Source organism: Acomys russatus, chromosome 15 (assembly GCF_903995435.1).
Source record: "Acomys russatus chromosome 15, mAcoRus1.1, whole genome shotgun sequence".
Classification (NCBI taxonomy): domain Eukaryota; kingdom Metazoa; phylum Chordata; class Mammalia; order Rodentia; family Muridae; genus Acomys; species Acomys russatus.
In genome coordinates this window covers 17813693-18100147 of record NC_067151.1, presented here as the reverse complement: position 1 = coordinate 18100147, position 286455 = coordinate 17813693, and the positions used below count along the sequence as shown (strand labels likewise).

Below are 286455 nucleotides of genomic sequence, written 5' to 3'. Positions count from 1 at the left end.
CCTTTCAGGAGGAGCTTTTTCTCTCAGGAAGATGAGAGCCTTGATGCCAATCCCAACACATGGCAGTCTCTGAAGAACCTTCAGTGCAAATGTCATGACTTCATGCAGGCTTTTCTTCCCTTTGCACTAACTCTGTTGTCTTCATAAAAACTTATGATGAAAATCAGAAGATGGAAGGAATGAAGGAAGGAAGGAGGAAGGGGAGAAAACTGGGAAGGAGGGAGGAGAGGGAAGAGAGAACAATAAATTATATTGAACAATAAAGTAACTTCCACTCTGCACACTGCCTCAGTGTAGGCAGGAGAACTTGCAACACTTATGCTTCATGCAGGTCATTTGTATCTGTTTCTTAAATGACAGATCACTTTTGTCCTGTAACTTTTTTTTAATGCTCTATGTTTTCTGCCTCCTGTAACACAGCGCTCCAATCCCTTACAGGGCATTTTAAACGACCATTCCTCCTTACTGCAACTCAATGTACAGCTTTAAGAGCATCTTTAAAACAAACGATCACAAACAGAGTACATGTTCATGGTGGCATGGGGACATTACATTTACAAAAGGAGAACCCAGGAGCAAAATCACAGAAATTACTTAATTGTAAGAAGTTAACTTTTGGAAGAAAGAAAAAAGCGTTCTAATCTTAGAAGCAGTGTGCTGACACCATTTAACCACTAGTACTTTGTCTTAGCTTCCTTCTAACGTATTGCTGTTATTGCTTTCCATCTGTTCTAATTAATAAGAGTTCATCATCAACTGGTTCTGGCCATCAGCCAAATTTCATGTTTCCAATCTGCTTTGGTTAAGAGCTGGTGCTGCTCCATCTGCATTGTTGCCTCCCACAACCCGGACACACGGTGACTGGATGGGAACACCCCGGCCGTGTTCTAGCGCATTTCTTGAATTCTCGTCTCTCCAACTGGTGTGAAAGACACTGAAAGTTTCCAGTGATTCTTCCAGAACAAAATTTTCTACACTAAGCAAATACACGGATGTCAAACCAATAGCAGGTTCCTTTGATGGTGGTGATAGTTCTGAATCCTACTGCTACTGTTATCTTGCTCTTTCTTCTTCTTGGCTTCCATGTTCTTGTGTTTCCTGAACTAAGGTTCCGTTCTGACATCATCTCTGACCATGATCATGATCTTCTAATTCCATCTCCAGGCATGTTCACTCTTTGACAGCCAGTGGATCTGGATTAATAGACTTTGTCTTTCCCATTACCTACTGTGATTTCCCATAGTCGCCTTTGTGGCTTTCTTACCTGCTGTGGATTTGTGTCCAAACGTACAGCAGAGCTCTGACTTTAACAATACCAAGAGTTGTACTCAGTCATGATGACTTTTTTGTTTTCTGTTTGTTGTTGTTGGATTTCTTCTTAGTTTTTTGTTTGTTTGTTTGTTTATTTGTTTGTTTGAGACAGTTTCTCTGTGTATCCTTGGACGTCCTGGACTTGCTTTGTAGACCATGCTGGCCTCGAACACATAGAAATCTGCCTGCTTCTGCCTCCCGAGTGCTAGGATTAAAGGTGTGCACCACCATGCCCAGGTATAAATATTTTTAAAGATGGCTTAGACCACACACACATGCACGCGCGCGCACGCGCACACACATGTGCAGAGAGAGAGAGAGAGAGAGAGAGAGAGAGAGAGAGAGAGAGAGAGAGAGAGAGAGAGAATGGCACATATGACCAGTAAATACTCCCTGACCCTGGACACAAGCCTAATGACTAGAAGAAGACTTTTACTTGGCTCATGTTTTACCCTAATCTTTTAGAACAGAGCCTGGCACACAGAAGAACAAATGACACTCTCTAGGTGACATGCAGAGTCACTTGCATTCTGCATGGGATACTTTTCCAAGCCTTGCCTTTGTTCTTTCCTGATTCATTTTCACTGATTTCTTTCTTTTCTTAAGGATTATTTCTAGCCCAGTGCTCTTCCCCCTCTGCTAATTTTGGAATGCCAGGACAATCAGCAGTGGTAGTCATAGACCACCGGCCCTTCCTTATCACCCATGGACATGGTTGTATTATGGGTTGAATGATTAGGAGAAAATGGGATGCTGTGCGATGGTCTGATCATGGAACACTATGATTTGCCTATATCTATTAACTTATCTATCTAAGTCCTGAAAGAGAGACTCTCTCCATAGCCCAAACATAGAGCTTTGCTGGGATAGTTGAGCTCCTCCTTGCTCATCCCAAAACATGAGTAAGTGCCATCACCCTCATGCAGCAGAAGTGAGTAGGAAGAAAAGAATATTGAAATATCATTCATTTTTCCAACGAAATCTTTAAAAGTTTTTTCATGTAGTCTAGAAGGTCATTGGAGACTCCAAGCTGATGACCTTGCCTGAGGTGCCTGGGTCAGCACTGACTCTCAAAGGGATGGGAATTAAGAAAAATAGGAAACGTGTTTTTACTCCAAGCTATTATTTTTATCATGGAATTGAACTTTATAAACTCTAACCCATAATCCCTTTCCTTGCTTATTTTATGAAGCTTATTCATCTAACACCATAAGAATTAATGACCTGAAGAACAACCTCAGAGGATGATGGGGGAAATAAAACCAGTATGAAAGGCCAGCTTTCAATCCTCAATGACCCAGAGCAAACTAATCTTTTTTAGCATCTCTATCGTGGCAATAAATTGTATATATGGCATTAACTCCTAGTGGAATTTTTCTCTAAGCAAAATAGAGCAGAATTTCTTCAAGTTTTTATAATTTTTTTGAACTTTTTTCCCCCTGTAACTTCTTTAAAGTCCACCTGTGTTTAGGATGTAGTATCTTAAAATCTCACATACTTTCACACTTTTCCTGTTTCAGGTCAAGAGAAGCTTCGAGTTGACTTAATGTTTCCTCCTTCCTGCCCAAACGTAGGCTTTACTCAGGCCGCACAGCCATCTTGGCATTAAACCCTCTCATCTTTCTAGCATGTTGATGCCAAGTTTTCCAACTTTCCCTCCACTCCCTGCATCCATGCTGTCCACCATCATTAACTGTATTGTTCCTCAGTCATCATTCCTTGTCTCTTTGTGTTTTCATCCACCTCAGTGTCAAAAGAGACATGTACATTGTGAAATGGTCTCTTTTGACCATACAAACATGGCTTAGGTCTCACACTGGCATTTCTTTTCCATGTTCATTTGTCCACCCTAATGTGCCAGTCCTCAAAGATTTCGGGCCAAAATCACCTCACAAACTCATCAAAAATACAGGTCTAGACTCATCAAGGAACGTGGTTATAATAACTCATTAGTTGCCAAGTTATTAAAATGTGTCCATTCCTTATGAACAGACTGCATAGGAGGTTGTTCCAGATAGCTCACATTATGTAGCTCTAATGCCTTAGGCTCAAAATAGACTACCTTGTCATTTCAGGTGAGGAACCATAGGTGGGTTTAGGCTCTACAGTGTTTTATATGTTCAGTGGCCTCCACATGTGTGAACACAGACCTTTGCATGCTTCTGTGTACACTCTATTTAATTAAATGTACACAAAATCGAAATACAACCAACTTAGAAAAGTGTTAAAATGATAATTAGATTAAGTATCTTAATCTAAGCCTCTAGTTAAAATACTTAGGCCTCTGTTCATCCAGGAATTCAGAAGATGGCTTGCCTCAGTGTCACCTGAAACCAGCTTGAATATAGCCAAAGAAGGGTTTTTCCATTACACAATCAGATAGCCTTGTCAATGGGACATAAATATTTGGCAAATCTTCTCATTGCAAACATACATTTGCTATGCTGCCTTGTGTAAATGACTTCTATAACAAGGATGATGCTGAAGTCAAAAACGCTTCATTTCATTCATTATATGTAAATATTTTGCTTCTGAGACATGACATTAGTTTTGAAAACATAACAACATGAAGGACCGCTCTCTATAAGGCAATGTTTTGTTAAGCAGTGTAACTCTAATGTCAACAGAATGAGCAACCGTTGAAAGCCTCATTAATAATCATAAATGATGCAGAAGCACACATTAGGTAGTGTCAAGGTTCACAAGGGCTGCTCCTAAGAATGCTGGGCTTGCATTTCTAAAGTCATGAAGTCCCAAGGGGTATGTCCCATGAAAGTCTTCACTTACCAGGAAAGTGGGTCAGAGGGGAGGATATCCTATTGGGACTTTAGGTGAGAGAAGCATGGGAGAATGGGGAAATAGAAAGGTCCAGAGGGTCCTAGAAACCTACAAGAAGAACATTATGACACAAGGGTCTGGGTCCAGGGGTCCTGCTCAAACTATGGCACCAGTCAAGGACAATATAGGCAGTAAACTTCTAACCCCTACCCAGATCTAGCCGAAGGACAGGACATTCTCCACCGTTGAGTGGAGAGTGGGGACTGACTCTCATGTGAACTCTGGTGCCCCATTTATGACCATGTCCCCTGGATGGGGAGGCCTGGTGGCACTCAAAGGAAGGATAGCAGGTTACCAAGAAGAAACTTGATACCCTATGAACATATACAGGGGGAGGAGGTCCCCCTCAGTCACAGACATAGGGGAGGGGAGTAGGAGGAAAGCGGGAGGGAGGGAGGAATGGGAGGATACAAGGGATGGGCTAACAATTGAGATGTAATATGAATAAATTAATAAAATATTAAAAAAAATAAAGTCATGAAGTCAGGTACTGAGAAAGCAGTAAGCTCAGCAGTCAGCTTTAAGTGTGGGATGGGAAAATATAAAGTAGTAGACTTTCTCTATTACATATTAAATGCTTATTTGAAGTAATTACAAATGACAGCATTTATTTTGTTATTGGTGTCATATATATGCATTAACATTGAATATTCATAGGATGTAACTATTCAAATATCTTAATGATAAGCACTGAGTAACATTTAATGAAGTGCGGTTGTCTGCATTTTTTTTACTGTTCTTAGCAAAAGTAAACCCAGTAAAATTTAATTCCCAGTTTAAGTGAGTTAAAAAGACTATTTGCCCAATATGCTTCAAACACCATTCAATATGCATATGAACCTACAGCAATTAAGAGGCAACTCCCTATTCAGTTACAAGGTCATACTCTGGCCTTCTGGTCATTAGGAACTCCATTGCCTCAGCCATCACCAATGGGGCTGTTTCTCTTGGTACTGTGCACAGCCCAGGGTTCTGTCCGTCATGTGCATAGGCACTTCCTACCACTTTCTGTCCAGAATGTGAAGCAGGTGGCAGATCACTGTGATTGGGGGGAAAAAACTTGTTAATCACAGTGGAATGTCTAATAATAGAGCTCACAGCAGCAGCTAGTATACCTGCAGCCCATCACAAGTTTCACACATGTTGATATATCTCGTCTTCAACTCCATGCAGTGATGTTGGTAAGGCCATTTAGAAATTATAGGATAGAAACTATCAGATGTGAAGCTGTGTATAATATATAGAAATAAAAGACTTTGGTCAGAGAAACCAAAGGATTGAGAAAGTGACAACAGCATTCTAATGACTAAAAAACTTATCCGAAAGTAATGGAGGCCTTCTGACAGTTACATATTCACAGAAAAAAATTAAAACAGTTTAAAATTGCCATTTAGGATGCTCACCGAGGTATAGAAGACAGAATCTTTAAATTAGAAGGAGAAAAAAATTACCCTTTCTTATTGTGGATATTTAGATCTGTATGCTAGAAAATCTACAAATTTGCTCTCAGGGAGTTTTGGACTCTAAGGCACAGTGTGTGATCATCAACCTTCAAACTGATTCTAGTAGATTTAAGTTTAAAAATGGTAAATTCAGAAAAGAAAATTTTTGTTCTTTTCTGTGTCAGTGCTGAGGATGTGTGTGGGTATGTGCTGTGGTGCAGCTATATTGCCAGGTCAGAGGAGGGTGTGTGACCCCTGTGCCTGGGGTTCCAGACAAGGGAGACATCACACATGGATGCTGGGAAGACCCTCTGCAGGAACACCGCGGAGGATCTTTTAGTGAGATAGAGCAGGGAAGACAAGGATTTAGATGTGAGGAAGCCAGGGAAACATCTGCAATTGGATCGTGGAGCCCTGACTACTTAGACACCCCAGAGGCTACAGTTTTGCTCTTTCTGTAATATCAAAACTAAGGTGTCAGTTTGGGCACTTTTCCCAAGTATTCAGGAAGGGTCTGCACCATCAGTTACACATACGCATGCACGCACACATGCACATGCATGCACATGCGCACATGCACGCATTTTACACTAAACAAACAAATAAATAAATACATAAATAAATGTAAAAATATAATTAAAACCCCAAGCCCAGCTGAAGAGATGAGTACGTCATCCTTAAGAATTCTCTTTTATTGACTGAGCCGGTGAGCGTTCTTTGTGTATCAGTTGCAACTCTTAACATAAATCACCTCCTTAAATGGAATAGAAAACCACTAAACTGGGATTCCTGCTTCCTTCAGCCTGAAAATATCAAACAATATTTTTTTGTTTTGTTTTGGTTTTTTGCTATAAAGTGAGCTTATCATTTTATAAGGGGGACATAATAGCCTAGAATAATATTCTTGTTCTGAGTGGCATGTACCCTCTCAAAGGATGTTTTGTGGTAATCTGTCCTAGGCATACACGGGCTCACTGCTCCTGCCTGTATGTGAAGAAGGCACTTGAAAACACAGCAGTGAGGTAGAGTGGGGGATGAGGTAAGGCCATTTCTTTCAAAGCCAGTGATGCTGATTAATTTCTTTTTTCAAGTAGAATCCAGGATTCTCCCACATGCATTAACTTGATTTTTAGAGATGCTTTCTGTGTACCAGGTCCCAGGCTTCCTCTCAGGGGCTTTTGTTTGTCTGTATGCTTGTTTTGTTTTGCCGTGTTTTAATCTGTCCGAAGATATGGATAAAGTAAGGTTGAAAATAGCACACACAACACTCTATTCTGTTTGATGTCTCTCTTTTGAAGAATGTAGGTGTACTGAATGTAGGTCCCCTCACTAGGATGCTAAAGATTCTTCGCCTTATGAAAACCCACACAAACACCTCACATCATACCTTCAATATAACTTGAAATATGCGGATGAAGGGTTACTGTTTCTGGCTCTTTAAATCTCTTGTTCTGCATCATCAGGACTGTGCACTTTTGAGCCTCTAATTTAGCCTTGCCTTTATCAGGCTATTTGAAAAGGCGGTGACATTACTGAAAAGTGTTTCTGTGTACTGGCCCCCAACCCACCCACATTGCCAGACTTCCTGTGGGGAGACCCTAGGAACCTGGTCCCTTAGTGGTTGGATTCTGCATCTCCCTGAGACAGTGGGAGGTCCAGTAGATTAGGAAACTGGACTGTGGGGGTTTCCTCAGCATTGCTGGTAATAAGCTGTAGTGTTTATAATGGCTCCGTCGTTGAGGTATTTTGCCTTCTTGTCTCATTCTTTCTATTTGCCTTTTTAATGAGAGAGGCTTTGATCATTAAGCACTCTGTAAATCACATCCGAAGCCAAGCATTTTACCTAAGCATTTCACATAAGGCACTCAATGACACTGTCAAGTAGGCCTTACTGTGCCTAGAAAAGTGGACCAACACAAGCTTGTATTAATGAGGAACTTTCTGATGTACATTGTCTAGTGTGATGAGGCTATTTCTGTCTTATTGCCCGTATCATGTTCTACCTTTTGTTTTGACTGGGGTGGGGTGCTGTTTCTGTTGTATTTCACAGATAATTTTATCAATTTACTCAGCATGCTTTTAGAAGAGTAGCCATACTCCAGAAGTGGTACCCTACAGCATCATAACGCCTGCATCTATTTTGACAGCTAGAGACAATGCCGAGATCATGATGTGTGCAATGAATCCTTAAAATCTTGGCATTTTCAGGGGCCATGCCAGACAAAAAAACATGAAACCTAAGAAAAAATTGTGGGGGATGGGAGATGGACACCTGTGCAGAGGCTCTGCTCTTCTAGAAAGATAGCTTCACAGAGAGGCATTTACTTAGTGCATTAGTTCCTGATAATAGCATAGTAACCAGCTAAGTCTGAATTGATAAAGTTCTACACATCAACTTACAAGCACTGGTTTCTTAGGAGGACTGAGGCTGGGCAGTCCACGGTCATGTTGCTGATGGATAATTTCTGGTAGGGAACCTACCTCTAGGCTTTGGGCTTCTGCTCAGTTGTCTTTGCATGGCTGACAAGGAGCTCTGGGGTATTTTCTGCTCTCCTGAGGGAGAGAGTCCTATCACAGTGCCCTGAGGGCATCACTTAAACCTAATAACTTTGCAACATCCCTGCTTCTTAGAACCATCTCATTGGGAATCAGAGCTTTAAAGTATGAATTGAGGAGGCAAGGTTTTTCTCTTCACTACTTCCTATTTCATTATTCTGTCATTGTGAATAACAATGACCTTCCTTTTGCAGAGTGACAAACTCCCAAAGTCTCACATTTGTCACCCGAAAGTGTTTCACTCAAACATCTGGTACCCAGGCAGAGAGGACCTGGCGGCAATACGAACTTGAATTGAATGCTGTGTGGCCCCTGATTTTACAGGCTTGCTTTGGTTTGGTTTGGTTTAGATTTTAAAGTTTTTGTTTTTATTTAAAAACAGATTTTATTTTTGTTTGTATGAATGTGTTCCCTTGGAGGCCAGAAGTTAATGCTGGATATCCCAGAGCTGGTGTCAACAGACGTTGTGTGTTGCTAAGTGTGGATGCTGAAAACAAAATGTCTGTCCTCTGGAAGAGCAGCATGAGATCTGAACTGCTGAGCCATCCTCTGGGACCCTCAGTCACTGCTAAGTGGTGCATTTTATCAGTATTTTGTCAATTATAATGAATCTTATATTTGTTCAAGAACTGTTTCCTAAATCAAAGTTAGTTTTAAAAAACTCCTCCTTCAAAAGAATGTATTATGTGGGCCGGAGAGCTGGCTCAGAGGTTAAGAGCGCTGACTGCTCCTCCAGAGGTCATGAGTTCAATTCCCAGCAACCACATGGTGGCCGACAACCATCTATAATGTGATCTGATGCCCTCTTCTGGCCTGCAGGTGTACATGCAGACAGATCACCATATACAGAATAATAAATAAATAAATATTACAAAACAAAACAAACAAAAAGAGAATGGACTATGTATGTAATTCTGCCATCCACAACTCAATCGCAAGGGCCCTCCTGACACTTGTAGCAAGAACAGCAGGCGCGGCGATGCTGTTGTTGACTGTCTTGATATTACTCCTCATCTTATCCTTAGTGTCAGAAGAAAGCTTAATAACAAATTTTCCATAGAGAAGGGAATGTCTGGGCTGGGCCAGACTCCAGTGAGTAAACAAACAGCTCTTCCCTTCCCTGCCCGATGCCCAAGATAATGATGACCAGAAGGGTTTCTTGGAAAGAAAGAAGTTTGACATGCCAGGAACTAAGGCAGGAATCAGACGTCCAGTGTGAGAATCAATAGGTAGGAAAAGAAGAGCTAAAATGAGATTGGAAGAGAATGATGCTATAGCCACAGTTAGTTCCTTGTTCCCAGCCCTGGTTTCATGCGTGAAAGTGTGCATCTGCTATTTGGAGGCACCGTAACTTTCATATGTCCTTCCAACAACCTGCAAATGTGTGGAACAGTGCCCACAACGGCAATCACAGACAGTCAAATAACAACAAAAGTCCTTAGTTTTATTATGTAATTTTACATACTGGCATTATAATTATATGTAAATTACAAAGATACTTTTCTCTGAAAATGTCTAAGTTGCATTAAATAGAGTAATTTCATGGGCTGAAGTGGGCAATCTGTTTCAAGAAGAAATGGTCAAGGTTTCATATTTTCTTCATAAGTAGGAAGGGCTGTACCTCATTGGATGCTTTTGTTGAAAATTTGTCAGCTTTTATGAAGCTTCAAAATGCATGTGTTTTTAATTAGGTTCAGAGAGATCATAGCGTTGGAAACAGTTAGTCTTACAGTTCACTGTGAATCGGCAGGCCTTGATTGCTTACCCAGTAGGACGCCTTTGAATTGGTTAAATCAAATAACTGTCATGTTGGACAATCCAGAGGGGACTAATGAAGTAGATGGAAGCTGGAGAAAAGCCAAAGCGGTTGTGAAATGGGAAGACGACGACCGTGGAAATGACACAGTGCTCCCCTCCCATGCGAACGTGCATCCGTCCCATCATGATGCAAGCATCCATCACCCCAGTGCACACTGCAAAGGAAGGATATCAGATGGATATGCAGTTAGTTTAGTTTCTAATAAACACCAGTGATAAAGGATAAACAGTCTAATCTTCTACAAACCATCTGCACTTGACTACACTGGAAAATTCAAGATACAAGCACAAGCTCCATTATACTTTGTCATTTTTAAAACCTACTAATACCGCAGATGTTTATTGTATGTGAAATACTAGATGCCAGTAATAAATCTTAATTAAAACCAAAACTATAAAGTATTTCTAACATGACAGAAACTATACACATACAATGCGAAGCGATATGAATTAATAGGAATGTAATGTTTTAAAGTGATATCACCTCTGTGACAGAATGAGATATCTGGAATTAAATTACTAAACTTAATAATATCATCTCTCAAAACTCAAATTCCCGCTTCCCCATCTGTTAATAGCATGGTGGTATTTTTGCCTTTTGGATTCTCGTTGAACTTCAGTGGCTGGTTTTGGGCATCTGTGGATTGTCTGTGGCTGTTAGGTTTAGGATCCTGTGCCCTTAAGTGAATACACACCCATCTCCTCACTCCCTTGCAGTTGAAGAGGCCACAAGATTTCTGGGACGCCGGGGGGGGGGGTGGGGGAGAGAGAGAGAGAGAGAGAGAGAGAGAGAGAGAGAGAGAGAGAGAGAGAGAGAGAGAGAGAGAGCTCTCTGCTTTCTTCACTTACCTAAGTTGACTGGCTCTTGATCATCATTTCTTTCCCTGTAACATTTCAGGGGATGTTCACATCATAAATATTCTCATCCACTAACTGCCAATACTACTGAACACGTGGGCAGCCCTCTTCGTTGCTGATGGCATTCCCCCCAGTGCCAAAAGAAAGTGCACCTCTCAGAAAGATCTACTGTTTTGTCTAGAAGACAGATCAAGACAACACCTTTTACCCTTATATCACAAATCCTCCCCAAACCTGTCCTCCCGTGTTACTAGATTTCTTTTAATTTTTCTTTTCGAACAAAGCCTGTGTTCTTAGGTCTTGCATGACATGCCACAGTATCCTACACAACTTCTTGATTCTTGTGGGCAACGTTTTCTCTAAAACACTGAGAAAACATGCCGATAAATGTGGAGGTATTTCCAAACTCTGTTGTCAAAACTCCAAATTTTATACAGTTTCAGCCATATTACGTAGTAGTGTATTCAAATTACGGTTTTCCTCAGAATGTTTTAACCTCCATCTGCAGAAGACCCAATGCTCTCTGCACTCCCATACACATAACCACACACAAATACATACAAGCCTAAAAAAAAAAATCAGTATTTAAAAAATAAAGAACAAATGTAAGCCAATATAATTAAAATACAGTTTGTGATTTCACAACACCATCTCAAGCAGTTTACAGATGTGAATGCATTCATTAAGCTCAGCAACTCCAATCACACAAATGAGAAAAATGAGATGGAAGAAAGCAAAAAATGTGCTGAAATTCACAGAAGCAGAGCGTGACATTGGTACCCTCTGAGCCAGTAACACAGCAATGACACTGTTGGAAGAAAATAAAACTGGGTCATTCCAGCAACTTCAATCCTTGATTACTAGTGTGCATCAAATATTCTTAAAATATTTGATTAAAAGATTATTTCTGAAACTCTGTGTATAGTACAATCATTACTCTATCACCTCCAAAAAAAAAAAAAAAACTCATGTCACTTAATTTTCTCAATAGTCAGCAACTGAGTGATTTGTGTGTAGAGTGTGTGTGTGTGGAGTGTGTGTATGTGTGTGTGTGTGTGTGTGCATTTTCTTTTGTTTTTAAATCCTTATTTCTTTTTTCCAAGCTAAAAGCAGTACATTTGTTTAATAATAAAATATATTTTGTACATTCTCTGATTTATTGTAAGAAGTTAGATAGAGCCATTATGGTTAAATATATTAATTAGGTTAGCAAGCAAATACACAGAATCTATATTGTGTCAAGTGCAACTACAGTGGTGGAAAGACTACAAATAGTCAGGTGAAATGTATTTTGTCTGGTGGAGTCTAAACTGAAGGCAAAGAGGAGACAAAAAGAAAGAAACAAAGCAAATCCAGAGTACTGGGCAGAGAGGGAGAAGCAGAGGTGCCTGGAAATTCCCATCTCAGTTAGGTACAGCTCCCCTCAGCGGGCCTGGGAAGTGCCTAAGAAGGTGGCACAGAATCTGGGTGAATGGTTTGGTAGGTGTGAGAGAGCTGGCATGTGGGTTTCTTAGAACAGATGATTTCAAACAGAAGAAAACTATCAGCAGCTGAGGTGAGCATGTGCCTAGAATAGTTGCAGGCGGCTATAGAAGGACAGAGAGAGGACTTAAATGATATAAGCAAAAAATCACAGAACACCCGACTCTGGGGGCTCCGCAGAAACACGGAGCGGAAACACGGACTGGTACAGTCCGCTGATGCTGAGGAGCCGGGGCTAAAGAGAGGGAGCTTCTGATGACAGCGGACCTCAACAATCAAAGAATGGGATTAGCGTTTTCTGAGAGGAGACTGAAGTTACCGCAGCAATATGGGAACTCAGTTGAGGCCACTGAAGTGTGACACTGAAATTCTAAGCGCATCCAACACCACATCCTACACTTTCCTCCAGGAACTCTACTTTAGGCCAACATCACCTCTCCTGGGTTACTGCAACAATTCCTGGCTAACCTTCCTTCCCTCTTCCCGCCTACATGCAACTCTCCACTCCCTGTGAAAACTATATGGAGTGAGTCAGATTGCCTCACTCCTACAGTTTAAACCCTCCTAATTTGTAAGTAAGCCAGAGGTTATCATGGCCTCTTACTTGGCAGGCAACACCTCTGTAATCTCCTCTAACGCCAGTACGTTAGACTCTCTCAGCAGTGTCAACGTGTGGTTTTATCATCAGTTGGGAGACTTGGCTCCTTTTGTTTTGCTTTTTTTTAAATTGGAAGATCTGCCAAGTTTTGGGTGGGACTAGCTTGGGTCTGCAGTTAGGCACAGCTCCCCTCAGCAGGGCTGGGATTGCATCTCAGTGGCGGAGAACCCATTCTGCATGTGCTAAGCTGGTCTGGGCTCAATTTAGCTCCCCAGAAAGCAAAAACTAAAACAACAGAATAGCAGCAGGAACAATGGAAAATGAAAGGTTTCGAAAATGTAGAATGAAATAAGACACAGAAAATAAAATAAAAGATTTAAACCAAGCTAGGATGAAAAGAGTAACAGCACAAACAACATCAGAATAGTAAGAGTGGGGAGACAGAATAAAATCTAAAAAGAAGAGATGAGGGAAACAAGAAACATGAAATTATGATAAAAGAAGAAAAGATAGAAAAAATAACAATTAGAGAAGAAACAGGAGAGGGAAAATCATAAAAGAAAATTTTATATCCATGAAGACAAATCTTGACTGCAATCAGTTTAAGGTAAATTTCAGGCCTTAGTGTGGCTTTTAAAATGATGAAGTTTCTACAATGTTTCGTGCAAGAATATTTTCATACACTTGGAACGTAGCGAAAAATAACTTAGGGTACAATTTGACTTCCCTTTAAGAACAGTGTGACACGTTGTACTCAAGATGCTATGTGCTGGGTCGCTAAAGAAATAAAGAGTGTATAAAATGGGCTACAGAGAGGAGCAAGGCTTCTGCCACACATAAACAATTGCTCGTGAAAATAGTTCACAAAGGCACTTGTAAACGAAAAAAGAGCATCCTGTACGAAGGAGCAGAACTTTTGGAAGGAGACTGCGTTTGTAGGGCAAAGGTTGACTCTGTACTTTCCCAAGCAGGATGTCACGGTCCTCCAGGCACTCATTGTGAGATAGGCACTCTGAGTGAAAATAGCTCTGTATTTTGTTTCTGCATCATTGACTTATGTCGTATAACTATTGACAATGTCTTAAAATCAGAATTTTCTATATCCTAGTAAGAAGGATAGTATCAGAGAGACTCCTTTACCATGCAGTGGGGAAGCAGCCATGGAGAGCGGATGCTTGTGATTTCAAGAGAAGAAATGAGGTCACACAATGATGCAGACTCAGGAGGAGACATTTGAAAAAGGAGCATGTTATAAGTGGGGCCAGCTGGATAAGTGGGGAAGGCAGGAGGTAAAGTCAAGAAAAGATGACCTTTGGGTCTTAAAGTCTTGGATTCATGGCTACAGAATATTTCCTAGAAATATTAAAATATTCCTATGTGTTGGTAGAACACACAGAAATATGTATGCCAATCCTATACATTACAAATTTTGTAACTCTACATTTTGTTTGCAAATGGTTGAAAGCAGACTGAAAGCTAAAATGTGAGAGCACAATTCCCAAGCCCAAAATGCCATAGTCCCTGGGCCCAGGCGAGGTAAAAGAAACATTACCAATCCAGCTTGCAGTGTGGGTCTTATCGATAATCAAGTTTCTTTACAGTACAAATAAAAAGAGACCATAAAAAGAGGAAAGCCAATTCTTCTGGGAAGCAATCGGGTTTAATTAGCTCTTTATAAGTGGTGTGATAATTGGCAGCATTCAAACTGCTGACAGCTACGCTTTCTCCATTCTTTTTTATTCCCTTTCCCCGTTCTTTTTTATTCCCTTTCCCCCCATGCTTCTTTTAAAGGAAGATCAAAGCTTTTATAGGGAGTGAATGCTAATGGCGCATACATTTATGGGCGACACTTTAAAGTCCTTGAAAGGCTGTACATGAGACGGTTCTTTATCCCCGAATGTCTGCCTGTTAGTGTGTTTGACACTATTAGCAGGAATTATCTCTATTCCCCTTCTCCTTTTAAAAAGAAAACAAGTCTATTTTAACATTTTGAAATGTTGGTTAAAATGAGAGTTGAGTAACCTTTTTTGCATCTCGCTTGGGATCCTTACTTTGAGCCGCACATCACCACAAAGTTAATGAGTCTCGCCTCCCCGCATATGCGTCTTTGTCTATATTGTATGTTGCTAGGAGGGCCGGGGCCTGCCACACAAGCTTGGGAAAGTGATTAGCCCCTCTTGCGGAATATCTGTAGCTCTGACAGGTGGGAGGTGTTGATCTTGCAGTTTGTAAAGGGAGAGTAGAATATTTTCTATTGACCACAAACATTTCCCAGATTCTTACATGAACAGTTTTTTGTTTTGTTCTTGAAATAAAGATTTACTTACGGCAGCTTTTGTAGGAGTGGGGTAGGCTTTTGTGGAAAGCAAAGATGGATAAAGATGAGAACTGATGAGTGGGCTTAGGAGGAATTAGCTTCCTGAAGCATTGGCTGAAGCTTCTACTGTGTGGTCCTCAGGCTCCGCTCTCTGAGTGTACATTAATAGCATGCTTCTAAGTGTTTATTTGAGTCATATCTCAAGGGGTACTGTGTATACTTGAACACTATGCATGAGATGTAGAAATTGCCCTGTTATTAACGGTTGTTCTTATTACTTTTGTCAAAGAAATATACGAATAAAGAAAATATAAGATGCAAAAGACCTGTGTGTTCAGCATGTTAGAGTTTTATTAACTTTTTCCAATAGCATCTCGTATTCTTCTCTCAGAGAAAAAGAAAGAAAAAATACTGTATTCCATCAAGTAATACTTGACTAACTAGAAGAATGCAAATAAAAGTTAGTATGACAAGGCAGAGAATTACAGTGGGGAAAACCTGACTTAGAAATAGTTGGCCCTGTCCTATGTAAGAAGAGATGTCCTTAATCAGGCCAGGCACGGGGCAGGATTGAAGAGAAAAACACCTCGACTAGGGCTCAGAAACCAGAACCTCAACTACTTACCAACTCTGGTAGACTCAAGAACATGGGAGCAGAAAGCACAGCAGCGGAGGGCCACCTGCTCTGTCACCTTTGAGAGTCCTGCAGGAGAGAAAACTGAGAGAGTCAAAATGTTAGTGATTTGGACAAGAATAGAAGGAGCTTTCATTTGACTAGGTCCCCACCTACCAACACACACACACACACACACACACACACACACACACACACACATACACACACACACACACACACACACACACACACACACACGCTAATAGAAAGTGGGAGCTTTGCCTCAAAAGGACCTTAAGCTGTTACATTACAATGCTGGATATATTAACATGATTAAAATATGCTATGGATTGAGACTGGGGATTAAGATTACAGAAATCTATTTTGGCCAGAGTATCCAGAAAATTCTGTTGATTGTATTCACCAAGCAAAGTAAGGAATATATCCCCAGAAAATGGTCTACAAGGCCAATCAAAGGAGACAAGAAGGCACTTGTAATAATGGCCCACACATCCACTGATGCAGTGCTCTGGCTATTCTGTATTTCAAGACTAAATTTCTGCTTGACAGAGGCATTTATAAAAGCCATCCGCGTTCAACCCCCTGCCCACTATCTGGTAAAATTAGATCTATTTCTGAAATGTAAACAGAGGGCATTGTCCTCAATTCTATTCTGTTTGAGCAGCAACTGTTATTCAGTATATGAATATCTCCATGGGTCTCTATGGTAACAGAGACACATTTTGGCAGTGATTGCAGTGGGTCTCATGATTGAAAGTGTGATAAGAATTATTATTTATTATTTTTTTTAAATCCCAGGCCTTCTGCCAACATTTTAGAAATCTATCTCTCTTTAAGCCTGTGATTTGATTGAAGTGAAAAAAATGTTAAAGGAAGAACGCCCCTAGCGAGGAAGGTTACTTTCTACTATGGATTATTCTGCAACATTTTGCAGTATGTTGGCAAAGAACCAGTGTTAAGAGGTTCCTTTTCAACGTTCGATTGGGAACTGATTAGTAGACTATGTAACAACCAACATGTGGTATTAGGCAATGTGTAAAGCTTTGAGCTCAACTGTGGACTAGCTCATCCAATACAACCACACTGCACCCCATAATGGAAATGAGGGCCCTAGATTATGAGTTGTCCTGGAGACCTCACAAGATCACTTAAAATCAGTTTAATTTAACCAGACTGGTAAACCTATGTTCTTAATCACTTTCCTGTATTAGTCAATATCCAGTTATTCCCACGTAGCTTGGTTAAACATCAAGAAATTCTCACATCAATGTTCTTGTTTTGAGATTACAGTATGGTATGTGTGTGTGTGTGTGTGTGTGTGTGTGTGTGTGTGTGTGTGTGTGTGTGTGTAGAAGTTTTCACAGGATTTACAGCATTCTGCATGTCTGACATCACTCTGTCCATCAAGGGAGGGATCTTATACCATTCTGTATATCTAATGTCTATCGATAGATAGATCTTATAAGCATCATGTGCGTCAGACATCATTCTTTCCATCAGGGGCCTTGGGATTACTTTCCTTCTGCCCACATGAGCTCACCCAAAGAAAAAGAGCTTTCTCAAACATCTGTCACTTAAACATGACATTGCTTACTGTAGACGGGAGGTTAGGACACAGGGACCCCACATTGTATGATTGCACAACAGACTGTAGAGTGTTCTTTATTTGACACTTTGCTGATCTATGATGCATAGTCTATACTCATTTTGTTTCCGGCTTGGGAGGGATGTCAGCCAAGCTACTGAGGGGTGTGGCCTCCATATGGATGTGCCAAGCCCAAGATGACTATATGAAATCTGGATATATTAACATGATTAAAATATGCTATGGATTGAGACTGGGGATTAAGATCACAGAAATCTATTTTGGCCAGAGTATCCAGAAAATTCTGTTGATTGTATTCACCAAGCAAAGTAAGGAATATATCCCCAGAAAATGGTCTATAAGGTGCCTCCCTTATTTCTGAGAAGACAGTAGAGAGTAGATCCAAGCTACTTTCTGTTGGCTACACAACCACATAGTCAATGAGGTCCTTCCAGGTCCGTTACTGTTTTTCAGAGCATCTGTGAATGAAAGAGAGCACAATTACCATCCTTGGGGGAAGGGATGATCTCTGTGTGAGGGTGGAAGCTTGGAGGGGTACGGATCTGTCATCAGGTGTGCCTTTGTACCCTGATGGCTTTGCACAGACACATGCAGCATTCCACCCCTCATGCCCACCCACAGCGCCCTTTAAAGCCCTATACATAAAGCAGCTATGAAAACTACAGGCTTATGTTCTGGGCATGTAGCAGTTATAGCCGAAAATATTTGCAGCTGTAAGACACAGAAAATTCTCCAAGTAGAAATGAGGCCATGCTGGTTGGAAGCAATAGGAGAAAAAAGAAAACAAACTCGTGGAGTTGGCACCTTTCCTCTCCCTGTTTGAGTCCAGCAGGGGCTCCTGAAGGGTCTTTGCTTTCCTCCAGCTGGATGTTGGAACTACCTGGAGTGAACAGTCTTAATCTTCAGGCAGTGGACAGAACCCCATAGGCAGCCAGGCTCTGTAGATGTTGCTTACACTAAGCCGTGTAGACAGTTGTGGCACACTTTGATCAGAGTTGGATTTGGCACTTGGAATAAGGGTAAAGCTGTACATTCTCCTATCCATCTCATTGCCTGGGTCTGTAGGACTCAAATTATTTGTACTATAAGGGAGCGATTTTATTACCTTTAAATTCTTCATACAGAATAAAACTCAAATCAGCCAGCTCCAAGTTTACCAAATGGCTAAATTCACATGTTGCTAAACATCTCCCTACTTTAGGTAGGAGAGCCACAGTAAGAGGGATTTACTGTGGTGGAGGTGTCCATCATAACAGGGGTGAGGACCAAATGTCAGTGAGAGTGACTAGTAACTATGCGTGAGGATCACAGTTACTTATTCTCATGTAGGCAGGGCAGGATGCAGAGATGGTCCAGACAGAATCAGGAAAGGGCTATCACCATGAAGGCCCGCATCCTAGGGACCACCTCTTATAAATAAATTCCACTTTTAAAACTTTCACAGTTTTCAAAGACAGAGCCACCAGCTGAGATTCAGGCCTGCGAAGCATGAGTAGCAAGGGCCATTTTACATCCATACCATGAGGCTAAGCAATTAAAGAATGCATTATAGGCATTACCATGTCTTTTATAGAAATTTATTATTGAATAACAACAAAGATTACTTAGATGCACAAAAGTAGCTACACACACACACACACACACACACACACACACACACACACACACACACCAATAAAACCAAAGAATTCCTGAAGAAATAATCTATCTTGGGATAGCCTCCCTCTTAAAAACTTTTAGCTACAATAATTGCCAAAAGAAAGCTTTAGCACCAAATCAGGATTTCATCTTGAGAAAGAGCTGTTTAATAATTCACCTTTGCTCCATCTGCAGAAATTATCGTGACGCCAATAGCAACGCTGTTACTGGGGCGCAATGCTATCTGATGTATCGGCAAACCACACTTAGCAGAACAAATATTTCTGGCTGTAGAGAGGGAGGCTCTCCAAACACAAATTAATCTCCTTAATGCATTTTCCTTACCTTCATGAGAAATCCATTATGGGCTCTTAAGTCACACTCCGCACATTGTTAGGGCTTTATATGATGTGGGGTTGGCACGGAGCTGGTTTTTCTTTCACACTGTGGGTATAAAAACAATGAGCTGGGTGGTTTGGAGCCAGACGCCTTAACCAACTAGGTGAGAACTGGCTGCACAGAGAAGCTGCACATTCCTCACACACAAGACCTCAACCTCTGTTGAGAGATGCAAAAGTCAGTGGCAATAAGAGCCAAGTATCCAGAAGACTGCAGTTTTAAGCACCCAGGTCTGATAAACTGACTAAAGAAAAGGGTCCTGACAGAAAGCTAACTGTTTCCATCCACACTCACCTCCTTGTTGTCTGAGTACACAATGCCATAAAGAGGCCTTGAGGCAGTAGACATGGCAGACTATGCCCTTAAGGGTTCCCTATTCTTTCGGTATCACAGTGTGTCTGACCTTCACTGTTTGTGCATTTATTACAGTTTGCATAAGGTGATGGTCATTTGCTAATGCCCGGATGGACTTATCAGTCAGGTTAAAGCACAGAGTAGCTAAGGGTACAATAAACACTAGGGGATGCAAAAGTGGAGGGTGTTCTGGTGCTGTTTGACAGGACATGAAGCCAGTTACAAGAGTGTGAGGAACTTCCACACGACAGATGTGTGGTCCTTCTGAAACCGCTTACAGTTTGATGATAGAACCCTCTTCTCCTTTCTTCAGTGTCTCCAAACTTCAATGTCAAATGCAGAGGGTTTTATTTCCCTCAAATCAGAGGTCAACGATCATCTATCAGCCCAGGTGGCGATAGAACCTCCGTCTTAGCTGTGAACACAGCACCTGTGACATGTCACCTGGAGGCAGATTGCAGGAAGCCTTGCCATCACTTAAGAGACACTCCTCTTTGAAGAGCAGGAGACACAGGAACCTTCAGCATAGTTTTCCCTCAAGTATTCCTACAGCTCTTCAGAACTGCTCCTCCTCTGCAGCAGACATCAGGCCTGTGGAAGCCACTGACACCCACACGTGGGATCCATCACATCCTTTAGCTTTAGACTGAGTGTTTCCAGACATGCTGTATAAATACATCTCAGGGCCTAAACATTTGGGGGTTGCCAATCTGTAGCCTCAAACATGACTATTTCACCATGAAAGCAAGTGCTGGAGCATCAGGTGGCTATTTCCATATTCTGTGACCATTCAACTAAGGAAGGTAATCAGAACCATCTAATTAAAATTCAAAGCAGTCAAGAAGGGCTGTGCCTATGGCCTCAGAGCATTGGTTATGTAAGGTCACATAATGCTGGAATTATTTTTTTCTATTAACTATCTCCAGCAGTCTATGAATTTTCTGTTTGTCATGAACTCTAAACCCATGAAAAATCTAATGTGTGCTGTGACTTTAGTTTCCCAAACTTTGCAGTTAATGAGTTTTCTAGTGGCTAAAAGTCAATGTTCTTTTTACAGTAAAACTAGTTTTAAAAAATAAAAGAAAGTATTTTATCTCTGAAACATCAGCTTAATCGTTACTTATTTCATTTAGGGAGCACTTTCTATTCCAACTGAGCAGATAAAAATATAGAAAACAAGTAAGCTTTTCTTTCTACTCTTTGGCCACTACAGCTGACACAAATTAGGTCATGTAAATGTCTTTCTTAAATTTAAACCAACCAAACAAAAAATTCTTGAGCATTCCTACTTGCATTAATAAGACTCTAGCCATTTACCTACGTCATCAACAACCTAAGCCACGGGTGTCTGCCTTCATCCTCATCTCTGTTTGTACTACTATTCGTTCTCTTGTAGAGTCGTTTCTCTCTCCACTATTACTGGGTACAAGAGCTCAGGCCTGCTGCTTGTGTGGCACCTGCTTCACCCAGTGGACCATTTCATCAGTCCACCTGTATGTTACATGACAAGTGAGAGAAGCAGTGTAAGTGTGATTACAGGTCTTGAGATGGGACACAAGCCTGGATTATTCAGGTGAGCTCAATTTGACCACATTCGTGCCTACACTGGAGGCAGAAGTTTCAGAGTCAGAGGAAGAAGTTGCAATGATGGAGAGAGATGCCCCTGGCTTGTAAAGATGGAGTACACAGGGTACCACAAAGACGGCTCAACAGTGGAGAGCACTGGCTACTCTGTAGGCAGCCCAGGCCCAGGTCCCAGCACCCACATGAAGGCTTAGGATCCTCCGAAGCTCAAGTTTCAAGGGATCAAACCCCTTCTAACCTCCACAGGAAACAGGTACACACAAAGTAAACCGACACATAGCCATTCAGGCAAAGCATAAGCTAATGAAATAAATAAACCTGTGTGTGTGTGTGTGTGTGTGTGTGTGTGTGTGTGTGTGTGTGTGTGTGTCAAAGCTCATGATTTATTGTCTCTATAACATCGCCTTAGAAGTGGATCACCTGGCCCTTTCTCTTCTTATCGCCTCCCAGTTCAAAACGCTTGCGTCTCTTAATAGCCAGCATTCTCTTAGATCTGCAATTGGGCTCAACACACTGCATCTCAGCACACTCTTCTTTGTAGTTTTAGCCTTTTTGAAGAAAATAGGTTTAGTCTGCCCACCATAGCCACTCTGTTTCCTGTCATAACACTGCTCTCCATGAGCATATGAAGAATGCTTGCCCTTCCTGTACTGTGTCACTCTGTGGCGTTGGTGCTTGCCACATTTCCTGCAGAATGTCTGGCTGGTCATAGGACCGTTCCCCATGTTGGCGGGAGCGTTATTGCCCCAGAAAGCAAATAAACCTTTTTATTTTTTTAAGACAAAGTAAGAAGCCAGGATCATGTGAGGTTCCTGGAAGCTGAGAAAGGCAACAAAATGGACTCTTCTTGAGGATGAGGATCAGTTGCCAACACTTTGACCTTTGCTCATGCAACCCAATTTTAAACTTCTGGCCTCCAGTTTTATAGACTAATTTGTGTTGGTTTTAAGTTCCTTCATTGATGCTGTGTTGCTATAACAGAATGTATCAAGCCAATAGCTCATTTCATTTTTCAGCATATACCAGCTTCTGGTCCAATGAAGGATCTTTTCTTTAGATGCCAGGCATAGGAAACAGGGCTTCTTCTAAGCCTCTGGTCTCCTGGACTAGCCAGGCACCTAATAAACAGTTGACGAACAGATGAATTAGATTAGAAACTAAGAAGGTAAACATATTCATTTTTTTAAAAAAGGATTTAATAAGGTGACTCTCTTATTCCATAAAAAGTTAATTATTTTAAGGAATATGTCGGCTAAGCATTCTAAGTGTGCAATTGGTGTGAGCTTTTTAATCCATAGCCACCCTGTCCTATGATATATAACGCTCCTTAGAAAGACTTGAAGAGAGAGAGGAGATATGTATGAAGCCCTGACCATCTTCTTCAAACATGTTAATTTAGTAACTGGTCACCACAAACACAAACAACTTATCCATCTGAACTTCCAGAGCCTCCCCACGTGTCCAAATTTCAGGATCTACAAGGTCCCTGCATCTGAAATGGGTGAAAGTGTTATAGAGGGAGTGAACACCGGAGAGTTTCAGAAAGGTAGACGTTGCTAAGTTGGGCTCAGGACTGTGAGAATCAGTGACCTTCACTTCATACTAAAAGACGTTGATACTCAGAGCAGTAAAAGTGAAAGAAGCTTTAACCTTATAAAGTCTTTCCTTGGCCTAGACAAGGGCAAAATGGCTAGTGATGACTTGTCCAAAGGAGTGGTTATTACAGTTGCCCACGTCATTGACCCACCCTCTCTGTTTCTCATTACCTGAGCTCTTCAGGAAGGTGCAGTCCCACCGGTGGGAATCCATCATTGTCACCTCTCTAGATTCTCCATCCTGTAAGTTCAGTATGCAAAGCCTTATCTAGTGTACATCTCAGTCTCCAGGTCCCCTCCTTCTCTGAGAATAGGCTCAGTAACAAAGCTGTATGTGTTCAACCCAGGACTAACTGAGTGTGCCCAGAGGAACAAGCACCGAGAACTAGGGAAAACGGGGGTCTAGTGCCTCCTGCTAACTTGTGATTCTCTGGTGAGCTCTAAAGGTACCTCTGATCACAATGACTTGTTTCTTGTAGGATCAACCAGCTAACTCCTGCCAACAGACTTCTTTTATACCTAGTTCCTAATATCCATCAGATTAAATGCTGTGACCCTATAATAGCCCATAGTCTAGTGAGCTCCTTCAGAAAACAATGAATGAGACTATTTCATTTATGGATGATTCAAAATCCTTCATAGGACTGTGGCTGACATACACCATACCTCATCAGGAGGAATTTGAGCTTGTTTTATAGACTCTGCTAAAATATATAGCAAATTGTCAATACGTTCTTTTTTCATGTAATCAGTTGGGAAGAACCACGCTTTGGGGGTAATTTCCATTCTTGATCAAATGTCAAATATCAGGGTGGGTCAGCAGCATGCGTGTGTGATAGCCACACATGTGTATGCACATGAGTGTGAACGCCAGTACAGGATATTAGATTTTCTTTATATGTCTCTAATCCGTTGCCTTGAGACACGGTTTCTACATGAAGTGGGATCCAGGCAGGCTGATCAGTCCTTGGCACTGCTAACCCCCCACCCCCTACAATGCTGGTATGTACTGCATATACAGCAATGCCTTGCTTTGTGTATGGGTACAGAGGATTCAGACCCAGGCCTCATAGTACAGATCAAGCGCTCTTGCTCACCGCTCCAGCTCCCCAGGCCTTCTTATCAAATATAATTTTCATTGGCTGTGATTTTTAAAGGCCGTCATTATAAATGTTCTCCTGGCTAATTTGAAAGCACAATCCGCATTTACTCAAAGAAATAATTTTAGTTTCTGGTTTTGGTGATGTGTAAATATAGTGGAAACACAGTATCTTATTCAATGGCACTATCTTATTTGATACATAGCATTTATGCTCTCTTAGGAAATCTAAATTTTTCTTTCTTTCTTTCTTTTTTTGGTTTTTTGAGATAGGGTTTCTCTATGTAGCCTTGGCTGTCCTAGACTCACTTTGTAGACCAGGCTGGCCTCGAACTCACAGCGATGAACCAACTTCTGACTCCCAAATGCTGGGATAAGCATGTGCCACCACAGAAGTCTAAATTTTTATTTGGGTGTTTCTATGTTAACTTGAATTTTTACAAGGTACCATTTGTTTATGCATGTCTTGAAAATATGTTGTATCTATTAATTTGATACTGTTCCTCACTTTAAATATGAAAGGAATCATTTCCAACATTAACAAGATTGGTGTTAAATTAGTATTGGGTTCCCAACCCTCTTGCTCACTGGCTTGGTCTTACAATGACAGTGTCTTATTAAAAAAAAAAATCCCTACATAAGAACAAGATGTGCTAAGGTCTTTGAATGCATTTCACTCTGAATGCATTTCACTCTGAATGCATTTTCCTGATAGGAAGGAAAGTGAGCACCATTATAAGTCTCATTTTCCATAGTGGTGATGCAACATCCTAAGTGTCTGCTCTACCTCCACATTCCCAATACTGGGCTTGGACATTTCCTCCTTTATACTATGGATTAAATGTACAGGCTCTGTCATAGGCTTCCATCTTATCACAGGGATGCTCCTGCCCACAGTTTCTCTTCTCTGTGCTCCCTCATTTCTCTCCGTGTTCCTTCTCCTACCCTGTTCCCTCTCGTCAACGGCTTCTGCTGTCTATTCTTTTTCCCCTTCTGAGTGAGATTTAAACATCCCGCATTGGGTCCTCCTTGGAACTTACCTTCCTTGGGTCTGTGAATTGTAGTGTGGTTATCCTGTACTCCATGGCTAAAATCTGCATATAAGCAAGTACATATCATGTGTGTGTTTCTTGATATGAGTTGCCTCACTCAGGATGATTTTTTTTACTTCCATCCATTAACCAACGAATTTCATGATTTTCTTGTTTTTAATAGCTAAATAGTATTCCATTGTATAAATGTACCACAGTTTCTTTGTCCATTCTTCAGTTGAGGGACATCTAGGATGTTTCCAGATTCTGGCTATTACCAATAAAGCTTCTATGAACATAGTTGAGCAAGTATCCCTATTGTATGGCAGAGCATCTTTCTGGGAGGGTATGGGGGTGGCTCTAGCTAAGACTCCTAGTATCATGGTTCATGAAGACTGAAAAGGACACTCTCTAACTAGACAGGAGTCTTAGTGGAAAGAGGGAAACACCAACATACCCACAAGAACATCACCACATAATTTACCATGCCTACAAGATGTACAGGGATAAAGGTAGAGCAGAGATTGAGGGACTGCCCAACCAATGCCTGGTCCATCCTGAGACCCACCCAATGGGAAAGAGCAAACCCCTGACACTATTAACAATACTCTGCTATGTCTGCACACTAAGCCTAGCATAGCTGTCCTCTGAGAGGCTCCACTCAGCAGCAGATTGAAACAGATGCTAAGACTCGTAGCTAAACATTGGGCAAAGCATAGAGAGTCTTGTGGAAAAAGTGGAAGGGAGGAGAGAAGGATCTGGAGGGAACAGAATCTCTACAAGAAGACTAACAGAGCCAACGTACCAGGCCCCAGAGGGGCTTGCAGAGACTGAAGCACCAATCAGGGACGGCGCATGGACTGGACCTAGGTCCTCTACATAGATGTAGCTGATGGGCAGCTCATGCTTCATGTGGGTCCTCTAGTAAGGGGAATGGAGGCTGTCTCTGACATGGACTCTGTTGTGTCCTTTTTCATCACTACCCCCCTAGTGCGGCTGACTTGCCAGGCCACAAGGGAAGAGAATACTGACTGGATGTGCTGAGGTGGGTTGGTAGGCAGGACTCCCCTTTTCTGAGGAGTATGGGAGGTAGGATAAGGGAAAGAGAAAAGGTAGGCCTTTGGGAGAAGGGCGAGAGGGCTACAATCTAGATGCAAAATGGCTAAACAAACAAACAAATAAATAAGCAAACAACATTCACAAGCTTGAACCTGCTCGCCAGGCTCCAGGACCCTATCAGATCTGTATCCCCAGCCCACTGTATGTACGTCTCCATAAGAGAAAACAATACTACAACACAAGGAAAACCCTTAAACCCTAACTTTCCCACTTCAAAGAGGAGACTGATGATAAAATATGTCAAATGGTGTTTCCTTTGAATGTTTTAATGAAAGTCCCAGGAACACAGATCTATTTTACTGCCAGAAAGAAAATACTCATCCCAGAGAACTCAAAATGGAAAAACTTTCCCTAGCATCCAAGACTCATAGAGGCAGTCCCCTGGGATACAGGGAGCTTGACGGAACTCCAGTGCTATTCAAAAACATTTTCTGTGCTCTGTCAGTATTGTCCAAAATGTCAGGCTTTCTTCAGCTTTCTATGCCTGGAAAGGGCAAACTTTTGTCAATTATTTAGCATCAGAAAAGGTACATCTTCTTCCAATGGGAGTGATTTAACTGCAACTGTTAGAATCCAAAGATTGTAGCAAAGATGTCAAATACACAGGGCACATTTTCAAACACCTGATCTGCTTCCAGGCTGCCTTACTTAGCCGACTGAAATCGGCCCCAGACAAAATCAAATGGCATAGCTTAAACTGTGACCTTGGGGTGGGGGGGGGAGGAAATTGTTGTCGATATGTGAAAATAAAATAGTCTTTAAGCCAAAAGCACACACAGGGAGCTGGCTCAGCACTTAAAAGCACTGACAGCTCTTGCTGAAGACCCAGCTTCAGTTCCAGCACCCAGAGGACAACTCCCAATCAGTCATCTGTACCTCCAGCTACAGGGAATCCAAGGCCTTCTTATTGCTACCATGGGCATGACTCACATGTGAGCAAGCATACATGCAAGCAAAATAACATACAAAGAGTAAAAGTAAGTAATAAAAATTGTAAATACTGTGCATGGAATTGTTGAACGCAATGTTTTGAAAGTTTGTTTGAGAGGCTGAGTTCAGAGTCTCTAGTCTAACTTCTCAATGCCCCGGAGTTTTGAAACAATAAGCAGATTAGTTTACTTCGATTCTGTGGAGTGTTGCTCATTGTTCCAGGTTTTTGTGACAGTCACTGCAGGGATCTGTACCTCAGAAAAATAGATTCCTAACCCTTTGATTCTTTCCCAATTTAAAAAAAAAAAACGCAAGTGTTATGGCAGTTAGGAAAACCCTCTGGAGTCTACATGGTCCCACGCACTACTCAGTTCCTGTTGAGTTATTTGCTACGTTCAGAAAACCGGTTTGTTCTGCGCCAACCTGCACATACTTAATCAATTGAAGAGGTTTCCAGTGTTATTGTTGCACATAAAACACGGATAGCTAATTAGCCTCTGTTGAATATTTAATGTGCTCCTCTGTAATACAGCTTTTAATGATAGACAGTAAATCAAACTGATATTACAGGAAGTGGAGCCTGCAAACCAGTGCTTCTCTCTTGCTGCCAGAGGGAAGTAACAACCGCCGTGGGTTTCATGAGGCATCAATAATTCACTCAACAGATAGCACTGTGTGCCACCAAAAATAGTACTCCTTTGCACTCACTTGCCTGGAGATAAAGGTGAAATTACAGCTTTCTATGTTAGTCTATTTCTATTACTTAGACACCAACACATTTCAGTACAGCAAGCTTGAGTCGTAAGAGAATACAAAAGGTTATTCTGTGAATTCAAAAATCGCACCATGTTCCTATTTCAATTTACGTCAAGACCACCTTGGGTTACTAAAGCCAGAAGCTAGTCTTACTCAGATCTTTGTTTCATTCACTTGAGTTTCCACTTGAGTATGCTTTTTGAGAGTGACCTGTGACCAGATGGCCTTACTGGCTCATCCCAAAGCATTTTCTCTCTTTCTCACACCCATTGGTCCTTCCATTCCATGCCATTGACAGATTGATTTTGAGTCTTTACAACAAAAGAGATTGACAAATGCCAAGGGACTGTGCTCTTCAATGTCCTGTTCTAAAGTGCCACACATATCCAGTCATGTTTACCTGGGTGAAGTTTTCACATGGCCAGCCCTGCCGCCAGTAAGCTAAGAAGGTACACTGTGCAGCTGATTATAGTCCCTGCAGGAAGTACAACCACCTTGGAAATATATAGCCAATGCTGCAGGTACATTTTGTGTGTGTGTGCATGTGTAAGTATGTATATATGTATATATACGTATGTGTGTGTATGTATACACTTATATACATACATACATAGATGTATGTGTGTCAATATGTGCACATGTGTGTGTGTATATATATACACACACATACATATGTGTGTATTTGTGCCTAAGAGCATGTATAGTGTGTATGTGTCTGTCTGTATATATGTGTGTATTCATGTAAGTGTGTATGAGTGTGTGCATATCTATATGTGCCAGTCCTCAGGTGTCTTCCACCTTGATTTTGAGGCAGGATACCTCACGGGCCTGGAACTGACTGTCCAGAGAGCCCAGAGCCGCCTGTCTCCACATCTCAACAGCAAAAACAATCTGAGGCCTCATCATTGTGAGGCAAGCACTTTACCAGCTGAGCTGTCCCCAGCCCACCGTAAATAAGTTTCTAAAGTGAACTTATCCAACTTGTTCCTGATTCCAAAACTAAGGTCCCAAGTGCTTACAGGGACATTGAGTGGATGTGGCATAAAATAGGGAATATTGCCAACAATTACAAGAATAACACTGACACATATTCTCATGTCACTACAATAGACTAAAATCCTCAACAAATTTATACATCAAATGCCATATAGAAGTAATGGAAGGGTAGAGATTTTGTTAGATTATTATTCTAAGCTACAAGCTTATCGACATTATGATACGGTAGAAAATCGCTGATTTCCTGTCCTTAAACTTGGGTACACAGAAAATCTGATGTTAAATATTATTGCAATATCATAAGATAATGTATAAATGGTATAAATTTTTTGAAAGATATAGAATGGTAACATTATTCAATATTGCACATAAGGAAACAGGAATATGAAAACCCTTTGTACAAGGCATTTTTAATTCTAAGCATACACTCCTTGAGAGTCATTGCACTATTTTAAAAACCTCGTACTGCTTACCAAATTCCACGGCAGTGTCAGAGCAGGACACTGTTCCAAGTATGAGGTCACCTGTCAGCCTGCAGACCTATCATGCGAAGCCTCAAAAATAGGGAAAGCACAGCCCAAGAAGAGGAACTGGCACCTAGCTGACATCAGAACCAGCAGGAGGCACCCAGAGCTCCTCCCATAGACCAAGCAAAACCACTCCTGGAACTATGAGATCACGTGACCCTGCACAGACTGTGTGTTAACTACTGTGAGATCCTATAGCATAAAGTCAATGTTCTGGGAGAGCAGACACTTCTCTGCACCACACAGCAGTTCTCCGAGGGAACTGCACACTCACCACCTATATTGCTCGGTAAAGCCAGCAAGCAGAAAAAGAAAAGCCAGTCAAGTCATTTAACTTTGAAACAGTCCTCTGGGCTGACGCATGGCTCAGAAGATAATAATTGTGTTGTGTGCAACTCTGAGGCCCTGAGTTCTTTCTATCCCAGATACCCGTATGAAGGAGAGGTAGACCATGGTTCGGAGGACTGTCTTCTGACCTCCACACACATGTTGTGGCATGGCACATACCTGCACCCTCTAAGTATACATGTAATAATAATGTTAAATTGGAAATGCTTTTTTCTTCTTGTACTCTGTTTCTTGAAAAATGGGGCTTAAGCATCTCATCATCTATCCTTACATATACAATAGAGAATTCCTATAGAAAAAGTATTAAACAATTACTTTCAAGGGAATTCCAACTCAGTTTTTAAAATTACACTCTCTTCATCTGGGAAATGATGTATCCAGGCTTCAAAAACTTTTAGCAGCAAATACACACACGTTAGAGCTCTGCAGAAGCTGAAGCACCTGGGAGGCAGCTCAACCGTCATGATTTCCCTTTCTTTCCGCATGTGTGTCCACACAGACTTTCAAATCCAGTGTCTTCATTTCTTAAGGATTGAAGACCCAGCCACTCAGAGAATGAAAACCCAACTGACCTTTGGTAGGGAAGAGCTGTGAATGAGACAGAAGCTGAGGCTGGGCAATTGCTCTATAAAATTAATACCAAGGGTTTGCAGAGAGTGTGAGAAGCAGCAGAGGCATCAACTGAGCAGAGCAACCCACCCCTAGGAAATCAGGAAGACACACACTGACTTTCTTTGTGAAGGTGAAGTCTTTTTTTTTTTTTTTTTTTAAGATTAATTAATTTATTTTATGTACCTGAGTGTTATGTTTGCATGTACACCTGCAGACCAGAAGAGGGCATCAGATCTCATTATAGATGGTTGTGAGCCACCATGTGGTTGCTGGGAGTTGAACTCAGGACCTCTGGAAGGGCAGACAGTGCTCTTACACATTGAGCCATCTCTCCTGGCCAGAATGTGAATTCTTTTATGTGCTGTGTTCTGAGAACTTTCTGAGGCCAGGCCTTGCCTTGCCCTTTTCATTCCCTGTTGGTGAGTTTTTTCAGGTTTGCTTCTAACAACTCTGGGATGTCAGTTTCCTAAACTCTGCTGAGATGAGAGGAACAACAAAGCGGGTAAGCTCCGCCACTCCACAGATAAACACACAGGAGGAGAGAGGAGGGCAAAGGCCAGCAGACACCCCGTGTCCCCAGGTGGCTTTACAGTGGGCAGAGTTGGTTTGTGTTTGGAAACCCCAGTGTCACTGATGGCAATGTAAATTGTTTTTCAAATTAGCTGACACCGGGCCCTAGGAGACCTGAGATTTGAAAGCAATATAGTTCTCAAAAAGCAAACAAATAAAAAGAAAAACGGCTCCAGAAGCCTCCCACTATTCACAGTAAAGCTGACGGGCAATAATTACTAATATGCTTTCACAGCTTCCCTCATTGGAGCAATGATTCTTTCCATGACTGAGATTATTTAGCATCCTGGCACTTAGGAAAGACAGGGAACTAAGTGCCCTAGAATCCTTATGCCGTCCGCATCACCTTCCATGTCTGCCTGGAGTGCAACCATTCTGGTTACAAACTACAAAGGAAAGCCACCTCGTGTCAATATCAGAGTAACCTTACCTACATAATGGACCACCAAGGATTCTTGCAAAGAGTACTTTCGATAAGAACTGTTTGAAGCTGTGAATGCACAATCTGGATTCTGATAAAGATATGTATATATTCTGAACATAGGTAGAAAAGTGATTCTAAACCAGAAAGAAGATGTCTAGAGCATGGGGGAGGTGAGAACAAGAGAGGGTAATATGAATAGCTTGAAAACAGAAGAAGAACTCGCGATGAGGGAAGAGAGACGCCAATAAGAAGGGGAGATAGGAATAAGAGAGAACACTTGGGAAGAGAATGAGAAAGATTAAAATACAGTGGTATATATGCATCAGTATGCCACAGCAGAATTCATTTTTTCATACACTAACCAAAATAATAATAATAATAATAATAATAATAATAATAATAATAATAATAATAATAATGTGAGATCCTTTTTTACTCTCATAGAACAGAAAAGAAAAAGGGCAAACGCTATCAATATCCCTGCCATTCCTGTTCATCTTTGCTCTTACCAGGTTGTGTTCCACCCATCAACGTGTTGGACCTAGATAGAATTTCACGATTTTTACATTGGCCTCCCCAATCAGCCCAAACCAATACATAGGAAAAACAGAACCAGCAAAATATAATCTGGGTGAAATAGCAGCTAGTACTCCTCACATTTTAGCCAGCACCCACCACTGATTTTAATACTCTCTGCCTTGAACAGAGAGATTCTTTGCAACAGAATACAAATATTGGGTATGTTCCTCATGTGTCCAAGATGATTTAATCTTTTCACACACCTGCCAGGAATGACAGTGTGCTCCACGGGATATAATTTCCTTTCACCAGATACTGTAGAGAATATGGACAATGTGTGCTGCACAGCTGTTAGGAGTCAGGAAGCATGGCTCTAAGCAGCCATGCCTAGCATCAAATACTGGCCTAGCCACAGCCTATAGCACATAGGAAGAGCAGATGAGGCAGCCTAGATTCAAACAGAAAGCCATCAGTCCCTCACTTTCAACTACAGAGTATATGGCAGCCTGAAGGCCAATGGTTTCCACTTGCAAGTCAAGCAGGCAACGTATGGTGAGGATGTCATCTACCTATTTTGTAGCTACCACATGGTAACATCTGTTGCCATTGCTGGACACGGGACTTCTCTCATCTGTTGATAGGCAACTAAGTTACAGAAACAAAATGGGCAATTAAACTAATTTTACGGATATATTTAAATGCCATGCCTCTTAGAACATTTTTGATGGGAGTTATGCATTGGGTGAAGATTTTTTTACATGCATGGACAGTTTGATGACGTTGTAGTTTACCCAAATTAAGGGCTTTATGAATATTTGGTGAGTGAGTGAAGGAGGTACCCTCTTGAGAGCAGGTAACTTCATGGCAGGCACCTTGTGTTTGGAGGCAAAATTCCAGGAGACTTTGCGATTAGTGCTTATGTATATCTGCTCTAATTTTTAAATGGTTTTGAGCAATTAAAATATGGTTGAAATTTGATGACCTGCTATATAAAGAAACTCCAGATGGCTTGTAAAGCCAGTAGTCACACTTTAACGCAGCCTGTGGGTCTGCCTGCTGTGAGGCCCATGTCCTCATTTCCAGTGGCTGTTCTGTTTGCACACCTTCTCAGGCTGTAGGGCCTACAATTTGTCCCAGTGTGGTTCTTCATTCCCCTCCCCATGCGGAGGGAGACTTCTCTCTCTGCTATGCTCCTGGCAGTTCCTTCTTTTTCAAATCTTTGTTTTACTCTTCAGTCTGCAGAGGCCTTCCCTGAGCCTCCTTGGTAGCAGCCCCTTCCAGTTTCCTCCCTCCTACCAAGTCTCAGAAACATCATTTTAGAACCAAGTGAACATCAACGTTGCTGTCCCCGAATCCACCCTCTTTAAATCTTTGGCTTCAAATAGTCAGAATTCTTTCTTGTCTCACTATCACCACAACTGTCAAAAATACTCAAGCTTCAATTATAAAAATTATGTCATGAGTCTCTTTAGATGTTAATCTACTTAAAACATCCTTATTGCCTTTGTAGGGCCTATGTCTAAACAGTTTGTTGCTATTTCCCTTCCTGTATTACCAAACCCTATTTGTATATTGACATATTTTTTAAAAAACACTTTATTATATTCATTCATTTGTGGATATGGGTGTGAGTGAGTGCACCTGTACCACAGGGCTCATTTGGAGGTCAAAGAATGAAGCTTACAGGACTCAGCTCTCTTCTTCCACCATGTGGGTTCCAGAAATCTATCTCAAGTCATCAGGTTTCGCAGGAAGTACCTTAGCCTGCAAAGCCATCTCAGCAGCCATATGTATTGATATTCACAAAGCAATCTTTATTGGGGGGGATTATTGAAATCATCTTACCTTACTAGAGCACAAAACGTTATTTTTTTTAACATGCCCATGCAATTGCTTTCCAAATGTTTTATTAGTCCTAACTTTGAAACATGTTGTCAAGTCACACTTCTAAGCATGTAAAAAACACTCCCATGTCTGATAAGACAGTCAGCTGGCTTTCTCCTTCTAATCCCATCCACTATTCAATGATCTCTCTGTTGGAATGATTTACTTATCAAACAAAACAAAACTGAGGTTAGTATACCCCCCTCAAGTAAAACCAAGTTTTCCAATACCATTAAAAATCCAATCAATATTTACTTCTAAAAATTTCATTCTTAGAATTCAGTCTCTAGGAAACCCATCTTAGATTCTTTTTCTGTGATGAAATACCCTGAGAAAAGCAATGTTAGGTGCAGAAAGGCTTATTTCAGTTACCAGTTCAAAGTTACAGTTCATTATGATGGGGAAGTCAGGGTAGCAGGGCCTTAGATGTTGATCACATCGCACCTGAGAGCAGAGAACAAAGAAGGCCTGCAAGCTACTGCCCAGCTCAGTATCTCCATTTACACAGCCCAGAATGAAAGAAGATTTATAACACTTCTCAAACTGTTAAAAAAAAAAAAAAACAGAAACTGAAGGAGCAGTCTCATATTCCTTCCATGATGCCAACATGACTGTAATATCAAAATCAAGTAAAGATAAAACAAGAAAAGCAAACTACAGGCCAACGCTTCAGGGGAATGTAGAGTAAACATGCTTAATAAAATGCTTGCAAGCAGAAGACAGACATACATTAAAAATGTATTCACCATGACCAAGTTGACTTTATCCCTGAAATTCAGTGATGGTTCACCATATGCAAGTCAATAAACATAATAAACCACATAAATAGACTTAAAGACAAAATAACACGATCATCTAAATAGATACAGAAATTCAACAGGGCTTCATGGAAAAAAAATCCTAGAAAACGGAGGGCTAGAGGGAACATACTTCAACATAATGAAACTATATGTGAGAAACCCACAGCCTACATCATTCTAAATGGGGATTGAAGCAACATCACCGAAGTCAATATTCAGATAATGATGTCCATTATCCCCTCCTTTCTTTCAATATTTTACTTAAAGTACTAGCTACAACAATAAGGAAAGAGAAGAAAATTAAAGGGAGGCAACGAGGGAAAGAAGACATCAAACTATTCCTATTTACAGATGACATGATACTGCACGTCAGAGATCCTCAAATTCTGCCAGAAAACTTCTAGAAATGCTAAACAGTTTTGGCAATGTGGCAGCGTAGAGAATCAATTTGCAAAAACCAATGGTTTTTCTATACAGCAACAATAAATATAAAGGGAAAAAGATCACATTCCCATTCTCAGTAACTTCAAAGGGTTATAAGCAAAGCTAACCAAGGAGCTGAAGGACATGAGCTGATGTGACAAGAAAGCCCCTTTCAAAGGACATGCTTTCATGGTACCAGAAAAGGTGACATGGAAGACTAAAAGGGATAGAATCAACAGTCTGCATCTTCCTATCTGTGGCATCTGTGAACCCAGCAATGGGCCAGCCAGCATGGCACAATAACCCCAAAGGCCCAAATACCTTGATGGTAACCAACAGCTCTCTAAATGGTCTTAAGACCTGCTCAACAAGAGGAAAAACATGCCTTGTACTAACCAACTGCTCAGGGTTTATGAAGTCATGAACGTTGAAGGAGAATCTGCCACTACCACTTTACTGAAGCCACATAGTGCCTGACCACATTCTAAAGATTTATTCGTACACCCACAGACAAGTATGGTTCTCACTTACTCAAAGACACTTCTTTCTGCAACAGACAGAGACCACTACAGAAAACCACAAGCAGTCAAAAGTCAGCATTGTGGATCCCAGTCTCTGGGATATATCTACAAGCCAACTCCTGCACCTCAGGCTCATGGAACATTATGGAAGAAGAGGTGGAAAAATTGTGAGAGTCGGAGGAACAGGGTGCTTGCTGTGAGATTGTCTCTTAGGAATATTAGAAGCTACCATAGTGTCTCACCAGCATGACTGCCTAAATGTGAACTGAACCAAAGGACATGCTAACATGGACAGGAAAAACCCGGGAGGCCTCAACCCTACACACAGAACATTAGCAACTAAGGAATGCTGAGGGAGGCAAATAGTCTTCCCCAGGGGCTAGCACAGCAATTGGTTACCAGATACCAAATGGTCAGCCCTGAGCCACACACACAGGACCGTCATATGAATGGAGTGGGTTGTACTCATGGATTTAGGAATATGCAAACACACACATAGGCACATATAGAGCAACAATGAAAGAAAAAGAGGTTGTGAATTTGAAAGAGAATAAGGGGCACGTGGGAGGGGTTAGAGGAAGGAAAGAGAAGGGTGAAATGATACAGTTGTATTACAATCTAAAATAAAAATAGGAACATTATAAAAAAGAAAAATAAAACCAAACATTGATAATATAAAATTTTTGGAATAACTAGTAAAAGGATAAAACCTTTCTTAAAAAAATGAAATTATGTCAAATTTGACAGAGGAAATTTACCCCAGAGCAAAGCTATGAAGAGCTATTTTATTTAGCTATGGCAGATTGATCAAACTAGACAACACATGTCAGAAAATACTTGAGTCATTTGGTCACTCATCTTGCCTCTTCATTCTGAATGTCTCCTTCCCACAGACCATAGCCACGAGGGGTCCTGTGTCAGCTCAAGAAGCCCAGGGAAATTAAAATGGAAAATCAACAGCATTGCGACTGCAAAGCTAAGGGAGCTCTGAGACAGGGAGACAGATGTCAGAAGTAATTACTCAGTATTTTGGGACTTTTAACCAATTTAGACATCAGCCTTGTTTACCACAAACTCAGCAAAACATGATCAGTCTGGGAAAATGAACATATTTTTTTTCCAGGAGATGACACCCAATCTGTGAAAGCATTCATCTAAAAACCAAAAAACCCACTTCAGAATGGCAGTGCAATGACAGCCAGAGCGTGGATGATTAACTCAGGGTGATAGCGTTCAAGTACCAGGATTTTAATGCAGTCTTAGCTAATTAAGACAACAGAAGACTCACTGACAACACCATAAACTGAGCTGTTCTTTAAAGCTCACAACACATTTTAATTATTTTTAAAACAGAACGTGAGAACCACAACTTTAGAAACAATTGAAATAGTTGATGGCCCTATGTGGGAAGTGAATTCCTTGTTATCAAATTTGGGGGTCATGAGCTGTACCCCAAGTTGTGTCAGGACACCCATCCTCAATAAGGCAAGAGAAAGAGTCAAAGTAGGAAAAGGAGATTTATTCTGTGTGGCCACATTGGGAAGAGGGACGGTGAGATACAGGGAAGCCCCAGTGTCTACCCCTGGGTCCTAGAGTGAGATCAAAGTTTAGTGAGCCCTGGATGAGCACATTGAAGCAGTCTTGGCCAAGGTGTGGTTCTGCCCACCATGGACACATAGTTATCTGGGCCTCAGGCTCATCTTGGAAGGCGGTTGGACAAGTTGTTAGAATTGTGTGAAATCTCTTTCCAGGAGACAAGATCCCCCCTCTGGCTGGTGACTTTTCCTTCTCCCAAAATGAACTTCTGTAGAGCGCGTTTCCTTTCTCTGAGGTCCGTGGCTTCAACAGTCGGGCAGTCAGATTGAGAGACACCAAGTGTCTCCTTAGAATATCCTCACTCCTACCAGGTCTTGGTGTAACTACAGTTCTCTTTGGGAATATTCAGTAATTCTAGAGACATAAGGGTTTTGAAGGTTTTAAATTTGATAGGGTTTGACAAAGCACCATCCAGTCACCTAACATTGAAGGCCTCTCTCATCAGAGTCATCACTTCTCTGCAGCGCACTGTTTGGCAGCTGAGCACTCCTACCAAGTGAGTCAAAGAAAGGTTACCCAGACTGATAGGCTGATGCATAAGGCAGAGCTATTCTCTCCTTAATAAAACACAAAGACTAGCTCCAAAGTAGCCCTTGAATGAGAGATGGCTTTGCTAGTTTCATTTTGGTTGGGGAGATAAAATAATCTTGATTAAAATGTAGCTTAGGGGAGGAAAGAGGGTTTATTTCAACACAGTGCCAGGTTACACTCCTTTGTTCTGGGAAGTCAAAGCAGGACCTTTAAACAGCAGGTCACAGGACATCTACAGTCCAGAGCAAATGGCATTGATTTAATAGAGGCTCACTTGCTGACTTCCTTGTTTGCTCAATTTCTCAAACAGTTCAGGGCCCACTGCCTAGAAATTGGTGTAGCCTGCAGTAGGTTGGGTCTTTGCCTGTCAGTTAATAAAGATGATCGCCTAAGGGTATACCCGCAGGTCAACACAATGTAGACAATCGCCCATTAAGAAGCTCTTCTTAGTGATTCTAGATTGTGCCTAGATGACAATTAAAGCTGGCCATCAAATCTGGGGATATTCTTTCATCATCACAGGAGGTCGCCTGCTCCTTTCAACTATCTCTGATGCTCTAAAAATCTGCGGAGGATTCTATTAACTCATTCTTTTCAAGTTTCATCATGACAGCCCAAGCCCCCCTCTTTCTTAGAGTACCACTTAATTCTCTCTGGGCTTAAAGAAGCAAGCTGTGTGTCTTCAGTTCTCTGCCACATCCACGCAGCTTTCCACAGTAGATGCTATTTTGAGTTTAGTGCCTGGATTACAGGATGTATATATTTCAAGCTCCAAGTGGCCTTGTCAAATAATGGCCCTGATGATCACTTCACATCTCATTTTCTTCCAGTAGTTCTTTAAGAAGTCCATTCACTGTACTTTTATCATATTCACTCATCCCCCAACAAGCTCCACCCCTCTCTTTTCCATCCAGCTTTGTGCCTTCTCTCTGTTCTTAAAAGCCATTTGCTGTCCATCAAGTCAGGACTCTCCATGATGGTTCTGCCAGAGTAACAGAGAATAAATGTTCTGCTTTCTTTTAATCTGAAGCTATTTCCACAACTCACCACTGTCTTCTGAAAACCAAGTCACAGGATCTGAATTTGAGTAGCATCACCTAAGACTCCTCAGCAAGCTATATGTCTCTTCCCTCAGTTAGCCTCTGTAAAGTAATTTACACATTTTTTTTTGCAGTATACTTGGAGCTTGCATTATACTATTCTGGAAAGTAACATGTGCCTGGAATGTTTTATTTTTCAAAGTCGGTCAAATATCAACTGCCACGGCACATTTCAGGCCAACTCTGGCAGACTGAGGCTGAGAAGGACCACTTGAGCACGCAGACTGCTGAGGCAAAACAGAATCTTATTTTGATCAACATCGGCATCACACGAAATGTGGTTTCAATTTGAAATTAGGAATCGATGGCATTGCCAGGGAACTTTGGCCATAGTTGGTTATTTTATCTGGGCTAGACTAAAATGTAAATTACCATGCCAGCTTCTCATCAGAATACAGCGCTGATGTGCTTCACAACCTGACTTGGAAGCTCAGTAAACAGACTCATAACCTAATAAAATTACATGTGCAGGGGTCACCTGAAAGCCCTGCTTATAGGGAGTGTAGCTTTTAAATTCTGCACCCATTCCTTTAGACAAGGGGACTGCCTCACACATGGATGTTGAGAAATCTAGTTTGAACATATCACATGTTTTATAAAGAGTTGAAAGGTCTGGCATCAATTCAACATATTCTTTTACCAAATGCAAGCATTCTTTATCTGTGTTGATAACAACTAGATATTTTCAGGACAGCTCAGGTTAATTATAACTCAATCGTGGGTCCAGTATCTACATCCTGTACAATGCATGAGGAGACTTCCCTGAGAGACTGGCCATGGTTAATGATCAAATGTATCCTTCTATTTTAGTCTCCATCCCCCACACTCTACTTGGGTCCTACTGATGGTGCAACATGCTTTGAAAGAAAAAGCTGTTAGTGATGCAGATATGGAGTTACCTATGTTCGTTTCAGATGAATGAAGATGAGACGCTATTTGAGAAGTGCATGTGGTGGTCCTCACCTCTGGAGGCTGAGGCAAGGCGATTACAAGTGCAAGGGCAGCCTGAGTGGCAGAGGAAGATGTAGTCCCAAAGGCAGAAAAATAACAAGGTAACCTAACAGGCTTTTGGGGAATATTTGTCATTGCCTTGAGCTTGGGCAGATATTAATAACCATAACTTTGAATTTGCTTCTTTCATGTCACTTTCTCCTGAGAATACATCTATTTCATTCACTTTGAAAAAATATTTTCCATCACAACCGATTAACTCTTAAAATATAATCTCTAAAATGTAGTTTTCTCCAAGCTGCTCATCACCGGGTATTGTGCATACTCACAAGCCTTGATGACAATGAATTGGGCACCTTTGCCATCGGCTACATGAAGAATGATCCGGTCTGGTTTTCCCTCTGCTTGGGACAGTACAGATGAGTCACGGTGACTAGAGGAATCCCTCACCACTGCACCTGTCTTGTCATATCTTCTGAACCTCGGTTGGACAGAAGAGCAGAAGGACCATGCATCCATGCTGTGAAGTCTTCCCCACGGCTGTGGTCTTCCCCACGGCTTTGTGGTCACAGCCTGCTCTGGATTTCCATCTGCACAGATACTGTTGATGTGCTAGCAAGGAATGGGGTGCCGATGCTGCTTTGTTTGCTCCACGTTTACTAGACTAGAGTGCCTCTCTCCCCATTGAAAGCAAAGGAAATGACTGAGTTTATCCAAAACACCTTGCTACTTTTTTTTTTTTTTTTTTTTTTGGACAAATCGATCCTGCCAACACCCAGCTGTCCACCCATGTGATTCCCTCTCACCAGGTAAACACAGACCACAGTGACTACAGCACACTAGAGGCCTGGCCAGGTGCTAAGACACCTATCACTCCTGAATTCACTTCCTCCCAAGGAAAAGCCACTTCAGCTGCTTCGAAATATGACTCCTTTTAAAACTAGATCCATAAAGAAAAACCCTGCTTTAAAAAAAAGAAAGAAAACCCTGTTCTGCTGAATTCACAAATGTTAAAACAACAACAACAACAACAAAATCCTAACTTCTCACTGATTTAATTTACCAGAATGTCAAATTACAATAAAATACTCGTCTGTGTGTGATGTCACTGATTTGTTCGTAGATGGAATGCCTGGAGGGAATAAAGTTACTTTGTGATGTATTTCATTTTTTTCTTATAAATAAAATATTTACATAGTACATGACTTTCCACAGTGTGAGGCTCCTGCTTCCCATTAGCCTCGTTGTTCATAAGCATTTCCTTAACAACGTGTAGCTGGGGAATGGCGCTCCAGGCTCTTCCCATTCTCCGTTTTAAAAAATGGTTTTAATTTATCTTAATGAGCTATCGATGAATCAGCTAACTTAGAAAATTCTAGAAACAACCTTGACTGCCACAGGGATCTTCTCTGAAGGACAGAGTCTTGGGAGCTCTGTGCTCTGCCTGGGGCATAAGGACCTCAGAACCAGCCCTGTTCCTGGCTGCTAGCACAAACCCCTCTACCGCCCCTTGATTTACTTGAAAATAAATAAAGATACTTTGCTGAAAGACACAGGAGAGTTAAAGGAGCCATATTCAAGGAAGCCCAGCAAGCCTCCAATGTTGTGATTTTGAGTGTGAACACTTCAGTGAAGATTAGGCACTTATTTTGTTGAGATTGTTACCCTGTCAAATTGCCCATTATATCCCACAGAGAGTAGATTCCTGTCACACGGTGACTCTGGGGAATAAGAGTATTGATTTAGATTCTAAGTGAGACCTTCACTGCACAGATCTCTGATTTTCTCTGCCATAAGCACTGCCCTTGCACCAGGGGGGAAGAAATAAGAGGAGAAAATACTCACAGTTTTCTTGTAAGAGTACCACTCGCCCTGATCTAGGTCAGTGGAGAGGGCTGTAAGAATTTGAACTCAGAATTCTCGGCTCCCAGCTGTCTGCCTTTAACCCTTAGCTGTGATTGTGTTTACTGGTTTGCATTCAGCTCTGGTCTGAATTAGAGAGATTATGTCCTTGAGGACACTAAGATGCTTCAGAGTTTCCTCAGAGGGAAACACTTCTCTGTTTCGAGTTACACAAAGGCATAAACATATCCCCATATTTGGGGAACAAACTTGAAACACTAAGTCTCATATGGAAATGCTAAGACAGTTTGGCCCATCGCAGGTGACCCAAAAGGACAAAATTAGATTACCATCTGATGCTGTGATTTAATACCACATTAAATGACTATCATGATTAAGATTATAATCCATGTTGGACTTCTTATTTTTGAACCAAAAATAATAACCCCAACATTTTTAAGTGCCAGGAAGAAATCTGAGATAGAAGGCAATTTGGTGGGTTTAGATCCAGAAGTCTTTGTGTATGCGGTGAATACTTCAGCTAAAGGACGATGGTTCATGGTTGGTATTGAGGAACCACTCAGCAAATACAGGGTTTGAGGCAGATATTTAATTCTAGAATGTTTTAAAGAGCAGAGCAAGGTCACTTAAGAATGCACTGTGATTATTTATAAATAAATAGGTTTAGCATACTCCTGTAATCCAAATACTTATGGGGCCAGAGGCAGCTAGATCTCTGTGAGTTTGAGGCCAGCCTGGTCTACAAAGCGAGTGCAGGATAGTCAAGACTACACAAAGAAACCCTGTCTTGAAACAAAACAAACAAAACAATCAACAAACAAACAAAAAACCAAATAGGTCTGGTTGGGTACTATTCTCTTTGGAGTCACTTTGTCTTAACTCTAGAAAACATAGGTCAGCGTTGGTTACAGCAGAGGTCGGCCTTGGCTACAGTAGAGGTTAGCCTTGGCTACAGTAGAGGTCAGCCTTGGCTACAGTAGAGGTCAGCCTTGGCTACAGTAGAGGTCAGCCTTGGCTACAGTAGAGGTCAGCCTTCACTATAGCAGCATGTTCACTGTGTAGAGTGTGTGAGAGTGGGCAGTAAGTTAAAGACTGCTACATGTAAGAGACCTTCCCTGACGTTCCTCCTCTCTACCTTGGATTTAAACAATATGGAGCTCGACCCTTGAAGAAACCAGGGCTAGAGATCTTTCACAATTAGCTTTAATTTGTGGCTGCTTCTACAACTATAAACTCACTCCGAGGCTATCTCTCATAGGACAGATTCAGATGGGAAAATTTAAATACTAAATGATGTGCTTACAACAATGTTGGTCCCCAGAACCCACCTAGTTTAGACTCAGCGTACTGCCAGGAAGGCCCAGAACTCTGATAAGCAAGAATGCACTGGGTAGCTTTCAGATGTCTTTGCCAGCTCTCACCCACCGTTGTGATTTTCAACAATAAGTGGTATGCCCATGTAAATTTATCTAGCTATATGGCTCTCTAGCAAAAGGAGCTCTTAATTGACCACAGGAGAACAGAGAAAAATAGAAACTGACATTCACCCTAGGACACAGTATTTTAAATAAATATTTTAATTCTATTGTTGGCATTTACAGGTAGAAAGCGTACAGTATGTTACAGATATCAAACTGTGAAAATATGAATGTTACATAAGTAACAAATGTAAAAAAACACATTTTCTTACCTTCCCTGAAAGCAAGAAAAGTTTCCGGCATAGGAAAATATCAGTATCAAAAACACAGCTCAGGTGTAAAAAAAAAAAAAGTTTTACACAGTATTAAAAAATGATCTACAAAATGACAGAAAGTAAGAAACATTGCAATCTGACCTTATATAAATTATATAAACTGGGTACTTGGGTAAATGTTGAATGGCTAGAAAATAAAACCAATTAGGGCCCGCTTAGGTCAATTTGTCACATGTTAAAAGCGTAGAACTTTTTTCAATAAATAACTTTCAAAAAATGTCTCTTAGAAATGCACTGAGAACATTATTCCGGAAAAGGAAGGTGGCAGTGTTCTGGGGACAGTGTGTGGTCATCTTGTTTTTCCTGGAGGCCTGAGGTAAGTTAGGAGGCCGTGACTGTTCACACAGAGACACACAAGTGTCAACACACAGTTTCTAAGAAAGCTTTAAAGTGCCGAACAAAATGACTTAATCTTAGTACCCACCGTCATGTAAAACAAGCCCTTGGCATGTCTGAGCAATGTCACATGTGAATCTATACGCCCGAAGAGTGTTAATGTGCAGTCCTCCTCCCTCCCTCTGAGTCGGGAAGTGCTCTTTCTGGCACTTTACAGGGCTTGGTTAAACTTAAGTGATCTTCTTGCAAGGTAAAACACAATCATAACACTACCATGAAACAAGCACACCCCACTGTGAAAGCACAAGCTCATGTCTGCAACTGTAACGGTATTAACGGCAAAAAACCACAAACCAAACACAAAGCAAAACTTCCCAATGCTGCATGCCCCGAAACTTATCACAAAACACGATGCATGCAGGAGGACCGGTCCGTCAAGCAAATTTAAATTAAGAGTCGTTTGGAGTCTCTGTGAGCAGCTTTGTGGTTAGTTTTAAGTGTGTCCCTGGCCACCGGTCTATACTGGCCTGTATTACAAAGGTGGCCCACGCCAGTGGGAAGCCACACATTGCTCTGAGTGTTTGTTGCCCACACATACACCTCACACGTACTGTTCGGCCTCCCCATCTTTGGGGGCTGATTTAGCTGCCCCGCTTTTACCATCTTCATTGCCGGCTGCTTTTTCTGGGAGAGAGGCCAAATCTTTAAAGACATCCACATAGTGGCCGAAGCCTGGGCCCCAGTTCAAAAGATTGTCCCAGTTGAAGTTGCCTGCCTGCTGGCCCAGCTTCAGGGTGCTGTCTGCAGCCCCAGATGCTGCTGCAGGGGTACCCACAGGTCCCCCCTCAGCCCTGCGTCCATGGTACCTTCTGGGTTTCAGTCTGGCTCCATAATTATCTTCGTCGTCTGCGTCGGATTCGTTGACTTGAGACAACTTGGGCATCCTGGAGGTGTAGACCACCGGCTTCTCCCTGTCGTATTCCATTTCTGAGCACGTGAAGGAATCATGGGAGTCACTGTCAGAAGAAGATTCCGGGGCTGGGATGCCATCTGCTGGGTTCCTGGTTCTGGACAGCGGCCTTCTGCAGTCTTCCTCGGAAGAGGACCTCCCATGGTCTGCACTGCAGATGCTGGGGTTTCTGGGGCGAGGGGTGTTGAGCCTCTCTACCTCCTCGATGGAGAGTCCCACAGGAGGCGATGATTCTAGAGGAATCTGTGCTATGGGCTGCTTGAGGCGACTCCCGGGTCTCGAGCCATGTGACGCCATGGCCTGGGGGCTCTTACTTCTCCTCCCGAGCCTGGTGGCATAATTGAACATGCCAGGCTGACAGGGGTCCCCGTGCATTTCCAGCGTACCCCCATCCCGCAGAGGAAGGTGTAGTTCTCGAGCTGGGCTGTTCCTGTAGAAAGCAGACGGTTTGGAGAAAGGAGCAGGGCTGTGCCTGGATAGCGGGTTGGGAGTGGGGCAGGCTGAGTGGCTGAGGGAGCCGGTTCTTAGTGCCTGGCCATAAGAAGAAGGCTGGTAGGTTAGACTGCTGGCTCCTAGGGGCATGGGGGACTGCCTGGCGAAGCCCAAGGGGCTGTGTCTCTGGATGGAAAACTTAGGGGTGTGGCTTCGGAACTGTTTGTAGTGCTGAATGACGTCTGCATCTGATGGCGCGATGCTGCTGGCGTTGTCGATGTCATAGTGCTCAATCTCCTGCTCAGGGGAAGCCAGCGGGGCACTGGGGATGGTCTCTGAGTTGTGGGGGATGTCGCTCTCATCAAAGATTAGGTAGGGGTTCTCCCGTTCTATGATGTCCGGCTTGGGATTCCCTTCCGGTTGCTTCCTGACAGCCAGGTCATCCCCGTAGGGCGGGATGTTGTCTGGGTCATCAAAAGCCACGTTCTCACTGCCCTTTTTCTTCTTCTCCTTTGGCTTCTTCTCCTCTTTGGGGTTTTTGGGCATCTTTCCCCTGCACTGATTGCATAGAATCAAGCTGAGGACGAGCAGCGCCAGGGCTGTGGCACAGCTGCCCACTATAGCAGGCACAGCCCACAGAGGTAAGGAGATCTCATCTGGACCCTGAGTCTGGACACACACATGTCCCCCGGGACTTCCAGCCTTGCACACCTTGCCCTGAGGACAGATAACACCGAGACAGGCCACCACCATCTCACAGGTCCTCCCCGTGTGTGAGTCTGGACAGCTGCATGTGTAGCCGGAGAGCAGACCTGGCTCACAACTGCCTCCATTCTGGCAAGGATGGGACGCGCAGTCACCAGGGGGGACACATTTGTAGGCATACCACTGGTTGATACACAGAAGGTCACCCCAGCAGGGGTTGCTGGCACAGATGTTGGGACCCCGACAGCCAATCTTCACTGAAGGGTCAGTTTTGGAGATGGAGGCCAAGCTGTGCTTCCCACTGAAAGGAAGGCTCTCTCCGCCATATAGCACTGAGGCGATGCAGCCGTTGAAGCCTGCCAAGGAGATACAGTAAGAGACAATTTAGAGGAAAGCAAGCATTTCACTTCTGGGTGCTGAAATCTAAAGAAGACTCCCTATGCCCCCCTTCCTCCCCTCCCCCCCAGCCACTTAGGGACATTCCCAGCCATGCTCCAGCTCAAATACCGGCAATGCATGTCTTGTGACACTATCTCCAGGGTCATGCAGTTCTGTTACACATGGGGAGGATTGGAAGGTTTAGGAAGGTCTCCGCAGCCGAGATTGTCTTGATCCTCCCCTCTCTTTTCATCTATTTAATGATTCATCAGCTTGATTCTCACAGGCCACAGACCAAGAATTACTAAGAGAACAAACTTATTTTATGAACATCAAAAAGAGCAAAATATAAAGGCCAGTTGCTCCAACTTCAATGCCATGGAGCGTGCAAGCTCGGACAGTAAGCCCTCCAAAGAGGCTGGTGTGGACCCGTGTAGATCAAAAGAAAAATCTTGGTCACTGTGTGTGGGGGTTTCCCAGGAATGGAGAGGTAACTGTGGCACCCACATTGCAAATGGTCAAGATGTAGGAGGCAGAAAACAAAAGTATCCCAGGGGGGTTGTTAGTAGTGAATGGTAGATATAGGACAACTAAAAAGATCCTGCATCAGGCTTGAGCACACTGAGGCCTCCTGGCTGAAGGCAAAAGAATTTACTTTCACTAACAGACCAGCCTTGAATTCTTACAAAAATCCAAATAGACTGTGCATATTCTAAAATCCACAAAATATAAAGGCTTATGATCTGGAATTTAATTTTTATGTCCAATTCTATTCTCTGTGACACATTTTGTGTTTTCCTCTATTATGACACAATTTCCCAGACAAGTGACATTTGCCAGGCTGATTTACTGTTTCTGGAATGTCCTAGGACACTGATTGTTGACTATGAGTCCCCAGATTTGGCTTCCTTTCCTCTTTGTGACTCCTCTTCTTTTTGGTGACATTTCTACTCTTTGAAAACTCCGCACATTTATACTGACTCACTCTTCTTTAAGTGACTTGTCCCTTTTGGAATTCCTCAAGGTTAGGCGGCCAGGCTTCCTGCACCCTCATCTCAGGAATCAGTGTCCACCAACACTCCACCTAACCCACTTGGTGCTGACATCTCTTGCCCAAGTCTATCCTGGATCCTTATCATCCACTCAATGTCCTTTTGAAGGTGCTCCAAACCCATTTGCTCCATAGCAAACTCCAACTTCTTTCTTCTCTTCAACGATTCCCTTTCTTGGTGACACTAACCTTGTTTGAGATGAAATCTCAGACTGAAAATGGCCTCCAGATTACTCTGGGTCCACCTGCTTTGACTTTCCTCCTTGGCCGTCCCATTAGAATGGAAACAGTGTCTTTTCCCACTTCAGTGCCTTCCAGGGACTGGCCTCTAACCCCTGGGTCCTGGAACTCCTCCCCAGTTCACTCTCAGAAACAGTCTATAAGACCGTCACTACTACCGCGAGCTTCACTGCAATACTCATTACAATTTTGATTACTCTTCAATGCTCTGGAAGCAACATGCTCCTGCACTCTCAGACTAGCATACCCTTTTTTATTCTCCAGTTTCATTATCTCCCTCCTTCTAGCTGCCCGTGACCTGCCCCCTGCCCTTGGCCCCCTTTGTTAACATTTCCCATCCATTAAACCCTCTGACACTCTCACCCTCCTTCTCATGTAAGAACGCATGGGTCTCTCCATTTTCCTTTGTATTGCTGATCTAAAGTACCATCTGCATCCTGTGAGGACCTGATGGACATTGGTTACCCTGGTCTCCCTTGATGAACACAAGAGTGAACAGACAAAGGCCTTGGGGACAAGGCAAGCATCAGTTTGGCCCATGCTTAACCCAGACCGCGGAAGTACGGAGGAAAGCCTGTAACGGAAGTGACGGTGCCCTGGCCGCAATTTCTCTAAAGACTGTCATGTCCGTTAGAAGATTCGGAGTTGTCAGGGTCAGAAATCCAACTACTCTGGTAAAAACTACATTGTGATGAAATTACTCTGTGGGAGAGAATCATATAAAATAAGCTGGACTTTAAGCCCCACCCCCCCCCCCATTTGCCACAAAAACCACCTACATTTTTCAGAAGCAGATTTTCCTTCGCATTATCATCCTCTTGGATACAGGATGCATTTACCTGCCTGAGTGTCTCGGTGAGCTTGGTTGGGGGGGATTCCTCCCAGAGACATGGAAAGCACCTCAATGCCACCGAAGTCCTGTGTCGGGTGGATGACGTTTCTGTTGTACATCCTGTCTACAGACAGCACCGTGGTGCTTCCGTTCTTGGAGATCCGGAAGGTGTGCCAGTGGCCGTCAGCAATGTACGCTTCTGGAATACTTCGCTCCACTTTCCCAGCAACACCTGCGTCTGACGTAAAGTGGACTTTTCCGTTCTTAATCTAGAAGATTCATTAAAAACAATGCACAGGTGAAACATGATCTCCTTAAATAAGAAACGATGTATTTATAATATTGACGAACCTAAAGGAATAGAAACGGAAAGGAATGAGGTGTGTGTGCCGTCACAACAAGCTTACACGTATCATCACTGCCATTTTAGGCAACATAATTGCTTATTTACTAATTCTAACAGTTTTAAATTTTATAAGTAGTTTCCTGAGGGGCATGTAACTTTCTAGACCAAAGCTGAAATATTAAAATGATTAGGTACCTTAAGTAATTGACACTGGTTGCGATTGTTTGTATTTCAAGGACTGAGGGAAACATGTTAAATCACTAAGTTTAGTAACAAGGTTAGTATAGTTAATAAAAAAATAAAAACTTGCAAAACCAAAAAGTGAGTGGAAAACTACAAAGGCACAGTGGTTGGAAAAACAATGACACAAGTAGCTTTTCCTCTGTGTGTCACAACACTACACTGCAATTGTGGACAAAAACTAGGCTCATTGTTATATTTCCAAGGTGGAAAACCATTATAAGAAAAAACAAGGGGATTTGGCCAAGACTTCACTACAGCTGTCTCTTCAATTTATCTAAAGGAATTTGATTTTTCTCAGTGCACCCAGTAGAACACTGAGTAACAGAACACCCCAGTTTCCAACTTGAAAGTTTCCAGTATTATGAGCTGATCCTTCAGAAAATGAATAATTCGTAAGGCAAGAGGAGCTCATGGGTCAGAGAGCACATTCCAGTCTCTGGTGCCAGAGAGGGCTGCTGTCCAGGCCAGGAGATGCAGTGACCCGGGAGTGACCCAAAGGAAAGCATGGATCAGTTCTGTGCGTCACTCAGCTCAGACAGTACATCTACATGCAAGAACTGCTTCCGGGAAAACCAGAAATCAGTTCATTTTTGCAGTTACATATGGCAGTCATATTGTAATATTTTAATGTGATGTTTCCCAATTTAAAATATTTTTTTCATAGGTTGGGAGTTCTCTCAGTAGGTAAAAGTGCGTCTTTGTAAGCATAAGGACCGGACTTCAAATCCCTGACATCCACATCAAAAGCTGGGCACGATGATGACAAAGATGACCATGTGTTCCTGTAACCCCAGCAACGAAGGGCAGAGATCTTGGGAGCTTTCTTGTCAGACAGCTTAGCAGTATGTGAGGCTTCTGGTTCAGTAAAACACCTACCCACAGCATAAGGCATGGAACAGCAGAAGAAGACAGGAAATGTCTTGCTGTAGTCTCCAGTGCATGCAGCTCTCCCATGTGCAGACACCACACACTCACACACTGCATACATGTATAATTAACATGTATATGTAAATGAAATTATCTGAGCAGCACTGTTCTAGGATTCTCTCCTCATTTATTCTAACTATCTATCTGATCATGCACTAAACCACCTGGGACAGCTTTGCTCATTTTCCCCGTGTGTGTGTGTGTGTGTGTGTGTGTGTGTGTGTGTGTGTGTGTGTGTGTGTGTGTGTGTGTGTGTGTACGCGCGTGCGCCTGAGCACATGAAAGAGAGAGGGGGCGGGGGAGGGAGAACTTTCAATAAATGAAGAATCTAAGAAAGAAATGGTAAGAAAATGAACCAAAATAAAGCCCTGGTCCTTGGCTGGCCGCAGGTGACCCTGGAGAAGCACACTCTGTCTCAGCCTTCCTCATCCATTCTCCAGCAGACCCTGTCATCTCCTGCCCGTCACTACTACTTTCTGAGTCTGCTTTGCTCTTTTTAACTGGATGCTTCTTTCTTTTCTACTTATGTTATCTGCCAATATCCTTAGTTTTGAAAACCTGTGCTCACAAATTTCTCACCAAATGTCACGGCTGCTAATTACTGGTTATTTTGTCTAATCCTTTTTTTTTTTTTTAGCTCCAGGGCACCATGTTGAGGCGGTGCAAGCTGCATTCCCACTGCACATCACAGGGACAAAGACAGACCCTATAGAAGCACTCTCTCCTTCAACGGTGCTGTACATTGACTGCACTTCTTGGCTGAAGGAGACTGCATACAGCAACGTGACATGTGGCGCTTCAGTGGCATGGAGACTTGGAGGCAGCAAAGATTGCAGTGTGGGGTACTTTGACCAGAGTCCTCCCAGGGTCCCCTCTCAGCCAGGAATGGTGTTCCAAGAAGCAGAATCCACTCTCTTTAGGTCCTGATTCTTTAAGCCATGGCTCTTATGTCCAGGCTCTCTCTGCCTTGACATCTTTTGCCTTCACTGCTTCTAATTTGCTTTTGAATAGACATTATAAAGAGCAAATTCAAACACACTTAAAGAAGTTCTTTGTTTTATGAGCTGCAGTAATTGATGAACCAGGATATATATATATATATATATATATATATATATATATATATATATATATATATATATATAATGAAAGTAAAGTGAAGATGTCCTTTTAGGAAATCAGGGCCCTGTCTCAGGACTGTCATTTCTGAGCACACACTTCTAGGATTGCTCAACTCTGATCTCTAGCAACTACGTGGTGGTAACACTATCACCCCTCCAATAAAAAGCATCTCTAAACACTGCTGAATGGCCAGATGGGGTAAACATCATCTCCATCTTCAAACAAATGGGCTAAGGAAGATACAAGCATTTTGTGTGGCTCACTGAGAACAGAAAACTGAGATAAAACAGGGAGAGGTGGCTACACAGAGAAACCAGGAAATCTAAAACCTAAAATTTAGGTATAAACATCTCTTTTATTTTTAATATTATTTGTGAATTAATTGCTGATACCATTCTGTGTGTTTTTAACATATTGATAGGAAAAATAAGTCAGTAAGCATGGGTTTGTTTACTTAAGAATTTACTAAAATCAATACAAAAATACCAATAAAATTATAAATCACAGAATGATCTTTTTAAACAGTTGATTGAGCTAAATAAAAGATCTCATGGATGAATTGGTGCTAATGTCTCTCTAAGAAAGAACATGGTTGTCATTTCAGAGTCTTATAAGGTCACAGGGAGGGGGCAAAGAATGGCCCAAGGGCCTTTTACTTCTAGTCACAGAGGGGAAAAGTGAAGTAAAAGCCTGGAGAGAAATCCACTTTTCTCATTGAATATACATTTTCAAAATTAATATTTTGCAATTTTGAATGTATTTAAAGTGGGCAGAGAGATGGCCCAATGAGTAAAGTGCTTGCTGTACAAGTGGCAGAGTGTGAGTCCAGTACCCAGAACCCATGCCAATAGCTGCAAAGGAGTCAAGCAGATCCCAGAAGCACACTGCTCAGCCAAGAAAGCAGACATGCTAGCTCCAGAATCAAAGAAAGACACTGGGCTACCAGGATGAGCCTTGATAGGCTGTGACCATATTGTGGGGGAGGAGGTCCCCTCCTGTCACAGACCTAGGAGAGGAGAATAGGGTGAAAGAGGGAGGGAGGGAGGAACAGGAGGATACAAGTGAGAGGATAACAATTGAGATGTAATCTAAATCAATAATAATAATAATAACAACAACAACAAAGAGAGGCACTGTTTCAAGGGACTAAGGTGGAAAGTGAGGAGGCCATCGCATGTCCTCCTATATCCTCCACAGGATAGAGAACCCACCCCTCACACAGCTTTTCCTCTCCCTCTTCCTCTTCCCTTCCTTTTCGCTCTCCTTTTTATTAAAACTTGATTGTTAACTATTGAGCCTAGGATAGCCCAGTATTGTTGGGTTAGCATCGCTGAGTATCTGTCCAGCTATAGGGCCTAAAGCTTATAATAATGATAATGATAATAAAGATTCTCTATAGGTTTAATAATAACAACACATTTTAAAAATGTAGTTATGTTTGCAACAGTACTTGGTCTGCAAGTAACAAGTTAATATATATTCACTAGCAGTGGAATTAATGAGTTGTGTGTTCAATATTCTCTTATGCATGCATGTGTGCTCTGATTTTAAGTTTTATTCCATGTGAAACTAAAGTGAGTTTTACAGGATCTTAAAGTATTTTTTTCTGCTTTGAATCTTTGTTCCTTACAAGACAACAAGTGGGAAATGTAATTAATGAATCCACTAATGATAATTTGTAACATTTTTACTGACATTTAAGTTTAGTACATAATCAATTATGCACATAAAAAAGAACAGATGTTCCAAAAAATATTTTTGTTTACAGTCTCACACTTGCAATTTCTTTTCTTTCTTCTTCTTCTTCTTCTTTTTTTTTTTTTTTACATAGTTCTTTCTTTCTATTTTACCTAGTTCATTAAAAAAAAATCTTTGTCACTACCAACTATGGTGACACTACAACATACAAAAACCTTCAGATTTTTAAAAAATATTTATTTGTTTATTTTATGTGTATGTATGCATATATATGCACCTCGTGGGTGCAGGTTCACTTGAAGGTCAGAAGAGGGCATCAGATTGCCAGGAACAGGAGTTACAGGCATTTGTGAGCCACTTGATGAGGATGCTGGGCATTGAACTTGGAATCTTTTCAAACACAAGTGTTGTTAACCCCTTAGCCACACTTCCAGCCCCACAAACTAAATTTAAAAACACTTCCTTAAAAGTATTATATTTTCTCAATGAATAGCAATCCATTTAAGATATCTTTGGCATATGGATACATGTAAAAGACAGGAATTTGCAGTGGCAATATATTGTAACATGATAACTATAAATGTATAAAATGTAATAAAAGCTTCCCTTGTTAATATTCAAAAAAACACTTGCTTGGAGAGACAAAAAGTTTTACTTACAATAAATATTAAATACATTTAACTTCATGGATTTTACCAAGGTGATGAATGGAATGAAACATTTCAGAATAAAGTCATAATACCTAAATATTTATTCTAATCTTACATTGAATCCATATCATCAGTCCTTAAAATAACTCTTGATGGAAAGTAATTCTCCATCACGACAGCACACTCTTTAAGCTTTATTTTGCCCAATGCAGATTTCTGTCAGGCAAAACAGACTTGACAACTTTTTGTGCTGGCCCACCCAGCAGTGGCCTTTTCTCTAAAACAAGGCTGGCCCTCTCAGGTCTTTGTTACTATGGCTCAGGCTCTGAGAAAGTTGAGGGTGGATGGTACTGGATCATTGCTAAGCTTTGATCGGAACTCTAAGGCCGTAAAGAAGGGTACAGGATTGTGGGAGAAGCAACCAAGGTGCCAGAGCAGGTAGGGGTCACCAGATGAGTCATCACAGGCTCCCCTCTCACCTTCACTGTGGTATAATTGCTGCTTTCCTGGATATGGATCAAAATTCCATTCTCACTCCGAGTCCTGAATTTTACTTCTAGACTATTGACTCCAAAAGGCTCCAGTGTGGCATCCCGTATGCTCTGTGTCAGCAAGTATTCCCGCTTCTCACTCTGGCTCATGTGGTAGTCCAGGCGTCCTTTGCCTTCTAGTGACAAGGCAGTGTCTGGAGTGACAGCTGAAAGCCAAGAAGAAAGGGAGAAAACTGAAGACATTCCCAAGACTTTTTTAGACCATTCATCAGAGTGGCAAAAAAGTATTTAAAATGACAAAAGTTCAAGTTTCTAAAATCACTGTCCCTGGTCCTACTCTGAAAAAAATAATTTCCATTTGTGAATAATTATATAAGTGCATTTCCAATGGTTGAGTCCTTTTTGAATCTGTGAAACACAAAACTCTTGATGACAATCATTAATCACTTGGGGACTCGTCGTCCAACCTCTTTACTACGGCACAGAAAGCCTGGGCGTGGAAGACACAGCCAACTGCTAAAATGCACAACTCAAAACTTGAACCAAATTCAACGCATTCCTAAAATTATTACTCAAGTATGTTTTTTTACAGTTGGAGATCTTTGAATCGTTAGTCTTTGCTCCCTCCATTCTCCGATGCTTAGAAATGTGGACCTTAAAAAGTGTCCAGTCCAAGATTTCTACTTGTAACTAGCTCTACCTATAGCCATAGTCAAGGGTGGTTCATCATCAAATGCCATGACCTGGTAACGGAGTCCCAGTCCAGAAGTAAGAAGTTCAAATCACCATAGCCAATAACACCTTGGGAAGGGTCAATGAGGAGAGAGAATGGGGGGACCCTGCCTTGAGTGTTACACTCTAAGCACATAAACAGAATAGCATGGGCAGAACTGAGTCTAGATTTACAAAGATGAGTCTCAGAGCAACTCATTGAAGAAATACCATGTATTAACTCACTTTTTCTCTTTTTATTATATCCAAGATACTAAGATACATCTATGCTGTCTGCCTCTAAGCTCTCTTGGATTATAAAAATTTTCAATGTTATCACTCATTTCCTTCGTTCCCCTATTACAGTAGCAACAAATGTTTCCTTAAAAAGTCATTAGGTGCCTGTGGCTGAATTAAGTAATAATCATTTCTTTCAAAATAAAGCAGTTCTCATAAAGACAGCCCCAAGGGCTCAGGGTAGAATAGAACACACAGCTTTCAATTAGAAACCAGTTCTTTGCTGATGGCTTAAATATTACTGATGCCTGGAACACTCTAAGCTTGGGGTTTAAATGGGAAGTCATTAATGAGAAGATTGAGATAGAACCACTCAAAACCAGCTTTAAAGAACTGTTTCTTTTATTTTTAACACATTAACCATTTTACGATGTTTGGAGCTGTATGTACATTTGGCAAAATAGCATGTACATTTTTTTTCTTCCAAATATAAAAATCAGAGAAATCCCACTTAACAATGGACAGTATTGATCTACAACCTGAGTGTATTTGCTGACTTTTTAAATTTCCTAACTACCCAATACGTGACACAAACTCAACCATGGCACATTTATAAGATAAAACTAAGCATTTAGTTAAGCCTGATTCTTGGATTCTTCAGATAAAAAAACCAATTGGCAACCGTCATTGCTTTTTTATCCCCATTTTGCACACTTAATATTTTCTGTGTTAGAGAAATGTGGTAACGTGCTTAGGTGCACATATTTGTACTTTCTAGGGTAGTGATGGCATCCAATGAAGGTGGAAATGATGACTTACATTTTTCACAGTACTTCCCAGTAAGGCCCTCCATGCACTGACACTGCTGCCATGACCAGAAGTCCACACAGGTGCCACCATGTTGGCAGGGGTTGCGAGCACACGTGCCTTCTAGTCTAGGACACCTGCAAGAGAGTCACAAAAGGGGGGGGGGATGAGGCACCTAAGATGAAGATAAAGAGAACTTGACTTGAAGCTGACATTGATAGATCAATATGCTTAATTGCAGGCTTGCACTATAGGAAGAGACTTGTCCCAGCTACCCTACAGCAATTAAAGGCACCAAAGCCTCATAACACAGTCTACCTCACACCAAAAGAGAAGGCTAAATAAAAATATCCTATACAATGACAACCAAAGGTGACACCTTCTATAAGGGTGTAATGGTCCAGAATCCTTGGTTAGCATGGCCAGACTCATATATTTATTTAGGTCCATGTGTACCGCACACAGACACTTGTAATTAAGTCTTAATCAGTGCCCATTTACAGGCCAGGTATGACACCAGGCACAGACATAATGAGATGAAGTAAATCCACATTATCAATGGAGAAGAGCTTTTTCCCTGTGTGACTAACGCATAATAAATGGAAAGTATGATTTTGTACTTTGTTAGAAAGAGATGCTTTATACAAATCTAATAGCTTATGGACATAGGGGCCTCCTGTATCTCCAGGCTCAGATAAGGGAAGAACTATTGTATTGAGATCTCAAAGTGAGAGATGAGGTTTGTAAGATCATTAGAGGCTGAGAAAAGAGCAGTGTGAAGTCCTACTGTGAACTAGGAACACCAGATGTGGGGACCAGCAGGAGCAGAGTGACCAGGAAGAGGCTATGGACAAAGTACAGGCCAGGCCACATCACAGAAGCCCTGTCAATCAGGTAAGAATTCAACTGGAGACTTTTGATGCTCACCGTCTACATTTGTAGTTCTTTTCACAATAAGAAACAAAATCTTACTGGTCAAGGATGCCTTGTGCTGCCAGAGCCTGGCTGGGCTCCAGGGGCCGTCCATTGACGGCGAACTCCATTATACAGCCGACAAAGTCATGGCTTTCCACATGCCCCCTCCTCTGAAGGATTGGCTCTAGGGATCTGATTCCTCCAACAGTGACTCGGTTTGGCTGGACATCAAGAGTCCTACGTGGACACGAAAGGGTAAAGATCACAAAACCAAAACAACACGTTTCAGTCAACTACTAGCTTTTCTGGACAGAGCACCACAGATGGCCTCCATCCTCAGAGCACGTGCTCCTAGGACTGGCTTCCATGTTTACAAAGAAAGAGAAGCTTATGAAATTATACTTTCAACCATTCAAACTGTATGTTTATGCCCATGTTGTCGGCAAAAAATGAGCATTCCAGGAAATGGCCAAATGCACAGAAGCACAGACAGGATTCTACAGGTTCCTCGGTTCTCTAGAGCGATGGCAAGACCTGCAACATGTTGATAAAACCAGTGGGGTGTCAGGGAGAGCTCACTGTGCCTCTCCGTGTCTCTCTCCTGACAACATCTTTTATGCTTCTGATTGGCCAGTGCTGCAATTCACCTTGATGTGCTCCTGGCAAGCATGCATACAAACCTGAACTGGCTGGATGGTGATGATGCACTACACTCTTGCAGAATTCAAGAAACATGAGATATTTTCATGAAGCAAATACCTAAACATTTCTGGCTACAGCTGACACTGCATCTCTTACCATGTTGTGACTTTGAAACTCAACATTAAAATAATATTTGACTGGCTTTAATCACTTTGTAGTATGACTATCTCTTTGAGGGAATATAAACCTGGTCATTCTGGGGAATGATTATTTTAAAGCTCTTCTACATCTTAATTTCAGCAATGATAAGAATGTAGCTATGGCTTTACTTACCAGTCATCCGAAGCTGCCACATTACTGACTGTGCAATAGCCTGGCTCTTGATTCTCAGTGCAGGAGTCCACAGTTAAAGAGGCTGCCTATAAGCAAGAGATGGGACAGTCACCACAGGCCTTCTGATGACATCAGTCCGTCCACCCCCACACAGTAGTCACTATCACCATTGCTATCATGTTGCGATCATTGAAATTCTTATTACTGTGGTTTTCTTGATTTAGCATATATATAACACATCACATAACTTGCTTTATATATTAAGTTATGGGTGTGGATCTTGTTATTATATATATTGAGGCGGCTTTAAAATAGTCCTTTTTTTCTGCCTCATTTATACAAGAAAGAATTAAGAAGCCTCAGTCTTCTGGGAAAACCTTTACTCTGTGAGATTATAATTTAATTTTTAAACATCTATTTATTCTACTATCTAGTATCCTAATAAATCAAACTTCTCAAGATGTATTCTATCCTCCACATTTACAATAATATTATGAAAATATGTCATACATACTATAACATGTGACAATTTGTGTTTTAAACATTTTTCTTTTTAATTGAAAATAATTGATTTCCATGCCATCTATGATCCTGGTTTCCCTTTCCTCATCTCCCTGTAAAAATGTACAAACATCAATTAAATGCCCCCACTGATGTTAAGAATCATTATTTCAAATAACAGTAGCAAACTGCCTGTGTCAGCAGAATGCATGTCTCTACGGTTGACACTTCTCAGACGGAGCTTCCTGTGAAGTTGGTGTACGGCCACGCCATGTGATCAGTAAAAGTGCACCTACAGTCTTCAGAAGACCCAAGAAGCTGATGGAAGCCAAGATCTACCCTATGGGCAACGGGCCAGGAGACTGCTGTTGGGGATGACTGCGCTGCACTTCCTCATCACTCTGTTCTTCAAACTGAGACTGAGGACCACTCCCTGATCATCAGTACAAGTCACCAAATGCCAAGCCTTTCGCATTTTATCAATAGCTCTGTGACTGTGAGGTTTAGCGTGTGGCATTTATAATACTGACCAGACAGCCCCAGTTAGAGGGATTCTAACACCTTTAGCAAGGATGGGTGTAGTGCCTACCCTGGTACAATGAAAGGACTCTTCCCAAGTGCATTCTAATGCCATGGCACGTCCATCTGAGGCAAGTACAAACACAGCACATCCATGAGGGACTGGGTCATGGGGTTGAATTTAGTTAACAATGGAAACACCTCAGGGGCATGAGCAAGTTCCGCAACACACCTCACTTGTGTGTAAACAGGGCACACACCAGGTTTCCTGTCTTAAATATAAGGCCACATACATGATGGATGCTAATGATGTCACTTTGTTGACACTGTTAATGAATTTTATGGGCTGTCCATCAAACGTGGTTTATTTTTGCAACCCTCTCACATCTCAGAAACTATTCAGAGTCCATTTTTCACTATTGCCCACTGAATATTAAAATATTAATATTAAAATATACTATTTATTTTATTTTAATATATCTAACAGCTATTAAAATCTCCACAAATTCTTGTGAGCTGCAGGAATATTTTTCTCACTTTGCTCTTAAGTAAACTATAATAAATTTCAACATTTTCTGGAAAAAAAATCTACCCTATGTCAAGACATTCATGACCCACTTTGCTTACTCTTTGGGCTGTTACTCAAAAACTAGAGACACCGATCTCTCTCTCTCTCTCTCTCTCTCTCTCTCTCTCTCTCTCTCTCTCTCTCTCTCTCTCTTTTTTTTAATGACACACCAATCCCAAAAGCAGTATTGTGTTTCAGGGAAGCATTCTGTGTGCTGCTGTGAACACATCTCAGCATAGCAAGTACACAACACACACACACACACACACACACACACACACACACACACACACACACATATATATACATAGTGTTGATTAAAAAAATCAAAGACGATCTAAAGGTCCTAGTAACCCACGCAATCACACAATTTAATCTTCGGAATTCTTCAAATACTTACCACCTCAGAATATTACATTTCCTAACCAATATATTCCTTCTTTTCCTGTCAGTAAGAATGTACAGCGAAACATAGCAAGTCTTGCTATGTGACGATTAAAACCTAGAGGCTAATGATTTTGCCAATTTCCCACAATTTTATGTAGCATAACAGACTCAAAATCAAATAGGAGCTTTTTTGCATATTTTCTGAAGGACTCATTTTCCCCTTGTGGCCAAGTTAATAATGACAGAAGAAATGGTCTTAGTCTTCTCACATTTCTTATTACTCAGAACTTGCTGACTATGATGTAGCTCTGGCTGCAGCACCGGTAGAAAGCCTCAGCAGGTGACTGTGGCTCTGTCTTAGCATGAGGTAGAAGGCTGAGAAAGAATTTTTCAATATATTGTGACCCAAGTAGTGACTATTATCTTTTCTAATGTTATTGTAAGTTTCAACTCCCTTTGTCCTTATTAGGGTAATGATACTTTGGACAGAAAAATGGTTATTTTAAATACAGTTCTAGGTTGCCTTTAAACCTCTGGCCAGCAAGGGCTGCTAATGCACAGGCAGTGTCTCTCATATCCTTCATTTCTCCTGAGACACCAGTGTAGTTAACATGAGCCAAAGAAATAGATCACTCTGAGGCCACACAATAAACATGCATGTTATCCTTTGATGTGGACCTGCATGCATGCTGCCCAGGAGGGCTGACTGTGGAGCACTGAAGGGAGGCTGAAGGAACAGCGATGCCTCACCATGCCTGCTCGCCGCGCAATCACTGTGTGGAATTGTCCGTCTGACACCTTCTTCATAGTGGTCAGTTTGTAGGTTCCACTGCCCAGATTATACGAGAATCTCAGCCTTTCTTCAGCAATCTCCAGTGCCAGGAACTCTGCCCGCTCTCCTGTCTGGTTGTCATAGTTATAAAGCAATAAGGCATGACTTTTGATAGTCGCAAACTTGACATAAATATAGTTGTTGTTGGGGTCCAGGCTAGGAAACTCCATGTATGACAGTTCCTCAAATCCGTAACTGTTCAGCTCACAGTGCTTCCCAAAGACACCTGCAGGGGAGGGGAAAGGACCTTGAAGATCAGCAATGTTTTAAGATACTCTTAACAAAATGTTTTCAGTTATAATAATGGATCATGCATTAAAAACGTCATCATCACTGCCCCTTTCTTGAGTGCTATCCAAAATTGTTACCCTTGTAACTGGAGGAGGAAGCTCCAAGGTCATGCTTGGCAGGGAGCATCCTTGCTCACAGAATTGAAAAAAAAAATGAGAGAGACGCGATGCTGATGTTGGTTGTTGAGTTAGGAATTTACCTAAGTTACCTAAGTCAATTTTTAAAAGTGGAGACAAAGGAAGGACGATGTTTAGAGAGAGTTCTTTCTCAAAACATGCTTAAAATTAGTTTGTTGATATTCGTAATATTTACTGTGTTATAATGTTCAACCATGATACTTTTACTATGCAATTTTATTTGTTCTATTTTATTTTATTTTTATGGACACAGGGTTTCAGTGTGTAGCCCAGGCCTCTACTAGAGCTCATAGAGATCCTCCTGTCTCTGAGTGCTGGAGTGAAAACCATGCATCACTACGAAGGCCATGATGCATAGTCATAATTCTTAAAAGCCATGTTAATTCAACTGAGGACAGTAGAGCCACTTGTTTTGTCTTTAAAAAAAATCCAGACCTCAACATGATGCTATTTTCCGGGGTCACAAAATGAGGAAATGATAGGCTACCACTTAGCCTATCACTGTCTTCGGTTTTGTTTGTTTATTAGTCATGTTATTTTATTTTATACTGATGGCTCTTTTGCCTGACTTTATGCCTGTGCACGACTTCTATGCCTGGTATAGTCCAAGGCCAGAAGAGGGCATTGGATGCTCTAGAACTAGAATTATGGAAGGCCATGAGCCATACTGTGGGTGCTGGGAATTAAACAGCAGTCCTCTGGAAGAGCAGACAGTGCTCTTAAGCACTGAGCTATATCTCCACCCTGCACTGAGTTTTTGTCTGTCTAATTTCAAACTTGTCTCTGGATGAGTCACAGGAGACTCATTCAAAGTGACTTTGCCTGGGTGTTTCCATTTGTCTGTACTGTCTTTTTTCCAACTTGAAAGTGAGTTTTATTAATGCAACTACACTAGACAAAATGCTTTTTCTACAGACACTAGTAGGTGTGGCTGATGATTGGAAAGTGACCCATGACAGCAGTCAGGGTTTATTTTTACCTTTTAAAAAGTTTCATTCTTTGGTTTGCATTCAATACCTATTGTAAGTGTCTTGAAGTTAGAGGGCAGGAACTGCCCAGTTCCAGGGAACAAATGCCTCTAGTTCACGGAGCACTTACAGTGTAACCAAGATCACAGAATCATGGGAAATTAAGGAAACATGCGCAGCCAGATACTCTGATCTTTCTTAATTGTATTGACTGTGTCATGTTTTATATTCATTCTTTGAGATAAAATAGCCTAGAAGATTTTGTAATGTGTACATAGGTTACCTTGTCATATTCTGTCTAGGCAGAAATGTAAGTTGGTAAATTGCTGGTAAGTATGTATTACTTTAAATCTTAAACCAAATCTAAAAAAGAAAAATTAAAGGATATATATATGTACATATATATATATATATATATATATATACACACACACACACATAAACAATGGATAGCCTTTAATATGCCATTAATTTACATCTACATTATATATATTTTATGCATTTGTGCCACATATTTACATAAATAAATAATAATGCTCATATGGTAATTAGAAATTGTTTTATACATTATATCTAGAAGCAAATAGTAACTGAAGCTAAATAAAAAGCATAGATAAATCATTTATACTGTGTTTCTGTGAGTGTTTTCTTGTAACATTTTAACTACAGTACAAGAAAATAGCTAAATTTGAAAGTAAGTGAAGTGCACAGGTATCAGATGACAAGCTTCATACTTGTACTCAAAGTTACACTGCCATTTCAAATATGAAAATATATATATATATACACAGATTTTCTTAAGGGTTTTTTTTTTTATTATTTCTGCGAAGGGGAAATTTCCTGCCTTCCAAATATAAAAAAAAAATTTAATGAGTCATTAAATTTTGTCTTTCAAATGCCTGTGTGAAATCAGCCAGAAATATCAAGAGAAATTATAAAACTACCTTAAAGGTATGTAGCCCCAGTATCCCTTCTTCGAAGATTGTTCTATAATTATAAAACATTTAGTAATTATAGATATTATTTACACACATATATGTATATTATATGATATAGACACAAACATACAGGATTTTTTACAGGTTGCTCTGTGACTACACATACATGGAGCCCTTGCATACATGTTGCATGTATGGAATAACAAAATAACAAAATTTTAAGAACTAAAATCTCACAGGTTAAGTCATCTTATAAAGCCTGAGGCAAGCTATTTTTCCTCAAACTGAGTCTATCTATCTGTCTGCCTGTCTGTCACATATGTATTCATCATTTTCTCATGTACCTTCTGCCACCTAACATTTATCATTTATCCATCTATCTCTCATCTACTTATCTACCTATCATGTATATGTTAATGAATCTAATAACATACCAAAATCTAAAGATCACATTTTGGCTACTGAGACTGTAAGTGGAATAATTTTTTCCAGTTTCAAAGCCCTAGAGAAGCTGGTGATTGAGATGCAGGTGTCATTGCCTTGCGTGTCACCCGCCTGGGTCTCAGTTGAAGGCGTTCCCATGTGCCACTTCTTTCTGTGTGTGTCACAGACATCCAATTTAAGAAGGCAAATTACGTTTCCTTCTAATTCAGCCTGTGCAGCTTGGAATGGTGTACTGGAATTCCAAGGCCTTTTATTTTGTTTTTCTTTCAAAATGCTTCTATGGTCAGCTGACAGGGTCTACATTTTAACAATGCTTTTGGGTTTTGTCTTTGGAAGGAATTAGGTGGGATCTTGACTGCCAGCACCATGTCTACTGTAATTTATAGCGTGCTATTTCTCTTCCTCCAGGGATGTCTGCAGGGTGAGGGAAGGTCCATTTGAATCCCAAGGTATGCCCCCCTGTCCCCCCAAACACAGTGGATTTTATATCAGCACCATATGGGAAACTATCTTACTGTTTGGCATTAATTGTTCTAAGTTTGCATATTTGCTATTGAAATGGCGAGGAATGCTAACACCATAAACACTCTGTCAGTCACTTGAAAATTATTTTCCACTTCCCATTCCAATTTGCTTTTCTTTCATTTCAAAACACGAGTTAAACCATGAAGGCTGACTGTGGAATCCCAAAGAAGTGGCCTTGCAGGACTTCTGAGGAAATAGCTGTTTCCCTACTGACAGAATTTTTGCTTCATGAGCATTTTGCTGAGACCCTTTAAAAAATATGGTATTGGCCTGATACTAGCCATGTCTGCGGGCTGCAAGCAGCACCTCTTTTCTAGTCACACAACCATGGGCAGTTCTATGACATTTTTTTCTGATTTTGAATGAATCTTTTAATCTATGAGCCTCCGAAACATTGGTAAAACTGATTTGTAATAATTACCTTTTATTATAATTATTATTGTTGTGTGTGTGACTGGGGACATGTGTGTCACACATGCATGTAGAGGTCTGTAGGGCAACATTGAGGATCCATCATTTTCTTTCTCCACCACAGTTCCAGAGACTGACCTCAGGTCACAGGTTAGCACAGAAAGCAACTGCACCCACCATCTAATAACCCCATAGTTACATTTTTACATCCCATTCCCAACATTATTTCAAGGTTGTGCTTAATGAGAAAAAGAAAACTAAATGCAAGTGTTGAGTTTTCTTCAGTGACTGGCATCACAGGCATATCACTGGCTACTAGAAACTCAGTTCCTTTTGGCGGCCAGGAGAGCTGCCGATCTCAGCCCCATGGGAACACAGAAGGAGAGGCAAGGAAAACAGCCTCACTCTCCCCAGATACAAACACATTCCTGCAGATGGAATCCAGCTGCTGATGAGGGGTAAAGAAATCTTAAACAACTGGATTAATCACAGTTGCTTGCTGGTCTATTTCTGGGTGACTTTGTGTGGCAAGTGGAAGAAACTAGCAGATCCATGTGACGTTCTGAGGTTGTTCATTGTCAAGAGAACACACTGGTAAGAGTTTCATTAGCTACTGAGAATTATCTCAATAGCTAACATAAATGCCTAATGTACATTCAGGTCCTAAACTCCTCTAGTAGAAATGGTTGGGTTCATAAAAAAGAGAAACAAAGAAAAATACTTTGACAGTTCTTAGAGATTTTCAGTAGAGTTGAAAGTAATTAGAGGATATTTTAATTATTAAGTTCTGACCTAAAATAAGGTGTCCATAAGGGTAAGGCTATTATGTTGTGGGTTTTTTTTCCTAACAATAACTAAAGTGATGTACTCAGTAGCATTTTAATTATTAACCTTTAAAACAGTTAGAATTAAATATGTCATTTTACTTATTCTCCTTGTGTAAAGCAATTACTTTCTCTTTATCATGCATTACCATAATAAGATTGCTCACATATGCTTATATATGTATATGTATATATATATGCATATATGTAATTTATAGGGACAGGGTCTCTTGTAGTCCAGGCTAGCTTTGAACTCCTTATGCATGTAAGGATGACCTTGAATATCTGAGCCTTTTGCCTCCTTTGTGGAGTGCTGGGATTGTAAGAGAGTACCAACAGGAGGCGCTGACGATTCGACCCAAGGCTCCATGCACACTAGGCAAGCACTCTACCAACTGAGCCGCATCCCAGAGCCTGTCTCTAGATCAATAGAGCAATGGACACTTGGTACTCACCAAAGGGACAATGGCAGTAATATGATTCCACGCCACTCTGACAGGAGCCTCCATTGAAGCAGGGATTGCATTCACAGTAATTGACAGACGATTCACACATTTTTCCTAAAATGTATCAAGCTTGTTAAGAAATCTTAAGAATAAATATACTAACCACACACATCCACTGTAACTACATAAAGACTACATCCTTCAGAGGAGACACACAGAAGCCTACCAACTCAGCGACAGACACTGGGCTCATATCTCAGAGTTCTGTGTCTCATCCAGACGTGTTATGGTAAAGACATCTGGTATGGCTTACATAACCATTTTGGAGACAGACCTATTTTCAAGGGATTTTGTTTGAGTTATTTACCTTTGACTTATTTCCCTGACTTTGTTCCTCACCTTCACATCGACATGCTGGAATTTACAATAGTCATTCCATTGTAAGAATTTCACTGACTCGGACTATTGGAGGAGAGGATTGGTGTGATTGAGCCTGTCAATCTCCATCTTTACTTCTCAAAAAAAAAGTCCCTGAACTTATTCCATGCCTTGTGTAAAGCAGAATAGAAAATAAGAAAATCTATCAATCCTGTTTTCAAATTCTTTCTTCTATTCCCTACCACAGGCTATACACACTTTGTCTTTTTCTGAAAGAATAATACTACGCCGCATATTTTGAGCATATAAATGTTGTTCTTATGGATCTTGCTAACATGAATATTGGACCAGGAGACAGGTGAATGGAGAATAGCAGCTACGGAAGCCGAGAACTGCCTGAAGGTGGAGTTTCCTTTTTCATAGTTGAGATGAACCCCACATGAAAAAAAAAAAGCACACATGTCACAAGAGGCCTCTTTAGAAGCTTGAGGTTAACACTGTCAATTTTGGGCATGTTGGGAATACCCACCCTAAAGTGGAATGCCAAGGGCTGGAGCCCAGGACCAAATCAAAAGGAAAACTTCCCTGAGCACCAGAAACCACCTGTCTCCTTCCTAGTTGTGATGCGATGTGACCTGCAGCCCCTGCTCCTGCGACTTTGACTCCACCAAATGGTGAGTCAAAATAAGCCCTCCCTTCTTTAAGTTGCTATTTTGACATAGGGTTAAGAAAAATTATTAATATAGACATGAGTTTCTTGCCTGAGAGTATCAAAGTCCTGCCTTGTTTGGGTGTTTAATAATTATGTAAATTTAACAAACTGTTCTATATAGTTAAAGTACTATTTTAATAGGCCTATTAGAAAATTTCTAGTTTTCCAAGTCTACCAAATAGTGAGACAGTGTAGTTTTTTTTATTGATTTCCATTTATCAAAAGTAAAAGTAGGATCATAATTATTATAATTGTCTTTAGCAAATCTATTTCTCTCTCTCTCTCTCTCTCTCTCTCTCTCTCTCTCTCTCTCTCTCTCTCTCTCTCTCTCTGTGTGTGTGTGTGTGTGTGTGTGTGTGTGTGTGTGTGTGTGTGTACATGTATATGTGGATACATATGCTTATACAAGCCACAGGTCAACACCAGGCCATCTCCCTCAATGGCTATCTTCCTTAATTTTTTGACAGGCTATGTCACTGAACATGGAGCTCATTCACTGGGCAAAGCGGGCTGCCTGCCTTGCCATCTCCAACTCTGGGGTTACAGAGATATCATCACATGACATTTTTTAGAAATGTATTTTATTAATTTATTCATATTAAATCTCAATTGTTATCCCATCCCTTCTATCTTCCTATTCCTCCCTCCCTCCCATTTTCCCCTTACTCCCCTCCCCTATGACTGTGACTGAGGGGGACCTTCTCCCCCTGTATATGCTCATAAGGTATCAAGTCTCTTTTTTGTATCCTGCTATCCTTCCTCTGTATGCCTGACACAAAACATCCAAGAAATCAAGGACACCATGAAAAGAAGAAATCTGAGCATAATAGGCATTGAGGAAAGAGAAGATGCCAGACTCCAAGGCCCAGAAAATATTCTCAACAAAATCATAGAAGAAAATTTCCCCAATCTAAAGAAAGAGATGCCTATAAACATACAAGTGGCCTACAGAACACCAAATACAATAGACCAGAAAAGAAAAACTTCCTGTCACATAATAATCAAAACACAAAATATACAGAACAAAGAAAAAATATTAAAAGCTACAAGAGAAAAGGGCCAAATAACATTTAATGGCAAACCTATCAGAATTACACCCGACTTCTCAGCAAAGACCATAAAATCCAGAAGGGCCTGGACAGAGATCCTGCAAACCCTAAGAGACCACAGATGCCAGGCCAGACTACACACCACTATTTTTAAGCACATCTTATGGACATAAACTTGGTCCCCTCGTGACTGACAACCAGCCCTTTGCCATCTGAGCCATCCCCCCCAGCCCTCAGTTTTGTTGTGTTATTTTTGCTTTTTGTTTTTGTTTTGTTTTGTTTTTTTGAGAACTAGGGACTGAATTTAAAGGCCACTGCCTGTTAGGCAAGCACTCTGCAGAGCTGAGGAGCACATTGTGTGTCTTGAAATGCATGTATGTTTTTCCCCATAGTTAGACAAAGCTGACCACAGACGATGCTGTACATCAGAGCAACTTTGCTTGAAACACATCTTAAGTTTCTGTTTAACTAGTTTTTTGTTCTTGTGGCTTGATTCTGAAGCCACAATGGCTTGAGTCTGACATTATAAGTCTGAGTCAGGCCTCGTGGCACTGCAGAGCCATTTCTGAGCATCACAAAATCACACACACAGTATTTTTCCTTTATAAACAGTGTCACTTGCCTCCTGACAAGGCAGAACACAGAGCACATTTTCAGAACACTCCTGAATTCTAAGGGGAGGGCAGGAAAATAAACAAGTTATAGATTTAGAGACACCAAAAATAAGTTCACAGTGTGATAGGAGTGAGACACAGGCTAGATCGTGTTATTGTAGGTTTGTCCTGAGCTTCACACCGTTGGTGCTGGCTATAAACACATTTCCTCCCTCCACTAACTCACACTCCTACTGGATAAGGGATATGTACTCTTTGAAGCATGGTTTTATTTTCCTTATTAAAACACCATCATTGTCCAATACAGATTTAAACAAGTAAGTCATTAAAAAAGTCAATGCTAACATGAATTGACTCCTACTGAAAATATCATCTTTTAATGTTCCCATTTAAATAATAAAATAAATTCAGGTGTGTTTTTTGTATACTGTTAAGACAAATTTCATGTCATTCATATGATGGTACTTTCATATAAATAAACATATAAAACTTTAAATATTTAAAAATATTTAAACAACTAAGTTTAAATAGTCACTGAAAGCTTCTTCAGTTAATTCAAAGAGGAGTGTAAAAACACCCTAAAATAAATATAAGCCTTGCTCATGCATTTTAAAATATACAGCAACTACAGTTATAGCTAAAGTTGCTGGAAAATAAGAAATATTCTGGGAATGATTCTCTCCACAACAGATATTTTCAGAAAAGTCAATCTTTTTGTTAATCATTTTAACTTAAAGAAAATTTAACATGATTTTCAGTTACTTTCTTAGAATAGTTTAAAGTATTTACTCAAAAATATATATAATAACTTAATGAAGAGATTACACAAAAATTATGATTGTTTGGAAAAAATTCTTATTTTTTGTCAGAGTACATCAGTTATTCACCATTTATTTTTGAGTTCTCCTTTAACGAATAAAAATTATTTAAAATTTCATATAAAAAAAGCTGGTCAAGTTAGATATTTATATTCAATGACACAATTTGAAAACCTAAGGATTTAATTAACTTTAAGAATCTAAAAGAGGCACCAAACACATACTTCTCAGGTGTGAAATGTTCAGACTGTAAGACCCAGATAGAAACCAACAGTCAACCTGAATTGGTCTGTGTAGGTGTCCCTGTAAAATGCTTCTGTGAATGGCATAAGGTCAGGCAGAGAAAGCAGCAGCTTCAGTCACTATGGTATCCCCTGGTATGCTGTGTGTGCTGTATGGAACAAACTCTTGGACCATTAACTTAGTTAATGCTCCAAGTCAATCAATCAGTAATACTTATCAGAACCTCGAGGCTTGCAAGCTCTCTGATCGGATATACAGAGCAGATCTGTGTCTGTGGTGTAAAGCACCTTCTCTGTGCAGATCTGTTTACTACCTTAGTAGGTGTTTTAAAGAACGGATTGCTCTCACTGCTTTGACAATCAGCCATTAACTGCGCTGGTGATCACTATTCATCATAGGCAGATGGAGAGTTGCTTTGGGGTGTATAGATTCTGGGCACATGGAAAATGGAAGCTAATGAAGGTGGGCATGGATGAGTAATCGTGAGGTGGGGTGTCCACACAACTTCCAAGAGAGTATAGTTTAAGTTTACAGGAAGTGCTCCCCCCTAGAAGAGTGGTCTGCAGCAGAAGAGGGGAGGTGGCTTGAACAGAGACGGAATACAGGAGGGTTTGCAGAACACAACCTGAAGAAGGACAGGCATGTGGGACACAGGCTGAAGATGAACTGTTTGTTAAATGCAGGCTGACCATGTTAGGAGTACCTGCAGTGCATTTATTAAGGAAAAATATTCAAGGCTTATTAGTTCAACACCACATTGTTCTTGATAACTAGAGGGAAGTTAAGCTAGGTATTAGCCGTTAAATGGAACCATGCTGTGTAGATAAGGATTTTTAAAATATCCTTAGTTGATAAGCTATTCAGCTTTCTCAAGCACACTTATGATCTGCTACCACAAATGCTATCACATCTCTTCTGTTCATGCACAGAGGAAAGGGGGCATATAGGAACTATTGCGACTCATTTTATATGCAAATAACTTCATTAACACATTTTATTGTTAGTATTTACGTATGTCTTACACATTCTGAGGATGTAAGCTTAGAATATTTTTTGAGTATTTTATTATTTTACAAGTGATATCTGTCCTCTAAGTGCATGCAGTGCTTCTGGAAACCAGAAGAGGGCATCAGATCTCCCGGACCGAGTTACAGAGTGTTGAGCTGCGAGAGTGCTGGGAACCAGGCCCTGCCCTCTGCAAGAGTAGTGTCTGCTCTTGGCTACTGAGTCATCTCACCAACCTCTTGGAATAATTTAAAGCTAACTTAGCACCAAGCACTTATTTTTTGCACACTACATAAATGTCTCCAATACCTTTTCCCAGGGAAAGGTACCACCAAGAAGTTTAATTCATCAAAATGTTTTTCTCAAAATATTTTTTCTTTAATAATTTATGCCATAACTATTCACAGACTTTCTTCTGTGTCACATGTGTCTCTTACCTCGCACTTATCACAGCACTCACATACAACTCCCTTTTTAAAAAAATCAATGCCTCTTACTCTTTCCATTCTTTGAAAGCATGTGTCTGGCAAGCTCCTTAGGAAAAATTACTATGTACAGCCTATATATAACTTTTCAGTCTGGAAAAATTATATGTTAAATTGACACAAAAGTGGTGAATGGATGAATTTTACCTTCCCCTAAAATAACAAGACAGACTCCAAAGCAGAGGGAAAGGTCACGTGGTAATGAACCCAAGGCGCCCTTCCCAGGGCCACATCTGACGTGTATCCAGATGTGTGAAGGTGCCTGCAAGGGTTAAAGAAGCTGTACACCGATTGTGTTGTGATACAGTCTTAGAAGGATGCCCTATCTGCTGGTTGAGCTTAAAGACGCCCTTCACTCCTAGAAGGGATTCAAAGACACGCTGCAGACGGCAAACGTGCAGGTGAGAAGACAAGTGCTGAGGTGGCTGCACACTGCCTCTGTGCTTTCTAATCTGTGGCGCACTACACACAAGAATGGAAAGGAGAAGAAAGACTTTGTTATTAAAGAAATATCATTGTTAGGCTGATGTTTTCCAGCAGGACTTCCCAAAAGTCTGAGGCATGAAAAACACAGACATTAGTTTTGACTTATTGTTGAATATGGACAACGGGTGTGATCATGGTATTTATTAAGTTCTACGAACCTAGAAAATCTTTTCAGGTGATCCACAGTGTAATGAACTCCTTACTCTTTTCTACTATTCTACAGCTAGTCAGACATCCACTTTTTAATATAAAATTTAAAGTATAGGGAAACATGTTTAAGCAATAAAACAATTAGCTCAAATCCTGAATGTCAGCTTGCTGGGGATGGAAGGCTCCAGGAGGCACCGCTCTGGTGAACCTGTGAGCAGGTCTCAAGAGAAGTTTAACTGAGATAATAAATCTAAGAGGCTCAGCCATGGCCTGGCCTGGGCTGAATAAAAAGGTAAAAGTAATGGGATAACAGCATTCATTCCTCTCCGCTTCCTAGGGGGGCTGCAATGTGCCCAGTCACCTTCCACTGCTTCCCCCATGCATCCCATGCCATGATAGCCTGCCCCCCCCAAACTGGGCTGAAGTGAACTTCATCTCCTAAGGTGACTCTGACCCCTGTCTGGCATTTTATCATAACAATGTAAGAAGTAGCTAATACAGAAATGTGAGGAAAGTGGCAGTAGATCACAGCCTCACTGGTTTGTTTGTTTTTTGTTTTGTTAGTTTGTTTTAATTTTCTTTGGATTTATTAATGGCAACTAAAAGCGAGACTTTGGAACCTAAGCTATACCAAAAAAAAAAATCAATATCTTTAAATCATGCATTTATTTAAAAATTGCCACACATGTGTAGAGTTCTAGGCCTGCACTGGAAAATAAGGTCTAATAAATATAAAGTTGAGTAGAAAATGTAATATATTAAAACCATCATGTGCCCTCTTCTTGTTTCCAATGCATAATTATCATTTTCAAACTTACAGCTTTGCTGGGTGCTTCCTGACACCTGATCCCTCCACACAAAGCTGCTAGGGTTGCAGTCAACACAACTTCTTACTTCTTCTAAACATTAGCACAGTTTCCCATGCCATATAAGAAATGCCTCTCTCTCTCTCTCTCTCTCTCTCTCTCTCTCTCTCTCTCTCTCTCTCTCCCTCCCTCCCTCCCTACCTCCCTCCCTCTCTCCCTCTCTCTGTATGTATATTGTTGTATAAGACATAAAAGTCATCTAACAGTAATCACTTCTAATTCCATAAGGTTTAAAAATGTACATTAAATGCATGAGGAGGTCTACAACACTAAATGGAGTCTGAGAAATATGCATGGCATGAAACCTTTCTCATGTCAGAATGTCAGGACGCATATGAACATGCACAGTTGTTAATAGGGCACGGGCACAGCAGGACACTGTCCATTGACATCTACAAAAGAAGGTGGCATGCATGGTGCAGCCTCTTCCAACCCCGCCCCTCCCCCCCCCCCACTTCCTTAGCCTCTATTATCAGCTACAGGAATTTTCTCAAGAATCTTGGGAAACATTTATTTTCACAAAATGATAGCACAAACTAAAAATTAATTTAAAAACCATTATAGTTCCACAAGGCTGTTCTTGATAGTCATGTGATAAGTAAACCACAGGCATTGAAAACACATGTCAAGGAATAGCAAAGGCAGAGACCTACCAACGATGACTCCAGCATCCTAAGAAACCAAACCAAGAATCCACAAGTAAGGCTGCGCGATATTAGAGAGCTTATGCACAACAAAGGAAAGAAGTTAGTGGGAGAAAAACCAGAACTAGAGAACCACTTTGCTAAGTATTCATCTGATCAAAACCTAATATTTGACTTGATCTACAAAACAAGTCCAGGACAGCCAGGGCTACACAGGGAAACCTGTCTCAGAAAAACAAAACCAAAACCAAAACCAAAGCAAACAACAACAACAACAAAACAGAAACACCCTAATATTTGAACCACACAAGGAAATTAAAACATTGAATACTAAGAAACTAATAAGTAACGAAACCAATGGAGAGGTTAATAAAACAAATAAGTCTCAAGCTGAAGTACAAGTGGCCAGTAAACATGTGAGATTTTTTTTTTTCATCCTGAGCTACCAGGAAAAAACTAAAAGAGCATTGAGACTTCTTCCCATTCCTGTCAGAATGGTTGCTATTAAGCAAACAAATGATGAAAAAAATTCAATGAGAGTGAAGAGAAGTGCAGTTTCTGTGCACTGCTTGGAGGAGTGAGAACTCGTCCGGCCCACTGACAAATGATCCAGCTCTACCAGGCTGAGGCTTATGTCAAAGGATTCATATCCAGCCACAGAGATATGAGTACAGTCAAGGGGAACTAGTCACAAGAAATAGGGAATGAAACCATCCTAGCTGTCTGCCAATAGAAGAGTACATAATAAAAACTGGATTACAAGTGGACGTGAGCCACCATGTGAGTGCTGGGAACTGAACCTAGGTCCTCTGTAAGAGCAGCTAGTGCTCTTAGCCACTGAGCTATCTCCCCTCCCCTGAATCCTAGATCTTATATAGATACATAAAATCAAATATATGAAAAACACTATATATTCATATATGAATGTATATATGACAGAAAAGTAGACATGCAAGTGTCCGTGGGGATGAGTGGGATTGTAACAGCAGGGATGGGGTGAAGAGAAGAAATGAACAACTGATGTGCACAATCTGTGTATGATAGTATTTTTAAGGAGCATCACTGAGCAATGAACATGAGCCGATAAAAGAAACCCATGATATCCAAAGGAACTAGTGCACGTTCAGTGTCCAAAAATTGTTTTAAGATATGTATGATCAGTTCACATGTGACGAAAATAAAAGGTTCACTGTTTGTTTTGATTTGCTTCCATATGTTCTTCTGTGCCTGGCTTCTTTCAGGTAACAATGTCTTCTAGTACTCTGTGAATCCCACAGTTATTAGGTGTTACTTATCTTTACGTAAGATACATAAAGATAAAGGACATAAAAGAATACAAATGTAAAATAAAAAGAAGTCATATGTAGCTAGTGAACACATCCATATAGATTCTTCCTTAGAGGTTTGTGTGTACATATATAAGCCTGGGGTTTATTTTGTGGCCCATTGGGTCTGACTTAACACTTTTTTTTTTAATTGAAAAATGAAATATTTTATATTACATCTCATTTGCTATCCCATCCCATGCATCCTCTCATTCCTCCCTCCCTCCCGCTTTCACTCTATTCCTCCTTCCGTATGACTGTGACTGAGGGGGACCTCCTCCCCCTGAATATGATGCTAGGGTATCAAGTCTCTTCTTGGTAGTCTGCTATCCTTCCTTCGAGTGCCATTGGGCCTCCCCACCAAGGGGACATGGCCAAATATGGGGCACCAGAGTTCGTGTGAAAGTCAGTCCCCACTTTCCACTTAACTGTGGAGAATGTTCTGTCCGTTGGCTAGATCTAGGTAGGGGTTTGATGATGACTGCACACATTGTCCTTGGTTTGTGCCATAGATCGAGCAGAACCCCTGGGCCCAGATCCGCCCATCATAGTGTTTTTCTTGTAGGTTTCTAGGACCCTCTGGATCCATCCATTTCCCTATCTCCTATATTTCTCTCACCTAGAGCCCCAGTAGGATATCCTCATCTCTATCTCACTTTCCTGGTAAGTGAAGACTTTCATGAGCCATAAGTGAGTATATACCATTTGAGTCTCTCTGCTTCTGGGTTAGCTCACTCATTATGATCATGGAAACAGCCTAAGTGTCCCTCAGTTGAAGAATGGATAAAGAAACTGTGGTACATTTATACTATGGAATACTACTCAGCTATTAAAAACAAGAAATTTCCAAAATTTGAGGACAAATGGATTGAACTAGAAATGACTTAACACTTTAAAACTAGATGCCTCCCCTTCTCTGAGAAGAAAGTGGGAGACAATGGGGGGGGGGGTGAGACTGGAAGGAACAGACAGAGGGGCTGGAATCAGGCTATAAATTGGTTAAATAAACAAAGGGGAAAAGATTTGTTAAAAACTAAACATGAAGGCAGAGAGGTTGCTTAGTGGTCAGGAGTACTTGTTGTTTTTGCAGAGGACCTTGGTTTTGTTTCCAGCACTCACATGGTGGCCCACAACCATCTATAATTCCAGGACCAGGGCATCTGACACCCTGTTCTGACTCTTCTGTGGGTACCAGGCACACCAATGGTACACATGAATCCATGCAGGCACAGCAGTCACACACAAAATAACATTAGTAAGCCCAAAAATTAAAAATGGAAATAATTATGAACCCTCACTCCTAAGGTTTGGGGAATGACATGGAAGAGGGAGTGGAGAGACTAAGAATCCAAGGATGCCTAATGTGAGAGAGTGTCTTCTAAACATGACAGGATGCAGTACCTATGAAGTCTCAACAACAGTGTTGCCTAAATGTAAAATAACCTCACCAGCTGCCATGCCAATATGAATGCTGGACATCACAGGGCCCCCACTCCTACGTGTGTGTGTGTGTGTTATGTGTGTGTATATATGCAACACTAAATGGACTCAATGAGCTATATTTGTGTGTACATGCACAGATATATAACTGATTATAGAAGAGGTAATGGACTTGGAAAGAAATGGAAAGGAATATGGGGAAGAGTTGGAGGAGGGAAAGAAATTGAGTTAGCAGTAATGTAAATATAGTTAGCATTCATGTATGGAGTTCTAAAAATAAAAATATATGTATATTAATAAAGAATATATATTTAAATGAGAACATGCATATCAAAGCTAAAGTCTTTTAAAGAAAACCGGTCACAAGCACAGGAAGTAACACACTGCCATACCTGTGTATCCAGTTTTGCACACACAGTTGAATCCCCCTGGGAAATTCTGACAGACGGCCCCATGTTTGCAAGGACTGGCCAGGCATTCATTGATGTCTCTCTCGCAGGCTCTCCCAGTGAAGCCATCTGGACAGCTGCATGAAAACCCCCCAACTAAGTTGTGGCAGGTCCCCCCATTGTGGCAAGGGGCTGGAAGGCATTCGTCAATATCCACTTCACACCAGCTTCCAGCGTAGCCGGGCACACACTTGCACTGGAACGGCTGTAGAGGCTCATTAGCCACAATGATGACGGGCAGGCTCTCCTGGATCCTCAGTGCGGAGCTCACAGCAAGCCTTCGAAGGCAGCTGCCTCCGTTCTGACACGGGCTGTGAACGCATGGGTCGTGATCCACAGATTCCACTTTCACTCCACTCTGACGGAGAAGAATCTCTTTGATGCTTTCGAAGAACGTGGCTACCCCGCTGGGGTTCACATACTGGTTATTGCTTCGTTTCACAGCTGCTAAAAGGAACGTTCTGTTTTTCTCCTCGTAGGCAGCGTACAGCTGCACGGCAGTGCCTAGGCCTGTAAGCTGCGAACTGGCAATGCGCAGGAAGTGCAGGTAGTGGTTAGTCAGGAAGTCCTTGACTGTGGGAACACCAACACGAAGCAAGATGCTGTTATCGATCGTGGCGTTGGAGAATCCTGCAAAGAACACTCGGATATTGTTGGTGACTGCGCTGTGAACTCCATCGCTGCTAACAACGGTCAGATCGAAAGTCCCGTCCGTGGATCTGGGTTGGGAACTCAGGTCACAGCTGCCTGCTGGGATACTGAAGAGGCTAGTGACTCCTGACGTGAGGGAACAGTGGAAACTGTCGAATACATCCGGATCCTGGGCCTTCACAGAGCCCAGAGTTCCTCCAGGAAATAAGTTGCCATAATAATTAACAAAGATCTCCACTGTGCGGGACTGCGAGGGGTTGTCATTTTGGTCTAGAACAGTGATGTGTACGGTTCCTGTGGATGACATCTGAGGAGCCCCAGAGTCTCTGGTGACTACAGACAGATAGAAGTCTGCAATCTGCTCTCTATCGATCTCCCGGGTTGTACTCAGAACTCCAGCTGTGTTGAGACTGAAATAATTAGTGGCGGGGCCAGTGCTCAGCAGGTAATAATTGAAGGGGCCTTGATTTGGGGGGAGGTCGGGGTCTGTGGACTGTAGGGTCATCACTAGAGTTCCTGGGCGTTTGTTTTCTAGAACCTCCCCTTCACTGACAGTCAACACTGGACCATTATCGTTAATGTCTTCCAGCGTCACTAACAAGGAAGCGCTTCCCGTGGCAGAGGGGGTCCCTGAGTCTACAGCCAAGACAGTGAGATTATAAACAGGCAGGCTTTCCCTGTCCAACCCTGAGGTAACTGTGATCTGCCCTGTCTGTGGGTTAATGGAAAAGGCACCATTCTCATTCCCGGATCCAATGAAGTAGGAGAACCTGCTCCAGCTAGGGATGGAGTCTGAGTCAAAGGCACTCACAAAGGTCACGTGGGTCCCAACGGGGACCCCTTCACTGATCTGGACTCGATAGGTGTCTAGACTAAACACTGGCGGGTCATTGGCATCAAGCACCGTGATGTTCACGGTGACTTCATCGATGTCTGCACCCCGAATGCTGCCGAAGTTCTTGGCCAACACTTTCAAAGACACCCTTTCTTCTTTCTCTCTATCAAGAAGCCCAGACACATAGATCTGTCCCGTCATCTTGTGGATCTGGAAGCCCTTCTTCCGGCTGTTTCCAAAGATCAAATAGTGTACTTCTCCATCAACACCCATGTCCCTGTCACTGGCAAACACTTCCCCAACAGCGGTCCCTCTAGGAGCTGCTTCTGAGACTTCAAAATAGTAGAGCTTGGAAACAAAGCGAGGCACGTACTCATTGGTCCCCTTCAACTGGATGTCCACAGTGGCAAAGCTGCACTTGTCCTCATCCGGGACGTTGAAGGCTTTCACTGTGAGGTGGTAGCTCTGCTTGGTTTCAAAATCCAAGAAGCCTTGAGTAGTGATGACCCCTGTGTTGGGGTCAATGACAAACAGGTCACTGTCTGATGACTGCACAGTGTACGCAATCACAGCGTTGGCTCCCGAGTCAGCATCTGTTGCATTCAAGTGAATAACAGTGGTCCCACTCGGGGCGTTTTCCATAACAGTTGGGGAAAATTCGTCGGGGACGAACACCGGAGAGTTGTCATTCACGTCAATCACGCTCACAGTCAGGCTGCAGAAGCCTGTCCTCGCCACCCATCCTCCATCTGTGGCACTGATGGTCATCTCATGCTGTGAGTGCAGCTCGTAATCGAGGGCTTTGGCTAGGGTTAACACACCTGTGGAAGAGTTGATTGCAAAGATGCCATCTTCATTCCCTGAAGAGATTTCGTACCTGATCAAACCATTCATGGCTGCATCCCCATCTCTGGCCGAGACAGTTCTGACCACAGACCCGACGCTGTGGCTCTCGGGGATGGTGGCGCTTATGTGGCTCTGGGAAAATTCAGGCGTGTGGTAGTTCTCTTCAGTGACTGTGATGCGAACAGTTGCCTGGGAAGAAAGGGGAGGGTTCCCCTTGTCCTTTGCTGTGACTGTGATCAGGAAGTTTTGATTTAGGTCAGAAACCAAAGAAGAGGCTATTGAAATCCATCCAGTATCATTGTCCAGCTTAAATTTCCCTAAGCGATTCCCACCAGATACGAAATACTCCACTTCAGAGTTTAACCCGAAGTCTTTGTCATCTACCGCCGTCACTTTGATCAACTTAGTGCCGATCTTAGCATTCTTGGTCACTGGCGTGAAGTATTTATTTCTGAGGAACTGAGGGGGGTTGTCGTTGCTGTCCACTGTGTTGATAGTAACCGTGGTCTCACTGAGTAAGGAAGGACTGCCTCGATCGGAAGCTGTCACAATGAAACTGTGCCTGTTCATATTCACATGACTGAAGCCGCTGACATTTTGGTATTTTAGCACCTGCTTATTGAAAATCTCTCCCGTGGTGGCATTGATTCTGAAATACTCTGACTGAGACTTTATGAAATAAAACACTTGTCCATTTGACCCCTCATCAGGGTCTGTAGCGGATACTTGAGTGACTTTGGAGCCCACCTCGGTGAGTTCAGGGCAATCCAGATAATAAGAGGGTCTGCTAAATCTTGGAGTGTTGTCATTGATGTCAGTCACAAAGATGGTGACATCAGTACTTACGGTCCACCCAGAATCATGTGCGGACACTCGGATCCTGTATCGGTCTGTATCTTCTCTGTTTAAAGGTCGACTGATGACAATGTCTCCAGTGTTGGGATTGATTGTAAATGGAAGACTTGTGTCTGCTATGGAATACCTACTAATTGCATTTATGCCAATGTCTTCATCGGAAGTTGTGACACGGGTAACTGTATATCCCAGGGGGGAATTTTCAGAAACATAGGCACTGAATATCTGGGAAAACCTGGGTGCGTTATCATTTTCATCTAAAATACTGATGATCACTTTCACCGAGGTGCTCTGAGATGGCGAACCTTTGTCTGAAGACTTCACAGTGAGTTCATAATGAGATATTTTTTCTCTGTCGAGGGGCCGGATGCTTCGGATTTCGCCTGTAGCACGATTGATTGTGAAACTAGCGTCCCTGTTGCCACCCACAATCTCATAGTCTAGCTGTCCGTTGGGACCGCTGTCCTGGTCCGTTGCTGAAACTGTAAGTATTTTCCGAGGGGACAGGTTCTCCAGGATCTCAGACACAAATGGATCTTCTCCAAAGGCTGGAGCATTGTCATTGATATCCAGCACCGTGACGTCAAGCTTCCCGTAAGAAGAGAATGGCGGGAAACCCCCATCTCTGGCTTCAATCCAAACAACATATTTTTGTGTCTTCTCAAAGTCCAAAGGCTGACTGATGGACACCTGTCCCGTCAACGGGTCGATTTGGAACGTATCGCCCAGGTTCCCACTTGCAATGTAGTAGGACAAAGTTTCTCCTCTCAAAGAAGACCCTGTGATGGTGGTGACCAGAGTCCCCACTGGCTGGTTTTCTGGAAACATAAACGTTTGCTCTTTGGCTCTCACTTTGGGGAAATCTGCCTTGTTGGCAAACCTAACAGTCACTGTAGTAGAATCTGTCTTCGGAAAGGAGCCGCCATCTTTCACGTGGACAGAGAATGTCACCTCAGAGGCTCCACTGAGTGGCCCAGCTGCCATGATCGCCCCCCTCAGGGGGTCGATGTGAAATTTGTCAGAGTTTCTCCCTGAGAGTGAGTAATGGAGTTCAGAATTGGATCCGATGTCAGCGTCGGTGACTGTGACAGCAAAGACAAAAGAACCTGCAATAGAGGAGGTTCTCAGTTAAAATGGCCAGGACCACACCGCTACCGGCTTTCACCTTTCCACTGCTACCAGGGGGATCAGCACCAACTCTATTGTCTCTGAAGTCTGAATCTGAATAAGGACTAAGCATCTCGTATTCTCACTGAGTCCCACACACATTCCAGATTTATTTACCTATTTTCTAAAAGCCCCTGAGAGAACACCATGGTGTGGACCATCTGATTATTTGGAACCTCAGGCCTTGGGCATCCTGTACACAATCTTCCTGTAGACACTAGAGTTCATGAGCTCTGCAGAACCCCCTTCTGCTAGGTGAAAGCTTTTGCCTCTCCTATACATCTGAAAACACCTTTGAAAGGCACCTTGTAAAAGCCTGTTGCAAGCATGCTACATCCCATAAACTGCTTTTGGGTCACTACTCCTTTTGTTTCCTGGCAAAATGGTTTGATTTCGGAGCTGCTACTACACAAAGATGAAGTAAATGTGTATTTACACATGTGTAATAGATTTAAATAAGGGTAAGGCAGCAAAAATAAGAATAAATGAAGACAAGGACTCTATTTGAATTTTAAGAATCAGTGCCTGGCAGGACGCTCTTGACACCGACTATAGTGGAAATATATAGAGAAGCTTCCAGCAGGATGGTTTTTGAAGATCAATATCTCATGCAAAACCTTTCCCCACATCCCCACAGAAGTGACAAGAGTGAAAAGCTGGATTTCCTTTCAGAGCCAATAAGTCTTTTAATTATATTAGACAGTGAGGTAAACATGGTCATGGCCAGCAGCTCACTTTGCCTAGACGACTCTCCTCTGCACATCACGCCTACGCAGATCAGAATCGTGCAGGCAGCATCAGGCCAGCTGGGTTTTTCAAGAAAGGCTTATGACTTCCTATTTGCATATATTTTTATGTAAATCTGGCACATCCATTTATAGATTTTATTTATTCAACTGGTATTAGATTTGCTCTAGTTAATGGGAGATCAAATATCGTGATGAGAAATACTGAATCCACTAATTTATTCTTCTAATACGATATTTTAAAGGAAAAAGATTGTATTACTTACATTTGTACATTTTACTGCTTATAAACTCATCAGCCATTACAAATGGTAAAATATCTCCATATTTCCCAAGAGAGCGTTCTGCTATTTACAATATAAAAGGTAAAATAATTTTTTTAAATGTGGGAAGACAAATTCATGTTGCTCCCAATATGGTAATTTGCAAGGGACTCATAGGCTTAAGAACAGAAGCAAGGTTAGAATTGAAAATATGCAATATTTAGACTTAGTTATGCACTGAACTTTTCACAAATATATCTATGAAATATTGAAGTTGGGTATTTATTTTCCTCCAACAATTAAGGAATTGATTCTCTTAGGACATTGTTCTCTTAGGAACCTATGTACAAATGATCTGTCAGAGTAGAGCCATCAGTGACAATGAAGAGAGATCGATCTTACTCATTGATAGTGTTGAAGAAATACTATGAGAATTGAACCTAGGGAGGCAGGTGCAGCAGGTGTGAAGTCCTGTATACAGTTAACTGGGATAGAGGAAGATAAATCACAGGACAAGAATTTGAGTTCTCTTCGGTTTCATTGGATCTAAAATTGACACCCTGAGTTTCATAAGGTATTCCAGTTTAAGCTGTACTAGAAATATATATGTCTTGTACCTCTGTTCATAGAAGGCGTCTGATAAGCTACCCACACCTGAGTGACCGCGGCATTGAATTACCTGGAAGAGTGGGAGATGGGACGTGTGTGACATATGGATGATGTTGGAAGCGGGGTGGGTTGTCATTGACATCAGTCACTGTCACAAGCACACTTGTAGAACTGGAGAGAGACTCAGGAGACCCAGCATCACTGGCAACCACGACCAAAGTGTAATTATCTTTGGTTTCTCTGTCCAACAATGCACTTGTGATGATTTGTCCCGTGGATGGGTTGATGGTGAACTGCGAGTTTCCACCGATGATACTGTAACTGAGGCAGAAAGTAAAGAGAGGCTGGTCACTTTCAGCTATGATTTCATGACACTTTGATTTCTATAAATAAATTTAAAGTGGAAATATAAATCATTTAACATAAAAATGTAAACACACAGCAATGAAGAAATCCAGATAGAAAATTGTTACTTGAAATGTTCTGTGAGCCAGGTGGGTTGATGCACACCTGTAAACCCAGCACTCAGGGAGGCAGAGGCAGACAGATTTCTGAGAATTCAAGGCCAGCAGGGCCAGTGCAGGGCAACCAAGGCTACACAGAGAAACCATGTCTTGGAAAGCCAAAAGAAGAAAAAGAGAAGAAAGAAATGTTGTGTGGCTGTCATATAAACAATCGTTATTCTAAGCTGCTCAGTGACCACAAGAGCTCTACAAGACCCTTGGGAGTCTCCAAACTCTCAGATCAATGGAAGACTACAAAATAAGCCTAGAGCACAGTTGTCACGCAATGAAATGAGGTAGCCATTGTAACCCCCATGTCTTGTTCTAACACTGGGCTTGATGGCCAGTCACCAAGTGGGTACTTTTAAAACATCTTACAAGGCATTGTTTTCCTCTGCTCTATCTATAGTAAAAAGCATCACTTGGGGATATTATTCTTCAAAAACAAACTCCTGTTTTTGTAGCATGTTGGCTATCCAGTACAGCAACAGGACTGTTTGAGTATAGAGACATTTCTGCTTTCATGTTTACTCATTCCTCGTTCCTCAGATGGCCTCACTGTTTCCCTGCCAAGGAAGGATGACATTTCCCTGGACAGTTTGATGCTAAACAGATCAGTGAACTTGCAAGAGTTTGCACTGAGCGCAGCTTCCCCGTTTTCTCTAAAGAGGAGGCTCTCTGTGCCTATTCCTGACTTTGTGTCTGAAGTGGAGTCCAGGATGACAGTCAGAGAATCAGCTTGACCTGAAGGGTCACAGAAAAATCTGTGGTCCATAAGTTACAGAGCAGAGAAAGCTTTCTTCTTTACACGAAGTGTCCTCCTTGGGGTCAGATGTGCGCCTTGGTTTGGCCATGTAAACAAAGCAATAGAATATGTCTAATAGAAACTTCGGGGCAAGAAACACACACCTCACATGCAATGTGCATATTCCCCAGTGTGCCCACAGCTGAAGGCAAATGTCAGCCTTTCTATACTACATTAGAGATATGACATATTTCAGAGTTCATATTTACAAGGAATAGCAGTCCTATAAAACCAAATCAGGAATATAGTAGAGAAAGACTGTGGCTGAGAAATGACTTAAGGAGGTATAAAGTAGTCAACATTATTCAAGCTTTTACCCTTTTGACATACATATATACCAGAACAAAGCTTAAATCAGAATAAAATTTATTGTATTTCTTGGAGTTAATGAGCTTTGTGGCAAGGTTCAACTACCATCCCTTCAACAGTTAAAATCTTTTCTCTTCATTTAAGTAAAAATGTCAGAGGTTTGCAGACAAAATTCTAACAGAAATGAAGCTGAGGCTTGTGAAATATTCAAGTGAACTTGCCCTTCTGAGAGTTTCTGGAGAACAGAGACATCAGGAGCTTGTGATGTCTACTCTGAAAACTTGCTTGGTTTCAGTGATCATAGACATTTTCCAATAACTTAATAGGGGGAAAAAGTGATTTGTTCTGCTATGAACATTCTTCAACAGTTTAACAGCAACAAAGATCAAGGTTCAACTAACTACTTCTTCCTGTAAAGAGCCATTAAAAAACATGAGCACCAAAACGAAAAGAAACTGGATATAGATATTTTCTGCTGCAGGCTTAACTAAATGATAAAGGGGGCTCCTGTCATGAAACACAGCTTATTTATTTCCAGGTCATTGAACATAGTGCTTCCTGGATTGTTTAAAAATATTTACAAATTTTTAAATTAAAAATTAACTGCCGTATTAATATGATCCCTGTTAGGGGCTTTATTAAATTCCATGGTGCATGGAAAGTTTATTTTAAACACGGAGGATGGTGTGACACCAATTGCTTGCTAATTTATGCTTCTAAGTTGAGAACGTGAGAAGAAACAGCAGCCTGTCTATGAATAGACTGCTACATACAGCCTGTGCCAGGATCTTGGTGCCTCTCTTATTTGAGGCTCAGTTGGGTTCTCATCACTGTGGAGAGGCTTGGGCTTCTGGGGTCCTCGGGGCTTGTTGCTCAGTCACAACATCATTGAGCCATGTAGTGTAGAGGCGCCCTCTTCATTGTTGAATGTCTATGTTGTTCTTCAAGCATTTCCAACACACGATCAACATCTTACTGTGCTACACTCTAGGTAATTTCTTTCCCTGAAACTCCAAACAATTCTAACCATTTAGTTTCACCCTTAGACTTTTTAATAGATGAAGCATCTGAATCTATGGGACAATCCGTGTACAAGGAAGCTCACGAGCTGCAAATGGCCTATCTGGGGGGGGGGGGGGAGCTTCAACATGCTCTTTGCCCAGGATATGATAATATTAAGATAGGAAAACTCAAGGGAAGTTACATAGTGAAGATGAGAAATGCCATAGCTGGGGGCCAGGCATGGGGGCACGTGCCAGGCATGGGGGCGTGTGCCAGGCATGGGGGCACGTGCCTTTGATCCCAGTACTTGGAGGCAGAGGCAGGGAGAGATCTGTGAGTTTGAGGCCAGCCTAGAGTACATAGCAAGTTCCAAGCTTGCAAGTTACATAGTGTGAACATGTCAGAAAGAGAGAAAGGAAGAAGACAGAAGGGAAGGAAGGAAGGACAGAAGGAAGGAAGGAAGGAAGGAGAGAAAGAAAGAAAATAGCTAAACTAAGTTTTATGCAGCTGATAATAGAATATTGTCAAAGAAAGAAAAGGAGAGTCCCAAGTCACCTTTTTAATAAAGGTTCTGACAGTGACTACAAGATGTTTATTGAAACTTGTGTAAAACACCATAAAGATGGTGTTTCCAGATGGGCGTGGCTGGGTTCAGAGGTCAGGCTGCAAAGGCATCAGTGAGGCAGATTTGAACTTTGGGTGTCAGTGTGCTCAGCTTTGGTGTAGACCACTGTGGGATGTGAGCATGGCTCTATGGCTTGCAAAAGTCCTGCTCCTTTCCCTGGGCCAGGAAATGATCCGATGAGGCCTAAAGTTTGGCTTTGTGTTTAGGGGTCAGCACAGTAAGCCTGAAAAGATGTTGAGTCCATTTACTGGGTGCTTAGAATCTGGAGACTAGGCAATAGACAATAGCAAGTAGGAAGTTGAGATACTGTTGAGAAAGGCTGAGCCAGAAGATGCCCAACCTTCCTTTCTGGCCACAGCCCATTCTATCACTGACAAAGGTCTGCCTTCTTGGGATTACTTTATCCAGTACAGAGTGGAATTATCCCAAAATGTCAGTGAAGAGTGTTTTGGCTCTAAAACTTCTCACATTTTTCTCACGAGAATCAGGAACAAAAGTTTAATCTCTTTGTAAAGTCCACTCACTCACACAGCCTAATCTTCCATCTCCTGGTGCCCAGTGTTCTCCAACCTCACAGACTTGGTACTTAGCGCTATCTCTTCCTGGCATGCCTTCCTTCATTCTTTGCCTTGGTCCTTCATATGACTCCTTCCTGCTTCCTGGCTACCATGAAGTGAGCAGCACTCTTTATTACCTGTTGACACAGCCAGCCGTGCTGATCTCCTTCATCTCAGGCCCAGAGTCACAGGTCCCCGCCTAAAGCCTCTGCAACTGTGGCCAGAATCAATCCTTCCTTCTTTTCAACATTTTCTAGCAGGTATTTGTCACAGTAAAAATAGGGATTAACAATGTCATTGCCACCATCCATACCCCACTAATTAGGCCATTCTCTTTTGTACTCAAGATGACATCCACATGTGCAGCAATTTTATTTCATTGCATCTCACTAACTGCCTGACAAAAGTGAGAGGTCAATGGGAGCAGACTGTGTGTCTTATCTGACACGTGCTCTGATCAGTAACTCAGTGTTTATTAAATTGGACTTGACTCTGGGCCCTCATAGGCCCTTATCCCTGCCAGCTGATAGAGACCTCCAAAGAGGCCTTCATTCATGAGAAATAACATATGACAAAAATAAGTCATTAATGAAGCAAACACCCTATCAATACATATGTTCCAATCGCCATATGAATGCAAATGTTATCGTTTCATGACAACTGCTCAGACCACTTCAGACTTTGTCTTCTGGCCCACTGTGTTCCTACCTATCTAACTTAGGAAGCCCACATGGAATTGCAAAAATGTATCTTTAAGGATTAGCTTTAGCATATACAGGGAGAAGAGGTCCCTCTAAGTCACAGTCATAGAGGAGGGGAGTAAGGGGAAAATGGGAAAATACAAGGGATGGGATAACAATTGAGAAGTAATATGAATAAATTAATTAAAATATATATGTATTTTAAAAGGATTAGCTTTAGAAAATAAGGAAATAAGGAAATTTGTTCTTATCCCTTTAGAAATGAGCTGGGAATAAGAAAATTGGGCTATATTAGTGAAACATTACACATTAGCAACTCCCTGGCCCTTTCAACAAGCATCCACACAGCTGCTGTCTATGTTACCAGAATTTATGTAAAGAAACATTTAGATGAACAAAACATGAGCATCCATGTTGGGGCTACTGCTAGGTTATGAAGTCTTCGAGGCTTCTCCCTTCAGGCCTGGGGTGTATTTATCCTCCTGGTGAAGTTGTTTTGACTACAGAACATTCTGGAAGCGCTCTGTGACACTTCTAAGACCTGACCTTGACTACAACTAGAAACTCTCATCTAAAGCTCCGAAACTCAGAGTTGTCATATCAAAAGTCAGTCTGTTAAGGAGCCTAGTGACAAGGCGTGGGTCTGTGTGAGGAGAGAGAGCGTGGAACTGAGCCTGTGCGTGTGATGCCATGTTGCTGACCACCCTCATCCCAGATACCACTGGTAACTGCTGCATAGTGTGCAACCTCCAACTGCCAAGCTAGACACAAAACCTGAGATAGGGAGTCAGCAATGGACAATGAGAGATATGACCACTGCATCTTCACTGAGCAGTGCAAGTGATAATACGGAGGTCATTATACACAGGTTTAGAAAAAGCAAGCACGCTGCTGTCCTAGTCTCAATGCCAGCATAGTTGCTTGGCAGTAGGTCACAGGAAGGGTCTGGTATATTAATGTGGAATTCCCAGTGGAGTTAGATAGCATGTTCTGTGAGAAATATTCTATGTGGCTCAGTGTGCAGACCTGATGACAGCGTTTGATGCAGCGTCTGCATCCGAGGCATTCACCAGCAGGACATCTGTCCCCGTCGGGGCATCCTCAGGAATTGCAGTAAAGTACATTTTACTGGCAAAAGTGGGAATGTTGTCGTTGATATCATCTACAATGATGTTAATTGTCCCTGTTCCAGTCAAAGCTGGGGATCCTGGGAAGAAAAGAAAATAGAATTTTAATGTGTTTAGATAGCCAAAACCATACCTTTAACAATTCTTAGATATAGACAAATTTGTGGGATAATTTCTAATCACATATGGCATGTGATTGTTTTTACTCTGTTGCAAGAAAAATGCAACAGAATTTTCATTTTTCCCTCCGTTGGTGACCTAAGGTCTGAACTGTCTGCTCCTGACTTTCCACAAAAACACCCTGGTATGCTCCAATTCAAAAGTACAGACTCATCAATGCAAAAAACAACACCCCAGAAGATACAGACTACCCATAATGTAGCTGAAATTACATTAAAATAGTGCAAACCCGATTAGGAACAGCCCAAGGGAATGGAAGATCTGCCCACTGACTCTGCAGGTCTATCTACAAACTACATGATGGCTGAGCCCATCACCACTACAACCTGAGCCTCCCATAAGAATGCCTCAAGTATTTAAGCCACTTTTCTGCATAATGAATATTTGTTTATTGTGAGGAGAAAAATCTTCAGGTTACATTGCAACAAAATATACACATTGATGGGATGACAAGTCATTTTGCATGCACTAACTATTTAATATAAACTTGAAATAAGTCATCCTAATTTTGTTTTCGCTGTTGTTATCAGTGAGTCAAATCGAACCCTTAACCAAGATACACGTGCCAAATGTATGCTGAATGCCAGACTCATCTTACTGTGAATGGTTAGAATTCTGTGGGTTGCCCTCATAGCTGAAGGGAAAAATCATCTCCTTTGGTTGGGTTTTCAAAACCATTTTCGAATGTTATTTTTTCCAAATAAAAGCAATTCACAGCCTTTAATTAAACCAAGATGAAGCCCAGACACTCTCCTTTTCTCATTGCAGGGCTACTTCTCTCTCCCTCAAAGCTTCTAAGCTCATAGGTAACTTACACAGCCCTTGTCTTTACCCCGCATGCTCTGAGATGAAAGCCACATCTCTGGTTGCCGGCCTAAACCTCATGGAGTAACGTCATCACCACAGAGAGAAGCTGAGGTTCACTGTCTTCTTAGGTTATTTTTTTAGTAATCTTGGGATTTGCTAATATTTATTTTGCCACAAAGTACATGCTTCAGATGGAAGTTTGTGGTTGCTCAAGACACAAGACCAAACAACCTGAAAGGTCAGATGTGCAGGTGCCACATTCGGCAGACCACAGATTTCCCCAATGGTGCTCTGTTTCGTGGGTCCTGTATAAGAAGCTAACTATGTGTCAGATACAAGAACCTCCACAAGCAGAAAAGGTGGCTAGCGGGGAGAAGCACAGCCCCTCCCAGAAATGTACCCGCTGAATTTGGGCTGCATGTTGAGAACTGATGTCATAAACTGTATATGTGTCTATGCCTTTCTAAATAAGATATTTTTATACTGCATTAAGTATTTTATTTATATTAAGATGTGATAAAATTCAAGACAGTAGAAATACTATCCATCATGGTCCAGGTTTACACCAGAGGGCAGAAAAGTAGCTCCCAATATATTCTACCTATTGTCCACTGCAGTCTTTAAAAATGTGTGCTGTGCTTTGAATAGTTCCTTAGTATAAATGACAGAAGCAAGATTGTGTTATGAGTGTTCCACACACAAAAATAGTCTTTCAGGCACCCAAGGAAGCATTCCTATGCACTGAATTTACCTCTCATGAACACACTAATAGCAGAAACAGAGCATTCCTATTGGTTCCTTCAGCATCCATGCATGCGTTTACAAAGCTAACACACAGATCATCCTGGATCCTATGAAAAAACACTACTGTCTGCTCCCTTTTACATGGGGGTAAAACAGGAGTTAAAATGCTCAACAGACTTCTGCAAAACTAAAGTCCTATAAAAGTCCTAGCAAGGAGCAGAGCCAAGGTGGAAAACATGGGTCCTGGTCTGGACTGACTGTCTGCCCAGAAGGTAGCCAAAGGTGGAGGCAGCATCGGGAAGTGCCTCAAGGCTTAATGATCTGTGAAAATAGTAAGTGCTGTCCCAAAGCTCTGGGAACAAACTCAAACAGGAGGTGACGAGACCCTACTGAGAAGAACCATTGATAGTTATAGCTTCAGCCAATGAGGCATATTGACTCGCAGAATGCTGTGGACTAAACGTATTCCTTGTTACTCATTATTATTCTTATCCTTTAGATCTATTTTTATTTTACATGTATGAGTGTTTTCCCACATATATGCATGTGCACTGTGCATGTGCAGAACCTGTGGAAACTAGAAAAGGGCACTCTGTCTCCTGGAACTGGAGCTACAGAAGGGCATGAACTGTCGTAACTGAGAAATGACTCGGGGAATCCACTAGCAAGGTGACATCTTTAAGACTGTAAATATTCTGATGATTCACAGCATGGGACCCTACTGCAGGGATGACTCACAGTCACCACCGAGAACACACGGGGTCTTCCTTTGTCTGCAACTGCTATGGATGTTCTCCAGTTAGTAGAAAACAGTAAGAACAAAAACTCCAGACATTCAATGTCACTGTCCTAACAACCCAAACTACCGTTCATTTACCAGTTTTCAGAGAAACATCACGGGAAGTCAACAATGATCAGTAGCTGAGAAGTGGGCCCACAGGTGATTCCAAAGCCAGGTGAGGTCACATGCGAAGGACACTTCTCAGCCTGCTGTATAGCCATGTGTATTCCCATCCTCCCAGTATGGAGAAAAGTAGAGGTCTTTTTTAAGGTTTTTAAATTATACACACACAGTGTGTGTGTGTGTGTGTTTGTGTGTGTGTGTGTGTGTGTAGTGACTGCCTTGTACAGTGGCTGTATATGTGTGACGTGTGTAACTATGTGCCTTCATGTGTATGATATGTGTGTCTATGTGCTGGTAAACATGTGTGTGTGTGTTGCCTGTGGGGGATGTCTGTGCTTATGTGTGTATCATGTGCCTCAGTGTGTATGTCTATGTGGTATGTGTGTCTATGTGGTGCATGTGTCTATGTGGTGTGTGTGTGGTGCCTACTAGGTCTCTCTCTCTCTCTCTGTCTCTCTCTCTTTCTCTCTCACTCTCTCTCTCTCTCTCCCTCTCTCTCTGTCTCTGTGGGGGGGGTTGTGGGTGTGTGTATAGGCACACAAGCTAGCTATGCTGCCAGTGTGGAGGTTAGATGACAATTTCATAAAACAGTTCTTTCCTTCTACCTTTATGCGGGCCACAGGGATAGAATCTAGGTCCATACACTTGAACACTTCAGCTTTAGCTGAAGAGCCATCTGGTCAACCTCAGGAAGCAAAATTTGTAAAACTGTCTGACCTGCATGTACCTCCAGAAAAATGTGCAAATAATTCGTTGGATTTTTAGTTTTAAGTTTGCAGGGAAAATACTTACGAAACTTTAATCTAAATGTATGTCTGTGAATATGATATAACATTCTAGATGTTGAAATCTGTCTTCTAGATAATAGAAATATAGAAGAATGGGGAAATAGAAGGATCCAGATGGTCCAAGAAACCTACAAGAAGAACATCATGATGGGTGGATCTGGGCACAGGGGAGCCTACTCAAACTACAGCACTAACCAAGGACAATCCAAGCAGTAAACATCGAACCCCTACTCTGATCTAGCCAATAGACAGGACATTCTCCACAGTTATGTGGAAAGTGGGAATTGACTCTGACATGAACTCTGGTGCCCCATATTTGATCACTTCCCCTTGGTAGGGAGACCTGGCAGCACTCAGAGAAAGAATAAGCAGGCTACCAAGATGAGACTTGATAGCCTATGACCATATAATGGGGGAGGAGGTCCCCCTTGGTCATAGACCCAGGGGAGGGGAATAGGGTGAAAGTGGGAGAGAGGGAGGAATGGGAGGATACAAGTGATGGGATAACAATTGAGATGTAATCTGAATAAATTAATAAAATGAAATTAAAGAAAGAAATCTGTCTCCATTATTCTTTACTTTCGATCTAGGGAAAGAGGTCCTACCACCACCGCCACTGCCACCAGCTCCAGACTCAGCCTTATCCACGTGTAGCATCCATCCCAGCAGTCAATGCTTCTCAGTTCAGACAGGAAAAGGAAAGGAAATCTGTGAGAAAGTCTCCTGATGTCAACAAGTCCCATTTCTGCAGAATTCTTGACAGATAGGGTAAAGTCCTTAGTCACCAGGTATCTCATAGCTTTTATCTTACTACTGCTCACCATGAATATGCCAAACCTGAAACCATAATTAAACTTGGCCCTTAAACATATATACTTATATATGATATGAGTTATATTTTTATAATATATAGATTATATAAATTATAATGTAAATTACATTGTAAAATATACAAATTTTTATATAATATAAATATATACAGTTGCTTATATATAATCACATATATAGCTGACTTCTTTTTTAAGATTTATGTTTAATTATGTGTTGGGGGTTTGTGCATAGTATGTGTAGCTGCCTGCAGAGGACTGAGGGTCCCTTGAGCTGGAGAGACAAGTGACTGTGAGCCTCCTGACATAGGAACCGGGAATGCAGGTGAGGCTCATTGGGAGAGTCGCACACCACGGAGCCTCCTCCAGCCCAATATTACTGTTCCAAACTTTTATCCACTGACTCAGCTCTCAGGTCCCATATTGTTATTGAACTCTTAATAGCAAATTTATGATTAAGTATTTAATGTGGGTAATTCTCATTTAAATACCTATTACATGCAGCAGATGCTGTTTTCAATTTTACTGGTACTCTGATTACTGAAAGAATTGGGTCATTTTTTTTTTAATTCAGACTATGGCCAAGCAAAGGGAGTTATCAATTCTTTCAACAGCCTTTCCTCCATTCATTAATCTGAGGTCAAATTTGGCATCCCTATTGTCCACATTTCCTCTGCATTCTCGAGTCAGCTCTCCTCTAACTCAGAAGGTGGGGGTGGGGGCAGAAGAAACCCTTACTCGTGTTTGTAAACATCTACAATGAAGCAATGAGGGTACATGTGTAGTCTGTTTAATTTCCTTTCTTTCACATGACTCTGTGGTTGAAGGCTCAATGAGCTAAAAACCTTAGCAGGACCATTTTGTAAGGCCGACTTCTGCCTGAAGCAGGGGTCAGAGAGCAAGACTGGGGACAAAAGCTGAAGGCTGAGAGATGTCTAACTGCGTACACACAGAAGGCAGATCTGACAACAGTGCTGTACTAAAGCCAGATGGTCCGTCTCATCTGGCCTCATTTATCAGACCAGACACAAGCGGGAAAGACGTAGACTATAGAGACATGCACCCAGAGGAATGTCACCTAATGAAAGGGACCAAGTACACAAACCACACAGAAGGCGTGGTCTCAGGAACCTATAATTACTGGAGCTAGAAGGATCCTTGAATTGGAAGTCAAAACCGCAATTACGATTCAAAAGTCTAACTGTCATTAGTAATCAGAAGGTAAAGAGATTTCGGATTTCAATTCGTAAAATAATATATATTATAAAAAAAAGCATGCAAATGTGTGTTTGTCTATATATGCACATAAATGTATAAACATGAGTAAACTTACACAAGGATTTTTATGTTTACAGTATGTAGCAAAAGCTCACCACACCTGGCCTCTGCGTCACATTTTTCTGCTCTTGAATCAGGGACCAATTAAACTTGTGCCACCTTTATGACTGGCAGCGTTGTAGGCTCAAATATCTCACAATGAAGTGTAAGCAAGTTTTTAAAACTAGTTTTAAAAGAAAATGATTCAGACAAGAAACATTGCTAACTATAATAAATGAGAGTGTATCACTAGAGTCCGCACTTTTCACGCAAACTGAGCTTTTATGTCAGCCCCTGCCCATTCCACACATTTCCCCCAGCGCTAAAGGTCAGAGCAGAAGATACAGAACTTTCACTCTGTCCCGTTGCTTCTTATTCCTCACACCCATCATGCTGTGCGCAGGCCCTGTGGACTGAGCCCTGTGATGACACATGTATTGGATGCAATAAAGTCTATGCGTTGTATTTGTCCCCGTGAGCCTGGGCTATTTTCCTCACAGTTATCAAATCACCCCTGAAAAAATGCCCTGAAGTTTATCCACTCCATGTTGACATCAAAGGTTCGCAGGCTGTATTTACACTTCAATCCAGAAAGTGCAGCAAACAAATGTATAGGCCATTGTAGATGTGACTGGCAGCTTTGTAGCTAATTATTTACATATACAATGCTCTGCTATGAACAGTCGCTCACTCTGTGAGCGTGCGTTAATAAACCAAATATGCACAGATGGGTATCACTTGATGTGTGCTCGTGTTTCAAAATTGTTGGTATAGCTGTGCTCTATGGAGACAAAGGGAACAGAGAGAAACAGCTTTAGTGGTGATCTGCAAATAGCTTCTCATGGCCCTCTGTGTCAGTAGCCTGCACAGCCCAAGTGGCTAAAGTCTCTCTGGGAGTGCATTTTACGGGAATGTTTAAAATTTTTTAAATTAAACAAGGTCAGCTAAAACTTTTGTTTGCACAAAAAAAGCACACTGCGAGGAACTACTGTTTAGAGATGAAAACAGAAGCCCAGACACTGAAACCTTGAAACACCAAAGCTAAGGGCAAATCCTGAACTCCACCTGCTGTGCCACTCAGAGGAAACTCCGAGTTCAGATTCACAGAATAGAGAATCAAGAGGCAATCCACTGTGCGCACTGTTTACCTGTGGGGCCACAGGGGGTTTCCTGACACTGGCAGCGGCCTCTCCCTACTGCTGAGTTAGAGTTCTCTGTCCCCTTCAAAGCTCATGGGAGAGCAGCAGAGCAGGTTGTTTTATTAAGTTTTTATCTTATGGAATGTAATGGAAATCCTAGGTCTGACTCCATAGTGTTTGAAGTTGAATTTTTTGTCTGCTTTTAATGTCAAGAAAATAAAATTCTCTCTGGTAAGATTTTTTTGATATGAAAGTCTAGATGATATAAAGAAAAGAATTAAATACATCAATTTTCATATTTATGGCATAAAAGAGATGTGATACTGCATTAGAGAGGAGAAATGAAACAATAATTTTAAAGTGAACATTTTAATTTACTAGTTAAAGTCAGTCAGGTGTTAGTTACTAAATTGCTGGCTAACCTAAAAACTTGTTTTTAGGGGGCTGGAGAGACGGCTCAGGGGTTAAGAGCACTAACTGCTTTTCCAATGGTCCTGAGTTCAATTCCCAGCAACCACATCGTGGCTCACAGCCATCTGTAATGTGATATGTTGCCCTCTTCTGGCCTGCGGGCTCATAGGCAGGCTGAATATTGTGTAAATAATAAAGAAATTAATTTTTAAAAACTTGTTTTTAGAATTAAGAAAAAAGCATTATTTGGACATAAACAAAGTCACTTTAGACTCAAATGTATAATGAAGCTCCGTGAAATTAATCTCTGATAACAAAAGGAAACCCCACCACAGTATCCATCATAGGCTCATGGGTACAGTTTTCATTATTAAAAATCTTTGCCATAGCACACAAGGCAATCTTTTCTCCATAGGCATAACTGTGTCAACAAAATATAACCTTTCTGAAACAGTCAATAGAACTCTCTTCAGATGTGTGAGGTCATACGTACCACCCTAGGCTCTTTTTTTTTTTTTTTTTTTTAATCACAGATTGGTTTGTGAGCCAATGATCCCCCTCAGACTATGCAATGTGGTGGACAGTCTTAATTCCTCACCAGGAAGATGGTGTGTGGTATTTGATTCTTTTAGTATTTTTTAGGCTAAGTTTTGCAAACACATCATGTTTTCCTCCATTATAAACACAGCTCCCACCCCAGCACAGAATGCACCCCACTCCATCTTTCAGCAGATGATGAATGCCCTTAATTAGAAAAGCTGATAACTGGACCTGTCCCCACAGATCTATTAGTTATCTCGACTCACAGACACTCTAAAGTGGAGCTCTCTGGGTAAGTCTGCATTTGAACTCTCCTACTCTTAGTCTCCCAAACTGTGAACAAACAGATAAGGTATTTTATTTATGCTAAGATTAATCTTATGCCCCCTAATGAAGTGCAAATAAATAACTTGTCTATGCATGTATGTGAAGTACGTCCTGCATGTCATGTCAGCATAGTATAAACATACAAACAGTATGTATGTCAGGATGGTAAATGCAATAACACAATTTACAAATAGCCTCTGGTACGTGCTATTTTAATGACTTACAATCATTCATATTTTTCTTAATTCTTAAATCAGTATTTTTTTAATAAAAATGTCAATCCCCAAAGAAGAAACTCACAAATACTCTGTAGAACAGGAACGTGGTGGGCTGGACTCTTGACAATCAGGCAGGGGTTTGGACTTTCATTTCTAAATCATGAACTTTGAAAGGTATTATGTAACTGACTAGCTATAGTGAGAGCATCGGTTGATGCTCTATCAATTCTCAGATGCACCCAAGGGTGCGCAGAGTTAGTACCCACCAAGTGTCTTCACTCCCTAAGCGCTGTGCCTACTTGAACGTCTTCTCTGAGAAATAAACATTTATATCTGTATCTTCTTGGCTTATCTAGCTGGATTTCTCATTATAACTCAAATAAAGCATGTCTAAAATAATTCTGCATAGTCTACTCCTAAGTTTTTGTTTTGTAAATTTTTAGAAATAATATTTTACTAAATATTTGAGAATTTAATAGAATATGTTTTGATCATATTTACTCCCCTCACCAAGCTCTCCCTAGATTCACCCTCACCTCCATTCCCAGCCAACTTTGAGTTTCATTTTTTGTGTTTGTTTTTTGTTTGTTTGTTTTATCCATAGAGTCCAATCTCTGTTGCCCAACTACTCTCAAGTGTGAGGCCTGCCATGTGTGGGACAACCTACCACACGCCAAAGAAAACTGGCAACAGCCATCAACTACCAGCAGCTTCTAGGCTAGGAGTCAATTCTTTTCATGCCCAGACCCCAGTTGTATGCTGGAAGTTTGTCTGGATTGAGCTTGTATAGATCTTGTGCACACTGTCACAAATTTTGTGGGTTTGTGTGCACAACTGCCTTGTTATATCCAGAAATCACTGTCCTTGAAGTCACCCACCATCTCTGACACTTCTATTCTGGCCTCTGCTATGAAAATCCCTCCTAGGGAGGAGGGATGTGACACAGATACCTCGTTTATGGATGAGCTCGCTATAGTCTTTCATTCTCTGCGCACTGACCAGTGAAGGGTATTTTATATTAACTGCTAAGAAGAAACTTCTCTGATTAGGGTTGAGCAATACGCTGATCTGTGGGTGCAGTGTGAAGTTCACAGTAGTCATCTTAGTAGTCTTTCTGCTCAGCAAAATGACAGTGGTGAGTTCTCCTCGATAGCCTATGGCTTGTCTAGCCACAAATTCTTACCCCCGGCCCCCAAAAAATTGCCAGGTGCGAATCCTATCGCACAGAACAGGCCTTACATCCAGGCGGAAATGGTTGGCAACTCCCATAACATTGGTGTCACTGTTGCCCTGGGCGGCATGTCTTGTCTAGCAAGCCATTACTGTAATGCACAGTGATATTGGTGGTTACGGTCCTCCTCCTTAGTATTCAGAACACCTTCCAGCACTATCAAGTGCAGCTAGCCAGTAGGGTTGAAGCTTCCAGAACAATACCAGCTTCATTTCCCCCACGTTTTACGGCCCAAGTATGTGATTCTTCAGCAACAGAATCTTACTTGCAAGTCTGGAGGGCAACTAAGAGCATCATCTGCCCTCCGGTCTTTACTCTTCACATGTAATGTTTGCTCAAACCAATAGTCATTGTGTGGCCCATGCTTTGACTGGCTTCTTAAAGTCACCTTCACATCCATGTTTGTGTCCAGAGGACTCAGGTGGAGACCTTCAAAATGGATAAAATCATGAACATTGCCTGAATGGGGTTTAGAAGACACAGTATCTCTGCATACTGTATATATTGATATAAAGAAACTGGTGGGCTAATGGGTCAAGAAAGGAAAGCTGTGAACCCTTCAATGGGAAAGGCTTGGGCTCTGTCCCCTAGAGGCAGAACTTGGCTCAAGGCAGATTTAAAGCAATTAAAACTGAATTAAAGCCATCAGCCCCTCTGTAGGTCATTCTGTACATTGTCACCACCTCACACAGGGCAGCCTGAGCCTCAGGCACTCCTGCTGCATCTCAAGGCATAGATCAGTCTAATAACCATGATCGATAAAGCAGAAGCCCCTTAAACCCCAGCCACGGATTAGTAAACGCTGCACATTTCCTTACAGGAGGCCTTTCACAAATATGCTAGTAATAGCACTATAACAGAACTTTACATACAAGAATGATAAATAACCATGAGTGGCAGCCACAGACTAAAAAGGGAGGATGGCAGGTGTGAGAGTAATGTGGCTGCCACATCTGTCAGTGCATTGATGGATGACTGTCCCTTCTCCCCTACTGCTCCATGTACGTTCATCCAGCAGCTTTGCACTGAGGTGACAAGGATGCTCTTCCTCAGTAGAGAGGAACCTTTCTATGGTCAAGGGTATACAATAGCTGCTTACCCCTCCTAGACCTCTCAAAATAGCATGCTCATGATCAATTGATTAGCAATTATTCTCATTTTCACTCCTCTAAATCCTTCAGTAAATATTATTAGGTACTCATTTTGTCTCTAGGGATTCCACTGAGCAGACACGGGAATCTGACATTCCCTTGGGAGAAGAGGTGGAGGAACAAATGCCATATAAGCCTATGATTTTAGACAGCAATTAGTATGAAACTGTGAAGTAAAGAAGAACAAGACCTTGGCTGAGGGGGAGGAGGAACTTGAGCATAGGCAAGGTAAATACCCTCTGAAAAGCTGAGTACATGGCAAGTTCCAGGCCATTCTAGGCTACTTGAGACTATCTAAAAAAAAAACAAAAACAAAAACAAAAACAAAAAAAAAACAAAATAAGTCAGATGATGACACAGAAAGAAACAGTTGAAGTTGGTATCCCTGTGCCATGATTGCTCAGGACCAAGGACAATGCATGCGGTAAACCTAGACCCCCTATTCAGATCTAGCCAATGGACAGCTCATTCTCCATGGTTGTGGGGAGAGTCGGGGGCTGCCTCTAACATGAATTTTGGTGCCCCCAAATTTGATCATTTCCCCTTGGTGGGGAGACCCAGCGGCACACAAAGGAAGGGGAAGCAGGCTATCTAAAAGAGACCTGTGGTTATTTGGTGGGGAAGGAGATCCCCTTCTGTCAGAGGTCTAAGGGAAGGGAATAGGGCAGAAGAGGAAGGGAGGGTGGGAACGGGAAGATACAAGTGAGGGGATAACAATCATGATGTAATATGAATAAATTATAATATTAACAAAAGAGGGGGCCTAGGGAGTCTTTGAGGAGGTCAAGCAGCTAGGAAGTGCCTAAGTTATCTTGTCATGTGGTCACAGGAAACAGGTGGAGAAGTTACGGAAACCTCTGGAGGAGCTGTAAGACAGCAGTAGGGTACAGTGATCCAATCTGTCATCTTAAAGGCTCATCTGCTGCCTTTTGAATAACACGGCTTGCAGGGGAGAAGACAGGCATTGAGGAGGTTGTTACCCCTGCCCTCCCATGGGCGGAGCAGTGTCAGTGGAGGGAGAAAGCATGAGGTCCAGTCAGAACAGTTTTGGACCTTGTTGAACCAAGGCCACTTCCTTGTTATACACTTAAATAACAGAGGAAGCTGGACACAGAATGGAAAGAGTTTCCCCCCTCTTCCCTCCCCAGCTGTGTAAACATAGATAGGTGGGTCTGAGTCACAACAATTTATTGTGGCCCTACTAAGCTTGAGACATGTCTATCAATCATAAGGCTTGATACCAATAGCTAATAACCTTGACCCTTACCTACTTTGTACAATAAAAATTATATAGCAGCATTAATATTTTTAGTACGTTACATGCAATTGTGTCCAAAGCACTGTAGCTGGAACATGGAAGAAGTCTTTAATTCTAGGTTGAACACTAAGGCCTATATACTTAACTCCAGGATAGAATTTTCATTTATAAATTAACATCCCATACTGAACTTTTAGGTATACTGTGCTGGCTTCTCTGTTCATGCTGTCTGTCTAAAACATCCTGCTTTTTACATTGTGAGAACATGGTTGGTAAGCCCTCGCAAGGGAGGCCAGTTAGAAACAGGGCATATAACCATGTGAAGGGTGTTAGCTGTGTCGACATGATCTCCTCCACCAGGAGAAGCAGGATGTGTTTATTCCTTTATGAGGAAGGCAACATAGGCTTGGAAAGCCCTCTACTCTCCGACAGTACATACCCACGAAGAACCGAAAGTAAGCACCACATAACACAAGTGCCATCAACACATAAGCCGGCAAAGCACCCATATCTTTGACTAAAGACAAGCAGACTGTTGCATTTAATTAAGCTGCAATATTTCATCATTCTGATGGTATTTGAAATCTGAGCTTGGATGTTTATATGCCCTGTTCTGCTTTCACTTTCTCCCAGATTGATAGGATGGGTAGCACTTACCATGAGCATGGGATAGGGAGCTTCTCTGGGCACTGCCTTGCAAATGGACACTAAATGAAATACAATGCAACTGGAATTTTGGAGTTTATTAGGAAAGAAATCAGGGGTTAGACCCCTGCCTGGTTAACACACTGTGGTGTCAATTCCTAACCTACTGTCACAGCTGCCCAGTCCTGGGCTGCCAGCAGGTAAGAACGTCAAGACCCCAGAACAAGGTGAATTCAAGATTAGGAATAAAACTGTCAGCCTTTTTGAAGAGTACTCTGACATTCCCCTGATCTTCAGACATTATGAATTGGAAAATATGTCATCTGATATATTAGATCTTTGCTAGTTTTCTGCATTTCTCATGTCACCTACTGCTCTGACTATTAATCATGGCAGCACGTGTATACTTTAAGTCACAGTGGCTTGAAACTATTCTAGTGATTTTTGTTGCCCAGATAAACAGCACAGCCAGAAGCAACTTGGAAGGACAGGGTTGGTTCAGCTTATACTTTCAGGTAACAGTCTATTGCTGAGAGACATCAAGACAGGGACTCAAAACAGAAACCCAGAGGCAGGAATGGAAGCAGAGGCCACAGAGAATGGTGCTTATTCCTTATGGCTTCCTCATTCTGTTTTCTGAGAGCACCCAGGACCACCTGCCTAACAACAGCACTGCCTAAGAGTGGGCTGGACCTTCCCTCACATCAATCAACAATTGAGGCCGTTCCTCATAGACATGGCCACAGGCCAATTGGATCAGGGAAGCTGAGAGTCCCTCACACGCCTCTGGGCTATCTACATCAAGGTGACAACTGAGCTTGCTAGGCAAAGAGTTTCTACACAGGGTCAGCTTGCTGCATGTGGGTACAGAGCAAGTGACACTCAGAGTCTTCATTGAAGATTTTGCTACAAATGACTGTAGGGGAAATTATTGTTAAATTATTGTGTGCACTGCAGGGTATGAATAAGACAGAACAGCTTAACACACAACACATGATTACACCTCAGGAGAATAACTGTATTTACTGTTTGTGATGGTCTGTTTTTGTTAACTTGACACAATCTAGAATCATCTGAAAAGGGTGTCTCAATGAGGAACTGGCTGGATTATGTTGGCTTGAGAGCATACTCGTAAGATATTTTTCTAATTGTGTTGCCTAAGATGGAAAGATCTATCTGGAATGACTGTTGGCCACACCATTTTGTAGGCTCAGCCCTGGACTTAAAAAAGAAGAGAGAGCAAGCTGAGCTCTCATATGCATGCATTTGTGCACTGCCCTCTGCTCTGGACTGTGCATGTGGTATAACCAACAGCAGCTCAGACTTCCTGCCGCCGTGACCTTGGCATGATGAGGGATTGTCACCTATGATTGTGAGATGGACAAACCCCTTCCCTGTTAAGATTTTTTTCAGAGTATTTTAGCACAGCCACAGAACCAAAACTAAGACATCACTACACCATCTCACAGAAGATGCTAAGGTGGAGAAAGATGATGCAATCCACCCAGATGATGGAGAAACGAGAATTCAAGCATGAGTGATTTGAATTCAACATTCACCTCTTCCCTGTGCTGAGGGTGATCTGGTTGATTGGGAGTGAATTTTCTCTCCAAAGCCTCCTTTCTAGAACAGTAAAGTCAGGCTTCATTCTGACTTTGCCATCAACTGGCTAAGTGACACTCAGCAAAGTATTAAACACTCTCAGCTTGGTTGTGGATAATAGAGATGGTAACAAAAACCCTGTGCTGAAAAGGCTATCCTCCATAAAACTTTGTACTGATTGACACAAGTGGCTATAAAAACTAACAACATCCCTTTGGCTACCCAATAACACCTCATTTGCTGCCCAGTCTATTGATTTCTTTGATCCTTAGGAATGTTTAGAGTGAAGGGCAACTCAGCCTTTTCTGCCATGCCTCTTGATTTGGAATGCTCCAAAGTCAGAATCCCCTGCCAGGAACCTCTGGGTGCTGTGGCTTGCCCATCACAGATTGCACCACACTGCACGTTACTTCCCTCCCACATCCCAGAATACCCACCACCACTGGGACTCCTTCCTGGTGCCACATGTATGGAGACAGATGTCTTGAGGGGCTAGGACCTGCCATACATTTTCTGCTCCTGCCACTTCCTTCCACTAACTGTATTTCTGTTTGTGAGTGTCTGGGGTTGACCACATGCTTCCAGCTCTAATGAGTGATGACAGCTGGGGCTGGACGATTGTAGCAATAAAACCTTGGTTCTAAAATCCGACTTCCTACCAGTTTCTACCGAGTCCAACCTCTCTTGTGCAGGCACCTTGACTGATATGTGCAGCCAATTTCCGTTGGTTTTATAGGAGAATGCATACACCCGGAGCCTGAGGGCTGTGAGGAATGCAAAACATGACAAGCCCATCTCAGATTAAATAGGATTAATGTGTACGTAGCTGACACACTGCATTCTGTTTGTCATTCCGTGGGATTTTAAAGCTTACAAATAATGCAACAATATAATTCATACACACTGAAAATAGAAGGGATATTACTTTTCCCCATGAGAAAGTCCAGAGAGGGAGAGAGGACAGGAAGGAAATGGGGGGATGTAGTGCTCAATTAAAGATGAGAGGCATCGTCCTTGGAATATGTCATTAGCTGTAATCTTAAAATCCCCCACTGGTTTTCAGTGGGGCTTTGAAACAATGTACTAACTGCACAGAACTGATCATATTAAACAGAAATTTCAGTATGCCATATTAACATAAAATTTTTACAGTAAAAATAGCCCATTCAAATCCTTCAATATTCCATAATATCACCCTTTTATCTATACCATATGAAAAAGAAATATATATTGTCATATTCAAATATATGCACATGTGTGTATAGCCACATATCATTTCAATTATCTGAGGTCACAACAAACCTGATTTCAACATTTTGACAAATATTTTTCTTAAATGCATCAACCTAACTAAATCACAGTATACAAGGCATTCATTCTCAGGAAAAATTCTATCCAATGAAATCTCATTCCAAAATGAATTAATTACATTTAGAAAACAACAAACAATTTAGTAACTCAACAAATATTTAAGCGATTCTAACTCCACCACTCAAGGCATAGAGATTTTTTAGAAAACTTTAATGTTTAATTTAAAGTGCTCTGAACATGTGAACACAGTCTACCAAGAAAACAAGGCAGCATAGGCAGAAACATCTCATGTAAAACTCAGGTGTTTTGTTGCTACACACAAAACAATTTACGTCATTGCCTTTTCCAAAATACGGAAGGTTAGAGACTACTGGGTTTTGTTAAGTTCATTTCCGTGGAAGTTTATCAGGGCAAAGTCTCTCAGATGTTATAAGAGTCAGCAGATACTCCTGATAGTGATAATGTTGAACAAACCACAAGAAGAATGAATTAGTAATCTGGGCACCTTTTCATCTCCAGAATCCTCTAGAACTATCTAGATGCTTCCAAAGATGAAGTATTGTAGATGCCTCCTTCATCAGTGTATAGGAGTAGCAGGTCACACCCATAGGTACTCAGGTAGCTTTCAGGACAAGGACATTTTCCCCATACAGAAGCTACACCTCAGTGGTGATGTGGCAAATCTCTTGCCACTTACCACTGAAATCTCATTAGCTATACTCAATGTACGCTAGGGGCTATTCTAAGCATTATTAAACGTCAATTAACATGTGATTCAGTACCAAATAGAACCATATTCATTTGCTCCAGAGGATCTGACTCCCAACTGAGCAAAGCAGTAAGGACCCACCTGCATCTGCAGCCGTGACAACCAGGACAAAATGATCCCTTGCTTCCCGGTCCAGACTCTGGGTCACTCGAAGCTCTCCACTGTCCGTGAGGGCAAAAGCATGGTCTTCATTTCCACCAAGCAGAACATAGGAGAGCTGGCTATTGGGTCCTTGATCATCATCTCTTGCCACTACCTACGGGGGAGAACAGTTAAGTGGCTGCAGTGAGTCACCTAACATGTGAAACACCTGAAGCAACTGCAAGATAACAGGGGGTAGGGTTGGGGGCAGAGCTGCAAGGGTGTAGCTTCATGTTTTTAAAATAGACGGCTAGTGAGACAGCTCAGTGGTTAAGAGCACTGGCTGCTCTTGCAGGGGTTAGGGTTAGGGTTAGGGTTAGGGTTGGGGTTGGGGTTGGGGTTAGGGTTAGGGTTAGGCAATTCCCAGCACTACATGGTGGTTTAAAACCATTGGTAACTCTAGTTCTAGGGGATCAGATGCCCTTTTCTGGCCTCCTTGAGCATCAGGCACACATGTGGTACACATGCAACATGTACATACAAGCCTGAGGGCTAAACACTCATACACGTAAAATAAAAATAAATCTAAGGGTGTTGTAATTAAAGTAATAAATAACAGTAGGTGTCACTCACACATATTTGCATAAATCTGCATATAAACAAATGTATAGGGTTTGTGGAAGACTTTCTAAAAATGTACACCATGTGTTGTTGTTTTTCTTCCCCTTGTTTGTAAAGAGGGAAGGCAGAACAATATTTTAAACGAACTTTTCCAAATTTTGACAACACCTTATATGTGACTATTATTCTTGCAGAATGAGAAAAAATTTTAAATACTCAAATGAAAAAAACGTGTACAAGATGAGTACACACAACGGAAATGACTAAGTTTCAGGTATGATGCCTGTAAACATTGATGTTCAAGGTTTTCTGCAACTGCATCTATCCCCCGCTGACAGTCAGAGGATGGAGGTCCTCAACACAGCTCAAGAAGGAAGCCTTCCGGTCTGACAGCTCATGGCTGTACACATCCTGCTGTGTTTAAGTATACTGACCTGAAGAATGGTTCTGGGCAGGGTCCCTAAATTTTCAGGAACATTCACAGAATATGGAGACAGCTCAAATACAGGGACAAAATCATTCATGTCAAGTAAAGTGATGGTGACGGTGCAGGAATCCGTTCTGGGGCTACTGCCCCGATCCGTGGCCTGAACGGTTAAAGTGTAAGCAGGGGTCGTCTCTCTATCCAAAGACTTAGCCACGGTGATGGCTCCTGTCACTGAGTCGATCCTGAACTCCTGATGTGTGTTTCCGCCCACGATGCCATAGCGAACCTGCCCATTGGTGCCTTCATCACTGTCTGTTGCAGACACTTGGATTATATCTGTGCCAGTGAGGGTGTTCTCCTTAATCTGCACTCTGTACATGGCCTGAGCAAAAACAGGGTTGTTATCATTGATGTCAAGGACCATAACCACCACCTCGGTAGAGGACGACAGAGGGGGATGCCCTTTGTCTGTGGCCACCACTGTCAGGCTGTAATTGGAAACCTCCTCTCTGTCCAGCTCTCCAGTGAGATGCACCTCACCGTCAATGGTTCCAATGCTGAACTTGTTTCCCAAAGGATTCAGGAGAGTATACTCAATATAGCTGTTGGGGCCACTGTCCGGGTCCGTCGCTTGAGCCTTGAAAACAACAGTGTCAATAGGTGTGTTTTCTGGAATGTACATCAACTTGGGGGAAAGAAATGTGGGTGGGTTGTCATTGACGTCTAACAAGATGATGGAGACCTGGGCCGTGCTCGTGAACCTGGAAGCAGGAGGCTGCGGTGAGTCATGGACCTGAATGACCAGGTTGTAGAAGGACTGGCTTTCCCTGTCCAACGCTTTTAGTACTTTCAGGACTCCATGCTTGTCCACTCCAAACTGCCCGAGGCTGTCACCGGAAGCGATGCTGTAGGACAGCTGAGAGTTGACACCTAGAAGTGAAAGAGAAAATGTTAAACTTATTGAACAGGCGGAGGTGGTGATCTAAGCAAAAGCAAAGGTCCTGCCGAGTCTTAGAGCAGTTTGGGCACATTACCCACCACGATTTTTTCTGAGTGATTCCACTCGAATCATTCGAAGTGATTGTGAATGGTTTACCTATAGCTAAATGCTCTGGTAAACACTGCACAGGTGTTTCTTTTCTTTCCAGCTTCTGATATGAAAGACAGTTACAATCTGGTGGACAAATGATCTATACAGGGGGTGTTATTTACTGCAATGCTGAAATGTAAAATTGCCAGAGAGAAGAGGAGGAAAGGTTCCAGAAAGCAGATATTTTTTCTAAACCTTTCTTTGTTTCTATCACATCGCTCTCTGGGGGCCAACACTACAAATGCCACTCGCTATATTATTAGCTAAACATTTATAACTTTGGAAATTTATTGGGGCCGACACCAGTTTTCAGAGACGGGTAATAAAATGTTCTGATGTAGGACATTAGTCATGGATGCTTAAAGTCTCCTTTTACATTTCTTGTCAGAACTAATAAAATACTTTTAATTCCTATTACGCATCTGGCCAAGCAATGTCCTTTGAGGAAATAGCGCCTCTCAAGCTTTCTGCACAATCAAACCTTTGAATAAGTAGTCCTTAAAGGAACTGTTAGCAAAAACGTTATGCACGAAAAAGTCTGCAGGCAAAAGGGCTCATGCTATTGCTGGCCCATGTTTAAGTAACACTATTTTGACCCTAAGAATATAAATCATTATTTGATTTAAAAAAAAGAAAACTATCTACTTATTTTTTTTTAACTTGCAGCAATGACTTTAGCAAAGATGGTGAGGAAAGTATATTTGCCGTTATGTTTTACTGTCATTGAAAGGTGGGTTCTAGAGCAACAAAAACAGAGAGAGAGAGCAGATTTTCTGCCTCATAATAGTATTATTTCAGCTGCTCAAAATGTCCAGCATGTTCTTGCATCTCATCTTAAGTAACTTTTCACTGTTCAGCTTTCTGAGCCCTACCAAGTGGAAGCAATGGCTGCTCTTTGCCAAGTGTCTCCTAGAAGAGTTTACTAACTTGTTCAGATGAAAGATTGTCCTCAGGGGTCTGCGAATACCTGAGTACACATTTGCTTTCACTTCTTTTGAATGTCTAGTTCCCTTTCAAGCAAATTAGCCAAGCAATAGAAAGACTTTCTTTCCCCAACGTGGTCTGTCCCTTGACCTGGAGGGTCTCTCTCTCTCTCTTACATCGTTTCCCCACGTGCTGATACCAAGGAAACACATTTAGAAAGCAAGGCTGAGCACTGATGCAGTGATCTAAAATTTCTCTTGTGTGCTTTGATGCATGGATTTGGAGATATAGACTATGCCTTGTGGTCATTCGTGTGAGCCATTTACCAGAGAAAACTCATGAATGAGTGAAGCAGAAATTATAACCTTAGGAGACTGAACATCAGGAAAAATATAAACACCTAAAGTTCAGGGGCCACACACCAATCCACCTGCAGGAGGGAAAGGGTCAGTGATCCAGATTGAACAAGATCCGCTGCATGGTTCACCATGTCTTATGCCTGCCCAGGGTTCGAAAAAGTTCCACCTACTTTGATATAAGATTTTGTATTTCATTGAATACGTCAGGGGTGCTATCTACATAAAGTATATTTTTGTAAGTATGGTTTCTGAGTCTCCTGAGGCCAGAGCAAGTGTGGTATTCTTGTTCCTGAGATCCACAGCCAGCCATACATGAAAGGCAAAACAATACCAGAGAACAGCCATAAAAACTTTAGTTCTGCGCAGACATACAGAATGACCCACAGCCAAAACCAATGGAAAGTAGAAACAGTTAGTGGAGACCTGGGTAATCCCCACAAACCAGCTAAACCAGGAGCTATCACAGCCTGCTGAAATGGCTCTGAGCAACCTTGGCTATCAGGATAAATGCTATCCTATGGAAGACAAAGAGTCAAGGTCATAAGGCTCATGGCCTTCCAGGAAGGGAAGGGGACCAGGGAACCAAAATGTAAACTTTCAACTATCAGCAAGAATAAAGGTATTTATATTTAATTTATAATCACAGATAAACCAGACAGTATTACTTAAAATAAGCCAGAGATAACTATGATCTTTGAAACAAAAAGGTAGCTGTTATTTCACAAAATGCTGTAAAACAAGAAATAGGTCTTATCTTAGAACTGGAATCAATGGACAATGGAAAAGATTGAGTTGCATTTTAAAAGGAGGTGTTTCCCGCCAAAGAGTTTAACTAACATAGAATTCCTGGCTTGAAGTCTATACCTAGAAAATACGTGTGGCCCCAGAAGGACTCGGAGCCCCTCTTAACACTGACCCTGTCTGGAAAATTACAAAGATCTAAGCATATCCCTGCCTGTTTCTTGCACCAAATGTCAGAGCAGAGAGACAGGAAACACATTTTTTTTTAAAAAATTTAGTAAAATGTTAAATTATTTTATATAGTAGCCTTTTACAGTCCAGAATATGGGTTGTTGTTCCAATCATTCAGGTTCAACTTGCTCAAAGTCGTGTGGTTTCACGATTATCTTTGAGAACTTGATTGTTGTAAGTGTTGCACAGGTGCACAAAGGTGTGTGCATGTGTCCGTATGGTGGGGTGGGGATGGGGTGGTGTGCTTAGATGTGAATGAGTGTGTGTGTGTGTGTGTGTGTGTGTGTGTGTGTGTGTGTGTGTGTGTATGTGTTTGGTTGTGATCATATAAAATTGGCATTTAATGTATGCTTTATTCCTAAGAAACTGCAGCACATTTATAAATACATGTAACAAAAGTAATGAAACACATTTTGAAACTATAAACTTGCCTTCCTTACGAATGTGTGCAGTCAGCCACAATCTACAAATGCTGTCTTGGGTATGAGAAGGGCTAATATTTGCTTGCCTCTGATGTGGCAGACATGCGCAGTACTGACTGGGTTACCACTCATCTTCACGGAGCGTGTTCCACAAGGTTATCAGAGAACTGCACCAGGAAGTTGACCCCTCATCCAATCTATACCATGCACCGAGGATAAATCGGCAGAGTCATTCAGAAAAAGTGACAATTGTGTTCCTATCTGAACAAACTTTTATGACCATGATGCCTCAAGTGTGCATGGTTTCCAGGATGGTAAGTTAACATATTGCCAGGATATTCTAAGCTACAAGTTTTGTTTGTGTATTGGCAACAATGTAAGATTGGCTTTATTGTCGGGATTATGTAACCTAAAGTGTTCAAGTTTAAACTCTGAGTGTGAGCATTAGACAACTCAAAGTGTTAAAGCCACTCTCCTGGAACACTTGTCTGTGTAAGAGATGGCAATATCACCCATCGGGACATTCTGAGCAGAGGTTAAGACGAGTCTGTTAGTTTTCAGTGTCTCATTAGCATTGCTCATAGACATACCGGAAGTGTTCACTGTAATTGTGTTGGTGTTCTTGCATACAAGGTCACTCTTATCGTTACCCTCCAAATGCAGAAGGAATGGGAACTGTGTCCTCTATTTTAAGTCAAGGGGCAGGAAATGACACTGATAAAAGTATTCAGGCTGAACAATGGCTTAACATAGTTTGAAACTTTTACAGTTTTAACCAGAACAATGAAAGAGGGAAACACCCTTTAAAAAAAAAAGATTTGGTGCCTACAGTTACTCTGTGTCTGTGACTGCTTGTGCAGGAATCATTTCAGCAAGTTTTTAAAATGTTAAGTGTGCTCATTTAATCATTTTCACACTGTTTTACATCTAATGTTCTGAGGGTAAAGGAAACCTACTCCAGAGGCTACACTGGGCTGCAACAGACCAGAACCCACATACGCACCAGGCAGAAAACTGGTGGGCATAGGAAGTTGACCCAGAACTGCAGCGTTGGGTCCTGTCTTCCATCCCCAGAACTAACATAAAAATGCTAAACATGATGGCACACACTTGCAATTCCCACTCTGGGGACCCAGAGACAGGTGGGATCTGGTAATGCGTGGCCAGACAGGCAAGCATGCCTGATGGGTTTCAGGCCAGTGAGAGATTGTTTCATAAAACAAGGTGCACAGTGCTGACAGGATAACAGCAGAAGCTAAGGTCTGCCCCCTGTGCATGCAAACACACAGCAACATACCCCCACACACACACATGCACACCTGCACACACGCATGTACACAAGCACATGTGCACATTGAACATAACCACAAGAACAAATAACTCAAGAATATATGTACATCATATGATAAACACTCTACGTTCATGTTTTGGAATGGGTAGAATAAATAAAGGGGCTCAGGCAGCTCACAAATGTCTGTGGGGTCTCTGGGGGCACTAGCACACATGTGTAACACACACACACACACACACACATTAAAATAAAATAATTTTTTTTTAAAAATCCTGAATTTCATTATATACTAGAAGCTAAACAAATTCCAGGCTTTCTAGTCCATGAATTCTTGTCAAAATATTATTAAACTTTTCATATAATAATATGTCATTTAGTTGTTCACTTTAAAGTATTTTTAAGACTTTTTTACTCTTTTGGCAGCAAAAACTTTACTATTTCAAAGTTCAAGTAACATATGGGCTGGCAAGATGGATGAACAGAGTAATGGGCCTAGAGTGAAAACTGGTGGTCTAAGTTGCAACCTCAGCATGCACATCCACACACCCAAGTACACACCAGGTAAATGAATAAATATAATAAAAATAAAAATTAAAAGTTTGAGTAATATATATATTATATATAATAGATATATATTTATCTAACATAAACAGTATAACTCTGACCACTAAATTACTGAACTAAAATGATGGTAAAACATTTAGGACAAAAACTAAAGATGAAATTTGTAAAAAGTATAAACTTATAGTGTGTATGTAAAATAATTTTGTGTTAAAATATGACAAATTGCTTGATTTTTAAATCCTCTACAGGTAAATCAAAACTCAAGTCTACACACACACACACACACACACACACACATTTTCATTTATAAGCAAATGAATGAAAAATAGTTAATATAATATTATTATTGAACGCATATAAAATCTACACTATTTTAATGGAGCTTTAGAATATGTCACAGAAATAACATACCGTCATCTGCATCAGTGACATTAAACACAAGGACAGTGGATCCGAGAGGCAGATTTTCCATTAAGGATGTGCTGTGGGAGTTCATGCTGAAGACTGGAGGATTGTCATTGGCATCGAGGATGTTGAAGTAAGCTCGGATGGAGGTAGACTGTCCCCCACCGTCCTCAGCCCGGACCGTGAGTATGTAATACTGCTGCGTTTCATAATCCAGGGCTCGAGTCAAGTTGAAGACACCAGTAACTGGATTCAGGAAAAACACCCCATCCCCGTCATCTTCCTCCACCACATAAGTGATCTCTCCATTCACACCAGAGTCATCATCTGTGGCTAAAATAGCTGCCACCAGAGAACCTGCCAGAATGACAAACCCAGTCGGAAATTAGTGGACCACGCAGTGCTGCGTTATTCCTAAGTGTCCATCATCACTGCTGAAGATGATTCCTTCAAAATGCATCTCAGGGCATGTTACCTACCAGGGGTTGTATCTTCTGGGATGTCGAAAGAGTACACAGGCCTGGAGAATTTGGGGGTGTGGTCATTCACATCGCTAATGGTGATGTTTATCCTCATGTCTGAGGACTGAAGGCCGTCGTCAGCACGAACCAGCAACGAGTACTTGGACCGGTGCTCTCTGTCGAGCCTCTTGGTGGCTATCAGGTCTCCAGACTCAGGGTCAATCCGGAAGCTGTCATCAGCTCCACTAATGAGAGCGTACGTGACCAGAGCATTGGCACCCTGAGGGAAAAGACCAGACCCGTGAGCGGCTGCAGTCAAGAGCTGGTTGTTTTCAGTGAGGGTGAATTTGACAAAGGGAGGCTTTGAGGGCTTTAAGTGCAAGTAAGAGTATACAGCTTCAAAAGGTCAGAGAAAATAAACTCAGCTAACGAGAGAAGAATTTGTGTCCTGACCATTAAAAATCATAGATGAAATAAAGACATAAAATTCATATGAGCTTAGACACTGGATGACGGTTTGTGGCTACCAGGTCCACACGATTCACAGCAATCTACAAGATCAATACAGTCCCTCTCAAAGTACTCGTGACCTTTTTATTGACATAGAAAATAACACAGAGGGCTGCAGAGATGGCCTAGCAGATAAGAGCACTGACTGCTCTTGCCGAAGACCCAGGTTCCATTGTCGACACCCATGTAGAGACATGCAAATGCCTGTAACTCCAGTTCTAGGGGATCTGATGCTCTCTTCTGGCTTCCACAAGCTCCTGTGTGCACTTGGTACACAGAAACTCACACATGTTCACATAAACACACACATAAATCAAAATAAGTAACAAATAAGTAACAGGAAGAAAATGATTTTAAAATTCACATAGAAACACAAAGGACCTATATGAGACGGAACAATGTTAAGAAGAGCTGGAGGCATAACTCCTCCTGATTTTAAACTATATTTCAAAGCTACAGTAATAAAACTGCATGCTTAGACAAATTCATAACAGAGCAGAATAGGAAACTGAAAAATAAAACCATGGGGGTAGTCGAGTGATCTCTATAAAGTTGGAAAGAATAAGCAGTTCAGCAATGATGTTGGGGAAACTGATTATTCATTCACATGGCAAAGAAAGGAAGGGGCATGGCTGGTGTCTCACACTGTGCTCAAAAGTCAACACGTAGTGTAGTGGCTGAACTCCTAAATATGGGGCTCGACATTGTCCCAAGTCTCTTAGTAGAGATGTAGGAGGAGTCTCTCTTCCTGATGATGTTGGCCTTGGTGATTAGATCACAGGTGACAAAACCACCAAGTGGTAAGGGGGGTGACCCCAAACTGAAGGACTTCTGCAACGCAAAGGCACCGGCAGTTGTGAGGGCAAACTATACACATGCTAGAAGGGTAATTTCCAAAGTACCCAGAGACCACAAGGTGTCAACTGATGTAATAACAACAACAAAAAAAAAAGACTGAGGACTCATGTAGCTGTCTCTCCAAAGAAGCTAGAAAAGGCAGCAGGTGTGTAAAAAAGATGTGCAGTTTCACGTGTCACTAGCTGCCATGGACATTCAAACAAAACTACACAGATGTGCCACCTCAGATCTAACAGGGCAGTTATATACAGAATACAAGAAGCAACAAACATCAAGAACTTGAAGCAATTCAGAGCCTCACCACCTGTCAGGATGAACAACAGCAAGGAACACACACACACACACACACACACACACACACACACACACACACACACACAAAAGTGAGCCTGAAAGTAGATTCAGCAATTCCATTCCTGGTATTTATGCAAATGAACTTACATTCTGTGGCCTTCACTGGCTTTTTATTTTGTATTCCCAAAGCCACTCTTAAAATGTAAAAAAGAAAGTGGCTAAAAACCTCCTGTAACTTAATAAGAGAAGGGCTGAGTTTGACACATTCTACTTCTGTATTTACCTGTATCTAACATACAGACTGTAATTTTATGGTTGAACAAAAACATCCAAGAATCATTTTTTGCTGCTGCCCACATTCTGGACCATTCTAGCTCACAAAGAAAGCCACTACCTAGTACCACAGTGGCCATGGAATAACAACTATATTCTAGACTCTGCAACTGATATGGATTAGGAAGCTCACAGAGTTCCAAGAGACAGGAACATTTTGAAACCAGCATGCAAAGGATTCCATACGTAGAAGTACCCCATCTACAAAATGAGTCAGGATAATAAACAATGTCTTCAAATGGTAGCCACTCTGAAAGAAAGTGAAGAGCCTGTCCCTACAGCGATCGGTTCCCCCTACAGTATCAGCTGCGGCTATTTACTCATGAACAGCTGAAATGTCTGGTCAAGAGTCATGGGTAAAGTGTGGGGGAGGGGCGTTGCAAAGTCTGTTTGTTTAACATGCCAATCTTGTCAAGCAGGGACACACCATAAAAGTGCTATCCCTGAGCTGCCTGAGGCAGAGTCCTCCAGGAGGACTCTGAGATAAATAGCAATAGCATGCAATTGAGTTTTCCAACCTGAAGTTCTTTTCAAAAACTGAACTTTGGAATGTTCTGGGCTGTCCTTAACATGCAGGTTTGGTGACCGGAGAATGTGGCCTTCTAAAACTGATCCCTTTACTCAGTGCCTTACAGTTTCTCTAAAACATGAATATTTTCCAGTTATAGTAATTAAAGAAAAATTTATGGATTATAACCAATAAGTTAATAGAATTTGCCAGCAACATCTACATGGTCAGCACTTTCGAGACATTCATTTCTCTGCAGTCAGTAACACAGCAACTTCCTGGGTCGCTGCAGAGTACAAATGGCACCCTGCACTTCAACACTGTTCTGACAAAGCAGATGAGGAAAAAGAAAAACACAGCGAGGGCCCCGAAGCCCAGGAAGCATTCCAGTGAGCTGTTTCCACTCCAGCTAAGAGGTAAGGAGCTGAGCAAGCAAAGCCCTTAGACTAAGAGGTTATCAAAAATACTAATAACCCATCGCAAACAGCTCAGAGGAAAAAGACAAATCTTGGAATCCTGTAGGGAGCTTGTGCGTCCATTCTGTTCGATACAGGATCAAAGAAATGCCAGTTCCACACAAGGAAAGCTGAACAACTCTGTACTGTGGGATCTCTTCTCCCTATTAGTGCAGTCATCATCAAATCCCTACCCAGATCTAGCCAAGGGTCAGAACATTCTCCACAGTTAAGTGGAGACGGGGGACTGACTTTCACACAAACTCTGGTGCCCCATATTTGGCCATGTCCCCTTGATGGGAAGGCCCGATGGCACTTGAAGGAAGGATAGCAGGCTACCAAGAAGAGACTTGATACCCTAGCATCATATTCAAGGGGAGGAGGTCCCCCTCTCAGTCACAGTCATAGGGAAGGGGAATGGGGTGAAAGCAGGAGGGAGGGAGGAATGGGAGGATGCATGGGATGGGATAGCAAATGAGATGTAATATGAATGATTTTATCTTTCAATTAAAAAAGAAAAGAAAAGAAAAAGGTCTGCTGAAGGAGGAGAAAATACCAATGGGCTTCATGATTAAAAAAAAAAGAAAGAAAGAAAGAGAAATGAAGAACCATCTTAAAGCAGCTTCAGATTTCTGGTGGGTATACAGACTTAGACGTTGTGACACACCCTGTTTTTCTGTAACTGCCCCCCCCCCCACAAGCAGCTCTTGCAGCCTGCAGGCAGCCCAGTCTTCTTCTCTCTCCCTTAACTTGCTCATGTGTCTCCCTCTCTGCCTCTCTGTTCCCGCTTTCCCCCTTGCACCTCCACCCTGCCTGGCCCTGAACAGGAGGCTTACACACTCTACATCTCTACATTCTGTGTCTTGCCTTGTAAAGTGGAGCGTGTACATGATCATGCCTGTCTGCTTAATTACGTATTAAATCTAGGTTCCAGCCCTCAGCAAAAATGAAGCAAATCCAAGTTTCATGAAACCCAATTTGGATGTAAATATCTAGAGAGATAAGGCACATTCCACCCTTCCTTAAATGTCATTGAGACTGCAAGCATCTCTTAAAGGTGAACATAAAGGCAGTTGGGCATGAGCCATGTACAGGCTGCATTCAAAGGCATAGCAAACCAAGAGGAGCATACCACGCACACAACACAGCACAGCACTCATGTCAACCGCATGCGCGCTTGAGAGGGAAGTGTAAGTACAAACAAGTCAGTGTAATAGTTAACAATGCATCTAACAGTCCCAAGAGGACAGTTCTTAGACTTGTGTGCTGATTAAAACAATTAAGTTCTCACTTACAATGCATTTGCAATCCACTATAACTTGGGTTGAGCAATCCCTTATCAATCATAATATTCTACAGACTCAACATCTACAACAATAAAATATTTATTAAAATGAACCTCAGTGTTGCTTCATTTTTCTAAAATACTTAGAACAAAACATTTCAAACAAAGGAGTTCTATATGCCTCTTCCTGAGAAGCAACTACAGCCATTCAGTGCTGGTTAGCCTCCAGCAGCTGCAGGAGACTCAAGTGGGGTTCATGGAACTTCATAAATTGATACAGCTAAACATGTTGTGTCTGTGATGAGCTTTAATAAGCTAATAAGCTTAATAAGCTAAAGCATAAAAGAAGTGACATATAAGCCACAGTACAGGAGTTCAGTCTCACAACCGCTAGTGCTCACTGACCTGGGAACCAGTGTTGGCATTTCCCTGTACAAAATGAAATGGCAGGCACCAAGGGAAAATATCTTCTAGAAGAAAACTATAATCATCTAAAAATTTATGTTCCAATCTCTTCCCTTTTACTAATTTTACAAAATTAACTCACTAGGCTAATTGGCTGTTAGGACTAGTCTTTATTTTTTTTTTTTCATTTACCTTTCTAAATTTATATTTTTCAAACAGGGTCTCACTGTATAGTCCTGGTGCCTGGCATTCACTGGGTATACCTGACCAACCTCCAACTCACAGAGCTCCACCTGCCTCTGCCCCCAGATTACAGGTGTGCGTTACCACATGCAGCCTTGGTATACTTACTTATTCAATGTTAAATAACTACATCTACAAACATTTTAATTATAGTTTTAAAAAAAAGTAGGTGTTCAGACATAGCTGGAGTTGAAGGGGAAGCCAGTTCTGTGTGGGGCACGAGTGAGGGCTGATGGGAAGCTGTCTTGGTTGCTTAGGAAGGCTTTCCCTTCAATGTCAGAGTATTAATTAAGCCTTTCACTCAGGAAAGGAGAAAACAAGCAAAGAGCTTTTATGTGGGTAGTGTCAATTACTAATATGACCCTCCACACAATTTATAGCATAGCTATTGTGTGTCTACACTTACAATAAAATACAGAGGGTAATAATCTATATTGTGTCCAAATTTCACATTTGTCAATAGGTATGAAATTTGCTAATTACAATAAATTGAAAAAACTCATTAGTTTTCTGCATGCCACCCTTAAATAAATATTACACAAATTTTAATTTATATAGACATAAGTAAATATATAATTATTTAAAAAATAAGGATTTTAAGGTCACCTTAAATATTGTTAGTTTGAAATTATCTGTTTTTTCCAATTACAAATGAAATAAAACAGATTATTGAATGCTATGGAAGAAAAAATAAACAATGAAAATGTGAAAACAAAGATACATTTTAGATGCCTTTATTAAAAAAAAAAAGTTATGTGGCCCAGAAATCTAAAATGCAAAGGACAGACAACTGAGATGTAAATTGATGATCTGAAAACAGCCTCCTAACTGACATTATCTAGTCCCATTCTTTTATTTTATTTGTGTTGGGGATAGGTATGGGCTTATGTGGGTACAAGTGTGTGTGAGTACAGGTGGAGGTCAGGGGTCAACATAGATGTTTCCCAGGGGTTACTCAACCCCCTGGTTTTCTAAAAAAATTTTAGTTTAAAACTTTAAAATATGCTCATAGGGTATCAAGTCTCTTCTTGGCAACCTGCTGTCCTTCCTCTGAGTGCCACCAGGTCTCCCCCTCCAGGGGACATGGTCAAATGTGAGGCAACAGAGTACGTGGGAAAGTCATATCCCACTCTCCACTCAAGTGTGGAGAATGTTCTGACCATTGGCTAGAGTCATAGGGGAGGGGAATAATGGGAAAATGGGGGGGGGGAGGGAAGAATGGGAGGATACAAGGGATGGGATAAACATTGAGATGTAACAAGAATAAATTAATAAAAAAATTTTAAAAATTTTTAAATATTTAATTGTGTGTGTGTGTGTGTGTGTGCGCGCGTGTGCCTGCACATGAGTTCAATGTCCATACAGGCCAAAGAATATGTTGGATCCACTGAGGGTGCAGGCAGCTGTGAGCCACCCCAAGATGGGTTTTGGGAACTGAATCATCTACAAGAGCAGCCATTGCTTTTGACTACTGAACCAATTCTGCAGCCCTACCTTGTTTGTTTGTTTGTTTGTTTGTTTGAGACAAGGTTTCTCACTGGTACCTAGGGCTCATCATATAGGCCAGACGGACTGGACAGGCCACCCCAGAGATCCTCTCATCTCAGCCTGTCCAGTCTTGGGGTTACAAGCTAGTACCACTGTACCCAGATTTTTTGTGAGAGTGAAAACCTTGAGCTTGAGTCTTCATGCTTGTGAACCATGCACTTTGCAGACTGAGCATACCCCAGGAAAGAACAGAGAACCTGTAACCCTAGCCACTGCACACCAGAGCCCCTGCACCACTGGGAATTGTCTACGTCACCACAGTAGAGACCCTATTGTCTACGTCATCACAGTCAGGGTCCGACAGCATGAGCTACCTCATCAGCATCCATGGCGGTCAGCTGCATGATCTTAGAGCCGTCTCCAATGTTCTCTTCTACGGTAAGGTCCAGAGTGTCTGTTGGAAACACTGGTGGGTTGTCGTTGATATCTTGAAGTGTTATTTCCACCTACAAAGAAAAAGGAAACAGAACAATACATGAGGGCTCAACACAACATGCAGACCAGGAGTCCATGCGACTGTCCTTCCCAAAGGGAATCAAAACCACCCCAAAAGCAATGTTCCTTGCAGGACAGGTATAAAATATTTATATAAACACATTAGACCGAGGAAATAGACTCTGGCTTGTTGATGTCAAATGACTTTAAATGGTCACAGTGGAATTCAGACTGGAAATTTTCCCCTGAGAGTTGTCACTGCAACCCATAGTCAAGGTCTCCCAAGACTAAGAACCATCCATCTTCCAACCATGATGACAGATGACACTGGTGAGGTGGCACAGCCAGTTTTTGCCTAAAGTGTTTGCACAACGGAAACTAATATCTGTGGGAAATAAAGCCATTATTCATACATTGTTTTAAGAAACACTTGAAATTTCTCCATGTAACATCCACCCTCTTAATTTTGGAACACAAAACTACATGCTTGTCCATCTTGACTCCCATTTAGAGTAACGAAAATGCACTAACCTCCCTTTCAGACACCATGGTCCACAGATCACAATCATTAACCACTTTCTTTGGAAGGTCTTAGCCAGAGTTAGCTTTCCTACCAAACCTATGACATCTAAACAGCAGCTTCTGCCTGTGTGTCTCTGCTCTGAGTTGAGAACACACAGCTGCAAGTGTACTGAAAGCTTCCTCAGAGAGGATCACAAATTAAGTTGAGGAAAACCCAGCCATTCAGCAAAAGTGTATTCCGTGAGAAGCCATTGTTCATAGTTTTACTGTGGAGACCCTATAAGATCCAGGAGTTAAGATGAGGAGTAAAAAGAGAGGAGGGCAGAGACTCGATATTCTAAGAGCATATATAGGGGGAGGAGGTCTCCCTCAATCACAGACATGGGGGAGGGGAGAAGGGGGAAAGTGGGAGGGAGGGAAGAATGGGAGGAAACAGGGGAAGGGCTAACAATAGAGATGTAATATGAATAAATTAATAAAAAAATGTAAAAAAATTAAAAAAGAGGGGGCCACCCAGAGTGTATAGATTCTCCTCAAAGGGAAGAGAACAATAGATGAATTCAACGTCACTGTCTGACCAGAAATGTTGGGGAAATACAAATTAGATAAATTAGTGGATGAACAATTGATAAAAGAAGAAAAACACAGGATTGGATACTGAATAATTGCTTCAAGTCTCTCTCCATCTTAATGGAAGAGATTTGCTCACCAGCAAACGGCTGGAGCTCATTCAGGCAAAGGCAGGAGAGGCCAGTAGAAGCCTGCAGTTTCTCTCCCCACCTGGGATGGCTCTCGGTATCCTCCCTCTAAGCAGAGTTCCCAGACAGCTTTAACTGCACCTGGAAGAGGCAACCCAGTGTGGGAGCAGACTTCCAAATGCCCTGGGTTTACAAACAAGTTAGAGTCTGCTTCTCGCCTGACTGAACCTGAACACTTCCTTTTTCTTGGCTTCATTCCCTCAAAATCAGGTGTCTGTGTCAGAAATCTTTGAGAGACAGGCACACCTTCATGAAGATGCTCACATGGCTGAGATCTTCAGGCGTTGGGCCTTACTCTGCATCCTGTCTGAGACAGGATCTTTCACTCACCACTGCATACTCCAGGTGCTAGCTCACCCAGAAGATACCCTGTCTACCTCCCATCTAGCTGCATGGAATCTGGGATTACAGAACTTTACATGACTTCTAGGGATTTGAACTTGGATCCTCATACTAGGACATCAGGTGCTCTGCCCACTAAGACATCTTCTCAATCCCTAGAGCAGCTACCTAGTGCACAGGTAGCTGCCAGCAGCAGATCTCACCTCTATATTGACTTTTGGTTTGTCCTTTAAGTGAACATACAGAAAGTACTTTTTCAACATGTAGTCTCTTCACTCAGGAATCTAATGAACTATTTTAACATTCCAAATAAACCACTAATAATTACTTTGTATCTAAAAAAATGGCCAGACTTATACAGAAAGAGGTCTTTAAAATTATAGTCTTAATTATGCTCTCATACGTCTTTGCTAAACTTTCAGTGGTTTATTTCTGTGTTTTATATGATATTTCAAAACAAGTCATTCTACGTCTCCATCCAGACAAGGAATAGAAATAGTTGACCTGAGGACCAAGCCAGTGAGCCAAGCACAGCCCTTTCTGTACTGAGAAAAATAACCACCCCAAAGTGAGAAGGCAGCTCAAAGGATTCCTCAGGCTTAGGAGAGAAATTCTTCTCTTCTTTTAAGAGAAGAAAGCATGTCAACAGTAGGTTTCCAATGCTTCAATTTGCACATACATCTATAAGCACATTTTACCCTTTCACTTAAAGTAACAGAGCCCTGCCGTATTTTCTTCTATGATGTTTGTGGCTAACACAGGCCAAGCACTCATAGACTCCACAGGCTGGATGATAAATGTTGGTGTGAGTGTGTATATCACAGGCAAAGCAGTCCAGATTCCAGAAGAGGATAATTTGTGCATGTGTGAAAATGTATTTATCGCTTGGGTTTATTTTTCAAACACCACTCACTATTTGTTGGTTACACACAGGTTCTGTATGGCTTCTGGTTTTACAGTAACACGCTGTTCTGTATGGCTTGTGGCTGATATGGGCTGTAGCTCTGGGTTGTTACCTTCACAATGTCACACCTGGATCCTCTGAAAGCTGCACACGCACACACACAAACACCGCACACACAAACACCGTGCACACACACACGCGCGCGCGCGCGCGCGCTCACATACACAGCATAAAACAATGTGTGTGGTGTGTGTGCTAGCTAGTTTATCATAGCTATTAAAATATAGAAGGTATGAGGGTGAAAGAAGAGCTTAAAGTCTGACTTAAAGTCTTTGCCTCCCACTGACCTTTGCAAAGCGTGTCTCAATGTGTGGGAAAAAATGTTTTGTGCTGCTTGTAAGGCTGTAGGATGCACAGCACACTGAGAGTTCAGAGATCCACTTGTTTGCAAGATGTATTAACATTTAAGAAATCTGAAGGAGCATCCTGTCCACTTCCTTTATTTTACAGACAATGTGAGCCAAGGCATTGAAACGTCAAGTGTTTTATCTAAGAAAAACAATGCTAGGCTGCAGGGCCAGCGTCCATTGAATTCTCTTCAGCCAAATGCAGAGTCTGGAATGCTGAGCAGGCTCAATGATATGCCCAAGGCCACCGGCCTCTGCGCTTGGTGTTAAAACAGAAACCTGCCGCATGAAGCATGTCCTAATTCAAAAGTAACATGAAAATTATGTTTGAAGAAGTTAACGTTTGAAGAGATATATGAAATGCTAGTTTGTTTGTTTTTTTGTTTGTTTTTTGTTTTAGTGAAATACAGGAAGTTTATTTTATGACCTTGTAAAGGCAGGTGTCAGCTTAGAGTCACAGGTGCAAATTATAAAACCTGAACACATGACCGGCTTCCCCCTAATTTTCTCTCTTTTAATAATGGGGAGAGTAGAATGTTATATGCTACTTAGTTAATTTCTGTCCCTCTGTTAACTTAAGTATGCCTTTTTCTCAGCCAAAAAGAAAAAAAAAAATGAGTGGGTTTACGTCTACATTTCACACTGTTTATTTGAACCTTATCAAATGTGCAATCTTGAAGACAAGCCTGGATGTTAGGAATCTTCTACTCTCAACTTCTAGTTTGTGGGAGTGGTAGTTTAGCAGCCTTTGGGCAGGGGGAAAAGCTAAACTGCTAGTCATTAGAAAAGCTATTGTTTTAAGAAAGAGAAGAAAAGAAAGATGAGAAATGGAGGAAGGAAGAACAAGAGAAGAGAGGAGAAGATGAGGGAAGACAAGGGAAGGGGAGGGGAAGGGAGGGGAGACAAGAGGAGAGGAGAGGAGAGGAGAGGAGAGGAGAGGAGAGGAGAGGAGAGGAGAGGAGAGGAGAGGAGAGGAGAGGAGACAAAGGATTTTTATTCACAGTTTTCTGATTTTTAGAATAGTTGTGGCTTGTTGGAAAATGTTGAGATAGGTTTGTCTTTGTGTTGCATCAAGTTCAATTACTCATTCAGTAGGAAGTTTAGAGTGTATATTACACATGAAAGCTGTAGTGCAGATACAGGTATAATTATAAAAATCATAAACATATGTTTTCTTCTTAAATGATGAGCTTCTTCTAATCGCTTCAGAAATTACTAACAGGAAAATAGTTGGAGAGATAGAAAGTACAAAAACTATAAAGAAGCAAGCCACACCATGTCAGGACAAAAAAACACTTGGCTGAGTGGCAAACATAGAATATAACATTCTGGCCATTTTATCTTTGTGGAACTGACACTTTAGTTAAATCCCACATGCATTATAGGAGGACATCTGGATTGTATAAATTATGAAAAGCATTACATCAAAACTAAAAGTTCAAGTCCACATGCATTCCCTCTCTGGATATTGAGAGATTCCATCAAGATTATGAACAAGTACAGTTTGAAAGTTTTTTAAAGTGTGTGTATGACATCTCCCCTGCCCTAAAGGTGCACCTTTAAATGAATCTCTTTCAGTGACAGAAGGCTATAGATCAGAGGTCTCTACGTAGATCCATACTTGCTGAAGTTGGCAGAGACTGAGCAATGCTTACCCTAGCACCTTGGGATCAGGCTTTCCTGGTAGTTGGCTGCTTCTAGACTTGGGGATACTTGTAAGATTGTATTGATGTGTTTGAGGTAAGAATCTCAAGTCTAAACACCTCACTGACTTTTGTTTCATAGGTACCTTCTACACACAGCTGAAGGTAATTTTATGAAGTATTTTCAGTTTGCCTGTGTCTTCACTGCTTCCCAGGGGCAAGTGTGGGATTTTCCATTTGTGGCAACACATCCATGCTCAAAACACTGTGCGTATGTTGAAGAATTTTAGATTGTCAGAGACAATTTTAGGGACACTCAGCCTATCACTGAGACTCTCCAGTTCCCAAAACCATTAGCAACAACACTCAAAACAGTGACTTCTATGTTCTGAGATTTGGGGAAGACAAACCTGTCTTGATCAGATTTACAAACCATCCACGCCTAAACAGAATCTTTCTTTTAAGGATGTGTCATTAAAGCAAACCTGTTTTTTGTTTGTTTGTTTGTTTGTTTGCAACAGTGGCCAGTTACTGGAGCATGAGGACCACACTGATGAAAGCACTCATCCCTATAGCGATAGCTAGACCCACACCATCCTGTTGCACTGCTAGCTCTTTTGCATCTTCTTGGTGCCATTAACTATGCTGTGATAATATCAATATATCATGCTCATAATGATGACTCAAACTTAGCAGAGTTCAAGACAAGCATCACTATGGATAGTGCAGAAGGGTTTTCATTTGAGAAACAAAGTAAAATGAGATGGAATCCTCAGTGGGACCCAGTACCATGGCAGAGGCTGCCAGGCTGAGCAACACAGGGCCACCCCAGTATGCATGGCTGACAAGTGGCCATCGTGTTATTGCTGCAGTGACATTTTGCTCAGTGGTACCCAGGTCATAGGTATGTATACTGGGTACTTACCCCTGAAAATCATCAAGGAAAATATGGTAGTCTGACTCTGAAAATAATTTTTATTTCATCGGGGTGAAGTAGATGCTGGAAAACTGCCACCTCCTTTTCTACACAGAGATCCCAATCCCCTCTTCTGTATGGCGGTCCCACCTCTCTTCCTTATGGAGGTCCAGCTGAAACCCACTCCGGGACCTATTCAGTCCCCGTGTCTGATCCGTTGCTTCCTTTAGCCCTGAAGAGGAAGGCACCACCTTTCCTGCTTGACCTGAGGTGTCATGTGGATTTTACATTTCCCAAAATGCCTGCGCTCAGCTGTTCAGAAAGCCCAGGCTTGCCAAAACATGGAAGCTGACCATCTACCCAGGAAAGCAGAGAGCAGAGCTTATTACAGAGACAGTGGGGTGACTCACTAGACTCATCGCTCTGGATAGATGATCAAATTTAGATTTAAAAGTGCTAGTGTCTACTCTGGCTAGAGCCAGACACTATGCGACTTATTTCACTCAATAGGATTGGCTCACTGATTATGCTATGGGAGCTCCTGGGAGCAAATCTTTATTTATTAAATTTACATGAAAGTCTACATTTGCTGTGATAACCCTCCACCCAAGTGCTAATTGATTATTGGCCAGAACTCTGGCATTCTGCTTTAGTTTTGTTTTGGTGTTATGATTGTAGATGAACTATATCTTCATCAGTAGACCACATGGCCGACCCCAGTTGAAAATCTCAAAGAGAGACTTAAGTCTGGTCATCAGTATAATGAAAGTGCAACCCCTGTTTACACTGTACTGTGTGGCTTTGGGCACTAGGCACTTTCATTTCTTAAAAGGAAAAATGACGCTGCAGGCGAGGATGGTGCCAGGATCCGCCCAGCTGCTTTCATTTTGTCCCACACTCCTTTCCCTATTTGGGGTGACCACTGGGGAGCTCTGTTGCCATGAGTCTGGGTGAAGCTTTCCCTGTGTTCTGAGCGGTTCCTCATGCTGCAGAGCCAACATCTATTACAGTTCGCGAGTGACTCACGTTTTAGTTATGAGGAGGTCTTAACAAGGAACAGCTTACGCTTAAATGCCCAAATGTCAGGACCGCGGCATTTGGACTGTGGAGACTCACGGGCCATGCTCAGCCTATGAGCAATACACTCAGGCATTTTGTTTATTTATCGCATAGAACCGACCCAATTCCACAGTCTGTGGTGACAAGAGTGTATGTCTCTTCTGCATGACTGACTGGGACCGAGAACCTGGAATCCTGGTGGGAGAAATCGGACTTTGGAGGACAGACTTCATATCCCGCTCCATGAGAGCCTGGCGAGGGCTGTGTGTGAGCTATTAGGAAAGCCAGGGGAACTGAAAAGTATGTCCTGCCTTGGTGAACCCCACACTCTTGAGAACCCAAATCTGCTGCAGATATTGAAACTACCAAAGTCTCAGGGGTGACCTAAGAGTAAATCTGTATATTTAGGCTTATTAAGGACTTACTTCATTTGCCTTTCCCCTCAAGTGTATGTCTGCATGTATGTCTGTGAGCTTTGTGCATGTCTGGTGCCCAAGGGGGCCAGGAAAGGGTGTTGGATCCCCTGAAACAGGATTTCCAAAAGCTATAAGCTGTCACGTGGTTGCTGGTCACCAAATCCGGGTCCTCTGTACAAGCCCCGGTGAGCGCTCATACCTGCTGAGCCAGCGCTCCATCTCTCAGGTATGTCTTTGCCCACTTGAGACCTAAAAGAAAGCCCGGTGTCCACAACAATAATTCCCACATTTGAAAGGCCTAGGCAAGTGGCTGCCCAGAAAGCTGATCTTAGCATAGGCTTGAGAGCAAGATCTATCTTAAACCAGCCATCTAAAAGAAAATCCTGAGGGACTGAGGAGATGACTCCATTGCTAAACGTTTTTTCATAAGCATGAAGCCCTGACTTCAATCTCCAGGACCTATGTGAAAAACCTCGGCAAGGTGGTGGGTACTTGTAACTTCAGCTATGGCAAGACAGAGACAGCTGGCTCCCTGGCAGTCCCAGCCAGAGACCCTGTCTTAAGTAAAAATCTTTTATTATAAAAAAAAAAAAAATAAGTTCTGAGGCATAACATCCAAGATTGCCGTCTGGTACATATGGGCAGGTGCGCGTGTGCGTGCACGCACACACACACACACACACACACACACACACACACCTCTATACACACAAAAACACACCTGCACACACACACAACTGCACACATACTTTCACGTAGCACACACATATTACATATACCTGCACACACACACCTACACACACTTGCACATAGCACACACACGTATGCATATACAAATGAAAATGGCATAATACTTCTACTAGAAAATGAATAATAGCTGTGATTGCATGTATGCATTTTATGGGAAACGCTTTCGTAAAAGAAGTATAATTCAAAAGAGATAAGACTTAATAAAAAATTAATTTAGGGTTTAGTTACTTCGGGGAATACTAAGTTACTAAGCATGTCAGTCTTTGAAACTTTGTCCAGGTTAAATGCAATTACATGTATACACAGGCACCTGTGCATAACTCCATACAAAGATGGATTGCTCTGGTTTCATTATTGCTGACTATTAGGCGAGAAGGAAGCATGTGCATTTTCGAGCCTTTAGTTTCACTTCTAAAAGCAAATTGAAAATCACATAAAGTGCTTCAAGGCACAGCTTGTTACTCATATACACAACACGGATGTGACCATGCCCAATTAAATTTCTCAAACCAAAGCCATTATGCTAATCTCTCGCCACTAAAACTCTCCCTGCAGTCAGCAGCATATGTTCTTGGAATTTTGATGCATTTCTCATAGGCAAGAAATACTTGTGTGTAACAGGCAGGTTTGGAGGTGAGCCAGCGCTGATGAGGGTGGCCAGGGGTGCAGGCACAAAGCAGTTAAGCCCATTCTGGAGGCAGCGTGCTTTCCGTGGCTCGCTAAGTGTGTGGTGGTGACATAACAAGAAGCTGGAGCCATGGCGCATTCAATATTGTTCAAGTCAGAACCAAATAAGGAATTCTTCTAAAGCTGCCATACATAACCATGTCAACTTTGCCTGAAATCAGAACTGCCTAATTCTACATTTGCCCAGATTCTTACAGATGCCCTCAAGTGTACGCAGAGTAAAAGATGGAATTAAAAGATGTGTGGTTTTCAAGTGGAGGTTCAGGAAATTTTTTGTGTTTCTTTAAAACAAACACCCTGCACAGGCATCCCAGAATGCTTTTTCTGGTAGATGTTGGTCTGAGTAAGAGAGACACATAGTAGAGGGGAAATTTATAAAAAGCAACAAGTGAAAATGTGGCAATTAGTGAACGCAATTTTTCCTTGTTTAGTGGGTGCTAGATGCCATGAAATAGAGACAGTGTCTACTCAGACTTCAAAAGGGCTGGAAGACAGCTTGGCCTGTGAGGGACTTGCTCCGAGAGCATGAGAACTGAAGGTCCAGCCCCAGAGCCTTTGCAAAAGAAAGCCTGGCATCCCGGTGCTTGCCTGTGATGCTACAGTTTGTGAAGCAGAAACAGAAGATCCCCTGTGGTTTGCTGGCCAGTGAGGCTAGCCTATGTGGTGAGTCCAGCCAGAGAGAGACTGTCAAAAAAAAAAAAAAAAAAAAAAAGGAAAAGGCGGATGGTACACAATGAACAACACTCTAGACTGGCCTCTCGCCTCTACACACACACACACACACACACACACACACACACACACAAGTGAAAATCAGAAATCTCAGACTTATATTAAAGGCAGAAGTTGTGGTGATAGGCTGATTGGTTGGTTGGTTGGTGAGTTGGCCCCAGTTCTTTATTCCTCTCCATAGATGACTGTCTCCCACTAACATCAGTAGTTCACCAAATGCCTCGTGACTAGCTCATCTATCACACTCCCTTTGAATGGTAGGGCAGTCACAAATGGAAAAACTTGAAATGTCCTAGAACCTCATGGCTTTGTTAGCCTTCTGGCACCAGAAAATGGATGTGCATTTTCAGTGGAGATGTGAGAGATGAGAAATCTGTATCCCCAGTCAGAGCGTCCTGCCTGAATCTTAGCCCATAGCATCCCTACCTGCAACTGCTCAACTGCCTGCAGCTGCTCCTGTCAGCCTATGATGTACAGGGGCTCCTCATTAAGAAACAACACTAAGGCAAAAGAGAATACATGCTCAGGGAACAGAAGGAAGGCAGTTCCTGAGTTACCTCCAGAAATTTCGATGTGCTAAGCAATGGTTGAGAACACACAATAAAGAGAAAAAAGCCAGTGGCTTCCGACCTGAGGTATGCCAGGTACTGTAGACATGCTTTACTGCTCTGAGCTTATTAGTAAACTGCTCTGTGGCATAACTTGCCACCTCATTCCCCACAGTCCTATCTGTCCTGGGTACTCCGTGTGGCAGCAGTGGATGGAGAGGCAGCCAGTGCAAACTCTAGGGTAACACAGTGAACATCATTGATGTTTACCATAAAAGCAACTGATACATCAATTTCTACAGGAAGGACGAGGACTCAAAAGTGTTAAAACACACACTGGAAATGACAGCCTCGTCAACAAATGGTGGCAGGAAAATTGGACTTCCATGACTAGAGAAATGAAACTAGATTTCCCCATCTCCCATGCTAAACAAAAACTAACTCCAAATGAATAAAAACCCTGCTGTAAGATCTAAAACTTCGAATGTAAATCAGGTAAAGGATCCCATTCATCAAAGCCTCAAAGGAAAAGGATAAACTACAGTGCGATAAACCTAACCAAGGGAGTGAATAACAAAATCTATAACACATTGAACAAATGAATTGAAGCCTGAAAGGCCACTCACACTCATGGATTAGACAAATCAAAATCCTGAAAGTTCTCATCTCACCCAACACAATCTGCAGATTCCATGCAACAGTCCTGATCAAATTTCCAGTGACATTCTTTACAGAAATAGAAAAAAATCCTTAAAGTCATATGGAAACAGAGGAGACCTCAAGTAAGGAAATCAATCATAGGCGAAAGGGACACTGCTGGTGGTGTCAGCACAGCTGATGACAATTTACATTGCAGAGCCACTGTAGCAAACACAGCATGGTCCTGGCACAATAACACACCCACTAATCATGGAATCGAATAGGGAACCAGGACACAAGGCCACACATCTACACTCACCCGAGTTTTTAGACATCTGGCAAAAATCCACAATGGAAGAAAGATAGCATCTTCAACAAATGCTTGAAATCCTGAATGAATTCATAGAATGAAACTACATCCTTATCTTTCATTGTGCTTACAAATCAACTCCAAAGGGATCAGAGAGCCAAATGGATCAGAATCAGACTTGAGAAGCTGAAATTGCTAGAGGGGAAAGTGGGGGATGTGGTTGAAAGTACAGGCGCAGACTAGGATGCTCTGAATTAGGTTCCAACAACTCAGGAGAGACAAGCAACAATCGACAAGTGGGTCACACAAAAGTAAGCAGTCTTTGTAGAGCAAATGAAACTGCTGGCCAAGCTTAGAAAAAAAACCTACAAAGTAGGGAAAGAAACAACACAATTTTGAAAACCGGGCCATGGGACTGAACAGATAGTTTTCAAAGGAAGAAAATTGAGTATCTAATAGACATTTTAAAATACCATCAACACCATTACCCAGGGAAATGCAAGTTGAAACTTCCCGAGAGTCCATTTAACCCCAGTCAGAGTGGATAGCATCAAGTAAACAAATGGCAGCAAATGCTGTGCAGGATGTGCGGAAAGGAGATGATGGTAGGAATTTGGCTGATGCAGCCACTATGGAAGTCAGTGTAGAGGTTCCCCGCAAAGCTAGAAATAGATCCTCCATATGAGTCAGCTATTCCACTCGTAGGCATATACACAAAGTGGTACCTGTCCCTCTTATACATTTCTGTTCACTGTGGCTCTATTAACAATAGTCCAGAAATGCAAATAGCCTAGATGCCCATCAATGGATGAGTAGATCACAAAAAATGTGCTGCACCATGGAATTTTATTCAGCTGCAAGGAGATGTGCCTTCCACAAATGCACACTTCCTTAGACTAGATGCTCTTACAACATCGCAGAGAGAAAATGAGAGTCCATCAGATTGCCTTGGGTGTTAGACAGCTCCACATGGCTGGAATCCAGAAGGCAGCTCAGATGCTTATCAGAAGTATGTAAAATTGGTTCATCTTACTCTACATCACCCTCCCTTCATGGTGCACTCTCTCACATCGCCCGCTGGGCTGTGCAACGCTCCTGGATTCCAGGACTGTAAAAGTAAGAATAATCTTGTATGTTACTCAGTGCTGGGCAGTATTTTTTTAATTTTGTTTTTGACTGATTGACTGAAAATACCGTTATTGTAATGATCTCCCAAATAAAAATACCAAACAACAGGTAAAGGTCACTACTCAGTCATGTGTCCTGCACCAAACTCTGTGCATCTCAGTGAATTCTGTGCCATTAGAACAGAAATTCTGAAGCTGGGAAGCTGCAAGCAGGGTTATACACTTTCACTGTCAGTTATACTTTTATGCATTTCCTCCAAAATCAGGAAGCTGACTAGGGTGCCCACTCTCCCTGCTCTTATTCAGTAAAAGGCTCAAAGCCCCAGCTGTATCAGCTAGGCAAGAGAAAGACACAAAAAGAATACAAATAGAAAAGGACGAATCAAGCCATCCCTATGTACTCATGCCCTGATTCTGTGCTTAAAAGGCCCTATAGAATCTACTGCAATAAACACTTAGCAATAGCATTGCACAATGCAAATCATTATTTAAAAAACAACAGTGGTCTTCATTTGTACCAAGCATGTATCCCTAGAGCAAGAAATTAAGAATATCCCATTCATAATTCAAAATAATAATAAATGTACTTGACTAAAGTGGGGGCACACAACAATGAAGAGTTCAGCACACTGAAACAGTAAGTTGGAGAAGGTTCCAAAGGACAGAAAGACCTTCCATGCTCTGAATGCACAGAAGGAATTTTGTGGGAATGGCCTTGCCACAAACTTAAGCACAGTTTACCTATGTGACCATCTTGCTTTGCTGTGGCACAGTCTCCTTATATGAATGTAGTACAAACAAAGTAGAAAGAGACACAGATACATCTTGAATATAATGAGACTGGTAAGTGTTCAATGGCAAAAAAAAAAAAAAAAATACAATGGTAAAATGAAATTTCATCTCTGCCATACAGAATAGAAATGTATATCATAAAGGATTTGGCCTACTGCTCACAAAACCAACACTCATGGTCCTGCTTCTAAATCTGCTGTGGCCCTGTCACCTCAGACCTGCATTGTTTTCAAGTCATATTTGTCAAAGCTTGAGGCCCACAAGAGCAAAAAGAAACAGGACCCAGATTGTCTATTCTGGCTAAACAAGATTGCTGTGCATATGACAATAATATAATACAGGGCTGGAGAGATGGCTCAGTGGTTAAGAGCACTGCCTGCTCTGACAAAGCACCAAGGTTCAATTCCCAGCAACCACGTGGCAGCTCACAACTGTCTGTAACTCCAAGATCTGACACCCTCACAGAAATGCACATAAATTAAAATTAAATAAAATATTTTTAAATAATAGGATAATACATACTATTCAGCCTTAAAGAGAAGCCAAGCTGATATTTGCTGCAAGATACGATTCAAGTGGCATGGCCCAGTGACTAAGGATGCATTAGAACACCACCCTCCTTGTGCCTGTCACCAAAAATGTCAATCTCCTGAAATGCAATTCATCAGAGGAGGTTACTGTCCAGTGGGTGTCAGGACTCAGTGTCAGAAGCCAAAATCCCTCAGACACTGCACAGCAATGAAGGTCCTGAAAGCGGCTGAACACTACATTTGGAATTTGGCAAAATGCAAAGTGTAGGTTATGTGTATATTATCAGAAAATTTTTAAAGTTCCATGGTACATTTCCATCATTCATGTTAAAGAATGAATGAATGAATGAGTGAGTGAGTGAATGAATGAATGAGACATGAAAATTGCTGCAGAAAAGTTGGGAGCCTTTGTTTCCTCTTGGCCGTTGCTGACTGCAGTGGTTCCTTCACACTTAGACAACTGTGCTGAAACAATTCTAAACAGTAAACATTGTAGTGGTACTTGCCAGCAAACCTAGCTGGCATTGGAAGGCTAAAGGTTCAAGATCATCCTGAGCTATATAGCAAGTTTGAGGCCAGCCTAGGCTACATGAGACACAAGGTCAACAAAAGAGAAAAGATTTAAAGTTAAAGTGGGATTAGGACACTGCTGGTTTACCTGAACTCTCACCTCACTTGTGCGTTCTAACCATAACACACACATGTATCACTTGTTCTGACGTGTTCAAGTTTGGTGGAAAAGCAAAAGTGTAGTATAGGTTTGTCTAACACAAAGAGACATACTCAGAAAACACTAAAAAAAAAAAAAAAAAAACTAGCTAAAGCTGCACAAAATACCTCTTCCTTGGCGCATTTATTTGCAAAGAAATTGAAGGCTCTTCAGTGCCAAGCACAATATTTTCCTGTCACCTTGCCAAAATGAAATAAGACCACCGAAGTCTAAAAGATGAACAACACACAAATAAATGAGACTTTAAAACCACTCCAGTAATATTTGGGGCCATGAAAGCATGGAGAATATGATTACCTTAATAACTATAGTTTCCAGAAATTCTCCTAAGAATTCCTCAGCAGGCATTTGGCTATGATCCAATTTTTCCTTTAAAAAGGGGGGAAAAAAAGCTTTGGATATCTTCCTATCTTGATGTTAGAGAGATGTGAGGCCTTGCCAAAAGTCAAGTGGGTGTATGTTATATTTTTAATCTTACTTTAAACATTCTTAATTTGCACTCAGTTTTGAGTTTCAAAATCAAGAAAGTCTCAAATTCAATTTCAATGGAAAGAGTTAATTTTCATTCAACTGTGTGTGTGTGTGTGTATGTGTATGCATGTGCATGCACATGCGAGTGTGCACATGTGTGTGTGTGTGTGTGCGCGTATGTATGTGTGCACACTAGGGAAATATCACAGGCTCCCTGGCGTCTCTCCAAAGACTCCACCAAGTCAGTCTCATTGGCTCCATCTCAATTCTGTTCTAAAATATCTCTTCAGTTTGCAGTTCTGTTGTCTTTTTGTCTTTTTCATATTTGAACAGCATAGACTGTTCAATGCTGTGGCGCCTCCCTCTTAACCACTGACATTAAAAATTGAGATAACTAACCACAAAATGGCACTGGAGTGAATGGTCTTCCAAATCACATCCCTGGTCCCCAGGAACTTGCCCTGTACTAGCCCAGCCTCACCTCCCCAGACTTGCACCAAACCACCCTCACCTTCCCAGCCCCATACAGTCCTACACAAGAGGCAGGCCAAGTTCTTCTACAAGGTAAAAAGCTACATCAGGATCCACCCATTCCTTACCAAAGTGTCTACCTGCAAATGCTTAGCACATGACCCTGCCTCCAAAAGAGTAATTTCTAAGATAGTATCCAATACGAAATGACTTACAAGTAAAGTCCTATGAAACAGAAGCAGGCAAAGCACAGGCCCTATGAGGCTAGGTAGTTCCGTACCATTAGGTATGAAAGTACCTTTCCACTCTTGTCTATAATGCCTGTCTATCTAAGGTGGTTACACACACACACACACACACACACACACACACACACACACACACGCGCACACACACACACGCACGCACACATGCATGCATACACGTGGCTCTCTGATTAGCAGTCTAATGCTTCATTATATCTGAGACTATGTCCAATAAACAAAGAGATTTTTAGGTGTGTGTGTGTGTGTGTGTGTGTGTGTGTGTGTGTGTTGTTTCTGCCTGTGCATGTGAGTGATGGTGCCCCTAGAAGACTGAAGAGGGTGTCAAATACCCTGAGGATGGAGATGCAGAGGATTGAACATCACCCAGGGTGGGTGTTAGGGACCAGGCTCTGGTCTTCTGCGATAACACTGCTTCCTCTCAGCCATTGAGCTGCACTGCCTAGCTGCACAAATTACATCTGTAGGAGAGCTTGCTGATTCCCATCAAACTGCGCAGCTGTGTGTGTACAGCACCCAGGGCTACTCTGCTCTGAGGGTTTCAGTGTCATTTCCTTATATTTAGAACTAAAATAGAAATTCATTTTTCCTAATTGGACAATAATATTTTTCCTATTGACCTATGAGGGCTTCACAACATAATCTACTCATGTATGCCAAGCTACACAATGGTTCTCTCTCCTGTTGAGGATATTGCCACAGCTGGATCCCTCCAGAACGTGGCATGTTTAAGGATGACCTCTAATATTTATCCTTTCACTTGACAGTTGTTTAATTCGAAGCGTCTAATAAATTCTCTATAGATAGTGAGTTTGAATAATTTGCCAGTAGATCCATTCTGTACTCATCCATGGGATTGGCAGTGCTGGACTTGTGTCTCAGTCAGCCCCCTTCCTAACTCAATAAAACCTCTGGCCAGGTCTGCATTTGTACATTTTAGGAAGCATCATGCATATTCTCCAATTATCAAATGAAGAGTCGTCTCTGGAAATTATATGTCCACTTGTGGCTAAAGTGATTGAGGGGCACAACAGAATGAAAGATTAAAAGAGTCACTTTTCTACATGGAAAACCTTCTGTCTGCACATCTCAACTCATACACACACACACACACACACACACACACACACACACACACACACATATACCATCTATGACGGTACAGGAGGAAGAGCCAGGCATGTCAGAGCGTATGTTTCCTGCCAATACAATGAGTTGCCCTTTCTCTGAATAGCTTCTGTAGCTAGCAATAACTTAAATTTAAACCAAAACAACAACAACAACAAAACCAGAAGATCTTAAAGTAACTGTCGAGTTATCTGTCCTCAGAAGCAGTCTCTTTAGTTCCTTAGCAGGTACTGAGCGAGCCTGCCAGGAGCTACCCACATCTCCAAGTGCACCCCATCTTTCCTAGCTACTTGACGACTTTGTATTTCGCCAGCCTCTCCTGACTGTTGAAAGAGCCGTCCTGCTGACTGTCCAGTGTTAACTGGCCCACGCCGTTCCTCAGAGGACGTTGTCAGGCCCATTCCTCTCCTTCCCCTGGGCTTCCGGCTTTTGTGATTCCACCGCCCTGAGCAGCTTCCTGTGTGAAACTTCCCTACACGCTTGGTTAAGAACGGGTAGAAACCCAAAAGAACAGAGACACGTTCGCCATACTTGATTTCCCTCCAACACCTGACAAACAAGGACTAACTGAAGTGCCCATGCCCCTATGCCGTGCAAACGGCCCAGGGACCCTGTGATGAGCCCTACTTGGTCATCTTCCCATACAAGACTGTGAGCTCTCCGAGGACGAGGATGGGTGCTAGCTCTTGAGTCCTTGGACAGGCCAAGTCTGATCTATTGGGGCTCTTCAATTCATTACTTAGGTGAGACGTCAGGACATCAAAGTGTGTTGTACTGAGAAAAAAGTATGAACAGCTAACGTGTGTGCCAATTTCCTTGATAAGGCACCGAGGTCACTACATGGCTTTTCATCTCTCCCGAGTCGGTGGGAAGCTCTCCAGTCCAGATCCTGGAGGAGGAGCAGAGGCTCAGGGGGCGTTGACTGACTTGCCGCCATCACGCAGAGTGGATTATGGGAAGTGGGATGTAAAGCAGACATGGTGCCTCGGAACCCACCGAGGAAGGTGGGAAGTCCTGGGGCCGTGGGAGAGCTGGAGCCACGGGTGGTCAAGGAGAAGACTGGGAAAGCTTGAGATCTGAGAATATCCAGGATGAACAACAGACAAGACCTGGTGACACAGAGACCAAGAGAATGCTGGGATGGAAGGCAAACGGTAGGACCTGAACACACCTGTGCTGAGGTGATGTGGAAGACAGTCCTCCAGCAGGGAGACAGCCGTCCCCCCAGGGAATGCTGGAGCGAGCACTCCAGTGAAGAGCCAGCTCTCCACCCGAGGGGCGCTGGTGCTTTGAGAGGGAGAATAATGGGCCTGATTTTGGAGCTCCAGGTTGGAACCCATAAGCAAAAGGAAATGATCAGGCAGGCTGGGGCTCAGTGAGTAAAGTCCTTGCCGCCTACATATGGGGACCTGAGCCTCATCTCCAGCATCCACATGAGTCAGTGCTGGCGAGGATCCCTACGGCTCTCTGGTCAGCAGGACTAGCCTGTTCCCCAGGGAGTTCCAGGCCAGTGAGAGACAGATTCTGTCTCAAAAAGTAACATAAACCTGGCGTGGTAGCGCAAGCCTTTAGTCCCAGCACTCAGGAGGCAGAAGCAGGAGGATCCTGTGAGTTCAAGGTCAGCCTGGTCTACAATGAGAGTTTCAGGACAGCCAGCAATAATTCATAGAGAAGCCCTGTCTGGGGGAGAGGAAGAGGTGATGCTCTCTTTAGCAAGACACGGTGGCACACGCCTATAATCCCAGCACCCTGGGAGGCAAAGGCAAGCTGATCTTTGTGAGTTCAAGGACAGCCCCAGGGCTACACACAGAGACACCCCGACTCAAAAAAAATGTGATGTGAACGAAGACTGAGGGAGACACTGGTTATCAACCTGTGGCCTCCACATACTTGAACATGAAAGAAAACAAAACAACAAACACAAACATACAGATAGACAAATACACAGAGGCCTCATCACCTGAATGCTGGTGTAATATTTCATTGTGGATTTTAATCGAGCATGATTTTCTGTGACCTTTACTCTCCTGTCTCTCAATCCTCCCTGTGATGCATCTTCGTTTGAGGCTGTATTCATCCCAAAAGGAAGGTTCATGTTTTTTGTTTGAAGGAAAATGTAAAGGGCTGAAGATGCAGCAGCGCAGTGATGGAGTGCTTGCCTGGCAAAAAAACACTTTGAGTTTGATTCCCAGCACCACAAAAACAAAACAAAACAAACAAAAGACTGTTAAACACTGATAAAAAATATTTTTCAAATGGGAGTTGGAGATACTTAAATACTTTTTTAGCATTTTAAAAGTGTTTTTATTTGGATGTGTGCTTTGCCTGTGTGTATGTATGTATGCGTGTGCATGACTATGCCTTCAGTGGTCAGAAGAGGACATCAGATTTCTTGGAACTGGAGTTATAGACAGTAATGAACAACCAATTGGGTGCTGATAATTGAACTCAGATCCTTTGGAAAAATAGTCAGTGATTTTAACTGCTGATCTATCTCTTTAGTACAATAGTAAGTAAGCTGCGTTCTTAAGCATTATAAATCTTTTAGTTTGGTTTGTTGGTTGGTTTTTGGTTTTTCGAGACAAGGTTTTTCTGTGTAGCCTTGGCTGTCCTGGACTCGCTTTGTAGACCAGGCTGGCCTCAAACTCACAGCAATCTGCCTGCCTCTGCTTCCCAGAGTGCTGAGATTACAGGTGTGCGCCACCACACCTGGCTGCCTCATAGACCTTATATCACCTAATCACTTGTCTGGGAGGCTGTTTGCAATTGAAGATTCACATTTGAAGTGCCTATGTATACATGCATCTGTGCACATTTGTGTACATATAAAAGTCCTTGAGCAGAGATGCCTGGGAGTAGCTTGCCTTTAGCACACATGGCTAACTTAGGGCTCTGTTAACAGGTACATTGTGTATGGGGAAGACAGTACTACCCATTAGGACTGAGGAGTGCTCAGTGAGCAAGCTGACCAGAGGTTCACACATGGCCTCAGGAACTCTGGCTGAATTTTCTTCTCCAGACTTTCACTTGCTTCTTTCTAGTGAAATGGGTAGAATAGAAAGCCTAGGAGTATGGAGAACACTGTGTGCAGGACAGACTATAAAAAAATACTGCATGGCCATCTGTGTTGTCACACTGTGTGCAGCACAGACTGCAGAAAATGCCATGTGCCATCTGTGCTATCACACTGTGTACAGGACAGACTACAGAAAAGACCCCATGGCTATCTGTGCCATCACACTGCATGCAGGACATACTGCAGGAAGTGCTGCATGGCCATCTGTGCAGTTTCTGTTATGCTTGTTTTTAAGTTAAATATTTAGAATTTTGATGATTTCACTTCTACCTTCCACATGACCATTCAGTGCTAAATTGCACTTAAATCTCGTGCAGTTATCCAGGGCGTGAACTGCAAGGTGAAATGCTTTTATATGTAATATTTTGTACATAATACTTATTTTGTTAATCTTATTTTTACTTACAAAATTATATTTACAAAACTGAGTAAACTTTCCATTTTCCTTGCTGTTTTAATCATTCCCTTTATAGAATGATTTTCATTTTTTTATTCTTTGAAGATTTGATGTATTCCCACAGTGTACTTTGGTGTGTAATGGTGAAAGCTTCAAAGGATGCATATGATCTATTATCTCATGAACATGTGAGTCCAGCTCCAATAGCAAGGCTAATAGTAGTCAATCTGCAACAGGGGCACTTTAGTTTCTAGGTGGCTCCGGGGTGAGACTTAGTCATCTTGGTACAGTAGACATGTGAGGGTCTGTGATGGCTAGAACATGGGATGCAGAGAGCACACTCAGCCTTGTTCTTAGTGCTATGAGGATGAAGGGTAACAGAAGCTCACACCTCTCACAGCATGAAAGGCAGCATGCCTCAGTTGTTGATAAGGACAGAATTCAAACTAAACACAAATTCTCTTTATAAAGGGTGAGCAAGTCAATGCATAGTGTCATGCCTTTTCTTACACACTATAATGGTAGATTTTCTGCCACACCTGTATCCCTTAACTTAGAAAAAAAAGGCTCGTTAGATTTATGTAACTGTTAAGTGATTGCAGCAGAAACTGACACCAAAGATTAAGGGAATCTTCTAGAACCCTGTGAAATTGTGAGGTGTTTCCCGCAGAAGCGGCCATTATGCCATTGAGATACAATGGGCAGAGAGGACTCGATGTGGACCCTCAGAGTGAATGGGATCTTCCACAATCAGTGCTGACCACCCTGCGCTGAGTGTTTGCACAAACCCTCACATCAAACATACCACAAGGGCTTCAAATCTGAGCTACAGTAAGGAAAGAAACTATTTTTCTTTCCCTTTAGGAAAAGGATCAAAATTCCTATTGGAGAATGGTCCAAATGGCATCTACAACATCTATGCTGGAGAGATCAATGCTGTCAAGACACCTGAGGTGGGGAACCTCAGCTAGTTAGGGCCCATTTAGCTAATATTCTGAATACATTAATAAAATAACTATCATCAAAATTCTGCTGTTGGTGCTGTTAGGGCCAAAACTTCTACATATTGTCTGGGTTAAGACACATCTGCTCAGTGAGCCAGCCCTGGGGACATGGGAGCATGAGAGCTGGCCCTGCCTTGAGGATGCAGAAGCAGTAGAGATGGCCCTGCCCTGAGGTCATGGGAGCAGGAGAGCTGGCTCTGCCCTGAGGTCATGGGAGCAGGAGAGCTGGCCCTGCCATGAGGACACGGAAGTAGGAGAACTGGCCCCAGCCCTAAGGACATGGGAGTGGGTGAGCCGGTCTTGCCCTGATGGCATGGTGATAGGAGAGCAGGCCCTGCCCTGAGGACACAGGAGCAGGTAAGCCATCCTTGCCCTGAGGACAGGGGAGTGGGTTAGCCAGCCCTGCCATGATGACAAGGAACCCAGAGAGCAGGCCCTGCACTGAGTACATGGGAGCAGAGAAGCTAGCCCTACCATGATGACATGGGAGCAAGGGAGCAGACCCTGCCCTGAGGACAAGGGAGTGGGCCCTGCTCCATGGCTCTGAATGGACTTCGCCCTAACATCTACCCCATGTATGACCTGCTGAAACACATGAAGGGGCCAGACCTGCAGATTCAAAGACTAAGAATCTCCTTGACACACAGCAACAACAGGATATCCAACAACAGTCCCGGTGAGGATCTGGTAACGATAGTGTCGGCCTCAAACCAGACCCATGACTCATAGCAATGAACATTTGAAAGTAAACATATGTGGACAAAAGGCTATATTGTGTGATACACTACAGCTTCTGTGACAAGATTTTTTGTTTGTTTGTTTGTTTGTTTTATTTTACTGGGGGGAGGAGAGGGGTTTTGTTGCAAGATGTGTAAATCATAGGCATTCAATAAAAATATTTTTTAAAAAGACACATCTGCTCTAAGCTCTGCTCATTTGAACCTTATCAGTATGAGGGAACAGATGACAATTTGACTCTGGACCAAGAGGCTGAACATTTGTCTAAACTCATCACAAAACAAGAATAGCTTATTCAGAAATTTTCATTCTCTGGAAACGATCTTGGCACTTTAGTCTGTGATCTTGGGACTGATGAGATGTTCTTAATCATTATTTTTGGTTACCCATTCTGAGAGACACAGTTATTTATAGTTGAGCATAAGTAGGCTCAGTTTCACTCATAAAAAAAGTGTGCTGGTATTTTATGAATACCTCTTATTTTAGTCTTTTTTTTTTTGGGTTTTTTTTTTTTTTTTTTTTTGGTTTTTTGAGACAGGGTTTCTCTGTGTAGCCTTGGCCATCCTGGACTCACTTTGTAGACCAGGCTGGCCTCGAACTCACAGCGATCTGCCCGCCTCTGCCTCCCGAGTGCTGGGATTAAAGGCGTGCACCACCACGCCCGGCATTTTAGTCATTCTTAACAAGGCTTTTCTGATGAAATAAAATAAAAAAAAAAGCATAGACATAGTTAAGTCCACAGAAAATCTAATCCCATGGTGTCAGATTCATGAATGCCCAGCACAGAACTCCTGTAGGTATCAGGTCATCCCACTATCTCTCAAGTTGTGCTATTTACTGATTAGTAGATGTCTGCCCTGCAGCTATCACAGCATCTTTCAGACCACTGTGCAATATAATTGCTATATTTGATGTCTATCTATGGTTGTCCGTAGAGTCAATGATACACATGCATTCCTATTTACCCAAATAATATCAATATAATATGCTTGACATTTGACCAAATTATTAGAATACCCTATGGCTCAATTGCATCCTACTTTTTATAGTATCTATTCTAGTCACCTACGCTAAAAGACATGTGTATGTCTGCACATATGCATGTCACCACAAGCATGCAGCTGCCTGTAGAGGCCAGAAGAGACCATTTGAGCCTCTAAAACCAGAGTTACAGGTAGTTGTGAGCCTCTGTGGGATGTTGGGAACCAACCCTAGGCGCTCTTCAAGGCGAGTGACTGCTCTTATCTACTGAGCCATCCTTCTAGCCCCCAAATCACCTTTTCATTTGAGTTGTATAGGATCCACTGAAATTCATGAACTTACTTTACAACCCACAAACAGCATAAACAAATAAGCAGGCTTCAGTCTCAGAGTCGGACAGCATCTCTTTCAGGACCCTCTGCTTGAGTGGGGCTCCTCTCTACATCTTCAGCAAGTGAAGCCAAACAAAGAAACTTCAGGCTGCTTCTTTAAATACCAATCTGCTATATATCATTAGTTCAAGTAACTGTGTAAAATAAATATTGGCTCAGGCATGTCATAAATCTGTAGAGTAAACCGCCAGCCAGCCTTTGAAGACCAAGTCCCTAGGGAAGCAGAGATGTCATTCCCTCTGTGCCAGATCCAGCTTGAGGACGTGCCGAGATCTTGAGACTGTATGGCTGTTGGGTGATTTTGCTCTCTGAACTGGGGAATGCGAGCCAGGAGAAACTGTTATGGGACCACCCCAGTGACTCCTGTGAACAAGACCAGGGTTACTTCTTTGCTCTTTGAAGCTTCCCCGGGTGAGGTTGCTCTGCTCAGACTCCCACTTGGGGGCAGATCTGACCACAGCAGGGGGGAGCCACTCTGCTGTCAAAAAATAAAACAGGGACCTAGCAGTGGGGTGTTCCTCTGAGATGTAATAATGTCAATCAAAGAGCACAGCTGCTGCAGGGGATGGCCCTAGTGCAGACAGCCTAGTGGGAGGTAAATGCTGTGTGTGTGGGGGGGGGGGGGTGTTGTATCTTAGGCTGGGCTAATGTTGGGGGACCCTATAGGGAGACAATGCTTTGAAAACCATTAGAAATCATGTTTTGCTGTCCTTATGATCATTGTCAAATGTTTTCTCTGCCCCAGGGCAGCCCTGGTTCTATTTCTGTCACGTTCATTGATTAGCTGAGAGAGGAGAAAGCCAGCGTGAAACACTGTCTCTGCATCCTGCAACAAATGAGGTATGTGTAAGGTATTCCACCTGTGTCCTGAAAGGTGTAAATGCAACACATGGGCTATGCCAAACCCTGAATACAGGTGCTTCCTACATTCAGATAAAAAGAAAAAAAATTGAAAAATTACAACAAACAAGAGGCTTAAGCCAAGTCTGTGAGGTCAGAAATTGTTCCACTCAATTGGCACAGGCCCGTTTGCTTTCCTACTTCTGAACGCATTGGGGTCTCATCTGGACTCTGCTCTGTGAGAAAGGGCAGAATAATTTGCATTTTTTCTTAAAATAGAGCACATCAATGTACCATGGACAGCCTCCAAATCTATTGTTGTGTTTGGGCAGCAGCAGTACGCTCCTCAGAAAAGATCTCATTTCATCTATAAAGTTGAAAACACCTTTTTCAGTTATAAAAAAAGGTAATAGTTTATAAGTAGCTTACGTGGAAATAAATACTTCCTCAAATTTTCTTTAATTCTCCTGGCTAGTATCATTGAACTGCCACAAGCAGGCTGTATGATTCTAAATCAGCAACTATAGCTATATCTAGAATCCATATTTATCTATATGTGGACATTATGGGCAAAAAGATACTGGAAAATTGTAATGTTTAAGATATTCATATATAGAGGCCATAATGATTTACATGCATAACAACATGTTTTAAGTGGAAACAGTGACTAAGGCAGCCATGAGATGAGCAAGCAGCTAAGGCTAAGCCATCATGACAGTCTCTTGCCTTTCTGAATCCTAACATGTGGAGGTTCTAAAATCACCTCAGGTACTGTTTGTACAATTCCTTTAGGAACTAGGATTTGATCCAAGGATGTTATAGACTTAGCTTTTAGAGACTAGGGAGTGAAGTGCACACAGGCCATGATGAAGGGAGCTTAGGTCCCCAGAGCCTGACCAATTGGGTGTGGTGGCTGTAAGCTTGTAAGCACCACGCACAGGAGACAGAAACAAGGGACCCCCAAAGCAAGCTGGCTGGACAGAGCTATTCAGTGATCTCTGGATTCACGTGAGAGATCCTGCCTCAAGACATAAAGTGGACATCAATAAAGAAAGACAGTTGAACGTGACCTTTGGCCTCCAGACAAGGGCATATGCATATAAGTGCTCACACACAGGCAAATGTGCATAAACACACACACACACACACACACACAGAGAGAGAGAGAGAGAGAGAGAGAGAGAGAGAGAGAGAGAGAGAGAAGTGACCCTTTAGATACACCCTTTAGCTTATACAGCTGTCAGCCAACCACTCTTGGTGAACGTGGCACAGATGGTTTGACCTCCTCCCTTCAACAGCCCCCTTTCTTCAGTTTCTTTCCCTGTTCAGTTTGTGACTTGGTACGATTGCTATGGCACAGAGCTTGGCCTTGAAAAGGAGGGTTTAGTTTCTTTTCCGTGAAAGAGTTATTGGCCTACAGGCCTCATTAGCTCTGTAGCTATTGACTGTACTGTACACTACATGAGAAAGGAAGATAATTCTCTCATCCCCCACCATCAAGGAGATCATCCAGCCATTTCCTTCCACCTCCAACCACATCTAAAAAGTCTTGAATACCATTAAAGTTGACATCATCTTCAAAGATAGTCTGGAGAATCCAAACTATTCCTTTCTTCATAAATAAAAAAAAATGATTCAAAATTCCAATAAATATGAACTCAGTATCACAAATAAAAATGTCCATCATTAACAAATACCTTAAAATAAAACTCAGTTCATTTTGACATCAGCTGATGAGAGAAAAATGGTCATTTGCCCATTTATTAAAAGTCTTCTAAATTCACTTAGTAATAACCTCCTGACATGTTTTTAACCTAAGCCACGATCTCATTTCTCACTGCTATCTTATAAACATAACCTATTTTGAAGACTTACTTGCACACCTTTATGAATGCTACCTGTTTGGGGGAAGTTTCAGCAAGACCACAGGTATGAAGATTACGAGTCAATCTGTCCTGAGGAGAAATGCTTGACTATAGACTGTTGCTGAGCCCTTTGGGTAGATACAGTCTATACTGATGACTTTTTAAACTTTCAAAGGCCATGGTTCAACCAGAGCACATTCTGCTTTACCTTCATTTTGAATTATTTGTGACCATACAGTTTACTCTAAGCAGTAAAACAAACGTTTGTTTTTAATACAGTGAAGCTGGGCTAAGGCACACTATAAAATCAGCAGCCTCCTTTATGACCGTAAGCACTGAGACTTTCCGAGGCTCTGAGGTCTGACACAGCACTGCTCTACTATTAATATACCGATTTCTGTTTTAAACCTGATGTCAAGCCTTACACTAAGCAAGACTGACAAAGGCTTCTAAATGTATTCAGAAAGGATTTACTCTAAAGCATAATTTTCTCACTTCTGAGTCAATTCCAATCTGGGACATAGTTGTAAACTGGAAGGGAAATAAAGAAACATTGTAATTTATAACATATTCTTAAACAACAGAAAACCAGGCAAATCAGCAGGGGACAAAATGTGAGGATGCCTAAGGGGCAGGGACAGCATCTTCTTGTTGAAGACCAGTGGGTGGGGGTGTCTGCAGACGACTGTCACTACACACTGCTTGGGTTTCATCTTTGAATTATTGTAAAACGGCTTGAAGGGAAAATGTCATTTTGACTGAGTGCCAAGCTTTCTATGGACATAGAAATTCCTTGACAAATAAAATCTGGTTTGGTTCCTTTGAAATCTTTATTAGTCATTCAGAACTCACCCTTGAGTCCTTCTAAACTCCCAGAAGAATTTGAAAGCATTTTCAAGTCGGAGCGGGCTCCCATTTTAATAAGGCAGCACTGAAGATGGTGAGTTGGAATTGAAAGCACTTTTTTTTTCATCTGTGTGCAGGGCACTCTGCTGGGGGCCGTAGCAATGTAGAAATGAATCCTTCTTCTAATTCTGCCACATCACCATAAACTTTCACACGATGATGTGGCCTAGACCTTGGGCCTGGTATTTTGTCTTCCTGTGCCAAGACTGAGGGTGTAAGAGGCAGAGAACCCCAATTTTATCTCAGAAAATGGCTTGTGGTGGTTCGAATGAGAGTGCCCTTCATAGGCTGATACTCTTGATACCCTGTTTGGAGGGAACTGTTTGGGAAGGATTAGGGGGTGTGGCCTTGTTAGTGGAGGTGTGTCACTACAGGTAATCTTTGAATTTTTGAAAGCTCACCATTTCCACCATTTTGAGTTAGCTTTCTCTGCTCTGTGTTTGTGGATGGGCCAGTGAGCGCTCAGCTGCTGCTGCAGCACCTTGCCTGCCTGCCTGCCTGCTGCCTGCCTGCCTGCCTGCTGCTGCCATGCTCCCCACCATGTTGGGGATGGACTCTATCCATCTGGAATTGTAAGCCCCAAATAAACTTCATTAGAAGGCAGAAGAGTTACGTTGTAGCAAATCTTAAAGCAGACACACATGTCGTTTGTGGAAATGCCATTGTAGAATGTTCCACAGGTGTTGTCTCCTTTCTAAAATGATGGAACTTTCTGAGTAAGGAGTAGTTGGTTCTCTGATTTAATGTGGGCTGTATTTCTAAACCAGTGGCATGAAATTTACAATCATACAGATTTGAAACCTAAAATTTAGAGAGTCATAAAATCCAGAGCCTTTAAATGTAAATTTGTTTAGTAAAGATGAAAGAGGACAGAATTTAGAAAACCAAAGATGAGGTTTTCAGCAGCAATCTTACCAGCCACGGACTTTAACTAGACTCTTAAGTGGATCTGGACACCAGGGCATGATGCAGAACTAAGTGTAGGGTCCTCTAAGGACATCCTGTCACCTCTAACCCAACAGCAATGGCCAGAGCGGCCAGAGCAAATGTAACAGGACACTCAGGCCTGGAGGTTGGGCTCTGAGCAAATGCAGTGGTTGATTTGACTGGCAAGGCTTAGGGACAGCTCAGCAGCCTTTCTGCTCAGTGTCCTTCCCTAGTAACACTAAATGGCTCTCTGCAGGGATGGGGACTTTCAAGAAAAACAGCAGGAGGTCTGTAAAGTCCTGTTTTCCTGTGGATAGCAGCCAGGAGCTATTCTCTCAGCTTGTGAGGGTCCAAGCCTTCCTGGAGGCCAGTGCTGGACAAAGGTGCTCCTCCGAAACTCATTAGAGATAGGAACATTCCGTCTGAATAAGAAACACAGTCAACAAAGCAAAAACTCCCTCCTGGAAATGCTGGCTGCACAAGGCACACTTCCTTCCTAAGCTTTCACACTTAGAAAGCTCAAACCGCATTCTTCCTGCTGGACACAAGAAAGCAAGTCAGGAAGACATACTTCGGATAAATCAGTGCGAGAGGACAGGACTTTAAAACGGCCATCTAAACAATGAACAATGGAGTTTGGGTTTTTATTCTTGGGAAACAAAGATAAAATGACATCAGTAAAGTCAGGTCCAACTCTGTGACTTTCTTGTGTTTTATTCATTGGCCTAATGCATGAAAAGATAAAACTCCAACTGTCTCATCATACTGGGGTGAAAGAAAGAAAACACTGGCTGACCAAAAAGAAACATAACCAAGCTACATGTGCATTTAATGGGCTATAAAGTGCCAGAAACTGCTAGAATTCAAATTTATGATCCTTTGTCTTTCTGCAAGAAGCTGCCCTTCTCCCCCACCCCACAAAAAGCATAAGGAAAATTTTCACTCATTATGTGAAATATATATTTTTCTTAAATACCACATAACCAACCTTCACTGGATAGAAGTCTCTATGCTCAAATTTAACTGAAATTAATCACCCTACACTCACACACGCACATGTACACACACACACACACACACACACACAGAGAGAGACAGAGAGACAGAGAGACAGAGACAGAGAGACAGAGACAGAGAGATAGAGAGAACAGTTTAAATGGCATCAGCAAGTTTTAATGTCAGATGTGTCTTGTGTTTCACATTAAGTTCATGGCCTAAATTGTGCAAAGTCAGCCTGGAGTGAGGAGTGACTGCCCTCCATCTTGTAAAACCTAATAAGAGCTGTATCTGTGGGATAACTCTGAGCAGCATTATAATGTTTAAATCCAGCTGATTTTATAAGAACAGCAAGCAAAAGCATAATCTAAATGCATTCATTGTTGAACTCTGGAAAGCAGTCACAGAGTATGCCATGGGAAGTGCACGTATGCACGCATGCATGCACGCACACACACACACACACTGACGCATACATACACTCACACACACAAATGCACATATATGAAACATAAGGCACATGCTATGCATGTAATCCATAATTCCACTATGCCATTTTCCTGTGTAAGTCACTGCAAGTCTCTTGAAGCACAAACTTTCATGCCAAGACAAAAGAACTGCAGACTTCATAAGATATTTGCTTCAGCATTCTTCCTCTGAGGGTGGAAGCCATTTTTAGACAGCTGTCCAAGCCATTCACCATCAAGTTAAACCTCCTGTAAACTTAAATCCCCCAACACATTTCATCTCCTGCAACAAAGACATAAGCGTGCCATGCTACATTTCAACCACACCACTCAACCTACAAGGTATGGCCATGATGTGTGATCTGTCATCACATCAGGGACACGAAGCATCATTTTAAAAAACCTTCAGCGACTTTGTCGTTTATATTTCCTTCTGCAGAATTAAGAATCCAAATTTTTGTTTATCTTAACTTATTTTGATTTCTCATTACTGTTTATGTATTTTTGTGAGTGTCATGCCACACACATGTGGAGGTCATAGAGCAGCCTTCAGAGTTGGCCCCCTCCTTCTACATCGGAAGCCAGGGGTCTAACTTCAGCCATCAAGCGTAACGCCAAGTGCCTTTAATTCCCACTAGGTAGAGTCCTTATTGTTATATGATCTGTTTAGTTTTTAAATCTTTTTTGCTTTGGTTGGAGAAAGCAAAAATACTGGAAAAATAGCTGCTCTTTTCAGAGACTTGCCTACACTCAATTCCTGCATTTCTTGACTGTCCTTAGTATCGAAAAGTATTCCTTCACTCTTCTTTTAGAGGTGACAAAGTGGATGCAAGTTTCTCCAACCTTTATTTTGTGAGGAACCTAACTCAATCACCATTTTCAGTGTCACCGTGGAGGAGATGCATCCACACAAAAGGACATTATAGTACAAGCTGAACTGTCGCCTAGGTTAAGGTGCACCTACCAAAGAGGGGGGCAGGGAGGGAGGGGAAGGGAAGGGGTCCTTTCAGGCTAAAAGCTTAATTGCAAACACAATTTTCATATTAACTTCCTTCCCATGCATTCTAATCCCAGGAGGTACTTCACCGTCCTAATAAACCCTTCCAGATTGCTCTAAGTACTAGATGCGGGCTCAGCCTTAGGGTCACAAGAAGACGCAGGAGAAGACAGAACTCTATACCTCTGTGGAAAACATTTCACACACAGAGCCTCATTCCATGGCTGAGGCTGGCAATCCTGTGGTGACATCTACATTGGGCTATGGTGAGCTAAACATGCTATTTTTATACACCAAAGGCATGTGCTAATGTGTACAAGCAACAGCTTTTTCCTTGACTATGACGCTTTTACAGAAACCCCCTGATCGGGTGTGTGGAGTGATTCACTATTAATAATTAGGACCAGAGCTAAATGAAACAGATAGGTAGCAACACCTTTGTTTAATGTTATGGATAGGGAAACTAAGCTTACAAAATATTCAGCAATTTCAAAATATCATAGGCCCAGTTCAGAGAACTTGCGATCAGGAATTTGAGCTCGGGTCCTCTGATTCCCAGGCCAGGCTTTTCCTAGCTTGTCAGAGTTACACTGTTATTTTTTTTTCAACTCCTGAACCCCAGATGATGGATGGTTAATTTATGAAGGCTGCTGGGGGTACTCTAAAAACTCCAGAGCTCAACAGTGAACAAGTGGATGAGTCAGTCCTCATGCACCCACATTCAAATGTTAACTAATTTTCAATCATATGATCTTGAGGCCAAATTATGAAGGCCTGGTCTCTTTAAAGGTCAAAATATTAGGAGATATGTCCTCTGATGCACAGTGATTTCCAAGATTGTTTCTTATGTAGTTCTGAAGAATACAAAGTTTTCCTCAACAGGAACTCAATAAAATTACAAGGTACAGTGTGCAGTATCAATCTATGTACCAGTGGATTGTATTTAGTCTACATATTTTATATATATAATCCACATTATACATTGCAAATATGTATAAGCATACAAATTATTTCTTTCCTTTTCTAGAGTGATAGTTTTGGCTTTAGTATTGACAGATATAATTTGTAAATGCCACCAAATTATAGATTTGCTGACCCAAAAAAAAAGTTTCACAAGACTATTTTTCCACCAGAGGTTCTTCTGGCATCCACTTAATTTTTTAATTATATTTTTATTTATTTTATTTGGGGGTAGCACTTATGCTATAGTGCATATGTGGAGACTAGAATACAATTTGCAATAATCAGTTCTCTCCTTCTAACATATGAGTCACTGGTATCAAACTCAGATTGTCACATTTGGTAGCAGGCACCTTTATCCGCTAAGCCATATTTCTGGCCCCTTGAAAATTTGCTTTTAAAGAAACCTACAAATGTTTCTATTTTGTTTGTTTTTTTTTCTTCCTTTACTTATCATTTCATTTTTCACTAATGTCCATTGTACTTCTATCTCTCTATATAAATTTTCTGGAATTAGTCTTAATATTGAAAGATATATAGAAATAAAATATATGCAATACCATTGTAGTGATTTGAATAAAAATGGCTTCCCTAGGCTCATGGGGGTGGCACTATTAAGAAGTGTGGCCTTGTTGAAATAGGTTTAGCCTTGTTGAAGTAAGTGTGTCACTGGAGGTGGGCTTGGAGGTTTCAAGTGTGCAAGCCAAGCCCAGTGGCTCTCTCTTCCTGCTGCATGCTGATCCCATTGTGTAATTTTCAGTTACCTCCCCAGCACTATGCTTGCCTGAATGTCTCCGTGTTTCCCAGCATGGCAATGACCTCTGAACCTGCATACTAGCCCCAGTTAAATGCTTTCCTTTGTGAGAATTGCCACCATCATGGTGTCATGCAATAGAAACCCTAACTAAGCAACTATATGTTATGGCAGTAAAGAGTTTATATGATATTATTGGCAATATATACCATTGGTTGATCATTAATCAAACTATGGAAACCAAAAATAAAGAATTTTTATACAGTCATTTTCACAACAAATCATAAAAATTAATGGTGGAAGGCAAGCATGTTGACTCTTGCCTATAATTACAGCATTCAGGAAGCTGAGGCAGGAGTATTGCATTGAGTTTGAGGCCAGATTGATTTATAACATGAGACCTTTTTTTCAAAGAAGAAGAAGAAGAAGAAGAAGAAGAAGAAGAAGAAGAAGAAGAAGAAGAAGAAGAAGAAGAAGAAGAACAAAACAACAACAACAACAGCAGCAGCAGCAACAATTTAGTATTGATTATGAGAAAATGGTAGTGATTTAAAGGGCTAAATTGCCCTGATTGGATCATTAGCCAATGACTTATGAACCCAAATATTCCATTGTACTTCAGGAATACACGCAACTATTATTTGATGCAAAAAGCAAAAATTTTAAACTTCAAAGAAAACGTTTTTGTTTTTAATCAGCTTCCAGAAGGCGACTGACTTAAAATAATCACTTTCATCATTACCCAATATCTTCTTTTACGTATTGAAAATACAGCATGGCTCCTGAGAGAGTCACTGTCCCCCACATTGCTTCATCATAAGTCACTCCCACTCCCACTCAGGAAGCAAAGGCAACAGGTTCTCAGTGAGTCCACTGGAGCTGCTGCCAAGATCCTGCCTATGATAACATTGATTTTGTTTCAGTTAAATTAATTTATATACAAATGCCTGAAGATTAACAAAGCCCATGTAAAAGAACAGAACTCTCTAAAATTGATAAAGGCCATAACTAAATGCTCACTTGTCTTTTCCTATGTGATTAGATGCATAAATTTACTAAGAGCTTGGGGAGAAAACATATTCAAGGTCCGTTATTCATCTAGTTGAATCTGCTGTCTTCTGTACTGGCCTGGCTCTGAGCCACACTCCGGGGTGCACACTCTGTGACTACATTTGTAGTTCACAGCTCCCAACTTATTTCTTCCTTTTGTAGTTACTGCTCCCACTCCTGCAGGTCACTGGATTATATCTTAAATATTCTTCTTACTACAGTGTGGCCTTATTTAGAAAAGAGGGGGCACTTGCATGAAACACCACTAAGGAAAAGTCGGTCAGCTCCAAGACACAGGGCTACTGTTCCTATTCAGGGCTTTGTTTTAAATCTTGCCTTGTTTCTCCTCAACAAACCCTGGCACAATGCTGCTGCCTGCTCCCTCCCAAACTCAATACAGGTTGCTGGGTCCCTGAATATGCGAGCAGGGTAAAGCTAGGCTTCCCATGAAAATCAAGTCAATGACCTGCCTCCTTGGCTTCTTGGGAACCAAAAAAACAACCATAATTTTTCATCCGCTCCGTTCTCAAGCGTTGTCAATGTTCACTCAGGTTGTAATGCAATACAAAACGCGTCAATTCCCCCAAAGCCAGTTCACCATGCATGATTTAATTACAGCCATTGGACGAACTCTCTATACCTCTTCAACCCAAAATTCATTGACCTGACTCCAAGAAATATTTCCTTCAATAGCATGCATTTTCAGGATTATCCAATCAAGGGGAAGAAAATGATGTGGCGTCAACATTGGTTTGTTAAGAAAACCTAAAGTATGACCATAAAAGTCTTTATCAGCAAACTGCTGATCCTGAAAGACCCAAATTCAGTCAACTGACAGCAAATTGACAGCCTCTCTATTTCCCAGCCCACTGCACCCCAACCAGAAAACAACAAAGACAAGGAGCATTGCAGCCACTTTTATTCAAATCCCTCACACTCTGCAGTTGGTGTGGAAGTCAGATATACAAAATTATGCATGGTTTTGCAAAATTTGCATGTAAAAGATTGCACAGAGGTTTCAATGCAGCTCGATTTGCTGTGACCATAGAAACATCAGAAAAGTTAGAAAATTCAGTCCACTGAACTTCAAATGACTTTATTAAAGCGCCACTAATCAGAGTTAGAAGACAGAAGGTTTTAGTGTCTGCGCCAACAAAGTGAGTAACTCCCAAAGGCTAATGACCAACTAAGAAAGCATTACTTAAAATATAAGAAAAGGGGGTGAGGGAAGCTTGCTGGAAGCAAATTAAGTAAGGAAAGCCTTGCTTGCCTTCTCCCAAAGACTGATCTGACTGATCCAGGATAGCCCTCTGCCAACCTGTGATACCGAAGAGAGAGCTTGCTCTCTGCCCCACCCCCACTCCCAAGCTGAGAAAACCCACCTGGTTAACATCAGAGCCATGGTCTATATTGATTTGCTCAGCACACATAGGGCAGACTTGGAGGAATGAACAGCCACACACGTTAAGCAAATGTGGTCAGGTCTATGCACCCCATCTGAGCTGAATCACAGGAGAGTAAATCCCCACATGTGAATGTGAAGCCAAGCACATAAGTAATGCAGGGGAGGGAGGAGGTGCACAGGCAGAGAGAAACCATGGGGTGCCACAAAGAGCAAAGTAAAACTACCTCTATTTGCGTGCTGTTTATGGAAAAGCTTCTGAACCTAAGGGAAAAAAATTAAAGGAAAGCAATTTACTTAAAATAAAATAATACACCTTGCCATCATTTTTCCTCCTGCTTTCTCAGTCATTTATTTGCCAGAAGCCTCCCTTGTATGGTTTTTTGTTTTTTTTGTTTGTTTGTTTGTTTGTTTGTTTTTGTTTTTGTTTTTGTTTTTTTCTGGCCTACAATTGTGGTCATCAGCAAAAGAAACATGGACTGCCCCAAACTGCAAACTCAGCACCTGAAATACCCAGTATTTTTTCTCCTCAGAGTTTTTTTTTTTTCACTCTTCACCGCTGTCAATCACATTGAGGCAACTAAGCAGAAGATGATCTGCATATCCAATACTCCTGCCAGCAGCTCAGCGACTGTAAACACTTGTTGGTCACTCTCAATGTGTCAGCCAAGTGTCTGCTATTACTGGACTACAGTGTGGGGTGTGTTGCCACGAGCAATCTGCACCATGACTAAATGTCATGCAGAATGTGCACATTAAAAAGAAGAACAGCCTATCTACACATGTAGGCAACATGGGTCCTCTACAGGCTACCGAAAGGCAGCAAGGTCCATCAACATGTGCCCAGTGACTTCAGTATGTTTGTCACTTTGCATCTACTTAGCAGCCAACACTACTGACTTGAAGTGCCCAGAGATGGAGAAGGACGACAGACCAAAAGGACCATAGTCAGATGGGAGATGGTAGAGACAGATGTTGTAATTCCATGCAGTAGACACAGAATTTGTGGTGCTAACAGGAGGATTTGAATTAAGGGAACAAACTGATTCTATCTGGATGACAACCAAGAATAACACCCCCTCCTCCCCAAAGCAGTGCTCTTGACCTACACAAAAAGTAATAAGAAGGAATCTTCCAGAGGTTTGCCATCATGAAGCAAGGGGAAATCTGTTCTTTGGGTTATGCTCTGGAATTTGCTCTACTGGCCAGTCGGCCTCAGTGATGTCACAGCAGAAGGGATCGAACAGCAAGAGGCCACTGGTCTTACTAAACTATTGGTGCTTGGATGAATACTCTATGAAAGTTGTTTATCTAACGCATTTTCACCTACATTTTTTTTCCAAGTGATTAAGAAATCCCTTCAGCACGGGTAGCTAGGCCAAGTGTGCGTACAATTCTGTGAAATGATAAGCTTCCAAAGCAGATCCCTTTAGTCAAGGGCCATGCCTCACGTCTTTCAGGCATGTTTTATGGCATTGCTCAATAGTTATTAGGAAAATGACAGTTGAACTCTGTTGTGTCATGCGACCCGAGGACCAGCTCGGCTTCTGTTGCTTGCCTTTGCTTTGTTGTACATTCTTTTGGGTTGAGTTCACCTTTAACGATGCCTCATAGCTTCTCTCCATTCATGACATTCATGTTTTCACAGGACAAATCTTCTCCATAGGAGACTTTCAGATTAACATACATCGGAGTCTTTCTAGCTTATTCTTCATCTATCCCCTTACTTGCCTACACCACATGTGCTGTATACGTATATCTTTCTATAGTGCAGTTTCTCACAGGTTCTCTGCACACATGTGATGTTTTCAACTTATATCATGGAGCAGCGCAGTTCCTCTAGCAGACAGTCCCGACAAACTCAGATTGTAATCCTTCAAGTAAACCTCAAGGGAAACACACCTTGAAAAAGTTCTACAGTTGTCCAAAACAGCAACCTCCAGGGGACATTTCTAATTTTATGTTTACATAAAAAGTGTGTGTTTTGCATCTCTGTGTGTGTGTGTGTGTGTGTGTGTGCACATGTGTGTGTGCATCCACAAGTTCTTAAACTGATGTGTCTGTGTTTGTGTAAATAATTAGTATTTGTTCTAGCTTCAAGGACACAACTGTACTAACAGGTCTGGCCACTGCTCTTGCTAGTTGGAGCAGCAGCCTAAGTCCTTTGTTATAGGAAAGGAAATATTTTGCAAGTATAATGAGGCGATTTATCGTGCTGAACAGAATGTGTTGTCTGATAAAGTATGTAGAAAAATCAAACCAGGTAAGATGGCCACCCGCCCCTTCTAATGAGGCCATTTCAAATTCCAGCAGAGATAGCTGTCCTTTACCATCCCCAACAGGAGGACACTTAGAAATCCCGGCCTCAAACGCTTAATCTCACTACGAAGAACAAGAAGAACATTTCATACACTGAGTGCCATGGTGCACTTAAAAACACTGCACTGAATATGCAAGGCGCCTCAGGCTCTCAGTGTTTAAAATGCCTTTTGCAGCTAGACACATTCCTGTTACAATCCCTAGGACGTTACAAAAGTAAAGAGAAATACATCATGTGCAAATGTACTCAATTACATAAAAACAACTTTCAAGCCATACCTTTACAATTTAATTCATTTGCTCTAGTAATAATAATAAAACATTATACATTTTAGCTATTTTCAATAGTAATTTTTACTACTTTATCAAATCAATATGCTTCTTATAGAACATAAACAAGGAGATTAAAATTTCTCATAGTGTTTTGTTTTAGTTCTGAATAACCAAATCAAACAATTAAATGTAAATGCTAATATAAATGTATTTATTGATTAAGGCTACTTTAGATTGGTAATTTAGAATGATGACAAACATTTTTTTAATGTTTTAAAGAGTTGATTACATAAATTCAGTTACCCTGAAATGAGTTTTATAGGAATTAGTGCTCTTTAAATTAGTCTTCCTACATTTCTGGTACTCATCTTATCATGTCTGTGTAGATGGCGTAGGAGGATATATCAATCAAAATATGAAAGTTCGTGCATTTTGGACAACAAATAACAAAATATTATTTCTCCCCAGTGACCACAGGGAAATTTTGGATAAAACAGATCACTGACAAAGTGGCCAAGTTTCCCTTTTGAGTTAAATAAAACATGAAAAAATACACTTATAATTTCATTAATAAAACAGATGCAAAATAAAATAATACTCAAAATTTTAAATGCCAAAGGCTAGAATAGTGAGACCACCAAATAATCATACTTTATAACACAAAACTTAGTTTAGAATGACTTGAAATGTGATTCAAAATCATTTGAGCCTGATAAAAATTTTGCTAATGAGAAGTCTCATTTAAATGAATTCATTTTCATAAAATCATGTCAACTTTGTGCCTTAAATTCATCAGCTGCAGTTACTATTATGAAATTTTATATGTGCATAAACTTATAGTTAGATTTATTTTACTCTGCCCTTAAATTTTATTTCATAGAATTACTTAGTATAACAATGGTATAATCATAAATCATTTATTGATTATTTGGTCAATATTCAATAATACTCAGGAGTTTTTTGAGAGAAAAACTTACATTTTATACCATTTGGTGAATTACTGTAACAAAATAGTTTGCATATTTCCTGTCACTTCGGCTTACATACCCTCAAAGATTTCTTTTTGCTTAACTGCATTGAACATTTTATAAAACGGATGAAAAGGCAGCTAGGAAGCCATTAATCTTTTGTGTATGATGGAAAGCCATGCATAGTCTCAACAAATCAATGTTCTTGAAAGACACAAAAGAATTCAGCTTTAATTCCAAATCTTCTACTTAAAACACCAAATGCTTTGTAGTGCAGCAAGTGCTCCAGATGGCTAACGGAGTTTCAATTATGCTAGATTCCGCTTTTCTCTTCCTACGTGCAATGCAGACTTTATGTTAAAAGGTAGGCCGTGTCGATGGGCGCAGGCAACTCTGCTCTATATGTAAACACGGATGTTCTCTCATCGGGGAAGAGCATTGGTACAGCCTTTAAGCCACATCTGTGGGTTTGATTGATTCTGAGAAGTTCTTATTTACGTTCTAGTCCATCCCCGACCAACTTTCTTATGAACGGCCCTTCCCGTCTTCTCGGGGTTTTATTTCCAGATGATTTCATAACTATGAAAGTTCGAACTCCACAGCAGGTCCCACTTCACAGTCACAGGCAGGACAGTCCCCCAGCTACCCTGTCCATTCCAGAGAGTGACTTTCCCGGGGCACCTCGAGCGCAGCCCACACAGTGAAGCCACTCGCTTACATTAGCTCTTTCTAAAACGAACTCAAGTAGCATTTTTAATGAGTGCTATGATAAAGGTTTCGTTTCAGTCCATCTTCCATGCTTTCCTAGAGCAGCCCACAGGGCCTTCCTTGTTTCCTGAACTTGAAACAAAACACTTTTCTCATCTCTTCCTCTCTCCTTTCATCAGCTAAGCTTGCCTAGCACATAAAAACTACAACAACAACTGAGATGACAGACACTTGTAAGAGCTGGTCAACCAACACTAAAATACTGGAGGAGGTTTGAACGGTAATTACAATTTCATTAGGAAAAGCAACTCTCCATAGACACCGCGACGCTCCTGCCATCTGTGCGCCCCCACCCCACTCCCCACCCTCCCCATTACTAAGCTCCCTGCCTGCCGCCCTGGGGAAGTTTTAGGCAGCCTTGGCTCCCTGCTCCTGTGTTTCTGTCTCTGTCATTCATCATAATGCCAGAGCACCTCCTGCAGTCGCTGCTGCTGCTGCCATCTCCCTAACGCCTTTATCGCTGCTCCTTCTGCAAGTATTATTACTGCTCCCGCCATCGGTGATTGCTGTTCCTGCTGCCCGCAACCACTGGTGCAGCTGCTACTAGGACGCACATATCTCGCTACAGCTTCCTTCCACTCCTACCACAAGTGCCTTCCTTCTGGTCTAAGCTGATGCGGCTACTTCAGAGAACCAGAGGAGCCAGCCTGGCCGCCCTCAGAGTTACTCTTTGGAATTTGCAAACGTGTGATTCCGCTCTTGGGTAATAAGCCAGAGCCTACTAAGAGGATCTTTGCTAAGGTGACCCATGTGCTACGTCACCACCACCATTTCAGGTCTGGCTCACATTTTCTGCCCCAAGGATTTTCCTTAAACCTTTGAGAATAATTTACATCATAAACGGAAGTCCACACAAGGCTTTCTCATGTTAGAGAACGCATCAAACTAAAATATTTGCATATAAACTCAAACGTTTTTCAAACTTTAAATTTTGCTTTATTTAAATTGAATATACGTAGAAGAATTTATAGATTAAATAAGAGACCTTGATAAGGAAGGAAACTGAGGAATGTATTTTGTTAAGTTCCACTACTTTTTATAAGCCAGGATTTAGTGACTGCCTTCCACATTCGCTTGTCTAAAATCATGCTTCTGTGTTTCTATCATTTTCATTTATAGCTCATTCTACAAAAAAAAAAAAAACTTAAAGTGATATTTGTAATCTTTGCTATTTACACACACACAAGGAAAAAGACAATACCAACGCATGCCAAATACAATGAAAATACCAGTTAAACATTTTCCTAACACCATTATTAAAAACTCAGAACTCATGGCAGTTTTGAGTGACAGCTGAAACCTTGCTCCAGCCTTTTCTAACTGTGCTACAGCAGTTGATTCATCTCCTCTGAGCCTCCATTTCACCACCCGTAAGATGGTGCCAGCAACGGAACTTATTTCTGAGCATCATTTTTAGCTTGAATGAAAGAGCATAAGTAGCCATCTGTCGTCAGTGAATGCTAGTTTTTATCGTCTCAGGGATAGTAGCTTATTATTGCACACGGATCATGTTCTTCAATAAAGTGCATAGTAATTGCTTACTAACTACTAAATATATCTAGAAATGTTTTTTTTTTTTTAATCACTTAGTAATTGTATTTACTGAGTGAGATCTACAAATATGTCATCTAAATAGTCAAATGTCCAGGGCCTGGGGCGGTGGGGGGATGTTCTGGAGAGCAGAGATTATAGTAGCACAGGTGGGCCTGGGCTCACACAAGAAGGAGAAGCAGGCATGATAAGTCACAGCAGCCGTAGACCTGGGAGCAGGTGAAAGCATCTTGAATGGAGCTGGAGTCCAGTCAATTACCTAGTGTTGGTTCGTGTGAGACTATTTAAAAACAGGAAAGAACAAATACATGGATTGTCTAACAGGCATCACTTTATAAAGACCAAGAAATCAATTTCATTTCACACAGGTCAAATCATTCAGGAACTCCCTACCTACATCTGACGCTGATGCCACCCTAGTTTGCTTTCTGTTGCTGTGATAAAACATTCTGACCAAAAGCAACTTGGGGAGGAAAAGGTTTGTTTGGCTTACACTTGCAGGCCACAGCTCCCCCGGCTGAGACAAGTCGGTACAGGAACTCAAGCATCAGCGGGAAGCAGGCATCCTGCGGGAACATTGCATGCTGGCTTGCTCCCTGCCAGGGGTAGCACCGCCCACAGTGGGCTGGGCCCTCCTTCAACTAGCAATCAAGGAAATGCCCCCACCGGTATGCGCACATGGGGCCAGGCTGATGGAGGGAGGCCATTCTCCAGCAAAGGTCCCTCTTCTTCCCACTTGGGTCAAGTTGACAACCAAGATTCCACCACAAACCTTGCCTGGAATAATGAGTCATTCCAGTCCATCTGTGTGTGACTTGATGTGCTGAGGTGGGTTGTTGGGAGCCCTTCCCCCTCTTCTGAGGAACAGAGGAGGCAGGGAGGGTGGGACCAGGAGGAAAGGAGGGTAGGGGCTACAATCAGGATGTAAAGTGAATGAGTGATTTAATTAAAAACAAACAAACAAACAATGAGTCGGTGACACCTTTCCGTGCAGCAGTCTTTTAGGTCCTCTAACACACAACTTTACAGTAGACTTCCTAGATGATGCAGGTGTGTGTGTGAAGAGGGGCTGCTGGCTGCTGCAGCACTCAACAGAGTACCACCGGGGGATGAACAATGGGGTGAGATGGAGAACCAGAAGATCACAGCAAACTATTCACAACGTAATTGAGATGGAGACTCCAGTTAGTCAGCCCTGCCATTCAGAAGCCTCTGGTTATTGGTTACAGACAAGGAGACTCCAAGCCCATGGTCAGGAGTGCAGCCCGAATCCCTCTGCTCCATCATCTTCCATCTCCCTACAAAGCTGAAATTCCTAAGTCATTTTCACTCTGTGCTGAAACAACCCAAGAAAGCTCTCCCGATTGGCTCTGCCTAAAGGCTCAGATGATTAAATGTATTTCAGCTGGCTTTCCTGGCTGGGTTCACCTAGTATCTCAAAACAGCAGTATGGACTAAACTTACCAAAGGGACCAACTGGTAAGTTACACACTGTATGTTCAAAGGCGTGCCTGCCCAGATACAACTAGAGATGCAAAGTCTTCTTTTTCTCAATTACCCTACACAGCCTCAGGCAGACTTTATTTCTCCTGTAGATTCCCTAGGTCTGAAGCCAATAGTCTTCTTAGTACTTAATTGGGGTCTTAAGAAGAAGGTATCAGAACTGAGGGCCAATGTGTGGGCGGGTGGGGGTCATCAGACATCGCCTGAGTATCACAGGGGGAAGGTGGGGAGGTGGCCCCTTCTTCCCTCTTTGTTCCCTGGTCACTGTGCAGGAACTGGACCCTCTTCCTTCTTTTTGTCTCCTAGTCCCTATGAGGTAGGCAGCTTGCTACATCAAGTGTTTCCTGCTTTGGTGAGCTGTCTTCCACACAAGCCAGAAGTTACTGGCCAATCATCCATGGGCTGGAATCTCTACAGCTACTTGTCTGCTGAGCCATCACAATGTCTGAGTTCACTGCCACAGGGTTGGTGCCATGGATATGTGTCTTCTTCAACCTGTCCTCATGATAGAAATCAAATTTATAGTTAGTCTCCTTATTAGCTCTTCTGCCACTAATAAGTCTGTGTTCATTAACAGTTTCTTACTGGATTTTCCTTCTCCTGCATCCACTACTAGAAAGCAAACAGCAACTCATTCATGTCTGAGCATTTAATTAGGAGACACACTTAGTTATATCCATAGTAGAAACACCCCCTTCAAAGACAGCTTAGCATCCAAATTTAATTTACTTTACTATAAATGTGATCCACAGCAAACACAAAATGTTCTGTTTTCTAAGCATGTCCTTCCTCTCCTCTTTTTGTTTTGTTTTCTTTGCCACAGGTCTTCCTTTGAAGCCCTCGCAAGCCTTCAGCGTCCCATCCTCCCTCACTGTTGTTGATTTATGCTTCTCTTTACAACTAATTAATGCTTCATTTAATATGATCTATTCATGTTCTCTGACAGGGAACACTATTAACTCTTTCACATAAATATTGGTTGAAAATATTTTCTGATTTAAAATCCAGCAAATCTTTACCGAGCTACAAACAAAACTGTACGTTCTGTTGATGACACGGATTAGCCTCAAAGCTGTCAATCATCTTTGCATATTCCTTGAAGCTTCATCTTCTCGTCACATTGTCATGTGATAATGATGTATTTGCAATGATGTGTAGTAATTAAGAACAGAGACATGTAGCAGAAAGAGCAAAGGCTTTGGGAACAAATGAACTTGAATTGTTATGGTTGCTTATACCCTCAGTGTGAAATAGGGTGTGCTAGTTAGTTTTTTATTGATATGATAAAATGCCACGAACAAAAGCAACTTTAAGAAGAAAGGGTTTACTCATTTTGCACTTCTAGGTCATAATCCATCACTGAGTAAAATTAGGGCAGGAGCGCAAACAGAAACCCTGAGGGAAGGTACTCACTGGTTTGCTTCCTGGCTCATGTTCACCTAGTTGGCTTTCTTACACAGACCCTCTGCCTAGGGATGGAGCTGCCCACAGTGGGCTGGGCTGCACCACATCAGTCATCAACGAAGGCAGTGACCCACAAACAGGCCATTGGCCTAACTTAGCAGAAGTCCCCCCCCCCCATGTGATTCTAGGCCATGACAAGTTAACAAAGTCTTATCAGTACAGTAGGGGCCAGCCTGCCTTCAGGGTCACTGCACAGTCAACATTTTATTCCTAGTGAAATTGATTTTACAATAAACTAAACAAGCAAAAAAGAAGTGTCTTACTTTATTTCTTCCATTACACTACAACACACACACACACACACACACACACACACAGGAAGAGAGAGAGACAGAGAGACAGACAGAGAGACAGACAGAGAGACAGAGAGAGAGAGAGAGAGGGAGAGAACGGACACTTTTCACCAAAATTCGTCATAGAAACAGAACTTAGAAATTGCAATGTACAGCATTCCGGTAGGGATGCTCAAAATTTTACTATGAGGAAATATTCCAAATAAGTGATTAAATTAAAACAAAAGTTTTTATGAATACGGCCTGACTTTCCTTTCTGATACATCTACTGAAAACTCAATATCCCTTTCAATATTTTATAACCGCCCCTAGAGAGAATATAGCTTAAAAATGGCTTCAGTACCAAGCAGGTATCTAGATAGCGTATTAACTAAAGAATGCTCATCTGCGTTTGCACGATGGAAAATATAAAACAGACTCAGTGAGTTCTGCAAAGTAAATGTCTGCAAAAACAGTATTTAAGAAGCAGGACCACTTCCCTGTCCTAGCTAAAAGCCTTTCGGTTCTAAGCTTTTCTGCCCAGCTCACTGGCCACTCACTGTCATTTAAGTTTTACTTTTGTGCTGGATTTCAAGTACTAGAGAAAATTACCATAGAGATGTTTTAGTCCGTATGCATCCTTACTAATTCCCTTAAGTTTAAACCACTTGATTCATTCGCATCCACACAATGTCCTTAGATGTGTCGCCACCATCCCTATGTGAACAGTAGTTGTTTACATTTTTGTGGAATCATTGCCTTCTGGACCACACAAGGAGTAAATAGTCTAATGAAGGAGCCTCAACAGTAAGCCAAGCGATATTCAAGAACCATCCACACTACTGTGAGGCGTATTGTCCTCCCATGGCTGCACTGGGTTCCCTTTAGGAGGCACAGGCACAAGGATCAAAGAGGCTGAGCATCTGCCTGAAGTTCCCAGTGCAGGTAGAGCTTTCAACAAGCTACCCCTCCTTTATAATCCCGCTGACCAGGGGGATGGAGGGAGGGCTTAGATGTTAAGAGAAATGGTTTTCTCCTTCAGAGGTCCTGACTTCAAATCCCAGCACCCACGTGGTGGCTCAGAACCATTTATAATGGGATTCAGTCCATAAAGAAATCACAAATTCTGGTTGACAAAATTTCAGCATGCAGTACGCCTCCATACCTAATATTAACAACAGAGTGTGTATCAAATGATTGTTATATCCGATTATTATTATATATTATGCATGTAGATTTATTATTAATGTGTATATCAAATTCTCTTATAGGGGATTGAAAAATTGATCTTAGGAAATACCAAAAGTTACGAAGATGAAATCTAAATTATAGTTTTATTTCTTCAGTTATTTACATTTTGTTTCATGTTATAGCAACAAATAGAATATGTTTAGGGCACTTTTAAAAATATTTTTATATGTTTTGGGGGTGTGTATGGGTGTGGGTGCTCATGTATATTTAAGAGATATGGAGGTCAGAAGTCAATGTCAGCTTTGTTTCAGGTGCTCTCTACTCTGGGTTTTGAGACAAATTCTCACACTTAGGTGGGAGTTCAGCAAGGTATCTGGGGAGCAAAGAGTCTGGGCAGCAAGGAGTCTGGGCAGCAAGGAGTCTGGGCAGCGAGGAGTCTGAGCAGCGAGGAGTCTGAGCAGCGAGGAGTCTGGGCAGGCTGGCCAGCGACCCCCAGGGCTCAGACAGTCTCTAAGGTAGGAAGGTGAGACGAACTAAGAAGTAAGTGTGGGGTGTAATGAAGTTAATACTAAGCACGTGTGCCAAACTCCTGCTCCACACAGTCACTCTCCTCCTGTGTCACTGTGGCGCATCCTCAGTGCCACGCTCCAGTCCAGCATCTACTCCATTTCTAAACAAAACTGATTAATTTAGCATATCTGCTCTGGTTGCCAAGAGACATCCACTCTCCATGGATATAAAGGCATTGGTTGACTCACACAAATACACAGAGAAGAGAATCCAGGAATGGCTACCAGTCCAGCCATCCATGCCCAGTTTGACCCAAGTTCTTGGAAAGCTAAATTGACCCTTCTGTCCATGTTATCACCCCAAGAAAAGTATGGTCCCACTTCCTTCATTTCTCAATAGGTCGGGGGTCAAGTGTGCCAGGACATACAAGATTCATTACTGACTTCCAGCTAATTGCAATCTCAGTGGAAAGATCACTTCTGTATTTTATTATGCAGAGTAATAAAACAGTAAGAAGCTGACCTTGCAACACAGTCTGCTCTGGCCCACACAAACACAAACATGAATGACTATTTTAATGGTTTTAGTGGGTGATTTAATATGCTATCTTAAAAAATAGACCATGACTCAACTTTATGTAGCAATAGCAGGATTCTGAGTGGCTCCTACTGAGAAAAAATCGTTTGCACAGAGACAGAAGTAGTTCAGTAGCGTTTAGTGGCAATTACAGTTTAAAACTCCATTATTACACAGTTTGACATAATCACACTTAAAGCTAACATTAAAGCAATGGATAAAATACGGGCCTCGTTTTATATATTAGTTCTAGTAAAAGTGTCACAAATCTGAAAATTGTTATAAATTTGAAATAATCACCGCAATATTTAATATACTTCTAAATGTAAAGACATAGAGTGTCCCCAGAAGTGAAACAAAGTAAATTTCTGAGGAGTCTATGGAAAGGTTCAGAGATGTCCTCATGTACAAAAAAGCATACTTCCATTTTCTGAGTGTCAGTGAGGTCCTGGGAGCTGCAATTTGGTTGGGACTGTGACAGTTTCATGGAGTGGAGATGAAGTGAGCGGGAAGCAGGCTTAAAGTATTGTTATCTGTGAGCGACATTTTCACAGCCAAACTTCCTGTCAAGTTCAACTCAGTGTTCACTTGAGAAGTCTTTGTGGGGCTAATAGGCGGGCTGGACTCTCCTGTGGCTGAAGCCTGGAGTCAGCATGGAGTGCAGACTGGGAAGTGAGCAGTTTCCACTCCGACACCTCTGACACTCACGTCTGTCACGTGGCTGACTGCCAATCACTTCCTGTCAGCATTCCCTTTGAGGCTGCAAAGTCGGCCCAGCAATCACAGCCTGAGCCTCGCTCTCTCCCATCCTCAGCCCCTCTCCCTATTCTATCACTGGCCCCCGGAGGTCAGACGGTCTCTCAGGGATGACTGGGTTTGACTGTCATTCTAAATGATTTTAATGTTCGAAACCATCTCTCATCTTTAAAACAACATAATCTCTTCAGTAGTTCTGCTGATTTACAGCTTTCATGGTTTCTGTTTCCTAACGAATAGAAACAATCTTGGTCGAAGACAATGTCAAGTATTTTAACCACTGCCTAATGCTTTACAAAGAGAGAAAGAGTCTCCGGTACACTAGGCTACAGTTCTTCTAAAAAGCTCGGTAGTCAGGTCCCCCTGGAAAGGATCGGAGAGCCACTGTGGAAAACCCTGACAGGAACCTTCTCTGGGTAACTGAGAGAGAGAATTCACCCAGGAGATTCCGCGGGAATCTCTGCCCAGGCACAAACCAGTTGCCAGGATTTCACATCTGTAATTTGCCATGTTTACGGTGTGAGAAGCTGGTAGTGGGTGGAGGCAGAAATTAGTCCAACCCCCCCCCCAAAAAAAGGATAAAAAGTTACAGATTTCAATGACTTGGAAGCTGAGTTAAGGAAGCATTTAACAGGAGTGAGAGAAAGACTAAGTCAATTGACTTTGAGGGGATAAATACAATGAACACCTGAGATGTCTGTGTGTTCCACAGAGGTGGTTCCACTGTTCAAATCTGGCAGGAATGACACAGGGAGGAGAAAGAGCAAACATGGGCAGTGTAGACAACTCATTCAAAGCATGTCCTGAAAAGGACGTTTTTAAAATGAGTCAGCAAACATTGGAATGTCTCAGTGTGATGAGGCACTTGTTGTCAAGAACAGTGACCTGAATTCAATACTCGGAACTCACATGGTGAAAAGGGAATGAGAAAATGTCACCTGAAGACTGCCTATGGATAAATGCACTCGTGTGTGTGTGTGTGTGTGTGTGTGTGTGTGTGTGTGTGTGTGTGTAAAAGCAACTAATACATCCCCATGTTGGCAGAGTAAGAATTTTTTCTCCTGACATCAGAAATGGCCCTAGCCTGGCAGTGGGGCAGTTCTAAGCTCTGTGTGGTTTCTGTGTGCGTTAACTTTCCTGGGTCGTGGTTGCTACCAGTAAATGGAAACAATTTCCCTGATGTTGCTTTAAGCTTCCAATAGCAGAAATCCCTAAGCCAAGCATTTGACACCTGTCAGTCACCAAATACAGAAATGCTGGACGATCCCCACCTTCACCATTAATAGGCGTCTCGGCTGCTTTAGCTCTGCCTAATCAGGTCCATGCCCAGCATGTTCACATTTCCTGTCTAATGTGAACAAACTCTAATTCTAAACTGCCTGGAATAAAACTGTTTCTTAACTTACTGCCCAGCACCCAGCGTTCCCATCTTCTTTTGGTAATCAGTATTGCTTTGTTGTGAAAATTAATAGATTATCTAATTGCTAAAGCTTGTTCTAGTCTTAATAAAACACAGTCCAACCATGTACATAGGGGCTGGGCTGATATAGGTAGGTGTTCATCTGCATATGTACGACTGTGGGAGGTCAGAGGTCAACGTCAGGTTCACTGCCAGTACTCACAGTAAACCTGAATGCCAGCCTCATTCCAAAGCAAAAAAAAAAAAAGTTCCTTTGTTAAAGTTAATTTTATAAAACTGTTTGTTTCTCAGATTCTCTTATAACCTGGCTATACCAGGTTCACAGCGCAAGAGCTGAGCAGTTATTAATTTATTCTTAACCCTGTAAGTTAATTTGGCTTCCTTCTAGCGTACATCCCAGAGATACTTGCACTTTGTAGCTTTCTTGCTCCAGCTCCTCTCCTGATCTCACTTAGACTTCTCTGGCTCAATCCCTACTTCCTTCTCTAACTCCTCCTCTACTGGCTGGCAGGAAGTCCAGCCCTATTCTCTCCCCTGCTCAGCAATTGGCTGTAAGCTGCTTTATTAGCATAACAGGAGACAACTGGGGAGCAGAGTTTACACAACATTGAGACAGGAGATTTTCAGAACAAGGACTGCAACCAGATACAGGCGGATACAGAAGTCAGCATTTGAATTACACAATAACCTTATGCCTACATTCTTTAGAATATAGTACAATTATTGATTATACTATGTGAAGTCTCCAGTCTTAATATCTTATTCCTGTTCTGCATTACATGGAATGGCATATGCACAGAGAATCAGTGTTCTGCAGATGAGAGCTGAGGTGGAATAAAAGAAGGCTCCTCCAACTGACTATGCTGTGAACCTGAGAAGCAACTGTCTGGGGAAGCCCACTTCCACTACAGAGAGCCACTAACAGAAACTGTTTACTTTCATAATGAATTTAGAGAGCCTGACACTTCAAGCAAAATAACTGACAATCTAAGTTGTTACTGGTAAAATTTGAGCTGACAAGTAAAAATTTGAATTGTGGAAATTTTCCAGCCCTGGGAGTTGCTAGCCAATACACCTAAAGTGTCTTCTGCAAGCCAAATGTCATGGGTCATCATAAAAACAGATGCATGGATCACTGGGAGAGGACATCAAATACGGAGGCGAAGTCACACACTGCCAATGGACTGATTTGTAATAACAAGTGGCTGCAAGAGCACTGTGGGAAAGGCAAGGTTGTCACTGGATGGAGCTGGGGAAAAGCCTTGTTCACATGCAGTATGCATGAAGCTAGAACTCCATACCTCATCATATAAAAACGGACTGAAGATGAAAGGCCAGACCTCATGCTGAACCACTAGAATAAAACACTGCCCCAATGTACTTTGATGCAAATTAGTGATCTTGCATTCTTTTTTTTTTTAAAGCCCGAAAGTACAGACAGTAAAATAAAATAAAACAAATAAAATAAAAACAAGGCAAACACCAATCAGACTAAAAAGCTTTAGAAAAACAGAAACATCCAACCCAGTAAGAGAAAAAAAAAAGTCTATAGATTGGAAAATAGTTACAAAGGCTGCATCTGACACAGGTGAGTGTTGACAATAGATGAGGAATCTAAACATGTCAGCAGCATCAAAATAAGCAACCGAATTAAATCATGGGCAGAAGATGTGACAGAAGTTGTGAGAAAGTGACCGACAGGTCTGTAAATGAGTGGCCAACCTCAAAGAGCTTCAGGCAGACAGGAAGCAAAGCTATGATGTGATACCTAGTCCAGGGACAATAATCACTACCTAAAAACAAGATTAGGGCTTCAAAGGCCATGAAGAAGTTGTTCATGTGTACCACAGTTGATCTGTTGGTTAGCTTCCCATGACTATAACAAAACCCCTGGATGATCTGTTATGAGAATAAAAGGTTTATTATGAGTTACAGTTTTAGAAGCTGTGGTTCATGACCCATTCACATCCTCAATTTGGGCCAGTGGTGAGGCAACAGACTGGGTCATGAGTGCATGCTGGCATGACCTGGCTACATCATGAGCTCAAGAACAAAGAGGAAGGGATCGCCATTCTCCGTTAAGGATGTCCTGAATATCCTAAATGCCCCCCCACTAAGCTGCACCTCTGCAGGGTCCACTATATCTCAGTAGTGAACTGTAGCAGTGGAATGTCCTCTGGTAGCTACATCATTGAAAACACTAGGAAAGTTCCATAATAAATATGAAGGAGAGAAACACCACAGGACACAGTAGTCCATCACTCTTATGTCCAGAAGGAACGAAATGCAGGCCTTGTACAGACAAATCCATATCTATGTTAACTGAGCTATTCAGTAGCCAGAATATAAAAACACATCTATATACATTTACATATACAATCACACATATGCATATACATATAAACACACTTCTAAACACATACACACACACACATAAACATAGCCATACTCAAACAAACGTGTTCTTCAAAATGTTAGGTTCTTTATCACTCAAAACAAGCATATTTGAAATTCACAATGTAAGCTACCAAAGAACATCCTGTCTGACAAAGTCTCCATTATTTATAGCAATATTTTCTGAATTACAAATGGCTGATTGATACACCGTAAATAGGCAAAGATCCATTTCCAAGGCAGCATAGACCATAGATGTTCACATAACTACACAGGTAAATCTGTGATTGGTTTCCTGGTGTGTTGCCAGGAAGTCCCAAGACACTGTCCCTCCTGTGATGGCAAAATCAATTATTATCTGAATAGGAGCCCAAACCAAAATATTTTTCTATGACACTACTCAACCTGCCCATTTGAGAATGGAGTAATCTAAGATCTTTTAACAGAAAAACAAAACTACAACATATTGTAATCAATGAGAAAAAAGTGTGAGACTCATGTCATGTTCCATAAGTTCTGAGCCAAAGAGAATTTTTAGACATGAGACATCATTGCTTCCACTTTCAAATTTGAACATGTAAAGTCATTAAAGAAAAAATAACATTAGGTTCCATGTAATGATAATAAATCAATATCCTATATTTTTCTGTTGCTTTGTTAAAAGCAGCGTGTCAGCTACTTTTCTCTTGCTGAGATGAAACACCGTAGCAGAAAGTAACTTACGGACTACAGTATTTATCTTGGTTTATGTTTCTAGAGGAGTAAAAATCCACCTTGATGGACAGGCATGGCAGTAAGCTGCAGGAGTGGGAAGCTGGAGATCACATCTTAACTGAAACAGGAAGCAGAAAGCAAGTAGAAGTGGGTGGGGCTATAAACTCTCAGAGCCTCCTCCAGTGATTCTACCAAAGCTCCACCTCCTAAAACTTCCAGAATACAGGAGCTTATGTGAGACATTTTTCATTCAAACCACAACAGCTAGTAAAGGAAAAACAGGACACACTCTTAATCAGGAAGCCCTTGGGGAGTTTCAACGGAGCATAAAGGAGGTCAGTGGCCTGGAGAGTAGCATACCACATGTTACCCTGGTAGGGTGCAGGCCCTTCCTGTCACCCGATCACCCTATGACAGACCACTGTCTGTTTACTTCCCTCTGTTCTTTCGACTTTCTGACAATCCTCATTTCATTTGTAGAGCAGGAGGAATTACTATTCTCTGCCCTTTCTTGACTAATGGGTCAAATTTATCAACACCCTCCTTCCCGACAGCTTTTCTTGGTGTTCTTGTCTTGAGTTGTCTTCTGCTTTGGTTCCTCTCCTATGTTACTCATCAGTAACAAGTCTGCAGCCCCTACTGCATGCTGGGTAATAAGTGAGACTCTGAAATAACAAAGACTGATAGAACCAAGTCCCTGGTTACCATGACATCTGACCAAGACCCTAAGCTGCAAGTTTGTACATAACCCAGATTTTAAATTTTTAATTAAAATTAATTAATTAATTGACATATTAGAGAAAACAGCCTTAAGAGGTATTCCTGCCCCTGCCAAGCTCTAGCTCTGACAGGCGGAGTGAGAGAATGTGTCCCATGTCAATTGTCCAGAGTGAGTAATACCAAGTGTACATCTGCGCCTACCTCAAGCGTCAGAGCTAGACAGAGAAAGCAAGCCAATTCTCCATCTTCTCTTCTGACCCTCTTATCACATAGCATGTGATCTGCTGTGACACTGGCCTGAGAAAGCAACCCAGATCCCTATCAGGTGAGACAAATGCATGTTTTCTTTACAAATACACTATAAAATTTGAACCTGGAAACAAATAATGTACAAGTCACCCTTGCCATCAAGACTTTATGATTTCTCTTTGCAGAATCATAATAAATCAATTGAGCATAACGGAAAAAAAAACTAGGATTTTGTATATGGGGAAAACATAATCAACAATAATATGAACTTTTACCTCCAAACTACTGATTTCAGTATTCTGAATATTTTCTTTGGATATTCAAGAGTGGCTATAGCTTGCAAACTCAAAGTTAATTTATAACTTCAGCACTTTAGTATGCAGTGGGTATCCTGATATATAGGTGTGCCACAGACACACACACACACACACACACACACACACACAGGAACACACACAAACATGAGCAGGAGAGATAAAGGGGGCACACTCACAAATACACAAGCACACATTCATGATCTGGTACATTCCTACATACACACATGTGCGTGCACACACACATGCAGGAACACACACAAACATGAACAGGAGAGATAAAGGGGGCACACTCACAAATTTACAAACACACATTCATGAACTAGTACATTCATGCATATACACACACACACACACACACACAAACACACACACACACCATCCTCACTTTGATTCTCCTTTGGTTTGTGAATTCAGAGGACACAGGAATCCTGAAAGAACACACCTGTTATACTGATGCTAATTGACACTAAGGGCACAGTAAGCATTTTATCCCTATTCCCTATTCCTAACAAAATAAATTTGTAATGATTATTTCTTGTCTTCATACCCCTTTCAGAGACATCACTTTCCAGCACATGCATGGCAAGCAGCCTTCCCCTACCGAATGGGAACATCACAGGCATGATGGACCTTCTAGTGGCATCCATTAGCATCCTCCCCATGCTCTGCACTCCTCTAATCAAAGCAATCAACTGAAATAAATGCCCAATTATGTCACCTGTTTAACAATGCCAGCCATTAACCACAGAGACCTAATTACCAGCCTTCAGTAAACATTTTGGTTTTCAAATTAATAAAAGCTGTTTGTCTCACAAATAGCTACAGGGAAGAAAGTGAGACACAGCGGATAAATTCAAATCAAAGTAAAATTATACATAAATCATGACCTGAGCTGAACTGAAGATCTCTGATGTCCATCTCTTTAAAGAAGGAAGTAGGTGTAAGGAGACAATTTGTCTCTGAAGCCTCTCAGGGGCAAGATGTGCAAGGAAAAATTGAAATCCACTTAGAATTACATCGCTATTGGGAATTATATATCTAAGGAGCACTGGTGCCCTCTGAACCCATCCATAGGATGCATACAGCTTGTGGTCACAAAAATAAATAATTCTAGGGAATGTCAAAAGATAATAATGAAAACAAGCTCTGCAATGAAAGCACTCCTGATATCCCCCCGAGGAGAACACAAGCAAACAAACACAGCAGCCTCAATTTCACCACTATGTTGTGTTTGGATCTCTGCCGAGTATCAGAAGCCACATTTGATATTTAGAGTTCTTGGATGAGTGACAGACCCTAGAACAATTCTGAGGGCAGTGGGAAGTGAAAGGAAGAGCTCAGAAAGTGTCAATGGAGCTTTCTAGAAGGCAGCTGTGTGGATTCTTGATGATTTTCAAACAGCCCTGGCACAAAGGAGCTTAACAGAGAAGAAGCCAATCAGGATAACAGGACAAAAGGGGGCGGGGCGGAGGCTCAATATTCATCTGCTTGGACTTGGGGGGTAGGAACTGGATTGTCTCCCACCTGGAGACAGGACTAGACCCTGCACCATCGCACCTAACAGTACAAGTTTATCTCGGGTGGAATTTCTAGTCTAACTGTTCACAGCCACCGGAAGTGAGCGTAGGAGGAAAGGGAAGTGTTTCCTTTTGTAAGCCCTGCAGGCAGATGTCAGGAGTCTCCACAAACTTGGCTCAGCACACTGAGATAACTCATTGTCTATGAAGAACCCGCCGAGCTTGCTGAGGATGAGGAAGTCAGCTCTGCCCTGATGTTAACTGCTACGCAGGCTCCAGCGTCGCTCAACCCCTCTAACCCACTCTGGCTTCTAGCAAAGCTTCTTCACCTTGGAACAGGGATTTCATTTGCTCTGAGACTGCCCACCCCAAGCTGGTTGCTTTCCTGAGAGAGGTCTAGGTTGGCACAATGGCTGTGCTCGCACAAACAGGCTTTAGTTACTTCTGCAAATGGCTAAAGACGTGTCATCAGCCTTACCCTCATGCTGGCTGGTATAGTACATTAAAGTTTAATTTTTTTAAATGCTCATCATTGATGATATCCTGGATTATAGCTGCATTTTCTAAGACTGTGTGTGACAATATAGTTAAGTGGACCCTGTTTAAAAACAGTGGCCATGAAAAGACAGCTAAAGCATAGAAAGCAAATACACAGAAAAAGGTGTTTTTAAAAAGCCCACTCAGAATAAATAATCAAGAGATACAAGCTCTTACCTCTGCTCTCTGTGTCCTGGGAAAGGCAGATGACTTTTCTATGGCATAAACATCCACCAAATAGAGACATGCTCCTTGCTCCCGGTCCAAAATGGCCGCAGTTTGAATGACACCCGTCTGCCGTCCAATGGTAAAGAGACGTCCAACAGTCTTCTCTTCACAACGAACAGAAACAATGTAATATTCCACTGGTGCATCCGACCCTCTGGGGCTGGCTGCTTCTATGGATATGACATTGGTGCCAATGGGTTCCCCTTCCTTCAAGATGGTTATGTATTTGGTCTGTGTGAAAACAGGGCCGTCGAGGCCCTGAAGGATGATAGTCAGTTCTGTAGTTGTCTTCCTCCTCTCCGGTCCCAGGTCGGTGGCTGATACTATAAGGTTGTAGATGAGCTGTGAAGGCACCAAGGCCGAAGCCACACGAAGATCCCCACTGTAACGGTCCACGGTGAAGGTGTCTGTGTCTCCGTTAACTATCTCATACTCCACTTCACCATTGGCACCTTCGTCTGGGTCGGCAGCCATGATGGTAGTCAGGACTGAACCAATGATGGCTGAAGGGTCTGCAGCCAGGGCATTTTGTGATATGAACATTGGAACGTTGTCATTGAGGTCTGTCACCAAAATGGTCACATTCTTCAAAGCGTACTTCCTGGTTTCTACTGGCACGGCTTGGTCATTGGCTTTCACCGTCAACTCAAAGAGATTGGCAAATTCGCGATCGATCTCAGCACTGGTATAGATGGTGCCTTTGACTTCGTCTATGCTGAAGTGGTTGCCTCGAGGCATCTGTTGGATGATGGCGTAAGACAGCTGTCCATTGATGTCTGCATCAGGGTCATGCGCTGTCACAGAAATGACAGACGTACCCAGGGGGATGTTCTCCACTACAGACTTAAAAACGTCTCCTGGAGGAAAGCTGGGGGGGTTGTCATTGAAGTCCCTCACATGGATGACCACCGACATTGTAGATGACCGAGGAGGCCGCCCTTGGTCTTTTGCTGTTATATTTAATTTATATAAAGACTGTGTCTCAAAGTCCAACTTTTTGGCCAAGAAGATACTGCCAGTGTTTGGACTAACACTGAAAGTCCCATGGTTGTTTGACCCTGTGATAGTATAGTGTAAATCAGCATTGACGCCTGAGTCAGAGTCAGTGGCAGTAACAGAGGACACAAGTTCACCGATCCTCATATTTTCCAGGACATCCACAAATAGCGTTGACTTTGGGAAAGAGGGGGTGTTGTCGTTCTCATCTAAAATATCAATATTCAGGGTGCAGGTCGAGTTGAGGGAGATGGCCCCTGAGTCCACTGCCTGGATGAGGAGGGAATAGGACGACGTTGTTTCATAGTCTAACTTGCCTACCAGAGTCACCTGCCCAGAAAAGCTGTCGATGGCAAACTGTCTCTCTTCGTTTCCTTTGAGGATAGAGTAATGGATGAGGCCATTGCTTCCTTCATCCACGTCTGAGGCAGACACTCGTAAGACCTGGGTCAGATTCATCGCCGTCTCTGATACTGTCGCTTGATAGAAGTCTTTTAGAAACTTGGGAGCATTGTCGTTGATGTCTTTCATATAGACATGCACAGTGGCCTGGTCCTTGAGAGGCTGAGGGAGGCCCTGATCTGTGGCTATGATCGTGAAGCTGAATACTGCTGTCCCCCTTCTCCTCATGAGGGACTCCCTGTCAAACATGCGAGTGTTGGTGATCTCCCCAGTGACGGCATGCAACTCAAAATCAGGCTGCGCCACCTCAAAGGCGTACCTTACTTCCCCATTTGGCCCAAAGTCTTTGTCCACGGCACTGACTTTGCCTACGAGTGACCCAGCTCTCTGCTCCTCTTCGAAGTAAAACGTGTAATTTGTGCTGTTAAACAAAGGCCTGTTGTCATTTACATCCTCTAAAATCACAGTGACATTCACAGTAGCACTTAGAGGCTCTACTGCACGGTCGGACGCAACAACCAGCAATACATATCTGTCCTGAAGCTCGCGGTCCAGTTCACTTTTTATATACAGCTGGCCATCTGGGAAGATGCCAAAGGCTTGCCCAGTGTTCCCATCCATGATACTGTATGCTAGCTCCCCATTGGCACCGGAATCTCTATCAGACGCTTGTACTTTAAAGAATCGAGAATTCACAGGCTCTGACTCAGAAAGCGTGACCTCATAGGAAATCTGGTCAAACACTGGTGGGTTGTCATTTACATCATGGACATAAACTGTCAAGATGATGCTGGAAGAGAGCTGGGGGACCCCCATATCGGAGGCCACGATTTCTACCTGGTGTGAGCCGGCATGGACGTCCAGGGAACCCAGAAGACTAAGGTTGCCATTGTGTTCATCGATAGCAAACATGTTCTTGGGGTTCTGCCTCAGACTGTAGAGCACCCTGCCGTTGACACCTTCATCGGGGTCCATGGCTTTGGCCTGGAAGATGCTGTGTCCTGCCTGCCAGTTCTCCACTGCGTTTATGCTTTCTACTGCCTGGGTGAAGTGGGGGGAATTATCATTCAAATCTTTCACTGTGATATTAACCACGGTGTCTCCTGTTACTGCGCCCCCACTGGCCACTACTCTCAACTGATAAAAGGACTGCTCTTCCCGGTCAATCACACTTGCCGTGGTCAGCTGCCCTGTGACAGGATTCATAGCAAACATTCCTCTCTGGTCCCCAGTAGTGATGAGATAGCTGATGTTGGCATTGAGGTCCATGGTAGTTGCAGAAACACTGCCCACGTGGTAGCCAAGGGCCACGTTCTCAAAGACCACAAAGCTGTAGGCAGCCTGGCTGAATACAGGTGGGTTGTCTTGTGTGTCTAACACTGTGACAGTCACTATGGCCTGGTTGGGAGATTGTAAATTGCCCCCATCCGTGGCCACTATCTGCAGCTGGTAAGCAGTTTTCTCTTCCCTATCCAGGGCCATTCTTGTAGAAATAACCCCACTCTTAGCATTAATCTGAAACCGAGACCTGTCCCCAGCAGATATACTGTACTTAACCGTTCCATTGGGACCCATATCTGGGTCGGTAGCAGACACTGTGGTGACATAGCTACCTCCAGGCTCATTCTCCTGAATATGAGCAAAGTACTGGACTGGGTAGAACACGGGGCTGTTGTCATTTGTATCAAGAAGACTGACATTTACCTGAGCTGTGGATGACTGGGAAGGGGAGCCCAGGTCTGTGGCTACGATCAACAGACAATAGGAGGCCTGTTCCTCTCTGTCCAGGGAGGAGATAGTAGTCAGCCTCCCAGATACCGGATCCAGGCGAAAGAGCCTTTGGTCACTCTCTGTCTCTTGCAGGGAGAAGCGCACTGTCCCATTGTCACCCAGATCCCCGTCAGTTGCCCCAAGAACCAACAGCTCTGTCCCAGTTGGAGCATTCTCAACCACAGACACGGCATAGCCCTCTGGCTGGCTGAACTCCGGCTTTTCGTCATTGACATCCAAGACAGTTACCACAAGCTGGGCATAGGATACCTTGGGGTGTACCCCCTGGTCTCGGGCACTAATATTCAGTACAATCTGGGAAGCAAGTTCACGGTCAAGGCCCCCAGCAGCACTAGTGGTCACCAGGCCACTGTGCTCACTAATGTGGAACCAGCCCAACCCATTTCCAGAGACAATGCTATAACGTAGGTTAGCATTGAGACCAGAGTCGCCATCGGTGGCTGACACCCCACTCACATAGCTCCCCGGAGGCACCTCCTCGCTCAGGTTCACTCTGTACACTTGCTGCGCAAAAACCGGAGGGTGATCATTGATGTCATTGACGAAAATCACCAAGCTGGCCACGGAGGAGCGCGCCTGAACCTCGGAGGTAGGGGGCGCCCCGGAGTTATCCGAGACGGAGACCGTGAGGTTGTAGGAAGGGATGCGCTCGCGGTCCAGGGCGCTGGCCACCTTGATGAGGCTCAGGTTGGGCACCTTGCTCCTCTGGACCTCAAAGTGGCGCTGCTCGTTGCCCCCGAGAATCTGCACCGAAATGTTTCCGTTGGCTGCGGGGGAGTCCGCATCGGTCACGGTGAGCAGAGCCACCACGGTACCCACCTGCGCATTCTCATCTACCGAAGCGTAGCGCGAGGTGGCCGGAAAATAGCGAAACTTCACTACCGGGTCGTTGTCATTGACATCCAACAGCTGGATGAGCGCTTCGGCGCGCCCAGTGAGCGAGGGCACGCCGCGGTCAGTGGCCTGCACTGTCAGCGAATACTGTCGCCGGGCCTCGAAGTCTAGCGGCTCTCGCACGGTGATGAGCCCGGTCTCCGGGTCCATCTGGAAAGGAGTTCCCTCATCCTGCAGCCTGTAACGAATGTCCGCATTGGTGCCCTCGTCTGCGTCTGCCGCCGCCACCTGCAGGACACTGGAGCCCACAGCCGCGTCTTCAGGCACCCCCGCCTGGTAGTGGGAACTGCCAAACACCGGGGGATTGTCGTTAATGTCCTGCACAGTGACGTTGACCTGAAGGTAACCCCGCCGCTTTGGCTCACCCTTATCCTCCACCTCCACCAGGAGCTGGTACTGAGGTGTGACCTCACGGTCCAGCCCGCCCTTGGACACCAGGTGCAGGAACGCTCCCTCGCCACTGGGGTTCAAAGTGATGTCCAGGCGAAAGCGGCCCGCCTCGTTGCCACGGACGATGCGGTAGGAGCGGTGGTCCACGCCGTTGGAGCCGATGTCAGAATCGGTGGCGGTGTCCAGAATGACCTGACGTCCGCTGCCACTGTCCTCCTTGAAGGTGACCACGATCGAGGGGTCTGGGAAGACTGGGGCGTTGTCATTGAGGTCACGCACTAGCACCCGCACTTCGGTTGGGTAGGTGGGTGCGCTGGAAAGTACCACTAGGTTGACCACGTCGCTGGGCAGGCTCTCGCGGTCGATGGTGGCAGTGGTGTACAGCGCTCCGGTGCTGCTGTTAATAGCGAATAGGGCGTGGCTTTCACTGAGCCGATAGGTGAAGCCGGGACGCGTTGGGATGGTGCCCACTAGAGTCCCTGGAGGCTGCTCTTCCATCACCTGGAACACCTGGCGCTGTTCGGCCGCTTGGACTCGGGCCGGGACGGGGAGCAGCGACAGCAGCCCCCAGACTCTCAGCAGCTGGCACAGGGATAGAGAGGGTAGAGGGAGCCGCCTACGGCGGGGAGCCCGATCTGCGGCTAAGTTCATAGTCTTGGTTTCCAGGAACCGCGGGAGGACGAGAAACAAGGTGAAGGAAACAGAATGGTCTGGAGGGCTTCTGAGTGACACCAGCAAAAAGCCAGTTTGGCCGGAGAACTGCAGTTCAGAAGTCTGAAAGAGGGACAGGAACTCAAGCGAAGGCTCCAGCTGGCCGGTAAGACGCGCAGCGTAGGGGACGGTGAGGTGACAGGCGGCGGGGCATCCCTGGGCTCTCTGCTGAAAGTTTCCAGGCCTCCAGACACTTAGATTGAAATGCCAAGTCTGAGCGTCCGGGCCGCGGACGGGAGTTGCGAGAGGCTGCCTGGACTTCGGGGATCTGAGAAGTCACTTACTGCACTCACGTCTCTCCAAAAACTTTAGAACTTACCCTGAGCGCGACGCCGAAAAGGGCAGAACCAAGGGTTACAGCGTCCTTGCAAGCGGGAGACAGAGAAGGGACGCCGGAAAACCCGTAGCTGGCAGTGTAGACTCTTCTCGGGTTTCGTTCTGGAGGAGCCGGTGAGGCTCCTTCTGCGGCAGAGGCGGCTGGGGCACCCTGTCCCCACCGCTGCTCCCGCAGCGCTCAGCTCCGTCCCCTTGCGGGCAGCCGGGGCTGCCTTTGCTCCCGCCGGGGCTCGGAACCTGAGGTCCAGCCCAGGCTGCCGCTGGCGCTGCTCTGCATCCTTCACCTCCGCGCCGGCATCATTTGTACATCCACAGAGCCAGAGCGCGGATTCCCCTTCCTTCTAGGCGTCGCGGGGATCGGACAGAAGCAGCAGCGCCCTTTTCCCGAGTACCCACCCCTTACCATGCCAGGGGCTCTTCCCCGGGCATCAGCGGACTCCAGCGCCCCCGAGAACGCCTCGCCCTTGTCCTGGGATCTGTGCTTTTATTGTCCCGGGTCAGTTTCACTTTGTAATCCGCCAGGCTTTGTGTTTGGGGCGGGGTGGGTTCCTTAGTCTCGGTCCCCGCAGACGATTGGGACGCGGAGGTGCGGGATAGCTGCTCGGGGCGCAAGGTGGGCGCGCTCCTTCGTAGTCGGAGCTCGGAAGTGGCACCGCGGCGGGTCCGGAGCCCAGCGAGTCCCCTGCTGCCTCTCTGGGTCCCTCGCACTCTCCCCGCCCCTTCCCCGCTGCGCGCACACACGCACTCACACACGCGCGCACACACGGAGGGGGAGGGCTGTCCGCGATCGCGAGCAGGACTGAGAAACTTTGCTCGCCCCTCGGTGCTCCCGGACTCCAGTGGCCGCCACTCCCCTGTTCTGGTCCTGTCACCCGCGGGCCCTGCCCCGCTACAGCCCATTGGCCACAGCCCCGCCCCGCGTCCCCGCCGCCCTTGCCTCCTGCCGCCACTGGCTGGGACGACGCTCGTCACCGCGGCCTCCGAGGCTGTGGGCGGGCGGTGGGTGAGCCCCGCGGCGGAGGCGCTAAGAAGGGGCGACCACCCCCCAACTCCTTTCTATTTATTTATTTTCCCTTTTGGTCAAACCTTGGCCGGCGTCGGCGCAATCACAGCAAGAGGCAGCCGCGAAAAAGATGGGGGTAGGGTCAGATTTGGAATAAATAAGTTTACTGTCCGGAGCTGCGGATGCCATTAGGCGGTTAGGCTGGTAATAACTCGATGGAGGGGGTCGAGGGAAATGAAAGAAAGGCTGGGGGCGAGGGTCTGTTAACGCGGGAGGAAGGATTAGGCAAAGCCTGTCTGGGAATGTGCGCCGGTGCTGAGCTTTAACCATTTCGTGCCCTCTCCAGGGGCACTGCCCGAGCAAGCTGCTGCTGCACACAGGACTCCACAGAATCCCACTTCTTTCCCACTCGTGAACCTACGCCCCTCCTCGCTGTCCCTCGGGTCCAGGAGACACCAAGGCCTCGGTGCCAGCCTTGCTCCAACTTCTCAACGGAGAAGATGGGCACGCTGGCACCCGCAGCATGGTTAGTCTTGCAACTGGAATCCCGTCCACGGAGCGGTCCGGAGGCTTCAGCTCAAACAATGGCAGCGTCTGCCGGGACAGTTTCCTCTTACAAACCCAGTTTGGAATTTTGACCCCCTGTGGGGCGCCCCCCTCCCCCGCCCTCGACATTCTCCAGCCAGAGGAAATCTAATAACGTTTGGTTTCGTTTTGGCCTGGGGGAAGAATAACTATAAGAAAATAGAAATAAATGAAATGAAGTTTAAATTTAATTTTTTAAGAGTCACACATCACCGACTGCACTCAGATTATTCCCCTGCCTCCGCTTATTTGTGTGACGGCGCTTGAGGTTTCTTTAAAAGAAAAAAAGAAAAAAGAAAACGTGACTAGGAATCGGGTCAATAATTTTCCCCTTTAAGGGACCAACTTGCAAACTATGAATTGAAGCCAAACAATGCAAATATAGGGCATATGTCATACAATTTTGCCACAGGAATCCCTCCAAACCTCAAACTTTCTGCACCCAGGGATGGTTCAAGCGCGAGCCAACACTGCCACCTGCTGTTCTATCCAGCCTTGCAGCTAACGTGGCTCTTTTCTTGCTTTAAATTAAATGCAGACCGGGAAGATCTGGTTGCAGAGCTCATTCCTCCTTCTCGTCAAGGGATGGGGCAAAGAAAAGGATCTGGAAAGATCTCCTACTGCCTTTCCTCGTGTGAGGTCAGAAAACAATCAAAAGCGATAGGGAAGAGAACACACTCAAGTCCCACGGATGCAAGCTGCCTGTAACCTAAACTGAGGAAGGACGGAGCCCTTTCTAAAACGATCTCGAATTCCTTTGTTTAGTTAGAACATTCGCTTCTGCCTCTTCCCCACCTATAGCGTGATGCGTGAACTGGATGCAAACCGGAGCATTAAGCATCTCTGTTGTTGCGTTTCTCAGACTGCAAACTATTGAATGCCTTTCATTAACCGCCCTCCTCTCCTGCCCCCCTTTAAAAAAAAAAAAAAAAAAAAAAAAAAACCTACCTTTAAGCACAGTCAAAATTATTTTACTACTGCCAACGCCCTGCCCCCTCACATACCCCCCAACCCCCGACCCCCGCGCCGCTGCCAAAGCCATTCTTTTGCTGTACTTCAGCCAAGAAAGATTTGTGGGTTAAAGTTGGGTCAAAGTTACTACAAGTCGCAGCTGAGAGAGTTGGAAGACTAGAAGATTGGTTCTGGTTGCTACTCCTCAGTGGCTCAATGCTCAGATACATAAGATTGGGAAGAAATCACTCAGATATGTTTGCGGGGAGACGACGGATGTTTACTGGCGTCTGTGTGGAAGCCATGTGAAATGCCTTCACAACTCAACTCGGTGGAATTAGCATCTCTTGCCAGTGAATGCAATTGGGGGAAACAGGTAATTTAGTTCATTCTGTGAAATGGAGTGTTTAATCTGTGAAATTTGTGTATACCCTTCATTCTACTAAATAAAGCAATGCAAAAATAATGGGTCATATTCAGTCCAAAAATAGTTGTTTGAAAAATTCCAAGAGAGGATTACCACAAATTATTTAAGCAATGGTATGGTTAGTTGAACAACTAACTTTCCATAATGATGTAATCGACTCATTTGTAGATAATTCTACACGAAACTACAATTTTGTGTGCATAATATATAATTTAAAAAGAAACACAGAGAATGTTTTGAATAGAACATGAAATAAATCTTTATTTTATTTTCATTGTCTCCCATAAATTACTAGAGTTGTGTTAGCATAGTACACACACATACTTACATACATACATACATACATACATACATACATAAAAGCATACATACATATAATTATATATACATATAAAATTTCTTCTTTTAGGTGGGGATAAAGGCTTTTGCCAGGGATGATTGACCACCTCAATTCCATCCCCAGGGATGATTGACCACCTCAATTCCATCCCCAGAAACCAGAAAGAATAGCACAATTGTCTGTAACCTTGGTGCCCCCTAGTGGGAGCTTGGAGGCACAGCCAGGAGAATTCATGGAAAACAGGCCAAGCAGCCTAAAGGATGTGGAGTTGAAAAGAATTCCGGAAAAGTGGACAGGCACCCCCGGATGTCCTCTGACCTCCCCACACATGCCTGCATTCACACATAGAAACACACACACTCGTGGAAGACATGAGGTCATTGTGTATATGAAGTATATTTTAAAGCCATGAAATGCTTTAATAAGTAAATGACAAGTGTGCTGCAGCAGTGGATTGAAGATTTAAGCATTTCTAAGTATACTTTTTTTTCTTGTTTTGCAGAGCATTGAAACAAATGTAGTTCATTTCTCCTACCCAAATCTTAATTATTTATGAAAGCGGTTGTCAAGTCAGAGTTTCAACAAAAAACAGAATTAGAAGCCATGGTGGCTAGTTTTTCATCAGCTGAGCACAAGCTAGAGTCATTGTAGAAGAGGGGACTTCGACTGAGGAATTGCCTGTTTGGGTTGGCCGCTTCCTGTGGGACATGTTCCTGACTAATGATTGGTGCATGAGTGTCCAGCTCACTGTAGATGCTTATGGAGCAAGATGCAGCTGGAGCAAGGTATTAAGCAGCTTTCCCCCTGGCTCCTGCCTCTGTCCTTGCTTGTTCCTGTCCTGACTGCCATCATCAATGGATGGTGACAGAGATGTATAAACACATAAGCACTTTCTTCCCCAGTTTGGTTTTGGTCAGTGTTTCATTACAATAAGTGAGTAGGACAGGTGGTTCTCAGAGACAAGTTGCTCACCAATGTCAGTGGATAGTAAGCATGCAGGTGGGCCCAGGCAGGAAAGGAACTGGAGAACATAAGTCATGTGGGCTCCACATATATGTTGAAACTTGTGATTCTGTGATGCTCTGCCATGCTCTCATGTGTTCTTGCAGTCTTTATTCCTTTGTTATTTGACCAGAGGTGACAACAATTTATTAAAACACACTGCTCATTTTTTTTCCCAGGGCATTAGCAGGCTGGGGCTAAGCCTCCCACCCCCTAACTGTCCTTTTCTTTTTCTCCTCTCTTCTTTTAGATTTTCTTTCTGAATTCCATCTTCCACGGATGCAGGGTGTCAGTCTGTCCAGATTGGAATCACTTGGGAGACAAACCTCGGAGCACGTCTGTGAGGGAGCTTCTGGACTGGTCTTGGTTTCTTCATCTCCTTTTTGGAGTGGGTTTAATGCTTAGTTCCATTTTTCATGATTTTCTTGCATTTTTCTGAGACACATATTGAGAGCTATTAATTTTCCTCAGGGTGCGGCATCAGCCTAGCTTTACAATTAAATGAGCACTTTATGCAAATGAAATGAAGAAAATAACACAGTTGTAGACAAGAAAAAATAAATAAATAAAACGTGTCCACCTGCATAGATATGACTGAGAACTGTCAAAAGAATTTTAATAGCTTCTAAATCAAAGTTGAGTTCAAACCAGTGGGTTCTAGTAAGTTCAGTCCTGTGGAACTTAAATTCCCCAGTCAGAAGTTAGCAAAGGTCCATCTCCAAAAGCATCCCAGAAGCTTTGCCTACCACCCACACAGCTCTTGCCTAGCAAGTCCCTTACTCTGCTGAGAACTTCATGAACCAGGGAGTCCTCTCCTAGGACCCCTTACTCTACAGTTACAGCCCATCGCTGCAAGAAAGTGGAGGTGGCAGGAACCAGGAGCAGCTGGCCATACAATAGCCTTAGCCAAGAGTAATGGGAATGAATGCATGCTCGGCTGTTCTCAGCTTACTCTCTCCAGATCCCCTGCCTAGGGAATTGTGCCACCCAAGGTAGGGGTTTCCCACCTCAATGGGTCTAATCAAGACAACCTGTCCTAAACACGCCACAGCCCACCTGTTCTAGACAGCCCCTCACTGAGATTCTCCTTCCAGACGATTATCAAGTTGACAATTAAACAGAACCATCCTACACCTTATCAAGTTGTCAGTTCAACAGAACCATCCAACTGGGTTATCATTTTATCAGAAGCCATTGTACGCCTTGCAGCTAAGATGCTCAGCATAATAAAAGAGCATTTCATGAAATTCTGTAGGATACCACCAAATAAACTGCAAGCACACTCACTCCCATGCAGACCTTGTGGTGCATGTCTGTAACCCCAGCACTTGGGAAGTTGAGACAGTGTAAAAGTGACCCTTGCCTCCAGGTTTCCTGCTTTTCTCCAACACACTGACGCTGTTTGTCTGACTGATAGCTGTTTGCTCTGGTAACTGAGTCATAAGGGCCCTGTGACCTCTAGCAAATACAATTCATACCCTGTCAGACACTATTGGTAAGATGGGCTCAAAAGCAAATGATTTCTACTTAATAATCAAAAAGAAAGAAATGTGCTAATTTGCAACCTGAATCTGCTTTTATTCCTGCCATATCACCGTAGTAATGTGATCTTTGTGGCTTTCACTGTTGACTGCTGCGTCCCTCAGCCCTCCCAGCCTAGTCCTGATGTGGCCATCCTGTGTCCCTTCTCTTGAAGAAGGCAAGGTGAGGAGGTTGCTTAGGGCCCATCCCCATGGGACGCTCTTACTCATGCCCAAGGGTGCCTTGAAGGTCAGCTCAGCCTTTAAGCGGAGAGGAAGGCGTCTTAGGGCAGCTTCAGTGGTGAGCTTGTCTCTCTGAGCTCTCGTTCTTTCCCAGACTTCACACAGTAAATCTGGAATAAAGCCAGCTCTTGGGTCTTTGAAGAGAATTTATAAAACTGAGTACTTTTAGTGAAGCAATAAAATAATAGCCTGACATATTCCTGAGTAGAAGGCCTATCACTATTGCTCCTTCAAACACTTTCTTCGCTCTGACTTCCTTTTCTCTTGGGATGGCTGCACACTTTGGTATTGATCTGTCATCCATGGCTGTCCAGCTTTTCCTCTGTCTTTAGGGAAAATCCCTCAGTCTCGTGCTCCAGCTGCGAGCTCATTCCTGAGGAATATCCAGATAAACACTGGCTAATGTTTCATTTCAACTCACCTTTTTCATAACTGTGCTAGGTGCTTTCATGTCAACTTGACACACACTACAGTCATCTGAGCGGAGGGAACCTCACTTGAGAAAATGCCTCTGTGAAACAGGGCTGCAAACAAGCCTGTAGGACATATTCTTTTTAAAAAAAAATATTTTATTAATTTATTCATATTACATCTCAAGTGTTATTCCATCTCTTGTATCCTCCTATTCCTCCCTCCCACCCACTTTCCCCTTACTCCCCTCCCCTATGTCTGTGACTGAGGGGGACCTCCCCCCCTGTATATGCTCATAGGGTATGAAGTCTCTTCTTGGTAGCCTGCTATCCTCCCTCTGAGTGCCACTAGGCCTCCCCATCGAGTAGGACATATTTTTAATCTGTGATTGATGGGAGAGGACCCAGTCCCAGCCCATTGTGACTGGTGCTATGCCTAGGCTAGGAGTCCTGGATTCTCTAAGAAAATATGTAGAGCGAGCCATGAAGAACAAACCAGTAAGCAGCATCCCTCCAAGGCCTCTGCATCAGCTCCTTCCTCCAGGTTCCTTCCTACCCTGCTTGAGTTTCTGTCCTGCACTCCTCTAACCCTGAGCAGGAATATGGAAGTGTAAGCTAAATAAACCCCATCCTTTCCAAGGCATTTTGGTCATGGTGTCTCATCACAGCAACCATAACCCCAACTAAGATAAGAACTGAGATTTCCATTACGTGGCTTTGTACATAATTTTCTTGTGTGCTTTTATTTCTGATGTCTGTATAGCAAATCAATCTGTCTATCTCCTACCTGTTTCAGCACAGTTTCACTCTGGTTTGCCAGGTTGAGACAGCATAAAAGTCGCCCTGGTTGCCATGGCCTATGTTCTTCATTTTGCTTTTGATAAATTATTATTTTTCTTAATATTCTAGAAAGTTTGACAGACGAACCAAAATTACGCTGTTTCTTAAATTTGTGCTGAGCAGAGACCCACAGTCATGATGTAGTCTGAGACTAAAGGTAGTGTTTTTTCATAAACAGCAAGACATTAATATTTTGAAAGCTAATAGTGATCATACTAATTAACTCTGATTTTGGAGTGAAACAACAAATATAACCAGTGGATTGCGATCATGTTTTAATAAAGCTTTATTTACAAAGATAGAACGTAGGAGCCAGTTTGGCTACATAATGTCCCTTACTGGCCCTTGTTTCAGACCACAGGAGGCTCCTTGCAGAGAATCCTACCCCAAAACACAGCTGCATGTCTTTTGAAAGCTTAATTTAAAATAAAGATTTATTTTTAAGTGCACGAATGTTTCCCTCCACATATCTATGTGTATCTAGTGTAGCATGGACATGTAGTGCCCATGAAGGCCAGAAAAGGCCATCAAATCCCCCTGGAACTGGAGTTGCAGGCAGCTATGGATGCTTGGAGCCCAGAGCAGGTTTTCAACATGAGCCTTAACCACTGAACCACCTCTCCAGTCCCTGCCAGCTTAATTTTGAGCTGTTTCCATTCCCCTAAGATGTCCATCCTTTCTGGCCACTTATACAAACCCTCTGGCTTTTCATTTTTCACTACTTTAGTTTTTCTTTGTATTATATAAATCTCCTTCATGCATAGATACATAATCATGTTTTCAATACACACACACACACACACCACATCTGTGTGCCTTTGCCTATATAAACAATAAGCAATGTTATATATGTCTATGCCCTTTTAGTCAAGCTAGTGTTTAATTTAAAAAGACTATATGAAGCCATCATTTTCTGTAAATAAATCTAAAACTACATGATGGAAACTAGAATCCCATTTTCTAATGTCACACTTATGGGAAAAACTAAATGAAGGGTTTGCTTCAAAATTCTTCATAATATCATACGTGTGACTGCGTGAGCAAACCCACTGGAATGGAAATTGCTTACCCTGAATGTGAGCCTCCTTCTCCAAGTGGTGTGGCCTTCACCACAAGCCAGTAATTACTGCCCAGAATTTGGAGAAACTTCTCAGTTCAACAACTGCTTGGAACAATCTACCATTTTGTTGAAACATACGTCAAGAACTGATCATGATGTTGTCTTGACGATCTAGATGTCATCTACCTATTTCAACCTGAAGTAATTAATGCATGTGGTGGTTAAAGACACTATGTCATCTGGCGAAACTATTAAGGTGAACAGTGCATTGGATCTCATACTGGGCTGGAGAGAGAACAAAAGGGGATATATACATGGCATCAATTCAGTGTGTGTGAGTGTGCATTTTCACAACAGGCTAGTGATGAGGAGATCCGCACTCCACATGGACATGTCAGAAATAGAGAAAACATTACTGCAACTTTTATCATCAGAGGAGTGGACAACTGGGAGGAACCAGCAGTGCAGTCCGTCTAAGGGGGCAGGGAACCCTTGGCCACAGCCCAGGGCTGACATCTGATTTTAAATTAAAGTGATCAAAGGGAGCCATGCAGGATGGCCTGCTTTGTGTTTTCACTGAAGTAAGAGTTCCTAGCCGTGATAAGGATTCAACATAAATGCTGCCCCGCTGAGCAGCATTCATTATGTGAACAGGCCAGAAATCGCAACTTGTCTCCTTTGTACCCATTAAAGACGCTTCTATTCTCAGTCGTTGCTGCGGATGATGCTGCTGCGTTCCCATTCGTGTTCCCAGGAGTGGTACTCAAATGTCACTGTGCATCTGGGTGTTTGAAAAAGATCAGAGGACACAGCAGAGAATAAAAACCAAACCACTTCTGGGTTTGTTTGGTCAATTTTTTAAAACTTCTTTTAAAGAATGTATATATCAAGATGATTCAATTATTTAAAAAGAAAACAAAAAGAAAAAAGAAATCACCCAATGATTTAAATACATTTCAATGTATTACCACTTGCTTAGATGTTTCATAAAAATAATGTATACCCATTTCTAATAGAAACTGAAGCATATCCAAGTTCTCCCAGGACAAGAACTGGATTAGTGGGTAGATGCCTTAACTCCCAAGCCTTCTGAAGATATAAAAGACTTATATCTTATTTATATTTATTTTCTCATGAACTACATGCACTGTTCACCAATGTGACCAATTGGAGTCTCAAAGATACATACGTAATAATTTTCTTTTGTTGTTAAATCTAAGTGTTAAATATTCACCTCTGTTTTCATTTGTAATTTAGTTTGTTACCCAAAGACCAAATGAGAACAAAGAAAACTTTAATTATAGGGTTTTCCCTCCTGCTTGTCTTCAATGAGTGGTACTAGTTGGCACCACACCACAGAAGCCAGGGAAAGAAGCAGTTTTGTTTTCTCTGTATCTAACAGGATGCTGGGAATTCAAATAGCACCAAGGAAACATCTATTCCCATCTCCCTTCCTCCTAGGGCAGCTAAAGTTTTACAAATCCTAGCTAGAAAAGATGAGCCTGAAGCCAAGTCTTCACCTCACAGTCTAAAGCAGTGTCTTTCAATGTGGCCTGGCAGCCCCTGATCAGGAAGGCTTCCAAACAGCTCGGGGAGGGTTTCCCAAGAGAACGACAAATCAGAAGTCTGTTTTCAAGTTCAGAGCCCTGTGGTGGGTGTTGTGGCTTGACATTTGCCATCTGTTCGCTTCTTGCATTTCTAGACATTGTTTTCCAACACTCCCATACCCATGGTTCTTTGTGAACCGTCCTATTTACAGGCACCCACGTGGATTTGCCAGGCAAATTGCATTCAGAAGTCATTTTCCTCTTGGCCATCTGGCAGAGGCCTGGATGCTGGACACACCCCTGCTCTGCAGGTCCTGGTGTGTGTCTGCTATCAGGGACCCTGGTGCCCTGTGCACCTGTGTAAGTTACTTTCTTATGCCCCAAACAGAACATCATTCCCTCACCTGGATGATTTGGGTTCATGGCACCTGATAAAGGGACAGTTTCTGTGCCTGTCCCCTCCTGATGTTTTGCGTTCATCAAGCTGAATTTTTCGGATACAGCCAGGCATTTGGGAACAATTTCATTTTTATTTCTTTTAGGAGAAGGATTCTTGGTCCTGTAGGAGTGTAGCAGAACCTTCTACGTTCTCCATAATGCTGCTTGTTTCTTTCTGACTAGAAAGAGGTCTGGGGGTTCTGTATGACAAGCATAATTCATAAAGATCCATCCTAAATGGCAATATTTATTTAAAACATGTTTTTTCTTTAATAAAGGATGATATCTCACATGAATCAAAGTATTTAGCACACTACACTGGAATTAAAAGAAAAAAGCTCGGAGCTCAGCATTACCAGCACCGAACCATTGCTGTTAGTTCGTGGTTCAGAGTCTTTGTTAAGGAAAGTGTTGTATTATCTGAAGGACTTCCCGGAGCAGTCCAGAGGGCTCTTGTCTTTCTAAACCCATTGAATCTTAAATCTTGGTTTATTTGTAATGCCTCTTGGCCCTGTCTTCTTTTCATTGCATCCTTAATCACCGAGTCTGTGATTAAAAATGGCAAACATGTATTTTGAGAAGAAAATAAACTGTGATTTTGGTTGGAAACAGTAATTTCTCAATGGCAGAGCATATTAACCCCTTCTTCCCTGCCCTGCTCATAAACTCAAAAGTAACTCCAATCCAAGCCCTGCTGTGTATGACATACTGAGGAGACCCAAGGGCATTGCCTTTCATACTCACACCAGAGGCTGTCCTCTGAGGTAAAGGCGTGGTCAACCCTGAGTGAATCTCTACAATACTAAGAGGTCCAACAGCCAGAATCCCTGTGTGTCTCAGCTGACCTCTCAGCTGGATCAGACTCAGTCAGGCACCTACGCATTCCTTGACAGGAGGGAATACCACAATGCCTGTAGCTGCTATGTACCAGGGTGTACAGAAAGGATCAAGGTGCTCTCCAGGTCCTTGGACAGGCAGGCCGAGGGACTGATTCCTGGGCTTTGCTTCAGGAAAGGATACTGCAATCAATCCATGAACATGCAAAAGAGAAAGGATCTTACAAACTTTGAGAGAAATTACTAAACTCCATTAAAACAAAACAGAACAGAACCTCTCAAGAGAGGCAAAAACAGAAGGAAATATGAGCCACCACACAAGCTAGAAAATTAATGCCTGTGGGAGACTCGGAACCAGTGTGACAGAAACATAAAATTTCACTCTGCGGGCAGCTACACGAAGACACTGTGAAAAATAAGATAGTATAGTGTTGTGGCTCATATATTTGAATGCTTTGTCAACATAGAGTGAAACTCTTTTGGACAGATAAAGAGGTGTGACTTCCTTAGAGAAAGTTTGTCACTGGGGCTAGGCTTTGAGGTTTCAAAAGCTTACACTATGACACAATGTCTTTGCCTCCCCTTGCCCTCCCCCACCCCACCCCTCACCCCCCACCCCTGCCGCCTGTGGATCAGGATATAAAGCTCTCGGTACTGTTCCAGTGCCATGCCTGTCTGTCATCTGCTTCTTGACATGATGATTGTGACTAAACTCCTGAAACTGTAAGCAAGCCCCTACTTATTTTTTTAACAGAGGTGCCATAGAAGTGGTGCCTCTTCACAGTCTCAGTGACTAAAACATATAGTAAGCCATTAAATGTAAAGGAATACAAAAGCTGACCAAGAGAGGGAGAAATGAACAAATTTAAAACAGGAAGAAAATCAATCAAATGACAGGACTAAGTCCTAGCCTGTCCATAATAAACTTCAAAATAAATAGAAGAAACACTCTGAATAAATGACACAGACTACACTGATGAGTTACTAAGCATGGCCTCATAATACACTGCCTACGAGATACCTGCTTCACCATTGAAGACGCACACAAGCTTGGAACAAAGGGCGGGCATGAAGGTCTGACTGACAGGAACCCCAAGGCAACCAGGAACTGTTGTCATCATATGAACAAAATGAAGACAAAAACTGCAAGAGAAAGAGAGCTTTCCTCTGGAAGCCAAGGCATCAGTTAAACATGGAAAAACAAATGAGAGTATCCATGCCCCTCACAGTAGTGTAGGAGTTTATAAAACCAAAACTATTAGGCTAAAGGGAAGAATGGACTCTAACATACCCAGGATAATGAACAGATCATCCAACTGAAAATTAACAAGGAAATATCAGCCTCAAACTGGTCCACAGACTTGTCAGATATTTACAGAAGCATCTGTAATCAGGCAAGAGGCATTTCTCTAGAGAGGGTCGTACATCAGGCCACATATCTTAACAAAATGTAAAATTTGAAATCATGCCCTTTATCTTTTCTGGTGATGATAAAAAATTAAAATTAAAAGTCCACACAAAGATATTTGATGAATCATGAGTCACACAAATGTCAGGACCGAGATAAATGGCACCAGGAAAAGTCGAGAGAAATTTAGAATGTTCTCAGAGCAGCAAGAAGAATAAGGGAGACAAAATAGCAAAGTTGTGGGTACGGAAGCAGGGGTGTGAGGAAACATCTCCTGTGTCTGCAGTGAAGAAGTAGAAACATTTCAAGTGAGTGGCTTGCCAACTCCTTTCAGGAAACTAGAAATGTAAGAACAAAAACCAAAACCAGGAGAATGGAAGAGATGGAGTGGATCAAACAGAGGGGACAGAGTGAGGCAGGGCCTTTCGAACAATGACATAAAGCCAACGTCTTGAAAAAAATACAGAAACTGGACAAGCTCCTAGCTAGACCAACAAACATCGAAAGGAAAGCTCAAGTAAATAAAACTAAAGATGGGAATGGAGACCCTGTCGTAGGAACGCAAATGTTATAGTTGTCATTGCAACATTTACATGCTAACAAACATCTCCCTGCCTGAGGGAGATAGAGGTGGGTGAAGTGCTTGCTACACAGGCACATGGATCTTAGTTCAGTCTGTAGACTTGCCATGGCAGTGTGCATTCATAATCCAGCAGTGGGGAGGAGGAGAAAAACAGATCGCTGGACCTCACTGGCTGTAGAGCTCAGCCATTTGCTGAGGCCCAGGTCGATAAAATATTATGACTCAAAACTAATTAATTATCTAAAAGGTAGACCTTACCTAAAGAATGACATCCGTGACTATTCTCTGATTTCCTGTGCACATACACACATGAACACACACACAAATATTAACACACACACACACATCTGCATATGTGTATACATGCATAAACTAGAATGTCTAAAAGAAAGGAATAAATTTTGGAATAGGTATGGCCTAACAAAATTGAATAAGGATATTGAAGAAATAATGAAAAATTTCTCCCCAGAATTGCCGAGGTCCAGATGACTCCACGGGTGAATGATGCCAAGCTCTTAAAGAGATAATGACTGATCTTCTTGGGCTGCACCACAGAACTGAGATTAAGGTAAATCTATCAAGAACACTCTGTGATGTTCACATTACCCTGATCAAGTCCAGACATACATAAAAACTGTGAAAACAATGGGACCATATCCCCAGTGAACTCAGACTCAAATGGTCTCAGTGAAAAACTACCAAATAGCAGGCATGGTGGTAACACCTTTAACTTCAGAGGTAGAGGCGGGAAAAACTCTGTGATCTCAAGGCCAGCCTGGTTTACAAAGAGAGTTCCAAGCCACCAGATCTACCCAGAGAAACACTGTCTACAAAACAAAACAACAAACAAAAGCAAAGCCAAGAGGGCTGGAGAGATGGGTCCACAGCCAAGAGTGTTTGTTGCTCCTGCAGAGGATCAGGGTTCAGTTCCCGGGACCCACATTGCAGCTCACAACCAGTGAGCTGACACCAGTCCCAAGAGAATCATTGCCTGCTCCTGGCCTCTTTGGGGACTGGACATGTGCATGCATACATGCAGGCAAACACTGATATGCATACAATAAAAATGAATCTTTAAAACATTAGAGAGAGAGAGAGAGCAACAGAAGAGTTTGACAAACAGAACTCTCTGTGCTTTTGCCTTTTTGTCTGGCTGCCCCCTGTTTGTAGTTCCTAGTTAGTCTCAAAACCTTTGTCTCTCTTAGCATTTCAACAGAGCTCCTATGTGTCTCCACCTTCTCTCCTTGTGCATGTATAGTACAACATTACACAATAATTACTCCATCCTAAACCTCCATGCTAGTATAGATTCTTCCCATTCAGATTCCCCACATTATATTTGCTTGATCTGGGCCCAGGGTCCTGCTCAAACTATGGCACCAGCCAAGGACAATAGTGCAGTAAACTTCGAAGCCCTACCCAGATCTAGCCAATGGACAGGACATTCTCCACAGTTGAGTGGAGAGTGGGGACTGACTTTCACACGAACTCTGGTGCCCCGTATTTGACCACATCCCCTGGATGGGGAGGCCTGGCTGCACTGAGGAAGAATAGCAGGCTACCAAGAAGAGACTTGATCCCCTATGACTGTCCCTGGGTCACATCACTTCCCTAATTGGCACCATTCTTCCAGCTTCCCGGACCTGTGCTTTGGTGCCTGAAGCAAACTCTCTTTAATAATTTTCATTCCTCTCCGGGTTCTGATGTTACTGTTATGTGAAAACTTCACACTCTTCAGTGAACCACAGTTCTTGAATATTCTGCTCCCTTTCATGATAATCGCTTCCAGTTCCACTTTGCTTTAGAAGTATTTATCTTCTCATGTTCAGTGGTTTTCCTCACTCTGTCATGTCTACCAAGGAGAGTTTCAGATGCAATCATGCTTGTTAGAGCACTTTGACCTCTACTGCTCCCCTCTGGGTCTTAGAATTTCTCTTGTTTACGTCCTCTTGTCATTTTACAATTCATCCATATCTTCTGTCAGAGGTGTCAGCATCTGAACCTGCCCCATGTCATCACTTTAGGACACACACACACACACACCCCTGCCACACATGCACACTCGTGTTCATACACACACGTACTTTCATACTCACACACACAAACTCACACTCACACATTCACACCCGCTCACACACATACTCACACACAATCACACACATTCCTACTTACACACACACACACACACACACACACACACACACACACACACCCCATAGCAAGTAAAAGGAAGCATTGAATGCTACATAGTGATGTGCTTCCAAGATGGGGCAGTCAGATCTACACCAATGATCAGGCCTTAGTCCGCGGAGACTGCACTACCCCACTGTGCCTTTGTCTGTGTTCCCTGGATGCTGTCACCACAGAAGATTACACACTGGGCAGCTATAGCAGCAGAAATCTACTTCTGAGTAGAGAGTCCCGAAGGTCCCAGATGAACATCATGTCTGACCTGGTTCCCACAGAGGACTGGCCCTGGTGTTGTCGACAGCTGCTGTCTTCCTGTGTCCTCTCAATCTGTACTTGGTATACACAGGTGGGGGTTGGGAGAAAGAAGAGAGGAGAGGAAGGAAAGAAAGAAACAGAGACAGGGAGACAAGGAGAAAGAGACTGAAAGAAAGAGAAATATTTTATTCTGTCTGATGCTATGGCTTCATATGACCTAGGCATCTCCTGAAAGTCAAATCCTCAAAGCTGGTGACTCAATATCTGATCTTTTAATTAAATGACTAATTCATTTTTTAACTGCGGGGTGTGTGAGATCCAAACCTTTGCTTATGCTAGGTTACCCCTACTCTACCACTGAGCTACACCCCGAGCCCAGGTTATCCCAGATCTCACAATCTTTCCACCTTGGCCTTCCCACAGGCCAGGGTTGCACATATGTAGTCACTCCTGGAGACACGGGGATTTTAAAGGATCACAGCTCAGCCTAGAGATGCCAGCCAGAGTGCACTGCCAGGTCATGCCATTTTGTTTCCAAGAATTCAATATGCTGTCCCTTGTAAGAGCCACTTGGCCTACATATCTAGCATGTTATTACCCTACTCGCAACACAATTTTACAATTATTCTCGAAGGTCTTTGGATATCTGGTATCCAGTGGCCACCACTCTTCATGTTTAGCTTGTGACAGTGATTAAGCTAAACCATCTTATCTAATCCTTTAAAATGTATGCAACCCAGATGCCCATGTCACTTGGTGGGGGCGGGGCGGAGGAAGGCTATTCACACTCAGAAAGAGACTCCAAGTCCTGTGTGCTCCCCGCAGCTCCGGGGTCTCTCTGCCTCTGCTGTGGGTGCCCTTGGTGACTCTCTGCCGTGCTCTGGTTCCTTCTCTCCAGACAGTAAAGTCAACCACCACCCCGTGCACTGTTTATTGGTAAGATAGTCAACACATTCCATAGTGGTGAGAACTCACTGAGGGATGCCCTCCTGCAGATGGACCGCTCATTTCTGTGAGGATGAGCAGCAGAGGCGAAAGGGAAACAAGAACATTCTCCTGGTTGTTCTGTGTAGACACCACAGAGAACCAAGAAAGACATGGGTTTTTTCTCTGTTTTTAGAATCTAAATCATCACACATTTTTAACATTCACACGCATATGTGTAAATATTCTTTAAGACAAAGAGAAGCATCTTTATTTGAAGCAGGATGTTTGTTTCTCGCTCTACTTCTAGCTTGGTTTAAGGTTTCCAAAATGAGGCAACATAAACACAAAGAAATAGCATATAATCCTGAAATCTCATACTGTGGGTTCTCCACTTGCTTAAGTTGAAATGCCAAGCAGGCTTTTTTTGTTGCTGTTGTTATCGTTTTTTAAAAATTTTTTATTAATTTATTCTTGTTACATCTCAATAGTTATCCCATCCCTTGTCTCCTCCCATTCTACCCTCCCTCCCATTTTCCCCTTATTCCCCTCCCCTATGACTGTTCCTGAGGGGGATTTCCTCCCCCTGTATATGCTCATAGGGTATCAAGGCTTTTTTTTTTTAAGATTTATTTATTTACTTTTTATGTTTACAGAGTTTGCCTGCATGTGTGCCTGCAAGAGTATTTTCCTCCGGTAGCCACATGGTGGCAGGTTTGAACTTAAAAACAACAGGGCTTTCCTACAACCATTTGGTCCATCTTCTCCTTGGTATGTCTAATAGAAACTGAAAGTCACAGTAAACGTCATCTTTCTTTTCCTCTTCTTGGTCTGGTCCACTGTGTCTGCAGGCTTGGTAATAATGTTCTCTAGTTTCTTTCTGAGCAGCAGGACCTCAGGAAGGTGATGGCTTCCTGTGTGCTGAGTCTAGAGGCCCGTGCCTTGCTTCCCTTTCCAGGCAAGGCAGCCCAATCTCGGGGCCTTCCAGGGCATGCTTGGGCACGTGGCTCCTGCCCTCTGACCTTTAGAGGGATAGACCCTTCTGAATGACGTCTCCATGGATACCCACATAAAGCACAGTCTTCTCTCTTCACGGCCCCTATTATGCTAATAATCCTCAAATTCCCAGTTCTTTATCTATGACCTAAGAGGTGTACATTTGTTTAGCACCGCCCCTCACTCCCTCCTCCCCTCACCCCACTTCTCCCTTCTACTTTCTGACTGGACCTCTGGGAAAAGTCCCTTTCTCAATGCTCACATCATCACAGCAAGTACTATTTATTACCTTGTGGCCACTTTCTTCTCTTTGATACTGTTCAGAGCCACCTTGAAAACAAACTTTAGGGATGTCTGTGAGAAATATTCTAGATTAGGTTAACCTACATGTGGGCAGCACCACCCCATTGGCTAGGGTCATAGGTTAGGGTCCTGTGCTAGGGCACTGGGCTAGGGTCCTGGACTAGGGTCATAGGCTAGGGTCCTGCGCTAGGGTCCTGGGGTAGGGTCATAGGCTAGGGACATAGGCTAGGGTCCTGGGCTAGGGTCATAGGCTAGGATCATAGGCTAGGGTCCAGGCCTGAACAAAATGTAAGCAAGCGAGTGCCAGCATTCATGTCTCTCTGCTTCCTGACTGCACCTGTGATGTGATCAGTGAGCTGCTAAGGCTTCTCGGCCATGACAGTCCATATCCTTGAACTATTAACTAGATTTAAATCTGCTCTCCCTTACTTTGCTTTTTGTCAAGTATTATCACATCAACGAGAACTATTGTGACTGTATAATAGTTGTGGCCTTCACATTTTGAATAAATACGATGATGTCCCACAAATATAGAGTGATTTTGTATCAAAATTCTATCTATAATTACATTTGCATATTATAAAACATAAACCTAGGACCTGCTTGGTGATTTTGTCTTGACTTATTTTTTTCTCTACTTGATGAACATATTCAAAGCATTTTAGAACCAGCATATCTATATTCTCTTTAAAATTAGCTTAATATACTTAAGGTTAGTGAAGTTAATGAGTTTCCCAGCTTGCACTCATTCCTGGGACTAGGCAGAAGTCAATGCAATCCTATGGTCAGGGTCAGGCTGTGTGCTGAGATAGTATTTACACCACAGCAAGGGGCAGACACAGAAGCCTGATACCATTTGTTATGTCCCTAATCACTGTCACTGAAGCAAGCTCTATGGTGACAAAAGTTTATGATACCTGTTTAATGTAGCTCTAAAAAAGTGTTCAGCAATATTATAAGAATGCGCAGTTCAAATGGAAATGTCTGCCATTTGGATATCTACACAAATGTCTACACAATTTGGATAACTCTATAAAATTCTGAGTAAAATATATATTAATTCAATGAATTAATATTAAATAAAATTGGGTACAAATTTATTTCATTTGTCTTCTGAGATGTTCCTTATTAGATTTTCGTGAATATTAAAATTATGTTTATAATGAAATAATATTATGTGATATCTCCTTATTTGAGCACCTTACCACTTAATCCAACTTTTCCAAAAACCTCTGTACTCAGAGCTGAAGGTACAGACTTGTATAAGACAAGGTTAAACAGAAAATACACTGACGGGCATATGTTTCCAGTGATTGCTGTCTTTGAGTCTATATTGAAGCCATCCCCTCTGCACATGAACATATACATGTATACATTTGTTTTTCAAGGAATTAGGTCCTAATACTTCTTTAAAAGTTTTTGAGCCTAATAATGCCATGGCAGGTTTTCCAGATTGGTATATGACCTAGTTTGATTTCCTCTTGCTGTGATAAAAAACTGACCAAAACCAATTTAGGGGGGAAAAAAGTTTATTTGGCTCAAAGGCAATAGGTCATGAAGAAGAGCCAGGGCAGGAACTCAATCAGGAAACTGGAGGCAAAAACTGAAGCAGACACCATGGGGGAATGCTGCGAACTAGCTTACCCTCCGGCTCAAGGTCAACTAGCTTCCTTATGTACCCCAGGATCACACAGCTAGGGGTGGTGCATTGCTCATCAGGCTAGCCTTCTTTTCTTTTAATTAATTAATTTATTTATTCATTCATATTGCATCTCAGTTGTTATCCCATCTCTTCTATCCTCCCTCTCCTCCTTTCCTCCCATTTTCACCCTATTCCCCTCTCCTATGACTGTGACTCAGTGGGACCTCCTCTCCCTGTATAGGGTATCACATCTCTTCTTGGTACCTGCTATCCTTCCTCTGAGTGCTACCAGGCCTCCCCATCCAAGAGATGTGGTCAAATATGGGGCACCAGAGTTCATGTGAAAGTCAGTCCCCACTCTTCATTCATCTGTGGAGAATGTCCTGTCCATTGGCTAGATCTGGGTAGGGGTTCAATGTTTACTGCATGTATTGTCCTTGGCTGGTGCCATACTTTGAGCAGAACCCCTGGGCCCAGATCTGCCCATCATAATGTTCTACTTGTAGGTTTCTAGGATCCTCTGGATCCTTCTATTTCCCCATTCTCTCATACTTCTCTCACCTAGAGTCCCAATAGGATGTCCTCACATCTATCCCACTTTCCTGGTAGGTGAAGACTTTCATGGGAAATGTCCCTTGGGCTAGTATTTAGTTATAAGTGAGTATATACCATTTGAGTCTTTCTGCTTCTGGGTTAACTCATTCATTATGATCATTTCTAGTTCAATCCATTTGTTCACAAATTTTGGGAATTCCTTGTTTTTGATAGCTGAGTAGTATTCCATAATGCTCAACGTCTTTAGTCATCATAGAAATGCAAATCAAAATGACCCTGAGACTCCATCTTACACCCATCAGAATGGCTAAGATCAAAAACTCAACTGACACCACATGCTGGCGAGGATGTGGAGAGAGAGGAACACTCCTTCATTGCTGGTGGGAATGCAAATGAGTACAACCACTTTGGAAATCTATCTGGCGCTATCGCAGAAAACTGGGAATAGGGCTTCCTCAAGACTCAGTTATTCCACTCCTTGGAATATACCCAGAAGATGCTCCAGCACACAAGGACATATGCTCAACCTGTTCATAGCAGCCTTATTCATAATAGCCAGAACATGGAAACAGCCTCAGTGTCCCTCAATAGAAGAATGGATAAAGAAACTGTGGTATGCATGCTGGGCCTTCTTACATCAACTAGCAGTTCAAACAATGTCCCACAGCCATGGCCACAGGCCAATCTGTAGGTAACTACTCGGTCAGTACTTCTTCACGTGTGCATCACGTTGATGCCAAGATTAGCCATTGCAGTATATAACTTGACATAAATCCACATTCCTGATAAAAGGGCTTAGGACTACATGTATTTCAAATTTGAGGTTTGGTGACAGAGTAACATAAGGCCCGTAGTGGATATTATTATAGCATTTCTAATCAACTCTAGTCAAATTCTTCAATATTTCTCTCTAGGGATCTGAGGAAAGACTCCACTAAATGGAAAACTAGAAAGAAGACTGTGATAGGCCAAGTCTGGGAAGCCCTGCTTTATCCCCAGACAAATCGGTGCTAAGTCTGTGGGTGGGATTGTGTGTCTTTATAGCTCATGACCCCCCTTTACATGTTAAGAGTAAACGAGGCGCCTACAACTCTGTTGTATAGTGCTGGGCCATATGAAGCTGCGGGAGAGTCAGCTTAAGGGGCAAACACTTCTCTAGGACTCTGATGGGGTCAGAGTTGCACAGTGCCTGGCTTAGGCAAATGTCTGTGAAATGATGGTTTTCCATATCCTCTGGTGATCGAGATACAAACCAGGCTCAGAGCTGCACTCTCGCTGCTTCCTGACCAAACCCTGACATGGAAGTTCCATACCACAGGCAGCCATCTTGAACTCACAGTGAGAACTCCGTTGTAAGATTTACTGCATCGCCTGAAGAAGGCCAGCATAGAAATTCTCAGTCAGGACAAGAGAGACGTGAAAGGAGTATCTGGCAGGGGAGGCTGAGGTATCCCTTGAGGTAAGCTGCAGCATTCTAGCCAGGGGATGCTGCTGGGATCCAGTCTGTAGAAGCAAGCCCAGTGATCTGGGCTGCAGGGGACTGTCAGTGATAATGGTGGAACAAGAAAGCTTGGCCATTTTCAATGGATTCCCATTTTCTGAAAGACTCTGAAAAACCAGTTGTGAGTCACACATAGTGGTTGTGAGAAAGTAGGATTTCTTCTCACTCTCATGCTGTATGCAATAAGATATGTTTTATTTTTCAAACATTACTTATTAATTTATTTTCTATGTGCGTGCATATGCTATTTGTGCTTGTGGAAGACAAAGGAACATTTACAGGAGTCAGTTCATTCCTTCTATCATCTGGGTCCCAAAAAGTCAAACTCAGGTCATCAGATTTGGTGGCAAGCCTCTCTGCTAAGGTGTCTCAGTGGCATTCTTTTTAAAAACAATGCTATCTCTTTACTCTCATTAGATTTCAGATAGGCAGAGAATGCCAAATGCCATGTGGTCTCTCTTCCAGTTCAGGGGCATAGCCTTTGGTTCCCAGTGTACATGGCTGTTGGAAGGTGGAGTCTCAGGTATATACATACATACATACAATCACCTATGCATCCATCACAAGAAGAGACTCCAAGTAAACATTCTAGATGTTTTGGCCATTCCCCATTTTTAGTGATAAAGTATACCTGGGAGTAAAAAGGGTTTGTATCTTCTCACAGTTGGTATCTTCTGCCTGGAACACCCCTCTATATAGTCACACACTTGGATTCTCACACCCTCCAAGGATGTGCTCTGCCATTACCTTCCTGGTGATGCCTTCCATGTATGCCATTAAAAACACCAGTTGATGACTTCCAAGTTGGCGACAGCCAGGGCCAACCATATCTGAGTGGCAGAAGATCAGAGACTGTGGATCCAGTGAGTAACCTGGTGGCTGACTCCAAAACACCAATGTAGGTGCTTCCCAGACAGGAAGGGACAGGAAAGGCACCAGGGACACACAGTTTCACCCCCCTGCCCAAGGCTGTCTCCTGTGTTCAGGAGTCATACAAGGGTCTGGAGTTGAGGTGCCTGATGCTTTTCACCTATTTAAGCATAGGTCCTCAGTTCTGGGGTCACTCTACTCCAGCAACCTGACCTCAGATTTCCTTCACTTCCCTGAGGACGGTGCCAGGATACTGGGGTCATCATCCCAACTTCTAATCCATGGTTCTACTATGTAGACCGGCTGGACAATTGGAGCATACAGGGTCTCTATTCCAAGATGGCAGAGCCCAGCCAAATCTGAGTGCCAGTGCCAAGAGCACAGTGTCTGCTTGGCAGAAAAGGCTTGCAGAACACCAAATAGATTAGACCAGAAAAGAAATTTCTCCCGCCATATAATAATCAAAATATTAAATGTACAGAACAAAGAAAAAATATTAAAAGCATCAATGGAAAAAGAGCATGCAACATACAAAGGTAGACATATCAGAATCACACCTGACTTCTCAGCAGAGACCATAAAAGCCAGAAGGGCCTGGGCAGACATCTTGAAAACCCTAAGAGACCACAGATATCAGCCCAGACTGCTATACCCAGCAAAGCTTTCAACTACCATAAAGGGAGAAAACAAGATATTTCATGACAAAATCAAATTTAAACAATATCTATGCACAAAGTTAGCCCTACAGAAAATACAAGAAGGAAAACTCCAACTGAAGGAGATTAACTATACCAAAGAAAACAGAGGAAATAAATAACTCCACTGCCGCAAAACCAAAAGAAGAAAAACACGCGAACACATTACAACCCCTAACATCAAAATAAGAGGAATTAGCCATCATTGGTTACTAATATTTATCAACATAAATGGACTCAAATCTCCTATACAAAGACACAGGCTAACAGAATTGATGTGTAAACAGGATACAACATTCTGCTGAATATAAGAACACACTTCAGGAACAAAGATAGATAGCACCTCAGCGTAAAGGGCTGGTAAAAGGTTTTTCCAAGAAAATGGATCTAAGAAGCAAGTTGGAGTAGCCACCCTACTATCTAATAAAATAGACTTTCAACCAAAATTAATCAAAAGAGATGGGATTTTTTCTCATCAAAGAAAAAAAATTCACCAAGAGGACATTTTAATCATGAACATTTATGTCCCAAATACAAGGGTATCTGCATTTGTAAAAGGAACATTATTAAAGCTTAAATCATACATAGACCCCCCCCCCACATTAATAGTGTGAAGCTTCAACACCGCACTCTCATCAATAGATAGATCATTGAAAAGAAGCAAAATAACAACAAAATGTAACCAACAGAGGCTATGAATCAAATGGACCTAATAGATGTCTACAAAGTTTTTCACTCAAACATAAAAGAATATACTTTCTTCTCAGTACCACACAAAACCTTCTCTAAAATCGTCCATCACCAAACAAAACCTCAACCAATACAAGAAAATTGAATTAACCCATTCTTTGTTATTAGATCACTATGGATCAAAGATAGACCTCAACAACAACATGAATAACAAATAGCCTACACACTCATGGAAACTGAACAACTCCTTGCTCTATGACCACTGTATCAGGGAAGAAATAAAAAAAAGAAATTAAAGACTTCCTAAAATTCAATGAAAATACAGGTACAACATACCCAAACTTATGGAACACCATGAAAGCAGTGCGAAGAGGAAAATTCATAGCACTAAGTACATTCATAAAGAAATTAGAGAGATCCCATACTAGCAACTTAACAGTTCATCTGAAAGCTTTAGAAAAAAAGCAAACACAACCAAGAAGAGTAGAAGACAGTAAACAATCAAACTCAGGGCTGAAATCAATAAGTTAGAAAGAAAGAGAATGATACAAAGAACAACAAAACCAAGAGCTGGTTCTTAGAGAAAATCAACAAGGTAGACAAACACCAAGCCAAACTAAGTAAAAAGCAAAGAGACAGTACCCAAATTAACAAAATCAGAAGTGAAAAGGGAGATAGAAGAACAAACACTGAGGAAATGCAAAGAATCATTAGGTCTTACTTTATTTTTTAATTAATTTATTCAGATTACAAATAAATTGTTATCTCATCACTTGTATCCTCCCATTCTTCCCTCCCTCCCACTTTCACCTTATTTCCCTCCCCTAGGTCTAAGACTGAGAGGGACTTATATGGTCATAGGCTATCAAGTCTCATCCTGGTAGCCTGCTTATTCTTTCTTTAAGTGCCATCAGGCCTCCCCACCAAGGGGAGGTGGTCAAATATGGGGCACTAGAGCTCATGTCAGAGTCAGTCCCCACTCCAGAGGGTCCTAGACACCTATAAGAAGAACATCGTGGTGGTGAATCAGGGCTCAGGGAGATCTTACTTTAAAAGCATGTATTCCTCCCAGCACTTGGAAGGCAGAGGCAGGTGAATCACTGGTCTATAAAGTGAGTTCAGGACAGCCAAGGCTACACAGAGAGACCCTGTCTCGAAAAATAAAACAAAACAAAAATGTATTCCACAAAGTTGGAAAATCTAAAGGATATGGACAATTTTCTTGATATATTTTACCTACCAAATTTAAATCAAGATCAGGTAAACAGGTTAAACAGTCCTATAACCCCTAAGAAAATAGAAGCAGTCATCAAAAGTCTCCCAACCAAAAGGACCCGAGGGTCAGATAGTTTTAGAGCAGAATTCTACCAGACTTTTATAGAAGAGCTAATACCAATACTTCTCAAACAATTCTACAAAATAGAAATAGAAGAAACATTGCCAAACTCATTTTATGAGGCCACAATTACCTTGATACCTAAACCACACAAAGACTCAACAAAGAAAGAAAATTCAGACCAATTTCACTCATGAACATTGATGCAGAAATACTCAATAAAATACTCACATACCAAATCCAAGAACATATCAAACACATCATCCACCATGACCAAGTAGGCTTCATCCTATGCAGGATGGTTCAACATATGAAAATCCGTCAATGTAATCCACCAAATAAACTGAAATTAAAAAATCACATGATCATCTCATTAGATGCAGAAAAAGTCTGTGACAAAATCCCACACCACTTCATGATAAAAGTCTTAAAGAGATTAAGGATACAAGGCCCATATCTAAACATAAAAAAGACAATTACACCAAGCCAATAGCCAACATCAAATTAAATGAAGAAAACTCAAAGCAACCCCACTAAAATCAGGGACAAGATAAGGTTGCCCATTCTCTCCATATCTCTTTAATATAGTACTAGAAGTTCTAGCTAGAGCAATAAGACAACCAAAGGAGATCAAAAGAATCCAAATTGGAAAGGAGTCAAAGTATTGATATTCTCAGATGATATGATAGTATACACAAGTGGCCCCAAAATTACACCAGAGAACTCCTACAGCTGATAAACACCTTCAGCAAAGTGACTAGATACGACATTAATTTTAAAAAAATTTAGTGTCTCTCCTTTACACAAATGACAAATAGGCTAAGAAAGAAATTAGGAAAAGCATACTCTTCACAATAGCAGCAGATAAATATAAAATATCTTGGGATAACTCTAACCAAACACATCAAAGACTTCAAGTCTCTGAGGAAAGAAATTGAAGAAGATATCAGAGGATGGAAATATTTCCCATGTTCATCATCAGTAGGATTAACATAGTAAGAATGGCTGTCTTACCAAAAGCAATCTACAGATTCAATGCAATTCCCATCAAAATACTAACACAATTATTTACAGACCTTGAAAGAACAAGTCTGAACTTCATATGGAAAAACAAAAAACCTGAATAGCTAAAAACAATCCTGTACAATAACAGAACATCTGGAGGTATCTCTAACCCTGACTTCATGAGAACTACGTGGTACTGGCATAGAAATAGACTCACTGATCAAAAGAATTGAATTGAAGACCCAGATATAAACCCACGCACTTGATTTTTGACAAAACCATACAATGGAAAAAAAGACAGCATCTTCAACAAATGGTGCTAGTCTAACTGGATGTCTACATGTAGATAAATGAAAATAGATCCATATTTATCACCCTGATAAAATTCAAGTCCAAGTGGATCAAAGAGCTCAACACAAAACCAGATACACTGAATCTATTAGAAGAGAAAGTAGAGGAGAGCCTTGAACTCATTGGCATAGAAGACAACTCCTGAATTTCAATAGCTCAGGTCCTAAAATCAGTAATTAATAAATGGGACCTCTTGAAACTGAAAAGCCTCTGTAAGCCATAGGACACTGTCAATAGAATGAAGCAACAGTTCATAGATTGGGAAAAGATCTTCACCAATCCTACATCCAACAAAGGGCTAATATCCAAAATATATAAAGAACTCAAGAAATATTTAACTCAAACAAACAAAATAATCTAATTTAAAAATGGGGCATAGAGAATTCTCAACATAGGAATATCAAATGGTCAAGAAGCAGTTAAAAGAATGCTCAAAGTTAGGATTATGGTCAGGGAAATGCAAAATAAAATGTCTCTGAGATTCCATCTTATACCTGTCAGAATGGCTAAGATTAAAGAAAAAAAACTCAAGTGGCAGCCCATGCTGGTGAGGATGTATAGAAAGGGAACACTCCCCCATTGCTGCAAACTTCTGCAGCCACTTTGGAAATCAGTCTGGTGCTCTCTTAGAAAACTGGGAATAGTTCTACATCAAGATGCAGCTATTCTTCTCTTGGGCATATACCCAAAAGATGTTCCACCATACAACTAAGACATTTGCTCAACTATTTTCATAGAAGCTTTATTTGTAAAAGCCAGAATCTGGAAACAACCTAGGTGTCCCTCAACAAAGAATGGATAAAGAAATTGTGGTACATTTACACAATGGACTATTACCTGGTGGGCAATTAAAAACAAAGAAATAATGTAATTTGCAGGCAAGTGGATAGAACTAGAAAAGTTTATCCTGACTGAAGTAAACCAGACCCATAAAGACATACATGGTATGCACTCACTTACACACAGATTTTAGCTATTTACTACAGGGTAAATATACTACAATGCAAAGACCCAAAGATGATAAGTAACAAGGAGGACCCAAGGAAGGATGCTTAAAACTCACTCAGAAGGGGAAATAGAATGCACAGAGGTAGTAGTTGAAGAGAGGGAACAAGGTATGAGAGGGAGTGCAGAGAGAAATAAGCATGGAGATCAGACCTGGAGAGGGTGGGAGTACAGGAGGACAGAAGACTTGCAGAGAACAGAGAAACTGTGGGTAGGCGCATCTCTGTGACAAGCTGGAGACCTAAATCAGAATAAGCTTCCTGTATGAGGGGGACTCTAGCTCAGAGTAACATGAGCAATAGAGATTGAAGATAAGACACTCTTACTAGACAAGACTCCTAGTGGAGATAGAACACCAACCCACTCACAAAAACTTTGATGCAAAATTTACCCTGCCTACAATACATGCAGGGATAAAGATAGAACAGATAGAGCAGAGATTGAGGGAATGTCTATCCAATGTCTGGCTCAACCCAAGACCCGCCTCATGGAAGAGAGCCAACCCCTGACACTATTAAAGACACTCTGCTATGCTTGTAGACAGGAGCCTATCAGTGTTGTTCTCTGAGAGGCTCCACCCAACAGTGGTTCAAAACAGGTGCTAAGACTCACAGCCAAACGTTGAGTGAAGCATAGAGAGTCTAGAGGAAAAGTGGGGGGAGGGGAGATAAAAAGACCTAGAGTTGACAAGAGCTTCACAAGGAGACCAACAGAGCCAACTACTGAGGGCCCAGAGGAGCCTGTGGAATGTGAAACACCAATCAGGGGCCATGCATGGACTGTACCTAGGTCCTCTACACAGATGTAGCTAATGGCAGCTCAGGCTTCATGTGGGTCCACTAGTAAAGGGATCAGAGGCTGTCTCTGACCTGGACTCTGTTGCCTTCTTTCCCCCTGACAGGACTGCCTTGTCAGGCCACAGAGGAAGAAGACAAACTCAATCCTGATAGGACTTGATGAGCCGGGGTGGGGTGGGGGCTCTCCTCTTATGAGAAATAGAGGAGGGGGAGAGGGAGGGTGGAGCTCGGGGGAGAGGAGGACGGGGACTAAAACTAGGATATAAAGTGAATAAATAAATAATTTTTAAATGAATTGATGAGGGGTAGTGGCAGACACAGGTATTATCCCAGTATTTGGGAGAAAGAGGCAGGTGGACTTCTGAGTTGGAGTTTAGCCTGGTCTACAGAGTGAGTTCCTGGACAGCCAAGGCTACACAGAGAAATCCTGTCTCAAAAGACGAAAAAGAAAAAAAAATAATAATGTCAAATGTCACTCACAGCACTCTTTATCCCCCATCCCTGTCTGAATTTTTATTTTGTATATGGCTCAACCCCACCTTCATGTTTATAAGCTCTGCAAAGCCAGACTATTTTCAGCTAAGTTGTTTACTGCTGTAGTGCAGACTAGAATGCGTGCAATTAGGAGAGACAGCACAGCAGGGATAGTGTTGAATAAGAGAAAAACAGTGGAGTGGAATCTAAGTTGCCGAAGTACGCGCTGTGAATCACAAGAGAGTGACTTGACTTTAAGTGAAATGGGGCATCTTTCTGTCTTCTAGTGTCTTTCGTTTCTTTCTTCCATGTTTTGAAGTATTCACTGTAGAAGTTTTATACAATTTTAGCAAGATTAATTTTTAATCATCACAACAGCCCCCCAACATGCCACCACAGACATGCACTCATGAGTGGGATTTTTTTTTTCTTAGCAAGCTCTTTACTAATAAAGGCATGACTAGTTTTTGCCTGTGAGTTTTGTATCCTGTTTCTTTGTAGAAAATACCATATCTGAGGTTTTCTGGCTGATTACTTAGGGTTGTTTAATATTAGACCATCTTGGTGATCTATTACCATCCTTCTCTTCTCTCTCTCTCTCTCTCTCACTCTCTCTCTCTCTCTCTCTCTCTCGTATGTCTCAAACAAACACATTATATGTCGTCTTGTATTATTTTCTCTATTAATATTTAGTTGAGGTGAAAGTTCATTGTAAATTCATAAGTGTGCACTTACCAGGGACAGAGAGAGGAAAAAGGCAAATTCCTGTAGGCATGTATATGTGGAGGGATCCCGGGACATAGAGCCACTGAGCTGCTGGCCTGGGGCTTTTCGAAGGGCACATGTCAGGAACTAAGGTGAGGTCTGAGGAAAGGACATGCTGCTCAGTACAGGTGGCCCAACTGGGTTTCCAAGTGACTCCTGTTAGTTTTAGGCACTGGTCATTACTGGCCTCCAGAAAGGACATTCCAGGATGTCTGGAATTGCTGCATTGGGGCCTCTTCGTCACTAGAACAGTTGCTATCACCTAATTTCATCACAGTGACCTTTTTAACTCTTTGTGCCTACTTAGTAAGCTCACTAACCTTGTTTCACTCAGACTCTGAAATGTTTTCTGTCAGGAAGTCGAGAATGTGGCTTTTTCTGAGTGGAAGCCTCTCTGAAGGAACAGCTCCAGCTGCAGTGACAATGCTATTCCATCCCCCCTGCTACTTAGGCCAGTTAAGAACAGGAACAATACACACTGCAACTCCGTTCACGTTCATTCCCCTGCCATGCACTTCCCCTCTGATACTTTCCACACTTTTTTTGACAGTTCTCACCCTGCTTGATTTCTTTCCAGTGCTCCACCATTTGTAGTTTCTAGATAACCTAAGGTGCCTTCCTCTCTCCATTTATTTTCAACATCTCTTCCAACATCTTCTGGTTTTGGTAGCTGAAGATGGTGCTTGATTTCATGTGTGTTTATCTGGTCCTTTGTCCCTGAGCATCCTCCTCCATCCTAGGTTAGGTTTCTGTTGGAAACTATGGAATGCTAAAGGCATGGTCATCACAAACATTTCTGATTCGTTATTCTCCCCTGGCATTTTACAGATACATGTGTAATTCTTCACTATCGATATAATGTCACATCAGTTTACCTTTTCCAGAACTTTCTCTGGGAACCTGGCTATGGCCACAACATCTTCAGGGTCCCTAATCATTGCACTGCCTGCATTATTAATTCTGAGATTTTTCCAGAGAAAAATCATTTCCCCAATTTAAGACAGTTTGAAGCAAGCTTTTAGTTAAATCCTGACCAGGGTGGGCTGGTCCCACCCTGAGGTCACCATACTTTCCCATGGGACTTTGTTATTTTCCAAGAACTTCCCTTGCCAGTATTGCAGAAAGTTACTGGTCCTTAGGTAGAACTCCCAGGCTAACTTGGGTCTTACATTTCCCCCATTGAGTTGTAACCTGGGTCAAATCCTTGACTCTGTAATGGGTACTTATTTATATTGGGCTCTAATAACTATCAGCTGAATGGTACCTAGATAGGAAGTATCATTTAGCTATTGCGTCAATTAAAAATTATGTATGAGCCAGCAGTAACTAACAGAGGCAGAAGAAGGCCAGTGATGGCTGGAATCACAGGTACTATCTAGGAGGAGCCTGGAAATTGATGACGCACCAAGTCATTTATTTTATGTCAGGTCCTATTTTGTAAATATTTTAGTACAGCCAGATTATAATCCTGAATGGTTTGCACAGAAAAAATATTTTTAAAGCCATATAATACATCTTTGTTCTGCATAAAGCAGGTCAAGTGCCCAATCATATTGTAGAACTATTTCAGTTAACTGATCTACAAGTTGACAAATATGAGCCCAGTTTCCTGGTATGCCAATTGGCATTATATGTAGACATTTGTCCTCGATGCCAGGCCACGGAGTTTTCTTTTGATCTATCATTTCAACCTGTTGCGGGGGGCAGGGAGGGCGGCGTGAGCAAGGGATGACATACTCTTTTATGTAACTACTTCCAGCTGAAACTAGAGTATCGCGATCAGGGCCCAGAAAGGCTGAAAAACTAGTCAAAGGTTGGGCAATTGGCATTTATCAGAAGCATCTGTTTAGCGGACCCAGCTGAAGAGACAGGGGCAATAGCATCAGCTGGACTGGTTTACATCAGCTTTTAACAAGTCCAGAGCCCAGCAGTTTGTGGTCAGCAGGTGAGCCCTGCATGGTGTTTGTCATTCAAATAAAAATCTGCTGAGAAAAATATAGACTGGGGACAGAAGTTAAAATTTAGAAGCTTAAACGAAAATTTCACACTTGCAACACACAGGCCTAACAGATAGGAAAACTTCAGCTTGTTTGGAGTTTGATCTGTAACTGGTGGATCTGAGTCTTATGACTTCTTTTCCTCCATGAAGTTTATATTATTTTTAGTTTACAAGAAGAGATGAAAGCCTAGACATATTATTATCACCACTGTATTGAAATCTACATTGTAAAACAGCTGGAATAGACTCAGCCTTTAAGTTCTAGAGAAAAACTATAGATTTGGATTAAAAAGTATGAACATTTTCTCCTCTGTCCAAAGAACCAGGCATAAAGATTGAACAAAGATTTTTTTGACCCATGAAAAGCATATTTAAGTCTGTACTTAGAAGATAACCAGAGGAAATTTAAAATCTTGAGTTTGCATTAAAACTCTGAACCTTTAAAATCTTTGTAACCTTTCCTTAAATTATTCTTTATACCTTTGTAATGTGTTTTTATATATCCTTTCATTTACCAGAAACATAAGTAGCTATTACTGAGAAGAGTGATTGTAAAACATGTTTCTTTTAGTGGAAACATGTGCTTGTGTCTTAGTTAGGGCTCTTATTACTGTAATGAAGCACCATGATCAAAAAGCAAGTTGGAGAGGAAAGCGTTTTTTCTGCCTACACTTCCAGATCACAGTCCATCGTTGGGGAAGGTCAGGACAGAAACTCAAGCAGAAGCAGCTCTAGATGAACTGACTAATGAACTAACAAGGTGGCTGCAGCCATGGGGGACGGAGCTGGTTGCCTGCTGCCGCCTATCTTCCAAAGCTACAGTCAGCATAGCCTTCAATGTCATCAGAAATCTGAGAAGGATAAATTAACTCAGAAAGTGTACTCCATTGGCCTATGGGTCAATTAAAAGGACAGAGACTAGTCCATAGGCCATTACCTGGACAGTCACCGCAGGCTCCTGTGGTCTTCATGGTGTTGAAAGTAGAGGGATGAGGACAGCATTAGTCTTCACTGCCAGGCCCAGAAAAATGACAAACATTTCCTGTGGAGGAGGAGCCTGGAGGACTGACCTTATTTTGACTAGACAACGTAGGGTAATCAACTCTCCAGAGTCCTTCTTGTCCACCGTTTGAGCTGGGCCTTGGAGCAAAGATTAGCATTACCACAATCCAGACGGAGTTGTTGCTGTGCCCAGTGTCCTCTTGGAGACCTTGGGAGTTACTGCTGGGATCTTGAGTTTCTGTTTGTCATAGTAAGCTCAAGCATCTTAAATACCATATTCAACAGATCTCTGACAAGTTTGAGGACCATTATCTGTTATGTATATATGAACTAAACAACCCTTGTTTGTTTTGAGTTCCTCGTTTTAGGATATAGCATGAAAATGTATATGAGACTAAGTCAAGACTTTTTCTGTAATTAATTATATTAGTACTTAGCATGACTAAAACTATAGTTCTGAACATACTAAAGAATTTGATCCTTTATGAGGTGACTGACTATAAACTTTTATGTCTTAATTATCTGTAGCAGTTTACAGTAAGTTATTAGCTTTTTATAAGATTAGGATTTTATAGCTTTATCACTATTAAGTTGAGCCTTAAAAAAAAATAACAATTTCTGAATTGGATCTCTTTTAGTAGCAGGATAAGACTTTTAACTCATAAATGCAGTCCACAAAGAGACTGAGAACTTTCCTGGTCTCTTTATTGTGTTCCATTACAGAATATCAGTTTTTCATATGATTCAGTTTATCAAAATAGCTGAAACTTAACAATGTTTAGCAAAACCAAAGAGGTTAGACAAACATTCTCAAATCAGTCCTTGTTAGCCTAAATAGACTTTAGGTAAGGAGAGAGAGAGACCCTTTGCCAGAGTGCTTAAGTCACCATCTTTCTGCATTATAAAATAGGAATACCTTAGTCTCTGATGCTCGGTGTTTGGCAGTTATAGCTTTGGCCCTGATTTTCAACCTTTTATTTATTCATCAACATCATATATTAATTATATTATATTATAATAATTATAATAAATGTCTTATAAATTTAAAATATCCTGTAGCCTTATAAACTTAAATATTTTAAAAAGCTTTTCCTTAAAAATGTCATTTCTTTTTATTTAAAATTTCTGTGAAGTCTGAATTTTCCTCCTAAAGAAGTTTGAAATCTGTCAACTGTGTGCTCCTGCATTATCAAAATAATGTACCATTTTTACTTCAAGAGTGAAGACACAGGGCACAACCATAATCTGCATGATGCAAAAACAAGTTCCAACTGTACAAACAATCCAGTATCTCTGAAATCAATATCCTCTGGGTGATTTTTATGTTACAAAGCTTGGCTGTCCTCACAGTATGTTTTTCTACATGAATGCATGGCGGGGTTTAAAACCTCATTAAATTAGCATTGTGTTTAAATCCTATCTTTTGTAAACCTTGTTTTTAGGACAGGATAGAAATTATTTTTTTTTTTAAAGTAGCCTATCACAATTGACGAGTGCCTTTGGAGACCTGTTATCTCCTTAGTTGGTCTATACCATGTGGTTGCCCTTAGTCTAGATGGCAGGGAAGCCACATGACATCTGCCCTCTTCAGCCCCAGCAGAGATGGCTGTCTAAAGATGGCAGCAAGGTCATGCTGCTTATATCACAGAATGAAATCATGCCACATGCACAGACTTTAACCATAAGCCTCCTGTTACAAGTTTTAAGTTCATAATCCCTTTCCTTCTTCTTTTCTTCTTCTTCTTCTTCTTCTTCTTCTTCTTCCTCCTCCTCCTCCTCCTCCTCCTTCTCTTCTTCCTCTTCTTCTTCATTTAGCTTTTGACTGTACATAGAGACTTTAAAAGTATGTCTGTATCTGAAAATAAAAACCAAAATGTGAGCCATAACCCAATTCCAGAGCCAGCCTTTCAATAAAGTAGAACAGCATAAAACACCTTTAATGTTATCTATACCTGAATGATACTTGAATCCTGTTACATTAGATCCAGTGTCCAGAATGTCCAGCGATAAATTCTGAGCCCTAGTATCTGGTTGCAACAGTAACAGCTGTCTATAACCAAGAAACAGAACACTAAAGTGAGGCATTCGAGGGAGACCAGTGAGATAAAATCATGCAATGGCCACCATGAACTTATACATTACAAAACAGATGAATAAAGCAATTTCACAGGGGGAGGGGGCTGCTGAGTCCAATTTCCTGAAGACTATGGTGCCTGTCTGCATGGGAGCCATCAGAGTAAGAGGCTATATGGCTCTTCCTGCACAGATCTGCCATATGCCTTGTCCTCAGAACTCCATACCCATACCCGGTGCTCTGGTATATAAAGTTCCATCACAGATTGTGCATGCCTTGTCTAACAGGCAGGAGATGGGGCTGCACAGTAGCACTCAGCTTAAAGGAGCCAGGGGTGTGGGGCTTCCCACTGTCCCACATCAGAACATGTAAGTACAAGCACAGCTATAAGACAAGACACAGAATCAACACAGAACTAACGACAACAGAAAGTAGGAGACAATGACATTTAACAACTGAATTGGTGTCACACAAAGGCTTCACCAGTATGACAAAGAGAATTTAGCAGAGAGGAGGCTGTTCTAGTTGCTTCCTTGAATTAACCCCTAGACTGCCTGATGTCCCCATACTGGGCCTTAAACTCTAGGACTGATTCCCAGTGTCCTGGGGTATTTGTGGCTGTGTTGGACAGCATAGGTGTTGGAACTCTGCTGTGGGTACCAAGGTGCTGGGCCTCTCTGAATATCTTGACCTGGCTCCCAATGTCACCATAACATTCTCAGCATTCCAGTGCAGGTCAAAAAACAACTGACATCTCTGACTGAATTCCCAATTTATAAGAAGTAACCAGTGGGCCATGGTACATCTGTGTTTTCCCTAGACAAAGGATTTGGAGGACCTTGTCAGACCCCCAGGTGCCCAGCTATGGTACCCCAAAACCAGAATTCATAATCCAGTAGAAAATGTCACAGAAAGCTATCTTTTAAAAGGCTCATGATTTATTTTAAAAAGGAGGCCTCCATCAAAAAAGAAAAAAAAAAAAGCTTTTTATCCCCTTTTTTGAGGATGGCCATTCACTGTGTATTTGGGAGAGGGAGATGGGAAAGTGACAGAGTGAAGAGCCTGGCTTCAGAATTTGGGGTGAAATGCTTTCTTACCTGACTGGTTCCTCCAAATGTTAATCCTGAGTACTGACCAATTAAGTACTGACCAATATCTGTTTTGGTGAGAGCTACTCTCTGGAATTCCTCAAGCATACTTTGCAGGTGCTAATAAAGACAAACCCATAGGCCATTGTACTTTCCCATGAGGCGTTGTTATTTTCCAAGAACTACAATTCCCAGCATTCCAGATTCCCAGCATTTCAAACCCTTACCTGGGCCTTGGGTGGGTTGGCCTTACAGGTTAACTTCGGGTCATACACTATCTAGTATGCTGGTAAGTCTATAACTGTGCTGTTTTCTATTCTGTGGTGCCTGAAGCTTCAGCTTTTACCCCAGAGTCTCAAGAGTGCCCATCTGTCCTCTGGTGTACACTTGGTCTCGAACTGTTCTTATTTTTCCAGTAGATCTCCTATGGAATAATCAGTTTGGCCTTTCCTACTTGTATGAGTTTGAGATCATGCACTGTCATGAGGGCAAAGAAGGGGGCAAAAAAAGAAGCACATTTTTAACAGAAGCATCAAGAGCTCCTACGCACATATACAGTGCAGAAGGGCTTAAACTTAGAACAGTCACAGGAAGTAAGTATTGACAACTGGCCAGCAGACATGGCATATAAACACTCAAAGAGATAGGCTCAACTTGAGTTGTGGTGTTCAGCAAGGACTCCACACAGGAAAGCACTGAGGGTCTGTCAGCCAGGCCCTTAGAGGGGAAGAGAGAGCACTGAGATAAGAGGAAAAACAAAGTCAGAGGCAGTGTGTGGTGGCACAGGCCTTTGATTCCAGCACTCTGAAGGCAGAGGCATGAGAATCTTTGTGAGTTCAAGGCCAGCCTTGTCTATATCACAAGTTCTAGGTCAGCCAAGGCTCCATAGTGAAACCCTATCTCAAAGCAGAGCAAAGAAAGAAAGCAACTCAGGAATGTAGCGTGTTCCAGGAATCAGACATAATAGTGCCTCCTTTCACACATTTATTTTTGAGTAAGCTATATGACATGAGTCCTTCAGTACCGTAAGGGACAGGTGTGATAGGACCAGGTGGATTGTCTGTTTTTCACTTCTGAATTTCAGGACAATGTTAACGTTTACAAGAAAGCCTTGCTTCATTCACGATTACATACCTTTGAAAGGTGACTTAATAGTCTTATAGTTATGACCTGGATACTATACATTCACAATTCTTTATGAACTATAGAATTACAAATACTAGTTCCTGCCTGGCTCAAACAACACTAGTGTTGCTTTAACTCTGTAAAAATACAATATTGTTTGCCTGCTGAGCTATGCAGAGCTGCCCGTCCTTTTCTGACCACTGGGAGGCACTGCTGCATTGTAAATATATTTCATAATTCCTGATGCAAGAGTGTTGAATTTTATAATTAAGAGGACCACATTACCATCTACACATTCAGATTACTTGAAAATTTATTTTTAATAGTTTTGTAGCAAGATTTTAAGGTTTTTTCCTTAAAATGGCACATTATGAAATTTATATTCACATTTAAATGTATTAGTCTACAAAATGGAATTTTTACTACCCAAAGCTTACATTCTTTAAAAGTTTTAGGTCAACACTAAAATTTCTTTCAATCGAACATCTTTGCAAATATAGATGTATCCTACGACATAGCAAAAATCAGCAGGAAGTGGAATGTATTATTGAACTTGGTAGTAAATGTTGTTCTGAACATTTTGCACTTGGTGAGCCAATTAATTCTTGTAAGAACGCTGATTCCAATAGGAAGTTCCAGCATCTATACCAATCTCCTGGTATGTGAAAACTTTCTGGGGACATCCCTGCTGGTCTAGTGTCCAATTATAAGTGAGTATATACCATGTGTATATTTCTGGGTCTGGGATAATTCACTCAGGATGATCTTTTCTAGTTCCATCCATTTGCCTGCAAATTTCAGGATTTCCTTGTTTTTAATAGCTGAGTAGTATTCTATAGTGTAGACGTATGGGAGATTGGGGAAAAGAAGGATCCAGAAGGCCAAAAATCATACAAGAAGACCATTAAGGCTGGTGGATCTGGACCCAGGGGGTTCTGCTCAAACTACTGTACCAACCAAGGACATGCATGCAGTAAACCTAGAACCCCTATTCAGATCTATCCAATGGACAGCACATTCTTCACAGTTGTGTGGAAAGTGGGGACTGACTCTGACATGACCTCTGGTGTCCCCTATTTGACCACTTCCCCTTGGTGGGGAGGCCTGATGGCACTCAGTGGAAGGGTAAACAGGCTACCAGGATATGACTTGCTAGCCTGTGACGATATGGTGGGGGAGGAAGTCCCCTTCTGTCACAGACCAAGAGGAGGGGAATAGGATAAAATAAAAAACAAAAACAAAAAAACACTGAATCCTCCAGCAAGGATAATCTCAGAGTCTAGGCAGTGAAACGCAGGACAGGGAAAATGAAGTAAATAGCACACACTTAGCATAGTGTTACCAGACAGCTAAAATGTGTGCACTTGCAAGCCACAAACAGACTTAAATGCATGCACATACAACTTGCACCTAACTTGAAGAAATGGCTTCCTGTTCAAAATTTTGTGCAATCTCAGGTTCTAGAAAATGAGCCTCCTGCTGTTTCATAGCCAACACCCAACACCTGGGCCAGAGATAGAGGCTTTCCCTGCTCCTCTAGCAGCAGGCAGGCAAACAGGCTGGGGAGTCACACACACACACACACACACACCCCCCCGCCCCAGAAGCTCAGTTGGTCAGAGTCCCCTAGCCCAGCTGTGATTGGCTGTTTCTGTAACCTAGGAGAAAGGCCTTCTGATTCTTCTAGATTGCAGATTTCATAGACGTGTGAAATGTCTCAGCAGCTTGTCCTCTCCTTCTGGACGGGCTATTTCACCTCCAAGTAGATTGTTAGGCAATGCCCATTTTAGGCCGTTTACAGAGCATTCACCCCGCCCACAGTTTTATATGGCATCCTCCTTTGTGTGTAAAGCCCAGTGGTTAAGGACTTCCAGTCTTTCTCGGCCACCTGAACTCTTTTCTGTGTTAGCCTTGATGTAGTTTTCTCTAGTCTCTAGTTTCCTGTCACACGCCTACAAGCTGCTACCGACAAAAATCTATCATGCCACAAGCCCATGTTGGGACAGGAGTGAAACCTAAGAATCGAATCGAGTGCTGAGACGTCTTGCACGAGGTGTCGATGATGCTCACATGTCTGCCTTACTCACAGAAGAACAAGGGCAGAAAACAGTTTGGAATTTAGCCTCCTGGCCTAAGTGTGAAGGTCTACAAAGAAAAGCAATGTGTGTACAGACACCCCAGAAAGCGTGCCTGGAGTAGTCCCCCGCCACACACAAACACACTCATTATTCTCACTTTAAAAAGTTTCCATGGTTTAAATTACATTGATTGCTTTAAACATTTTTCCAGAGCCACAGTAATGTGTCTTTTGCATGACAAATGGGACATACAGCTGGGCAAAGAGGAGTGGATTTCTCAAACCAAGCAACTCTACAAAAGCTATTGACAGAATTCTTGGATTTTCAACTTCTGTGTGGGCTTTGATGATTCTCACATAGAAGTTTTTATTCTTTTATTATTTTAACAAGTCCTCAGGGAGACTTTTTTTTTAATGCCATTAAAATAGAAAATTTTAAAACTCATTTTCTGAATCACATTTTTGCTATTGGTCAGGTCAGTGCTGTTTGCTCTAACAAGCCACCTATTTTCAACAGGTCCATTAAGAACACAATTGACAGCAAAAAGCAGAGAAAAGAGATTTATTCCTTGGGTCTACGTTGGGGAAAGGAACAAAGAGGTCCAGTAAGGTGTGAGTGTAAACAGAAGGGAAGCAGAGCATAGGTAAGCTGCCCTGGGCAGGGAGAGGGGACCATCATCACTGGCCTGACTGTCTCTTCTACAAGGTGGTCAGGAAGCTGTCAGAATGTATAAAATCTCTTTCCAGGTGGCAAGCTCTCCGGCTGGCACAAGCTCTTTTCTCAGACTGGATGGAGGTCGTAGGGGAATTCCTTCAGAAGGCCTGTACTGCACAGGACAGTGACAGTGCGCCCTCTGGGTCTGTGTCCAGTGTGGTTTTGATCGTGTTTGTATCATTCATGTGTCAGGTCATTTTTCTCGTCACCGGAGTGCGTACTAGTTCCAGTGCTGCTGGGGCTCTATCCATCTGTTCCTTGTTTCAAAGGAGTCAATGAATAATAAAAAGAAAACAACAACAGAAAGGCCTATAAAACTCTGCATCCTTCATTCTGGCTCCACTCGATGCTACCTGGCAGCATGTTCAGACAGCAGTCTGGCGGGCTCCAGGAAACCTTAGAGCCCCGCTGGGCCCCGACAAATAATGTCCTGTAGTCCTAGGGCAAGGTGGACCTTTGCGGCCCTGAGATCCAGGCTGTATCTTCTGAGTTTCATAGTGAGATCACCTCTCGACAAAATCGATGCACAGTAGCTGGGAATATCAGATTTTGCTTGAGTTTCTGAAAACAAAAGAAACCCTTGTTGGCCAGGCTGTTAGATCCCTGTAGTCAGCCAGTGGGCGTTCCCACCACAGTCACGGCACTTCTAGGTCACAGCGATAAGGTCTGTAAGGTCTATCCGCGACTAAAGTTCCTCTCTTGAAAGGATGGGAGTCACAATGGTGTGGCTGCCACCTGGGTGGTGAGGAGACGGGAGACGAAGACACCGCAGGAAAGCTACGGAAAGGGACACTGAAACTGCTGGTTGCTTGTTGTAACCCTAAGTGCTTTAAAATGCCTCTGTCAGACCAGCTGAATGAATGTGTTCATAAGATGCTTCTTCAGTGTTCAAGAATTTTCCTCCTGCATCAAAATAACAAAGAAATGATGTAGGCGGAGAATGGTTCTTAGACATGGGATGCTGTCCAACGCCACCCATGAGGCTAATCAGGGAAGTACTTATCAGGGTATCGTATACTGGACTACCGTCCCCTCAGGGCCCGCTGACCACTTCTCTGCTCTCCATCCTGCCACTGGGACACTGACTTGTGACACCCGGAGACTGAGCTGCGGCCCAAAGCCACTGCGCAGCATCTTACCCCCCTCGTCACCCGTCTCCCTCCCCAGCTTTTCTCTTCACACTTCCTCTCCCCTCCTCAACCTGGCATAGGACCCAGTGGTTCCGTTTAGAGGTACAAAGTGGAGCCCCAAGTTCACAGAATGGAAACCTGCAAAGAGGCTACAAATACTACATTAAAGAAACAGTGGCTGGGGACGTCTAGCCTGCTCCTGTCAGCTTGATTGGGGCACATTGCAACTTCTCAAGCCCCAGACCCGGTATAATGTCCATGGAAGTGTTTTAAACAATCAGACCACAGTCCCACTTCCTTTTAAATCCTAGACTCTTTTTCTAAGTAGGTTCTTCTTTTTTAAAGGTCAATTTAATCTCTTAAAAAGCAATTCAAATATTTCTCCATTGAATTTAGTTTGAGCAATAGAAGAAGGGAAACAGGTGTTCTGTGAACTTGAATCACAAAAGAAATGGAGAAAGAAAAAAAAAAAAGATTTCTATTATTCAACCAAAATTCAAACAGCACAAAATCCCTTTAAACAGAGGGATAGAAATCTTCTGGTACTCTGTGAGTTACGTTTCTCATCACTGTAACGGGATACCGGACACAAGCAATTTAAAGGAGGAAGAGTTGATTTTTGCCTCACAGTTTGAGAGTGTGGCTCATCACGGCAGGGAAGACATGGAGGCCAGAGCTCCGGGCAGACACGTGGCTTCCACATCCAGGAAGCAGATCACTGCTGGTATTCAGGCCACTTTCTCCTTTTTACTCAGCCCAAGATCTCAGCCCAAGGCATCCACTCTTGTGTGTGTGGGGGGGAGGTCTTCCTATCCTACCTCAGTAAACTCAAATCTAGAAACCCCCTCACAGACACGCTGAAAGGTCTGTTTCCATGGCGATTCTTCTCCAGGCAAGCTGAAGTGTAGATTGTGCATCAGAAGGCTCTACTTCATCTTTAGCCTTTGTGGTGCTTTTCACTGTATCTCCGCCCACGCTGCCCTGCTGATGACACCATGGCACTGAGCTAACTACACACACACACTCTCGCCCCACAAGGAAAGGAGCTGAGGCTTGCTGGCTCCTGTCCTTCAGGTTCTTCCAGGACCCTCAGACTTTCAAATCTTCTTGAGAAAAGCAAGAAGAGACTCCCCCGAGGCTTTAGGCTAGTTTGCCTTAGCCACCTGCCATCTTTAGCCCACATGTTAAGATAACATGCACCAGTTATTATTTGTTGTACAAGCTGAGTGACCCGTGAGGTCATCGCATAGTATCCAATTACATGTATGTGTGGTTACAGCATGGACATTTCTTCAACCAGAAACTTAATACTGCTACACACTGTATATTGAAATGCTATGCACATCCTATAAAATATAACAGTTATCTTTTCGAAGTTCAAAATCTCCAGTTTTAATTTTCTTAAATGTAAATGTAAATGTACATTTTTATCAGTGAAGTCAGCAAATACCATGCTATCCTGGTAAATCCTAGGCTAGGATGGCACCATTAATCTGAACCTTATATTTCAGAATCAGTTATAAGACATGTACATGCAATGGAAGTTTATTATTTCATTGACTTGGGTTATAGGCTCTGCTATTTGGGCACTCCAGGGAACAAACCTGTTGTTTTCCTGGTTGTTCTATATGCATGTTCCTTTTTCTCTCTACTTGTCTGTCCTACCTTCTCTTCCTTCCCCAAACATGGAATATCTCCAGAAACGTGAAAGAGAAACAAAAATCTAGAGGGTTCCCAATAAGCACACTTGGTTACTAGAGACTAGATTTGAGGAAGGAAAAATAAGTTTACTATGCCAACTGGGATAAAGTCAGTAAGGGGAAGTGAAGGCTTCTGGGAGATCTCGTCAGGTGGCCTGTACCTTGACACCATGTTGAGTTGTGAAGGGTGGGCTGCGGGACCCTGGAGAGCACCCAGCACCTCTCCTGGTTGCCATTAACCATCTGTTGTTAATTGTTTCTTTTGTTCCTCTGATCCATTTTCTATTATCTTGCAGTAATTATCCCATACTGCAGTCTATTTCCCAGGCCATTTATGGTCTGCCTTCAATTATGTTTTTTTTTTTTTTTTACCACATTCTGAAATGGACAAAAACTGAAATTTAATTTGTTTTCTGGTGGTTTTGCTGTTCCTTTGTTTTGTTTTTTGAGATGGCCTTGGTATGCAGCCAAAGCTAATTTTGAATGCTTAGTCCTCTTCTTTCAGCTTCCCTGGCTCTGGTATTACAATCACCACATGTGTGTGTGGTGCGTGAGCATGTGCGTGTGCGTGTGCGTGTGTGTGTGTGTGTGTCATCTGGAAAGAGTCTCAATGAAGGGTTGTCTGTAGGAGCATCTATGGAAGATAGTCTTAAGTGAATGTATGTGGGAAGACTCGGCCCACTATGAGCTGTACAGTTCCCTACGCAAGGAAGCTCTTGACTGTGCATATGACCGTGGTCAGTTGTCTCAAGCCCCTGCCCCTGTGACTTCCCTGCAGCAACAGGCTGCAACCTGGAATTATGAGTTACAGTAAACCATTTCCCCCCTACGTGGCCTTTTGTCAGAGTGTCTTATCACAACAACAGTAAGGAGAAAAAACAGGAACTTAGTAGATTTTTAAAATACTTTTTAAACACTCCATTGTGTCTTCCTGCTTCTCACTTAAGAGCAGATGCTGTGGCCAGAGACGGGACTTTGAAGAGGAGAATATTTCACAGGTTCATTTTCAAGGTCTATGCCCAGGTAGGTCTTGAGCCTTAGTACCCTAAGTGATGCCCCCAGAATGCCTGGCAGGACTTCTTCCTAGAGTCTGGTTGGAGTTAACCCTCAGAAGGAGAGGAGCCTGTTGGGAAACAATACTCCATTGTTGCAATTAGTTAGTCAGAGCTAACCACAAGCCAGGCTCTGCTGCTAAAATAACTCAGATACTCAAACATGCCCAAACAGTAACCTTGATGAAAATAGATGGACAAATCAATCAATAAATAAATAACACGTGTGCACACACATACACACGCAAAACCGGTTCCAGCTGCGAATCCCAGGGCTGGGAGCTGCAAACTGCTTCCGCTTAGCTCAGCTGACCCCACGCTGGCAGAGCTCTTCTTTGTTACAGTAATAAGTGGGGACGTGAAAGGCTGTACTTTCAGAATCCACCTCAGGGCTTATCAGGGAAGAAACGGCTCTCTGTTAAAGCCACAAGGCCTAGAATCAGAAGCCATTAAGAGTGTCCTTGGCTCTGCTTTATTCTTACTCGGTCATCCTAAAAATGCCCCTTTCCACAGTGTCTGGCTTTGGTTTCCCTGATTGGCTATTAGGAAGGCTTTGTGTCCACAGTTATTCTTCCAGGGCTCCGTCTTTATGCAGTCTCAAGTCCAGTGAAAGCTACTCCTGCAGAAAACAACAACAACAAATCTTCAGATGTTCTTTTATGTCTGTGGCATGGGATGGAGGTGGGTTTGATTACATGTGTGTATATATGCACAGGCCAGAAAACAACTTCCGGTACCACTGCTGAGGCACCAGCACTATTCACATTTTTGTTTTCTTTGGTGTGTGTGTGTGTGTGTGTGTGTGTGTGTGTGTGTGTGTGTGTGTGCGCGCGTTAGACAGAATCTTTGGCTTAGTTACTTTCATATTGCTGTGAAGAGACACCATGGCCAAGGCAACTGATGAAAGAAACCATTTAATTGGGGCCTTGCTTACAGTTTCAGAGAGTTAGAGTCCATGACCTTTATAATGGCGAGCATGGCGGCAGGCAGGCAGGCAGGCAGGCAGGCAGGGACGGTGCTGGAGTAGTCAGCTGAGAGCTTACATGTCAAGACAACAAACCACAAGGCAGAGAGCACTACCTGGTAATGGTGGGGGCTTCTGAAACTTAAAAGCCCCCTCCCAGTAACACACCTCCTCCAACAAGGCCACACCCCCTAACCCTTCCCAAACAGTTCCACCAACTGAGGACCAAGGTTCAGATATCTGAGCCCATGAGGACCATTCTCATCCAAACCTCCACAGTCTCTTATCAGCATGGAGCTTACTAAGAAGGCTGACCAGCCAGTGAGCCCCAGGAGCCTGCCTGTCTCAGCCTCCCCAGTTCTTCCACCTTGTTGAAAGGTGTTCTAGGCATCAAACCCAGGTCCTCACGCTTTCAAAGCCAGGACTTTACTAGCAGAACCCTTTCCCAGCCCCAGTCTTCAGATTATCTTGGCTCTATGCTGCAGGGCCCCTGTACAATGCCACCAAACAAAGCCAATGTTTCTTGCTGGTTAGACGGACAGCCCTGTTCAATCCTGTTCAGCCCCATTCAACCCTGTTTACCCACTGTGTGTGGCCCTGATCTTTATAACCTTCATACTTCCCTCAGAGCCTGTAATGCTTAGGTCAGTCTCACATGAATTACCCTTTCAAGCTCAGAGAAGCAACTAAAGAGCCACCACCTGGCCTGGAAGCTCCTACTATGAACTCTTCCAGTCATATGGAGAAGGCTTTAATCAAACTGTCTTCCTTTAGATGTATTCTAGAGTTGAGGAGAAAACGCAACTGCTGTGCAAGCTGAACACGAAGACCCAAGGCCTGAGTCTAATTCTCAGATGTACGTAAAAACAAACCAGGAGCTTGGAACCCTAGTACTGGGGAGATGGAGATGGACACAGCCCCGGAGCACATGAGCCCACTAGCCTAGCCAAGTCAGGGATCCTCGGGGCTCAGCACACTGAGGTGGATGGCTCCTAAGGAATAACAACCCACAGCTGACCTCCGGCCTCTGTGTGCACACAAGCACACACACACACACACACACACACCTGCATACACACTTTCACCTGCACACATATGGATACTCAAACACACACACACACACACACACACACACACACACTTATGCAAATGAATATTCTCACAATAGTGTGAAGAGCCAAGAGTCCTCCAAAGAGCTAGGGCTCTCTAACCTGGATGTTGGAAACAGCCCCAGAAGGGATCCCTCACTGCCTTCTGCATTGCATGTACACAAGCTGCCTAAGACTGGTGCTGTACACATCTGGAAACAATTGTTACCAACTTCAGAAAATCATTGTTAGAAACCAAACTTCAGGGATGCTCTGAAGATTCTAGGAAAGAGCTGAGAGTGGTGGCACACTCCTGTAATCCCAGCACTAGGGAAGCAGAAGCAGGCAGATCTCTGTGAGTTCAAGGCCAGCCTGGTCTACAGAGGGAAGCCAGGACAGCCAGGACTACTAGAGAAACTCTGTCTCAGAAAACAAAAACAAACACAAACAAACAAACAAAAAGATTCTAGGAAAATACCACGGAGTTCAGCATCCCATTGGTTGGTGTTTAATACAAGCATTGTTTGTGAGGAAGCCCTGATCCTCAAGGCTGGACACCCATGAGAACAATAGTGCTACCAAGTAGCAATGTTGCTTTCTCCCATTTTCTGTGAGATGAACTTATCCCTTGGGGAAATTACTCTCAGTATTCTTTGGTTTCTTACAAAAAAAAAAATTATCATTGTCTCATGAAACAAACAAATGACAAGCCAGGCGATAAATACAAAATGATTTATAACAATTCCCAAAAGCACCTGGCACATCCCAGAGTCAGACACTGGGCAGAAAAACAACAGAATCTTCTGAAGGCCCTTTGAGGTGCAGTTAGTCAGGCATTGCTCATGCCAGAGCAATTCCATCGCCCACCGAGTTTAAACATCTCTTTGAACATTACAACTTTTGAAAATTTGTGTTTGATAATTAGGTTTAGATGGTAACGTTCTTCATTGTTATAAAAGTCACACTTGAAAAACCACTCCTTCCAAAGTCTGCAGTGGCCCAGGAGAAGCCTGGGTGTAGGCTCTGGAAAGCCAGCAGTCTGCGCATCCTGGAACACAAGAATATTCAGGAGAAACACTGTGTCCTGCCCACCTGCTATAAAAGCAGTGAAACAATGGCCTTCAAGAGCAGTCAAAGGCTGAATGCTGGCGCCAGCCAGAGGGAAAGCCGGAAGAGTGTTCAGAGAGATCTGACCATCAGGCAAGGGAGTCTGGGGTAGAGCAAGCAATGTCGGTCAGAACACGTCTTGATGGGTTAGCCGTACACGCCTCCTGTTCCTCCTTAAGCCTAAGCCTCACGTCAGAACCCAAAGGGTGAATGGGAAAGCACATAAACTTTGTTTCCCTTCCCAGTGTGGCCACTTGGAATAAATTCCTATTTTGCACTCCAAAGCTGTCTATTTAATCAGTTGTCCAAGCGGCGGCTGGGAGCCTTGTCTGCCACATGGGGTTGCCGGGAACTGGCCTCTGGCCCTGACCTGGATAGCATCCTGTCTCCTCTTGCATGAACTTTACCCTTTTGCTCTCAGATGTGTTACACATCCCAGCAACCCTGCTCAAACATATCTGGAGGACTGGTATGACAAGCCCCGACCGTGAACAATACCCACAGATTAGGTTTTGGTTTTTGTTTTTATCACGGACACATTTAGCTTTGTTTTAGTTATTGAAGGAAAGAGAGAAAGAAAGGGAAGTAGAGAGAGGAAGAAAAGAATGAGAAGAAGGAAAGAGGGAGGTCCCTTATGCTGGATGAGAGACCAGGTGCAGCTGATTTTGAGGTAGATGCTGACAGTATGGTAGGATACGTGGAGAACAATATTGGCTTTAAGAACACATCTGAGCCCAAGTCTCTATCTGCTCCTTAACCGAACCCTGGGCTGGTTGTTTATAAATGGTGATAATGATAATGGGTCATAAGGAGGGTAATAGTAGCTATTAAATGAGACAATAATTTCAAAGGATAAACAATTGTGATCAGAATAAAAAAAAAATCCAGGGAATCAGAAAAACAAAAAACAAAAACCTGGTCTCTGTTTCTAAGGAAATCCCAGACAACTTGGGCAGACATGTTACTTCTAAGTAACAAAAGTACACAGCATCCCCCGGGCGCCTTAATATCAACAGAGAATGTCCCTGTCGGTTTATAGTGCTGGTTGGTGCTATCATTAATAGTAACACAGTGTAATTGGTTTTACTCTTTCTCTGTATAACTGCTTCTGGAGGCTGGATTTCTTTTACATCAGAATCCAAATAGCCATGTGTCAGTGGGATAGAAAAATCTTACTGAAAGTTAAGTGTGTGCCATTGCATACAGAATGCATCTGTATGCATTCCAAGGAATTTTGTAATAAATGAGAAGACATGTTTATTATTTTTGTCATCTATATGAAACTGATCTTTTTCGAAAATTCCAAGTCAAAGTAGAGTTTTATATAAAACAGAGGTTGAAAACCATTCAGAGACTTTTTTTTTCCATCCTGGAATTACTTGTTTTGATTTTCAAAGATTTTATCATCTTGATCCTTGTGGCCACAGGTTTGGAAGCCTGCTTTACTTTTGGATCATTTTCACTTGCCAGTACTCAAAATTGAAAAAGAGAATATGCTTGAATAAACATAAAAAGAAACAAAAGCAGTATTAATATATTCTGAATAGCCAGCAAAGGGTGGCCATAGCTGTATTATGTGCCTTGCTCGGCATTTCATGCAGACACAGCTTATAATCTCCACGTTGTTAATCATGAATATGATTTTTTAAACTTAAAAAATTATGTGTGTTTGTGTGTGGGTTCATGCTCATGAATGTAGCGTCCTCGGAGGCCAGAAGAAGAAATTTGATCCCCTGTAACTGTCATGACAAGCAGCTGTAAGCTGCCTGACATGGGTGCTGCGAACTGAACTCAGGTCCTCTGGAAGGCTGCCAAGTGCTCTTTAGCAATGAATCCTCTCTCTGGACCTATCAATTTGATTTTTAAATTGTGTGTACTCACTTCACACTCACACCTTTATTTCTCAATGTGAATTCTGGATGCAACTCCTTGTCAACACGACAGGGATGCATGCACTTTTGGAAATCATCTTTAGCTAGTACAGGTACTAAGCAATAGCTAGCTTCCTGGCCATCTCCAACAAGCCTCTGTGTTCTCTGGCCAAGTTGCCGCCTGAGCCTTTGGTTCCTTCACTATTGAGTTCATACCCCACTGTGTGCCCCGCTGGCTTCTCCATGACAGAAAATGGTGTCTCAGCTCCTGGTGGAGAGTCCTTTTGTGGCCACAGGCATAAAGGAGAGTGGGTAGAGTATTGGTGAAGCGAGCCAGGCCTCAGGCTTAGGCAGTTGCCCTGCGCATGCTCAGTGCCTAAGTTTCTATTTCGCCTTCCTCTAGACAGACAGCTCAGTTTATGGCGACCCACTGGGTGAACTCGCCCAACCCATGAATTGCAGCTTCACACGCACAGTTTTCCTTCCAGGAGATATGGACAGACTTCTAAGCCATGCGCAGTGGCTATGTCCCGTAGTCCCAGACTTCTGGAAATGAAGATGGGGCAACACTGCAGGTCAAGCCTGGGCTACAAAGTGAGGGCAACACAAGGAAAGAGAAGATAGCAAAAAACATAGCCTCTGCCTCCACCAATCACAGCAGCTGCTCTAATTCTCCTGGGTAGCCACAAACTCCTTATATATCTGCCTTTTCCTAGCGGTGATGTCCCCAACATCACAGGGGCAGTCGACAGGACCAACACAGCACTGAACACCCCAGAGAGATAGCACACACCCAGGGCTCTGTAAAAGCCACCTGCTGTCCTGTTACCTTGGAAATCAACCGGAACAGCAGGTAGAAAATGTATTCCCTTCAGAGGTCAAAGCAAAAGGATTGGTCCGAACACCTGCTTCTTCCTGGTGGGAAGGAAAACCATTTTTCTTTTGCTTTGGAAAGACTAACACAGAGCGAGCAAGATGCATCAGCCAGTAGAAGAACAGGCTACAAAGCCTGACCACCCGCGTTCAGTCCCTGGGATCAACATGATGGAAAAAAGAGTGCTACAATATGGATGTGTATGAGATCACACCCCTGCACACGTGTGTGCACCATAAATAAATGGGATTTAAAAAGGAAGGAAGGAAGGAAGGAAAGAAGGAAGGAAAAAGAAAGCCTGATGTGCTCTGGGCCATTAATGGCCCTGCAGCCCTAGTGTGCTCCAGCATCTACAGAAGCTCCGCCCACTGAAAGATGTGTGAATTCCCTTGTTCAGCTGCCTCTTTACCAGGCTCCCGGTGGGCAGTAACACTTATGCTGTGGACCACTGAGATTTCCTTGGGAAGCCTGGAAATCTCTTCTGAGTGCATCTTGTCATGAGGTGACCTGATGTGGAAGGATGATTTATACCTTTCTTTCCTTCAGGAGGTGGGGGTGAAATTGCTCTGACTCTGTATACACTGAATAATAGAGAGAGGAAAGAGTGAGTGGGTGGAGCCACCTTCTTCCTGCAGCGCTACCTGGCTTGAGGCTTGGCTTTGAGGTCACTGACTAGTTTCTCTTGTAGCACTTGACATATGCCCTCCAGACACCCTCCTATCAGTACGTGAGTACTGGGGTGTATTAAACAAAGGTACATTGGCACCTACTACCTCTATGTCTTAGACTTTTAAGGATGACACTAGGGTCCTCCACCAGCCCTAGATGTGGCCGCAGTTTGGAGTTTCACAAGCCTCAGTGTGAAGCATCCACCAGGCATTGAGGATGTCAGCTCTGGTTACTCACTTGCACAGGGGAAGTGGCCTCTGGAATCTGTGCACAGCCTCTGTCAATCAGATCTGGCCTAGAGTTCTGTGTTATCCGGCTGCCCCATGCATTGCAGGCTAACAAGGAAACCAGGTGGTGCATCCATCTTTATAGTGGAGTCAATTCAGACCCTGAAATAACCAGGCTCTCCACTTCCTGGGTCCCGGTAACGAAGCAGTCAGCCCCCCCAGAGCCTGTTGTGGTCAACAGACATGAAAACAGTACTATCTTTTATCTCTATCCGTGCATCTCATTGCCATTTTTAATTACAGAATCACTTGCCTGTGTCCCTCGTCCCTTTTGTTTGGAACACCAGAGGGTCTGAAGTCAGAGCTCAGGCAGGTCAGAAGGACTCACAGGACCAGACACATGCTTAGTGTGACATAACGTTAAATCTCTCTGTTTGTGAACTACCTATCATCTCAGGAGAGACCATCAACCCTCTCATCCACTGTGAGGCTGGTCCACGCACCCTCGGGCTGGCCAGACACAGCACTCACATCGTTTATGCTGGATGACCACATGCACGACTAACGCCAACCATGACTTAAAACCACAGGAGCCATCGTTCTCCAAATCCCTACCATTGTTTTCCAGAGTCTCCAGAACAGAAGAAGAAAAGCCGTTCTCATATTTTCCTGCTAAGATCGTTTCTGAAAGACAAATGCTTTTTCCTCCCAAACTCACAGAGTAACTGTGCCAGTTTAGATGTAGCAAACAGTTCCCACTTGGCTTATTTATTTAATTTTGAGACAAGGTCGCAGCACAGGCATTACAGACATGAGCCACCACACCTGGCTGGCTGGCGAATGATTTTTTGAGTCATTTTTACACAGATCCGAAAAGTAGGATTTGGCATACAAATATTAATAGCTTGTGAGTAAATTAATCAAAACTATTAAAACATTAAGAGACCAAGAGTTGGAGCTGAAGAGATGGTTCAGGCTCAGGAGCACAGGCTGCTTTTACAGAGGAAATGAGTTTTGTTCCAAACACTCAGGTCAGTCAGCGCACAGATGCCTGAAGCTTCAGTTCCTGAACTAGCCGCCCTCTTTGGGCCACTACATACATGCACCCATGTGCAGACTAGACATATAAACATAATTTAAAAACAAATATTTCTTTTATTTTCTGCTTTCTCCTATTGTTTTCAGGGTTTGTGTGTGTGTTTTGTTTTGTTTGTTTCTCACTTTTGATATTAAGGTCTCATAGGGCTAAGAGTGCTCTCATTTCACTATGTTACTGAGCCTGGTCTGGAACTCCTGACTCTCCTGCCTCCACATCTCAAGGCTTGGATTATAGGTCTGAAACACCATGCCTGAATTAAACATAATTCTATGTAAGTATGTTAAACTCAGCCCTGCTCTCCTGCTGCCTGTCTATGGACTTAGTGTCATTCAACTATTTCCAGTCTTAGGTAATGTTTTCATATAAAGTTAAATGACAGAGGGCCTGGGGAGATGGTCCAGAGGTTAAAAGCACTTTCTATAAATGTTTGCATGCACACAGAGAGAAAGACAGACACACACACACATAAGCCTAAAAACTAAATCTTAAAAATAAATGGTAGCTATGTCATAGGTTAGAATTACACAAAATAAAATGCTTTGCATGAAACTACACAATTAATTAGAGTTTGATAATCAAAATGATATTTTGGATTTCCAGCTGAATAATTCCATGTAGAAGAATTTACTTATAGTAACAAAGATATAAAAGGAAAAAGGAAAAACCAACTTTGTTTTTCCTGTACAGTGGGTCTGATCCCTTTACCACACACTTGAATTACATGCTCATTCAAATTTTGCAGGATGTCCTTTACTGTTGGCCCATTTTACCAATGACAGAAGCAAATTTTAGAAGTGTCAGGTGAGTATACGAAATTCCTGTCTGGATCTTTAAAGCCTCTCCAGCTCATGAATTTACCTCTGAGCTGTCGAACTTTAAAATATAGAAGTCTTCTATTTAATTATTATCTTTTAAATATGTGATTCCTGAATAGTTTAAGGAAACTAAATAAACCAATAATTCCTCCTGCAAATGCACATGGATGGACCAGCCACGGCCCAGCAGTGTGCAGACTGTGCAGAGGTGTGTGATTCTAAACCAGGGCTCCAGTAAAAGACACAGCCGAGTAACAAACAAATCAGTTGATATTTCCATCTCAAGCTATGGTCTATTTCTAAATGCATCAATACCACTTTCCTGGCTAGTTTTATGTCAACTTGACACAAGCTAGGGGAATTTGAAAGGAAGAAACTTCAATTGAGAGAACGTCTCCATAAGATGAGGCTATAAGGTATTTTCTCTATTAGAGATCAAAGGGGAGAGCCTATTGTAGGCAGGGCCATCCCTGGGCTGGTGGTCTTGGGCTCTGTAAGAAATCAAGCTCAGCAAGGCAGGAAGCAGGACCCATTCGGTGGCCTGTGCGTCAGCTCCTGCTTCCAGGTTCCTGCTGTGCTTGAGTGCTTGTCATCACTCCCTTCAATGATGGACTACAGTATAGAAGCAAACTTGGAGGAAAAAAAACAAATATTGAGAGCAGTGGAGACACTGGAGCCGTGGCTTGTGATGTTTCAGAGGGAAGAAAAGACTTCACTAGTCATTTGTGTGAAGACTCTGTGGTGTCCGGTCAGCTGGGACTGAAGATTTAGCTGTGATTAACAACAGACCAGAACCACCAAAGTAAAACCTTTGTTTTACTGGAACAATTGATACCAGTCTGCTGGAGCTGAAAAATTAGGACTGAATAAGAAGAGACCAGCACCACTGAGGTGATGTCTTGTGGGAAGTGCTTCCCGAGAGTCGGCCCACAGAAGCTGTGTTCCAGAGGTGGCAGCTGAACTTGGTAGTGTAAAAGTCACCCAGGTCATATTGGCTTTGAAGACATGAAGAGGTCATGAGGAGCCGCTGAGGCCACTGGTGAAGGTGCAGTTGAAGGCCCAGCATTGAAGGGGTCATGCAGAGACGCTGAGGCTTGGCACCAAGAGCCCAGCAGAGGCTACTAGTCAAAGTGCAGCCCAGCTGCAGCAGAAGACCCAGCACATGCCAGTACATGGGATGACCATCAAGAGAAGCAGCAGCAGCGGAGTGGAGCCAGCTGGAGCCTAAGACAAGCTATTTCTGCTGCAGGGGCGGAGCCAGAGAAGTTGCCCAAGTCCCATGGAGGACCCCAAAAGACCGAGCGAATCCCAGAACTGAATGTTAAGTTATTTACACTTTTGGAGTTTGGTTAACTGTGTGACTTGATTATGACTATGGCCTGGTTGTACTGTCTTGAAGTAAGGATGTATTTAGCTTATTTTTAATTTTACAGGAGCCCACAATTGAGAGACTAATGTTTAAAAGAGATTTTTTTAATTTATTTTTTTAAAGAGACTGAATCTTAAAGTGTTTGAATTTTAATGACCGTGGGACTTTTAAAGTTTGTAAAATGTTTCATACAGTGATGCTGGTGTTAATGTGTAATCTGCGGAAGAACAAGGAAGAAAAAGTATGGCTTAGCAGTGATGGGTTCCTATGTCATATTGACAAGGGGTTAATTGCCCTGGCTAGTCTTATGTCAACTTGACACTTAATAGAGATATCTGAAAGAAAAACTAATCCATCAGAAAAAAAATGCCTCCATAAGATCTGGCTATAGGACATTTCCTTCACTTGTGATCAATGGAGACGGGCTTAGCCCATTGTGGGTGGTATCATCTCTAGGCTGTATGAGAACAGATTTTGAAGACCACGGGGAGGAAGGCATTAAGCAGCATCCCTCCATGGGCCTCTGCACCAGCTCCTGCCTCCAGGTTCCTGCCCTGGCTGAGGCCCCATCCTGACTTCCTGTTGTCCTGAACAGTGATATGGAAGTGTAAGCCAAATAAGCCCTTCCTCCCAGGCTGGCTTTTACTCGTGGTGTTGCCTCAACAGTAACCCTAGCTAGACAACCACAAAAGACACCCCCTAGAACTACACGTGATTGGGTCTCCCCGAGTGATCCCATCATAGGACCTGTCCAGGAGACAAAGAATGAACTACACAGGGTGAGGGTGGGTGGGGGACTTTCTAGAATTTATAAATTCTTGGGGCTGGAGAGATGGCTCAGTGGGTAAGAGCACTGGTTACTCTTCCAGATGACCCAGGTTCAATTCCCAGCATCCACATGGCAGCTCACAGCTGTCTGTCATACCAGGATCAACACCCTCACACAAACATACATGCAGGCAAAACACCAATGTATATAAAATAAAAAGAAATAAGTTATTTTTAAAAAGCATTTACAAGTTCTATGCCTTCAGAAACTATGAGTTTAATCCCACCAATTATGAAGTATTTATCAACACTGTGCCGTGACGTGTGGACACATAAATGTTTCTGTATCTTTTCTCCAACAAAATGCTAGTAAAGCCGCCCTGAAGATCATGGCTACCTGGTGTTGTTATAAAACCTTCTGTGGATCACTGTGGACCAGGTACTCAGCAATGCACCACCCCTCAGAAGTGTGCTTCCAAATGTCTGAGTCTCTGACTGGCCAGAAGAGATAAATTTATATTGTTACATGAACTAAATTCCTCCATTAATTTAAAATTATAAGTGCTAGGCTCCCAATACCTGTTTGCCCTAAGGGTTTTGCTTCTGGTTCGCATGGCTGGCCCTCCTACCCCTAGCTCTGTCACCTTCTGCCTATCACTAGAGAAAAAAGCCTCTCATGGACTTGAGAACTAGGCCAGCCACCAGGAGGTTCTGGCAATCCCCCTGCCTCTGACACACATACACACACACAGCACTAGGGTGGCAGGCATCCATGGCCACTCCTGGATTTTTGTATGGGTTCTGGGATCTGGTAATCAAGCTGAGCAGTACACACTTTCACTCACCCAAGCCCCAAGAAGCTTCAAGTACTATGATATGTATGCCATTGGAAATGACGTTGCTGCTCATGCTATCACCCTGGGAAGTCGGGCAGAATGTCAAAGGCAGCCAGAGCAGGCTCCCACCGAAGAGTCCTGGAATGCTGTCAGCTGAGAAGAGAGGTCAGGTCAGACGTGTGTCTTTGCTCACTTGCTAAACCATGCACACAGCCATGTGGAAACGATCTTTGAGCTTATAAGTAAGCAATGTTCTTCAGAGACTGTGTGAAAAGTGAAACAGAAATCAAACCCTGAGTGTTTTCTACACACCTTTTGAGAGAAACAAGAATCATGTATAGCCTAGATATCTGGTGGTAGTTTGTATGATATTTAATGACGTTCAGTTCGTTAAAAATTTACAGAGCTCTTAAGCCAGTGATCATATTCAGTAAAAAGCCAAACTTGTTTGTTTCTTTGTTTTGTTTCTTGTCATTAGAAGAAGAAACTGCATATTCTGTTTAACAGCCAATGCTTCACATGGAAAACTCAACAGTCTGGTGGGGACTTACCACCTAAGGTAGAAGAGTCTTAAGTCTCCGTATCCCAGTAACTTTGTTGTTGTTGTTGTTTTGTTGTTGTTGTTGTTGTTTGTTTTGTTTTGTCTTTTAACCTCTGAGAACCTTGATGTCTGTGTTGCCCAAAGTTTTATAAAGGTAAATGTAAAGTAGTAAGGAAAATTCAGTAAATGCTCAAAAAATTATTAAAAGGAATATGTAGTAGAAGTTTTGGTTTCTTTAAAAACTCAGTTATGTTCTGTAAACAGGTTTTCATTTTAATCCCAGGTGTGGGATATAGAGATGCCTTTAGTTTGTCCACAGCTGATGACAGCCTCGTGCGGCTCAGAGAGGAGCGTGCTCTTGGCCAGCTACAGTTAGTTTAATTCTCAGGACTCTGAGAGGGTAGAAATACCAGAGCCCAGAGATAAGAGAATACTTTGAGGGGCACTGAGAGAGAGAGAGAGAGAGAGGCAGGAGGGTTTCAAGGAGAAGGAAGAGGCCGCTGCTGGATATCGGCATGGCGGAGGTTGGTAGTGGCCTAAAGAACCTCAGGACTTGAACCAGCCCAGAACTAAGTCTAAAGAGGCCTAGGTCCCCTTCCCCTTCCAACCTTCTTTCTCTCCTACCTAGGGGCAGGAAGTTGGAAGGGAGGCAGAGGCACTAGGAAACCCCAAATAAAAATTATTTTAAAAAGACACACCACAGGAAAATGACCAAACCAAAGGTGAATTCCAGTCCAGCAAAAAAGTACCATGGAAACTGTACCCATGGATGCTGTGAGAAACCTTGCCTCCCTGACGCTCTCACACTACTTCAATATTTGTTACTTCCCTGCTCATTAGGGAGCTGGAATCTGGCTGTCATGAGACTTTTCCTCCTATTTCAGATACAGCACCAACAGCAGACTGAAGTCGTAGCTCCACTAAGGGCCAACTTGGCAAACCAGTGGTTTTACTGGAGTGTTATCCTCAAGAGCACATGTAGGGGTGACTCACAGGAGCATTGACAACTCAAAGGCAGCTGTCTCTGAAAATTCCACACCAGTACATTTGAACTCATGGAAGCTGAATCGTCAGAGCTCTCTGTACAAATTGCTGTCAACTCCATGAGTCAGAAAGCCAACTCACTTTAGCAGCTGTTGCTGCACCTATAATCTTAATGAAGAATCTTGTGAATCTTGTTAGTTTAGGGAATTTCCTGTGTTTTGTGAGTTGTCACTTCCTGAATCTCATGAATTCCTGTAAATAAAGTTTAAATCCATAGATTTGTAGCAAAGCATTGGGCATCTGCAAGTTTTGATGGAAGAAATAGAAACCAAATGGCATTATATTTCTGGAAGGTACAGATACTTCCTATGAGTAGCAGCAGGGCTATTGATCAGCTTTCCACTTAGGCATCACCAAATGTTTTTCTAGAATTTTCTCTGAGCATGAGTGACAATTGATCTCATTAGATCTAAATGCAAAGTGGAGAACGGTTGTTTTTAAAGACTTTTAAATTTGATTTATTTTATGCATATTAGTGTGCTGCCTGCCTGCATGTCTGGGCACCTTGTGCTTGCATTGTGTCCACTGAGACCAGAAGAGGGCACCAGAGCCCCTGGAACTGGAGTTACAGATGGCTGTGTGCCATGTTTGTACAGGGAATGTATGAACCCAGGACCTCTGGAAGAGTAGCCATTACTTTTAACCAGTTAGCCTTCTCTCAGGTCCTTTAAAAATTTGAAATGTAACTTTAGAATGAAGTTTTTAGTTCAGAGATAATTAAAAACAAAAACAAAATAGAGGTGAGAAGATTTATCCTTCAATTTATATATCCAAATTAATTCATTGCCTTTTTCTTTCCTTTTGTTTTAGGCAAAGACACTCATAGAGGCATCTTTCAAACTGCTTTAAAGAGCCCCTTGTCCTGGGCCATGGGACTCTGCAGGTGAGTTCAGTGGTGCCATTCTCTACCATAGATGGCAGCCAGCTGGAGGGCCATCTCCACTGCCCTTCCTTGTGTCTTGTGGACGCAGAAAATAAAATTTGCCATAGTGAAGTCAAACGGGAATGTGCCCAGGATGGTCGCACCTGCGAAACCTGCTTCACTTGAGCCTTACTCGATCCGAAGGCCCAGAGTGGCAGCCCGACTCCTGCACCTCCCCACACACTCCTCAAGGTGGACAGAATTCAGATGATGCTGTGGGTGGTGGGTGGGTAGGTGGGTAGAGACCCCGTCTTCTGTCTGTTTTTAAGGATGATGACTGTGTTTAAGTTCCCTCTTGACTTCAGGGCCCTCTAGAGCACTTGCTATACTGCAGTCTCAGCCATATCCGGAGCTCCTGATTCCATGGTACACAGAGCGCCCCGTGAGGCATTGACAACAGCAGCACTCCCATGGCTGCCCCAGAGGGAAGCAGGAATCCACAACCTCATCACTCTCAGTTCCTGTCCAGGGTAAGGGAACCGAGGCATGGCCTGTGACGTCTCCACCCTCCCCTAGATGGGCATGACACAAAGCCTGTGCTGAGCTTTTGCACTGGGTTGCAAAACAACATGGGTTTGGCAAACAAGCTTTTGGCATCCTCGGAGCTATGGAATATTTACGAGTTGTGTCTGGGCCTCAAAGTTGACTTCTGGGGCAGGGATAAAACACTACCATGTCTCCTTAGCCACGGCTCTCTTTATACTTGAAGACCATGGTGAGCAAACACTTGGGTTTTGGTTGCCTCCCCCACCCTCGACACCATGCCCTGCTTTTCCCTCCTTTAACCCTGGGGGATCAAATGGCAGACTCACTGTGGGGGAAATTCTAGATTCCTCTCTGAAAGAGCGGAGGAAATACTGCAGAGAGACAGATAGAAACCGGCACGCAGGGGCCGCAGAAGGGTGTGCCGCATTCTTCGCCCTTTTGTACCTTAATTAAGAGATGCTCTCCATGGAAGAATGCAGCTCATTTTATTTCCATAACCAGGCAACAGTTTTTTTGAGGACTCGTGGCCGAGAACCAAATTGTCACTGTTTACAAGAACATGACTTGATGTGCCTCTCCTAAAGACCCATGGCACTCTTAAAGATTGCTGTTTAAACGGCCAGGCTCACAATCATTTCAGTCAGTCAGAATCCCTTGTCATCTTTCCCAGCTAGCCCACCAGCAGGAAGGAACTGCACAGGGAAAGCACTTAATTCGGTCCCTCTGGTCTCTGACTTCAACAATGGGAAACTGGACCTCCTACGTGGAAAAAAAGATGTTTTGTAACAAAAACAACAGCACAAAGCCAAATAAATAACAAAGACTTAGTTACAGGAGAACAATCATCGTAGTTTGTAAATATTATCCGAGGATAATTTAACAGTGGATTCATCCACAGAATTAATTGCTGTAAAAAGCGAGGCTGCCTTCAAAAAGAATTGCTGGAGAGAAGAGGGGGGTTCCCAGAAGGGACTGGTCCTCTAAGGAGCTCCCTGCCTGGTGGCACTCAGAGGAAGGAGAGCAGGCTACCAAGAAGAGACTTGATACCCTATGAGCATATACAGGGGGAAGAGGTCCCCCTCAGTCACAGTCATAGGGGAGGGGAGTAAGGGGAAAATGGGAGGGAGGGAGGAAGGAATGGGACGATACAAGGGATGGGATAACAATTGAGATGTAATATGAATAAATTAATTTAAAAATATATATATATATATATATATATATATATATATATATATATATATATATATATAAAAGAAGGTCCCTGCCGCTTCACGGTGAACTCTCCTTGCTGCCTGGGAGAGGAGAGCCTGTGAACTCTGACTTGTTTCATGTCTTGCCTCTAAACTTCAAGAAAAGGCTGCAAGAAAACAGTTCCACATGAATCAAACATGTTTTCAGGCTCTCCCACCCCAGCGTGCTGCAGAGACTGATGAGGGCCTGCCTCACTCTGTCCTCCTCCTACACAGGTCCTGACGATGGCTTGTGTTTCTGCAGATTTTAAAACTCAGGTCTGAGCTGTGACTCCCAACAAGCTAGACATGGCCATCCATCCTCAACACCCAGCTTAAAGATACAAGTGTGGTGGAAAGTGGATGAGGGCCATTCGATGTGGCAACATCCACGAGAGGAATAGAGAGGTCCAGTGACCCCGAAGTCTGCCATCAGGGGTACAGGCATGAGGCTTAGATTTAAATAGAGTCAGGAGCTGTGCAGGGCTGAGCAGTCCTGGTCAGTGTGGTCCTGCCCATCGTGGCACTCTGGGACGCTGTCTCTCTTGCGAGGTGGTCTGACAAGTTACAAGGACTGTATGAAATCTCTTCCTGGAAGATAAGCTCTCCTCCTGACTGGCGTCAACCCTCAGTCTTTTCTTTCTCCCAGCTAGATTCCTGGGGAAACTCCAGTTCTCTGGGGATCCTTGCTTCAAAGGTATGAGAGGGTATGGAGGGGCAGGACCCAAATTTTCTCATTGAATTCCTCTCTGCCAGGGCAACTACAGTAGAATTTACACGTTTCCCCCATCCTACCTGAAGTTACTGAAGAAGTAAGTATGGGAGGACTACCTGAAAATGCAAGCAAGGATACAGAAAGGAAGGATGTGCGGGGCGGGGGGGGGGGGGGGGGAGAGGAGGGAAAGGAAGATTACCTTTACCTATTTAACTTCCAGGTTATTCAGGTCTCTTTAAAAGACTATGAAGGGACTTGAGAGATGGCTCAGTGGTTAGGAGCCCTGGCTTCTCTTGGAGAAAACCAAGGTTGGATTCCCAGCACCCACGTGATGCCTGACAAACATCTGTAATGCTAGTCCTGGGGGTCCAATGGCCTCCTCTGCCTCTTTGAATATCACAAGCATACACACACACATACACACACACTACACAGACAAACACTCATACACACAACATAAAAATACATACACATTTTTAGAAGGAGAATACTAAGAGGAAAGGGCATTGTGAAAATATGGAGATCATCCTGGAGATAAAAAGGAAAACTGTTTACTTCAACAGACCCTTCTCAGTGCACAAGTGTAAGATGAGGAGACACTTGCTTCTGCAAATGAGATAAAGATTAGCACACCTCCACAGAGTCCTCATTTCCTCTCAGAATATATCATCTGCAGAGGCCGAGGCAAGAGACTGATTGTCTCCTGATACCACTGTTCCAAAATAATGCTCCTGACAAAGCAAAGCGGCTGAGACATGAAATGTGTCACAGTGCCCATTGCTGGAGGAGCTGCCCGGGGCCTTGTAATCCTCGTCTTAAACACACTAGTCATAAATGGCAGCACAAGACACCTGTGTTCCTGAGTCATCACTAAGAGGAGGGCCATGCACACCACAAGCAACCCGTGGTTGCCAGCATGCTGTGCGTCTGATGAGAATGCTCTTGGATGCTTTCAGTTCATTACATTAACAGTGAAGGGAGAGTGGCGCAATAAAGGCTCCTGCTATTTATATGAGTAGTGTGTGTGTGTGTGTGTGTGTGTGTGTGTGTGTGTGTGTTGGCATGCAGACACATACAAGTAGATGACAAGAATTCTGCTAGCCTGTGTATCAGTCCATGTGTCATATTTTGTTCACGTCTTATTATCAAAATAGATGTTAAGTTTTTAAATTTATTTTTAGTAAGAGTCATTTTATTCTAATTGTTGTTTGTTTACTTAGTGTGTGTGTGTGTGTGTGTGTGTGTGTGTGTGTGTGTGTGTGTATGTGTAGGCCAGAAGAGTCTTGGGAGCCTTTGGAGCTACAGTGATACACAGTGTGAGCTGCCTGACACAGGTGATGTGAACCAAACTCACGTCCTTTGGGTGGAGCAACAGGTCAAGCCATCTCTCTAGACCCTTAAATTTTGTATCTATAAACTTTGTCTGATTTTCTTCTGGGGTTTTTTTAATTACTTGGTTAGCAAAGGAACTCTCTCTATATATATTAAATGTAATTAGAATTTAATGAACACAATTAGTTTAATTATAATCTAATTAAAAGTTAATAATTAACTTAGCATAAACTGTATGTGAGATTTAAATTAATAAACAGTATTAAATCAGGATCTCTTCAAACTAATAATCATCTTTTGCCATCTAAACAGGACATACCATGTCTTCTTCATAAGAAAAGTCTGAAAACACTTTGTCCCCAACTCTTTGAGTAATTAGTGTGTAATACAAAGTATTGAATAATGATACAATATTGGTGAAAATGCAATAATTGAAGGAATGTCAAAATGAAGATATTGAGGCGTTTTTATTTCTTTGTCTGTGTGTTTGTTCTATTTTCTGGACATGGTTTCTCTGTATAGCCCTAACTATCCTGGAACTTGCTCTGTAGACCTAGCTGGCCTCAAACTCATGGAGATCTGCCTGCCTTTGAGAAATATTCTAATTTAAGGCAGATATAATAAAACTCCTTGTTGTGTGACTGTTTTTTTAAAATAAACAATACCAATGGCCATTAATGATAAACCTGAATTACAGAAAACTATCAAATGCAGGGAAATGAGACAGAGGGCTCAGTGCTGCACAGCCGGTGCCTTGCAGACAGACCGGAGGCCTTCATGTCTCCCTGGGATGTGCTGTGCTGTGTTTCCTCACAGCCATGCTCTAACAGGAACTGGCCAGCTTGTTCTGTGGCCCATCAATCTGTTTTACTTCTGGCCTCACATGCTCACCTAACATTTTCATTCAAGACAATACATGTAACACCTAGTTACTCAACTGTCCTTAACATATGCTTTATTTACTTAATTTTTTTCTTAAAACGTGTTTCAAATTTCTTTTCATTTCTTCCCTTTTAAACATTTTTCTAGATTTTTTAAAATAAAAGTTCTAGTTTTGTAAGTACCGCACACTGACCGATTGTGCCACTGGAGCACTGTTCAGGTAGCAAACTGTCTCAGCCGTTTTTTTCATTTTGGAAGCTGCTAACCCGCACTCTGGGTGCACTCAGGTAATTAAGTTTTATTCCTTCTCAAGTCTCTGATGGGTTTGAAGACCAAATAGTTTAGTCTTTCAATTAAGCTTAGAAGTTTAGGGGATAAGAAGTTTTTAGATCAAGATAGATGTTTTAAGTTAATAGAGATGAAATATGCTAGATATTAATCTCCATTCAGAAATTTAGACCCAACAACATAGGAAAGATGTTTACTTCAAGTTTGCCAAATACAAATAGCCAAATCCCCATGAATGTAATATTTATATAATTCCTGAATGTATGTAGTTTATTTTACCCATGTATAATAATATAAATGTATATGTTAAAAAGAAACATAATAAAAATATTAAAAATAAAATAAAGGTTCTAGTTTTTATTTTTTTTAAGATGTATGTATTTTATTTTATGTGTGTGGATGTTTTGCTGACCAGCATGTCTGTCTGTGTACCCCAGGCAGCCACAGACACCCTCAGCTCCACCTAGTGGTTTCTGTGAAGGGAACCCAGGTGCTCTGCAAGGACCAACAGTGCTCATAACCACTTAGCCCCGTAGGCTTAATTTGTAATGCTTTACATTATAATTTGACAGTTTGGGAGGATTCAAAGGTAGACCAGAGTCTTCCAAATAACAGGGGCAATTAAAGTTCCTTCCCTCAGTGGCCCTGGCGCAGCGTATTTTCATGGCTCTCAGTGCAATTCCCAAGTCTGACTATAGCATAACTTTTGTTGAAATTCTGTTTCTTTTCCTTGTTGTGGCTGATGTCATTTATGTCATTTTGCGTGGTTTTCCTTTCTGGTTAAATCTTTATCGTGTTATGTGTGTGTATGTGTGTATATGTGTATGTGTGAGATGTGTGTGTGTGTGTGTGTGTGTGTTGCCTGCAGACGTATGGGTGGACATGCCTATGTGCTCTCATACAGAGGCAAGAACAGAACAATGGCCGTCTTCCTTTACCACTCTCTACTTTAACTGCTCTGAAATATGCTCTCTCGGTGTTGCTGACTTTTGTAGTCAAGGGCTATAGTAGTAGAGTCACTCAGCATCCTCTAGGCTCTGCCTTCCTACAGTCCTTCATGCCTGGCTTTTCACATGGGTCCTGGGAGTTTAACCCCAGGCACTCATACCTGGAGAGTGCATCAAGCCACTGGACATCTCCCCAGACACTAGGCCCCACCTACCTCTCACTAGTGTCTAAGGCTGGGGACCAGGCTTTCAGCACAAGGGCCTCTGGGGTGATCAAGTGAGAAACTGAGCTGTTGCCAACTATTACAGTAATCTAGCAGCTTTGCTGTCATGTAGGTCATCATGTGTCACCACAGGCGTCTCTCTTCAGATGATAATTGTTTCTGCTAGAAAAAAAAATCTCATTTTTTTTTCCTGTTGGGTGAAAGAAAATTTGCTAATGCTTTCTGTTTTCCCACATCTCTTTTTTCAGTGTGGGGATGAAGTGACACCTTTTTGTGTCTCTACTCAGAAGCTGGAATTCTCCAATCTGCACATTCTAAACGCGAATCTTACACAGAGTTCAAATTCATGACTGGGAAAAAGGAATATTTGCAATGAAAGATTAGGAATGTCACAGGTCATTCTTAAGCTTTTATTTGAAAGCTACTAAAACAAACAAACAAAAAAAAAAAAAAAAAAAAAAAAAAAAAAAAAAAAAAAAAAACCACTCCAGTGAGGGGGAAAATAAGCAGCAGAGAAAATAAAACCATGAAAGTCCAGTGAGCAGACAAAGTACCGGTCTCTCCCATTGGCTGTGCTCTTGGCTGGTGTGAGCCTGCAATGCTGTAAAAACATTCCTGTGGCAAGGGATGGGGTGCTGCTGTAATGCTGAACTCCTGAGGTGCAGCTGTGCTCACATCTGCCTGCACATGCATTTCTGAGGGCAGCTGTGCCTCCAAGAGAGTGAGCAGAAGTTGAGGGTATCTGATATGTGCTTTCCTTCCTTTGTGTGCCTGAAGTGTTTCTTTCTCTGCCCTCCCCCTCCCTACCACCCCCTTCTCTCTGAGCCTTTTCTTCTTTCCTTTCTGTAATGACTTCTTTCTGTGAGTTAATCCCCCTCCTAAAACAAAGCCTCTTTCTCCTTGCACTAAGGCTCAGGGAGTCTTCAGCATGGCTCTGCTTATTCCTACCACACCCATCTCACAATCTCTTTCTCATATTTTCCATCTTGCCTGTGTGGCCAGAACACACACACACACACACACACACACACACACACACACACACACCATGGGCGAGTCACTGGATTGCCCATTCTGAGACCCCATCCCTAGAGAGTGTGTCATGGAAAAGAGCTCCCAAGGGATGTCATCCAGGAGCGGTACCCAAGGATGCTAAACTGCTTTCCAGATGGTCAGGCTGGCACTGGCTGATGTGTGAAAGGAGAGTGTGGCTGGCCTCACCAGCCTCACCATGATGCTGACTTTCCCCCAGTGTTTCCATTGTAGGGTTGACTTTCCTGGCTACTTTGTATAGAGAAAAATCTTTCAGCAGTTTTGTGGCTTACCTCTGTCCTAGGGAACTCCAGGTGACTTCTTGTTTGACTGCTATGATTTAATAAAGAAATAAGACTTTGGATTCGGGAAAATTTGCCTAAAAGTCTAATTTCCATTGCCTGTAATCTCAGCTCCTTGGAGAAAGCACAAGTCTTCATAATCCACGTTTCCTCACCATGAGACAGGAGTGAACGCTGTAGTGATGACGAGACGCTTGCTGGGCTGTCTGTACAGTGTGTGCAAGGTTAAAGATGGTTATGACCCTTTGCACACATTGGATGTGCTTTCTGTCCCCAAGAGCTATGCTGGCCTTCAAGCCCCACTGTGGAGCCAGCTGTGTTTAGAGCCGGAGCCTGGGGTGACTGGGAACAGATAAGGTCGTCCCTGCGACACCATAGCTTGTTCCTTGAGGCTAAGAAAGAAGCCAGTCACCAAATGTGCTCTCTCACGGTTGTCCTTCCCCAAACAAAAGCCAAAATAAATCAGAGAGGTTTTTTTTTTTGTTGTTGGTGTTGTTTTTTAACCAAAGCGTATGAAGTCTGTGTAACTGTTATAAGAAGCAGAGATGAGGAGAATCCTCTTACTTTCAGGCTCCATCTCAGTAGATACATTATGTAACTACAGTTCTCTCACAAAACTCAGATGGAAACAAATGAGCAAGAGAACACCTGATCTCTAGAACCCCCTTTAAGCAATCAGTTGTTTGTGTGTGTGTGTGTGTGTGTGTATGTATGTGTGTGTATGTGTGTGTGCATGTGTGTGTCTGTATGTGTATGTCTGTTAGTGTGTCTGTGTTTCTGTATCTGTGTGTGTTTCTATGTGTCTGTGTGTGTCTGTATGTATATGTGTGTGTATGTGTGTATGTGTGTGTATGTGTGTATGTGTGTCTGTGTATGTGTGTGTGTCTGTGTGTAAGTATGTGTATGTGTGTATGTGTATGTGTATGTGTGTGTCTGTGTGTCTGTGTGTAGGGTGCATGCCACTACACTGTGGGAAGGCCAGAGGACAGCTGGCAGGAGTCTGTTCTCTCTTTCCTCTGTGTGGGTCCCAAGGTTTGAGCCCCAAGTCCCTATAATTTTGGGAGTGGCTTTGCCCTCTGAGCCACTACTGAACTTTGCTTCCAGCGCTGTCCTGTTGAAAGGAGCTGTGTTGTGGCACCCCCTGACTGAGGTCATGTCTCTACTAGACTCATACAATGGAATCCACTTTTAAAACAAAAACTCCAGGTTTCCAGCATCAGGATGCCCTGGGGGAGGGTCGCCAAACCTTATTATATAGAGAAATTCACTTCTCCACACACTCCTTTTCCTGTTCCCAAGTTGGAAGCTGCAGGCCCCAGGTACTCAACCAGGTGTCAGTTCTTACCCAAGGCAGAATTTTCTCCAGGCCCTATTAGATTCCATGTGCTTAAACCATCCTCGTGTGTTAGTTACTGTTTCCAGGGTCAAGGGTCAAGGGTCAAGGGCCGAGGGTTGCTTCCACTCCAGATCCTCACTTCTTACCCTCATTTCCCTGGAGTTCACAGCAGCTGGGCCTCCGAGAAAGGGATCAAGGTGTCACTAGGAAGGAACTCAAATGTTCCCATTGCTTCACCTCAGGCAAGACGAAAGTACTCAGGAGAAACTAGCAAGTGCACTTTAACACCCTGATAAAATTTTGTTTTATTTTTAAGTAAAATAGGCATTGGCCTATTTGAAAATGGGAGACAGACTAGCAGCTTTGCTGTGAAAAGGATGAAGTGAAATAGTCCAGATTAGTCTTTGACTGAATTAGGAGCAGCTCTGCTATTTTTTCTCTGAGTCTGGCATTTTGCTCAAAGCATCTTTATCAGTCAGTCATGACCAGACATCCCATAAGAGTCTGTGCTATGGCCCCCAGCTCTGACAGCCCATGAAGTGACTTCTCCAGGCACGTGGGCTCAAACCTTGTCACTCCAGCAGCCACAGTGAAGAACTTTCCAGGGCCTGTTCTGTGTTTTGTTTTTAACCTCTTTGTTCAGCCATTGATCCTGACCTGGAAGCTGCATAAGCACCTGGGAGATGTGTCCATAGCCCATCAATCATTCTCTCTCTCCTCCAAGCAAGCCTCCATGTCTCCCCCAAATTTATTTTTCACTGGAGCGGTCTTTGCCTTTACTAAAATTGGAAGGACATACAGAGTTATAAGTGCCTTGGTTGTGAAGGGGGCAGGGGCTTTCTTGACTCACAATTCCAGGTCGTGGTCCATCACTGGGGAAGTCAAGGTGACAGGGACTTGAAGCAGCCGGCGATATTGCACCAGAGTTAAGGAGTAGAGAGAGAGAGAAATGAATTAATGCTACCTGAAGCATGTGCTGCTCAGCTGTCTAGTGTTAAGACAATTTAGAAAATATGCCAGTGAGCCACTAGGGAAGGGAAGTTCACACACACATCCTCCTGTCCTCACTGGCCTCCATGGTCCTCGTCCTTTACAGCGAGGTCCTGGGTGAGCACACACATGTCAGAAATGACAGTGGGTGTAGAAGGCATGGAGAGACCTTCAAAAGGGGAGAACCGGGAGAGCAAAGGCACACAGGACAATCCTCTGCTGCTTGAACTTATTTTATGGCACAAAAGAAAACACAGGCACATTGGCTTCTTCTTGTTTGTGAAGGTGGCGACAAAGAGAAGCTGAGCAGAGAACTACACTAGGATGAGGAAGGGCAGGCAGGAGTGAGTTCTTGTGTCAGAGTAAAAAACCAAGATGATTACAGAGGTCTTCTCTGATGATTTGAAACCTGAACCGACCTGAGTGTTCCTTGCCCATATTTTCTGGGTACCACCAGTTGACCCTGAGAGTGTCATGGGTACAGTCCAGAGGATGCCAGCTACAGCACCTCAGTTGTTCTGTGTGGGTTTTCAAGTGTCCTAAGTAAAGGCTAAGACCTCCTATGGAACAGATGAAAAATAAAATTCCCTAAGTCAGGGGTGATGGCTCAGACACTGGAGAAGTGGGCATAGGTTTCAGGGGTATAGACCTGGGTGTGGTGTGGAAGCCATTGCCTGGAATTAGAAAAGGTACAAGAATACCCCAGACAATGAACCAGGCATCAAACAAGTAAGAGATATCATAGAGAATATTAAAATTACATTTTAAAGTGACATCCTATTGAAGCACCTAAGCTGAAATTAGACGTTTCCTTTGATAAAATGCAGGTGGTATTTGAAAGCACAAATATTCAAGTATGTCCTACTTAGCTTTAATTGTCAACTTGACACACCTAGGGGCATCTGAGAAGAGAAGCCTCCTTTGAAGAATTGTCTGGATCAGATTGGCTTGTGGGCATACTTGTAGGGATTGGGTTGATTACTGCTGTAGGAGAGCCCAGCCCACTCTGGGCAACTCCATCCCTAGGCTTCTGGCCCTAAGCTACCCATGAGCCTGTGGATGAGCTTTCTACCATGCCAGTAAGCAGCAATTCTCTGTAGTTTCTGCCTTAGGCTTTCTGACTTCAGTTTTGGCCTTGACTTGCAGCAGTCATGGACTGTCACCTGGAAATGTACACTGAAATAAACCCACTCCTCCACAAGTTGCTTTTGGTCAAGGTGTTTGATATAGAGACAGACAGAAAGCTAGGACAAGGCACAAAGACCTCTGGAAAAATCCTCAATACAACCCATTTGACCCATAAAAAAGGAATCAGAAAAATGTCAGTCTTCTCTAGTGCATAAAAGAAAGTGAGGACAGAAATATAGAAACTGTAGAATTAATAAAAGTATAAGAACCAGGGATCAAAGTGGGCTAATCTATTTTTTAGTCATGTAAATAGAAATCAATTAAAGCATAAAGCAAACAGAAAAAATATTTCTGAAATTTGAAAAACTCACAGATGATGGCTTACAAAATAAACTTTTACTTTATGACATATTGACTGAAGACACAATTAGGTGGGAAGTCCCAAGGATCAGGTTAGGTCACATCTTGTTTAGGGGACCCTCAGAAGTAGAGAGCTATTGTTGTTATGACAACCCACTGGAGCCAAGAGCCACCTCACCTACAAGCCCCAGAACAGCAGCACTGTTTTGGGGGTGTTCTTTGCTGTCTTCAGCCCTGGGGTGACCTCCTTTGCCTTAGATTTATGTCTATCGGGGACACTTGGTCTCTATAATCAAATGAGTTACATCTTCTTATTGATTATACATATGACCTCAGATGATCATGGGACACATGGCCTGATGAAAACTCACAGTCCTGGCTTCAGCTGTTCGATACAGGCTTGGTCTCATAATTTGACTGTGAGCCGTTTACTCAGTGTTTATCAAAATTTCTGAATGCTTGGCTCTGGCAGTCATAAATAAAATAGTCTTCCATCAAACAGTCAAGATCAATTTACTAATTCCTACAGTGGAGGGAAAATCCAGATGATGCTGGCGAATGGAAGAGCTGTGCGACTCCAAAGGGTTCTCAGATTGTTTCTGGTTTTTACTATTGGTTTCGTAGAGCAATGGCATGGGTCAGAACTTTTAGAATAATTATCTTTTAAAATATTATCTAAAAACCTTATCATCTAAGCGTTATTCATATATATATGCATATATATATATATATACACGATACATATATCACATATGTGCCTGGTTCCCAATGGAAGCCAGAAGAGAGTATCAGATACCATAGAACTGTAGTCACAAAGAAATGTTGTGATCCATCAAGTTGTGTTTGGTCCTTAACTGAGGTCAGAGTAGCAAGAGCTCTTACTCCCTTTGCCTCCTCTCCAGCCTCCTAGAATAATAGTCGTAACTTGAGCGGCAGAATGGATGGAGGGAATATTGCCCACTTACCATCAGTATTGTTCATTTTTAAGGAATTAGAAACTCTAATTTAGCATAATTCATGCATAATTTCAAAACATCAAATAGCATGACATACATAGAAGCAATTTTTACTCATCAATAAATTTTACTAAAGTGAAGGGGGAAAGTAAAATTTAGAATATACTATAATCCAAATACGCACAGATAACATCTCTCATCCCTCAGTCTTTGGTGTACATGGTAGGACTCTCTGAAGTAGCAGGCTGCACTAAATTTGGCAGAAAGACCTTGGCAGGTACAAGATGAGGCTGGAAGGAAACAGTGGCATGAATGAAGAAAAGGCTTGAAAGCACACTTTGGGATAGCCATTGTGAAGCAGAGCATAAGAAACAGAGCTGAGCTCCAGCCCAGAACACACCAAGTGTGTCATCATGCCATGGGAGAGGACCACAGCCCGTTCCTCCACAGGAAAATGGAGAAAGAATGGACATGAATATTTACCATGAGCTTGAGATACAGAATGGGAAAATCAATCAGGACACAATAAACATCAAGCCTTCCACTGGGCACAGTGGTGCACGCCTGTGATCCCAGCCCTGGGGAGGCAGAGGCAGGCAGACCTCTGTGAGCTTAAGGCCAGCCTGCTCTACAAATAGAGTCCAGGACAGCCAGGGCTACACAGAGAAATCCTGTCTCAAAACACCAAACACACACACACACACACACACACACACACACACACACACACACACACACACACCAAAACAAAAAGCAAACAAACAAACAAACAAAAACAACAACAAAATCAAGCCTTTCAACATGGCAACAAATTTCCAAGCCCAACACAAATTTACACACACATACACACACACACACACACACACACACACAAAACACTTCACAAAAGCTCATGCACAAGTTAAGGCTGTTTAAATACTTGCCAAAGAGAAAGCCATCAGGGCAAATTTTTATTTAATAACTTTCTTTTGATTTTTAGTTACATTGAATTTGCAGGCTGATTCTTTTTTGTTACTACAATGTCTTGTGTGGCCTGCTCTGGTTAAGAAGTAGCCCAGCTGGGCTGACTGCTACATTGGATAATGAAGACCAAGAGTATAAAATAGCTCAAGTAAAGCTGATTTCCAGTAGATAATGTCTTTCTTTGGCACTGATTGGGTAAGGAGTGAGGCAGATCTTCTAGATCCCCCACAGCGTCATGTGAACACATAATCTAAATAATGGATTCTTTCTTATAGAGGAAGAAACAGGACTGATAGGTGGCTTGGTGGTTAACAATGTTGACTGCTCTTGCAGAGGACCACAGTTGGTTCAGCACCCCCATGAGTGGCACACTGACTCCTGAAGCACCACCTCAAAAGATCTGATACATTCTTCTGGTCTCTACGGGCATCTGTATGCATGTGTCATACACACACATGCAATCACCATCACCATCATCCTCACCACTACCACTGTCTTTGTCATAATCAATAATAAATGTTTTAAACATACACACAGAAACTGACTTTGAATGAAGGTTCAAATTTAAAATATTTTAGAAAGTAAACTGCCTCATTCCTCTCTACAACAAACCCAGGATGATTCAAGGGGGGGGGGTGGTTTGGCTGGTGTACATTCCTGTACTCTTCTCCTGCTTTGTTTTTAACAGTTATGTTTTTCATAGGCAAAATGTACCTTTGAAAAATGATAAAGCACTTCAGCTAGATGACCGAATGAGTAAAAAACATCCTGAGGCGACTATAGTCAGCAACAGTACACTGTATACTTGGAAAGCTGCTAAGAATATAGTTCTTAAATGACCTTTCGTAGTGCTGTGCAAATACTCTGACTGAGATATACTGTTGTTAATTAAATGTACATACACATGTACACGCATTCACATATACATGTGTGTATGTGTGTGTGTGTGTGTGTGTGTGTGTGTGTGTGTGTGTGTGTAGCATTTTTTCTCCTGGTTTGTGCCTTCCTTCCTGAGGCAGCAATTGAGAGCATCTTACTGATTCTTGTCATTTCTTGGACAGTGGTGGAATCTACTCATGTGACATAGGTTGGTTTAGTGCATGGTTTACTACAGAGGTAGCTTAAGCAGCGTCTGCATCTTCTATTGTGTCATATATTTCAACACTCATTTCTGGTGATGATGTTTCTGTGGAATTGTGGTCCATACAGTTCATTTCTTAAAATTTTAAATTTTATTGTGTATGTGTATATGCATGCATATCTGTACATATCTGTGTTTCTCTGTGTGTGTGTGTTTGTGTGAGTGTGTGTGTGTGTGTATGTTCCTATGCATGAGAAGCCGTATGTGTGCAGGGCAGAGAGCAACTTTCGGGAGTGGGCTCTTGCATTCACCTTGTTGAGGCTGTGTGGCTCTTGTGCGTGAAGCTCAGCAGCAAGCCCCAGACTACCTGGCCACCAATTCTCCAGCCTTCCCTTTCCAACTCACCATAGAAAAGCCAGAGTTACAGATGCAATCTGCTGCATCTACCTCTTTATTATTAAAACATGGATATTGGAGATCAAATTCAGGTTGGCAGGCTTCCTTTTGGGATGTTTAGAACTTCATCAGTATGTTCTTAGAAGGCCTGTATAATTTAGCAAGCCCTGATGATTCTATGCATCTTTGGATATTATTTATACAAATATATGTGTGCACAATATGCAGAGTTAATTATTGTTCCTATTATTTTTGAGACAAGGTCTTGTTATGTAGACCTGGCTGATGGAATTTGCTACGTCGAATAGGTTTGTCTAACACCCCTAATAATCCTTCTGCCTTTCCCCACTGGACAGTGATACATTTGAAATCCTAAGTGCACTTTTTCATGGGCAACCCAGGGTATGAAATTGCCCGTTTTGATGGGGGTGTGAGTTCTCCTAGTAAGACAGTGAGATTACCATAATGGAAATAATCTAATTTTGCAAACACTCAGTGAGAATGGCACGCACCATCTAGATAACCACTGCTTTTACAACATTAGGGCAATGGCTTCTGCACAGGAGTTTTTTATGACCAATCGGCAAACCTGCCCCGAGACTGACGCTTCAGATGCTGCTTCTGGTCCACACCAGCGCTCATTGTTCTCAGTAGAACTAACGCCGTTGTGTTTGTTTAGGTGTTCAATCACCCAGAGAAACGAAAACACGAAATCAAACACAATGTTCCAAAACTGGCAACTTACAATGGACTCAAAGTGAAATGTGTGATTTCAGCCTTTGCTTTTTCTTCTGTGTAGCAAGAGATTGGGGCTGCTGAGAAGCTGAGAGAAGAATCTTAGAGATGATTATACTTTGCTGATAGTTTGTCATTGCTGAAGTGCTTTGCCAACACTTAATTCTGTCACATAGTTTTGTGCTTTGCTATCTTTAGGGGATTATACTTGCTACTTTTGCTTTTGAGGTAAGGTCTCACTTATCTCAGGTTTACCTCCAGAATCCCAACCCGCAAAGGCTGGCCTTGAACTTCTGATCCTCTTGCCTCTATTTTCCAAATGTTAGGAATGTAAATATTTACCACCATGTCGATCAATAAACCTTCTACGGAATCATTGCCTTCTACAATTGTGTGCCACTATTTTGTGTAATACCAAATGAATTTGCATAGTGGCCGTATGAGACATGGGGTTTTGAGAGGAAACACAGAGTGAACTCTTGTGAGGAAACTGTTCAAACAGCCAGAAGCCTCATAGCCTGCAGGCTTTAACATCCCACAGAAGCAAAGGAGACTTTGCTGGTCTTTTTAGTCAGCTCAGAATCAGCAGAACTCAAGAGTCTCTGGGCTGTTGCCTGAATTATTCATCATTAATATGATTCACCTGAGTGGTCAGAAATGAGTAGTGCCACCTCACATTAATGGTTATTGGTATTTCTATGTATAGCCGTGAGGACACACATGCTCACGAGGTCACATATGATGCGTGCATTGAATACCAAATAAAGTGCATCCACTTTATGTTAAATGCATGAGGTTTCTGTGCTGAAAATTAGAATGGAAATGGCATCTTCACTCAGGCTTAAAAGCTCAGCTTGTAAATATTGTATATGTAATTAATGCTAATAACTGCTTTAGTACCTTTAAATGTGACCTCAACTTCAAAAAAAAAAAAAAAAAAAAAAAAAAGGTTTTCCTTAACATATGAGGCAAAAAAAGTATATGTACACTGTATGTGTGTGCACACAAATACATCTGTATAAATGTCCCAGGGATGAAATCAAGAAGCTTAAAATCATAATTTGAAATGTTTTCCCCCCAAAATGTATGATTTGCAAAGTTTCTAAAATTGATAAATATTTTATTGTTCTGTCTCATCTATTATGGCATGGTCTAATCTAAACCAATATCTGCTGTTGTGAAATGTTCTCAGAGGCCCTTCTGAGGATCTGTGAAAATTCTCTGAAGCTGCTTGGTGTTAAAATGCAAGCCAGGCATCTCGAAGGAAATCAACCCAGCTGCCAGCCCATAAAATACATCTGACAATATGTCTTAGTGGCAAAAAAGATGGTTTACCAAATAAAGCTACCTTTCAGCGCTGTTCCTACAGCCAGGGAAGAAATATATTTGGTGTTTATTTGCTTGGATAGGATTTAAGCTACCTTTATAAAAAAATGAAATTTATGCCGTCCTCCACTAAAATGGTTTTTGTGCACATAATGCTAATCCTACATACGCCACCAAGTTATATTTGGGTCCACTGTGAGCAATATCCGTAAAAAGAAGCATCAGATATCCATTCTAAAGAAGTGCCCTGCACTTTCCTCCAAGTTGTAATTTCAGAAGGATTTGAATTTAACGCCAATTACTTGCTTTATAGGCTACATATTTTAAGTCACAATGCAGAGAGACATTTGAAAGGTTTTACCACCAAGCTTTGTAAAAAAAAAAAAAAAAAAAAAAAAAAAAAATCAGTAAAACAAAAGAAACAGTTCAGTTCAAAGAAATTAATAGAACCTTTAAACAAAGCAAAAGCTGTGACTGTATCATGGCATGGCACAATGCGGAACACTCACCAGAAAGATGCGCACACGGGTGGGGGGATGACAACTTCTGCCTCCCTCTAATCCCAACCTCAGCAGCAATCTCTGGGCTCATGATTCCAAAGAAGAACCCACGCAGGCACAGGCAGAGCGGGCATACAGTCAGGCTTCACTTTGGCAAGTGAGGTTGCCACTGCCATCTCCAGAGCAGAAGGCAGACCAAGCCACACTGCAAAGACCTGCCTCTAGTATGTGGATCGAAGTCCTGGACAACCATTTCTCCTGGGGCAATCTGGGGCCCTCTTATTCCTGGATTAGATAAAGTTTTCCTTGGAAGCCAGTCTGACCCACAATCCAGTCAGGTATATTAAAAAGCAATCTATATGATATAATAACTATGCAAGAAGTTAAGACACTTAATAGGTGAAAAGGGCAACAGTGCATCGTGAATGTTTCTCAGGGTGAGTTCTGTGGGAGCCAGTCTGAGCCAGTGGAGACCAGCTGCCTTTAGGGTGTTCTCTGTGCCTGCCCCTCATCCCATCTGGTTGCCATGGCTATCACACAGCTCCAAGCCCTCTAATTGACCTACCTTGGGGCTCTCAAGCTCTATATCCCTGAACATTCACCAAACTCTAGTACTTGTTTTCACCATGCCAGTAGACCTGACAGAGCACTGCATATGTGTGTGTTTATAAACTGATAAATTATGAGCACGGTGTGTATTTTCCTGAATACCCATGCACATATAAAACCCACCACATAACTTGGCTTCTCTTTCACTTCTCATTTTTCACAATTCTCTGAAGCCTTTTCTTGAATTCTATTTCAAGTTATAGTATATACAATCACTAAACAGTTTCATCTCTGTTTTTCATATATATGTATACATATATACATGTAGACATACATATGTGTATATGTGTACACATATGTGTGTAAATGCTCTACACACACACACACACACACACACATAACCATATAATCCGTTTTTTGGTGGAGTGGGTCACTTGCGTCCCTCTCAGTTACACATAGGAACCTTAAGAACATTTCAGGATTCTTCAAAATAATGAGCTACTTAGTACACCTCTGATATGGATATGTATCTGCATTATGTCTGCCTACCACATGTGTTTCCAGCAGGCAGAAGGGCTTAAAGGGTTGGCTACTTTTCTTGTTGCTGAGATCAGATACTTGACAAGAAGGGTGTTAGCTCCCCTAGAACTGAAGTCACAGCCAGTTAGTTGTGAGCTGCCACGTGGATTCTGAGAATTGAGGCCCAGTCCTCTGAAAGAGCAACCAGTATTCATTTGTCCAACCCCTACAAATCAATCCATATCTGTCTGTCTATCTATCTATCTATCTATCTATCTATCTATCTATCTATCTATCTATCTATTTTCTTTTTCAAATAACTCTGGACTCCCCCAAGGTCCAGGACTTTTTTGTTGTTGTATTTGAAAGACCCAGAACATTACTTAGCAAAACTAGAAGCATCTGAATTGCATTCTTAGGCCACAGAAGTTTCAGTTCCAGCAGTAAGCCAAAGAAAGGCTTCTATGAACTGTGATGAAAAGACAAAAATCGGAAGGTTGAGTCCATGTGCAGACTGGGTGCTCTGTAACAGACACTATTCCTGAGCTGTTGACCCCCAGCTGAGCCCCCGTCAAAGGTCGGCTACTTTTCTTGTTGCTGAGATCAGATACTGACAAGATGCAGCCTAGAAGAGGAAGGGTTTATGGTGGCTCATGGGGGGTGGGGGTGGGGGCAGATACAGTCCAGATTGGTGAGGAAGACATGGCAGCAGGAACAGCTTGCAGATGTCACATCACATCCGCAGTCAGGAGTAGAAGAGAAGCTGCTGGAGCTCTGCTGCCTTTCTCATGTTTATTTAGTGCAGGACCCCACCTACAGGATGGTCCCACCCACATGTATGATGGGTCTTCCCACCTCAATTAACCTAATCCAGAAACTCCCTCATAGATTATACATAGATTTACAGCAGTGACTAAGGGACCCTGAGAGTCCCATCCTTCCAGGCCTTCTGCAGGTCTGTGAGAACTCAAAGCCCTTCTGTGTGACCCATGCTGTCTGTGACTTCCAGCTGGCACCAGACAATGCTCAGGACTGGACAACCATAACACGTGACCCTGTCTTTGGTGGAGCATGCAAGAAAAGGAAAAGTCTGAATGAGTTGCACTAGGAGAGAGAAAAGGGGCACTGTGTGTGTGTGTGTGTGTGTGTGTGTGTGTGTGTGTGTGTGTGTATGTGTGTGTGTATGAAACCAGTCAAGTCAGCAATCTGTGCTCCCTGTCACGGTGCATGTGTGCTGGGTGAGAGCCTCAGTTTCTGATACAGTAAGAACAAACACCTGTGTTTCATTAATATTTAACCACAAAGGGGCGTCCTGACTGTATACAGCTATGATTTTCTTGACCACACATATCTATCACATTTTTGAGATAGGTCAAGGTCCCACTGATGATCTCCTGTCAGTTCCGATATTCTTTTGCCCTGGGGTTTAAAAATGTGTTATTTGAGGAGTGGAGCAGAAAAATACCTCAGCTGGTAAAGATGCTTTCTGCCAAGCCTGACAACCCGAGTTCTAGCCCCAGAACCTACAGTAGAATGAGAAAAACCAACTCTCTGAACTTTGTCCTCTGACCTCTGCCTGTCACAGACCAAACAAACACATTGTGTGTGTGTGTGTGTGTGTGTGTGTGTGTGTGTGTGTGTGTGTGTGTCATTTTAAGTTGAAGAGTTACCATGAATGTTGGACAGTTCTACGATAATTTTCCAGGCTGAACAAACAGGAACAGGACTTGGGCTGGCTTCTCAGAACCTCGTTTCTCTCTCTCTCTCTCTCTCTCTCTCTCTCTCTCTCTCTCTCTCTCTCTCTCTCTCTCTCTCTCTCTCTCTCACACACACACACACACACACACACACACACACACACCTTTTAGTGAGCAATGCCACACCAGAAGCATTGAATAGTACAGTGAAATTCGGGGATTTCTATAGCATGGCACAAAATCTCATGCTCTTTCATCATTCTGAGAACGTCAATATTAATTTTATTCAGATATTCTAAATATTTACAATACAATAGGGTTGATATTGGCCAGGGAAGGAAATGCATGCTTCCCTTAAACACTGCTGGCATTCTCTGCACCTTTTAGGACTGCTAAACTTGAACTCACTAATTTATACCAGAAAAAAGCTTCTTGTGATTGTAAAATTCTAATATTATCTTTCATGTGCAAGTACAATAATGCTGTCAGTATTTTTTTTTTAAACGCTATAAAAGCCAGGTTGAGTAGATCTTACAGAGGACTCCACCACTTCAATTACTGACTGTGGAACCCTGGAAAGAGAAATTAAAATTGCCCCCACAGAATGTGCTAGGGATTAGAGAAACAGATTGCTTAAATAATCTAGACTGTTCGAGGATTTCAGGGAAGGAAATTATGATTTGTAATATCCTCCCTGAAGGAAGTGCAAATGACTGGATTTACGGCAGTAGCAGGGGTGGGTGGCTGGGCAGCTTGCTTTTTTGTTTTAGTTTGGACATGCTGTGTACCGTGCGTACAAACTATCTATACCCCACGAAACTGGGGAGTTATTCTGAAACTCTTGAAGGCCTGCGTCATTCTTCATTTGTACAATCCTGTTGCCACTGTCTTTATCAGCTATTGTGTGTGTGTGTGTGTGTGTGTGTGTGTGTGTGTGTCTGTGTGTGTGTGTGTGTGGTGGCGGTGGTGTTGGTGGTGCCTTTTTAGTTCCAGGATGCACAGTAACTGCTGTGGAACACTGTAACAGCCCCTCATTCTGGAGATGCTGATCACCTTTAGACCATATCGGGGCAAGCACGTTAAAACAGCCAGCACACTACACATTGTATGTTACCTGTCCCCATTACAAAAATGGCAAACCTTCAAAAACTCAGCACAAAAGGGACACGCAAAGTACAAAAAGCATACCTCAAAAGACAAAGAGTGAGCACTACGGTTTTAAACTGATTATCAAAAAAGCCTCATCGATGAGCACATAGGGTCACTGAAGTGATGTCATTTCGCAGCCGGTATGAGTTTGTGCGTTCTAAGACTTGCTGTGCAGGAAGCATTCAGAATGAAGGAAATTGGTTCGAAGCTTGTGTGCCTCTCTTAAAATGTGCCAGCCATCTCCGCACCCTGTTCTTTTTATCTCATGTAAGAGATGAGGAAACACGATCACAGCTTGAAATTACTACAGTTGGGGAAAAAGAAAAGAAACATCATAAGATTTCAGAAAAATACTTGCATTCGATCTGATCTCTGCCTCTGGCCCACTAGCACATACAAAAAAGAATGGCTGAAAATAATCTCTTTCTTGGAGTTTAACTTTCATTTTCCTGTGCATTTTCCTAACCAGTGGGTTTGGTGGTGACAAGGAAGATAAGCTTTGTTTCTCATCTGCAGCCTGGCACCAAGGGGCACTTCACATCAAATCAGGGGTAACTTCCGAGTGTCTTTATGGGATGCCCCAATTTTTAAAGGGACCTTCCGGATTGGATAAGCGGTTTGGATAAGCTAGGCCTCTCTGCTGAGGCTGTTACCATTGCAACATGTTTTTCTTCAAAGGGCTTACGAGGCATTTAAGATTAAATGTCTTCTAATTAGACATATTCTGGATGATAACCAAACATCGTTATCCTAACTGCATAGATTTACATGCAAGTAATACCATTGGCTATTTAATTAGCTAGAAAGTTCTCAATTTTCCACAAGCTACTGAAACGCTTTCCCCGAAAAACCTGAAAATCACTTTAAATTAGCATGACATGCCAGGGCTTGCCTGCCCTTTGTAGACATGGACCGTAGTTTAAGTCCTCATTCTGTCACTTAAACTGCAAGAGGCGGCTTACATTTCCTGGCTAAACTTTCTATAAAGGAATGAAGGTACAACGATGTCTGCTGAAGACTGATGCCACAGTCAGGGACAGCAGATGCTCTTCCCAACACATCATCTGCCATCGCCTTACACCAGCACTGGCTATAATATCACAGATGTTTTCCAAATGAGAGGGTTGAATACATTTTTAATATGTTTTTAATCGAAATAGAATTAAATCATGCTCCCCTCTTCCTTGCCTCCCTTCAGCCCCTCCCATGCCCCCACCCTCAGCTTATAGGCTCCTTTTCTTTGATTATTATTATTGTTATGCACATATATGTACATACACACATACACATATACAACCTGTTGAGTCTGTTCTGTTGTTTGTGTATATATGGCTCCAGCGCTTACCACTCCACATCAGACAACCAATAAGGAGGCTTCTCCATGGGAGGGGCTAATGCTCCCTGTCCCAGTGGAAGAAAGGATGGTATATTTAAAGAACTCTCCCCATCTGTTTGTTCATTTAACACCAAAGCACATGGCAGTCAACACAGTGCACTGGTTAGCTCTCTTGCTGTGACAAAAAATTCCTGGAAAAGGCAACCTAAAAGAGGGAGGGCCTAATATAACCACAAGGTTGTTCGTAAAAGGGATGAAAGCGGCTGTCACACTGCATCTCGAGTCAGAAGCAGAGATCAGGTCAGATGGGAAGTGGGACTCTGGTGTAATGCCTTAAGGTCCACCCAGGATGGCCCATGTCCCTGGCCTCAGGCAAGCCTCTATCACCTTAAGTTCCCACACAGTGCCACCAGTTGGGCACCAGAAGCATTTACATTAAAAGCACAGTCCATCACATTTCTATACACACACACACACACACACACACACACACACACACACACACACACAGTGCCCCTTTTCTCTCTCCTAGTGCAACTCATTCAGACTTTTCCTTTTCTTGCATGCTCCACCAAAGACAGGGTCACATGTTACGGTTGTCCAGTCCTGAGCATTGTCTGGTGCCAGCCGGAAGCCACAGACAGCATGGGTCACACAGAAGGGCCTTGAGTTCTCACAGACCTGCAGAAGGCCTGGAAGGATGGGACTCTCAGGGTCCCTTAGTCACTGCTGTAAGAGGAAGACTTCGTCTGTGGCTGTGGCTTCCCCTTCAGCACACTACAAGTGGGCTTAGAGCAGGGAGACCTGTTCTGACATAGGAAAACAAGAAGACTCAATGTTTATGTCAACACTCAAGGAGACAGGAAAATGGCAGCTCTCTGTGGAGTGGCGAGTTTATAGTTCTCCAGTGGCAAGAGACATGGAGCTCACAAGCACTGGCCTCCATGAGAGAGCAGCGGTCTCCTGGAGGAGCCTCTTAGTTCCTGCATTCACCTCTACACATTTTTGCTTAGCTGAGAAGCCCCGCCTCCTCAAACGTGTCAGGTCGGTTGTGAAACATGAGCTCTCAAAACTGAGAGACCCACTGCTTCTAATCCTGTGGTAAAAACTTAGACTAGGACATGACCCCCACACACACACACACACCTCCACACCCCACCCCATCCCCAGTGCTGCCCCAGCCTGCAGGGTTCGACTAAAACTCAGGAGGAAGTTCACCTGTGGAAAATGCAAGACACAAAGAAGGAGAGCAAGTCTGATTGATCAAGCTCTCAAACTTTATTAGTCAGTCAGCAGCTTTTATAAGTCAGAAGGCAGGGAAGCATGTTGCTATAGCAACCCAGCTGCAGGCTTTTCTCAAAACACAGGGAATTCCAGGCAAGGTCATAACGTCCTGCCACACAGGGTGTCTGGCTCCATCTTTGTCTAGTCTAACTGCTAAACCATAACAGGGTTGCTCCATCTCTATCTGTCTGAAGTCTAACTGCTGATCCACAACAGGGTCAGCTGGTTTCTGGTGAAAGGCAAGCTCTGGGAAAAACAGAGACTTAAAGGTACTGGCTCTGACAAGATGGCTGAACATTGGCCATGTGGCCGATTGTCCCCAACACAGTGCAGTGACAGTCTCCATCAGATCCTTAATCACATTGGATCTAACTGGAGATGCCAGTTTTAAGATACTTTGTGAACTCTGAATAGTCCCTAAAACCTTGATCATTGTACTGGTCTTCCACACCGCTTGCAGCAGGGTCTCCTGTTGGCACAGTGCTCTTGTGGACTGGGTACAGTTTACCCTTGTTTATTCAAATGCTGATTTCTCCACCCCACTCTCTGGATCACATTGCATTGTGGTGTTTATTCTAAGTATCATCACTTTCAAGTCTGTGTAAACATGTCACCATTTATTCTCTGTGCTGTCAATAAAAACAAAGTAGCCAATGCTGTACAATAACAGAGTATAGGGTGGAACATCCTGATCCACTGAGGGGAGGAGAAAGAGGAGGAAGGACAGGACTGAGCCACGAGGAGAAGATGGGGAAACATCAGGAGAAATGGGCTGGGCCTGAGAGATGATTTTAAAGCAAGTATAATGTGGGAAAACTGAATGGGAAGAAACAATAGTAGCATGGAGGTTTAGGATGGAGTAAATATAGTGTAGCATTGTGCTGAAAGCTAATTAAATAGATTCTGGTCTCTCTGTGTGGTTACTTGGGTATAAAGCTGGTTAAAGAGTAACTGCTGAGTTCACTGAAATGATAAGTCAGAGCCAGGCGTGGTGCCGCACGCCTTTAATCCCAGCACACAGGAGGCAGAGGCAGGTGGATCGCTGTGAGTTTGAGGCCAGCCTGGTCTACAAAGCGAGTCCAGGACAGCCAAGGCTACACAGAGACACCTTGTCTAGAAAAACATCATCTCATTTAGAGTCCCAATAGGATGCCTTCCCCTCTGTCCTAGTTTCCTGGTAAGTGAAGGCTTTTGTGGGACATGCCCCTTGGGCTAGTATGCAGATATAAGTGAGTATATACCATTTGATTCTTTCTGCTTCTGGGTTAACTCACTCATTATGATCATTTCTAACTCAATCCATTTATCCACAAATTTTGGGAATTCCTTGTTTTTAACAGCTGAGTAGTATTCCATAGTGTATATGTACCACAGTTTCTTTATCCACTCTTCTACTGAGGGACACTTAGGCTGTTTCCATGTTCTGGCTATTATGAATAAGGCTGCTATGAACATGAGAGACGCATGGGAGAACAGCAAAATAAAAGGATCCAGAGAGTCCTAGAAATCTACAAGTAGAACAATATGATAGGCAGATTTGGGCCCAGGGGTCCCGCTCAAACTAAGGCACCAGCCAAGGACAATACAGGAGGTAAACTTTAAACCCCTTCCCAGATTTAGCCAATGGTCAGAATATTCTCCACAGTTGAGTGGAGAGTGTGATACGACTTTCTCACGTACTCTGGTGCCTCACATTTGACCATGTCCCCTGGAGGGGGAGACCTGGTGGCACTCAGAGGAAGGACAGCAAGTAGCCAAGAAGAGACTTGATACCCTATGAGAATATATAGGGGGACGTAATCCCCCTCAGGAACAGTCATAGGGGAGGGGATTAATGGGAAAATGGGGCGGGGAGGGAGGAATGGGAGGGTACAAGGGATGGGATAAACATTGAGATGTAACAAGAATAAATTAAAAAAAAAAACCATCATCATCGTCATCATCGTCATCATCATCATAATTCAGTATTAAATATTAATAAGCATTCAACAGTCTCCAATGCTGGTGTTTAAGGCCATACATACCTCCAAGGCCTAGAAAAAGATAAAATAGATAGTAATAACAACTGTTAGAAATGGCTCTACTTTTTGTTTTGTTTACAGGCATTTCTGACAAATTTAGAAATAAGTTTTACTTCATTTTCTCTGTTAAAGGTTATTTCTATAATATTGAATCTTATGCAAATAAATTGCTAAAACTCAGAACAAAATACGGAGAATCAGATACAGTAACAGCCTTTCTCTGGTAAGAAGGATAGCAGAAGTTTTATTTGTTATATTTTAAGTATTTTCTATGCATTCAATTGGTTTCTCATGACAGCACTACCATTTAAAAGATCAAACAAACCCCTCAGTGCGTCTACCTACTTCAAGAACTGACAGTCCGTGCTATTTGACTTGACTCAGGTTGTTTAAGCAGGAGGCTATATTTCCCTGATTTCTACATACTTATTTTATTTTGTATTATCTTAGTTTTCAAATAAGTTATATCATATGACTTAATCACAGACATGATTAATATCAATTATGGTCCACTCTTAACTATATAATATGCATACTATACTTATGTTCTGTTGGCTTTCCAGGTAACACTGCTCTTTCCTGGGAGGGATATATCTTCAATCTTATTTTTAACTACATCTATTTCAGCTTTAACCATGGATCTGCACAAATATAACAGGAAAGAAATATTCTCTTTGCTCTGATGCTTTCTTAGCACACTATACTCTCTCTAGACTGTCATTGTGATTGGGCTAGTAGCACCACCAGTAACCATGCTGCAGCCTGAATGCCAGGCTGCCTTAAATCCTCCTCTGTCAAACTGATCCATCCATCATGTTCAAATCCAGCCTCCCATCAATGCTCAAGACACAGACAAGGTAGACACAGCAGTTGAATCTACATGTTCACAATCTACTTTAAATGTTTCTGGAACTATTCTCCACTGGTCAGCACTCAGCATTTTAGACTCTATGTAGTTCTCTATGATCTTAAACTCAGTATTGTAATTCTTAGATAATTCAAAGGCTCTGTTCTAATAGATAAGCCTGTAAACCCATCGTAAGAAGCCATATAAAGCCCATCTTTAAGAATTTTGCATCAGAGACAATGGTTCACAATTTCACTGGTTATTTCTTCTTCTTCTTCTTCTTCTTCTTCTTCTTCTTTCTTTTCAAATCACAAAGAACATAAATGTCTGTTTCTATCTATATTCTAATGTACTTCACGAATCCTCCAGTAAGTAGGATTATGCTTTCTGAATCATATTTAATTTTTGAAGTTCTGAGTTTGGCACACTTTTAAATGTGATTTTTCACATTGTTTTCTATGATGGCTGATTTTGATTAGGAGACATCCAGGGGATCATACACCTCTTTGCATGCCTGTGATGGCATTATGAGGAGCAATCAGAGTGTAAAGGCTCTAGCCTAATCAATGAACCAAACCAGTGATAGATCTGTAACAAGGAAGTATTATCAAGAAGTGAGGCCGTTAGTACATAGCCAGCCCTGCTAGCCTGCCCCTAGGGACCTAGCAACCTCTGACATCACCCCCTCTGACATCATCACCTGCCACCACCGGATACATGCTAGATATGTGTCCAATAAAAGGGCCCTGCCCCGCCATATCTCTCTCTCTCTCTCTCTCTCTCTCTCTCTCTCTCTCTCTCTCTCTCTCTCTCTCTCTCTCTCTCCATCCCCATCTCTCTGCCCTCAAGTCTCTGTCCCTGTCTGTCTGCCTGACTGTCCATGTGTTCAATCACCCTCTACCCCTTCTCAAGGCCCCAATTCCTCACTCCTTCACCTCCCCCTAAATAAACCTTTTTTAAAAAGCAGATATGTTTTTTGGCATATTTGTCATAGAACAGAAGCCTCCATAGATGGGATGGGTCATGGGTAGCGTGCCCTTGGGGCCATATCTCTCCCTGGGTTCTTCCTGTAATCCCTGCTTCTCTGCTTTCTGTTCATCATGATGTGCACCACATTCCACTGATTCACCTCCACCCCACAGCCCTGCCATGAGCTGTCACATCTGAACCGAGTCCTGTAGAGAAGTGGGGGCTGCACAGGGCAGAAAGCAATGTGCATTGTGATGGTTCTGGTGAGAGACCCAGAGGCTCTGCTGCCTTGTATACTAATGTGGGGCTCAGAAGCTGACACAGGGCCACACACAAGCTAGGAAAGCTTTCTATCCTCAGCTAGACTTGATGCTTAGCAGATGCAGGAGTTACCTCAGACAGTAGGCCAGAGGATGACACAGCATCAGTGTGAGACAGCCTGGCTATTTTGCATCCATAAGTAGGAATAAGCGACGGGTCCTGGTGCTCCCTCACTCTCTCCCTTTCATTCAGCCTTGGACCTAGGCTGACAAGCAGGTTGAGTCTTTCCACGTCAGTTAGACTAACCTAGAAACTCCATCACAGGCATGACCAGAGGTTTGCTTGCATGAAGATTCTAAATGCATCAAGCTGATTAGTCACAGCACCTTTAGTTCAGGGGCTAATGCAAACAGATGTTTGCATTATTTAAATTGCATCATTTAAATTGATGTCTCGAACATGAACTTTTCCTTCTAACATGAATAACAATTTATGACCACAGGTAAAATGTTGAACAAGGTTTGGTTGCTCTGTTTCACAGATATCCAAGATGACTTACTTTTAAAACCTTCTGAGACCCATGAAGTTTTGTGGCTCCTTTGCTTCGATGCTGCACTCCAGCCCAAACGAGCATTCAGCAATATTTCAATCCTGTTTATATGACCAAAAAATGCTGTAATACTGAGCTTTGCATACACAGTATTTACAAAAGAGTCTCTGTACAGGCTCTGGGTGACAGTTTGCACTGAGACTTATAGGTTCACTGTTGTTCCGCTTGTTTTTTTTCCCCCTTGAGAAGATGTTAGGCTGTAAAGGACCAAGGGGCACTGTGATGTGAATTACAGAAGACAGGATTTCATTCAGAGGGAAGATGGGTGAAGATGTAGCTCAGCAGTACATCATTTGCCTAGCAAGCACCAGGCTCTGGGGTGGATCCCAGCACTGCAAGCAAAACAAAACAAAAATCCACAGAGTAAAGGCTCTGCCAAACACACTAAAATAGAAAGAAAAAAGGAAAACACAGTCTGCCACCCATCAGAATATCGCCACAAAGAAGGGCAGAGTTTGCACCAAAGTATCCTTGAATTTTGCAATTATAGTACAGGAAAAGTTTAGACAGTCAGAATGTAAATGTCCCAAATTGATAACTGTCACTCCTTCTGTTGTCACTATAAGTAAAGGTCTTGAAGCATAGGACAGGAAAAATCAGTGGTATTAGGGTGAATGTAAGGAGGCTCTGTGCCAAGAGCTTCAGATATTAAAAGTGGAATGTCTCAAATGCTTTTGTTTTTACAGCACCTTTGATGGCTGCGATTATCAACTTTGCAGGATTTTAAATCACCATAGAAACAAATCTCTGGGCATGACTAGGAGGGAGTTTCCTGGTTCTGATGGAGGAGAAAGCTCTGCCCTAACTGTGGGCAGCACTACTCCATCAGTTCAAGGCGTGGACAAAGTGAAAACTGGAAAGAGAGTTGAGCTCCAAGCAGCATTCATCTCTCTGCTTCCTGACCACAGTGTGACCAGTTGCCCCACGCGCAGGCTGCTGTCATTCCTCTGACCTGATGGGCTGTGGCCTCTGAGGAGGCCTGGTTAAATAAGTCTAGCTGACTCCATGACAGGCTCCAGTTTCTTGTTAGCTTGGAGCAGGCCTGAGCCTCCGTTCCTCAGAAATGAGTTCAGAGGTCACTGGGAATACCACAGAAAAAGGCCAGCCAATCAGGGATGGCCTAGCCACCTGGCCCGAGGAAGATAAGGTTGCTTAAGGTTAGTTTACTGTGGGTCTGGAAATTTCTTGTCTTCTGACTAACTCATGACCTCTGATTAAGGTTGCCAGCATCTTTTAGGTCTGCCCCCTGCATTTTTAGTTTGAATGCTCCAATTCTGTTAAAGGTCTTCAAGCCCTCCCTTGGAATTACCCTGAATGCCTTTAAAAAGAGCCTTCGAACTCACCTTGACGTCTCCATTTTGTCTAAATGATGACCCCTGCATGCTGGACTTCTGCAGAAATAAACATTCTGGCTGCTTGTATACTATCTGAGTCCGGGGTCTTTTCTTCAGTACATTCAGGACCCTAACACCTCCACCCATGAGCCAAAATAAACCCTCTCTGCCTGTAGTTTCATCTGTCACAGCCATGAGACAGGTAACTAATCTAGCCCTCTGTGGTACAGAGTACACACAGGTTCCATTCGATTACCAACCTCCTCCTTACAGCTCTGCCTGGGTTGTGACTGGAAAATCTTTCTGCACACTGAACACATGTGGCTGAATGAGCAGCTTTCACGTCCATCAAAAAGTATTATTTTCATGCCATGCACACTCAATTTACTCTAACCTTTTTCTTAATTAAATATTCATTCTTGCATGTCTTTGAAAGCTGTCTTCATGTTCCTTCTTATAATTTGAGTCACACAACAATTTTATCCAAAAGAATTCCAAATACAGAAATACTTAATTGGCAAACACTTCAGAAAATGTTTTGAGAAAACATAGGTAGCTCTAGTATATATGTAAATATTCCTGAAAATCTAATTTTTACATAGTTTGGATATGTGTCATTTAAAGCCATGAGGACCCAGTACCAGGAATCTCATAATTCAAAGGGAGATGAAAGGAGTTCTTGTCTGCATGAGCTAACTCCAGGGCCACAGCACACCAAGAGCTTTCCCGATGATGTCCGGGCTCTTTGAAGCTGATGAGCAACAAAAGAAGCAAAGATGTAATCTGTGCCCCGCTGTCTCTTCAGTTACACTGGGAGGAAGACACACTTCCTTCATCCTCCGTCTTTAGAGTCGAGATTTGCATGTGGTCAGTATCCCGCTCAGGACCTTAGTTGGATTTTGGGCACCTAAAAATAGCAACTGGAACATCACACAGGGGCCTCACAAATCATTTGAGGAAAAAATCAGATCCCTCTAATTTCTGAGGCACACAGTCCAGAACACAGCAGGCAAAACAAGACTAATTATGGGGAACTTGCGTTCTGTTACCACTCCTAAGGCGCACGTATTTTAGACTGTGTTGCATTCATCTGCCAGGAAATAAAGTGTGGGGTTTCTTTTGAGAGTCACCTTTTATCCTGTGACTATTTCAGATTGCTTTTGGGGAGGGGAATAGGGTGAAAGTGGGACGGGGGAAGGAACAAGAGGATACAAGTGATGGGATAACAATTGAGTTGTAATCTGAGTAAATTAATAAAGTTTAAATTTTTTTTTTTAAAGAGCCCACTCCCACCACCAAGGGCAGATGATGAGAGACACGCCATGGTGGAATGCTGCAGAGTTTCTCCTGCAGAGGCAGTTTCAAAATGCCAAGGAGCTGCATTCTCTCATGTCATCTTCTCACTGCCAGTCTCTAATATCCAGTCAGTAAGAAGGCAATGAACTGTGGGATTGGAAGATTTTCATTTTCCAGTAACCAGCTCACATGCAAATGAAACAATTAACCTCTTTGCTCAGAAGTAACAGAAGGCGGTAGCGGTAGCTGTGCAGTTTAAGAAGGACAGAGATGGAGACAGAAGGCCCTTAGCAAGATGGGCTTTCCAGGAGATCAGGGCTGTGGCCTTCTAGAGAATTTCACACAAAGTCCTGGGTTCTGCAAGAGATGACTAACAATACAGACTCTTAGAGTTTAAATTTGGTAAAGGAGTAGACAACTCTGAGTTTAAGTACTTCCTTCCATTTGGTTCTAAAGTTGCGTATAAGTTACCGCTGCTGGTACTGGCTGGTTTTATGTGTCAACTTGACACAAGCTAGGCTCATCAGAGAGAAAGGAGACTGCAGTGAGGAAAAGCCTCCAGCTGTAAGTATTTTCTTATTTAGTGATTGATGGAGGAGGGCACAGATGATGGTAGGTGGTGTCATCCCTAGGCTGGTGGTCCTGGGTTCTATATGAAAGCAGGCTGAGCAAGCCATGAAGAGCAAGCACCCCTCTATGGCCTCTGCAGCAGCTCCTGCCTCCAGGTTTCTGCTGTGCTTGAGTTCCTGTCCTGACTTTCTTCTTGATGAACAGTAATGTGGAAGTGTAAGCTGAGTAAACTTTTTCCTCCCCAACTTGCTTTTTGGTCACGGTGTTTCCTTATAGCAATAGTAACCCTAACTAAGAACACCACTTCATCTTCTGGTTTAATTTTATTATATCTTAAACACTTCGCAAGTGTTTTCTAGTAATTCAGTCCATATTCTGTTAAAATACAGAAATATTTACACTATATATGATATTTGTATATAAAAGATCTCTCCACTCATAAATCCCATTGCATTCAGCTGTGCCCCTAACTGATATGAAGTGTTAGTCTGAGGTATCCCAAAGTGGACTCTGAATCAAAAATTCTGAATCCATTATTTGGGAAATGCCAGGAACTCTGGGGAGAAAATGGGAAAGAGAGAAGACAGGAAGCCATTGGTACAAGAACTAGGTGCGCAGCCATCCCGAAAGCTCCATATCCAAGGAGATTTTAGGAACCGAGAGCGCTCAGAGGCCTGTCTGTACTCTTTGTACTGGCAAGCCTGGGATCAAGCACTTTAAGAGCCATATGACACGTGCAGAGGACATAGGAGTCTGAGTTCCTCCCACTCACACCTTCCCCCTTTCCATTGTTAAATTCAGCCTTCCCATAGCTGCCTTAGTGAGGTGGCCAGCCGCCATTGCAGGGATGAGAGGAAGCCTGAACGAAGGAGACCCAGTAGAGTAAACTCAGATTGCAATCCTGCTACCCAGTACTGACATCATCTGTGTTGTACTGGTGTGTCAGGGTCTCCTCATTCTCAGGAAGCTGCTTCAGGTCCCCAAAACATCATTCTGTCTAAGCAGTGTGTCCCTAGGAGGAGGCATGGCTCCTGCAGCCCCAGGAGTCCCAAGGTCTCTTTAGGGGCCCCGTTCAGGCAAAAGTGTGAAGCTTGGCATCAGAAAAGAATTTCTAGAGGTGCCATGTAAAGCAGAAAAGACTACAATATGGAGTATAAGTGCAAGGATTAAGAGAAAGAAGCCCTGAGGGATCATGGGTGTGGGCTTCTCAATACTTTTCACAATTTTAAATCTACTAACTGTTGCTTTCTACATTCTGTTGCCTATGGAGTATAATTTACAAGGCTTTTCTGATGGAGAACACGAGACCTCCAGGTAATCAAGCCCTGAGCAGAGAGGGCTTCACGCAAGGTGGGAAAACACAGAGGCCCCTGCTACCCAGGTGTGGAACACAGGCTGTCTACTGTCACACAGCTTGGAGAACTCACTAACCAAGCCAGTTCCCCTAACCCAGGGAGAGATACCACACGTAGCCTAACTGGGTAAGCTGGTTCAGTACCTCTGCCACTTAGCCCAGGTCACATACCAGCAAAGCTGGCTTCCTCCTCATGGTAGAAGCCCTTCCCTCAGAAAAATTTAAGGTAGCCTTGCCCTACACTGTTTGGCTATCTGCTACAGACCCCCGCTGCACTGACCAATCTAATGCCATGTTCTGGATGTTCTGTAACTAATGCCACAGTCTGTATGTTCTGTGAGAACTTGTCTCCTAGGTGACCCTTACTTCTTCCTGTGTTCTGGGAATAACCACATACTGCCACAAACTGCACCTGACAGCAGTCTCCAGAATCTTGCACCTGGGCAATTAGATATAATCAGGAACCAATGTTCCTCTGAGATTAAAAAACAAAAAACAAAACAAACAAAAAAACAAAAACAAAAACAAAACAAAACAAAAAACAAACAAACAAACAAAAAATCTCCATCTTGATTTAGCCTCCACTCAACCCACCTAAAGGTCAACATTTCTGTGACCCACAACCCCACTTATGGTTTTTCCCTTTATAAACCCATCCATCACCTGTGAAGCTCTGGACCACTCTTCTATCGTGCTGTGTCAGGAAGGCTTGAGGTCTGAGCTCAGGCCCGTAATAGAGGACTCTGTGTGTATTGCATCAGTTTTGCGTCCTGGTGGTCTTTTGGGGGTCTCCTGATCTGGGCTCATCCGGGATCCTTCAGATGGCCCCTCCCCCACCGCAGGACCCTGAACTAGAGGGTTCTACAGGGGCTGGTAGGTGTACTATCTCTTTGTGTCTGTGCTGCAGCTCTGTCTGCTACCTTCATTTTCAGGCATCCCAAGACTTCCATATCGATGGCAGCCAGAAGTGACTTACCTGATGCTGTGGATAGTCAGGCTGTGGGAGTCTGGAAGTCATTCCAGACCCCGTCAGGGAGGACTCCAGTCCCCATCAGGAAGACTTAGAGCCTTATCAGGAGGACTTAGAGCCTCATCAAGAGGACTAAGAGCTTCACATCTGTTTATTTTTGGATTCAGCCACTGAATGCTCTACTGGGCAGCCAAGCTGGTACTTTCATTTTCTCTCAAATTGGCAAGCCGAACGTCTCTGTGTCTCATGACTGTTTTGTGTATGTATATAGTGTTGATTGAGACTTTGACAGACAGAAAGATGGGACAAAAAACCTCAAGTTTGTCTGGGAGATGAAGTGGTTCGCTCATGCAAGATGCCAATGTCTCACTACCTGTGCATACCAGGAAGTCTGATTTGTGCTTTGTTTCCTTTTTTGTTTTTGTGTGACTCTTATTACTAAGGATCTTTTGTAGGATATCCAGACCAGGTCTGGTTTTCTGATTTACACAGAGCCCAGTTTTGGGATAGGCTGCTTCTGGTTTGGTTTCTGTCAGAATATGATGGAGCCCACTGGGTCTCGGGACAGTCCTCTGTTCTGAAATTTGCTTCTTTTCTCTCACTGTACTGGTACAGTTCTGTTTATGTGGTCCTTTTGTGTTTCTGTCTGCTTATACCTATCTCAGTCCTAAAAATGGGCCAGATCTCAGGTGCCATTCTGGCCAATACTTTCCACTACCTGCTGAAGCATGGCAGCTTGAGACTGGTTCCTCCCACTTCCTGATTGAACACTCAGCTGCCCCTGAATCCTGGCTAGAGGGGCCCATCTGAAGCACAGAAGGCCCTCTGGGGACCCCTGCAACAAACATGGGGGCCATTAGATCCTTGCTGGTACAAGACACCTGATTGTACAGCATTTGGAGAGTGGTAGAAGCAGGGTTGCTGAGATCTGCCTACTCCCTCCTTGTCTTTTAAAGTGTCCCACCACTTCTCATGAGCAAGGACCAGGATGACACAGGAACTGCAGGGCTTTGGGGCAGCTGCTGTTCGGCCATAGTGAAAGCTTTTTCCTGCTTGCAGTCTAGTTGCAAGCCTGGCCTCCTCAAGCATCAGTTGGGTTCAGTGGGTGACAAGGGTACTTTTCCCTTGAAATTACAGCTAGGGAAAGTTAAAAAAAAAAAAAAATAGTTTTGTCTATCTGCCTTAAATGTATCCATTAATGTGGCAAGTATATGTTTGATTTAACTTGTTTTATTTCAGTGTATAAATATATTGTGTTCTGTACACCTTGGCTATAAATTACTGTTTGTTGGAGATGGTTAAAAATCTTTAACATCTGTAACAAAAAGGTTGACTTAAACTTGTAATTTAGAGTTGGAGCCATTCTAAGCAGCAAATGGCATAAGCCTACAGGTCTTCAAAAGTAGTTTTAAATTAAGGTTTTAATGTAATTCTTCTCCTGTATTTAAAACTAGACTTATAAAAGATAGGACTTAAGACAATGTTTTTTGATAAGGTTTTAAAACTGTACCTCCAGGCTATTTAACTTAAGACTATACTGTGAACTTTTATCTAAGGATTTCTAATTTGCTTATTGGGTATGATGTTTAAAATTTAAGTTCAAACTCTTGTTTAGAACATATATGTGTGCATATGTGTTTGTAATACAGATGTTTTTAAATATCAACCATGTGGACCAGATCTATAGCCTGCCATATGACTCCACTATCTTGAACTAGGCACATGGCATAAGGCAAGAATTTTAGAGCCTCTTGGTCCTCATGAGCTCTCTGCTTGTTATAAAGGTTGATTCAGATTAACAGACTGCTTTATTGCAGACTTTGGAAATGGGTAATTCTAAAAGATACTTTTAAGCTAAGATATATTAATTTTAGAGATATTCAATTCTTTACACTGTTGAAATTTGGGTTTTTGTCTCCTAAATTTATGGTTATTATGCCCTATCTTCATTCTCAAAAAGGTAAAAGTCACTGTCTTGGGAATATGTTTAGCCTTATTTTCTGAATATGTCTGTTTTTAAATTGCTCACTATGGCCTTTAATAACACATGGCTGGCTGCCAGGTTGAGTCTGTGGTAAAAAAGGGTGGGGCCACAGCCTCTCCACTGTCTTGGGTAAGGGAAGTCACATAGCTGGGAGCCATATTGCTGTAGCCTCTCCACCAAAGTCAGTCACATCGCTGGAAGCCATCTAGCTATAGCTTCGCCACCATCTTGGCTAAGGGCAATCACATGACTAGCAGATGAAGGCTGCCAACCACATTCAGCTGCCCTGCTTAGCATCAAGAGCAACCTCTGTCCTTTAAGCTAGCACTCCCTGTTCAGTCTTAATGATGAAATGTGGCAAAATCAGCAAGATTGCCAGTCCCTTAATGGACTGTATCTATAATTATAAGTTTTGAATTGATAATAGTTCAGAAATTTAGTTAAAATTATACTAATAACTGATGCCATTTATGGTCAGCTACATCAGTGAATCAGTTGCCCAACAGTTAATGAAATAATTCTAAGAGAATGATGCCCAATTCCCAAGGTGGGGTTGGATGATTTTCAGTTGTTCAAATTTTTGTATATTGATATAAAATTATGGTTATATTTTGATTACAGCATACTGTGTATCAACTCTTTTAAGATATTGTGCCTATGTAATTCTTTAAAATGCTATGGGAAGTTCCATCCCTTTTAAAAGATACTATCACAAACTGTTTAGGATAACTAAAGATTATGGTTTTGTTAGGTACTAGTTCAATTAATCACAGGTGTTTTCTAAATTAATCAGCCAATATGTAGCTAGAAACAAGCGATTTAGGTATACTAAAATTAGACAGATATGGTCCTTTAACATATAATCTAACATAGGTTATAGAGTATAACATTATGTTTTATGATTGTAAGATGTAGTTTAGAGCAGATAGCTAAAGACAGGCAGGGAATGAACAGAGATATGCTGGCCCTTAAGCTTTGTGAAAGATCTGCTGAATATGTTTTTAAATATATTTAAACTAATTATGACAGAGAATCCTACATTCTAGCAGTAACACGCTAAGGAAGGTCTCTGAGAAGATTTGACATGGCAGATGACTTCAGTCCTAGATTGTGGTTTCTGGCCACTGAGCAAAACTGCTCTCAATGTCTTGCTCTCTGCTATGGATCATCCTAACCATGGACAAACTGACACTTGAAGAGTCATTGTGAGGTAAGGTCAATCTCTTCCATCTTCTTCTTCCACAGAAACTGCCTCTTGTCTTCTGTGCCTCTGTGCCTGATAGCCAGACTATCTCTTCCCATGGTGCCATGTTACCACAGGAGACAGCTATGACAACTGTCTAGGTACCAGGATATGGCTAGTCATCTCTATCATTTTGATTAATACATAAATTAGTTTAGGTTACAATTTATCATTCTTATGTCTCTGATTACATTGGTGGCTAAGATAATGGTAGATTGACAGCTAGAGGACAATTAGATCCACTGTTAGTGCATTAGTCAGTTCATTAGCTAGGTAAAACTACTAGGCACTAGGTCTCTTATTTAAAAAGGCAAATAGGCTTACCTTGCTTACAGACTTCTATGTTAAATGTTAAACAGTTTCCAGTGTTACTTTTTATTAATCCTTCATTTAGAATACTGCACTCAGTATTCAGCTGCCTGTGTCTCTTGGTAAATAACTGGATAGAAAAAAAGATGTAGGTTATATAAGGTCTGAGTATATGAAAGTTTAAGTTATGTGAATCTAAACTATTTGAGGGTCTGAGAAAGTGTTTAAAGGTTGATAAATGCAAGTTATAAAAGAAATATTTGAGAGTCTAAAAAAGTGTTTAAATGGTGGTTAAGTGCAAGTTATAAAAGTTCAAAGATTTTAAGAGAAGTTTTAAGGTACATAAGTACAAGTTGCAGATTCAAAATAAATGAAAAATTAGATCAATAGAATTATAATAAGCTGGTAGTGTACTGGCTGCTTATTAATCAGTCCCAAGATCAAGATTTTAATTTCCCTTTGGTTGTATTCTGAACATAGACTTTATGGTGTTTCTCATCATGCTAAAAACAAGAAGGTCCAATCTGTATATCAAGTGTTCTGGACTAAGAAAAGAATATTCATGATTTTACTGAGTAGAACATAAGCTTACTCTAGCTGTCTTATAGACACAATTCTAACTTCTGTCCCTAGTCTTATTTGTCTCAGCAGATTTTTACCTGGCTAACAGACTCTATGCAGAGCTGCTAAATCTGGACCTGCTGGAAGCTGATGTAAATCAGTCCTGCAGATATGACTACTCCCTGTCTCTTCAACTGGATCAGCTAAACAGATGATTTTGATAAATGCCCCATTACCTAGACTTTGACTAGCTTTTCAGCCTTTCTGGGCCCCGATAACAGCGCCCCTAGTGTCAGCAGGAAGAAGTTACAAAAGAGAATGACCTCGCCCATTTTCTCACCTTATAGGCTGAAATGCTAAGTCAAAAGCAACTCTCTGGCACGAGGGGCAAATGGCTACAAGAAAATAGGCTCTTAGTTCTGTTTAAACCAGTTATGCTTTGTGTCCTCCCTTATATCAAGCAAAGATTGGGCACCATCCAGCTAATAGTCATGAGGGCACAGTACCTGGCCCTACAACAGGCCGGCTCAGAGGAATAAATTTCGGGAAGACCCATTATTGGTCCTCAATGAACCTGTCAGGGTGGGAATGCAAGGACCACACTAATGCCATGTTCTGTATGTTCTGTAACTAATGTCATGGTCTGTATGTTCTGTGAGAACTTGTCCTGTAGGTGACCCTTACTTCTTCCTGCATTCTGGGAGTGATCACGTACTCCCACAAACTGTACCTGCCATCAGTCTCCAGAAACTCACACCCAGGCACTTAGATATAACCAGCACCCAATCTTTCCCTTGTTATTTAGCCTCCGCCCAACCTGCCTAAAGGTCAACATTTATGTGACTCACAAGCCCCACTTAGGGTTCTTCCCTTTATAAACCCATTACCCATGAAGCTCTGGACCACTCTCCTATCATGCTGCATCAGGAAGCCTTGTGGTCTGAGCTTGAGCCCGTAATAATGCATCCTTTGTGTATTGCATTGGTTTCAAGTCCTGATGGTCTTTTGGGGATCTCGTGATCCGGGCATAGCACCACCACAAAGGCCTACTGTGAGCTCCTCTGCCCTGAAGGATGACTGGCACTCAGTGTCATTAGTTACTTTTCTGTTGCTATGGTAAAATGCCCCAACAGGAAGCAAGTTGGGAGAGAATGGTTTTGTTTTAATTTACAGTTCCTGAGGGGACACAGTCCATCATGATGGGGAAGGCACGGCAACAGGACCATGAGGCTGGCCAGGACATCAGGAAACAGAGTAATCACATTTTATTCACAAACAGGAAGAAGAGAAAGAGAGACCAGGAGCAGTGCCAGGCTACAGTCCCTCAAATCCCAACCCCAGTGACATACTTCTTCCCACAAAACCCCACCTCCTACAGGTTACATAACCGTCCCAAACAGCGCCACCTGCTGGGGACAAGGGTTCAAACATATAGGCCTTGTGGTAGTTTGAATGAAAGTGATCCCATAGGCTCCTAGGAATCTATTGGGAGGCGTGGTCTGGATGGAGTGGGTGTGGCCTTGCCAGAGGAAGTGTGTCACTGGGGTGTCAGCTTTGAGGCCTCAGAACCTCAAGCCTGGCCTGCTACTGTGCCTCATACCCTTCCTGTTGCCGGTTGATCTAGATATAGCACTCTCAGCTCCTTCTCCAGAACCGTGTCTGCCTGCGTGCCACCATGCTTGCTGCTATGACAATAATGGACTAAATCTTTGAAATGTAAGCCAGCCCCAAATAAATGTTTTCTTTTATGAGAATTGACTGACTCTAACATGAACTCTGGTGCCCCCTATTTAACCACTTCCCCTTGGTGGGAAGGCTGGTGGCACTCAAGAGGAAGGGTAAGCAGTGGTGCCTGGATGAGACCTGTGATGAGCCTGGATGAGCCTGTGATCATACGGAGGGGGAGGAGGTCCCCTTCTGTCACAGGCCTAGGCGGGTGAGTAGGGTTAAAAAGGGAGGGAGGGGGGAACAGGAAGATACAAGTGAGGGGATAACAATTGAGATATAATCTGAATAAATTACTTAAATAAAAAAGGAGTTGCCTTAGTCATGGTGTCTCTTCACAGTAATAAAACCCTAAATAGCATAGGCCCAAATAGAACATTTTATATACAAACCTCCCCCCTCTCTCTCTCTGTATATCTCTCCTCTCCTCTCCTTTCCTTTCTTTTACTTCTCATTCACTTCTTCTTTTTCTTTCTTTCCCTAAAATATTTTAGTTTAAAGTTCAAAGAACTTCATTTCATGAGCAGAGTTGTGTGGTAGACTTGTAAGGAGTATTGTCCCACCCGAGAATAAGAGACGGTCCTTGAAAACCCAGGACCATGCTTCACTGTGGCCCTGTGTATGCAGAGTGCATTGTTTAGTGTTGGGTAATCTACCACACACACACATTGTATCACCTAGCTATAAGGATGTGCCCCTGTATTTTCAATTATTAATTGCTGTGCTGGTCATGCCAATTGCTGCAGGATATATGGCACTGTCGTTTCTGTAGCCCACAAAACCTGCTTTGTCACTTCCTCACCTGCCCCAAAAGATGATTATCATGTTAAAAGCAAGCTGTCTGAAGGAGGCCCTCAATCTGGCCAAAGGCAACTCAAAGAGATAGACAGGGCTTAATCCTGCTGCTGATTGGTTCAGACTGAGTAAACTGTGGAACCTCTCCCATGATGCTAAAAGCTTCTTTGTATGAGAAAGGAGTGTATGGCTTTTTATAAATAAAGAACTGGAGGCTGGAGCTGCAACAAGCGACTAGGGACTAAGCAGAAGAGCAGGGTAGGAATGTCAGGTGCCTCAGAAACAGGCTAGCAGTCTTATACTATACAGATGTCTCCATGTCTTTATTATTAAACCCCAAGCAGGACCCCCAAAGCACTCACAATAGCTTAGTCCTTCACCCTGGCGAGCAACTGACATATCTGCTGGAAAATACACATCATCCCAGAAGCTACTTTGGCTTATCAGGGGTGTATGAAATTCCAACTATCAACAGGAAAGGCAGACCAGGTCCCTGGAGGAGGGACTTCTTTTCCTTCTATAGTCCCTTAGTTCCTTCCTCTCTATTCTGCCTCCTGCTCTTTTTATGAATTGTTCTGACTGCCTGTATCACTAAAATTTGGAGCCATGTTTTGATGGGACACAGGGCTGTTACAGTGTACTTAATTTGTACCAATCCATCAATCCAACCATTCTCCTGGTTAACAAATTGTCATAGAAAGTCCCCTTGTGAAACCACAGGGACCAGATCAGGCAGCGATATCACTGGTACCATAAGATGGCATGGTCACCTATGCCTTGTGTTCGGGAAGTTTGGCTTTTATATAAACATGTTTTCATTTTAATCCCAGTTGTGGGATATGGAGGCTGCTCCAGTTTGTCTGCAGCTGATATTTGCCTCATGGGAGGGCACATGATTTTTGTCAGACGGGAACTACCTCCTGTGAGGGCATGGTCTTTGCCAGTGGGAATAAATATCACACCCAGAGAAAGAATGGGGCTCAGAGAAAGAAGGCTGCTGGTGCTTCCCCTGTGCTGTTCCTGCATGCTGTTGATGCAAGTTTGATGAGAAGAAGTTGGAGATACCCTAAACTGAGGATCGTGCTTTCCTCAAGGAACCTTGCCACCCTAAACAGCAGGAAGTAGCTAAGAAAAAAACTACACCCCTTCTCTCTACTCACCTTCTTTCTCTCCTACCTGGTGTTGGGGTATTGGAAGGGATTGGGGTGGAGAAGGGAGAAAGAGATATAAGGAACCCAAAACAAAAATAGATTTTTAAAAGTATGCCAACCACCCTGTGCTTCCTCAGATGGCTGGACTGGATTAAAGATGTCCTGTCTGTGATGGACTTCACACAGTCACTAACATGGCTTTGTGATGCCAGGTCCTGATGGGCCAGCCTGGGTTGTCTTTTCACTCAGCATTTCTCCAGTTGCTTCAACTGCACTGGACTCAGTGACAGTCAGGAAACAGTGAGTGGGCCCTTGCTGCAGCTGAGACACTGGCAAATCCCTGTGCTACACTTCAAGGCTCCTGCTCTGGCATTCTTTTTTTTTTTTTTTTTTTTTTGTCTTTTAAAATATATTTAATTTTTAAAAAGTAAAATATTTGTTTCACATTCCATTTTTCCCTCCAAACCCTCCCATCTACCCTCTTGTTCTCTTTTTCATAGGTTAAGAACACTGACTGCTCTTCCAGAGGTCCTGAGTTCAATTCCCAGCAAACACATGGTGGCTCACAACCATCTATAATGAGATCTGGTGCCCTATTCTGGTGTAAATGCTCTGGCATTCTTATTCGAGCTTGTTAGAGACTCCAACAGGAGCCAGGGTACTGAAATAGACAACTTTTCAAGGCTTCTGACAACTCTAATAGAATATATTTTTTTAAGTATGTTTACACCATCTTCAAAGTCTGAAAAGATGGAGCTGGCTCAATGGCTCAATGGCTAAGCGCACACACTGCTCTGGCAGAGACCTCAGTTCAATGTCCTTGAATCCACATCAAATGGCTCATCCACCTGAAATTGTAGCTCATGGGGACCGTCTGCCTGCTTCTGGACTTCCTAGATACCTGCTCTTACACATGCAGAGGCACACAGATACACAGAAATAAACCTGCTTTACAAAGTTACCAATGCCTTCTGGGTTCCATGTTATCCTAGTCTTTGAGGGTGGCGTTTGCACAGTGCAGTGGTTTGTCCTTCATCTTGCCTAGCAAGAGCCTAATCTGGTGCTTGCAAATGATGCTCGTGTGACATGCCCTTGAGCTATTTTCTGATGTATTGAACATGCTGTGATATAAGTGGTCTTGCCAGAACACTCAGGACTCTCGCTATTCACCTTTTTCTGGGTCAGGGTAACGTGGTTCTTCCAATACATAGATCCCCGTGATGTGCAGATATTCTAAGTCTGCCATGAACAGTGTCAGGTGAATCACCGCGTGACACAGCTGTGGATATATTTCCCCCTGTATAATAATATGGCCTTTTCTTCTGAGCATAATATGATCATCTGTCTCCATTGGAAAGCAGAGATAACCTTGCCCCAGTTGCCATGGCAACAAAGTAAGCAGAACAAGGCAATACCAATTTCTCTTGTGGTAAGGATTAGGGAGCTGCTAATCGTCCCTAGAAGGAAGAGGGGGAAGACCACAGGACCACTTTCAGGGCTTCCTGTCCTTGGTCTCAGACAGGATGATGGTTATCTTAGACACCCTCTGCACAGGAAGCCTCTACTTGGTTTCCAGACAAGGGCAGCCTCCCTCCCCGCTGTGGGCTGTGTCTCCAAGTGCAGGACACAGGTCAAACATTTTCCCTCAGACATTCTCACCCAAAGTCGCAAGATGGCAGGACTTATGGATGTGCTTGCTTTATCAATGAGGCTTCCTGGGACCTACACCAAGCACAAAGCGCAGTAGAACAAGTGAGCAGAGACGGCAGTGTGGTGCTTGTTGTGCCCTAATGCTGATCCTTGTTTCAGCTCCATAGATAGCAGTCTGAGGAGGTGCAAGTCGAGGGCTCCCACACTGAGAACAGCTGGCCCTCCGTGCCCTGGTCTACACTGGCCCTTGGCTAACTGGGCTTGGTCTTTCTTTTCTTTACTGCATCGTTAGCTCTCCATGAAGTCCAATCAACCCCATCACTCATAAAATCCCCCATTTTCATTATACATTCAAATGTTTGAATCATTAGTGACCAACATACCCACCTTTACCTGTGTCCTACCCCAAACACCCCCCTTAACTGTACCCCAACCTAGACACACACCCCTTTACCTGTCTTCTACTTCACCTTCGTCCATGTGAGACCCAGTCACTCCCGATACTGTAGCAGTAATGGTCTAACCCTCCCCACCACACCCATCCCTACCACAGATATGTGCTCCTCAGCCTTTAAGGGTGATGATGACCAAGAGCTCTTTCTCATGGTCTTGTCGATATTTGTCACATCTCACATTGTGATCACCAAATACGTTATCAAAAAGGACTTGAAGCTAACACATGAATCCAGTGTTTATTGTCATCCATAAAGAAAGCCTGGAACGAGGAGGCACACTCAGCATCATCGGTAAATGGCTTGGAGCGACACTTTCTGCTACTGGCAGCTTTTGTGTACACTCACTTGCTCTTCTTGCTGTTTGAAGGCTCATGTGCCTCCACATGTCATGCAGAGAACAATAAGAAAATTCAGGCCACACCTGCCCTGAGTGAGAAGTCCCTGTTTTTTTCTCCTGAGCACACACTTTTATGTACGTATGGGTGTATGCTATGTGCATGGAAGTGTGTGTGAGCTGTGTACCTGCATGCATGTGTGGGATGTGTGCTTGCATATGTGTACGTGTACTGTGTGCACACATGTGTGTGAGGGTACTGCTGGTGCACATATATAGGCCTATGGTTTTCTTCAGGAAATTAACCATATGGTTTTTCATCATATTGACTGAGCCATGTCTCTCATTTGAACTCAGAGCTCCTTGATTCAAATAGTCTAGCCAGCTTGCCCTGGGGATTTCTGTGTCCATATTCAGAGGCTAGAATTATGGGAATACCATGCTTACCTGGCATGTAAGTGGGTTCTGTGGCTCTGGACTCAGAGCCTCACATTTGCATGGCAAGCACTTTGTAATCCTGAGCCACTTGCCTGCTGCAAGTCTTTGTTTTTATAGTGAAAACAAAACAAAAAACTCCTAAAGGTTTCCTAGTTTGGTTTCCATTTCTCCAGTGTCAGAATTACATCATCTGCCTGTGCAGAAGCCAGTGCCAGGGCTTTCTGAGGACGGTCCTCCATGGGTGCCTCATATTTCTACATAGGCTGAAGGCAAGGTGCCCACTCTCCTTCTTTCAAAGCATTTTTTTTTCCATAACAAAACTCATGAAAGATGAACATAGTTTTTCAAAAACAAACAAATATATGGTTTCTTGCCGTGGAGCAGAGTGGGTTTACTCACACTCATAAAAAGTAGGGATGGCGTTTCAGGAGACGAAAGGTTGTATCCACTGTCTAACAGGAAAGGCAGAGGCACCTTCAGTGTTTGGTCCTCTTCTGTAAGCATCACTCTGTGTCTGCTCTGGGAGAGGAAGGCTTACAGAGCAGATGCAGGGTGGCTGTTTGTGTGGTGTGCCCTGGGCTGGCCTACACCTGCCTCAGTCGTCATTCACCTTCCCTGGAAACTTACGAAACTGTGGTTAGTAAAGTGTTGGGTGGGAAGGAAGGGAGGGCCTTGAAGGACTCTCAGGTAACCCGGCAGAGCACGGAGATTCATACCCTCCTCTAAAAGAAATTTGACACAATCAACAACATGGCCAAACATGCCTCTGTATTGTTGCTGTTGAGACCTTATCCCGAAGACCTCACTGTTGATAAACGTGCTTCATTTTCCTCCATTAGAATCTCCACAACTCAGCTGCCTATAGCAAACAATCAGAAATGATGCCAGATGCTCTATAACAGAAGACATTAATTAAACAATACCTGTATTTGTAACAGATCGGCCCTGTCCCATCAGATCACTGTCTTTAGGACAAGCCCAGCCAAGACTAGAAAGGCCTGCCAGGAAGCCTCCCCATGGTGCCAGGAAACTGGTGGAATGAATTTATGTTTACTTAAGATGAAAAGATTGAATTCAGAAAGATTTGGTGTGGGTAGTAAGAAGCACTTCTGTGGCAGTAACTACCAACAACACACACAACTGAGAGGTCCTGGTCATCAGAGGTTGCAGAGAAGTTTCGTATAAAAAGTGTAAGTCGAAAAACTAAAGTAACTCAAAGACAATCTCATGGCCACAAATTAGGATCCAGAGAGCATGCAAATTAAAACGATAAGTTATGTATCTACCAGACTATCATGATTTACATCTGCCAGTACTGTAGATCATCAGGAAGGTTTCAATAAGGAATACGCCCCTATTGGTGACATTTATCATATTAGAAAAGTGTTATATTTTCGGTTTCCTAACAGGTCAAAACCCACATGCCCCATAGTCAATTTTATATCTAAGACCAAGTCTCAAAGAAATGGATACATAAGTAGCAGGAAATACATATCTCCAGAGCATCATCATGTAAAATTGAAACACTGATATTCAACCAAAAACCTATGGATAGTATCGAGGATTAATATATGCGGTATACCTAGTCACTAGAATGTTACAGAGCTGTGAAAAGGACCAAACCACAGACCATAAGTCATGGCAAGAAAATCGTGCAAAGAAAATATTGAATTCAAACACTAGTCGCAGAAAACTAAAAATGTATACATTTATTTACATATGCTTTTAAATATGAAAATATATCTATGGGTTGATAACAGCTGTGTTATATCTGCTTTATGTACACACACATACACACACACAACACACACACAAACACCATTTATGTTACAACTCTGCTGTTAAGGAGGAAGCCTTCTCTGAAGGTCTTTACTGATTCTATCCTTATGCATTCTTAAGATAAAATGCATGTGTGTCCCTTATTAACTAAAAAGGCAATCTTTTAAAAAGCTAATTGATGAATAACTCTCAATTTCACCCATCTCATGGAGTCCTGTAGACATTCTATTTGTTGCACACATAAATGAGGTTTGTAAGTGAGCAACGCAGGCTTGAGATGTTCGTCTAGAACAAGGAGGGCAGAGCGGCCTGGGTGCCAGTGCACTAGGGAGTGGGGCCAGGGCATGAGTTCTCCTGGGCCATGGTGGACTGGAGTGCTCTGGACTCCTCCCCTACAGCAAAGATGAGTACCTAGCTTCCTCACCCACTTGAGCAGGAATGAGTGACCCAGGGAAGAGGAATAAATAAATGGGCTCGTATGATGACAATAGGAAAGAAAAATAGTTGAAAACTAAGCACAGATAAGTCACCCAACGAGAAAGGGAAATGGCAGACTGTACATGAAAAATGAATATCCTCAGTGGAATCAAAGAACCATGAGGAGGTGGAATAGAAAGAATTAATAGAAGATAGGTAGGTAGGTGGGGGGGGGGAGAGAGAGAAATGATAAGCAGATAAATAGATGATAGGTAAATAGAAAGATAGATTAAATAATAGAGTCTTGACAGATACACACACACACACACAATCACATACACAGACAAGTGATATGTATAAGAATAAGTGTTTTCTGCTTTAGTTGATAGTTACCATTTTTGTATAAAATACATAATAGAAAAATGGTGCGGATAAACTAAAACCCCAAAACATAACTTATTCTCCCACCTTAAAATCATGTATAGTTAATTTAATTTAAATTTGTTCAATCTTTCAGGACATAGTTACTGCATGAAACTTTTTTTCTGTGGCTTCTGAAATTTAATAGCCAAGAATGGTTATGTGTGAGCAGATGGCTGATTCCTTGTAGACCACACCACCCAGTTCTGCTCTGTGAAGACATGTTTGCAAATCACTGACCGCCTCTGACTTCTGTTCTTGTGAGCTAAACCAAAATGCTGAACTCATCATTTAAGATTTATTTGCTTAAGACACTGAAAATTGATTCTTCACGAAAAAAAAAAAAATGAAATAACAACACGAAGGGCTGTGGGTGGAGTTAAAATGCTCTCAGTTTGCCTTTAGTTTCTTTTTGACTTGGGCCTTGGAACTGGACATGTGACATTCCTCTGAGTATTTTCCAGCTTCTATGGATAAAAGTACAAATAATGTGGAAAAGCTGAAGGAAGAAAGCCAGGTTCGTGCCTGAAGAAGCCATCAACCAAGTCCTTAATAGCTGATCCTGCCAACTGCCTTGACCCCACGTGTGATTTCATTGATTGTTCACATTGATGAGGCACTAATTTTTCAAATGTATAAATGGAGCCCTGAAAGGCAGCAAATATGAAAGTGAATCATTCTCCATGTTTATTAGAAATTTGAGATATGGAAACTATTAGAAATAATCCAAGCAAAATATATTGGTGTATGCGTGAGGATTTCTGAGCTAAAAAACAGGCTTTTCTGATTGCAGTCTTAAACCCTTGAATGCTCAAATTTTAAGAATCAAATGAAAACAACATGTATTAAAAACATGGACTTTATCTTTATAAAGGTTCTATTTACAAAAGATATCTTACATCCCTGGATACCAACTCACCTTGCTTCTCAATGGATATTTGTTGACTTGGCTGAATCTCTGGATAAAATTTTATCCATGCCAAGTCATGCAGAGTAAGAGACTAATAAAATCAATCATGGATATAACAGAAGAAAGAACAAAAAATGCATCTTAGCAGGATTGTTCGTACATGTGGCGACACAGCAGAGCACAGAGACTTCAACTGGGAGGGCTCAGAAGGGAGAGAACAGCTTTCCTTTATTACTTAAACTATGAACTGTGACGCATACAGTGCCTTCTGGGATCTTGCTCAATGTGTGAAAAAATAAGTTGTGAGTTTTAAAATACAATGGCCTCCCTTTGCAGAGCATGCACACGTCTCGAGTTAGTGAGCTAAGTAAATGCTGAGAGCATACAGGGATGGAAGATAGGCAGATAGACGACAGATAGATAGGTGGATGGGGGGATGGATGGATAGACAGACAGATGCAATATGATAGATAGATAGATAGATAGATAGATAGATAGATAGATAGATCCAAAATGATAAATGAGAGAGGATAGAGATAGATGCAATGTAATAGATGATAAATTGATAGAGATACATGTGATATGATAGATGATAGATAGATAGACAGGTAGATAGATATGATATGATATATTGATAGATTATAGGTAGATGATATGTATTTAATAGATAGATGATAGCTAGCTAGACAGATGACAATGAGCAAATAATGATGAAAACATGATGCCCATTGCCACCTCCATCAGCCGAGCGCATCATGATGAGGCAGAACTGAATGAGTGTGACAGTCGAGCCTCAGAGAATGGAGATGATAATTAACACATATATTTGGTTAATAATTGTTTAAATAGAAAATGAGCACATGCATTAGCAAATGATTCTTTTAATTATGAACTACCATAGCAGAAGGCAAACTATTTGGCCTGCAAAGATTTTTAACACAGACCAGAGCATCTCAGCTGTAGCTGCCCAGGTGATCCCATTCTTGGCCAGCTGGCATGGTTTAATTAAGAAAAAAATACCCAAAACCAGTGTTTTCTCGTTTTATAACTAAATATTTTACAGCATTTGAGTCCCATTTCTTCCCCTTTATTTGATAGAAGGCAAACTACTTTTCAATTACCATACAAACCTCATTATACATAATAAAATTATTCTCTGAATAGCCCCAGCCATGTCTGGAGAGCGAACACTTTTGAGAACTACAAGGAAAAATATGTACGGAGATTTTTCACCCCTAGTGAGGCATTCCTCACAAAGATTAGGATATACTTTATTTCACCCTAGAAATCGTTGATGAGTTTAATTCAAAGCAAAACAATATCAGGTTGTTTATGATCCACAGAATTCACACTGTAGGAGGAAAGGGAAAACAGTAAATCTATACACAGCCCCTGTGGGGTCCATTGCAGTAGCCTCTGTGGCACCCTCCATAATAACCTTGCTACTGTGACATCTTCGGTGGATACTGTAGTCATTGCTACTTCCTGTAACTAGGAGACACTAGTGACATCATTCACTCTGCAGGTGGAGGAAATGGGGGGGGGCCACAGGCTTACATACTTTGCTCAGTTTTATATGATTCAGTGGTAGAGTTGAGACTTAAAGGATGAAATGACTAAAATCCCATGTTGTTTATCCCAAGCTTAAAAAAAAAAAAAAAAATGCCACCTTCTTTGGTCCAAATGGTAAGTTCTAAGCCTCTTGACTCAGCTTCCTATTCAATGTTGCATTTTCACATCCCAGTTCTGTGGGTATGCTGTGGGTCAGTTTCTCTGAATCTAAGCTTTCCATCGTGGAAGGAAGATCCTCAAGCCTCAGAGGTGAATATTCATAAGTCTCAGGAAATCCCTGAAAGCTAATTCCCACTCAAGGTTATATAAACAATAAAGGCTGCTTACAAATTGTCCATTAGGCTACTACGAGCTGCACAGAGAGTGCCAGGGCACGCTAGCCCAGGCTTTCAGTGGTGCTGCCTTTGAGTTGTCTATGCCCCTATATAAGAATCTTTTGTCCATACTCCTGTAAGTAACCCTGACAAACTCAGTGGCTCACTAAGTTGGACTTCAGTGGTATCAGGACTTCAGTCTGTTATCAGTTTTCTTCCTGGAGTGAGGAGATGTTGGTTCATGTTTCACTTCCCAAGACAGCACGAGACTTTTCTCTCACCCTCTCCCACCTGGGACTCAGCACTGACTTGGATTCTATTGTTTAAATTTAAAGACTCATCTTTCTCTCTTCCTTCTTTCCTTCCTTCCTTCCTTCCTGATTACTCCACAGTAAAGTGTCTTGCTAGATCTTTGTACACACACTATCTGAACGTCTCATCTTCCCTTTGTTTCCCATGTGATAAATCACAGCGTTCATAGATTTCCCAGCCCAATAGGAAACCATCTCCAGATAACTCAAGCACTCTTTTAGTCATTTAAATCATTCTTAATGTTTATTAAGTCATTGTTCTCTATGAGTGTTGAAACTATTTCATTCCAACTAGACACAAGTCTGGATTTTAGTTAGGAACTGGGGCTATGTGTGTTCACCTGGTACTGCAGATTAAGCTACACAGGAGGCTCAGACAGAAAAATTGCTTAGGATGGGGGTGGGGGTTGGAAGGAAGGATAGCCTGGGAAAAATACTGAGATCCTTAAACTTTCAAGAAGGAACAAAATGACCTTTAATTTTAATGATAAAATGCTAACTTCTGTTAATTCCAAATTTCTATCTATGAAGAAATCAAACCATTATGTGTTCAGCTGAAAAGATAGTTGTTAAGA

General features: G+C 42.5%; 1 protein-coding gene and 1 pseudogene across 1 annotated transcript; both read right to left on the bottom strand.

Moving 5' to 3' along the window:
• Nucleotides 1–21843: 21843 nt before the first annotated feature.
• LOC127198896 (60S ribosomal protein L36a-like) lies at nucleotides 21844–22163 on the bottom strand (annotated as a pseudogene).
• A 20940-nt stretch (nucleotides 22164–43103) lies between these two features.
• Nucleotides 43104–178684, bottom strand: Fat4 (FAT atypical cadherin 4). The gene is made up of 17 exons (XM_051157088.1): nucleotides 172262–178684; nucleotides 118048–118179; nucleotides 111313–111574; nucleotides 110840–111190; nucleotides 104814–105736; nucleotides 103759–103933; nucleotides 87408–87588; nucleotides 81950–82200; nucleotides 75851–80200; nucleotides 65253–65357; nucleotides 60178–60485; nucleotides 57453–57538; nucleotides 56535–56714; nucleotides 55575–55699; nucleotides 53796–54013; nucleotides 48338–48599; nucleotides 43104–46185 (listed from the first exon to the last, which is right to left on the bottom strand). Exons 1-17 carry the CDS (start codon nucleotides 177434–177436, stop codon nucleotides 44324–44326), a joined length of 14946 nt encoding a protein of 4981 aa, XP_051013045.1. The 5' UTR covers nucleotides 177437–178684; the 3' UTR covers nucleotides 43104–44323.
• Nucleotides 178685–286455: the final 107771 nt, after the last annotated feature.

What these genes read in the sequence shown, in the direction of transcription:
- Fat4 (XM_051157088.1), bottom strand. Translation starts at nt 177,436, where the DNA reads ATGAACTTAGCCGCAGATCGGGCTCCCCGCCGTAGGCGGCTCCCTCTA. An exon ending in TGCCCAGAACCATTCTTCAG is followed by an intron (nt 103,934 to 104,813) that starts GTCAGTATACTT and finishes TCTCCCCCGTAG; the next exon opens with GTAGTGGCAAGAGATGATGA. An exon ending in GTGCAAAACTGGATACACAG is followed by an intron (nt 65,358 to 75,850) that starts GTATGGCAGTGT and finishes GATACATTTTAG; the next exon opens with GAAAAATGTGTGAATCGTCT.